Source organism: Chroicocephalus ridibundus, chromosome 7 (assembly GCF_963924245.1).
Source record: "Chroicocephalus ridibundus chromosome 7, bChrRid1.1, whole genome shotgun sequence".
Lineage (NCBI taxonomy): Eukaryota > Metazoa > Chordata > Aves > Charadriiformes > Laridae > Chroicocephalus > Chroicocephalus ridibundus.
In genome coordinates, this window is record NC_086290.1 from 16,685,807 (window position 1) to 16,912,308 (window position 226,502).

The 226,502-nt window shown below is 47.4% G+C and overlaps 3 protein-coding genes across 7 annotated transcripts; 2 read left to right on the forward strand and 1 right to left on the reverse strand.

Annotated features, from left to right (window-relative positions):
• Positions 1-13,094: 13,094 nt before the first annotated feature.
• On the reverse strand, positions 13,095-126,858 carry MARCHF4 (membrane associated ring-CH-type finger 4). 2 transcript variants are annotated; one of them, XM_063340398.1, is made up of 4 exons: positions 126,198-126,858; positions 53,267-53,422; positions 43,394-43,586; positions 13,095-21,395 (listed from the first exon to the last, which is right to left on the reverse strand). In XM_063340398.1, exons 1-4 carry the CDS (start codon positions 126,684-126,686, stop codon positions 21,034-21,036), a joined length of 1,200 nt encoding a protein of 399 aa, XP_063196468.1. In that variant the 5' UTR covers positions 126,687-126,858; the 3' UTR covers positions 13,095-21,033. The 2 variants fall into 2 exon arrangements, with proteins under 2 accessions (XP_063196468.1, XP_063196467.1); XM_063340397.1 differs by having other exon boundaries at positions 53,261-53,422.
• A 19,331-nt stretch (positions 126,859-146,189) lies between these two features.
• On the forward strand, positions 146,190-185,377 carry SMARCAL1 (SWI/SNF related, matrix associated, actin dependent regulator of chromatin, subfamily a like 1). Of its 4 annotated transcripts, none has more exons than XM_063340393.1 (17): positions 146,190-146,260; positions 147,168-148,127; positions 148,813-148,863; positions 151,531-151,791; positions 152,953-153,003; positions 156,852-157,032; positions 158,001-158,151; positions 161,065-161,223; positions 163,020-163,085; positions 170,931-171,071; positions 176,665-176,883; positions 177,696-177,766; positions 180,233-180,335; positions 181,439-181,621; positions 182,131-182,231; positions 183,776-183,872; positions 184,269-185,376. In XM_063340393.1, exons 2-17 carry the CDS (start codon positions 147,257-147,259, stop codon positions 184,473-184,475), a joined length of 2,913 nt encoding a protein of 970 aa, XP_063196463.1. In that variant the 5' UTR covers positions 146,190-146,260; positions 147,168-147,256; the 3' UTR covers positions 184,476-185,376. The 4 variants fall into 4 exon arrangements, with proteins under 4 accessions (XP_063196463.1, XP_063196464.1, XP_063196462.1 ...); XM_063340394.1 differs by lacking the exon at positions 146,190-146,260 and adding an exon at positions 146,494-146,765 and having other exon boundaries at positions 184,269-185,377; XM_063340392.1 differs by lacking the exon at positions 146,190-146,260 and adding an exon at positions 146,494-146,761 and having other exon boundaries at positions 184,269-185,377.
• A 4,646-nt stretch (positions 185,378-190,023) lies between these two features.
• On the forward strand, positions 190,024-193,586 carry RPL37A (ribosomal protein L37a). Its single transcript, XM_063340399.1, has 4 exons — positions 190,024-190,179; positions 190,760-190,888; positions 192,117-192,199; positions 193,438-193,586. Exons 1-4 carry the CDS (start codon positions 190,177-190,179, stop codon positions 193,499-193,501), a joined length of 279 nt encoding a protein of 92 aa, XP_063196469.1. The 5' UTR covers positions 190,024-190,176; the 3' UTR covers positions 193,502-193,586.
• Positions 193,587-226,502: the final 32,916 nt, after the last annotated feature.

The following is a 226,502-nucleotide window of genomic DNA, read 5'->3' on the forward strand; positions in this document are numbered from 1 at the left end:
GTTTTGAGGTTTTTAATGTGTAGTGAAGTGATTGGCTCCAGGTCGCATAATTAAAAGCAACAATGGCAGCAGACCTGGTTCCCTGCTCTGACAGCTTAGATCAAAATACTGAGGAAACTGATGGATTTTCCCGTGTCCTGACGCCTTCAAATCAGTGCTATGGATAGTTTTCTAGGAAATTCGTGATTAGTGAAAGGAGCTAAGGGGTGTGGGAGAAGTCAGAACAAATGATCCAGTTGTTGCTTCTGAGGTTAGAAATCCACGACTCTGCACAAACGCTTGCACGCTAGAGTGTGGAAGGAGGAGGATGGGAGGTGGTAAGCCGTTTCTTTTGCCTCAGATCTCTTGTGTGAGACAGAGCAATGCTTTCATCCCCTTCACTGGCATGGATTGGCGGAGACTAATGCAAACTCTTGAACCTGGGGCAAGGGCAACTTTTCCCCGACTCTATCAATGGAGAAAGAAAAAGCATCTCACTTTTGTTCAAGGTAGGTTCACTCATCCTTTGTGGAGCATCTTAAGCAGTTTGCTGTGTTAGCAGAAGCCAACCTGTGTGTGGCCCTTTTCTCTCAGGAAAGATGCAGCAGTTAAAAAGCAAGAGGTACAGAAAGGTGGTGTTGCTTTCCACTCAGGGCATTTCGCTAGGCAGCTGCTCCCTGGTGGCTGCTGTAGCCCCGCGTGTAGGGGTTTGCTGTCTCGTGCAGCTGCCTGCGATCCTCCCTCCAAAGGGAACAAACACACTCCCTTTCAACTAGGCCTGCGCTCCCTTGATTGCTTTTTAAAATGTCTAAAAGAACATTTCCAAAACTATCAAAGGAATCTAATCATCTATTTACGCTTGATTCTGTGGGAGCTTGCAAGAGGGCTCCAGGCACAAGTACTTCAGTGCAAGAGGTTGTTCATGCACTCTTTGCTGTCTGCTGCAGCTTGGCTGACAGAGAAGACAACGCGGGAACGTGTCATCGGAGTTGGTGTTGCTCTCTGCCTGGCGAATCAAAGCATACAAAAGCAGACCGAAGACCTTATGCGCTAGGAGCCATGTTTTATGTGCTGGTAGTTAATTTGGTGATATTTGTGACTGGGGCTTCTGGGTTCTCCTTCCAGTTTTGCTGCAAATTCTCCCTCTACTCCCAGGGGCAAGCAGTTCAGGTCAATTGTCTGAGCAGAGCTTTGAGCAGGATTTCAACTGCAGTTTTCAGTGCTGCTCAGCACATGAGCTTCTCTGTCGTTGCTGATACACCCTTTGCTTTGTTCAGTTTTCGTGCAAGAGGGATGTTAACTTTAGTCCTAGATTTTTCCTCCTCCTTTCAGTGCTCCCTTGTTAGAGAGCAACTTATTGGTCATTTCTTGAGCCCTTTGGTAGATTCAACACGTTTTTTTTACACTTTCTTGGACAGCCACCCTTCCCCTTTCTGTGCTTCAGAAGGGCTATTTGGCTCAGAGGCCACCTGTGAAGGAGCTGTGAAAATGCAGTGTAAAGTACCTGAGATGGAGAGGTGTGAGAAAAATATAATAATTTTGTTGGAGAGAAAGACATTAAAAGATGTACCATATATATGGGTGACAGGAAAATCAGTTCAAGTCACACTTGAGGCTCTATCAAAAATATTAGCTCTAATTCCTTCAAACCTAGATGGTGTTTTTGTTTCTTGAACTGAGTTCTTATTAGCTGAACTGGACCGAAGTGAGTGCTCAACTCCAGACATGTATGAACACCTTGAAACATCATCTGTGAATGCAGATCTCAGACCAAGATCAAAATGCTAGGACTCGTGTGTTGCATTTTGATTTTATTTTTGCTGGTTTACATACCAATACAGCTTCATTGACTCAGCAGAGATGCTTATTTTGTATATTCTTGTGGATAAAATCAGTCCATCTGCATATCCAGATGCATACGTTGGTCTGTGACAAAAATAAGGCATCTACACTGCAGTAGCTGGTTACCCAACTCAAGAACTACACAGCATCAGAGCAGTTGTTTTTGTTTTCCCCTCTTCCTCCTCTCACAGCTTCTAAAGGTACAAAGGAGAGACTCTGCTGACATTGCGAACTGAGAATGTAATTAACAAGTGCCTGATGTGCCAGTCTAATTAGTGCTTCTCTTGCCTGTCCATGCCAATAATGCTATGTAAGTGGAAGTATTAGTTGGCTTATGAAATAGAAGTTAGAAAGTGATATGGTTTTTCAGATTACACTTCTGCTACATGCCTGTTTGTGGGGGAGTAAGACAGAAGTGAAGTAGAGAATCGCTAATTCAATATGACACTTGTTTTGCGATGTGTCAGGTTACACCAAGTACGTCTGTAGCACCTGGTCTATACAGTGGATAAAAATAACATTGGGGCTTACCTTGAACTGGTAGTGGTAAGAAGGAAATTTGAAGCTGAAGTTATACCCACGTCCCCGTCTTACCTTGCAACGGCCAAATACTGCAGGGAGCTTGGAATGATGGTTCTTCTTGCAGTATGCTGTAAAGTTTTAATGCTGTTTAAAGAAGTTGTTTCTTCTATTGGGACTTTTTTTTGGAGGGAGCTATGGCTTTAACATTAAAATGGGCTTAACCCTGATACCGGAACAAAAAAATTGGAGAGTGATTTCTCAGTTCCCTCCCTGAATGTGCAGTCTTTTTGGGTTGGGCAACAGGGAAAGGACTTTTGGAGAGTAACATGAGTTGTATGTATGGTACTTGGAAGGGATAGAAAGCAAAGCTGTGAAAAAAAGGCACCCACCATGCCCCATCCTCATCCCTCTGGTTTTTTGAGTGGTCTTTAGTTGGGTTGCAGGTGGAGTCAGAAAATCTGACCCAAATCTTAAGTTGAATGATGGATTCACTCCACAGTGGGTGCACATGTCTATACACATCTGTCACATCAACTGATCTGCAGGGACGTGCCGCCTTATCTGCTTCCTGAAGATGGCTTAAAATCCACTGGCAGAACATTAGCCTCCTCTCGCCCTTTGGGCTCAGGGGAGCGCAGTGCTCTGAAGAGATACTTGCATGACTCTGACCTTGCTGTCTTTTTTGAGGTGCCTAGGGCACATCTGCATGTTTCTGTACTGCCTGATATAGACATACCTTGAGGCGGCTGGAGCTCACCTGAGCAATAACGGCTCCTTGTGTGCTTCGGTTACTCTTCAAAAATTTTAATTCTTGAACATCTGGTCTGTCCTAATTTCTCTTCCATTCTTCTCCTGGGAAATCTAGGTATGTATGTGGCATCTGTCTCTCACCCTCCTTTGTTTAGATGGAGACAAAGAGTTATTAGTATTTGCAAATGGTCACCTCATCTGTTGGAAAGTACCTTCCTACCATCCCCCTTTCAGGTCCATTTCTTCCCTTGACTAGTTTCCTCTCCTTCTGTAACTGGAAAAGGGGGCTGTTGTTTAGTGTACTTGCATGTTAAAAGTTTCTTTCCATACTGAACCCCTTTTTCAACACTTGGACAACCACCTTCTGTAATTTAAAACAGGAGCCCTGTAAGTAAACCCTTTTTCTCGTCCTCTGCTTGCTTACCCCTGTTTTACCCTTTCAGACCTGGTTCCTTTTCAGTTACTGAACTAAAGATGCAGCAGTGAGCAAGAGCCACGCACGCAGGATATACTTACCCCTCTCTCTAACGTAGTCATAGAACAGCGATCTTTTGAGTTCAACACGCCTAAACTCCGTTTCCTGCCCCATTCCAGCATGGGAAGTCGCAGCCTGCATCGCACTCAGCAGAGGCTGCTGCTGCAAAGAGGATTCTCCTCTTGTCCTCAGAGGCGAGGCAGTGTTTAATCAGAACAGCTGTCATGCTTCAGCGCGCTGATGCCTGCAATTGACTGGCAGGCAGTGGGATTGTTGTATTATGGTCGTATTAGCTAATCGCTGCTGATAATTGTTATTAATCATTGTCTTGGATCTGTGGTATGAAGAAGCTTTAGTTCCTCAATTGTAGCTGTTCGAGGTGAAATGCAAGAGCTGCTTAACAGTGCATAAGTAGGATAAAAATGGAAGGAAAGGCTGCTTTTCCCTCCCCATGTCTCTGAAAAAAAGCAACACCTTGTCGTGCAAGGTCTCCAAACTACATGTTTGAGCTACACTGGCTCTAAAGGTGGTCTGGTATCCTCTAGCCCTGTTTGTTGCAAAATAAAGTGGTCTTTCCTAGTGTTTCCTCAAAATACCATTGAGTCCCAGCTGGGCTTAGTTTGCAAGACTGGTGCTCAGTGTAGACAGAGGGCGAAAAGTGACAAGCACTAATTCCTCCCCACCTCTGCTGGCTGTGGCCACTTTTCCCTGCAGTAGATTGACAACATTTTTTTTTCTCTTAAATGGTTGTGCGCTGAGGCATCCCCCTTTTGCCTACCTTGGAAAGTAGTACTGGAGTCTAGGATTTCTCACACTAGAAAAGTCCTTTGATCAGCTTCATTTTCTCTTCTTCATGCCTTGCCTTTTCTCCCGACCCCCACACTCTGTGTCTGGTTTCTCAGACTCCAGCTCAGCGCTAAGTCTTTCCTTGATCTGCCCATAGGAGGATCTGATTTGCCGCTACTTTCTGGGCAAGTGCTGTTGCTTTTTGTCATTATTTGAATGATAAACGGGGAAAGCATTAGAAGAGTTCAGCTCCCCATTGCATTTCCAAAATCCCCCTTTGTCAGGACTGATTACAGCTGGTCTGAGGAGAACAGACATTCAAGAGCAAAAATTTAACTCACTCGTTACAGCTTGGAAAGTCTAGACAAAGGACAAAGAGGGCCAATGTCTTCTTAAAAATCCCCTCAGCAGTTCATGTCCTTTACTGAAATTCTCCCTTCCTCTGATCTTGAGACAAAAGGAAGAAAGGGGAGTGAGAAGAAGATTAAACAAAAAGGTAAAATTGCTAGGTCTCGTCTCCCAGTGTGCGTCATGTTGGGGATACTCCAGACTCCATGACCTGCTTTTCCGCCTCTGTTCTGGGGCTGTTCGAAGTGGTCTCTCCTGCCAGTTCAGTCAGAGATGCTGTTAGATTTATTGAGGACTTTGGCAATTAATTGCTTTCAGACCTGAGAAAGGCCTCGTTGTCGTCCATCAGAGTTTTAATTAATCAAAGCAGCAGATGGGTAGTATCAGCCTCAAATGGTGGTGTAATTAACTCATTCATTATCATGTTCTCTTGCTTTGTGATGGTTTATAAAAGACATCTTTAATCTAGCTGCCATCATGCTGTCCCCATAGCAGGAGTTAAAGTATTTTCATCAGTCTTTACCATAATTACCCCGTATCCAGGATACCATTAGGGAAAATGCTAATTATTGCTAATAAATATGTAGGCCCTCCTTGGCTTGAGACAGGTGAGTAGAGTTTGACCTGCAAAGATGAGCAGGACTGGTAAAATTAAAGTTCCCTTTGAAAATCTCTGGAATTTCTTTGCAAATCACCCAGTGCCTCCATAAACATCCTGTCCTGAACAGTCTGGTCTCCTGGCTCTTCGTGCTGTGTCAAGACAGAAATGTGATTAACTGTCATATGTTTCGCAGACCAAGCCAGCCTTCTTACCTTGGGGAAATAAAAAGAACACACCTTCTTCGGCCCTCAAAACTGGATGTGCAAATTGCTGCAGGAGGGTTTTGCTCGCAGCTGACCAAGTGCCTGCTGGGGAATAGTGCCACTTTGGGGGGAGTTTCTTGGGTCTTTCTGAATGTGCCCTACCAAAGTGGTTTGAGAGGTGTCCTCTGTCATGAATGGATGCCCAGGCAATGCTCTCAGGCACTGGAGTTGTCTTGATAAGTTGTTAGCATAGCTTTTGATATGCCTTTGGTCCAGGCTGTCTCCACAGGAGTACCCAGTGTGGTTCAGAAGTTGACACAGGTCAGGAGCAACAGGCAGTTTGGATGTGGCCACCCTTCGGCCTTTTTTGCCCTGAGGAATAAGAGTTTGGATTTGGGTGAGTCTGTACCGATTGGCATCAGCACCAGAGAAAGGTCCTGAGCACATTGAGCATACTAGGATAGGTTTTGCCATAGACACTTGTCAGACATGAAGTGAGGAGTTTGAAGTAGAACCAGAAGCAAAAGAAAAAAGAACTTAAATCCCATGTCTCTGAAATATACCCAAAACTCCTCCTAAATCTTGCAGTGGTGTCTGGGAGGACTTATGACTGCCTCATAACAACAACTGCTTTAGGAACTTTGAAGTGACCTGTACAACTAACTGTTCATATCCAAATGGCTGCTTGCAACCTCACCTGGGTGCTGGCAAGCTGCTTTTGCTTCCAAGTGATATTTCCAGGATTGCCTGAATGGGATGTGAAAGCAGGAGCTTTGGCCTTCTGAGGAAACTATTTGTCCTGGATGGTCTTCCTGAGAAGAAGGGGAGAGAGGATCCCAGTCTTGTCTGAACTGTAGCCCCTTTACATGAGGATGGGGGCAACCTCTCTGTGGCACTGCCCATCCAAGCTGTGAAGCCAATGCTTCTCCCCAGCACTGAGGCCATGCTAAATAACGAGATCATTCACCTTTAATGTGCTGTCCAGAAGGCAAAGTAATGAGTTTCCATCTCTGACTGCTGCTTGAAGACTCTACCTCTGCCTGCGTAGTTGCTTTCAAAACACTTGGTAGGAACACAAAACCTATTAAAATTTAGACCAAAATCCTCAGCCAAACCAATACTGTGGCTTTGTTAATCAAAAGGTTTGGGAAAAGAACAGCTTGGCTTTTCTTAATTAAGACTGTCTTTCCCTGGCAGATTAATTACCCAGAATTCATTGCAAATCTCTGCCTCCATGGATGGTATTGATCCAATCAGGCTGCTAGTTTGTGCTTGCAGGGATCTGTCTGTGATCCTCCTTCTGTGGGAATTTGAGGAGGGAGGGAAAGAGGGAGCTGGCTGCCTGTTATTAATAGAATTTGGAACAGGTTTTTTTCCCCCCCCCAGCTGATTAAATCTAAATGCTAGACAGTTGCATAATCTTGTACATCTCAGTAACAGCAGCAAATACCACCACCACCACAAGCCCAGAGGAAAGTGTGGAAGAAGTGTGGAGACAGATGCCAAAGGCAACAGCGGATTTTTTTCTGGAGAGGTAAAGTAATGGGATTTTTTTACACATGTTCAGAAACAGTGTGCATAGAAATGTATTGTGAATGTTGCAAAGGCCTCCTGGGCTGTAGTCTTGGTGTAACACGATGAGTTCAAATCAAAGCCAGGACAAGGAACAGGTCTGCTGGTCCTCTTTGATGATGTCCATAAGAAGTATAGGGGTGATACTGTTATAGATTGAGGCCCAATAATTGACAGGAACCAGTCCAATTAATCAAATTAGTTTATTAAGCAAGCGGCAACAAGCAAAACAGCGCTGGGCGGCCGGGGAGTCTTTGCTCCGCCAACGGCGCACACCCCTTCCCGAAAGTAGTTGATTATATACCCTTCTGGTTCCCGTATATGTGTCAATCCTGGTGTATTCCGTGTCTGAGCGACGTGTTGCTAGGGGGTCGGTCTTGTCCCGCCTCCTGATGGTCGTGAGGCTGAAGGCTCCTCATCTTTATCAGTGTCCTTGGGGAGACTCTTTTCAGCTTATCTCACAACTTAGCTCTTCCCTTTGAAGTGTTAAAACACACCAGATGCCTGTGATTTAGGCCTTTAGGTGTCAAAGTGCCCCAGACAGCACACCGGATGCCTGTGATTTAGGCCTTGAGGTATCAAAGTGCACCAGATAACACGCTGGATGCCTGCCTGCGATTTAAGTATGTGAAGAGTCGAAACAGTGTAGGTTTTCACCAGCCTTTAAGAAAGCCTGATTTGGTTAACAAACATGATTCTATTTATTACAATACCACCATAGTTGCTGATGCTTGTGAGCTCAGGCCCAGCGGCCCACTTGCTGGTGGAGATGGAGTGCTGATGGCAAGCTGGTGACATCTGCCCCTGCTCTGCAGAAGAACAGCAAGTCTTGGCTTTCCAGAAAGGGAGACTGAGACAGGCTGCAGGTCAAGTGATGAGCACTGCTGTTTGGTAGCTGAGAAAGGCAGACCAAGAAATGTCTCCTAGTTGTGGAGCTCTCCCTGTAAAACATCAATTGCTTGTTGTGTGGCATCATGAGTGATTCTCTTTCATAGATCTGTTACTTTGGAAAATATAATGGGCACCAACAGCTTTGGCTTTTTGAGCCCCTGATCTCCTTCAACCTTGCAAATAGCCTTTTAAAGCCTTAACACACCCCTGTATGCTGCTTCTTGTTTGCTTTGACTGTCAGGCAAATGCCTTAGTTAAACATTTTCCGGGATGATTTCTAATCCAGGGCCTGTCCTTTAGCATGAGGATAGGTTTTCCATCAGGCCAGCTTGTTGACTCTGGTGGCTGTATTTGCTCCATTCTGCCTGGGTACTCAGCCTCTCTCTACCTTCCCTTTTCTGTTTTTTTCAGGGCTTTTTTCCCCCCCTATTGCAGTCTTCAAACAAGAAAACAAGCAATTTCCCAAAGCTCTGAAAGATGTTTCTGATACAAGATGCGCTATAATGATGAGAGCTCTGCAGTATCACGAGTCACAAATGGTGACAGTTATAGGACTAGCTGCCTTGCTGTTTAGAGAAGAGCTTTTCGCCAGGCTTCATTCACCGCCTTGCAGAGTTTGCTGTTTAAAAAATGCTGGGTTTCCCCTTAGAGTTTAGAAATTCAGGCCTGAATTTTCAGGAGGTAGCAGTAATTGGAGGGCCCTAAATTTTCCTGGGAAGTGTTTTTTAACTTTTTGGAAAAGTTGAACAATATTTTTTTGGGACTTCCTTTAAAAAAAATCCCTGAATTGAACACCCTGAATTACTTCATCCTTTTTGCAAATTCAGAACAAAAGTTTGAGAATAGGAGACAGGTTGCAAGCAACAGATGTCACGAGCTGTAGAGCATAAGCACAATTAACTGGAGGGCTAAGATGTTTGGTGGTTGGAGTCTCATACTGACTGTGGATGGTAGGGGAACCCCACAAATCCCTTAGGTTCCTTCTCCCTTTTTCAGTAAGATGAGTGAAGAAACCAATGTTTCATGGACCACATCTGATATTCAGCCTGGGCAGCCTAACTTACTTCCTCAAATTAATAAAGTCAGGGGAAAGATGACTGACTCGACTGCTGGCTACCCAATACAGGCAAAAGAGAGGTGGATACTTTCCTCCTAAGTTTAGAGATGGGCGTCAATTTAAAATTGAAACACTGGAGGCCAGTCAAGCATCTCAAATCACGCTAGACAGCTGTGTAGGCAGTTTGGTGCTGAATACAATTGGGATGAATAATTCCTAGGAGGTACCTGTTTTTCTCTGATGATTACTAAGGCAGCTTATAATTTGACAAGTGGCCTTTTGAAGTATAAAGTTGGGTGAGCTGTAGCTGTAGATGCCTACATTAAATACCTACATAGGCAGATTGATATATATGGCCTTAAACATTACTCAACTCATAGAGGTGGTTACTGGAGATGGAGGGCAGACGTAGCTTCCAGGGTCACTCCACATGTTGTGAACAGAAACAGCTCCAGATCTGGCATCTTTCACCACCATGAAACCTTATCGCAAATGGAAAGGACAAACACATGGATTGTATGTGAAAGTGGGAACATAGTGAAATGATTTAGCCTCCCTTTACTCTGCTTATAGCCTTGAAAACGATCCCTTATGCTCTGACCTGAGGCTGCTCCAAACTTTGATAAAGCTTTAGGGACGCAATGAAGTTCACAGCATTCACACACTAGAGAAAGCTGCGGGCATTTAAAAAGTATATAAAATAAGTGAGTTTATGGATGTCTGTTGTTATTTAGTGCATTAAATAACCAGGGCACTTTTTACATTAAGTAATCAGTGCTTGTTTCTCCCAGCTAAATTAAAAATGAGAGGGAGGGGAATACTTTAATTATTCTTTGTAAGATGTGCAGCTCTGTGGCTGTGTCTTGCTCGTATGCATGTGGCTACCGTTGGCTATGTCTGGGGAGGTTAAGCCTTGTTTATAGATATATGAGTAACTGATCTTGGTAATGAATTCACTATGTTTCAGCTAATCTACCGTAACTGCCTGTGAACAGGCTGTTTTGCCCTGCAGATGCAAGGTAACTAAGTGCATTTCCACTTTGGGTGATGCCGGTTTGTCAAGCGGTAAGAACATGCACGTCAGGAGTTATCACAGCGTAGCATGACTAGGCGTAGGTGTGCAGATTCACGCAAACTTTGTTGCAAAGATGATGCTTTGAGATTAATGGCTATTAATTCACCGGGAGATGAGGGTTCTTTTGGTGGTGGATGGTAAAAATAGTGACTTTTGCAAATCCTGCAGTAAGACTGACTCGGTTGGTCTTGCAGAGATGACCCACTCGCTGCTCTCCTGTGCTTTTGCTTCTGGATTGTAAAACCAGAAGATGTGAGCGCTGAGGAGCTGGGAGCATGAAATGCCCCAAGGTTACGGTCCTGATCCTATGTGCCCACTCAAGCCTGAGGAAAAATCCTGCTGATTTAAGTCAGGTTATATCAGGCCTTTAGGTGATCTTGTTCAAAATGAATAAACTAGTTGTCTGTTAGACCTGTGTTACATTGAGAATTTTATCACTGTAATTGCAGATGCTTGTTAGCCATCTTCTTCAGGGATTGTCATCCTCTGGTCATTGAGCAGATGGCTGTTATATCACTTCTGGAAGTGGCCAGTAACTTCTGGATGGGAGACGCTTGTTTGCTGTTTGAAAGTCTCAGACCAGATTATTTTCTCTTTGAGATTCAGGTAAATATATTCCCCCTGCAGATACACATACATTCATTGTAGGTTAGGTGTTGAAATTTTCATCCATTTCTAAACCAAAATAGTTTCACGTTCCCAGTGGTTAAAATTTCTTCCTGCCACCACCTTGCCTGAAGTGCCTTTTACTCTCAAGCCTGTGATTTTTGCAATTCTGCTGTGAATTTTGCAGCTTGAGCTCAGATCCCAATGTTTTGGCAACACTCCTGTCTGTGTGTGAGGGAATCCAGGCTGCAATACCACTCAAAACCTCCTTGTTTTAAAGACAACCTTCTATCTCTCCAGAGCAACCCAGAGTTTCGGCATCCCTCTCCTGAAATCCACTGAGCTGGCAAAGACCGGAGTGTGTAATAGCTGCTACACTTCAGCAGAGCCCTGGCTGGCTGGTGCAGGAAATTGCTTTTGGTCTGAGCCGGTGCAGGGCACATTGTGGTTTTTAGCAATGTTGCTGTGTGTACAGAATAAAACAAGCCCTGGGAGGCCACCTTGAATTAGGAATAATCCATTTTGGTAAGAATAATTGAGTTACAGGTAAGATTACGTGTGCAGCAATTTGTGTTTGCCTAGCCTGGGTAATGCAGCTTTTTGTTAATCGAGGGATGTAATCTAACAAGAGGGTTGTTTGTCTGTGAGGCTGCAGTCTGTGAAAGACCCAGTTTTGGTCCTGGACTCATAGAAAACCTGTTTGGAGAGGACTCTGGGAAGTCTGTGTGTCTGCCAGTGTTTCATGGCTCCTTCCTCCTTTCCCTGAAGATCCTCTAGGGCTTGTCCTCCCCTCTTTTCTCCAAACCGCTGCAGTAATCAATAGTTGCCACCAGCCTCTTCACACCACATGTCTCCCTTCTCTCTGTGGGTCCTATCCCTGCTCCCTATCTTCTGCCCCCAGCTCCTGCTCCCACTGTCATATCCCCTCCCCTAGTTGTTGTCCTCCATTTCTGATTAGCACAGCTTTCTCTTTCCAGGCAACTCCTTGTCCTGCCACTTTCCTTTTCTCCATTTGTTCCCTTCTCCCTCTCTCTGTGTATTTTGATAGACTTATTGGAATAGACTTATATTTATTAAAAAAAAAAAAAAAAGAAAAAAGAAAGGAAGGAAGGAAAAAAAAAGAGAGAAGAAAAGGACTTACTGGTTTCCAGGGGAAGGGATAAGGAACAGACTCTGCTTGTCTCTCCAGGGCAGGATCCTCATATGTGCAAGCATGGGAAAGTTCTGTGACCCTTTGGCAAAAGAAGAGTTTTCAGAGCTTCTTGTGACCATCTTTTGTGAACTCTGTGTTTGGCTGGTGAAACACTGCCCCTGCTTTCCTCCTGAGACAGGAAGGCTGTGTGGCTGGTTGCACTGGGCTTCAAGGCACGTCACTTTGAAAAGTGATGCTCTGGGCATTTAGTGGGCACTACAGAAACAAGGGGCAGCCTCAAAAGATGTCCTGGGGTACAGCTTGCTGTCATGTGCCTAGCGTTCAGGAGAGGAGCTGTGGATCTAGCCTAGATCTTTACCAACCCCTTCCTACCATGGCACTGGTGATTGCTTTACATCCTCACCTTCTCTGAGTGTTCCCTGTGCCTTGAAGTTCACATAGCAATTTGTAGAAGATAAAGACCTGGAGTAAGGGCTGACTCCAGTACTGCTGAGACAAGAGATGTTCGTTGTCAAGGGCAATTCTGTACTGTCTGTGGGAAGGACCCAGCACACCAGAGTGGGTACTCTGAAAATAGCATTTTTCAGTGCTTGCCCGTGCTTACGAAGGTTGCCTCAAGCTTCTCTCTTGCACATAGGGAAGGCACTACGCAAGAACCTTATAGTGATGTCTGGTAAACGATTTTTGCTGTTTAATGCCATAAACAAATGGTAAGTCAAAGTTCTAACACACTGTGTTAGGTATGCTTTGCCACAGTGTTCAAATACCTTATGTGAAGACTTGACCTCTGATGTGCAGGCAGAAGATGAAGACTTACTGTATAAGGCCCTGTGTGGATTGTGACCAGAAAGAAAGAGATTTTATTGACCAGGAATGGCAGTAAACAAACACCAAAGGAGGTAAGTTTCACAGTGTGTGTTACAGGTTGACAGAGGAGAGGAAAAGATTAACAAGAGTCGTTCATTTGCTTTTTTTATTATGTATATTTTCATTAGAAAACAACCTTGAACACCCAGGAATAGTTTTCTAATAAACGTAAGCTCATGAAGAGCACTTGGAAGTCTCCATTCTGGGTTCAGGAGAATGACGGGACAGTAACACAGTCGACATGGTCATTCCTCTTAGTCAACCCCTCCCTTGTGGCTGATTGTTTCTTACATTGCAGCCTTCCCTTCCCCGTGCTTCCTGCCCTGAAAAAACCAACCCCCCCTCCCAACCCCACAGACATCTCTGTAGAAGTCTCAAAGAGAGTATTTCTGCATGGACACACCGTTGAATCATCACATCCCTCAACGAAAATCATGATTTCTTCCAGGCCTGAATCAGGACACTACCAACAGACCTTGGAGATCCATGCAGAGACACTGCTTCCTCCCCGGGGCAGACCCTATAGCAGTGAAGGATCAGACCATAGTCCTTGGGAGTGATTTCAAAGGGAACTTGCATGAGGAGATGCAGAATTAGCCTACTGGGGACTCTGCCCACTGGGGATGAAGATCCGGGGAAATGTTCTTGCCATCCCCACTAGCTACCTCCCTTTTTACTCTCAGCCTCTCTGGGGCAAAAGTCCTGAAGGGGTTGATGCATAGCTATGGGCTGGTTGTGCTTCTGGAATGAGGAAGATTTCCTCCCCAAGCCTGGCCTGCATTGCCTACAGAGGGTTTGTTTGTAATGGAGAGATGATGTGTATGAGCTAAAAACATGAGGGACAAGGCCATTTTACTTTACTACTGTCTAAATCTGACAAAGGTTCTTGCTCCCCTGCCATGAGGGCAGACCTCACCCAGTTTTACCACCATTAAAATACGAGTGCTTTGTTCTCACCATGTTTTTGGCTCAGGTACATCATCCACTCTAGTTACCCTGAGGCTAAGAAACAAAAGATTCCCCATGCCATTATCCCACAGCTTGATAGCAGTGAAGGAGATGCTTGAAAGCATTTGCTCTTCTGGATCAAGAAGCTAAACTCCATGAAAAAGGGTTCTGCTGGCCACACCAGTCTAGAGGGATAGGAGGAAGGTTTGTGTGCCTATTAGCAAGGAGTAGAAGGGCTGTCCACACTCCCATCTCAGAGAGATGCTCTACCATTTAGTAGCAATGAATCACCCCTTTCCAAAGGAAAGCAAAGATTATGGAGTAGTAAGTGAAAGGGGAGGGGGAATATAATCTCGTAAGAACATAGGTACTGAGATCAGCTGCTCAGAGAACATCAGTTTTTGTCTCTCTGTCTGGGAAACAGATCAGGTGGATTAGGTAGAGGTCTGTTCATCCTTCTAGGAAAAAGGACTAAACTGAACCTCTAACGTGCAGTGAAAAAAATCCCAGAGAAGTGTGGCAGGCTGGATTTTAGAGGAAAGCTGTAAGGAAGAGAAGAGTAGTTCTGTCACCAACCTGAACTGTGAAAGGATGAGATAGGTCACTTGCAGGGCCACGCTGGTCATGTGCGATTCTTGTGATTATTGATATAAAAACTTGTATAAGCTGATAGATGCTCCCACTGCCCAACAATGACTTGCTAACAACCACTTAACAACAGGTTGTCATCCTGTTGCACCATAGAGGGGCACAGGTGGAGGCAAAACATCTCTGCCTGATCCTAGCTATCCCATCCAGAGGGAAGCTGTGGTCCCCTGTAGAAGACTATGCTCTAGGAAGGCTTCTTGATTATGAGCAGACTCAATCACTCAGACTTTCTTTGAGCAAGCAGGGAACTGAATGGGATGTCCTAATTCTGTTTGGTAAAGCACATCTTGGTGCATAACATAACGGGTAAAGAAGCATCTTCTCTTCGTATCTATTCTCTACTGTGATTTGATTCTTTAATCAAATAGGTATTAGAATCCTCTCGTCTCTTCTCGTCTCTTCTCTTCTCTTCTCTTCTCGTCTCTTCTCTTCTCTTTGAAAGAAAGAGGGTTAATAATAGGAAGTAAATAAGCTAGGAAAAATACTGTCAGTTTGTCTTGGGAAAGAATTTATCTCTGAGTCCTTGTCCCTGTTCAGAAATCCATCTCTTCTCAAACGGTTGTGATGGCAGGTGTTTGTGCTTTTGCATCATTGTGCTTGTTTGAATATGGCTCAGATAAGTTTGACGGGTCTTCAGTCGGTTTCCTGCTGCTGGGGCTGAGCGTCTTTTTTCCACATACTTTTACATTAATTAAATGCTATACAATAATGAGCATGAACCAGAGACAGGACAGAGGTCACATAAAAGCATTTCCCTCTTCTGTCTTCTCTTTGCCTGAAGCCAAATCATATGTCATACTTTCCACACAGCAGCTCCCTAGCTCCTGTCAAGACTTATTCAATACAGTTAAGTATTCTTTCGGGTTTATTTGTTAGGGGTTTTTTTCTTTATGTTTTCAGGATAGCATTTATAAATATATATGTGTACATCCATTTTATCTCGCAGTTTCAGCTCTGGAAGAGAAAACATCATTCTTTCATCAAAAGAGAAATTCACCCACTGACCTGGAGGTAATTTGAATAATGAACTAAGGTAGTTTTTGATGTTTGTGTAAACAGCACAGAAGTGTCAGATTCTGTTCTCCTTGTATCCAATGTGATAGGTGTGAGATCAAAGACTGCCTTCAGTAACTGCAGCATGTCAGACTTGCATTATTGAGGAAATACTCCTACAGCTATCAGCTCATTGCTGTCATATGGAAACCAATTGATGTTTTCACTATATCTTCTTCAACATGGAAGAAAAGGTGAAGGTCAATGCAATAAGCTTCTACACTTGTTTCTCCTCTCAGGATTCAAACATGTCATTGTCTATCAATGAAATTAATTTGTCTGGATACATGTAGGATGTAGAAGACTCTAAAACTTGTCTGTGAGGAATCCCGTGTCTGTCTGCTCAGGAGATCTTCGGGACTGGAGTCCAGGCATGGCAGAGACAATGAGGCATCTGTTGGCTCAGGAATGAGAAGGAGCAGTCACAGGTGAGGTGAATAGTGGAGGAGAGGTTAGGATACTCAGCCAGTAGTCACTAAGGCAATTGCACTGCTGACTATTTCCCTCCAAGTACTTGACAGACATATGATAGTAAGAGGAAGGAATAGGTCTTCTGGCCATGCGTTCTCACAAGGAGATGTGCAGGAGTCCTGGTGGATGAACCACAGGTTGGAAGTGCTAATGGTGCAGCCTTCTCCTGCACTGAAGAGTAGCAGTACTTTGCTTAGTCAAAATAATCTTTTTTCTCTTGAGGAAAGCAAAGAGCAGATGCTTGAATGACTGGCCACCACACATGGGCAGGGGATGGTCTTCAGAACTGAAAAGTCTTCAGAATTGTCATCCCTTGACAGGCATTGGCTCTGACATTGTACTGCTGCCAGATACAAGGCTTTGAGAAGGGTCAGGGACCCGGCAGGCACGAGTAGTATTTTCCTGAATCTCCTCGAGTGAAAATGTAGTGGACAGGCAATGCCTCTCTCGACTCAAATCTGTGCTGCTGACTTATTCTTTCCTTGGGTCACCCATCATGGTAAGGTAAGACATGGATCTCTTCAGCACCTTGCTTGGGAAACCACAACAGGGAACACACCTGATTTACTTGAAAAGCAGTCCATCGCTTCTGACATTTGAAATTGGAAACCAAGTGTTAGCTGGGTATATGGGTTTTGCTAGAATTACGGGATTTTTTGTGGCAACCAATTAACAGCAGGCACCGAGACTGGCAAAGTGAATATATATCAGAGGACTGAGTGATGGTTACGGAGTCTGAGTACTGATACAGACTCTTGATGGTCCCTGTGTTCTCTGATGACCCTTGGGTTAGTGCATGTGCTTGAGCCATTGCAGGCACAGAGGAAGAGGCTCTGACCTTGGCAGTGGGTATTTACCAAGAGACTGGATGGCAAGAACGGAAGAGCTGTGGAAGCTGGAGGCCAGCACTGATGTTTCAGTAGGCAAAATAGCGTTGGCAACTGACACAGAGCAAAACACCTCTGAAGAGCATTACCAGAAAGACATGTCAAAACTGACAGAAAATCAGGGTACCAGCGGAAATCACAAGAATGAGCAGGACCACACACACACAATTTCTGGCGATGGCTGAGCACAGTCCTCCACACTGACCACCCCCAAACGGTGTTGGAGGACCACAAAGCCCAAGAACTGAGGGGTCGCCACAGTGATAGGACACGGAATTTTGTCCACTCTGAAAAAGAGCTGCCAAACTGTGCAAGCTTTGTTTGTCGGTGGAAGCTGATCTGACTGCTTTGTAACAAAATGCAAAGAACGTCTCTTCAGGAACCTAGCAGAGAAGACTAGAGGAAAGATGTGGGGAAGAGGAGATGCCTTGTGTAGCACAGCTCTGCCCCATCACTTCTGTCTGCTAGAATCCCTCAATACACAACGTATTTTGCATGTCTCGGGAGCATACTATCTCCATTTGCACCTTTTAAAGTCCTGCATAGTAGCACAAAGGGGATGGCACAAGGAGGTTGTGGGAGATGAGAGAACTGTGCTATGAAAGGAAGAGACCCACATCAGTATTTCTGCCATCAATACTTTGGGCAGGAAAGAAAAAGAGAATCCAAAACCCCCAACCCCACATTAAATTTGCACTTGTTCTCTCAAGCTGGCAGCCTAGAAGTTCATAAACTCAGAAGTACCTTGTTCTGAAGTAAACTGTTATGAAAACAGTTTCCAATGGCTTCCCCGAGTTTGCTTTGCTGGTGGCAGCCCTTCGGCTCCATGCTGGCACGTGAATGAAGCTCTTTGAACAAGTTTTGACCTTCCTTTAGCCCCTCTGCCCATCAAGCCAGCTAATGACATGCTTCGTATTGCACAGAACACATACAATTGACAAGTTCATAGTGTTGTTTAAATATTAAACAGTCTAGACAGGTTTTTGAGTCTTACGCCGCTATGAAAAGGCTCAGACCATACCCATCTCTGAAATTGGGCTGCGGGATCATTTGCACAGTAAGACAGACAATAAGACTTGTATACATTGCCATGCAACAGAAGAGACCCCGAACCGCCAGCCCTAAGTGGAAAGTTTATTTCTAAGCACAATATATGGAAAAACCAAACCAACAAACCCCACAGATATAGAAAACGTTGTAGCAAATCCCTGGTCAAGTAGGACTTCATGTCTGTCACTACCCTGCACCTCACAGCCGCTTAAAATGTCATGCAATGGAGGAGAGGGCACTCGGACGACACCCTCCGCTTCAGATCAAGGAGGATCTCCAAGCAGGAGAGGGCCGATGGGACTCCCGCTGAGTGATTCGGACTGTAACCAGCAAAAGGGCAGCACTGCTCACCCCCACCACGCGCTTCGTGACTACTGGTGGTAGACTTAGCACTTCAACAGGCTTTACCAACGTGGATTCTCACAACACCCCTGTGAGGTAGGTACGTATTGTTATTCCCCCTTTGCGTGGAGGGGGGACTGAGCCAAACAGCCCAAGGCTACAGAGTCGGTGGCAGAGCTGGAGTGAGAGTATGTGCAGAGTCCTGTGTGCTCAGAGTACTAGATCACACCACTCTTTCACGGCAAGTTGTGCTTCTGACCTCATAAACTTTTAGCCGTTAGCCAAATTAAAGAAATTTGACTTGTCCATATTTAATGAGTGGAGGGCAGGGTGGGAAACAACATCATGTCTGACAGCTGTCCCTTCATCTGTGTATGCTTCCCCCTTCCCAAAACCACCATAATTACTCATCTCTTGGAATGAGGACAGCTTCCAGGACAGGCATGGGGGTGAGAGGCTGCTGTGTTTGCTCGCTTTGGACAGGTTTCTCTCTACTGTGGATCAGAAGATGTTCTTCCAGAGACCGTTCGTTGCAACACCTTCATTCTGGGGGCAGCTGTTTTTAGAGATGACCAGAATTACCCCTTCCCTCTCCCTCTGCCCACCAACATCCCTCCCCTCCCCTCTGCCAAAAGCACTCTTTGGTAGATAGTAAGATTGGTCAGATAAAGGTACAGTGGCCTCAGAAACCATGCTGTTTCACATGGGTCCTCAGTAAGTCAGGTTTCTTGGCCAGTGTTTCACCTCCCACATTCTCTGCCAGAGAAGTACCTGTTCTGTTGCATTCTGATATTCAAAGGGACACTGTCAAGTAATTGAGGTGAAAAATACGACCTGCCTTAAGATGCTAACCTCTGTCTTCAACGTTGCAGAATGGCTGGTGCGTTCAAACCTGGAGGCTGAAGTTTGACACCACCTCCAGTTCAGAAACACCTGACCCATGTCGGCCTAGCTGCCAAAGGAGCTGGTGGCTCGCGTTTGCCCTGGCTCTAATAGAAGCTGCAAGAGGTGCTGGTATGATGATGGAGGGCAGTTGGACACAGCCACTGTGCAACGTTGCTCGCTGCTGCTCCTAAATGGATGCAGTTTGGCTGAAGTCCTTGTCTTAATTTTAGGGAGAGCTGGGTTCAGGCTTGATCATTATAGGCTCATTTTTTGGGGGATTGCTGAGCTGTTGCTCCTCAATTAGCTAATCTCCGTATTTTTAGGGTTCCTGCTCTTGCACTCCCTTTGTGGCAGTTGCACTGGCAAAACAGCTCAACCCCGTAGAGCTGGGACATACCCTCCGTAGAGCGAGGACAGTCAGCAGGAAATCAGACACATGGATTTCCTCCTGTCGCAGAAGAAAGGTGGGGAGGAGAAGGACGGGGATGGTGAAAGGAATGGGGGGAGTGGAGAGAACGATACGTGCCCAAATGGAAAAGGACAAAATCAGTAGGGAAAGAAATTTTATTTTCAAGCTTGTAAGAGAATATTACAAACAATGGAGAGTAAAAAAAGCCCAAACCCTAAAAACTATTTAAAAAGTACTTGACAGTGTCCCTTTAATATCCACAAATGATTCAGCCATTGTGCATTGAAAGAGAATGTTCCTGAAGAGCAACCGGTACCTTCAAGGATATATCCCAGAGAAGGAGACTTATTAGAAGTATTACATATTCGATCAGCAGCTGTGCTCCCTCTTCAGACTAACTCTCTCTTGAATGATTGAATGGAATAGACTCTGTAATAAACTAATAGACTGGATGTGAAAGGCTCAGCCTACAAGACTGAGCGAGACTGTTGCAAATCAAGCAGCAGGGATACAGACACCAAAAAAAAAAAAAAAAAGATGTACATCTCTAATGGATGAATGTCTGAATCAGCAAGGAAGCAGAAGCCCACTGAGATGGGTCAGCTTCTTGCGATCGGACTAAAATGGAAGGAAATCAACCTGGAATTGTCTGCATGGAAAATGATGTGTATGAGTGGCAAGATTTGGATGCTGGATTCGGGGTCATGAAGGCATGAATCACACCAGTACTTGTGCTTGAAACACCTGCGGAGCATTTGTACAAAATTTGCCAAAAATGCCTATACGTCAAATAAAGGTCATGGAGCGCCCTCCCCCCTCCCAGTTCCACCCTCACAAACCCCTTGTCAAGAACATTATGAAAAAAACAGGAATTTTGGTGAAATTTGGGTATGGCTGGGTTTTGTTAGATTTTCTTGGTGGGATGATTCAATCTCTCTTTCTGTAAATCAATACCGAAAAATCCCCAGCCATTTCACTTCAGGTTTCCTATGGTAAATCGAACAAGGCTCCAGAGTGACTCATGAAACAAAACAACGCATAGCCCTGGTTAATCACAGTCTGGAAAATAAAAAGACTCCAAATATTTCGTTCCCTTCCTTGTTTTTATAAATCTCACACTGTGTGTGTGTGTTTGTGTGCACGTGCGTGTGTGTAGGGGGGGCTGTGTACAGAGCATTACCTATTCCAGGTAATAGGATTTGTAAGACATGCTAAACCGTCTGTTTCTCTGCTTCCCCAGAACTCTGCCTACTCAGTTTGTAGTCTGTATTGCACTTGTTTTGTTGTTTTTTGTTTTTTTTTTTTTTGTGATTTGTGTTGTTGTTGGTTTTTTTTTTTTACTTTTTTTTTTTTTTTAAACTAGCTGGAAAACATTAACCTCTTTAGCATGAGTGTGCAGCTCTCCCTCCACCTGCTTTTTTCCTCAGCTGGCCAGGTGCCGCCTCTTATATCTTGTGCAGTTACCGAAAAAAGAAAAGGAGAGGAGGGGGGGGAAAAAAAAAAAAAAAGAAAAAAAGAAAAGGAAAGAGAAAGAAAAAGGCACACCATGCTCCTCTGCTTTATGAGTTCTTTGTCTCCTCCGCTTCGTGTTAAGGCCTCCTGAATTCCTCGGCTCAGACCGTCGTGACTCTCATGACGAGCTCTCTGTTACTACTAGACTGACTCCTCTGTTCGTGAGGCCTCAGGTGGCTGAGTATATGCAGGATGGTATAAGCACAGTGGTGGTCAGAGAGGGTGCCTGTGGCATGGCCGGCAGCCCGTGCCCCGCTGTCGGCTGGAGCGGAGTTAGTGGCTGTACCACCAGTGGAGGACGAGTGGGTGGTTTGGGAGGAGGGGCGCTGATTTGTCCTGGTCCCTGTTTTTTGTTCCTCCATGTCCTTTGTTTTGTCATAGTTCAGCACTTTCCACTGCTGATTGACCGCCTGCCACCGTTTAAAAATCCGGTAAACCGAGGGCCCTTCGTGTATTATTAGACCTGGAGGAAAGGGGGAAAGAAATAAACATAAAACAGAAACAAAACTTTATAAAGAACCATAAACCTACCCCAGCATCCTGCCCCCAGTAGCTGGTTAGCTCAGCTCTCCCTCAGCCGGTGTTTATTCAACAATAAATCATGTATTTTAATTACCAACTGGCAAAGCACCGGTGCTCCTGCTCTGCTGGATCCCTTTTCCCCTGAATTAAAAGGATTACAGCTTTATCTCAGCAATCAATAAAGGGATCGTAAATGCAGCAGAGTGAGTTATGCACTTACAGCAAAAACAGTATCTGTTTACCAATAAACGCCCGGGGTTTATCTGTCACTGGACCAGTTTTGCATGCTGCATAGGCATGATTCACCGAGCTATCGGCGTGTGTTTGGAGGGGGTGTCACTGGCTCTGACGTGCCGGTGACGTCTGCTGCACCAGCGTCGTGTGCGTGCACAGCCCCAGTCTCTCCCCACACACACAGCAGCAGAGCAGACAGGCACATGGGGCCAGAAGCGGAAATCGAGCAAATAAATAAAAGGGTCTCTCTATACCTAGAAACGGTTTGTCATCCTAGGCAAGGTTTTGCTCGTGTTTGCAGGTGCCTCATCGTACGTCATCGCTCCCGTCCAAGGGGGAAAAACGACACCCTTGAAAGAAAGGGCAGAGGATCTTACGCGGTGTGTGCACCCAGTGTGCACAGCAGGCGTGTGTCCCGCTACCCATCTGCATATACCAGAGCTGATGCCCGGGGGATGGCACTGGGCTCTAGGACACCCCACTTCTAATGGTCTCTGCATTTGAAAAAGAGTGAGCAGCACAGACCCTTCCACCCAGCAGTTAGCTCACCTCCCAGTGGTGTCTGTCATCCTCCCCACCCCTGCCAGAGGATTGAAGGATTAAATAACGTTAGAAGTTGTTTAGGCGATGACAGTACTTGAGTATTAAGCTCTGTTATTATTGAAGCTGCCAGGCTTTGGCAAGACCCTTTGAAAGCGCTAGGTCCAGCAGTGACGGCCACACTGTGGTGGTGTTCTCCACTGAGGCTGGAGGAAGTTGCAGCTTCTTACATAGACTGGCTTAACTGACACACTGGAATATAATTAACAAGCTTTGCTAGAGAGTGGGATTTATGCAGAATGAGGGGGGGTCTGAGTCTCCTTGCTTTGCGGCAATGTTAGGAAAGTGCTGTTGTGCCCCACGTAACTGAAGCCAGACGAGCAGGTAGGGCTGGGTCAGTTAGCACATGGATAGCTTCTTTGTTCTTAGTAACCGTGGCTTCACCGTTCTTGGTCAGGGTGAAGATTATCGGAAACATTTCTAGGAAAAGCAGCTCTCTTGCCTGCCTGTTGCAAGCATATAAATGCAAGAGCAAAGAGCAAAAGACCCACAAGCAATAAGAAGCAAAATCATGCCTAAACGAGGAGGTTGCCTTGCCCGGCAGAGTGTGGGGAGATGACGGTTGCCGCAGAATAAAGTGGTTTACCGCTACCCCTAATGAATCAAATGCTAGGTCTTTACCCTCCACCCAGCTTTGCCAGACTGTTAATTGTTTCCGATGGCAGATAACTACTGGAGTAAACCTGTACTATATCAAAACCAAAAATATCTGAAGGTCATTCTACCCTTAGGGCTGATCTTCCCCTTGCTCACTGATGGGATGCAGCCACCTGGTTTCTTAGGGTCTGCACGTGCTTTTACAGAGTTTAAACCCTAACTTCGGTACAGACTGAGTTTCTAGCCTCTCCGGTTTTAAGCATAACTAGAAGCCCCACTGACTCGACCACAGATTAGCCTCAGGGAGACTCTCGCATTCATTGTAATGGGGTGCTGAGCCCGCTTACTGGCTGTAGAAGTAACCACACTGGATAGTTTAAGTATGCAGATCTGGCTATTTTGGACCAGGGAATGGGACTGGGCACTGCAGTACGAGAGAAATCTTCCCTCTGGTTCCCACAGACCACTGAGACTACACAGCTGTAATCCTGTAGTGATGCCGGCTTTTCATAACCAAACACGATGATGTCATAATAGAAAAATGTGGTTTTTCCTCCCTATTTTGAAACACAGTTGAGAATTCTGACATCTTCTGATCAAAGCATCAACCATAAAAAGCAGGACTTAGGGATGGTTTGCAGATCCAGCCAAGGAGACAGAGCTTTGAAGCAGGCCTGAAGTGGATCAGCCCATGACAAGGGACGTTAAACATATATTTAAATGAGCTGTCTGATCTGTAATGAATGAAATTCCACTCTGATCAATGGCAGAGCCAATGTTTCTCTGAGACCACTTTAAGCCTCGGATAAAAGAGCCGAAATCGAATGTTTTCTGCTTGGCTGTAGAACATTCTCCATAGAATCAAATCCATTCTCCAAAGTATTAAATACTGAGCCAGGATTGTAAATCTATTCTTAATTACCTTATCACAAATATTTAATGTGCAGCCTGATTCAAGAGGGCTGTTTATAAAATTCTTGTTTGTTTGCCTCCTAATTATAAATGTTTATGATCTTATGCAATTAACTGTGTGATGCTGATGGATGGGTTGCTGAGTCAACTGAGCACCTGTTTTCTTAGATAATTTTGGTTTCCAAATATTTATAAAAGTACAAAATAACTTGTTTTCCTCTGTATTTACTGGGCTCTAAATTACTTATCGATTTCCCAGTGTCAAGCTCAGGAAGCTGTAAAATTAAAAAGGAACCAAGTGGAGGGGTGGGCAGGGAGGCGGAAGTAACTGTGATTCATTTGCAAGAGTGAATGCCAAGAGTAAGCCAGAGTCCATCAGTTTATATCAAGCTGCAGGACGCTTAATGCTCCCATCAAAACAAATTTTGTCTGCCTGAGATTAATTAGGATTGGAATTCCTACATTCCGCTCTGTGCGTCCTCTTCCAGAAACATTCCTCCCTCGAGGATCATTCTTGTTTACACAGGTGAAACTTTCCAATTAAAGGCCAGACTTAAGTGGGAAATCCTTCAGGAAGAACTGTATTCAACTAGAAGTGTCCGGCTAGAAGTTATTATTCCATAAGCCAAACCCTGTGGGGAAGATAGCGGATTAGTGTGAATTTCTCTTTTCGTGCACCTCAATATTCACAAAATCTGTTCTCAATGGATCCTCTGTGAAAACCATCCTCTTTGGAAGGAAAATCTTTGTGAGTTTCATGCAAAACTTGTTGGTCCAGATTGTTGCCTGGTCCCTGAAATACCTTGTTTGTGATGCTGATGAAAGGAAACTCCTATGGGATGTGGGGACTGAAGGTGTACTGTTTTCATTCCCATTTTCTCAGGGAGAGACCTGCCTGGACCAGCATCAGAAGAAATTCCTTGAGCTGAAAATTGTTGAATGCTGGAAAAAGTATTCAGGGGAACTATAATATACACTTAATACTCTTGTCTTGTTCTTATTTCACTCTTGTGTCTGTTTGTGGCCATTGATGGAAACGGCAGCTGGCTAGATGGAACCTTGGTCATTCTTATATTCTTAGACATTTCTACTTGCACTGGCTTGTGCCATGAAAAGATTTCCCAGATGGCTCCGGAGCTGGAGATAGATAGCCCAATATTATGTGATGGGGTCATTAACCCGACAGCAAAGTCTAAAAAAAAAATTTCTAATGCCTCTGTTTGCAGTGCCGCATTGATATGGCTGCGCTGTTCCCAGGACAAGACATAGTACCTCGGAACTAACGTGGTAGGGCTAACGCAGTGCAGTGGTCCGAATTAATACGTGTTGAATTTGGATCAGTATGTACAGGAAACCATATTGATCTTTTTCAGTGTGTTCACTCTCTCTGTATTATTAGCCTTTTTTGCTCTTTCTCTTGTGGCTTTATTACTATCGAGTCCATGCGAAGGCTCAGGTCACGGTCAGCCCTGCGGAGCTTTGTAGAGTCCAGGCAGGAGGGACTAGTGATTATCCTGGGTGCAGGGATTAGTTCCCAGAGCTGAGAAGCTCCTTTGTGCTTCACAGCACAGGCAAACACAACCAAATACCTTGGGAATAGGTTATACCAAAACTGTACACATTGCTTATGCTGGTATCTTATGCTTCCTTTCATTTATTGTACATGTGAGAGCACCCAGCACCTAACCACTGCTCTTATGCAAAGCTATGACAGTAAGTGACCCAGCCCCAAAGAGCACACAGCCTGGTTCCAGACTGGATTTAAAGCAATGGGTCGGCAACGTCAATACAGCTTGGCTAGGCAAGGGTTGTGCCAGTGCAGTTGCATACCCAGTCAGTGCGTGCCCACAGCATCTGGGAGAGCAAGCTGACAACTGCTGACTCTGGGGAAAGACTTACCTCTTCCATTTACCCCCCCACCCTCACTCTCATTTTCATCCTGGAGCAAGAATAACTGGACTCTTTCTTTGCCAGATGATCGAGATGCAGTCTGCAGCAGAGCTAGTGCTGGTGAAAGCAGTTCAATTTCCATGTTCTACTGATTGCCACAGCTAACCCTGAGCTTCCAAACTCTTAAAATGCAAGACTTAGAAAGGGGGGCATGAGCCATGGTGAGTATCATGGCCCAGAGGTAAGGCTCATGTCACTGCAGGATTTCTCTGAGCCTTGCAATACCTGCCCACACCACATCATGATCCACGTGGCCAGTCTCTGTGCGAGGAAATGTTCTTGGTGCTGAGGGTGGACACATACGGGCTGTGTGCACAGGTGGCCCTTTGTCTCTTGAGATCAGTTGGGATTAGTTGAGATTGCCATCAGTGGGCCTGTGACAAGACCAGTCAACGGAGAGGTCCTCAGCCCAATGGCTAGAAGGGCTGTTGGAAGAACATGGGCAAAACCCAGATGTAACAAGGACAACTGCATTTGTGCTTCTGAATGGACAAGGGAGGATCAACTGGTGCACCACTACCCTGTGAGATTAATCCAAGCCATTATGAGCCTCCAGTTTAAGGTAACTTTGGAGCAGCAGTTCCCAGAAATGACAAGCAGTCACCTTCTGCACACTGTCAGCCTCTGCCACCAAGTGATCTTTTCACCAGGATTTTCAGCCTCTAATTAACCTTCCTCTTATTCCAACACTTGCCATGCATTTTCTTGAAAGAGACAGGTAAATTCTTGGGGCAGGAACCGTTTCTCATGTTTTCCAGTAAAGAAACCACCAAAACAAGGCTTCTGCTGACAGTGAGTGGTACATCATCCCTGGGCTGACATTCACATTATCTACAGGAGGAAAAATCACAGTCCATTCCAGCCAGTTACGCTGTCCTGCTTCTCATAAAGTCCCTGTCCTGCCACCTGAGCTGTCACCTCTTGTTTCCACCTTCAGCAGCACTTTCCCCCTTCGGTTTCCTTTCCAAATGCGGTTTCACCTCAGCCAGACAGCTGCCATGCTTTAGCCTGTTTCTGTTGCTTTCATTGCTGTGTGTCAGGGGACAATTATGGCAGCTGTGATCAAAGCTTAATGTTTGCATCCACAGCAGCGGTGGCTCAGGCCAAGGCAAACCAGGCCTCCTGGGAGGTAACGCTTTCATTGACGGGTGTTTGCTCTATTGACATCACTGAGTACACAAACACTTCCCTCGACTTCTGTGAATTCTTTCCACTTTTGTGGCAATCTCAAATTCCCCCACTTTGTTCCCAAAACTCCAGCAGCTCCGCCCTCACTTATCTCTTTGCCTTAATCTCAACCTACGTGCTCCATCCTTATCCTCCCTTTGTCTTAACCCAAGAGCAGAAAAGTGGCAGTACTGGTTCAGACGAGGGCTCTGTCTATCACAGCATCCTGCCTCCAGCAGGGGCCAACAGTACCAGGAAGGGTGTAAAAACAAAGCCAGGAGAGTGATGTTTCCCAGATGGGCTCTGCACACTGCAGGGACCATACCTAGACACAGATCGTCTCTTTAGGCTTATTTACCTTCCCCAAACATAGGTTTTTAGTATAGCACAGTAAAGTGTACTGACGTTTGCTCTGCGCTCTGCATTTGCTCAAGTTAGGCTGTCCCACCACTTGCCAGATTCTCACAGTCCCCATGAGATCGCTCCATTCCAAAAAGCGCTTTAGAAATAACCATGAATCTCTGCCTCACCCCGGCTTTGCAAGTACCTCACAGTACATGGGAGATGAGTCACCGAGCTCCCTCTGGACCCTCCCAATCCACAACAGTTTTCTAGTGCAATCCCCTGTACTTTATCCCTCGTCCATGATGCAAGATAGTGCTTGGTGATAAACTGGGAAAAGAGAGCCAGAGGGACCTTTTCCTGCAAATACAGGCTGAGAAAGGGGCAGCTAGTGCCTGGCATCGCTCAGCATTGTGACAGGGTCAGTTCCAGCTGAATATAAGTTCTTTAGACAACTTAGCATCTTTAAATCCTCTGTGGCAGGCAATGGAGAAGAGGGTGAACCAGGGAACGGGAAGAGGTAGATTTGTAGTTGAAAGTAGTGTTGTGGCACCAGTGGGACTCTGCACTTGGGATGATTTGTCAGGGGAGGTGTGAACATCGGAGTTGATCAGGTGGGGAATCGGGTAATGCCCTCTGTCTCCTCCCTCCTGTTCATAATCTCCAGAACCTCTTTGTTTCATCCCTCTCTTTCTGCAAGTGAACTCCCCGGGAGGGTGCAGTCCCCAGAGCAGAGAGGTGCAGAATCAGCACTGTACGCCCCACCTCCCATTCGATAGCCTGATGAAATAAACTGATATGTCCCAGACCTGCTGTCCTTGGCAGTGTGACTGCCTGGTTTAGCTTGTGGCTGGGATCCTGATTTCTCCTTCCCAAGGGTAGGGCTTTGCACTTCTCTTTATTCAATTCCATCTTGTTGATTTCTCCAATGTGCCAATATAATTTATGATTTCTGATCTGATCCTCCAGAGTGCTTCCAGATTTTCCAAGCTTGGTGTCATCTGAGAGTTTTATAACACTTCCTATTTTCCTATCTAAGCCATTAACAAAAATATTGAAGAAAGCAGAGTCCAAAACATGTTGAAACATGTTTCCAGTTTCCAGTACGCCACTGACAACTACTGAGAAAGCACTTTTTCAGTTGGCTGTACACCTGCATTACAGTTATTTAATCTAGATTACATTTCTCTGGTTTGTTTAGGAGAATCTTAAGGCAAAGCATCAAAAACATTACCAGTGTCATGGCATATCAAACTGACTGCTTCTTCCTCAGCCACTAGGACATTTACTCTTCCAAATTATATATGGTTATACTCTTGTGCTCATCAATTGGCTAGTTAAAAAATTATTCTAATGTCTTTCTATGAATCAGTTAAGCTGATTTGCCCTTCAATTCTTTGATCCTCAGTTCCTACCTTCTTTAATGATAGACATTACATTAAAAGCTAGGTAATCTGCTTGCATTTCCCCAGCTGCCTGACACCTCCTGCATCCTCATTCTAAAACGCTCACGGGTCAGAGACTGTTCCCGCAGCTTCCTCTGAAGTTCATTAGGACATGCTGACAAGGACAGAGATAACTCGTTTGAATATTTTTGAGTCTGTTCTTTTCCGATTCTGCCCTGGGCTCCTTTCTCCTCATTAAAATTATTTTAGTTAAGTTTTGAAGACTGAAACAAAGGCAACGTTTAACTGTTTTGCCCTTTTTGCATCAAATACTATTTGAGCTCTTAGACGTGCCTTGTTCTTCTTCTTCCTTATAGACCTATTTCTTATTGCCTTTTGTATCTCTGGATGGTCATCCTGGGGCTCAGCTCTGACGGCTCCCCATGCCTGTGTGATTCCTAGAGACTTGTCATTAGTTGCAGACTTTTCTTTCTGCCTTTTGTGTGATTGCAGCTTCTGATTTTGGGTCCTCAAAGAGCTCCTGATGCAGCCTCAATGCTCTCTTCCCACGCTTCTGAGCTTTCCCCTGCACAGACACAGTTTGCTGTTGTGCCTTTGGTATCATCCCTTTTGGCAGCCGCGAGCTGTTTGCGGCTCTTTTATCCTTCAGATTCCCTTCCCAAGAGACACTCCCTGCTCTGGTCCCCTGGGGCTGCCGCCGCTGCTTTTCTGGAGTCCATTATCCTCACATCATACTTTTCTTCAGCTCAGGAATACTTTCATCGCACAGTCACTTTTCATACAAACTATTGCTATATTCAGATTTTCAGGGATTCTTTGCTTTCAGATGAAATAAACTAGGAAGTATAGACTCCTTCGTAACTGCTTTCCAAAATATAAATTTTGTCCCCAAAATGTTTCAACAGCTTAGTGGACAGTCTGTCTTGCATACAGGAGAAGTCCAGGTAATAGATGACCCAGGACCTCTGGTGCTGTCTTTTAAACATTTCTGGTAGTTGCAAGACACCAGTGAGCAGGATGCCTCTAGTCCTCAAGACATCTAGCAAAGGTCTGCTCTGAATAATGCTGGAACTGTACAAGGAGGGTGTGCAAGCTTAGAAATATCCAGCACTGAATGACATATAGCATAAACTGAAAATGTATTCATAATGATTAGAGCTCAAGTGAATGGTTAGCATATGGAAAAAATAATTAGCTGATTATAATCAGGCATTTTCTTATCAATCATTCTCCATGCATGTTTTTTAATATCTAAAGAACTGATTAAATGTGTATGAATCTGGGCTGTTGGCTTGGCAAAATGGGGGCAGGAGCATGGCTGAACCCTGTTGAGTGCTGTTGACCACTGGATGATATGTGCTGCCATGGAGCCCAGGGAAACACAAAACACTCCTTCTTCTGCCCATCAGCCTTTAAGTGCATTTGCTGTAGTGGGGCTCCACTGGCAGGCAGCTCTCACAGCGATGCGTATGCCATGCTTGGCTCTCCTCAGGTCACAGGGGCCATGACTCCGGCAAAACTGAAACAGAGCCCCTCAAAGGATGAGACCTCCATGGCCTGGGAAGAGACCCCCCCAGTGTACACAGAAAAGCTGCTCCCAGCTGTCTTGGGAAGGTATTTTGTGGAGGTATGGACTCTTCCATTTCGGGTCATTAACAGCACAAACAGGCTGGCCCCCAAGCCTTCAACTGCTGACCGGCAGGCAAACCTTGTGCTTATTACAGCTTGCCTCCTCTCCTGCAAGCTGGGGTTCAAGGACAGCTCTGCCTCAAAGCTTCCGCAGCCCCAGGTGGGCCAGGACCCCCCACGAAGGCAGAGTCCTTCTCCTTCCCTGCCTCCTCCGCTCCATCTGGCAGAGTAATGGGAGCAGCAGGTCCCATCTGGGCGGGTGGTTACGCTATGCCCCAAGCTCTCTGCAGCCATTAACACCCACCCCCAGACTCAGCACGAGCCCTGCTAGGTGGGAGATGGATCCAGCGCACCATCATCTCAGAGAGTCCCCACAGTTGCTGTTCCACCAGGCGAGCGATCATGGCAGACCTTGTGCTTGCCACGCTGGGGCTGAGTGTGGGGGGGGCAGGGAAAGGAGGCAGCTCTTTTATTACAGATGGGAGTGCTTGGTGTGACAGCTGGGAGCATTTCTCCTCCAGGCAGCGCTGTGATTTTGCAGGCAAGAGACAATTTCCAGGTTGTGACACTGCAACACGTCATGATGTCATGTAACACAGTGATTTCTCTCCGCACAGGATGATACGGGTTCCCCTTGGAAGCAGAAGCAGTCCATCCCACATACATGGAATTTGCAGCTGGGGAAGGAGGAACGCTTTATCCAGTGGGATGAATTGAGAGGACAGGTAGGACTGCCTCTCGCAGGGCTTGTGGAGCTGGTGGGAGATGGGGGCAGTCTGTTGTAGGAGCATTGTGGAAGCTTTTATGGCTGCCAGGTAGATGCCAACTTCTCTGCGAGGTGCTACCTTCATCCCAGGGCATCCCAGGGCAGCCGTCCTCACTCATGTCCTCTGCCCACTCTCACGTTCCTCTACCTAACATGGGCTGGGCCCTGTAGGGCTGAGCTGGTAAGGCCCTCCAAATGAGGAAAGACTGGCAAAATTAAGGAGCTGATAGGAGATGTCCAAGGGACAGGAAATTCCTTTTGATTCAGCGCTCCCACATGGTTTGTTTGTAACGGGAAGATAGCATCAGTTGTCTGCAGGATGCCATCTGTGACTGTAGGAGCCATGCACAGCAACATCACCGCTTTAGAAATGCCACAGTATTTTCAGCTGTAAGCATAGGAGCCACCAAGCACCACAACTTTCTCCTGCCCTGCCCAGACCAGTACTTTTACACCCTGCCTCAAAACTGGGACAAAAAACCCAACCAAACAAAAAAACCAACAAAACAAGAAATAACGGCAAAAATAGGTAAAATAAAACCCAGAGAAATCCTCGCTCAGGCAACAGATAAACCATAAACAAAAGCACTCCTGTAAACTCAGCTGGCTGTGGATGGCTACGGCAAAATGGATGTTGTCTCCTTAAGGCTTCTTGTACTCCTGTGGTATTTAATTCACAGCACACGATAAAGCAGAGGATTAAAGGGCAGTCTCTAGCTATGCAGGCAGCAATAAATGAGACTCTTTTTTGGAAAAGGCGAATAAATAAATAAAGACGGGAGCTCCACCGGTGGAACCGCCTTGCTTCTGAATCATGCACCTCCAGCAGCATTCCCTGCTTGTGAGTCTACCCATAACTGTGCCAGTATGGGAGGGACAGGGCTTGGAGGCATTACCCATATACCCCCTGCTCTCTTAAAAGTTTCCCCTCCTTGCTTTGTAGCTAGGATTATATAGACCTTCTTGGTGCCTTTTCCCCCCAAATTTAAAATGGAGATGAGGGCAGCATGCCACATCTTGAAAAGGCTTTTTGCACAAGAGGTGAAAGACACCCGTTATGTGCATGACGGCTACTCTTAGGTCTTTAAAAGAAGGGAGTAAATAATCATTTCAAACTAGATTGAACAAAGCACTGGCCAAGTGCACACCCTGGTGTCTGGGTGATTTTATGGGTCTTTTCTACCTTCAGGTTTCCAAACGTTCCCTGGCACAAGTCCACGGAGGTGGATACTCATGGTGGGGAGAGAAAAAGCACACGGCTTCCATCCATTTCACCACGCTTGCACCACAGCAGTCAATTCTCCAGGTCGGGGTTCCTGAGCCTTTCTATCCTATAGCTAATGGTACTTTGACCAAAGTGCTGCCTGTGCAGTCATGCTGGATCCTCAGCCATTCCTGGGACATTTCTTTAAAGGCAAAGCTGGACAACAGCGCTGTTTTGTGTAGGGTTTGGAAATTTGGCTTCACGCTTGCTTGGAGTGAGACTTGAAAAAGTGACGCTGTCCCCCAGCATGGAAGAATACATACATATTTTCAGGCAGGTGAGAATGTTTCATTTGGACTTGAATTTTTTTAAAATGTTGTATTCCAGTTCTGACACTGAATTTAAAATACTCAGCATGAGCAGTCATCTCTAAATGCTAAATCAAAATGCTTTGTTCAATAATGATCAAAACATGACATTTGCTTATTGAAGGTATAACTACTGCCTCCTTCTCTGCTTTTATTAGCAAATGAAATTCTGTAAGAAAAAAATGGGAATAGTTTCACAGTTTTTCATTTTGTAAGGGATGCAGGTCCTGTCTGAGCCCAATCCCTCCAGACTGCTCCAGCCACCCGAGTGCTCTTCCACTAAGAAGAACAGGGACCAGTTAGGACAGACATAGAGGCGGGTACAGATCACCCTTAACAGCGCATCCCCCAGGGTAACGTAGGGCACATAGGCTAAATTGATTGATCTGGGAGTGCCTCTAAAATTGCAGGTTGGCGTGTGCATTGCCATTTATTCTATTCCCTTGTTGGGGCGAGATGTGGGCACCTTTTCCCTCTGCCAGGTAGGAAGGCATCTCAAGGACATGAGGCAGAAGATGCTCATGGTGCTCTTTGGCCAGCCTTTTGTCAGGATAAATGTGTCCCTGGGACACAACTTTGTGCAACCTATTGGCTGCTTTGTCCTCCACAACCATGACAAAATCTTTCATTGCAGACTCCAAGATTTCCTTGAGATTTCCAGGAGCCTTCCACCTTGGGTGATGCGGCCTCTCCTTTCTGCTCCCCTACAGTGTCCCCACAGGTCTCACCCCATCTTCTCCCCTGCAAAGGTCTTCACCTCTCACACAGAGGTGGTGAGGAAGGTGGTAGGAGCCAAGAGGACATGGGTCTATCATTTCTGATCCATAACTAGCTAGGATCTCTGGGAGGGCAAAACTTTTGCTTTCTTGCTCTAGGTATACAAGTTTCTTCTGCTAGAGCTGAAGGCCTTTAGGGGCTGTGATACCCAGCTGAATGAATGCTGAGGCAGGCTGAAAGGGGCAGTTTCAAACACACCTGCAGGATACATCAATGCTGAGCTGACAAGAATGAATGCAGAGAAAGGAACTGAGAATGGCTAAGCCTGCAGCAAGGGTCTGGAGAATCACCTTGTAGGACACAGAGAGGTCCATGATGTGTCTGTGGCTGAGCAGAGTGAATTGTCCCACCTGGCACAGTAAACGCCCGGGCCCTCAGCTCTTCAGGCTTCTCTGCATTCAGCAGGTAGTGATGACTGCCCACTCCACACTGGCCCTGCCTGAATGTTATTGCTGCAGGTTTGTTTGCTGGCTGGACCTCTTCCGAGAAGGTGAAGTGCTGGCTGGACTACTGCGCACAGGACTCCTGGCCTTATTTAATTGATTAACTTCTGCCAAACACTGCATGGTCATATGGGTATTGTGGACTCAGCTCTGCTGTGGGCAGAGAGACTCAGGCTGTGACTGCCATCAGTGGGTCTTGGTTCAAGAAGAAAAATGCTGCTTCAGAGAGTAACTTCCAGGCAGAATAAGTTTAGCAACTTAGCCCGTGGGACTGTTTGCAGTATTCTTGCTTGCAGACTATAGGCCAGTTGTATTTGGGTCTGAAAGATGGCTCTGTTTGTAGGTAGCCATCCCTTCAGGAGAAGAACCGATCAGTCACTACTTTTAAGAAGCGATCCCAGAGCCGGATTAATGTGGCTTCGTGTTAATCTCTTCTTACCTCTGCAGAAGCTACAGAGGCTCCCTACAGAGCTGGGGGCACACCAAGAGCAGCCTCATGCACTATGCACGGGGGATGACCCCCCGCAGGCCTCATTTTTGACTATGGAGTTGACTTCTCTTGCTACAGCCACAAGGGCGTGCCATGGACCACAGCCTCCCCCCTCCAGAAGTAATGTGTCTGCGGGGATGGAGGCTGTAGTAGGAGGAGGGATGGGACAGAAGGTAGTTGGAAAAACACAGCCTGGCACAGAGCTGAGGACTCTTCCCATCCTTTACTAGATAGCACAATTTATGCAGCTGGTGCGGGAGATCCTACCAGCTGCCTACGAGGGAATCTCCTGCCGTAGTGTAGAAGCTGTGACAGACAGGTGAGTGCTTCTGCCTCTGCCCACGGATGGGAACTTAACCCAGGGACACCAGGCACTTGATTCCAGCACGGGGTTTAGTGACAGTGAAGCATCACTCTGATTATACCGTATTACACTCAAAAGCGCAAGATGCGGTTCGCAAGGCAAAAGGATTTCTTTTTCCCCGCAGAAAATGTTAATTATGTTGCCCTCATTAAATGCTAAACACACTGATCCACTGGAGCAGGGAGCACCATATGGTTATTCATGACAAAATACATCTCTGGAGCCTGTTGCAACAGTGGGAACCTGCATGGAGATGGATGTGGTGAAGGATTGTGCATTTGAAAGGACACGTATGAAAGGCCAGGTGCTGCCCTGACTGTGCTGGGAGCCAAGATCCTTCCCTGCAAAAAGGGAGGGAGTTCAGAGCCAGGTCCAAACCCCGTGGCTCTTTGCTCAGCGGCGACATGCTCGTTCTGCGGAGAGCTGTCGGAGCTGCACCGGAGTTCCGTAGGCGCATCGAACCTCTGCAGAAATGCCCGCTGGTGAAAGCAGCACACATGCACGCACGCCGGCTGGCCCACCCCGCGCTCTTATTGAATAATCAATGCAGCATTAGATAAAAATAGGTCCTATCTTTCAGGAACGGAGGGGTGGCATGTCTCGGCTTTGCTGCGCATCCGCTGTTCCTGGAGAGCGGCCAAGGATTCAGTCGGCAGATCAGCCGTGCGGCATCGCTTCTTGTGCTGCTGGCCCAGCTACGGGGCCCTCAATGACTGCTCTCGAGGGATGGTCCCTGCCCCACTGGATCGAAAGCCCCCACGACACACCCTGTGGGGACAGTTCGTGTCTCCACACCCCACTTTACAGCTGATAAATCGATGATTTGCTCAGTGATTTTTCAAGCATGCATGCTATGGCTGAATGTATGTAAACCAGAATTCGCAGTGCAAAAACAAAAGCGAAACAACTGCCTGACTTTATCCCAACCGCCTGCTCTGATGACAGGGCCTGGATCTGGTCACTCCAGTTAGCTCCTGATAGCTCCAGTTTGCAGGCAAACTGGGCAAGAAGCGCAAGAAAAGTGTGGCACGCAGTGCCATGCTGAAGGGCATGGGAGACTTCTGCATATTCTCATGGACCTCTTCCACGTATGTTGAAGCCATGCATGTTTGCTGTCTGAGTTGGTCTCAGGTTTCTCCTCTGAAGACATTTGCTGAACTTCTCTGCCTTGTGCTCTGCCTTTAGGGCTTCATCAAGGCAATGCATGGGCTTGGTGCTTCCCCAGAACTGATTCCTTAAAGCTGTAGCAACTCTTCCTGCTTTGTACCTTGAGGGACTATACAAGCATGAATGAAAACATCTGCTTTTCTTTGAGAATGAAATCAACACAGATGAAGGCCCTGAAGACACTTAATTTCTCACTTTCTCTTCATTTTATTGGGACTTTGACTCCTAAATCCTTTGAATGCTGAAGGCCCAAGCAACCTGGCTAGAAAACACCCTGAGGCTACCTCAGCCTGGCATTTCCTCTAGGAAGAAAAGCTCATTTAAAATGAAACCACATTAGTCTTGGCAGGAAGTTTGAATTGTGACTGTCTCAAGGAAGCTCCATTAATTACTGTTCCCATTGCACTATGAAAGATCAAATGCTGTGGATCAGTTTTAATTGGCTATTGATTTCTTATGTTATTACCTACGGTTGTGCTGAGATGCTGTTAGACGTACTGGATGCTTTTGATTATTCTTGCTGGCAGCTGGGATTAAAAAACAGCGGGCACACACTTCCTGATCTGTAATGGATTGCCATGGTGTGCCAACAGAAATCGTTGGCAGGATGAATGGTCCTGCTTTGCCTGTCTCTTGTGCTATTGAGCTGCAATGCAGTTACTGTTGTGAAGGCAAATACCCTCCGGGACTGGCTGCCAAGGAAATCGAGGGAAAAGCTTCAAAGAGCACGAGGATTTACAGAATCACAGAATCACAGAAACTTCAGAGCTGGAAGGGACCTCTAGAGATCATCTAGTCCAACTCCCCTGCTAAAGCAGGATTGCCCAGAGCACATTACTCAGGACTGCATCCAGGTGAGTCTTGAAAATCTCCAGAGAAGGGGACTCCACAACCCCCCTGGGCAGCCTGTTCCAGTGCTCTGTCACCCTCACCGTAAAGAAGTTTTTCCGTGTATTTGAACGGAACTTCCTATGTTCTAACTTGTGCCCGTTGCCCCTCGTCCTGTCACCGGGAACCACTGAAAAGAGTCTGGCTCCATCCTCCTTAAACCCACCCTTTAGATACTTGTATGCCATAATAAGGTCTCCCCTCAGCCTTCTCTTCTCCAGGCTAAAGAGTCACAGCTCTCTCAGCCTTTCCTCATAAGGGAGATGCTCCAGTCCCTCAATCATCTTAGCTGCCCTTCGCTGGACTCGCTCCAGCAGTTCCCTGTCCCTCTTGAACTGGGGAGCCCAAAACTGGATGCAGTATTCCAGTTGTGGCCTCACCAGTGCAGAGTAGAGGGGGAGAATGACCTCCTTCAACCTACTGGCCACACTCTTCCCTATGCAGCCCAGGATTCCATTGGCCTTTTTGGCAACAAGGGCACATTGTTGGCTCATGGATAATTTACTGTCTACCAGGACCCCCAGATCCTTCTCCTCAGAACTACTTCCCAGCAGGTCCACCCCTAACCTATACTGGTGCTTAGCATTCTTCCTCCCCAGGTGCAGGACCTTGCACTTGCTTTTGTTGAACCTCATTAGGTTCTTCTCTGCCCAGCTCTCCAGCCTGTCCAGGTCACGCTGGATGGCAGCACGGCCCCCTGGAGTGTCAGCCACCCCTCCCAGTTTGGTATCATCAGCGAACTTGCTGAGGATACACTCTGTCCCCTTGTCCAGGTCATTAACGAATATACTGAACAAAATTGGACCGAGTATTGACCCCTGGGGGACACCAGACACCACTGGTTACAGGCCTCCAACTGGACTCTGTGCCGCTGATCACAACCCTCTGAGTTCTGTCACGCAGCCAGCTCTCAATCCACCTCACCGTCACCTCATCTAGCCCATACTTCCTCAGCTTCCTAATGAGGATGTTACGGGAGACAGTGTCAAAAGCCTTGCTAAAGTCAAGGTAGATGACATCTATGGCTCTCCCCTCATCCAGCCAACCAGTTATAACATCATAGAAAGCTATCAGATTGGTCAAGCATGATTTACCCTTGGTAAATCCATGTTGACCACTTCCAATGACTTCCTGTTCCTCAACGTGTTTGGAGATGACATCCAGAATGAGTTGCTCCATTACCTTCCCAGGGACAGAGGTGAGACTAACCGGTCTGTAGTTCCCTTGCTCCTCCTTCTTGCCTTTTTTTAAAGATTGGAGTGATGTCAGACTTCCTCCAGTCCTCAGGCACCTCTCCTGTTCCCCATGACCTTTCAAAGACGATGGAGAGTGGTCTAGCAATAACATCTGCCAGCTCTCTCAGCACTCGCGGGTGCAACCCATCAGGACCCATGGACTTATGAATGTCCAGATTGGCCAAGTGGTCTCTGACCCAGTCCTCCTCAACTGAAGGAAAATCTTCCTCTCTCCAGACCTTCCCCCTTGCCTCCAGGGTATGGGATTCGTGAGAGGCAGCTTTAGCAGTGAAGACTGAAGAAAAGAAGGCATTCAGTAGCTCTGCCTTCTCTGTGTCTTCCACACAGTGGAAGTGCTTGTGGAAGTGCGTGGTGCAGCACCAAGGCAAGGACGGGGTGGGCATGGACAAAGCAACAGTCTCCAGCAGACAGCGATCCAAGGAGAGGCAGATGGGATTGCTTTCGCATTGCTGGGGAAAAGCCCCTCTCATGCCAATCACAGGGATACCCTTGTATGAGGGCAAGTAGGACTGCCCACACAAGCCGCGACAGTGACAGCCCTGCGCACACAGCCTGCTCATGGCCTTCCTGAGACGCGCTTCCCCCTTGGAGCCCATCTGGTGACGCCTCAGCCTAGACTGTGATGTGCTCCCATTAGCTGGCAGAGTCCTTCCTTGTTTAACAGGAGATGGTTTCCTGTCCTTCTCACCCCAAATGACACCTTAATCTACAAACGTTGACTTTCCTTAATTGCACCTTGACAGAGAGAGAGGCAAGCTCCTCCTTCCCTCTCCAAGGACCATCATTTAATTAACAGGCAGGTATCTCTCAGGATTTACAGCCCGGCTGTAGGCTGCTACTCTCCCTACTCAGTAACTCAGGCCTGTGAAGGCTCACTCCATTTATCTCTGCATTTCAATAACCGCATTTCTGCTAATCCCTCTCTATGCCAGCTTTCTGGATTTACCTCTCATGGATCTACGGAGAGAGCAGTTAATCAAATGAACAGTCCCCATTTCACTTTTCATTCTCTTCCTGGTCGCTGATCACAAATGTCTGTGGTGTAGATGGCTTCATAGCAGAGCAACCATTACCAGTTTCTCATTTAATCCAACTCTCATATCTGTCCTACAGACATGACCAGAGACAGCACACATGAAAGAGAGAGAGATCAGAATGAAAGACGTTGGGGCAGACTGGATATCAAGATGCATTTCATTTGCGCCTCCTTCACAAACTGGGATTATCTCTCTGCAACCTGTTCTTGACATATGTTTTCTAACAGGTTCTCCAAAAAAATTCCAGTATTGGAGATTCCCACAAATCCCAAGCAATCCTTTCCAGTGCTTCTTGCCCTCCTGCTCTATGTCTGAGAGCAAGTGGGAGAACAATGTTGAAAGATCATCTTGCACATCTTGCCCAGATGGACGTAGCTTCTGGTACTTGGGGCCATACCATCTGTCCTGCTGGTCGTGAGGAGCAGGTTCATTTTGCTTTGGTTGTGGTTTTGTTTCCACGGTGGGTGAAGGGGGAGAAAATGGTGTCTGTCCCTTACACCTGTTTTTGTGGAGCACGCTAAGATCTAGCAAAGTCCAAAGAAAATTAGTGCATTACTGAGTGTGAGCAGCTGAGGGTTAAACACAAGACCCCTGGATTTTGATGCATGGATCAATAGTCTCTGTATTTTGAGAGCTCAGCTTGGAGATGATCTGACTACTTCAGACCAAGTACAGCTCAAGTGAAGACAACAAGAACCAAATGATCTGTGCTTAGGGAGCTGTATGTGCAAGTGAGCACTCATGCCCTCACCTTTGACTCCACATTGGAAAGATCACTGCTGCCACGGGATTGCCCATGCAAATTGCACAGGTATCTCTGTCTTGGCAAATTGCCACCTAAATTTCATAATGACTTGGTAGAGAGGGGATCACACAAAACAGCTGGGTAGTTGCTGACTAGGTGCGTATTCCCTGTCTGATGACAGTCTGCAGATTTGGTGTCTTTTCCAGTTTTGACACTTTACAATGGCAGAGGAAGTGTCCTGCTGAGCATCTCCAGTGACAGGGTGTGTAAACTGGCCTCCTGGACAAATGTCACTGGCTACTTAATGGACATGAGACATCCAAGGACAACTGAAGTGGGAACCAGCAGAACCTACAGAGGAGCTCTGCTTCAGCACATCTGCTCTTCAGTAAATACCTTGTTTTTCAAACCTCGTCTTTCAAACCTCGTCTTTCAAACCTCTGCTCCTCTGCCGGTGAAAGCAAAGCTTGGGGTCAACCTGGGGGAAGGAACAACTGGAATTCATACAATTAGTGTAGGACCTACTGTATAACATTTTGCAAGCTAAGGCTGCCCAGCCTGTTACCAAACAATGCACAGACAAAGTGTGTGTTACATTAGCTGAAAAAAACAAGTGTGGTAGAACTGAGTTCACCTAATGTCCTGCTCTTTCCCTGCTGCTGTGCATTTCTAAGTCTTTTCTACCCACCCACAGGCTGGAAAGCAAAAGGGTAAAAGGGCTGGACTGTGGAGGAGGAGACACCGAAATGCACAGACAGCACCCTGGTATTTCAAGAACCGTTGTCACTGCAATTATCCATGAGAGGTTTTATCCTGAACTTGCAGAAGTGGAACTAAAGCCCAGGGAGGAGTAACAAGAGGCTTTGGGCCACGCTGGCAGTCAGGAGCAAACTCTGAATCTCCAGAGCCGGCTTTGCCCGGCTGTGATCAAAGAGACACTGCGCAAGGCTGCAAGGTGTGGGAGAAGGATAAAGAGAGGGAGAATAGGTGTTCCACAGTGAGGAACTCACTTCGAGTCTTCTAGTGAGCTGGCATTGCTGCATCCATCACAATCAAGCAAAGCTACAACGAATGAGGAATTAAACCCAGTCACAGAGTTCCCTTAGATCAGCCCCTTCTGCTGACCTGATCTGACCTGGCCTGGCCTCTCTGTGGGACAGACTAACCTTTTGGCTAGTGCTAGTGCAACCCCCTGAAATCAGCAGGGCTGGAGAGAAGTCACTCAGAGGAGAGGCCTGGCCGCATGGACAGCCAGGGAGTCACAGTTCTCTGGGAAGATCTCATTTGTCACTTGGTTCAGTCTGGGCAGAGAAAGACAAGGAGGAGGCGGGGAGGAGAGTGAACACCAGATCTCAGATAGCACTGCTCAGAGCTCCCTTCACCTCCACTGCAGACCCGGCGGCAGCAGCAGCAACAGCTGGGATTGCAAAGGGTATTGATGCACAACACAAGCAAGTTTTACTCTGGAGCGTGGCTGGGGCAGTGGGCTGGCTGCATGCACATATGAGCTTTTCCAGCGAAATGTATGCAAAGGCTCACATGGTCCAGAATATCATCATCTCTCCTGGTCGAGCACGGGTGGGCTGCCTGGCAGCACAAGCAGACATGCTTCATACAGCACAAGTGGAGCCATCTCTGGAAGGTCTCTGAGGTGCTGGGCAAGAGAAGCCACATGCAGACATGTTAACTCACTGCATCTGTAATGCTTCCCACTTGCTTTTGAGTTTGTGGGAAAGCCACCACGCCTGGCCCGCCAGAACTGCCAGCTGCGCAGAGAGGACCGTGAGACAAGGGGCTGGCCCAAGCCACGACTCTGAAATGATCCTGGGAACAGGATGGCCACTTGCTCTTTGGCTGGAAAAAATCAAAGCTCCTATCTTAGGGCATTAAGCTTGATGGTGACATCAGTGGAGATGCAAAGGGGCTTTTTTCTCCCCCTCAGAGAAGGTGGAAAAGAGAAATAGAGGCCAGACCCTTAAAAAAAAGAATAAGAAAGAAACAAAGAACCTCAAATTTGAACCTGTCTGCCCAGTTCCCCTTCAGTTCATGGCTGGTGAGGTTTGTTCTCTGCCATGTGGGAGGATTTAGCTCCTATTGACAGATGAGCTAATCAGTTCCCCTCAGCTCGTGAAGCTTTATCAAAGCCAGTTAATCATGTTACTGATGTCTGCCCAGGCCAGAGCTCTCCACCTCTGTCCTCTGCCAACAAGGCAACACAAATGCACGCCACACACACATTTTTTTTGCTCACAATTCCACCAGCAAAAGGGTGTCACCAGTGACTATTGTGCCAACATGTGGGCGTTGCCTGTCTCTCACCCCCTTTGCCACCCTTTGTTCCTGGAGAGATGTGGTAGCTCCACCAGCATCTCATGAAGGAGCAGGCCAAGGTCATATCTCGTTGTCAGCAACAGCAGGAGGAATTGGCCTGGGTTTCGGCGGGCCCGAGTCCTGTGCTGGAAGGGTGAAGCCAAAAGCCATTTGAACCGGGATACCAGGGTCCCAGCTGCTGGGTTTGTTTTACTTCTGTACCCAAATTTCACCAACTGCTGCTCTATGATAATGACTGTCCTGCTGCTCCTCAGGGCTGAACTGAGGGCTGTGCTTGCTCCTTCCCTCTGGAGTGGCTCTACCCACACAAACACATATCCACCAAGTGAAGACGACTGCCTTGTCCCACCGAGTTTCTGGGAGGCTCCTTCTGCCTTTGTACCAATGATGGAAGGACCCAGACATGAAGAGCTCTCTGGACTCTCTTTGCTTTCTGGCAGGGTTATTTGAACTGACGGTATCTGGTGGCCTATGGTTGGGTGGACGCTGCTCAGCAACAGGTTTGGAAGTGGCTGGTGTTCACTGGATTGTTTCAGTAACCACTGCTCTGTCAACAGCCTGGCTGGTGAGTGCCTCTGCCCATAGATATCAAGATATTGTCAGCTATGTTCCCCCATCCTGCAGACCTGCACTGGGGCTACAGCGCGAGGTCTCAGGGAGACCCTGCTGGGGCCAGGCTGCCAGCATCTGCTTTGCTGTCTGGGCTTGCTCAGTGTGGGGCAGCTTCATCCTCAGAGCCGCTCTGTACCAGCAACCTGACAAGGGCCCAAGGCTGGGCCATGACCTGGACTGGTTGGGAATTGCAGCTCCAGGGTGGGCCAAAGAAGGGGAAACCACCCCTGCCCGGCAGAAAGACTGGTCTGGAGAGCCAAGGAGCTGCATGTGGAGACACCCTGCCATACCCAACCATGGGGCAGTCCCTAAATGAGCTATTCCAGAAAGGAAGGAGTTTCTCAAAAGTCGTACATTCCCCAGCCTCCCCCAGATCTCCCCTGCCTCTTCTTGCTCTGATGAGAGAGCTGTTTCTGTTTCTGTTTGGGCTTGCTGCAGGTTGCTCTGCCAGCCCAGCCAAGGAGGCACTCTGGGGCTGCCCAGACAAGCAGACAGAACTGTAAAAAAGGTGCCGTGAAAGCAAAGAGGAAGAAAAGCCGGGGAGGCTCAATCTGAGCCAAGCTGTATTGGCCGGCTCTCCGCACCATCTCCCACTCCTCTCCGCGGGTGAGCGGTTGGGCAACCTGAGCCGTGCCGTGAGATACGATCACCCACCTATACAGACAATGTCCATGAAGCCATACATTCCATAGCAGATCTGGAAGAGCAGGTCCTGGCGCTGCCACTTGGCTGAAGGACTGAAGGTCGACCAGATGAGCCACGAGATACTGGCGATGAGGAAGAGGGAGCCCAGGATGGCCGCTGCTATCTGGACCTTCTCAATGACTGTCAGAGAGATGGCCTGCCACTGCAAGGGGAGGCAATGGGGAAAGGATAGGGGACAATGGGGAGGGGGGAAGGAAAAAGAGAAGAGATTCATTACTCGGGGCACATCACTGTTTTACATCATTGTGGTGGTTTTGGAGATCTCAAAGAGCACCTATGAGCATAGACACTTTTACCTGTTCCACATTTGGGGTGAAGCATGCCAGTTGTTCAACAGTGCATGGCCCCATGTTTCCTGACAGCATTGCTGAAGAGGCATTGGGGAGGAATTCTGCATCTCACCAGGAAAGCAGAGAGACCTGAGGGAGTCAGGATGGACTTGGGGAAAGACACCAAAAATAACATCCCCGTGACAGTAGGTCTGTGACGGCCATCACAAACCAGGACATTCAGTTGCTGCCTCAAATAGAGGCCAGGCAGCAGCCTTTGTAGGGCATCCTATTACCACAAGACAAAATGTCTCGCAGAGCCGAGCTTTCCTTCGGAGGCCTCCCATGAGCTGGCTCTGTGCCACTTGGTGAGATCTGACAGGATCACAGCACTAGGTAAGATCTCGCAGTGGCAACGCACATCCCACAAAACTTGTTACAAACAACACAAGTTGGTGTGGTCAGGACACCCTGCCTTTAGGTGATGACACGTTCAGGCTGTGTTCCAAGGTAAACGCCAATGCTTCTTCCTCAGAAGAAGAAAAAAATAGAAATAACTCCCCCCAAATCCATTCATTATGTCAAATAGCTTTGTATAAGCTACAGTATAAATATCCTAAGACAGATTCCTCTCTGTCATCCAGCATAAAACCTCCCCACTCAGATTTACAGTGCTGAGAGAACTACTCTGTAAAAGCCAAGAGCAGAAATTGCTTTCTTCAACAAGATGTGAGGACATGGTCCGTAGCCCCTCCTGCAAATCAGAAATCAAACACGTAAACAGGCTGGGGAGAGACAGTCTCTCTTGGCATCAAAGTATATAGGCCACCTTTAGCTGTGAGATACATGCCCTTGAAATCTCAGTGGGACTGGCAGGAGGATAAATAAAGGCGGACTTCAGCCTCCTGCAGGTAAAGAGGATTCAGAAGAATTGGAAATGTTAAGTCTGGATTCATCCCAAATTCAGTGTCCCTGTGAGGCGTCATCTCTGGCGAGCCCTCAGCACCCTGATATCCTGGGACATCAGGGTCACTCTTCAAGCCTTGTCCCTTCCTTTTGCAGGGTGAGGGAGTTGAGTTGCTGGGTCCTCCTTTAACACCCAGGCCAGCCAGGAGTGACCAGAGGTTTTTGGGAGGTAGGGAGGACTTTGAACCCTGATTGAAGGGCAAGGACAACCGGTGACTTGTGCTGGTACAGGAATGCATGGCATTTCTACCAGTCCAATATCCAAACCCCTGAGCCGAATGCACTCCCCTGCAAAGGGCCGCCGTTGGAGAGGAACAGACAAGAACTTCAGCCTGAGGTTGAGGCCTGTGGGTTGCAACTGGAAGGAGATTGCCTGGCTTGGCTCAGAGGTGAGCTGAAGTGTCTGCCTCTGCCAGCCTTGCTCCTTGGCTTACGTCCTGCAAGGGCAGTCGGCCCTCAAATCATATGTCAGGGATGTGCAGCAACAGTGAGGGGGGTGGTACCAGCTTATTTCATAGTTGGGCACAGAGTAGGTGGCCATAAAGCTGCTGAACAGAAGAGAATCTGTTCCCCGCTGAGACAGGACTGTGCTCAGCTACCACCAGTCCCCTTCCTGCCATCCGCTCCAGCAGCTGGCCCAGCCAAAGGCAAACACCCAGCACTGGGGACACTCAGTGATCCCTTCAACAGCCCATGTCCACTCTGCCATAGCCCGACCTGCCCCACGCCCCCACCAAATCCAGTCACGCCAGTGTCCCCTTTGTGCCAAGAAGAAGTCGAGGCAGCGAACTGCGCTCCTCTGAGGGCTGGGAGCTTGGTGGTGCCAGTCACAATGGGAGGGTCAGAGGGTGCTGGAGTCCACAGACAGCTCTGCCACTCTGTTCCCCTCATAAGACACAGCAAAGGCCACCTCAGAGCTGAGAGGGGGCAACAGACGTCCCAGTGGCCATCACCCCCAAATCTGGGTTCTGAGGGTGGGATCAGCAGCTACGCTGCTGTGCTCCCATCAGCTCTTCAGCTTCATCCTGAACAGTACCGTAACCAGATGCAGGACAAATCTGCAACCAATGCCACCAGCTCAGAGCTCCAAGACCAAGGGAATGTGGTGGGGGAGAGTTGCTAAGTGTGTGGGGTTGCACTTTCACCCCTGCAGCTTTCCCCAGACCTCATCTCCCCTTCCACTAACTCCGGCAAAGGCCGAGGGGCCGGGAGCGCAGGGAGCCCGGCACACAGCCTGGTGCTGCGTGCGAAGGTTTTACTGCAGGTGCCTCACGCTGACCCGTGTGCGCCTGTGCCAGCCTAATCATTCTGCATCATTTCTCTCTCTCGAGGAGGTAATGGACTGGCTCCTCACCATCTGTCTGGCACACAGCAAGGCCTGTGGTGGCAACAGGTCCTTCCAAGGTAGCAATTAAAGACAGAAAAAGAAAAAGGAGCTGTTTTCTACAACTAGCAGCCACATACAACCAGCACCACTGCTTTGCAGAGACGGGAAGGCTTAGGTGCAACTGTCAAAGGGGATGGGGGGGCTCAGAGCACAGAGAAGTTACACCTGAGTGCAAACTTCAAACCCCGCTCCCTTTGGTTGGGAACAGAGAGGCTGAAACATGGGCAGGGATGCTGCCTGATGCTGCTCAGCTGGCAGCAGCTGCCGGGAAGCTTGCTGCAGCGATAATGAAGAGGCTGGAGTCTATCAGTCGTGCCAGGGGGTAGGAGACTCTCCCCAGGCCTCTGGCACTAAGTGACAGAGACACACGCAGCAGCAGTCCTGACTCTGTTCGGGAGGTGGCACTGGGGTGTGATTACCCTCTGGCAAGGAGGTAAATGGGTCAGAGCTGAACACTGGGGAAAATAACCAGCTTGCAGAAGAATTTAATATTTTCCAGAAAAAAAAAAAAGTAGTTGCAAGTAATAAATGTTGTATTTCCTCTCTGGCAACCCTGAGAACTGCAGTTTAGCACCCACATCTACCTCGAGCCACCAATAACTGGAGTCGTTATTTTTCATCTTTTAATTCCCTTTCGCTACACATCTTAGGGTATGAGGTTTGCACAGAGAGAAGAAAAGGGGTGAGACAGAAGATAAAGCATGTTACCCAGCGAGAGCACAAGAAGGGTCCAAGAGCTGTTCAGAGGTGGAACGTGATGATGTATTTCAGCTGCAGGAGCTGGGCCTGATGTGTCCCTGCACCAGTGGCCTTGGGAGCCCACCTCAATCATAGCAATGTGTTTTTCAGATTTCATAACAGCCCTTAGAAAATCACTTATTTTCCTAACCCCTCTCCACCATCATTATGTCCAGCAGACCAGGGATTTAGTGGGTGACCCTATTGTCCTCGAGTCACCACTAGAGCTGCAAAGAAAGGTCTCAGCAGCGCTGCAGAGTCCCTTTAGCGGTACCCCTGAAACCCCCAAAGCTCTTTTTCTGAATGCTTGGCGGCAGACGCAGCCCACCCCCTCCAAATCTCCAGCTGAAACGTTCAAGCTCTAGCAAGGTCACAGTGTCAAGCAATCCTACCTTGTGGGGAGAGACCTAAACCTGAACCCTTCTTTCCTCAGCTGATAATGACTGTTGAGTCCCAGGTAGCCACTGAAGTGTGCCTTTAACAACCAGCAGCTCACCCAGGCTGTCAATCAGGAATGTGACCTTGAGGTGGGTAGAAAGCTCTGCAGATGCTCTGCCAGTGCTGAACAGGGCAGAACTAAGGACTTGGTGGTACCAGAAAGCTTTAAAGGCCCCTGCAGGATAAGAGGAGCAGTTTTGTGAGCTCCAGGCTTACAATGGCTTTAGAGCATGCCCAAGCAGCGCTCTCCCATGGTGTCATGGTTTAGCCCCAGCCGGCAACTAGGACCACACAGCCACTCGCTCCCTTCCCCCAGCTGGGATGGGGTAGAGAATCTGAAGAGTAAAAGTGAGAGAACTCGTGGGTTGAGATAAAGACAGTTTAATAGGTAAAGCAAAAGCCACTGGCACAAGTAAAGCAAAACAAGGAATTCATTCACTGCTTCCCATCGGCAGGCAGGTGTTCAGCCATCCCCAGGAAAGCAGGGCTCCATCACACCTAACAGTTACTTGGGAAGACAAACACCATCACTCAGAACGTGCCCCCCCTTCCTTCTTCTTTCAGCAGATTCATATGCTGAACGTGATGTCATACAGTATGGAATATCCCTTTGGTCAGTTGGGGTCAGTTGCCCCGTCTGTGTCCCCTCCCAACTTCTTGTGCCCTCCCAGACCACTTGCTGGTGGGGCTGTATGAGGAGCAGAAAAGGCCTTGACTGCTGAGCAACAACCAAAACCATCAGTGTTTTACCAACACTATTTTCATCCCAAATCCAAAACATAGCACTATACCAGCTGCTAGTAAGAAAATCAATTCTATTCCAGCTGAAACCATGACAGATGGCTTGCCACCCATCCTGGAAAAAGGGCTCTAGCCCTCCAGACCATTCTGAAGAAATGTCCTCCCTCACTCAGTAGCCGTCTGTCTGTCCTGTGCTACCACCCGCCTTGGCTGAGTGCTTTGGTGCACCACGCAGATGTGCACATGCAAATCACCATGCTCTCTTGGACTCATTTTCCCCAAGTTTCCCCATTTTCCCCAAATCACAAAGCTCTGCGACCCAGGTTTCTCAGCAAGGGTTTCTTGGGAGCCCAGATCTGAGATTTGCGATGACCTTAGCCAGGGGCCAGGCTGGGATCGGTGCCTGTCAGTCCTGTCACACTTGTTCTCTTGCACCTAAGTGTTGTACTTAGGACAAACCTGTTTCCTTGTTTGCTTTAGTGCTTCCGCTCAGAGGTCTGCGAGTGAAACCCCCCCACTGCTAATGTAACACAGATTAATAACCTCATTACTAGAGTATTTAAGGCCTGTTCCGTATTTCCCTTTCTTTGGCACCAGCAGTCTCCAAATGTTCCCAAGCACCAGCGTGAACAGATCGAAGGCAGATATTTGCCTGCAGAAGATATCTGTGTCTTACTGCAGCAGCTTGCTAAGAAGACTTGCTTGCTGGAAAAGCCTTCCTACACTCCTCTGAGAGCTCCCCCATGCCTGCCTCAGGCAGTTCAGTTTATTTTTATTGCTGTATCTATCTGACACGTCCCCTTAGTACGTATCATTAACATCCTGAGCTGTGCTAGTCAGCAATTTAATTTTCGGACCTGGGATTACAAACAAGCAGAGGTTTTTCCTAGAAGGATGGGATGGACCATTCCCAGCACCGCTTAGGTCTGGCTCTCCCCTCTCTGCTGTCCTGAGGCCCTGGCCATCCTCCTCAATTATCTTTTGGAGGATGGCTTTTCTTTTTATAAATTCACCAAGCAAAGTTATGTCACAGCTGTGGTAGCTTCCCTGCTGTACATTTACAGCATGCTGTGGCTTATTCAGATACTGGAAAGGCAGCAGGGAGGAAGGAGGGTCCACTATGGCCATGTAATGGAAACGTACAGTGATGAAACTCCCGGCCCTCTGTGTGCCAGAGCATCTGGTAAGACACAGGCTACAGTATCGGTATCCCGGAAAGCCCCCTTTATGAGACACAGGCCATGAAGTCTCTCTTGCCGTGACTGCACACATTGCTTGCAGGCTGGAGGCTGCAGCTGGAGCTCAGCAGGGACCAGCCGAGGCTCAACACCCAACAGCAGCAAGTTGGGACAAGCAGGAGACCCCAGTGAACTTGTCTCAAGCTTTTTCACTCAGGAGCTCAGGCTGAAGTTCAAGCACCCTCGGACCTCGTCTACTTCTTGCGGATGTGTGAATCCGGATGAAGAGGCCACACAAACGAACACTGATCAGCTCTTAACAGAGCATCACCACAGTCAAAATAGAGCCAGAGGAGAACTAGGACCGGATCCCAGCCCCAGCACTGGATAACTGAGAATCTTTGGAGCTGAAACAATGCACAAGACACAAAGAGTCAGTGATAACAACTGTAAAGCAGAGTTGAACTCCCTGAGACTGCAGACAGTTGTAGGTCTGGGGAGGCTGGTTCAAATGGATCTTGTATTTGCTAAAATCAGAGCATCAGAGTGAATGTGGCTCAGCAGCGGCTACAAAGGAGCTGCATAGATGAGACCCACTGCAGAGTCCCATCACGGCAGGTACCTACTCCACTGTGTATCAGCAGTAGAGTGCCTGCCTGCAGTGCTATCAAAACCCTGAGTCTTCAGGGCATTTTTAAAGTCATGGGCTTTGCACAAATATTACAATGGAGAAGAGCATTTAAAGCCTCCATGCCCATGACTCCTATCTCAGTGACTGGCAGACTGGAGAGCAGGAAGATGGATGGATGGATGGATGGATGGATGGATGGATGGATGGACGGACGGACGGACGGACGGAAGATGGACAGACGGACAGATGGACAAAAGCTCTGGATCTTCTCGTTGCTCACAGCTGGTGGAATATTTTTTCTCATTTACTGTCTGACTGCTGCTTTGCAGGACACTTGCCATGCTGTCCAACCACTTTAATACCCCAGTCTCAGCAGGTTTGCAGTGTTGCTGCTTTAAGACCTTTGCTCTTAAATGTCTGCAATCCAGGGATGGGGGTGTGTGTTAATTTATAGAGATTCATTCTGCCAAAATATCATAACAGCCTGGAGGCTGGAAGGAGCCTGTGTTAATTATACGTGAACCTTGTTCCCCTGGCTGTAACTTCTCTGCCCACGCCACGAGTCTCCACACACATCTGGCCCATGCTGTGCTCCTAGGCACTCCAAAAAATGTGCATCAGATGTCAAAATGGGCAGAGAAATGTGCAGAACCCGGGGAGCATGTGGGTGTCGGGTGTGCTGCTCTGCTTGGACCAATTGGACATGCTGCAGAGAGCCCAGGGCCTGCCAGCTGCCTGGGTTTGCCTTTCCAGTGGTCTGTCACATGAGAGGACACAGGAGATAGATAGGTAGGCCATGTTGCTGGTTAAAATCTAGCCGGGCTCAGAGCATCACCCAAACTGGTTTCATTTGACAAGGGGGTGAGGTTTTTGTGGTCCTTGCCTGTATCACGGTTGGCCTGGAACAAACAGACAATCATGATTTCCTACAGCATTTGCCCTCCAAAACCTCTGCTTGAGAAATTCAGAGCTTTCTTTTAAGAATCAAGCTGGGCAGAAGTGCCAGCAGACCCTGAGAAGAAGGGCCAGGGACTATTGCTTCACTTAGAGACATGCTGTATGTCCAGGTCGTTCCTGCTATCCACATGTGGGGTGAAGACCAAGCAGAAAGGATGATCTTCCCACCTGCACATGCTTTGGCACATTGTTATGGCACATAGTGTCAGGGCATTACAGCCCCTGGGTCCTCTTTGCCTCCTTTTCCCAGCATCAGAGGATGGTAAGAGTCACTGAGGAATGAGGAAAATCCTGGTGGTGTGTGAGGTGATGGATTATGGGGGGCCTGAGCCCTTAGTCCTCATGGTAAGTCCAGGCCTGGTACATAAGCCACTTCCCACGGGATTTCATGTGCTAATGCTAGTGTAGCACCTGCTTCCCAGAAGTGCCTTTGTGTGGGCACCAGACAGCTGGCCCAGGCACCCAGGAGCTGTAACTCCACACACGCCGCATTAATTCCAGACCAAGTGGCTTTTCACTCCGGTTGCATCTTCCCACCCTCCAAATCTCCTAGTGCTTCTGCGAGAAGTGCTGTGAAGTCTAAGCCAGCGATGTGAAGCCTCCCAGCCCAGGGTCTGCACGGTCCTCTGGGACCCTTGCTCCCGGAGCTGAGCTCTCTCACTCAGTTGCTCCTGCCACTCAGTTTTTGTGTTCGTGACAAAGGCCAGCAGATCAGGCCACTTTCTAATAGGGGAGCCCAAAAAGAGCAATCCTTTGCGCAGGCTTTTGAGTGTGTGTGTGGGGGAGTGCTTGTTTGTGAATAGCTCCAATAAATTTCAGCCAAGTGAAAAGCAGGAGGAAAGTCACTGACCCATTGCCCTGAGCCACCTGAAGGTGTAGAGCATTTGGAGGTCATCCATTAAAGACAGTGCTGGCTACACGCACGCTCATAAATCTGCACCCACAAACCTCCAATGCTGCGCAGCGTCACACCCCGATCTGAGGCACAGAAAGCATTAGGGCACTCATGGACCAGTTTTCCAGAAATAAACAAACACTGCTTTGTCCACATCTCCCCTCCTGTGTTTCAATCTGCTCTGAGTGACTAGAGCCAAGAAATTAAAACACCCTGGGTCTGGGATGAAACCTTAGGATGAAACTACTGATGTCTCCAGCCCACGGCACGTGGAAAATTGAATCAGAAGCTTTAGGGACTTGCAGAGAGCAGGCAGGCTTTTTTCTTCCCCCCCGAAAAATTTCCCCACTAATTAGCTGCCCCGCTAATTTCACTATTTCATTTAAGTCTGGAGTCCTAAAGGGCTGTCCCTGTTTCCTCACCGTGGTTAGTGACCTCAGGCCTGGAAAAAGACACACAGAGATCGTAGTTTGGAGGAGAGAGCAGGACTTTGCATTCCCCATCCCCGCACATCCCCGTACAAGTAGGCACCATCCCTGGCAAAGTCTTTGCCTCTTGTTAGAGAGCAGAGCAACCAGCAGAGAGCCAAAGCCCTCCACCAGCTGCTGAACAGACCAGCATCCTTATAGACATTGCCCCAGTCTCTAAAGCACAGTGTGCCGCTGTAATGTCTCTCCAGTCCAGATGATGCTAATTAAGCAATAGTGCCTGGATGTAACGTGCTTCCTTACGTCCAAGGCACTAACGGTGCTCAGCAAAGGCATACAGCAATTAGTCCATCTTCAGGTGTCACCCCCACAACAAATCAATAACTATTAAGGATAACAGTCACACAGTTTTCCCCATTCTGAATCTTGATTTTAAATTACCAGCCTGCAGTGGGGCTTATTAAACCACAGTGAACTTGGAAGAGAAAGCAGGTGGGTCCTTTGGTGCCTTTCACAGCCACTTACATCGAGATGTGCTTTACCTGTTGTGTGAACATCTGCAAATGTCCACTGAGACTCAGGGTGGGAGAGACCAGACCACCACAGCCAACACCGCTTGCGCTGCGCCAGGATGTATTTGATCATGGGGGAGCAGTAAAGTGAAAAGGGCGGCGGGATCAGAGAGGAGAGCTGTAAGAGCCCTCCATCCACCTCCTCCATCCCTCATGCCAACACAGTGGAGGCTCAGCAGGAGATCGGGATTAAGGGCACAACTACAGACAGGTGGAGTCTCAAGATGCTGCTCTGTCGCAGACTGCGTGCGCTGTTGTAGCAAATGCCATAACTGCTCCATGCCCGTCTGCCCTTGGGGACGGTGGCATACCTGTGGTCTCCAGTGGATGAACACATTTGAGGGATTGTGAGGCGTTACTGGCATTTTCAACAGGAGGCAAGAGTGAACGTGGGAATTGTCAAAGGACAGAAAGAGCAGACTCCCGAGAGATGTCCCCAGTGCCACCAAGCAGAACATGGGGCCTCTTTGGACCAGACCCCGACAACCCTTTCTAAGTGTCTCAGACATACGGATCACCGTGCACAGGAAAGGAAAACCCACGCAGGTAAAATCCACTTGCTCCCAGAAACAAAAATAGAAACGAGAATAAATAGACTTTGAAATGTCTCTAGTACCTTTACCTGCAGAGGGTTCTTTGTGCTTATGGCAATGACGTGATACTTGTAGTAACACAGCTCACAGCTCCAGCAGCCTCTCTCGCTAATCCATTTGATCAGACATGGCTGGTGCGTGCACTTCACCGATCCATCGCATCGACACGGGCTCAGCAACTCCCCCTGAAAAAGAGCGACAGCATCAGTGAGGCTCTCCTCCTCCCACAGGCACGGCATGGCGCGGCACGGCATGGCATGACAGAAGCTCCATCATCCACCCATTTGCTCTTTGTTCCTTTTTAGCTAGTTTGGCTTAGGTAATAATTTTCCATCTAATAATTTTTTGCTGATGTGAACAGAGCTTGACAGGGATGTAATGGTTTCAAATACTTGGGTCCTATATTTTTTTGTGGAAAGCGACAGTTGGGTAGATAAGAGATGCCTAATATCACCGCTGAAGGAAAAACTAGGTGAGCACAGCTCCTACTAGACACCAGAGGACCCACACTAGACCACAACCAGTGGACACAGATCTGTTGGCAACCAGATGCCCCTGTTTCACTGCTCAGGTTTCTGTCTCTCTGCTACCTATTTTAGTACATGAGGGTGGCGGTGGCGATGGCTGGGAGACAGCCTCTGCTGCAGGCTGGTGTCCCGCTCAGCCCGGGGTGGCTTCCTCAAGCCCAGCCAGGCAGGAGGGGGAGGACAAACACAGCGACCCTTGGACTCTCTGTGTGGCTGGCTAACGCAGGCTGGCTCCTCTCCAGGAGCTGGACTGAGCCCAGCGCCATGCGGTTCCTTCCAGGACGTGCCAGGCAGTGGGCGTTTGCAGCGCTAGACGCAGATGTCCCCTTCCCAGTGCTCCTGGGCCAAGAGGGATGAACCTGACCATGGGTGGCAGACATGTGCTTTGCGTCCAGGTCTTTGTGTACCCACAGCCCGGCAGGGAAAAGGTCCTCAAATTTCACACCCTCCTCATCCCCTTCCCCCAGACAGTCTGTCCCGAAAGTGAGTCACACTGATGGATAGCCCATAGGGCTGGCTATTTTCACCCTAGAAGCAAACAATGTGGAGAACAAATTGTGTCCTGGCTTGTGACACACAGACATTTATGAGTGGTGGCTGAAACACTGATCCTCCTGGCTTGCTCCCTTATTTCTGGGGTAGCTTTAAACAGGAGTATCCAGGAAACCTCAATATTATTCTGATCCAGTCCTGTTCACCATGGGACTAAATTCCCCTCTGCACACACAAGCTCAGGAGCTCACTTTACAGTCATTTACCATTGCTTATTTAAGGAAAAACAGAGCCATGATATTTCACTCCCCACCTTTTAGTGTTTAAAAGCCACAGTATAGACCCCAATTGTGTATTTAGCTGTGCTCTAAGATTTAAAAGCTTTTAAAGGCAGAATGAGAATATCTATGGGATGGGGAAGGTTGGCATCATGCTTTCAGTGTTGGCGAGTATACCCCGTAGATCAGCCCCATCATTACCACTGATGGAACACCAGGATAACACAGCCTGGTGTCTGAGGCTGCTGGAGACAGCAAAAGACGTCCATCCCAGCTGCCTTGGGTTAGGAAACCAGATCCTGCCCTTGCTAACCCTGGTGGGAAGCTGCCTTTGCTTTCAGGGTACCACCTCAGGTCTCAGAACCTGAGGAACTGAGCACCACGCTGGGCAAGAGTGATACTTTTTTTTTCTTAGGAAACCTAATGCAAACATGTTAATCATTTCATTTGCTTCAGCTAGGTGACCTAAAAACGTCATCTTCCATGAAATTTTAGCAAAACTGTAAATAACTGTTTACGTTACAAAACCAGGCTCAGCTCTACCTGCCACTGGTTTTCATTGCACCCTGGAGGGGACGCAAAGGGAGAGGGGGAGCAAGGAGGGTTGTAGGATCCCCAAACCTTTTTCACCTGGAAAGGTGCAACAGGACAAGCCAGGAGAAGGGAAGCAGGGAAGGATTAGATGGGAGGAAGGTGCGTGTGGGAAGGAGCACTAACATTTGGCATTCAAACTCCCCATGTGAGGTGCGGTTTGAGGGGCTCAGGTTCAGCTGTGCATGTTTGTGCCCCTTGCTGGGACTGAGGTGGGAAGGCACAACTGTGATAAGGAACTTGCATGAGCACGTACTGCTAGCCAGGATGCAAAAGGGGAGGGATCAGGGCTTAGCACAGCTCCTCCGCTCGCCAGACTTCTTCCACACTGATAGCTCTTCTTGTACAAGGACCTCTGCTCTGTGCCTCTCTGGTCTACCCTCCTCATCTCAGTCTCTGCTGCTTTATTTTCTCAACAGCTTCACTCCTCAGCACACAAGTGCGATCCCAGCACTGAACAGGTAACGCTGAAACCTCCCGGCTCTACAGTGTCCCTGCCGTTCCACCTCACCACACACCGGGTTCTCCTGCAGAGCTCAAAAAGCCAAGTGAGGGACCTGGGTTTTGTCTAACGAGCTGCTGGAAGCACTGGTGATGAGAAATCAGAAACGGGACAGAACAGAGCAGGAACTAAGAGCAACAACCTCCAGGTGAAGGTAGAGGAGAAAAGCTGTAGCTGCAGCATGGACTTACATTGGCTTCTAGGGCTCTGTAGTAAATGAGTCTACAAAATCTAAGCTTGTCTCTTCAGAGCCAAGAGATGTTCCTAGACGTCCTACACCGCCGTGGGGGCCCGGTCCCCCTTCCCTAATTGGGACAGTCCAACTCGGACAGTCCTGCCAGCTCCTGCAAGAATTCAGGACTCAACTGTGGAGATGAATCCCCCAGTTTCTTGATTTTTGCAAATCCAGTAAAAACCTGATTTATCACATTTACTCCAGTCGTGTGAAATATTATATCCTTGTGTGTGGCGCGCAGCTATTTTTGCATACTGCGAAGCCCAATTCTGTCCACAGCAGGCATTCGTAAAACACTGCCACATGCACACACGCACTCCTGCACCAGCAGAAAAATAAACACCAGGGGCATATTAAAGGAATAAATCCTTTGTACAGCAAAGGAGAAAGAGTCTCGTTGCCGGCTGTGCAGCGAGCTCGGGAACAGTCCATTGGCTGTGATACACATGAAGGATTCCCTGTACAGAGACCTCTGCTGCAAGGTACGTGCACACAAAACCAAGTCCAAAATGAGGTGCAGATCACAGCAATTAGGGATGGAAATTGAATCCCTGTGCCTGTCTCTGTAGGTTTGTAGAAGTCAGCTCTGCACAACATATTCTCCAGTGCTTCAAACAACAGCGCTCCTACCAATTCCCTTTGGGGTCTGCTCTCCAAAGACCCTTTGAAGGGTCTACTTCCCAACACTTATTTTTACAATTTTCTGTTGTAGAATTACAACCCGTCACTTGGATCAGCCTAAGCATCATTTCTCCTTTATCAGCATCTAGTGGAGAAATGCTCCCCGGCTGCAAGCTTCAATCTCAGCTTGCTCGGTACCATCTTGTTCCCCTGAAACAACCAAGTGGGCTTAGGGCTCAGGGAACCTGCCTTTTTTTTGTTGTTGTTATCCAAGTCTAAATTAGGGTTCATGTCAAAGGTGGAAAACCACAGGCAACAAAAAGGGAAGGCTATCTCTGGCTTCAGCCATAACCCTCTCAACATATGGATGAAATATACTCTTCCCCATATATTACTGCTCTTCCCTACTTTTGGGAAGAGTAATATATGAAGCAGTTATGTATAATATTCTTCCCTGGTTTTGCCTGTGATGGGAGCTGGTCTCGAGGAGCAGCAGCGGCAAGGCCAGGCTGAACTGGCTTTACTGCTGGAGACGCACCGGGAGTGCAGGTTTTCTCCAGCTCTGTCCGCTCCTTACGAATTCCCAATCCCTGCCCCTTGCAATACGTCAAAGTGGTTAATGATTATCTGGGCCCTGCTATTTTAAGCCTACTGAGAAAGGATGAAAAAAAAATATTATTGCCAGCGTACGCTTCTGATTCTTAGTATAGCTAGGGAGAAAACAATGATGTCAGGAGCAGCATCATCCTGTTGCGTGCTGGTGTCAGTGTTTCGCCCGGCCATTTTATCTGTCATTGATCAGTGCTGGGAGCCCATCCACGCATTGCTACCAAAGCTGCAGCTGCTCACCCACCAGCAGGCAGTCATGGGATGCGTTTCCCAGGCCTGTCCTTTTAACTATAAATTAACTATAACAAATTTGCCCACCCCGTCTCCTCTGAACATGTCAGGGCTGGGGATGATGGTGTCATCGGGCCAGGACGTGGCCTTCTGGGGTCTCCCAGCTCCAGCTGTGCTGACCTACATCTGCTGCCTGGGCTTTTCCTGAGCACCAGCTCAGCTGGAAAGAGCCACGTTAGCAACATCCTACTACCACAACTATTAAAGCAAACGTTTTGAAAACCAGGGCAAGCTGTACAGCAAAGCCGGATGGCTGATGGTGATCTTAACACCTGCAGCTTTTCCTCAACTGTGTGTTTTCCCTGCTCAGGTGTACCAAGAAGCATCAGTCATTAGCGTCACCCACAGGACCAGTGCCATAGGCCAGAGAAGGGCGGTGAGAAGAAGATGAAAGTCACCCACATCATGAGGGCTACCATCTGTCTCCAGGTAGGCACATGCAGCCGCCACTGCTCACGGGAGTAGCTGCACATGCGGATCTGCTTGCATTTATCTGGGTTTGTCTTCTTTGGCAAAGGAAACCAGGAATATTTAATTTCAGGTCTTCAGCTGAGTCTCCTAAACACACTTAAATCTTCACATTGAATTTAAATGTAATGGGAAGTTTTATTATGGCGAATAAATGCCAAATGATTTCTATATTAAGAAAATAATTACAGAGGAATTAAATCCAATGGCAAAGAGAAACCCACTGTTACAGAGCTGGTAAACTTCAATAAACATGTATTAACGATCACTCTGTCTTCACACACACTTAGAGGAACTGCCCCTCCATCCTCTTCAACTAAACGCACGTGTTACTATCAGCATCTCAATGCTTCCCGTGAGTACCCTCCCGTGCCTGAGCACTGTGCGACAGCCTCAACCATCAACAGGCAACAAGGGACACGTAATAAACACCTATGAATATATGTATGTTGCATGACCAGCACGGGGGGAGATCGATGCAGAGTGTGGACCCAGCGAGGAGTGACTGGGCTTACACCTCCCATGGTGTTGGGACAGCACAGGACACGGTTATGCATGGGGCTCTGCGGTGGGGTAGCGTTTGCCCAGGTACCCCAGCAGAGCTGGGTGCTGACCCCAATCTCCACGTCGGCAGCAGTTTGCCAAGAGAATTTCCTTGGGGAAGGGTTCCCTGACTAAGTAGCTCCCTAAAACCTGGGAAACCTACGGGAAAACCTACACGAGTGATTATAAAAAGAAATCACCCAGACTCTTTGCAGCTCCCTTCCCACCCCCAGGTGCCACCACTGCTGCCATGATACCTCCGTGACCAGGACTTGGCTCATCCCACAGCTTCCCTGCAAGACTGGGCATCCCTTCAGCACGCAGAGGCAGTGCTGCCCCATACCAGGCAGCCCCGGTGGGGCAACAAGTAGCAAGAGAAACACAGCCCCATAAAGGACCGGAGAAAAACCCAGCTCTGGACAATGATTTCTGTTGCTCAGACATGGTTTTAAGCCTGCTGCTGCCTGGCTCAAGTTTTCAGTGTGGGATCTTGGCCTGGCAGCTCCCTGGGCCAGGACCACATCTCTGAGGGGCTCTGCCACAGTAGAGATGTGGGTCCCTTTCTGGGGCTCCTCATCCCCACGGCTGTACAGCCAGGAACGGTGGCCCAGGGGCTCTGAGATGGGTGTGGAGAAGGCGGGGGGGCGGGGGGGGGGGCACAGCTCTGCTTTTTTGTGATTTTCTGCAATTTTTGATGTGTATTAGCTGTTCTGGCAGTCCTGTGAAGGGGGCACTTATCTCCAACAGGGCAATGACTAATCTAGCAACAAAACACAGGCATCCCCCTGCCTACAGACTGGACACGAGCAGAAAGGCAGCTCAGCTTTAATGCACCCAGCAAAACCACCACGCATCCCTCCAGGACCACCAGGCATGTTTTAGGGGTGTCTGGAAATGTGGGTGATGAACAGGAGAGGGATACATCTCACAGGGTCCTGAGCTGAGACCCAATGTTTGTTCCAGAGCAAGTCCTGACTGAAAAGCCATCCGTCTGCAGAGCTCCTGATCCTCCAAAAACAGCACAAATTGCCTTTCCGCCCACGGAGGCTGCTGCTGCCGCACCTGCGAGGAGCACCGAGGCTGCCACGCCACTCAGGCTTTTTCTGCACCTCTCTGATGAAAATATGAAAGGCTGCAGCCACAGCTGCCGGGGGGGAGGGCAGGGTGGGACCTGCTCCGCAGCCTCCTCCTGCAGGAAAGCTCATCCCACCGCTATCACAAGTGACTTGACTTTCAGGCTGAGCAGCTGGTACCCACAGCCCTCGGCTCTACCACGGCCATGGGTAATCTTGAGTGATCCCTGCTCCTTCCCATCTCCGGCGTTTCGTGCCTGTCACCACCGCTAGGACAGATGGATGGATGGACAGACAGTGCTGGGGGTGGCAGCTCAGAATTTGGGAACAGGATAGAGAAGGGGGAATTCCTGGAAGGGAGACTTTCTTTTTTCTGAACCTTGTTGATGCCCACAGGGTTTCTGGGACTTTTTGTCACTGCAGAGCTAAGAGACCATCACCTCGTCTGGCCTGCTCACCACGGCATCAGTGAAGCTTGCCCATGTTTTAAGCCAAAAGATGGTTTTTTGGTTAAAGCAGAGGATCAGCTGTGTTGGAGGTAGACAGCATGCCCCCATCCCCCACAATGGTGCAGGGATTTGGGGGAGAGGCGTCTGGCCGGTCCCCATCCCAGAGCTGTGCCCCGGTCAGCAGAGCACAGAAAAGCCCCAAAAGGCCCCTGAGCTGCACCACGGCGTTGGCTGCCCCCTTCACCAAACTGCCCTGCTCCTCCTCTGCCACCTCTGAGCAGGACATTCAGAAGCAAGACCCCCAAAGTGCTGCCCATGTGCCCCTGTGGGATCCCCACCGCTTATTAACAGGGATGGGTGACGCCTTGAAAAAGCCCGAGGGCAACCTCCGTACTCCACCTTTGCCACAGGGTAAGCAACGGTGCAACGTGCTGAGCTGGGCAGGAGCAGGGACGGGTCTCCTCTGCGCACAGATCATCTCTTGGCCCCACCAGGGAGCAGAAAAAGGATGGCTTTTTTTTCCCCTTTAATTGCTAAAACCTTAAAGAGCTCTGCAGGGCAGGAGGGCAGGTGAGAGGCAAATGAAGATGGGGAATAAACACTCAGGAATAAAAGAAAGAAGGAGGAAGGTGCCTGAGAAGTCCTGGGTGCAGAAAGCCCAGTGCGTTAGAGAGCGGCAGCTCTGCCTCCGTCCCACAGAAGCCTTCGCTGTGGTGACATCCTCGGAGCAGTCTGGAGCGGTGGCTCAGCCACATGGTTCTGCCTTCGCTCCTTCACTGAATTTCAGGAAAAAGTGATTGAACGCAGCTCCGCGGAGCTTCCTGTGAGCTGTCAGGGAGCTGGGGCATGTTGGCACAATGCCTCAGAACCAGCAAAGCAAAGCAGAAACGTTGTGGAGTTTAATGTGAAATATTTGAACATGGCCCTACCCCTTCCCATTAAAAAATAAGAAAAAAAGGGCTTGATTTTGGCTAGGGCTGTTTCAATATTCAGCTGAGAGTAACTCGCCCACGTGTGTGCCCGCAGGCAGGCACAACCCACCAGCTCTGGGCACATCGCCGCCACCAGTGGTAAAGGACGAAGGGAGCTGGTACAGGTAAAACCAGGTGCCTCGTGGTTTAACATCAATTTCCTTTAAGGGAAAGTCCTTTAAAGGAGCAGAAAGCATACATTTTTCTGAGAAACAGAGACTCACGGGGTATTTTTTGTGCAATGGGCTCCAGGGGATTTTAACAGCTTGGTTTCAGGCCAGGGAAAGGTGATGGGCAGAGAGCCCTACCATGTAAGTCCCACTGGGCTATGAAAGGGGGGCAGCGTGGATGGGAATGCTGGGGGCAGGTTCTCACTGGGGACAGCCACTGCTAAGGGTCCCTTTGACTGAGGAGATGCTGAGGTTTGTCTCTGTGTGTAGGTTTTGCCAAAAAACAGGCTTTTCTGGGAGGATATTGTTCAGAACAGGAGTCGTGACCCATCAGTTGTTCTCAGAGCAAATAACCCAGCGAGGGACCTGTTGCTGCCGCCACTGAACCCGAGGAGAAGAAGCCAGGACTGATCCTGCCCTGTGCCCAGCAGAATGGACCGTTCTGTGCAATACAGCAAAGGGCTCTACTGACTTCAGAGAGGAGAAGACACCCGCCCTGACAGTTTTTCTCCAGCAGTTTGCGCCAGTGGTGTCCCTGGCTTCATTTCTTGGCAAAAGGGAAGCCCTCAGTTTGCAGAGTCCAGGCAGCGAGGTGGTGTCTCCCCGCTGTACCTGATCAGGCCCTCACACTTCTGTGGCACGACCACACATGGACAGGAGGAGCTCGCCCAGCTGACGGGTGACAGGGGGTTGGAGGTGAATCGCCCCCTGCTCTGCCCGCTGCACCAAGCTCCCTACTTCTCTCCTTCACAGCTCCACCATCTTGTCCTTTTTGGTAACCAAACTCCACACAACTTAATTTCCTAAAGCCAGAAAGCACGCTTCTTAGGGGATGAAAACCTACTCAATAGAAACAGCACCTGGAGGACCAACATTTCAAAGGACCGTGCCGCCGCCTGCACGCACCACCATCAAAATGACACCTGCAAACGGCCCCGCCATCCCGTTTTCCTGGCACGGGGAGGCAGACACGAGGCTGTCCCGGCTGTGCACGGATGTGTTCGCAGAGCCCAGCCACGGCACGGCTACACCACTGTCATCCCTTGCTCCGGCAGCTCTCACACAGGCTCTTGGCCAGTCTCAGCTATTGCCACCAAACTACGAGTAGAAAAGGTTTGTGAAAACCAGTTCCACCAGAACAAAGTTGGACCTTGCCTGAAATACTGAGTAACAAAGGATTTTTCAGGAACCAACAGCCCAAGGAGCAGAGAGCTTACAATACATAGATCACATAGGGATTTATTTGCTTTTCTCTCCACAGAAAGCTTTCCACACGAAAAATAACTTTTCTTAGGCGTTCTAGAGCCCACTTCATCCTAATGTCATTGAACATGTTTTTGATTAGCTGATTTAAGTAATTCTTACTAAATGTTGCTCAGTTGCAAGGAATCAAAAAGCAAGCATCTCAGATATCACCTGCTGTGCCTCATCAGGTGTGATAATAGCACCGATTAAGTGAAGAGCCTTCAGTGCATAGAAATCACAGTGCTGCGCATGTGAAATCGAGATACCTGAATACCCCTGAGCACTCGGGTGTTAGAGTGAGTTCAGCTCCAGACCTGCCCTGAATACAGAGCGGAGCTGCCTCAGCATCCCAGAGAAGAATTGTCCTAGCCCGTAGCTCTTGGGCTTTCACCCAAAGTATCGAGGCTTTAAACTTCTGCAGATTTACTGTGGACTACATCCATTTTGTAAGCTAGAGCAACCTAGTCTCTTCTGAAAGAGAAATCCACTGTTGTTTCACTCTGGTTCTTCTTAATTAAAAAAATAAAAGTATTTCAGACAATACTTGGATTTATTCTGTGTGAGATACAAGAGCGAGCTCAGTTTTGCTCCCTAGGATGCTGGGGTAAATCTGATGCGACTCCATGAAGCCAAACAGTTCTTCAGCACAAATCAAGTGCCCTTAAGTTATGACTTCTTGTAACAAATTTTCAACCAATTAAAGAGGTTTTCCATTATTTTTTTTTAAATTGCTTTTTCTAGTGAAAAAGCCTCAACTAAATAGAATTCTTCTAAATATACTGCTTCTTTTTCATGGGGAAAAAAAAAAAAAGATAGCAATTATTCCTTATTATCTCTAATCCTTGGGGACCTTCACCTTTCTACTGCTTCAGCCCTCATCAGATCCATCAATGCGTATTTCAAAAGTTCAAAGTATAAAGTTAATGCTTTCAGCATGTAAGTACCACATAATGCAATTCTTATCAGAGATGTGCTCATAATTCAGCAAATTGAACTTTGCAGCTACTTCCCTGGGAAGCTGTTCATAAAGATACTTAGCTAATGGGCATTTCAGAAAACATTATGCCATCAGCCGCTGAGGAGCAGCCATGGCAAATCCACAGAAATGGATGCTGGTTTGACTCTCCAGACGATAGATCCCACTTTTAAAGACAGTGAAACAAACAGAGCAATAGACTTTTTTTCTTTTTTCTTTTTTTTTTTTTTTCCCTGAGAAAGCTGAAAAACCCTTCAACCATAAGAGCTGAGAAAATCTGTATTCTGTAGTATTTGCCTCATCTTCCCGCTTCCATCATGAAAGAGAAAATGGCCAGGTGCTGTTGGCAGCCTTACAGCAGTGAGATGCTCCTTCCAAAAGTGCAACAACTGCTCAAGAGCTGCTTCATGCCAGTACCACGAGCTCATCGATGTGGGGGAGAGGAAAATGACAGTACCGCAGGATTTGGGGGTTCCCATTTGCCGTAGGACCCTCAAGCGACCCCCAGCCAGGACTGAGGGCAGCAGGGTGGGGAACTGGGGGAGCTGTGTGCATGTTCAATAAGTGGAAGCCAATAATAAGGTGCAGACAAGATGTTTCCAGCCCTCAAAGGCTGCGTTTCCCAGCTGGGAGCAGAGACGGGGGGTGGGCAGGACAGGCCATCCCAGCAGGTCTGGATGGGGATTCTGTGCAGTTGCTTTTCCTCCTCTTCCCAGGCTGGTCATGACCAGCAGCTCGGAGATGGAAACCCTCCAAAGAAGCCGTTTGTGTCTCCTGCCACGTGGGGTGGTGCTGGGACGGGGGCGGCTGCTGGCCCCACGCACAACCAGGGTGATGGCAGGGTGAAGACAGAAGTAGGGGTGAAAGCAGAAGCGGTGGAGGGGCAGTGAAGTGGGAGACAGCACATCATAGATAGGGCTGCCGCGGCAGCCGGGGAAACGTGATATAAAATAATGAGCGCGGTTTGTTTACTTTTAGCTTCGGTAACGCTGCAGGTCCGAGCTGTTTCATTAAGACGTGGCCTGATCCACTTTTCCTTTCTGCCTCCCAGACTCGAGGAGAAGAATATGCAATTACAAAGTTCACTCATGTAGAGCCCTTCAATTACCGGGTAACTCTGTTACGGCTTTTCCAAATGTTACGAGACTCGTGCAGTAGGACATGACATCTGAAGTAATTCATTTTTCATCTGCCGATTAGCAGAAATTAAAACGGTTCTCAGAACATCCCAATTTATGTGAGATCAAGTTCCTTATTACTACAAAACGTCTTAGTGGGGAAGGCATTTCTTTTTATCGTCTCAGGCAACCCTGCAAGCAGAGATGCTGAACAAAAATATATGAAGGAGGTGGCAGAGGGGAGAATAGAGGTCCTCAAAGACCGCGGGTGGTGGAGCTCCAGAGCCCTGCCTTCCAATCCTGCCATAAGGTCACTTAAATGTTTGGCGGAAAGTCAAAATGCTTGCTGGCACAAATGTGCTCTGGAGGCAGAGGCACATCCTTTGGAAATGATGCAGTCAGAGAATGAGGCTGAACTGCCTTTACTGGCAGCGAGCTAAAAACCAGCCATAAATATAAAGCGTTTCCTCAGCAGGGGTCTGCTGTGCCGGCGAGTGGAGCGGCAGCGGAGCAGCTGCCTGCAGGACGCGCTCGAGCACGGATGACGGATGCCGTGCAGGGACCCCAACGGGCCAAACCCACCATCCCTGGTAATACCTCTGCAATGGGACCTGGGGAAGGACCCATGGGGCTGGGGCAGGAGGTGTCCGCAGGGCTGGCAGCTCAGGGCGCTGAGAATTCGGTGTGAGAGCCAGTGGCAGTGTGGAGCAGCCAGTGCAAGGGATGGGATAAGGGAGGGGATAAAAGCAGGGAGTCTCAAACTGCCTGGCCGTGGCAAGAGCGGCCACGTTGCCCCTTCACTTGCTTTCTACTTTCACGGCATCGTGGGTGCTGGAAAAGTAGGTGAGGTTCCCTGGGGAAAAACTGGGATTAGGAGCGGGGCGAGCGCGCTCTTGCCGTCTCTTGGCACCATCCTCGCCCCTGCCGCGGGAGCGTGGTCCAGAGCTCATAAACCTGTAGGTCCACTTAGTCAAAGTGCAGCAAAAATAAACCACGGGAAAGGAGAACAGGCAGCTTAATCCCCAAATCCCTTTGCCTTGCTTGACAATTTTCCAGCCAAGAGCAGCTCAAGAAGATAGAGCCGAAGGTACTGGCAGCACTGGCTGCACTGTCCCGGGGGGAAGCTGCACAACATTAATTCTGACTTTCCAACGCTGCCCTGGCCGAGGGCCTCCTGTATAAGAAGCTGCAGGAATCCATGGGTTTCAGTCTTTGCCTGCTTATGCCTCCTGGTGAAAAGCCTTGTTGTGTTTTTCTACCCAGCTGGGAAATCCAGCTTTCCCTTTCACAGACAGAGTATAAAACAGAGAGGAGGAAAGGTAGAAATAAATGTAAGACTAGCCGTAACATCAGTACAGTGGGCTACAGAGGCCATTTTCTATTTTTTCTTTCAGTCTTCCTTTTGCATAAGAAAGGTATCGGGTTTATTGCGTGTCTAAGAGTGAAATACACACAGAGAGACGTGTGTGTACATAAACAGTGCAAGGGCTCTGAGGTTTCGACACAGTCCGCATAAAGATATTAAGCATTACATAGGGCTGATTTATTATCTGACTCTGCAATAACCTTTTGAAGATATACTGATTGGCAATTTGCATATTAACAAATACATCACCACTGAGGCAATGTCAGATGTTATGCACGGCTATGTTCCACTCCAGAGGTGGCTGAATTTCAACCAGCGGCCAAACCATTTGTATCCTTCAGCACAAAAGATGCCCTATTGAAATAGGAATTACTACCCTCTCTGTTGTTGGTCTTTATTGTGCTTTGTCAAATTGTTTCTCCTGCTCCCTCCCCATGGGATTTGCTGTATCAGGTACAGAACCTGTTTCTGCCACGTGAGGTTCCTCCTACCACACCTGGATTAGGTTATTTAACTTGGTGAACTACGTCCCATCAGACTGGGCTGTGATGGGTCTTCCAGCACCCTCCTTTAGCTAGGGGTTGCCTAGCTGCCTTCCTCTGAAAGAACACGTCTCCTCCGTAACAACTCACAGCTCCCTTAGCAAGTTGTGTCTCTGCTCAGGAAGGGTCAGGTGCCTGCTCCCATCTGGGCTTTTCTTTTGCCTTAGTAACGAAGCCAAAGGCACAAGCAAAAAAATGCTGGCCAAGAGCTCGACCCGCTCTTGGCCAGCATTGGGAACAAAACGTTGGTGTGCACTGACCACGGGCTTCAGACACTTCAGCTGCACTGAGACAGCGCTCCACTGCTCTCTCCAGAGGTAGAGACTTTCTTGTCTTTCTAATTTGCAGTCAGCTCTGAGGTTGGGATTGTCCCTTACATCCACCCAGCTGCTCTACTCCACTTCCTCATGCAGCAAGCTAAGAGCAACATGGAAATGTGACGCTTGGCCAGCTCGCTTCCCTGATGATGATGACCTGCTGTCTTCTGGCTGGACTAATTACTCCATTCATGCTGCCAGCAGCTGGGATGCAAGACAGTCACCAGCTGGGCCATCAGAGAGAGAAGAGGAAAGAAGGATGCTGTTCTCATTGCTTTGCCCTGGGTGTTATGGGTGCAAAGTGGTCAGGGCTGAAATTCCCAAGAGCTGAGATCCTTTATTGCGGTGCTGCTGGGCTTCGATATGCCATAAAGATTTTAAGAGGTTTTTGAAAGTTGCCTTTGCAGAACTGGCGTTGGTAGATGTCCTGGTTTGAGTGACACAGGACTAATTTCTCTTCTAATACCTGGGAAAACTGCTCTTTTAGAAGACCTGAATTTGTGAAAATATTTACTTTATAGCCAGCTACGGTATGTGGGTTTCAAGGTCTCAGTGTTTTAGAGCTAGATGGGTGCAGGGATGAGGAGGAGCAAGACCCAGGCACTTGACCCAAGCTGACCAACAGGATTATTTCATACCATGAACGTCACATTCAATATAAATTTTTTATTCTGCAATCCTGAGAACTTCTTGCCCTGGTGCTGGACCCCTGAGCCCTTCCCTTCCTCCCAAAGCCATAGCACTCGCAGTGTCCGACATTTGCTGTCCCTGCTGGGAGTGCACAGCTTCTGCTGTTAGAATTGGCTGAGTATAATCCTTGTATATTTTATATTGGTATTGGGATCAATACTGGTTCTTTAGTATGATTAATGTTAATTATTTAGTCTTATTCTATTAAATCTGTTTATATTTCAACCCTCAGGTTTCCTTTTTTTTTCCCAATTCCCCTTCCCGGGTGGGGAGGGGTCATCGGGTGATAGAATAATTGTCTAAATGACAATAAACTGTTGTGAGTTCCTCAAACCATAACAGTAGAGATGAGCACAGAAATGATCCCTATTCACAGATGCACATTACCTGGAAGAAGTCCCACTAATTGTTGAGATTTGTGTTCAGGGCAGGGTAGTGTGTAATCAGCTACTCATCTGTTCTTTGGTGCCGAACGCTGAGAAGTTGTGCCTGCAGAGCCGAAAGCATTCAGGCAAGACTAAAGAAACTCATTACCCAGCCATCACCCTTCATGGTGATGCTCCAGGAATAGTAAATATCTGCAGCAGCTGCCGGTGCTCCTCGTGGGCCGCAGTGCCCTGGGAAGCACGGACGCCTGGGGTCGTCATGGGCAGAGCGGGTCCCAGCCCCAGCTCTCCCTCCTGCAACTCCACCAGTGATGTGCCGTTGGGTTTGGGTCGATCTCCATGCCGAGATCCTTGCTCTGTGTATCAGGGTAATGGCTCTTATCCATCGCACATGGTCAACCGGAAACTTCATTTACCTACATTTGTCAGGGGCTTTGAGATCTTGAATAAACAAGTCTGTTGAAGTGCAGATGATTAAACGTGGCTGGACACTCATCTGCATGGCCATTGATCTTTGCTGGCGTGCCTTTGCTGCTCTGGCAGTCGGAGCGCGTCCCAGGCCCGGGCACTGGGGCAGCCCATGACTGCTCTGGAGGAAGGTCCTGTGCCTTGCAGCAGCCCTGTCCACCCACAGGGGTGTCTAAGTGGGCGTTCTTCAGAGACCCCTGCCAGCACGATGTGAACGCAAACTTAGCCTTTGAGGGAAAAGGAATTATTCTAATACAGCACAACCACCCAGTTGGGGGGCTTCTCTTATTCAATACATTTACACACAAATCCTCAGTCTGACTTCTGTGTCCTTCCTGAAAGGAATGGGCAGTGGGAGATGATTTTTTTTAACTCCATTTCCAAAACAAGTACCTCCAGCTGTCGTGCAAGCCTCCGCGATGTGCTGGTGCTCGGCAAGATCCCTGCCTCCGGGGATGGCAGAGCCGGGTGGAGGTGTCTTGGCAGAGACCAGTGACTGCATCTGTGGCTCCTGCGCAAGCCACGTCTGCCTTCATCTCTTGTATTCATGCATTTCCACAGGTGGCAAGTTCACCCAGAGATATTTTTTTTTTGAGGGGCAGCGAGCGGGAAATGAAAGTGATGGTGCCTGCCGGCAAGGTGCCTGCATCACAAGGATGATACTTCTGATCATCCCGAGAAATTGGAGGACTTCTGACAGCCCCAGGGCCTGGCAGGTGGAAACGCTCCTTCTGCATCCTCCAGACTCTCTCCTTGTGCTTGCCCACCATCCCTGGGCTCTGCCAGCAGCCAGGGAAGCTGAGTGGGATCTCCAGGTGGGACCTGTGTCCTGGGCTTCACTGTTCAGGATCTCCAGGTGGGACCTGCGTCCTGGGCTTCACCGTTCAGCATCTCTAGGTGGGACCTGCGTCCTGGGCTTCACTGTTCAGGATCTCCAGCAATTTTGCCTTCCTGCTGCTGGGAGGTGAGCAACAGTTTTTGAATTTTTAATTTAATTCATTTTCTTTAATTTCTTTGGAGATGTTGGAGATGAAAGTCTGCCTGGTAACAGTCTGCTGATGAACATGAGCACACAGGGGGCAGGACTTGAAACGCGCTCTGCTGTACTACCACGTGTTTCAGGGCTGGCTATGTTACAGACAGAGAGCAGGGTGCCCAGGTCGCTCCTGACTGGATTGTTTTCTGGTTAAATTCACTGCTAATAGGAAAAAAAAAAAAAAAAAGTAATAATCCAAGCCTGTGACTATTAGATCTGCCTGTCGTTACAGGGAGGAGCTTGCCTCCCCCCTTACCTGATTAGATTGTGAGGAAACAGGGACAGAAGCTGAGTGAGTTTCCCCAAGGTGAGCCAGAAATACGGGCACGTTTGTCACCGCGGGAACAATTTTATTTGCCCGGCCTGCAGGTGACTGGGGCACGCGAAGGCGACGCTTGGGCCGGAGCGCAGGAAAGGGAAGGCAGAGGGGAAGCGGTCACCTCGGTGGAATTGTGATGAAAGGGAGCGAGGTGTGAAGCTTGCCAAGGAAACAGAGAGGGGGGAGAGCTGCGGCGTGAGGAGTAAACACAGGCTGGCAGCATGTGCCGAGCCCTGCCGGGTGCTGCCCGCACGCTGGCCAAAGTCGATGGCAGCCCCAGCTGCGTAGAAACAGTCAAGGCGGCAACCGGGGGAGATTTGTTATTTGTTTTTTCCCCATGAGGCAGGGATAAGAAGATGCTGCTAGGGCTGAGCATGTCGAAGTCACGCCGCCTCGAGGCTGCCAGCAGATCCGGTCCTGCCTTGGCCTGGGTGATGCTTTGCCTATTTGCTTCGGACCCTGGGATTTTGGGCAGGGGCACCTCAGGGCTGATCATCTGCTGCTGGGAGCATCCTGGGGCAGAAGCCCTTCAGGCCAGGGCTTTGCACTGTCCCCAGCTCCGTACAGCCCCTTGCATGTTGTTTTCCAGAAGAAAAATCAGTATTTTCCTTGCACTAGCTACAAAACAAGCTCAGATACGCAAAGGCAGTTGCTCAAACCTGCCCGACTGACTCTGCCATAACCTGTCCTTTCCTCCCTGTCTCCTCTTTACATGACCTCCCTACATACACTGATTTCTCCTTTTTCATCCCAGACCGTCAGGAGTGGATGGCAAGAGTCGGCTGCACACAATACGTCACATCCACCTGCGCTGTTCTCTCGGGAGAAACGTCACAGGGTACGTCCGTGAAAGGCGACAGGGGCAATGTCTGGGGACAGACACGGGGAGCGAGGGCTACACGGGAAATGCCGTTATCCATCCTGGGGGGGTGCCTTAAAAGAACAGGCATTGGTGCGGGTATACCCAGGCTTTTTGCACTTTGATACTCAGTTATGGAGTTTGTCACACATAGAAAAGCTTCCCTGTTCCCACTGGGCTGTGGGGAGAGGATCCCAAAGTGCCTTGGCATATGAAACAGTCCTACTACCGCCTTTAAGTATTAATATTGAATTAAAACTAAAAGCATCCTAGCTAAAGTGGAAGACATTTATAAAAGCCCAACTTCCTAAAATACAGTCTGGGGAGAACCTGGGTCTTCTCCATCTCAGACCCTGCTCAGCAGGGACCACAGAGCAGCATAGCCCACCTGCAGCTGCTGCAGCACTGCACCTCTCCAAAAGGTGTCCCAGGACTTCTCCTTTAACTTGGTTATTAAAGACACTTGCAGAAAACCATTGGGCTCATTTCCACAGTCCTGTCCCTCGTTATCAGACACACCTGAGCATCCCCTGTACTCCCTTTAAGAGCAGAAAGCAAGGCTGCTTTAGGGTTTGGATGGGGCAGCAGGGTCTCCTCCTGGGGAGTCCTAGGCCACCTGCCCAGGAACAATCCTAGGGTCCCCAAGAGGGGGGGCCTCCAAAGCTGAATTGTTTCTCAGAGCATCTGTGAGGAGGTACTTTTTAAGCCTTTATTAAAGCAGAGTGGTGGCTGGTCACAGGTTTACTGTGGGTCACACAGACATCTGGAAATTTTTTGCGGCCTCTCTGGTGCTGCTGCTGGCGCTTGGGTGGCTGTGCCCATGGCCAGCTCTGCTAATCTGGCTGAAAACCAGCCTGGGAGAACTGATGTTTTTGGTGGGGCCAGGGAAAGAACAGAAACATAGAAAGGAACCTGTCCTTGGAAGCAGGGTGGAAGGAGGCTGTGCTGCCTTTTGGTCAGCAATGTGATGGCCTTGATTAGGCTTCAGTGGGTCATGGTATGTTACCCTGAGTCATGAAGGATTGGTTTCCCTGGTAGACTGACAATGTTAATCTGCACCTCCCTCCTAGGAGGATTAGCTCACTGGTCTTGCAGTTCCATGGACAGCAGGTGCCACTGATTTTTCTCAGCCTCCTTGGAGCCCTTGGGGACAGCTTTTTTGGTCCTGGTCCACAATGCAGCCAGGTGCAAATGGAAACATGAGCTCGGCACTAAAGAGCAGATGAGTAGCTGATCACACACTGATGTGACTGGGATTCCTCCTGCATCCACCTTTACTCTGCATGTTTCTCAGATACAAAATGTCTCAAGAACAGATTAATGGCTGAATGTGAGCGAGGAGCTGGCATGAGCTTTTTAACCTGATGCTGAACACATTTTTATCTTTAAGCTTTTGTGATTCAGAAGCCCCACATGGTTCTCCAGTCCCTAGAGGAGACTTTCTGCTCTGCACAGTGCAGGACTGGAAAATGGGACTGTTGTAGATATAAAGAACAGAAGGTTATGTCTAAGGTACCTCACCCTTGCTGTGTTTTAGGCTCCAGACTTGTCTTCTCTCCCATGAACCTGAATAGAGATGCTCAGTCAATGGGGAGGGAATATTTTTCACCAGAGAGCTGATCCATCTCTGATTTATTTTTCTTCCCTGGTTCCCAAGAGTTTGAGATGATCTTGAGGCTAAAAATCAGGTTTCTGTCCATGAGCCATGGTTCTTCTCAAGTTTAAGGCCCACAGTAAAGAGGCTGCTTACCCCTGGTTTCGGTTGTTGCTCAGCATCCTTCCCTCTCCCCATGTGGGGCTTGCAGCCTTTCCCTCCTTTCTCTAACGCTCCTCTGGATGCTGCCCAACCTCACCTCTTTCTGTACAACCAGATTAATCCAGAGTTTCTGTATCTGGCCTGTATTCGATATAGGTTTTTCTGTGGGTTAGGCCAGTTTTTCGCCTGTATCAGCTCAGCTGATGAAAGCCATTACACCTTTCTGGAAACCATCTCCCTGCCCTACCCACAGGCTCCTAGAAACATGCCATCACAACCCAGCAGCCTTTCAGGTAGGCATTCACTTCTCTTATGTGATTGTGCTGTAATTCTGTGCTTTTGTGAGTTGTGAAGTGGTCGTCGGCAGCACTGACACAGCTACCTGCACTGCCGTGAACCTGTGACGAGCCGTCACTCAGCTCTGACCTGTCAGCGCGGGCTCTCTGCAAATGCAGGGAGCAGTCTCTGGGACCACCACAATCCATCTTTAACAATCTTTTTTGCCAGGGCAACAGGATAAGAGATTGTGAAACTGAAGGCCAAGACTCTTGGGAACAATTCTGAAATCTGTGCCCCAAAGACCCCCACTTCCTCCACCTAATTCTGTGCTTTCCTTTACGCTTTAAGAAAACTATCTTAGCCTGTATTATCTGAGAGACAAGCACTGCCATCAGCAGGCTACAGATGCTGTTGAGTTCTTTGGGATGCTTTTCCTCAGGGCAAAGACTTTTTTTTTTTATTCTATTCTCCTGAATGGCTCATTAGATCCTATTTAGGTGGAAACATACTTATTTCACTTGGGAGATGCTCAGAGCTGTCTGCCAGGCAAGTGCTATCTACCTGGAACTATTTTGGAGGATGCTCCTCCAAAATTCAACAGTAATTGTAACAAGAACACCCAGGTGTATTAGCAAACTGGGAGCTTTGTTGAGTGATAATATTAAACGAGTAATAAGCTGTTTACCAACTTGAGGTTTACTTGTTCCCTCATATTTGTGTGTGAGTTTGGAGTTGGTCGCTCTCAGTGATGGTGGTGGGTTTGAGGATTCCTTGGCCTGATTCAGATTCACAAAACCCAGAGGGGGTTTGGCACAGGGGACTGCCCATGCCAGAAGTCAGGGAGAAGGCTGGAGAGGGACAGGTAGCCCCACTGTGCACATGGCCCGCTGAAAGCTGCAAGATCAGCTTGGGAGGGAGGGTGAGTGATTATTTAGCAAAGTTCAAGGAGAAGCAATGGGAGAAAGTGAACAAAGACCCCCCCCCCCAACATGATGAGGGTCCACCTTAGCCTGGATGGTGCTCTTCTGGGCTGGGAATGGTCTTCCCCCTCACATTGACTCTGGCCCAGCCTTCATGTGTCATGAACCACAAATGCTTCTACTCTTTCTGTGGATGCCTTTTCTGGATTGCTTCTGTATTAGGAATAGCACGCCTTTATCTCTGTAGCCAGAGAAAAATAGCCTAAAAGCACTCAAGGGAGGCTTTTACAGAAAGAGAGCATGGTTGGGTTTGACTTTAGATGAAGAAGATTCTTTGGTGCAGAGATTTTTTGTTGCCTTGCACAGTAGCTCGACGGTATCTCCTTAGACCAAGAACTGGGAGCCTCCAGCCCAACCACAGAGAGAGCAGACCATGGGAGGCAGGTCTGGGCTCTGGGGACAGGCCCTTGTGCTGGTGGCCAGCCACACATCTTCCCTGGATAACTGAGCTAAATGCCTTTACATTAAGAAACTGGAGCCTGCTTTGAACAGACAGATATGAGATTGACGAGATCGCTTCAGCAGCCAGCTCCAGCCTCCTGTTAATGCACATCATATGAACTTGCTCGCAAACACGCTCTGCTCCATTATAAAATCAGTTCAATTTAATGCCCCAACTCCTTCCTGAAAGCTCCTCCAAAACCTCCCTACTTGGTCACTTAGAAACTTGCTCACCATTTTCACCCTAAATTCATTCCAGCTCTATCTATATTAAATATTTCTGTGGCATAATAATTTTGAGGGCTTGAACAGCTCTTTTCCCTCCCTAGAGTTCCCCCTCTTGCATATTTACAGGGATAAATCAGGTCCCCTGTCAGCTGTTTCTTTTTCCCAGACTCCCCAGGTCCTGCTCGTGAGACTGCCTTGCTGTGGTTATGCATGTAGCCCTGTTTCTGTGCCACCTCTGGGTTGAAGGCCTCTCCTTTAAGCATGGGTGGTTTGCTCCTCATGCTGTCCTGTCCCAGCCCAGCCCTTCCCACAGCCAGGCACAGAGGTATCCATAACGCGTGAGAGCTGTGAGAGAGACCCTGTTTTCCACCATGTTGCAGGATCACATTTGTCTTTTTCAGCCCAGCAGCAGTCTGGTCATTCAAAATCACTGTGTGTTCAGTGACAACATCGAGTCTTTGTGTTGCAGACACACAGAAACCACACTTCCTCGAGGAGCTCAGTTACCATCTCTCTGTTCTAGGGCCAGAGATGTCAGATACAAGGAAACGCACATCTTTCTGCTTCTGAAAGAGCTGGGACTCTTTAGCCTGGAGAAGAGAAGGCTGAGGGGAGAGCTTATTATGGCATACAAGTATCTAAAGGGTGGGTTTAAGGAGGATGGAGCCAGACTCTTTTCAATGGTTCCCAGTGACAGGACGAGGGGCAATGGGCACAAGTTGGGACATAGGAAGTTCCGTTCAAATACATGGAAAAACTTCTTTACAGTGAGGGTGACAGAGCACTGGAACAGGCTGCCCAGGGGGGTTGTGGAGTCCCCTTCTCTGGAGATTTTCAAGACTCGCCTGGATGCAGTCCTGAGTGATGTGCTCTAGGCAATCCTGCTTTAGCAGGGGAGTTGGACTAGATGATCTCCAGAGGTCCCTTCCAGCTCTGAAGATTCTGTGATATGTGCAGGACTTTACAGCAGCAGGTGTAGGAATATTATTTGTACCAGAAGGCATACACTGGAACCTCGTGAGACCAGCCTGTTTGAGGTGGAAGCCTCGCAAGTTTATCAGTTTTCTAATATTTGTACATTTAGGGATTGAGAGATTTTTATAACAGCATGCCACACCTTTGGCATTGCTCCGCACTAGATCAGCTTCAGACCTGCCCAAGTCTTGTCTGGGACTAAACCCCGTGCTGCTCCCTCACATCCCGCCTGCTTTAGCGGCAGGGTAAGGATCTGAGCAATGCTGAAGGGTGTTTAAACGACAGAAACCCCTCGCTACAAAAAAGCCAAGAAATACAGAGGAAAAGCACAAAAGGGCACAGCAGCAAAAGCCCAGATGAGCTGAAGATTTCCTTCAGCAAAGCAGAAGCCCTCAGCGTCCTTCTTGTCTGTGTTTCCCTCCAAGACCCGAGGTGCAGCCAGCACTTTCACCCGGTGATGCTCTAAGCCGTGGAGCTGGGAGGGGGAGGATGGGAGGACTTCCACTTCTCTTCAATGGCAGAATTCCTTTGTTTCCTGCTCGTTGGTTCAAATGTTGCATTGTCCAAACAATTCATTACAAAAGGGAATTAAACAAACAGCTCTTTTCATTTTCCACAATAATTGTTTTATTCCCGGGAAACCTTTTTTTGCTTCACTGTAATTTAATGGGCAGAAGACAAATGTACCGATTAACTAACTGTTTCTAAATTTACTCGCTTGGTGCAACAAAAGGGAGCTTAACCTTGCAATGATGGGATTTGAATGTCAGGTACTTTTGAGAGGCAGGTCAGGATCTGAGGCCAAATGAGGACCCGTCCAGGGGATATCTGCTGCCCTGTTCCTCTACGTCTCTCCAGCTGTTCCTGCATGCAGGGCATTGAACTGGAGGCAGAGGTTCAGACCTCTAAAATACACTCGGCGCCATTCGGTACAAGGCAGCCCTTCTCCCAGGTGTGCTCAGGCTGGCTGTGGCAATAGCAGGGTTGTAGCACGACCTCAGTTCATGGGATGCACACGAGGAAAGTCTTGTGCGCACTATTTTCTGCTGTGATCTTTTGAAGGCCGTGGTTATTGTCAGACCTCATCCTGTGAAGCCAGAGGGAGGTTGCAGGCACGGATCTCAGAGGCCTTTCTGGCCCCCTTTGGCGCATCACCCCCCTGAGCGCATCAGCAACGGTGATCAACAAACGGGGCTGGAAAAGCAGCGAGGCAGCGAAGGTGTTTCCTAGCAGTGTTCTTCCTCTGCTTTTGCAGAGGAAGGGCACAATCCCCAAGCTATTTGAAGTTCCCCCATGGTTTAGGTAAGTTTGGCCTTTGAGTTTCAGTGCAGCACACGTCTCCTAGCCTGTGGATGTGGCTGGTGGCTGCTAGCTTGATGGCTGGCTCATGGAGATAGGCTAACTGTGCTTATTCTGCAGTGAGATGTTTCCCATGTCACAGCAAGGGAAAATCCTGAGTCACGGTGATGCCCGATTCAGCTGTGGTGCCTGTGTTGGATGAATCACCTGGTCGGCTTCACATACTCATGAAGAGGGAGGCAAAATCCAAGGAGCTGCCACTAAAACCAGTTCATTCGGGTCTGCACCCAACATCCCAGATGTTCTGACTCTCTGGGACATGTGGCAGAAAGAGCAAAAGAAACCCCATCTTATTAACACTTAATTCACAGACACTTTTATGCTTTTTCTTATCTGCGCCACCATGGCTTGTGAGACTATGGAGGCACTCAGGACACAGGCAAAGATTTAAGACTTAATCTGTTCAATTTCAGACATTTTAAAAATACGAATGCGCCACAAGAGTATGTGCCTCTCCCAGGTCTAAGAGATGTTGGCAGTATGTGAAAGGGAAGGTCAGAAAGGACAAAAGAAGCCTCAATCCTGCTCTCTGGCAAATTCAATAGCAAAACTCTTACTGACTCTGCTGAAATTAGGACCATGAAGAAAGTGTCTCCTGCTGAAACACTCTGAGGATATTTTAAAACCAGATTAATAAATAATTGGACCATCTGCATCAGAGTCCGTAAGTGGAGTGACACATGGAGGGTGTCTGTAAATGGAACAGTTTCAAATATGCAGAGTAAAATACACAGTGGAATGCATTATTTTTTTTCTATAATAGACATAATTATTGCCAATTTGGGTCTCTATTGCAAGCACAATGAGAGGCACTGCCTGAGAGATGGGCTGATTTCTCTGAAGAACTGAACAGACAAATAGTAAAAGATTGCTCCTGCCCTACAGGGGTGACCATCATATTAGTAAGACAGACCAGGGTCAGGAGCAATACCAAGGAAATGCTTTGCCTGAGGCCACACAGCAGATCAGCTTCCCTCTTCCTAGCATCCAGCTGGGCTCCTTTGCTTTCTGACAGAAGACGATATTGCTGCTAAAGCCACCAATATCTGTGGAATCTCCTCCCATCACCACTGGGCACTGTTTGCCCAGGACCGGACAACTGTGTTTTAATTAGTATTCCTTTTGGGGTTGCAACAGTGGTTGGGGTTAATGTTTCACACCAGCAGACTTCATAAGAACAGTGTCAGACCAAAAATTCATTGAAAGAGGTCACTTCTGGACCACTGAGTTTAATAACTCTTAATCCCTTTTTCAGGTGTTTTATTCTTTTTCCTCCTGCAGCACCCCAAGGAACGAGCATTGTGTGGGAACACCTTCCTTTGGCTGCCTTTCAACCTGTTATCTGATAAATGGGCACCCTTTGGTTCCTGGACTGGAAGAAGCATCAAATAATTAATTGTTCCCTGTTCTCGTCCTCCGCTCCATTCTGGATTTTACAGATTTCTACCTTATAATCCCCACCATCATTCCTTTGCCAGGCCAAGATGAACTAGTTATTTAGCTTCTTTCTATCTAGAAACATAGCAAAGGAAGGTGGTGTATTTTGGGGGAAAAAAAAATTGGTGTTTCATTTGCATAACCTATAGATAGCAGCAACATCAGCCTTTTTTAAAACCTGAAATGGAGAAGAACATTGAGAAAGGCACTGACAGCAAGAGAAACACTTCAACTGAGAGACTCTGAGGGTGGGATTTGTCACATCTAACATGCAGTGCTCCCATCCAGACATCTCCATCTGAGGTGTTCTCCCTGGGCTCCTGGTTTAGGGGCTAGTCAACACAGGTGAGAGAGGGCAGGGTTGGTTTGGCTTCTTTTGGGTGCCATGATGCCTGACCTACAGCCCACTGCCTCTAATGGAGGCCGAGGCAGATGTGGACACCTGTTTTTGATGTGATAACACCAATGTTAAGAAAGGCTCTTAGTCTGGCAGCCATAGCAGTAACAATTAACCAGCCAAGACCCACCAGTTGGTCTTGACACTTCCTCACCGTACCATATCCATTATTAATCCATGGGGATAGTGCTTGGTTTCTAGACATTTGCGGACGTACATGGGGTGCAGCGTGCTCACCTTCCCCTGCACGCCTAGAAGGTTCCTTTCTCCAATCTCAGTGGCAGAAATTCTGTCTCAAGAAATCTGAGATGTGATATTTTTAGGCTTTTTCCTGCACAATCAGGCTGACTAGAATTTAAATTTTTCATAAATGCAAAAATATTTTTGATCAGTTGACGTCTCGTTTACACTAATTGTCTTTGAATATAATTAGCTTTTATAGGGATAACTTTCCTCATTTTTACGTTGTAGTTGAAACTACATTATACGTATATAGAGGGGGAGACAGACTTTCTGCTTCAGTTGATTTAAATGTGTCTTTACTGTGAATAATGCCCTTTGTATTTTGGGGAGAAAAAAGAAAATAATCTAAATCTCACTTCAGTTCTTCTTTTGGTGTTCTCATGAGCAAAAGAAAACAGCAGCATTAGCATGAAACAGATGCTAAATATATTAAATATATGCCAAAGGCCCAGAAAAGGGTCCTTACTCATGGTAGCAATGGGGTCTATCTGCAGTGATAAAACTATAAAGGAGCAGAGCATCCCCTTGAAAAAAGGGAAGGTCCCACCTGGATGGTAGAACAGATACCGCTGCCAGGAACAGCCGGCCCCTAACTTTAGACACCTGCCAATGTGGGACCCAAAGAGTGGGACAATGCCAGGACTATACCCATGAGGGGACAACTGCAGGGGTGCCAGGAGAGACAAACCACAAAAAACCTGCAGCACCTCTCTCCAAGACACTGCTCTGTGACCAAGGTATGATTGCGACTGAGGACATCACCCAAGCAGGCAGTTATAGGTGATGGGAACCAAAAAACGTGAGAGAGGATGGAGAAGTGAATATAGCAGGTGTTGCCGTGTAGATCACATCATTTCACTTTCCTCTGCTTTCCCTAACGTGGTTGTGAGTGTCCAAGGAAATGCGTGAAAAGAAAGGAACCAGAGGGGTCGTTTCGATCAGGATGGACCTGACATACATCCACGCTGCACTCTCAGGATAACCAATGTTCCCTGCTCTCATTTGAGGCAGTCTAGGGCCAATCCCTGCTGGCACCAGCGGATGCCTGACCACATCTTTACATTCAGTCCCACCAGCCTCACCATGTAAGAGCACAAGTGGAGTCTCCAGTCATGACCTGCACCAAAACCCTTCACCAGATGCAATGGCAAGGCAACATTTGTGAAACCCATGGTTGCCTTTTATGCTCCATGGTCTTACAGTCGTAACCCTAAAGGGTAAGAAGTTGTTTCTCACAGGCAACTTTCACTCCAAACCGCCTGACCATCCTCTGCTGAGATTCCTGACTGGTTTGGGGCAAGGTGGCCATCACAGCCTCTGTGGGAGAGTTGGGACAGGAAACGTGGGCAGCAGCTCTGGCTTGCCACTTCTGGCAGGTTTGATAATGGTTTAATCCTTGTGTAATTCCTCCTCTCTGCATCCTGGCATTCAATGAATGTAAAGCAGAAATAAAAGAATTGTCTCATTACAATCTGGTCACAGAGATGAAGGCAATACCCCTGTCTTTGTCAGATACAGAGTCACACGAGCCCCAGCAAGGAAGGGAAATGATAGATGGAGCAAAATGTACCTCCTGTCCCTCAGACACCCCCTGCTCCTTTGCGGTCCCATCAGCAGCTGCCGTCAGCACGTAACGTCTCCAGCAGTAACGAATGACTGACAGCGCTGCACGAATCCCTGCTGGAGAGCTGTCAGTCAGGGGCTCCCGGGAGGAAACGCAAGAGGAACCTGATTGAAGAAATAACCCCCCGATGCAGATCTCCGGTGACTCCCCTCCCCACCCTCATCAGCGGATCCAGACGCACCCCTGAGGGCTGATGTCTCCAAGCCGTGCAAAGGCGGCCACAGCTCCTTCTCTCCCTGCTCAGCACAGACACCTCCACCCTTTTGGGTTTAGCACTCAATTCCTGGCTGAAGGCTTGTTCCCTTGCTCCTGGCTTCTCCCTGGGCATGGCCTATGCTGGAGAGTCACCTACCACTTGCTCCCCTTTCACCAAAACTCCCAGCTCCCCGCAAAAGCTCCCTGACTCCATCCCAGCCACACCAGCACCTAGCTGTGAACACGTCTTGGCATCTCGCTCCTTTGAAACCATCCCATTCCAGGGCTCAGAACAAGAAACAAGGTTCAGCTCTTCTCCTGACAGGACCACCTCACGTGGGCATTTGTTGACTAGGATTTAGACCAGTGAGCTAGAAAAGAAAAAACACTTATTTTTCCCAATTCCAGTCCCCTGAGCTCACGGATATTGTGAATGTTCTGGGTTTTCAGAAAGGAAGCAACATCTGACTGCTTTGGGGATAAACTCCTGGAGAACTCAGGCAGCACTTAATTTTCAGATCTGAAGAAATGGAAGGAACACAATAGAAATCTAGATCTTAGAAAAACTTGTTCAAAAAGCCTCTGAAAAGGCTTTCTCCCCCAAGATTTAGCACCAAAAAAAAAAATAATAAAAGCTGTTAAATGCACTGAACTCTAGAGACGTGCCCTGGGCAGTGTCATTAGAAAAAGCAGAAGGTTGGAGTCGATCCGAACCAAAGTGGCTCAAAAGCTGCCGAGTTCAGGTCTGAAACCCTCCCCGGGGGGCTGCCTGCATTAAATCTGTCTGACTCTCGGGCTTCAGCCTCCTGTAGGGATGGGAGCTGAGAGCACGGGTCTGATCCACAGCAAACGCCTCCCTGGCGGTAGCTGCAGGGGTCTGATTTAACAGGGGGCTGCAGGCAGGTGCAGACACCCCCAGCCTGGTGTCCTGCAGGTGGGTCACTGCTGCCCTTAGAGGTTGGCCCAGCACTGCCCTTGGGATGTCTCCTCCTGCTCTGCTGTGTATGTATGTGAGGTGTGAGGACACCTTCCTCCGTGTCAAGGCTGGGGACAGGGATGGAGAGGTGATGCCCCCACTGCTGATGGGACTGCCGTTGCCGGGGGTACAACCTGCTTGTCTACAAGCCGCTCCAGAGACACCATCTCATGTTTCCACAATGAGCAGGTGCTTTCAAACCCCCCCGCCCCCACCCCACCCCGTGGTGGTGCTGATTCAACACCGAGGAGCCCTGAGCACCCAATATCTGGGTACTGAGGGTGAACACCACTTGGCACTGCCCCCTGGGAGGCCAGGCTGGGGGGCTCAGGGGAGCAGGTGACCCAGATTGTTCCTTTTTCCCAAAAATTTTCACACTGTAGTGACAGTTTCAGGTTAGCTCTGAGTGATTCACCAAGATCCCACAGGAGGTCTGTGTCAAAATTTGGTTCCTCCCCCCCATTTCCTCTTTAAATGAACCCTAAATGACTTCTACTTCTCCTGAGCAACGTACAGATTTTTGGTACGGGACAAGCAATAGATTTTCAGACAATTCCAGAAAAGAATAAATGTTAATATAGGACAATCACCTCCAAAACTGACCATTGCAGAGCTAGGAGCAAGGAAATTAATTTAAAATCGATTTCTTTGCATGCCATAAACTGGATTCAGTCTGTGCAAACACGACCAGGATGAAGAGCATGCAAATGAGATCATTAGTCCTCACACGAAGCAAGGGTGGTACGATGCTCCAGACGCGGGAGCTGCAATGTTGCAGACCTCCAGCCAGGGGCTGGCTTTCCATCTTGGCAGGTTTTCATCGGCCCCGGTGTCCGCTGGAGAACTTGACAAGTGGCATCGCAGCGGCATCCCCCAGACACAAAATGGCTCACAAAAGAGCCCAGCCACAAGTGCCTTAGACTGCAATCTTTGGTCGACTGGCGAAAAGAGAACATGCACTTGGTGGAAAATATGGCGTACTGTGACTGTAAATACTACGTGAATTATTAATTTGCTGTTTACTAACTTCAATATTTTTCCTGTTCAATTATTCTCTATAGATAAAGGACTGCTCTGATTTTTAAATAATACACAAATTATTTTTTGTACATATTTACAGGAAGAATTTTTGCACATCTATTTTCTGAATAGATTTTGAATTATTTGTTGCATGTTTTATTAAAGCATCTGCTCAATAATTAAGGAGGGTATATAATTATATGTAAGGCTACTGAACGATTCGTGTTGCAGTATTTATTAACACCGTATTGAAAATATAACCCCTCTCACATGAGTTGTTTTTCAGGATTGCTTCACAGGACTTCATAGGGAAGGGGAGCCACTGTCTCCAATTTCCTGCTGGGGAAACTGAGGCACGGGAAGGGGAGATGCCTCAGGGGACTAAATACGGACTTATGAGTCAAACCCGGGACTCCAGGCCCAGTGCAGAGCTCCAGCCACCAAACACTGCAGCCTCCTGGCATATTTTGCAATCCCCTAGAATAGCCCCAGCCACACACAACTTCTGTGAACAAAGCCATCATCTCCCTGGCACAAGCAGCGCGGGCAACTGAAACCCTTATTGTGCTCGCCAGCCTTCAGTAGGCAGTTATTGACCTCAGCAGCCAAAGAGACAGGTCCCAGCTCCTCCGCGCGGATGACATGTAAGCACAAATAGCCTTAAAAGTTATCGGGGAAAACTCGCTGAGTCAGGAAAAGGAGCGTTTCGTGTTTAGGCTGAACCCAATTGCACACGCTGTGCTGTAATTTATTGTTCACAACACACAACTCATTTAAGGCCCCGCAAGCTGTGAAACATTTAAATCAGCAAGAGGGTGACTTTGAACGCTGTTACCGAAACATGGTGGAAAAGCCTTCAGCTAAAAGGCCAGGGAGTTTGGAGCTGTTCTGTTCATTGCCGGCCATCAGAAAACTGGCCCAAAAGGGGGTGTGTTTCTGCTTAAACACAGCAATTTCAGCCCAGCTTTTCACTTATTTATTAATTATTCACAGCCGTAACCCCCAGACATGGAGTGGGGCTGGAGGGGGGTATAAAACTAGCTGAAAAAAAAAAATAATCTAAACCTGTAACAACTGGTCTTGTCCAAGGCGACATTTGCTCCTAAGTCTTGCTTTTCATTAAACACAGAGCCAGCTCCTCCGCTGAGAGCTGTGAACTGGGCTTCCATCAGCACCTCGTACACACCACACAAGAGGTCCAGGTCGAAGTGGTGCAGGAGCAACAACTGCACGGAGCTGGGAGAAGCCTCGGCTGCGGGCAGAGATTTTACAGACCAGGCTGGCAGGAGGGTGGGCACACCAGGAGCTGGAGGAGGTTTGCTTTCCAGCTCTCCTTGACAATAGGGAATTAACCCCCCCGGCCATGCTGAGCTGCTTGTTTGTTTGTTTGGGGTTTTTTTCCTGTGAGGCTTTCACGTTGCATGAGCTTTGTCCTGTCCTTGCTGTGAATTTCAGAGTCAACACATACAGAAATCTCTCCCAAATTGGATTTGAGTAAATCTAGCGCGCCCTGTGCCCTTGACGTCCCCCAAATATTGCAGTGCCTTTGTGCAGATCTTTACATAAAGATCCTGGTAAGTGCTGATTAGTGTCAGGCGAAGGACACTTTTTTTTTTTGCTCCTTGCTACAGTGGGTGTTTCCCACAGAAATTAAAAGAAATGGATTTTGTGCCTCCTCCCCTGCCAACGGGACCTGTTCCCCTGCAGTGACAATCAGAGCTTTCTTTGCGGTGGCAGTTTCTAGCCTTGTTGCATCCAGGCTTTCTCATGGATGATCCACTTCCTAGAGCACTGATGGGGTCACTTCATTCCTGTTACTAGGAATGGATTTTTGGAAGGTTTTCCAAAGGGCTCATGACCCCACTGGCTAAGGAGACCCCTAATTTGGGAACTATTGGTCCAGACGTCAGAGGTCTGGTGTACTGGACAACATAGAGACTGGCTTGACCCTATTTTCAACTGGAGACCCAGTGATGCCAAGGCTGATCTTTAAGGGGAACTTAATCCTGGTTTCTTTTCTGGAAAAGTGAGACCGTTTTGGACTACGCCTATATGGTACTGAGGGAACAATTTATGGGAAGCTCCACCGCTTTCAGGCAGACAAAGAAAAGTGGCAGATCGCGCCCCAGCACGCTTGCTTCTGCAACGCTGACGTTGGAGCAGGTCTAAATCACCGTGACGCTGCGGAGCGCAGAGCCTTGGTTCAGTCAGCCCAGCTGGATCCAAACCTGCCACTGCACGACAGCACCACAGAGCCAGCCCCAGGACTGCAAACTGACTTCTGTTGTTAATGGTGTGAGATGAAGCTTGTAGAAACAGCGGTCAGATCACCTCTCTCAGGCTTCTTAGTTTATTTACGCAGCCGGTGCTTCCCACGCCAGCCAGGCTGGGGACAACGCACCATTGCTCAAGATGCACCATTTACCCAGGTAATGACGCGGAGCCTGGGTCTCCTCCTGCCTGCTGGGAAGCAGCTGAGCCCATGGCCACAGGCATGCAGGAGAACCAGTTCTGGGCATCAGCCACACGCAGGGGCCCAAGAGGAGTTCATGACACAGCCAACCTTAGAGAGGTCCCCAACATAGAAACCTTCCAAAAATCCCACCCTGCTTGGCACCAATGTCCCTGGGCTGAGAACCCCCAAATTTACGTGCTGCAGATGAAACTAAGTGGCAGAGTCCAATTACTGACACCTCTCGGCTCATGATTATGATCTTAATGATTCACCACACCAAGCACACCCCGAAGACCTTCTCTTTGAGACATGGACCATGGAGCCAGCATGCCCTGCAGACTGACAGGGCAGTGGCAGAGGTGGGCAGCTGTCTGGGGCTCTAACCCTAGTCCTGTACAAGGAGCCCTTTCTGTTCACCACGCTGCTGCTCCCCTGACGTAGAGCTCCTTGCGCATCATTTAATCCTATTTCACCATATGCACAAACCTAAGGTCATCACTGTAGAGAAAAAGACAAGAGCACGTATCTCCACTGAGCCATAGTGACAAAAATGTGGTTTCTCACTTCCTCTCTGATCTCCTCCTCTCCTCTCCTCAGCGAGAAGCTCAGCAAAGCCATGGTTATCACTATTTGGGAGCAATACTGCTGTGGTTACCAGGACATAACTTGAAACTCTGATAGCAACAATGATGTTTGGTTTGAATGTGGTTTCCATTCCCCACCTGGGACCACTCAGGTTTCCTCTATAAGCCAATATAAGAGCTCCTTCCCCAAAACGATGCCACTCCCAAGCACTGCTGCTCATTTCTTCCCCACCCCAGAGAGATGCTGTGGTGTGCTGGGTAAGTCACTCTGACTCGCTAAAGCTGTGCCTTCCCCGTCAGTTGGGAGCGTTTATAATTACAATTCCCATTATTGTAAATTGTGTACGCAGTCCTGTAAAACATGACACTTTAATCCTATTAATTGCTGTGTTTCCAGTTCTTGCCAGCAGTTTACTCTCCCCTCCCCCACCCCCCAACACCCAAAAAAAGAAGTTATTCAGTCAAATCTGTAGCACGGCACCGCAGCCACAAGAGAGCCCCGGCTGCTGCAGCCAGGTTTGGGGCTCCTGATCAGCTGTCCCGAGGCACGGTTCACACAGGGTTGTAGGGTCCTTCTCACAGCTGCCAGCAAGGTCTGCTCTTCCCCTGGGATTAGCACCACCAAGGCTCTGACAAAACCCAGGGCTCATGGATGCCAGCTGCTTCTCCCCCTCTCCAGTCCTGCTCAGCCTCACCCTTCCCCAGGGGGTGTTTGATCTTAATTAGCTCCACCCCTGAGCTCAGACCCCTTTCTGGTCACCAGTGCTCAGCTCTGCATCGTGGTTGACCCTCACTCCAGACCCCACAGGCTGCCAGGAAGGAGTGTGCTAACTTGCCAGGAAAATGGGGGTTCAGCACCCCCAAAATGACACACAAAATTACCTGAAACCTCTCTGTGTGCACTTTGCAGGCATAGGTGGGTTAGTTCCTACCTCCTGCCCAAATTTCAGCTTTCTTCCTAGGAAGAAGTCCCTGTCCTTCAGCTCACCTGTTTCCCGAGCACTTCCAGTGTCTGGCCCTGTTTGAGCTGTTGTGTCTTTGGCGACACAAGGGCTTCTTCCCTCCCACCACAAGTCCTGTCAGCAGCAGGAACCCAAGTCTTGTCCTTGCAAACCGCTTTGGAGCCCTTTAAGTTGAAAATAATGCAGCAGAGGCAAAATACCTCTATGTAGCAAAGACCGAGTGAGTTTTAAATACTAATTTTTCTGTCTGGAGCATATGTGAGGACCCCAAAGGATTTTGCAAATGATGGTGAGGCTCTGATCGCGTCGTGATGCGGGAAGACAAAGAAACCATGCCCAATCCGAAATGGAAGCAAAGGGAGATGGTGAGGAGCCAGGAAGGGGATGGGGGTCCTGCTCGCCATTGTCTTCTCCTACACATGGGACATCTCACTGGGTTCACAGGGGAGGAAAGGGAACACCAGGACATCAGCCCCCACTTTGAGTTCTTCTCCACCTGAACAAGAAAGAGCAGAGTGGAGCACACAAAAGCACCACATGGAGATCTTCCCCAGAGCCAAGCACTAGCACAAGAGCCCCAAGAGCTGCATCTGACTCTTTTCTAATCCCCCACCAAGTGGACTTTCATCATACTCATAATTAGGGATAATAATTTAAAGAGATAGTTGAATGCCCAAATCTGCTAATCCTTTAGTGGAGCTTCTTCCCTTTAATCTCTCTCTCTGGTTCACTAATACATAAAAATGTAGCCAGGCACCCACTGCCCTCATTAGAGGGAAACTTCACCCTCCTCCTCTCAGCCTCGGAGGCATGCCGGGGATGAATGGGGGGCACAAAGGCAGCCCTCTGACTGCTTGAGACATGCGGGAACTTTGAAAACCATCATCCTGGGCTTGTTTCAAGACCAATGTCACAACACAGGCCAGTTGTCATGGTAACAGGTTATCGGCTATCAAAAGCCATCCATGAAAAAGATATCACAAGATGGCAACTGGGGTGGGAGGAGGATGGACACACAGCAGGGAAGGGGATGCCAAAGGGTGGCTTTGCTGCTGGATGAGGGGGAAGGCAGGGAGAGACCCATCCTCCATGTAGAAGAGGCTGCAAAAATCCACAACTCTCCTCTGGTTCCTGTGCAGGTGCCAACAGGCAGAAGACCAAGATGGCTTTTGAGCACAAGAGTGAGGAGATGCAGACATGCAGGCTCCGGATTTTGCCTGCCATGGAGGTCAGAGCAAGGAGGTTCCCATAGTGCCTTTTCCCTGGCAAGGCTGGAGAACTTTACAGGGGAGAAAAAATGCCAAAGAAGCCAAAGAAGGAGGAGATGCGAGGCAATGAAGAGCCTCAAGCCCTCCTGCCCAAATACTGCTGAGCCCTCCATTTGGAGGGAAATCAAAGCCTACAGCCTGGTGGTTGGGAACTCGGGCTGTGAGGAGGATGAAGGCCCTGCATGTGGCAACTCTGACTTCTCCAAGCCTCCTGCTCCATCTGACCTGATGAACATCCTCCTCTTTGCTATCATTTCCACTGGCACAATGGGCCACCTCGCTCTTCCTGCGACAAAGCTTGGTTTGCCACCAACATGGTGCTTTTGCACGTCTCTTCCAGACCTATTGTTAGTGCCCTGGCCACCATGAACCCACAGTGGGCAGCGGGGGGGCCCGCTGTTGGGACCAGCAATACCAGTGCTGGCATCTGCCAGGCAAGAGCTGATGCACTTGCTGGGCTAGGAGCAGTCGCAAGGGGGGAAGCCATTGTTAATTAATCAGATACGCCGTGTAATAGCATTAATCACAATCAATATATTAGATAGGGATGATGAAGATGCTGCGCAATCTCTGTCAGATAGCAAATACACCCACGTGTCCCAGCACAGCCACACACAGTCCTTGGGACGCCCATGCTCTTCGCCTGATGCTCCTGGCTTGGTGACAGCAGTGAGCCCTCCTTTTGTCTCTGCTTCTGGGATCCTGCCAACCTCCTCTCCCCTGCCTGCTCCTGGGTACACCCTTCCAGTTTGCCTGCCTCCCTCTTCCCTGAGCCCTGCCTGTATTCCTTGTTTTTCTCCAGTGACGTAATTTGGAGAGCTGCTCTGAGAGGCACCCGTCTCATCCACACACGCCTCCATCTGCAGGGCTGGCGAAGGCTTCGGAAAAGGCTGGGAATGAGACCTTGATGTGCTGTTGTGTAGGTGGGCAGTGAGGGCTGTGCTGCTCCTCTTGGAGGCCCTCTGCTCCACCAGAAAAGCACGTTAGCCTTTGCCAGAGCCGAGTGGCAGTAGAGACTTCCTAAAAATGTAACGCGTTCACACCATCCATCTCAATTGCTCTTCCCAGGTTTTCCTGAGGAGCAAACTCCATCTTCTCTTCTCTTCTGGGATGGTGTCCCTCGTCCCAGGAGCAAGAATTTTGTGCTGGAAAGGCGTTGGTACTTGTGTAAAGGGTCCTTCCAGGAAAACGCTCCTCCCTTCCCACACACGCAGCCACAACCCCCCTGCACAAGTTGGAAGGGTAATGCATTTTCTCTGGCAGCTGCCACCACAGAAGTAAGAGGCATCTTGGAGATAACAAGACTGCATTTCAAACAGGAACGATTTACATGGCAGGCACAGTGAATAAATGTAAGACATCTATTCTTGCTTCAAGTCCTGCTCTCCCTTAATGCACACGGGAAAGAAACCTCAGACATACCAAAAACTTTGACAGAGATAATGACCAGCCAAGGTTTAAAAACAGAAAATCATGCCTTGATCTTGGGTAGAAAAAAAAAAAAAAAAGAAAACTAAGTGCATTCCATTAAAAGCAGATGAGAGGATACGAAAAATGCTTTTGGAGGCTAAATAATAATAATAAAAAAATTAAAAAACCCAACAAATTGGCAGAAAAGCCTAGTGAGTCATGTAATGCTCTCCGTGCAGCTGGCAGGAGCTGGGTAATGCATGTCTCTCCGCAGCACGGTCTCGGGGCAGGTCGCTCAGGGAGGGTGTGCTCAAACCCCCCATGTTTTCAGCTGTGCAGAACTAAAGGCCCTTTCCCCGTCTCACTCGGAGGGCCATGTTTGGGCTGGAGGGGAGGTTTTCTACCTGCGCTGGAGCCATGATGAAGCGGGCTGGGATCCAGTTTCTGATGGTGAACAAACAGCCTGGGCAGCAGGTCTGCCATGCCCCGGGAAGGCAGTGCCAGCAGGGCTGGAGCAGGACTGGAGAACCCCAGAAGGGTCTGTGTGATCTACCACGTGTGAAGGCTGAAGGAATAATTGCATACAAAGTTTGCTTTGTGGCTAATGAAGGCCAGCAACCTCCTCCAAATGAAGGGGAAATGCAGAGCAGTCACTCTGGGATGGACCAGCAAGCATGGCCTGACTCCCCTTTGCTCAGCTGCCCTCCTGCCACCTTTTTTGGACTCTGATTTGTGGGGCTGTGAGGTGCCTGGAGATACTTCTAGGTGGAGGGGTCTGCCACATTGTGTGGGACAGCAGGAGGCTGCTTCCCATAGACGCCAGCCACCCCAATGACTGTTTGCATTTTCTGTGTTTTCATGAGGTCTCCAGAAAGCCGAAGCTACCCATTTAACAGGGACCTCGCAATTTCTCAGTGGAAAAATAGAGTCTCTGTAAGTCCTTTGAACCAGACAGAAAGGCAGCCGAATCAAAGGCCCTCGCAGTCCTGTACCTGCCCTCAGACATGCCCAGATGTGGGTGCTGGGGGTATCAAAACCAGGGAGAGTACAAAGAGGGTCTTCTTTTGACATAACTTCCCAGCTGTGCTGCTGAGAGTTCAGTTAACCATGAGACTCTCCAAATTTACTGGAAAGGCACCATTTACGTAACACAAAGCATTGTGGCTGTGGAGAAGCAATGCTGCCTTTACTTCATGGAGGATGAAATGGAGTTGGGGTATGCCCTGCAATGAATCTACAGCAGAGCTGGACAGTGGGTCCTCACGTTTCTGTCTGATGCTCGTCAAGGAGGAGACAAAAGATAATGCCGAGGGCTGGGTGAAACAAGGAGAGGATGAGAGCTTGAGGGGTAGCATCTGCTGCCCCTCAGTCAAGCCTGGGAAGAGAGCTTGATTCCCAAGTGCACTTTCTGGGAGTGTTTGGGGTTTTTTTCTAGCAGAGAGCATTAGGTATGTTCGTAACTTCAGGTGCTGGGGAGCCTCGCACAGATGGCTGAGGTACAATGGGACTGTCACTAGAGGCTACCTCTGAAGAGCCTGCACTAGCTACAGGTAATTAGCTACAGCTAATGACAAATCCAGTTGCCTTCAGATCAGCTGGGGCTGCCCTCAGATAGCCATATCTTGACCAACCACCAGTTAGACAGCGAGTGGAAGTTTAAATCCTGACATGAACGATTTGCATCTTACCCTTCTTCTCTCTACAAAGCCATGGGAGCTGAGACAAAGCTGAGACAAGGTCTCGGTGTCTGTGCTTCATGTGCCCTTGTTTATGAGAGCAGGAGCTGGACCAGAGCAAACCTCAGCTCCTCTATGTACCTCCTGAAAGCAGACCTGGCTACTTAGGTGGGATGAAGAGTGGGTGAGGAGATCTAGACCTTTCCCAAATTTAACACTTTGTGCTCAAAGGAAGCTTTACTCTGATTAAGTTCTAGGATAACATTTCTTTAACTAGATGTAGATTACAAAGACGAACTGTCTGATTTACAGCTCGAGTTTTTGATCAGGGAGAAGAAACCAGAGATGATGAAATAGTCATAAGTTCGAAGGTATTTTTATTTTTGCTAGTGGATGAGTCTCAAATGACTAAAACAAACAAATCCAGCTGGGATTAACCAGCTGTATGTATAGAATTGTATACCTAATGTTGGAACCTCAAACCCTCTTCTCCCAGGTAAAATCTCATGCCACCTTCCTCCAACCGGCAACCACCTTATTTATTATTTTTGGCAAATGAGTTCTGGATGTGTGAAGAACAGTAGGGTTACAGACTCTGGGACATAAAATGGTGGGTGATTTATGTGAGACCTTGCTGAACTGACTGTTGTTCTAGGGGAGACTTTGCACTTGGGTAGATCAAGTTGCATGACTTCAAGGCAAGCCTCAATCCCAAATAAAGGACTCAGGCTTCTCCTACAAGTAGGTTTCCTCTTAATGTTATTCCTGTTGAGAGGCTGTTTCTGAATCTCCCTCCTTTGGGAACCAGTGCTGACCACTAGCATGCATCACTCTTTCATGCCGTGGACTCCCACCCCCAGCAGAGCTAGAATAGCCCAGCGTCTCTCCTCCAGACTTTGCTTTCTTAGGCTAAACACATGGCTGGTGTCTTCCTCTTACCCAATGCAGTCTCCGTGCCTGTTCCCAACCTTCTCATGTTCTTTGTTTTTAAGGTGCAAAAAGGAATGTGAATCCATACATGTATATACTGTGAACACCTATGATTGCTGCGTGAAAAGGATCTTTAGAGATCCAAACAAGCATAGGAGATTCCCTCAGTGCTGAACTGAGTCTTAGTGGGTTTAGTGTTCACAGGTCCCCTGAAGGTTGACTTTATCACCTTAAGGATACATGGATAAACATCGTATCCTGTGTGTTTTGTGGAAGCCCAGGGGGACACAGAGGAGACACTTTAAACACCACAGGGGCACTGACTTCTAAGGATCAGCACTCTGATCCACTCTTCCTGCCCGGATAGCTAATGATCTCCTTGCTTACTACGAAATTTAGTCAGTGTTAAGTGACACGTTTGACTGACTGTGCTAAATGCATTTAGCTGGGATTTATAACCAAACAGGCAGGCGGCTTCTTAAACTCTTTCTTAGCATTCGTAAGGATTAATTATTTTTAGTCTGAACATTGTAACTGAGTGTATCTGCTACCTAAGACCTTTCACTTCTGCTGTACTAACAGGACAGAAAGGGAACTGGGTCCAGGCTCCGCACGTGGTATTTGCACAACTCCACAATTCACATGTACCCTTGTATCTGCTAAGCTTCATGCACCAGGCATGAAATCCGCAACCACTTCTCCATCACACGGCGTGACACATAGAGGGCATTTCCTGGGCTGCCAGCCAACCATCACCATATCTTCTCCTGGAAAAGCAGATTCTTCCTCTGGAAAAACCCAGTTGTTCTGGAAAGTCCAGTGCCACCTGAAGGCATCAAATTTACTGCTCAATGTACAATTCATCTACTCAACATGTGGAAAGGAGGTGTACTATGTCAATAGGTAACTGGAAAAGTGGCAGATTAGGGCCCAAAGCAGGGAGGCAGTGGACTGCCACTAAAAGTAGTAATTTACCCTCAACGTCACTCACTAGTGTTGCCAGGCCTACCACAATTTAATAACTCTAAGGAGAGATCTAGGCAGAGTGCAGGTGCAGTGATTTCCCCAGCCTGGTGAGTTGCCCTTTGTTTGGATGCCCTTTTGCCGGGACATTGTTGTTTGGATGGCCTTTCCAAAAACATCATGAGAACTTTCGTGCCCACCAGTGGGAACAGGCATTGCCTGTGACTGAAAGAAAGCTTATTGAGATAAACACAAGCCCTAACATCACACTGGGGACCGGAGACAGGTGGGAGATACCTCCTTAACTTAGTAACACTGCTCCAGGCAGTCCGTTGGGTCTGGACTGGAAGGGTCCCCAAGCATCAGGCAGACCCATTGTGGTGATACTGGGATCACTTCCAACAATTACTCTTCTTTCTACCCCTCCCCTGAAGCTTGGAGATGTTTTCTGCTTAGCCTTCTTCCTCACTAAATCTTTCTGTGTTGTCTTGAGGACTTCTGAGTCTTGAAGACTCTTCAGTCCTTGGCACAGTTTGGTCAGCTGGACATCCTTTTCCTGACTCTTCAAAAACCAGAGAGAAGAGGACAGGAAAGGGTTTGGGGACCTGACACAAAACGATCTGAGTGCATTAAACCAAATCAGCTACCGAGGGATGCACGTTTCACAGACAACATCACCAACAGCATACAAAGATACAGGATTGGACATCTTTCAGTCCCCAGCTCAGGGGCCTATCCCACCCACTACTCCCAGGTGGCAGCAATGACAGCATGTTCTCAGAGTGCCAGGATGAGAAACCAAGCATTTACACTGAGGGAGAAACATGTGATCGAGGAGTGTGGCTTGGCCAGAAATCCAGAGGCAGAGATCTTCTTCAAGACTTGGCATGTCTGGCCAGGCAGGACACGTCCTGGCTTTAGAGCAATTCTGTTACTCGGGACCCTGGTCCCAGTGTTAGCAGGGTAGGAGCTCATGAAAGTAGCGATGGGAACAGTTACATGAAGCTGCTCAAACTTACAAAGTTCCAATAAGTTTGAGGCTGAGCTTTGGATCAATTCTTATTCCTTCCAGATTGCTTCACTCATCCCTCCTGGGTACTCGATCAAATCACAAAAATGCTGAGCAGATTCTTACAACACACTTTCTAATAAGCCCTTTAGGAAAGCAGAGATGACAGCATCTTACCGCTTTTTTCTTCTTTTTTAAAACTAGCTCCACAGCCTCTGCCAAATGCAAGGATGCCAAGTATGATCAGGCTGTGGATGGCACCATTCGTTTGTGTCAATCCTCTTCATGCTAGATGAGCAGACAGGACATATGGGCCTATCCTTAAGAAAGTGTACACAAGAAATAAACAGGAGATTTCTGCAAATCAGTAAACTTCCAATTGTAAGATTAACCCAAGGACTGCCAGATGCAGAGAGGAGCCACTATAAGCTGGGAAAGTTAAGAAATGTTCTTTTACCTCCAATCCTTATAAATACATCCTGGAAGGGAATACGGCGGAGAGGAGAGGTCTCCAAGACCATGTTGCACTGTATTTCATCTCCATGGACCAGAGTCTGGCAAATCAGCATCTCAGACAGAATATGTTTAGCCTCTCAAACACAGCCTGCACTTATCCTCATGTCTTGAGGTTAGTCTGGTCATCTGGACCATCTGGAGTGTACCTTGACTCCCCACAAGCCTCCTACAATTTCAGAGGTGAAAAGCAGAACTGTGAGTCCGTATTTGGGAAAACCTGCCTCTCTGGTGAGTGGAGAGAGAAGCTTAATCTGCTTAGCTTAATGAAGAGAAGGTGAAGACGTGACGTGACTGCAATCTGTTAAGTACTACCACTGAGAGAAGGCTTTTAACAGTGGAGGGCTTTTTAATCCGGTAGACAGGCAGGATGAGAGATCCAGTGGATGGAAGATGAAGGCGGGCAGATAGAGTCTAGAAATAAAGTGCATTTTCTTTGAAACAGTGAAAGCAATTAGCCATTAAAGAACCTATGGAGAGATGCACCATGTCCCGCAGCTCCTGAAGTCTTAAACAAAACCCGTTTATGTTTGAAATGATAGGTGTCACTGGGTCTGAAATGAGGGGAACCTGCTAGAATTTCACACCACAGAGAAATCAGGATAGCTGGTGTATAAAAGACCCACTTTAAAAAATACATTATTTTACCTTTGCTTCCTAAAGGCTCCTGAATGTCTGTTTAATAGCTGTTGCCTTCCAGCCATGAGTTGTGCATCATGCGGTTACACACATTCTCCACGGAAGAACGTTAATCAGGCTCTTAATCACTTGCACATACTACTCCTCTCCTGCTTAATTTTTCAAGGGCCCTATGGTAACCATGACCTCTGCTCCATGCCTATACATGTCCAGAATAGCCTGCCTCCTCTTGCAGCCCACCCCCATACTCTCTTCTCGCACTGTTTTCTACCCGCATCTCTTGGTCCAGATGTTCTATGCCTCTCCCCTGGATCTGCTCAGAGGCTGCAAATGTGTCTCAACCCAGCCAGAATATCTGGTTCCCAGTTTGGAACATGCTTCTCCCCATTTTCGTGTTTGCTGGGGCGTGGGAGCATCTCTGTGCTGCTCAGGCTCACATTGAGTCCCAGATGCCTCTCCAGCCCCCACCTGGATGCAGTTGTTCTGGCCAAGCCACTACATTCTGAATAACTGAAAAATTTCCCACAAGCAAAATGGTCTTGCTGGCATCCATCCGGTGACCAAAGGGCCACATGAGCGCTGTCGAGAGAATGAGGGACTTTCTCTCCTAGTTACCACAGTCGTGGCAATGACATGTCCCACAGGTGTTCTCCATTCTCGCTGGCACACTGAGCACCTGCCACAGACCTTCTCTGGTCTGTGGTCCACACCCTTTGAGACACTTTGGCAGTCCAGCCCTGAAGCCCTTCCCCAGGGCACTACGTGCTTGTGCAGTAACGCGTGCAGAAACGCATGCACCTGTTCCTGCCCTGCCCCAACTTTACCAGTGACCGCCAACGGTCTGGCCAGTTCCCTAGCTCAAACTCCAGGACATCCACAGGATCTTAGCATGGAGGCATTCAGAACAGTGCTCAGTTGTACCTGAACTATCAGCCTTTGGCCAGAAATGCAGTTTTTTGGGCTATCCCAACATGTGCTTTGGCCAGCATATGTCAGATACATCCCATCATTTCAGCAGCCTTGTACACTGCTGAATTTCATTCTTCCATCTCTCCTGCACAGTCAGGGCTACCTCACCTCTGCTCTCTCACCACTGCCATCTCTACAGTGTCTCATCTCCCCCCATCATGACTTTCCTCATCTCATGAGATATCACAGAGTCCCACCAGGTTTTGCTCTTTTGCTCTTGCTTCCTTTTTAGCATGGACTGTAATAGGAATGGGGCTTACCATTACCGCATTGCTGGTAACATGTGGGTCTGCATATATGACTCAATAACTCATTTTTAAGTCATTGGCCACCTTCAGACAAATTTGGCAAGGACTGGAGGGCTCCAAGATAATAAATTTGCTTATGTTTCTTGAAAATAGGGGAATGCATAGAAGAGAGAAACCTTACTAAAAACCGCCAATGTAGAAAAATCAGTGGACTGAGTTATGTTCCCTATTAGACTCTGGAGTGGAGTATCCACACAAGATGGACAGAACCCAAAGAGAAGTGTCAGAAATGCCCTGATATCCTGGAAGTTGCTTCAGTTCACCTGATTAAGCACCAGAGAATTTGACTGCAAGGCGCAGAGGAAAGCAGTCTTGATCAGCAGTGATCCACCCTTTTCTGCAAGACCTCCACTGAAGACTTTTCCCCCTGGAAACCACAGAGCTAGGACCAGGATGCCAGCGCTGGAGACAATGTTTGCTGAGTCTGTTGGTGGAGGATCCTCCCATCTTGAAGCCATCTAACTAGGAGGAAGAGCACATTTTCCAGGCTCCTCTGGAGTTCTCTCTCTGCCCGCAAAGCAGCCATGTCACCCCGGGGGACCGGGTGGTGTGCTGAGGAGCAGAGAAGGCAGAGACTTTGCCAAAAGAGAGACTGGGAGTTTCCCCTCCGCAGGGATCCTGTAGGTGTTTGGAGGTTTTACTAAATGAGGAAAGCCCGTCTGCCCAGAGCAGAGGGAAATCCAGGGACTGAGGATTTCTGCCTTGGGCAAAGCCAGCCCAGTGGGATGGTGCTCGCAGGGCAGAGCTGGAGAGCTGAGTGATGGACCCAGCAAGAGATAATACAGCCACTGGGACTCGCAAGGCATCCCACGGGGTCGTTGCTCTGACACCAGACCGGGTGTGACTGTACCATGCCCCCAGCCTGACCGGGATGCAGGGAGCAGGCAGCGCTCCGGGACGCACAGCTCCCACTGTGTGCAAACACGCTCCGCACAGCTTGGGCAGCCACCGGAGTCCTGTTCCCTCATAACGACCTGGTGGTACATGTGGCTGTGACATAGCTTCTGGCCACACACTGGCCCCGCTGGAGGCCGATCTTTGGATTCCTCTTTGGATTTAGCTGGATCCAACGAAGAGTCCATCCTAGGACGCACCTCGATGCATGCTGGGATGGTGCTCTCTGTGCTGTCATGCTTTCCCAGTGCTGCCCCAGGGGTTTCCAGCCACACTTGGGATTAATCTGTGCAAAGCCGGGCCATGCCACACAGAAAAGCAGGGCCAAAGACCCAGCAGGTGACATCCTTGGAGCAGGAGAGGAAACTAATCAGGTGTGAGGGCAAGAAAACACAAGTGCTGGGCATTCCTGGGCATTCCTGGGCATGAACTCCATTTCTCCTGCCTCCCACCCTCAGCACGCCAGCCTGTCCCCGGACTCCAACACCAATACTGCCATCCTGTGCTTGAGCAGCCCCAGCCCGGCTCCTGCAGTGCCCTCATGTCCCTATCCTTCAGACGAGCTCTCCCTGGGGACCATCAAATCTGCTTGTGCTGATGCTGACACCTATTAGCAGGGCGGCCCGGGCGCTGCTGGGGTATAAATATGCCGGGGACGGCATCGGCAGCCAAAGCTGCTGTGCGGGAGGGGTTGGTGCGCGAGGCTGCAGCGATGTGCATTTTGCTGGCACACACAGACTCGCTCGGCCCGTGCGCGGAGCGGCAGAGCTCCGGGCCTGCTGCGTGAACCAGAAACCACCCTGCTGCCTTTAGCTCTGCTGAAAAAAAACCATATTCCCTCCTATCGAAGACTGCCGCTATCTCCAGATACAGCCAGAGCCTTTGTCTCAGCCTGCAGAGGCTGTAGCTGTACCCGGGAGTGGCACTGGTGTACAACCCCGTACGGGGAGCCACCAGAAAGACTCCAGAGTGACCGCAGCAGCGAGGAAGCGGCACTGCTCGATCCCCAGGGCCTTTGAACTCCTTGTTGCCGATCTCCGCTTTGCACCCTCCCGCTCAGAGAAAGGGCATCAAGAGGTGGCGATTGCTACGCCGGCAGAGGCGGAGGGACGGCTGGTGAGCAGAGCGCGCTGAGGCTCCCGGCAGCAGCGGGGGGGACGGGAGAGAGGAGTGCTGGGGAGATAAACAGGGATGACTTTCAAAGGGAAACTGGCAGGGTATTGTGGATGATTTTCCAGTTCTTCCTGCCCACCCAGGCTCCCTGTTCACTCACAGCAGCCTCCTGGAAACACGGTTTTGCACCGAGTGCTGCTGCCTTGCGTGTTTTCCAGGGCTGTGGTGGCTGCAGTGGGAATAGGAGGGGAGGGGACCCACAACCACTTCATGTTGCTGGGGCTGTGCTCAGCGCCCCGGGCAGGAGGAGTGGGCACAGGGGACAGGGAGCTCTCTTTTAGCTTCCCCCATGAAACTGCAGCTGGCTCTATGTCCCTTTACACCGATGCTCTGAAAAGCCAGGCTGCACACACCAATTTGCTACTGGGGGGTTACTCCTCCAAAAGAGGTTGCTACATAAATGCATTTAGTTTTAATGAGAAAACAAGCGGCAGAGAAGGATTTGTCCTGAAACCCGGGGAGATACAGAAGCTCGTCAAAGAGGGAGAAGGCATGAGGATGACATGTCCCAGTGCTAGCCAGCCCCCACTGCTGCTGCGTTTGGGACCCAAGTGCTGTGCTATGCCTGTTTTTCCAGACCAGCAGCAGGGTCTTTAGGGTGGGATGATCCACCTGGGCCTCAGCAATGGTTCTTTAAGACACCTTAGCGTAAACAGCTGCAAAAAGAGCCCGGTGCTATCAAAAAACAGGCATGAAGGCACTTGTGGGCATCCACGCTCATCTGAAGATAATAGTTTGAATAAAGCCCCAGGACACAACAAAGAGTCACTTAATGCCAAGGAGATTATGATCTATTGGGCAATGAGGCTCATTAAAGGGAAGGGCTGGCAAGCTAGAGAGAGTGAAAAACTGCATTTCCCGAAGCTGAACTTCCTAAAAAGACCCATATCTGAAGACAGCACGCTCTCCTTTGACAGCCCTTATAGGTTGGGATTTAAAGTAGAGGATGGGGGTGACTCATTGTAACCTTCTTTTCCCCTTAGCAAATAAGGAAACTGAGGCACAGGCAGCCAATTAAATGGAGATAATCAGTGCATTTCTGAGAGCTACTGTGGAGACACCCAAACTTCTCTTCCAGGCCATAAACATCTGTAGTTAATGACAAAATGTTAATTACTGGCAATCAGCTAATGAGGGTAAAAGCTGAACTAATTTTCTGCTGCCTGAAATGCTACTCTAGACCGTGTTTTGCCCATCAGCTGAACTGCTATTTAAAAAGAGGATGAAAAGGAAAAGCAAAAAAAAAAAAAAGGCATTTTGGCACCTCGCTCTGCCTCCCCTGCCAGACCACATTAGTGCGGGGGGGCGGAATTCTCTGGTGCAGGCAAGCCCCAGTTCATTTTCCCGTGTCAGGCAGTGCCTCAGCGATGAGCCGAATACCGGGCCCGGGGGGCCAGTCCCACCTCCCGCTGAGACCAGCTCAAATGGCTTGGTGCAAGGGTGGAAATCCTGGTTCTCCCTTCTGCTCAGTAGAGACTCTGAGCATCTCTGCTCTCTGCAGAGGGACAGGGACAATTTGCTGCCCCTCTTTTCGCCCATCTAGGGGCTCAACCCCGCTCAGCTATGGCATGGGGCAGCTCTAAATCACCCCGCTCTTGCATTTTGAAGCGGCAGCTGGAGATGACACTCCTGGAGCAGTAAGCCACTGCGTATTGCTGCTGTGCATGAGTAACCAGCAGCCATTCTGGAGGAGGCTGTGCGCTACCGCTGGGCAGAATGATTCATCTGTATGTCACGGACATGGTGGCGATAGCCCTGTAACAAAAGGCAGAGCCATGGGGTAATTTGTCATTATGGTGACTATCAGCCTTGGACCGATCAGCCTGGGTGGTCACATCTCCGATGCGTGCAATAGAACCTCTCCACGGCACCGAGGAGGGAGAGACACCAAGTTGGAGTCACTGAGGACCTGGCCGTAGTGGGGACCCCAAATCAGGATATTGTACAAAGTGGTTTTGGGGTTATGGAGATGTTTAATGAAGTCTTCCACAGTGAGCTAAGGGCTTGGAGATTAGCCGTCAGTGTTGCTCAGGGCACAGTAAAGCCAGCTTTGACTGGCACTGTGCTTTACCCTGCCCTGGCACTGCAGGTTCACGGTAGCTCCACGTTCTGGGAACAGAAATGCCAGGCTGAATCTCACGCAGGATGAGCAGATAAATGTCCCTTATCCCCTGACCCAGTTGCCAGGGGCAGCTACCTCTGAAAATTGCTGCCTCCAAAATTCATGTTTAACTCTGGTACTTCAGATCAGTCCCAAGCCCCCACCTACAGCCCACGTCCCCGGGGACTGCTCTGTGGCCCCTTTCCTACGGTGACATCAAACCAGGTTTCTCACGCAGCGCATCCGTGCTGCTCTCCTGGGACACCTTCTCCACACCTCTGACCCTCCAAACCCCGCGGTGCCCTCAGGCACTAATGCCAACAGATGCTTTTTCTGCCCAGCTACTGGCTGAAGAACCCCTCCTGATTAAGCCGATTCCCAGCTTTTTGATGAGGCTCACCCCTTTGCAGCCTCATCTGCCCACCGCCGCGACGCTGACTGTCAATCAACTTCTGTTGCTGGCCCAATTAATTCCATCTCCCTTTGCAGCCCCAGTTCCCGGCGTGCAGGGAGAGCTATCACATTTCATGCTCTAAAGGGCTTAACGCCCCTCTACACACACATACAGCCGCACACCAGCAGGGTGGCTGGCAGGGTGATCTGAAACCGACTGAAGGAATGGGAAATAAGCGGGTTTCCTCCTAGATGAGGCCACCCTAAACCAGATTTAGGGGGTGAGAGGACAAAGCAGACGCGAGCTGCCCCTGCGCGGCGCCACGTGCACTCGCCATAACACACGTAAGCCTCTTACCCGGCTCCAGGCTGCGTCCACCCCACAGCCCCTGTGGGTGAGGGTCACCTGAGCTCTGCGTTTTCTCACTCGGGCCATTTCTAACTTGTTTCCCCAGCCAGCAGCTGCTGCAGTATCCCCGCAGTCCTCTCCTCGATTAAAAGCTACCAGCCTTGGAAAGGGGCCGGGTGGAGAGGTGTCTGGAGGCCGCGAAGCAGAGGACAATAACTACATTTAGTGTTTGGCTCTGCAGAGGGTGTCCCTCACCTTGGCACTAAGGCTGGGGGTCCGTCTGTGCACGCTGAGCCGGAGCGGCAAGGATACATCCCATCACATGGCATTTCCAGGGATGGCTGTGCCAGCCCTGAGGTCAGGGAGCCACGGTGAGCCCAGGGATGGCTCTGCCACCAGCAGCTCCCCGTGGCTGTCTCGGCTGCTCCATACGAGGTTTTCACCTCATCTGCAAGGGACTTGGTGGCTTTGGGGAGGCAGCACAGGATGAATGGTAGAAAATGTATTTAATAAAAATGTGGAGCTGTTTTTCACGTGATTTCATCCAAGGCTAGCCAGGTGCCATGTGATCTTTAATACGTTAAGCATCATCGTAGTACCTAACAGAGCTGGCTACTCTCATTTGTACCTCATATATGGGGGAAAAAAAGGCACGAGCAGTGCAAAGAGAGCAGCTGGAAACTGCAGGGAAGTGGGATGTGCCAGGGATACTGTCTCCAGTAACCAAATCCGCCCTATAAAGTAACTCCAGAAGCTGGCAAATGCCCCTTTACTCTGACAAGGGGATCTCCACGTAGCTACTGGCATTTTGCAGGCCAAGCCAGTGAGGACATGGGGTGGCAGAGAACAGGCAGGACCAGGGCTAGGGCAGCCTGTGCTGGGGACGGAGAGCAGGGCAAGGGGGTGGCAGAGCTGCCTCTCAGGGTGTCCTGTTCCTCCCTGCTTCGGGTCCCCACTCAAAGCCACACCAACCCACCACCCAGGGCGCCCAGAGAAGCGATGCTCAGACATCACCCATGGGCTGCAGAGGGAGAGCCCTGGCCAGGCAGCAAGGAAGGAAAGGGGGAAATAATCTTCGATGGGGAAAAAAACCTAAAAATCACTTTGGGCCACAGCAGAGATGGCTACACCACAAGTGAAAATCACAGGTGTTTTCTTCCACCCCATGAATACGTGCAGAGCTCACCAGGAGCGGGGGTGATGGGTTTCCCTGCACCCAGGGCAGGGTGGGCTGTGGGGGATGTTCCCTGCAGGGATGTTCCCTGCATCCCCCCTTGTGGGGGGCTTAAGGGGGGAGACCAGTTTGCCACAGAGCCTGGGACTGGGAGCCAGCACTGCCCTAACACCAAAATCCAGTTCCTTTCCATCTTCTGCAAGACTCTTCCAGCCAGCTCCAAAGCTCCCCAAATCACGGAATCACAGAATGACAGGGGTTGGAAGGGACCTCTGGAGATCACCTAGTCCAACCCCCCTGCCAGGTCAGGGTCACCTAGAGCAGGTTGTACAGGAACGCGTCCAGGTGCAGGGTTTTGAATGTCTCCAGAGACGGAGACTCCACCACCTCTCTGGGCAGCCTGTTCCAGTGCTCTGCCACCCTCACAGTAAAGAAGCTCCTCCTCATGTTGAGAAGGATTGAAATTCAGCACATTTCCCAGCAACGCCACTGTCCTCCGGGCTGATGCCATGGAAAAATATTTCCGGACTACTGCTGCCAACAGCTCCCCAGGGGACTGCAGCGGGAAAACCCTACAGGTCACTTGAGCTTATGATATTCAGGCTACATTTTACAAACGTGCTCTCTCGGGTCGAGCTCCGCAAGAGCGACGGAGCTGCGTGGCTGGCGTGCAGGGGTTGCTGCACCTCTCCCTTCTCCCACATTAGTGCAACGTGGCTGGTGCGCCTGATGCTGCGAGATCAAGTCGCTATCTACTATTGTTATTATCTTTATTAATCAATAATAATATCCTTATTTCCTCTTGTGGGGCTTCCCAGCACATCCTCTCTTGTTTATCCTCTGTCTTATTTACGTCCCCAGCTTGCAATTAGAGCTGGGTGAGCGGCTGCCGGCACTGACCCGGCTGCCGAAAGCCAGCCACGCTCTGGCAGACAAGTCCCTTTCAGGGCAGGGACAATTCGACCGCCTTCAATTACCCTGCCCGTGAGGAGGGAGCCTCGCGGAGACGGGGCCAGAGCCGTGAGCTCCTCTAGGCAGGTCTGTCTGAGCTGAAAGGGCTGTAAGTACCTAATGTCCCTCCAGGGAGACAGAGAGACATCTGCTGCAGCTGTAAAAATATATAAAATGAGGCAAGGTTAATAGTGGCTGTCTTGGGCACGGGCACGCGTGTCTCCTCTTATCACTCTGTCTGAGGGCTGGGCAACTGTCGATGCCTTTACCTTGACAGTCTCCCTGGGGAGAAGGGACAGCACGGTGTCCCCCGCGTCCAGGCGGGAGCTGGTGTGTGGGCAGTGACTCGCTGCAGGACAGACGGGAGGTCTCCGGCAGAGCAGGGATTTACAGCACGGGCTTCCAAGTGGCAGGCAAGGGGTTTCATCTCGGCACCATCCTTCCTTCCTTTAACCAGCCCCTGTGCCCCTCCCTGCCTTCGCATTCATCCTCTTTCTAACGAAACCTGTTGGTCCCACCCTGCCCGGCAGCCCCCCTTCCAAAACCACGGCAAATTCCCGAGCTAAGCCGTGTTTGAGCAGCAAGAAGCCACCTCGCCAGGAGAGAGCTCTTGCTCTGGGAGAGAATAAAACTCGTTCTGCCTAATTGCTCCTGGCAGCATGCTCTGCCGTAAGGAAGGTGGGACCACGGTGGCAGGGGAAGGCAGGGCTGCTCCTTTGCAGTGAGCCTCCAAATCCACCCTTTTGGGCTAAAAAGCACAATGCAAGGCCAGGCTCCCTCCTCCGAGTCACTCAGGCTGCGGAGCGCCAGCATCCGCCCTGCACACACACCCAGCCCCGAGCGCCGGGCGGAGGCTTGTCTCGCTGTATTATTAATTTTATGAAAAGCTTAAAATACGTCATGAGTGAGAATTTACATCGTGGAAAGGCATTGGTTTTTTTGTTTCATGCGCCCAGCGGGCTTTGCAATAGTTAATTTTGCATCCCAGCTCCCAGGAGGGAGGGAGGGAGGGAGGGATGGAGGGAGGTGTTACTATTTGCGGTTTGCAAATAGGGTGGCGAGGTGGATGGCTGAGAAATGAAGTCTGCGGCCTGATGGTGCTTCTCGAAAGCATTAACACACTTTCTTCCTTCTCACCCACCGGCACAGTGACATTTCACGCTCCTGCTTGGGTCTGGCTCTCTGGAGACCTCGTAGCCGTTCCCTAATGCTTCTCCTTTCGCAGCAGCTTGAGTAAGAGTCGAAGCCTATGCCACAATCAGGAAAATGGCTCCTCCGAAAACCTGCAATTTGGTACCACCCCCCCCCACCACGGCTGGCAAAGCCGCCCCTGTCCAGGGACACAACAGGCCTGGTTGTGGCACCTGACCAAAACTCAGATAGTGTAGGAGAACGGGAGGGAAATTTTAAAAGAGGAAATTAATAGCTATTTAAAGGAATATGAACCATTTCACACTTTTGGAGGCTGAAGGCCTGGCTTTGGTTAAACAAAGGGCTTTGTGGACACAAAACCAAATGGGTCTCAAGTAGCCTGGACCTGCATGCAGGCTAGAAATCAGTCGAGATTTCCCAGCCATCTGCAGTGCAGGGACGCCCAGGGTCTGTCCCCAGTGCAGGGATGCTCAGGGTCTGCCCCCAGCAGAAGCAGGTGGGGAAGGAACTCTCTGTCTGCTGGTGCTGGGTATGCTCAGGAGATACAGGGGTTGCCTGTGACGGCTGGACACAGCTGGGTGAGCCCATGCTGCCTTTCCAGAGCCGCCCTCTTCGCCCGGCTCCTCCGCTGGGGCAGGCTGCATTTTGGCATCGCTCATTCCCTTGGCAAAACAGGACCAGATTTAAAACCCTTCACCTGCTCCCTTTTGAGGGAGAAAATAAGCAGCATTTCAAAACGTGCTTCAGGTGACCACACTCAAGCCTTTTGGTAGCTGAACCTCACAGACAGAAACCAGCATCTACAGGCAAGCAGGGAAGGTATTTTCCCTTGAAAGAAGGTGCTGCAGGAAGGCAGGGATATATCACTTTTTTATTTTTGGTGAACATCACGAATGAACTCCATTAAGCAGTGACTGAGCAGACGGCACTGAAAACAAACACCAAATTAAGCACACCCACTCTACGGGGAGAGGTTTTGCCTTCCTTCTCCTCCCACGCTCCTGCCAGGGAGGAAGGTGAAGATGAAGGGAGGGCACCTGGAAGGACCATTTCTGGAGGCTGGGCTGGGAAAGCTGCTGGGAGAGGGGGGGAAAGTGCAGGTGATGGGGATGTGCCAGAGGGGAAAGAGCCTTGTGTGAGGACAGTCACAAGTGTGATGAGTTGGCAGTACTGTGCTTGGAAGGGGTCTGGGAAATGGAGGTGTAAGAGGGGTGGTTCCAAGCGTGGCTCTGATGTGACAGTAACTATGGATGGAGGACTGGGATGCCCTGGCAAGATGGACTGGGGAATATAGTGAGGGTAAAGGGTTTGATGAACTGGGGAGCAGGGCTCTGATGTCACACTGGAGGGACCTGAGATAACCTGCAGTAAACCAGGTTGGTCAAAGAAGTGATTTCTCATTCCTGGCTGCTTTTCCTTCCTTGCTCCCTGATGGACAAAGGGCAGCAGCAGTGCTGGGATGGGCATGGGTGCGCAGTATGTCCGGGCGCTTCAGGGTCCCATAAGTGAGACAGGCTTGGAGGAAATTATTTCTGTCTCCACTGTGAGGGAGGGCATTGGGAGAGAGAGGCACCAAACCCCGTGTCATGCTCACCAGAGGGTGGTCTCACCATAGCAGCTAAGAGGACCTCAGAGTGTGTCTCTGTCACCGGTCCCACTCTGCTGCTGTCCCCAACAGAAGGGACCTTCTCTCCAGGTCTGAGGGAGGGAGGAGGGAAAAAGCAGGAGAGCCATGCTCGGAAACAAGGAGAAAAGTGAGCAGAGGGGAGTCAGCTGGGGGCCACAGGGTGGAGAGAAGCAGGATGATATGGGAGATTAGGGGTTATGCAGGGATAGGGTCGGGGCCACGTTAGAGGTCCAGGTCAGACAGGCAGTGGTCATGCAGTGAATCTATCCAGCCCTTTCCAGCTCCATTTTTCACTGGTTCTGCATTAATTTGATCTTAAAAGTTCAGCAGGTTAAGGATGGTAGTAGCAACCCCTCCGACATGAGGGGGACGCCGGGTGCAGGCTCCTCCTGCGCACCAGTGATGCACTGACTGCTGCCACCAGTTCCAGAGGCCGTAGCTTTGCTGTGCTCATTAAGGCAGGCTCTCATGCTGGGCCAGCTCAGGCGTTTAAAGGTCAATAAGACAGAAGTGGGGACACCACTGAGACGGCTGCGGGCACATTCGCGTCTGAAGGCAGGCAGGTGGGTGGGCAGCACATCGCTGCGTGTGTAAAAATCTTCTCCCCCCCGCCAACACCCTTCTCCAGAACAAGAATTCTAAATCCTATGAGTAGTGACATTGCATCCACTTCTCAGTCCCCTCAACCCTGTGGTTTTTGTAGGGTCACAGAATTTAAGTTGGGAAATTAAGAATTTAAGTTCTTTAGTCCAACCTCCTGCTTACACCAGGGCTAGCTTCAAGGTTGCTCAGGGCTTCATTTAGCTGAACCTTGAAGATCTCCGAGGGCTGAGATCCTACCACATCTCTGTCTCAGGGCTGCGCCGCTCTCACCGTGAAAGTTTGTTTCTGTATATCCAACAAGCATTTCCCTTGCTGCAACTTGTGCCATTGCCTCTTGTCCTTTGCTGTGCCCCTCTGGCTCTGTGTTCTCTATAATACGACTTTAGGTAGCAGAAGGCATCGGATTTCCCCTTCCACCTTCTCATTGACAGGCTGAACAAGTCCGACTCCCTCCATCTCTCCTCATCCCTCATGGGCTCCTGCCCCTTAACCATTTTAGCAGGCCCCACTGGAGTGGCTCTGGATTGTCTCGGGGGATCTTTGGGCACTAAGAAGGGAATCTCTGAAATCACAGCCTTCAACCACCTCATACAGCCCTAGGATAGCCCTTCTTCCCAGTTTGGCCAGAAGATCCCTGATCTGGGAAGAACTTCAGCGTCACCTGGGAAAAACTGCGAAGTATATGAGAACGAAAATGGCATAGCTCCATGCCTAACAGTGTCACTGGTTTTCTTTTCCTTTTACAGAGGTAGAACGGGACTCCCTCCTGGGACAGACAGACAGATGTCAGCCCAGGCAGGGAGCTTGTTTTCTTGAAGAGCTGAGCCCTAAGTATGCTTTATCTCATTGGGCTGAATTTAGAATAGTCCCCTTGGAATTGCTGTGGTATATCTTCAAATGCCTTATCCTTCATTGTTGCTGGAAGGGAGCTGCTTAATTCTTGGTATTGGGATGCAATTCCATGCACAGTTTATGCCTAAGTCTGTGCTGCTGTCTCCCCCTTCCCCTTGCCCTCTCGGGTGTGCTGCCCTGCCCCTCTGGCAGTGCTGTGCTGGTGACCGGGTGGTCAGGTCAGGGAACCGATCCAACTGAAAGCTAATCAAAATTTTAAAAAAGTTGATTCTTGTGGATCAAGTCCCTGGCTGCATGGTCGCTGGTGCTCAGAAAGGGTAGAAATGCAGAGCTGAGGCTGCTGCTCACCATAGCTGCATGGGCTTAGGTTGGTTCAGCTTGCTCATGAACACACGCCACCAAGAGACCGGGAAGTCATCCTTACGCTGGGGGAAGGTCTGTAGATTAGACTTTGCCTTCCTTCACCGTTTTCTCCCCTTGGGAATGTCCCTGCTGCTCCTGGCTCAACTGCTGAGCAGAGAGACACTGTGTAGGGAGGACAGACAGGTTCTGAACTGACTTTAGCCTGACTTTGCTCACCATGGATGTCTTGCCTTCCAGCATTGCATGTCTTGTCCCACGCAGCCTTTCCTCAGAGCAATTAATTTGTGCCAGCCCAGCCCCGCCATCCCCACTCCTCATCCAGCCCAGCCCTGTCACCTCTCCAAAGCCCCCAGCAAGGTGTCAGTCTTCACTAGCAGAGGAGTGTGGGGGTTTTGCTGATATAATTTCCCAAGTAGTCTGGCTGAATACACAGTCCTTGCAGAGCAAAGGCACTCCAGGACTTCCCTCAGTGTCCCTTGGTGGCCTCATGCTGGCATCCCCTACCTCAGCTGGGGTAAGGGCTCCCTGAGGTCTGTCCTCCTGAGGGTTTTTTCTCTCGGGACTGATGCACTGAAATATCGATCTCCACCCTATGATCTGGTCCAGCTCCCTCTCTAGAGGGGATCTCTGACCTTTCAAGGAGATCTAACTCTTCTTTATTATAAATATTCAAATATTTCAGTGTCAGAGGGAGATGCATCCCTCTTAATCCTTCCCAACAGTATTAACTAGACAAATCAGGAAGAAATTAATTAAGCAAAAGAAAAACCAGACTGAATACCTGGGAAAATGTCTTGCCGCTGAATCGCCTTATGATAATCTCTTAGGGACTTGGAGGAGGCTGTGCTACTCCTGGCATTTGAAAACAAGCGTGGAAAGGCAACAGAGAAAGCAATGAGAGCGATGCTCGGTGCTGGGAGGTATGAACTAGAAACAGAACAACAGGCCTTTGATATCTGTGACACTGCTGGAAGAAGGATAGATTCAGCCAGTTCAGATTTTGAAAAATCCCAATAATGTAAATTCCTTAAATACAAGCCAAGCCTATGAATAAGATAAATCTCTTAGTCACTTTGCCAGTGATATCCTTCTAATCTCATCCTTCCTCAATGATGCTGCTCAGAGAGTAAAACACTTTGCATAAATGGGTTTGCTGCTCAGAGCAGTCACTCATGCCTCCCGCTCCGACCCCAGGATTAGAGAAGTCCCCTGGATTAAGGCTGTTACTATTTTGAGGCCAGGGGGAACCAGCTAAGCAAGGGCTCAAGAGAACTTTCACGCAATTGCGAGAGAGAGAGAGAGAGAGAGAGAAAGAGGAGAGGCACCACCATCTCAGGGAACAGCATGTCCCACACTGGCCTTGAACTGTACTTAAAGTGCTTTACAAACACAAATGACCCAACAACAAGGAATTATCAACATACCACGGGAAGGTAACAGTAACTGAAGGGCCAAGCCAATTTAAAAATAAATGACATTGAACTGACGGTGCCATTTCCAGAGATGCTGAGTGCCTTTCTCCCCTGCAGACATCTCTGGCTGCTGAGCGGGCCCAGCAGCTTGAAATTCAGAGCCCATGTCTGCCGAGCTGTCCTTCCCAAAACAGAGATTGGAAATGACCTGCGCAAGGTTAAAAAGTGAGCCGGGAACCAGAGACAGATCCCCTGAGCTCCAGTGCCCCAGAAGCGTGGTGGAGCCATTTACCCCCAAACGAGAAGAGCCTCAATACCACCAGCTCAGATTTCAGACAGACTTCAGGTCACTTTGTGGAGGTGAACAGATCGTTCCGGATGCCAAAAAGAGGAAAACCAGGCCTATTCATCCAAATTACACCTAAGGCCACTAGAACCATTTGCCTTTTGTTTACTGTTCCCTCGTAGCACAGGCACACAGGAGAACTCTTCTCAGTACTACTTAGGTAGCATATACTGTAATAAAGGATGTAATCCCTTAAAATACAAAAGCTTTCCTTATAATCCATGCGTGTGTAAACCTCGACAAATACTTCATACGCTTCTGTCACACCAGCATGAAATAGTTTTAACATCTCTGACAGGCACGTGAGTTTTCAGAAGCGCTTCTCACACGTTTACTACGTCAGTCCCCAAGAGTTGCTCCCTCTCACTATTTCTCTGTGGAGACCCTCTTTGCCGATGCTCTCCCCTCCCCATGGGAGAGTTTCCAGCAGAAATTCCAGCTGGATACTGGAAAAGGGAAAATATTGGCTCCTGGGAAGGCAGAAGAGTTTTGCTGTTAGCAGCATCAGACTGGACTTAACAGTGTTTTGCTGGGAGAACCCTGTCCTCGTATAGGAGTAGCTTCTACCTATGTTTGCAGAGCAGCTTTTCTGGGCTTTGGTTAATTAAAACAGAGTATCTCCTGCACAGCTTTTGAACTCTATTTCTATGAGAGATATGCAGGGCTGTGGGCTGTCCGTCACATCCTGCATGTCCCCCGTGCCAAGACTGTAGTTTTCTATTTGACTGTAAATCATCCATTTTAATTACATGTAAGACAATTATTATTGGTTTTTAGTGAATCATTTTTCTCTCAGTAATTAGTAGTTGTCAGTTCAACTCAGCCCAGTGCTGGTGTAACCCAGTGACTTCAAGGCTGTGTTTAAAATATCTTTTCTCCCACACAGCAGCTCATCACAAACAATATCACTTTTCCTGCCTTGTCCACTGGAGCTGTGTCGCACCGTGATTATCTCGAAAACTCCCAGCCAGGCCAGCGATGAGGAACGCTTGCTGTCTGAGCACAGAAGGGCCTGCCCAACGGGAGAAGAACTTGGCCAAGAAAAGGCAGCTCACCTCCTTGACCCTATTTCATTGCTATATGCTTCAAATCCTGGCTGTGTCTGTCTCGCTATAAAAACATCTGACTGTCTCTAACACTTATTTTTGCTTGCCGCTTCAGCGTGGCCTTACTTGGCAACTTCTCCCATCTGTTTACTACTCTTCAATGCTGTGCGTGCATTTCCGAATTGCTGTTAACTTATAATAATGCGGATATTCCGCATTTCCAGAGCACCCAGCTTCGAAATGTTTTAGGTGTTTCATAGCTGAGCAAGGATCCCTTACAGCTTTCCTAGGAGGAAGTGAAGATTCCTAGTCCTGCTTTATGGCGGCACGAAAGGGCCCTACGTATCACTACAGGTGAATCCAGGTCCAGAGGGGCTATATCTAGATGTAGCAGCTATATGTGCACTGTGTATCTGTGTTCCTGTATAACCAATGGAGGTCTAGTCAATGCTGACAGCGGAGCCCCGGGAGTGAGTCAGCTGAGCAAATGTAGGTGTCTAGCTCTCCAGCTCCACTGACTGTATTGACTAGGGGCACGATTACCTACCTTGAGATGTTTTCTGCTAAGAAATCGTTGTGTGGGCATGAGTCAAGCTCCTGATTTTTCACTGCCTAGACACCCAGTCCACATGCAGACACCTACGTTGCAACACTCGCATTGAGGTGTCTGCAGTCGGGAGCTGCGTCCCGCCTCGGTGATGTGCCCAGGATCACGGCTTGTTTACAAAGCTCGGAGAAGAAGCCGAGATCCTTGGGTTGCTGTTCATCCCCCTTCATCCACTTGAACTGGAAGAGGAACCTCCTCTAGGCAAGCTCTCGCCGTGGGGGGAACTACTCTCAATACGTCCTCTTAGAGCTAGCAAGCAACCCTCCACCTGGGTTGGGACCTGTTTGTTATCCAGTGATTGAGCTGCCACCTTCACCCTAAAACCTGATCTCTAGGATAACTGTCATCTGAGAGGACTACGTTTGCTGCTCAACTCCCCACACCCTTCAGCCTACCTTTTTTTCTCTAGCAGAAAGGCAAACCCTGGCTCCTCAGAAAGCAAAGGGGCCCCTCTCCGGGCACTCATGGGGGCAGACCGTGTGGTTTTCCTCCATATCACGGTGTGCTGTTTGTTTAAGAGATCTTCTCACATAGGTTAAATACTGCCCTGACCGGGAAGTTTTCTTTACACCTTGTATTGTCCAGCAAGGGCTCACTACTGTTTCACAGTCACAGCTCTGACATCTGTGTCAGAAAGTGTTCAAGCTAAACAAGCCTAAGTTCTTAACCACCATCATGTCTTGGATCTTTCTAGGTTGGCCTGCTTTCATGATCTAGTGAACCTCACGGCTGACCAGTCAGATGGAAAGATCTTTTTCAGTGGGTGGACACAGAGCATTGGTATGGGGATTGACAAAACAAAAGGCACACAGGCCTGACCCGTGGGCCACCGTGATTCAGCCCAGTCGTGATGCACTGCAAATCACCACGCTGCACTGGACAGGCCATGCACATACTACCGGGAGAGACAGCCAAAGTGCTGATCTATGAGTAATGGACCAGTAACAGCCAAGAGCTGTCACCTTCCAAAGGACCGCTTTCTGCACAGGAACGTCCCTGGCTGGGGCAGCTCTTGGTTGGTGTGTTGTGTCTCCAACCCTGCAGCGAGCTCAGCAGAGACCTCCAGGGAAGTGCCTTGCTGCAGCCTGAAACTGCCGCAGCTGCTCAACAGTCCAGATGTGCATCGTGGCACCAAGCTGCCTTCAGCGGGAAACGTTGACCCACAAGTGACCACTTAATCTCCTCCTCTATCCAATTTGGCTCAGCCATGTGGCATCTGCCTTCCACCGCACAGCCGCAAATACGCGTACAGCAAATCCCTGCCTAACAGCGAGTGCTGGGATTGGCGCACGCTGCGGCACTGCACGGTGGCTGGCTGCTGCTTGGAAATCACATCGATCCTTGAAAGACACAGGGGTCAGGGAGCGTGTTAGTGGGAGCCCAGGTCCCTGACCTCCATGGTCCTCTGACCATCTCATGAAAGCCCTGCAGTCCAGGAGCGGTGCAATGCACTGAAGATACCTACCTCCGATGCTGCTGTGCACATTTCAGGAGGGAAGAAAAACAGCTGAAGGCAATGTAGACACAGTGATTTAAAAGGAAACAGATTCAAGACAGACACGTGAGTGCAGCTGTGTCCCAGAAGTTATGCCATATGCATTTATAGGTAGATAGATACCCGGCAAAAACCTCTCCCTCCACCCTGACAGGATATAAACTGTGGGAAGGGTTATTATTCATCCTGTAGCCCACCAGTTACACCTGAAGCTGTATCAGAGAGCTACCAAACAGTGTCAACCACGAGGACTCGTGGGCTTTGTCTCACTCTGGGAACCAAATACCACAGGGCAGTTGGAGAAAGAGAACTCAAGGGGTGCACATTTGTCCCAGATGTGGTTAAGGCAGGCCGAATTGGTGGGATTCGGATGGTTTTCATGATCTCCATGTGTTCCTACAGCCTCTTTTTGACTCATCAGCATCTCCAGCACGTGAAGTGCCTTTAGGGGCATTTACTTAGGGGTAGAGACCTTGGCCAGTGCTGATGGCTGGTAAGTGTATGAAAATGCAAAACAGCTGTCACTGAAAGTGAGTTTTGAACTCCAGGTTGTTTCATTTCCAGCTGAGCAAATTTTCTCTTATTTTACAGGATATGGAGAGAACATACTCTCTTGTGCCTAAGCACCACTCCTTGTCTCTGCAATACAACAGAACAAATGGCCTAATCAGGCCAAAATGCAGAGCATGCTGAAAAACTGGGAACATTCAGGATGTAGTTAGAGAAGGTGAAAACCTCCCCTGTAGCCTGGGGGGGGGCTGGTATTGCTGCTCTCATCACAGCGCTTAGGGGCAGGGGATTATCTGGTGAGAAAAGACAAAGAGTTACATTCCCCCGTTGGAGGGACATCACCGGGAGAGGGATGAAGTTATAAATCCTACGGAAGGAGATACTCAAGTGGGGAAATGCAGAACTGGGAGTGATGCAAAGAAGCAAAGAGCAGATGAATGTCATTGGGCTTTTCTGGTGGTGGTGGGATCACCTGCAGGAGCGAACGACTGAGGCTCCGTCAGGTGCAACACAACCTTGTGCTGATCAGAGAAGCAGAGCACGTGTTTTCCAGCTTCTTCTCTCCCAAGATCATCCCCCTGCACCTTCTGTTTCATCAGAGAAACCTGATCTCAGCGGTCTCCTCACATCCATTACAAGGAAAAATAACTGGATCCAACCCAAACGGAAAACAGAGCTGTGCTATGGTAGCAAACCTCCTGCCAGCTTCAGAGGAGATTGCAACATTTGCCCCGCATGTTTCTGATCCTCCCAAACACACACAGAGCAACTTGGTTACACGCACACATGCATTTGTATGCCTTGCGTTTGCAAATAATATCTGATGTGGAGCCTCTCGGACTGCTCTGCCACAATCCATAAGCCCGTAGCTGTCTCTGCATCCCTCTTCGCTTGCCACAACAATAACAACTTCTGAAGAGTCCCAGCAGCTTATTTCGCTTTCCTACTGACAGATCCACTTTAGCTGCCTCAGATCAAAGTTCCTCCTCTCTTTACGTTGCACAGAATTATTTCTGATATTCTCCCCACCATGCATTCTCACTTAACTGGTCTACAGTGGCCCGCCACAATCACCTGGCTCTCCACTCCAGTTGGGTTTGCTATAGCGATCAAGTGACACGTAGCACTCTGCAGATTTGGGAAAGAGGTGCTGCCATCAGCCAACTGCAAAAGATGCTGCTTCAGGCTTTCAGGCCACCCTAGGCAGCCCTACATCAACCCTCTCCATGCCCACGCTGCCTGAAGGGCAAATGCCATCATCTGGCTGGGTGTGACCGTCCTGTTGTGAAGTGCCCTTGGAAAAGGCCGCCTGAAGTAACAGATCCTGGACTGTGATCAGTGAAGAAGACTCCAAAACTTTTAATATGTGGTTCCTCGGTTTTCCTAAGTGTGTAATTTCCTGAAATACTTAGTATTGCATTCAGACTTGCTAGGCTCAGCCTCTGCTGGCAGACGGATCTTTTTCTTGCCTTTTTTAAAAGAGAACGGAGAACAAAACCAAAATCAAAACCAGAAGCTCTCAGAGCAATGGAGCCAAACAAAGTATAGGTTTCCCCAATTTGTACCTGGGAGTAAGGTGGCTTCTTTGATGTCTAATAGGGGTGGACCTCTGATGACAGTTCTCCTCCGTGGCATCACAAACCCAATGTGGGGGTTATGCCCCACTTGGCCACATATTTTCATGCAGCTCATAAAAGCTTAAGAATTCTGCAGCCTTCATTTATCAAAGGTGGTTGAATTTGGCAAAGAAGTTCAAATGTCGCTGAGTGTATCTCATGGACTTACAAACAGAACTTACATGGACAAGTACTGTTGCCTAGGAAAGCAAGCTAGAAAGACAGAAAATAATATTTTTCATTTTTATTAAAATATATCTTGGGACAGGTTTTGAATGGCTTTCCAGACAAATTAATTGAAGGCAGAAAGCAAAAATAGCCTGTAGAAAGGAGAATGACTGTGAGCTTCCAGAAAGCAGCAATTGTAACAGAATGCTTTTGTTTGTTATAGAGAGACTAATGGCTGTTTTTGTAGTCATTAGACAACGTATAATAAATTTCTGCTATTTTGCATATTTTTAAAGATTCCTAATTTTTCAAAATCTGCTTTTGCAAAGTTGAAAACCTTAGTTACAGATCTCTCTTTGCTTATCCTTCTGTTCAATTTAAACAGAAACAGTTCTTGCTCAATCAAGATCTTCTACAGCCAGTATTTCTGTAAGACTCAGATTTGAAAGAGTATCACCTCTTGGAGGTTTTGTGATTATTGGATCAAGAAGTGTCTTGGCTCTGACAAACAGAAATATCTGAGCCTTTGCTATTATTAGCAATGTTTGTTCTCATTCTTCAATCTATGGCTGGCCGGCTGTTTTCCCTTGGTATTTATCTGACCACCATTACAAAAATCTCAGCCCTTGTCCAAATCCACCCTGGGCAGCTAGAGCAGACATTTAATCATATCTTTTGCATAGCTCGTCCTAAAATCACTGTAAAGGCTAAGGGGGGATCTTATTGCTGTCTTCAGCCACCTCATGGAGAGGTACAGCAAAGAGAGCCAGACTCTTCTCGAAGATGCATGGTTATAAGACAAGAGGCAACAGGCACAATTTGGAACACAAGGAATTATGATTAGAAATCAGAAAAAAAACATTTTCACCACGAGATAGGCCAAATATTGGACCAGGGGTCCAGAGAGGTTAGTCAAATAACCATCCTTGGAGATATCCAGTTCTCAGCTGGATAACGCCCAGAGCAACCCGATCTAGTCGGATCTCCTTGAGTAAGGGGTCGGAGAAGATGACCTCCAGAGGTCTCCGCATCCTAAATCATTCTAGGGTTGTGTGATTTTGTTTGACCTGAGCTATAACACTCAGAATTGTCACCTTCACCTGACATTTGCACCACACGCCTGAGCACACCTCCAAAGAGATGAAACACCAAGAAAAAGGTGAGAGAAGAAATTCCTTGAATAGCTGCAGGATGAGAAGGCCAGGGGCTCTCCTGCAGATTTTCGCATGTCTGCAAGAAGGGCAAGAAATAATCCATAAGGACTGGGAAAGAGAAAAACGATGGCAGCTGGGCCAGGTCATGGCAGCTTAGCGCACTGGATGTTATCTAGGAGTCCTCACTGCAGGCTATGGGGGCTGTAGAAATGTTTCTCTTAGAAAAGATGTAGCCATCCTGTCTATGAAGAAAGTTTTCCAAATGTGGGTTAAATGTAGGTGACAGCACTTCCGTACTCATATGTCAGAGGAGGCTATGAACTGTTTTTTCCTAACTAGCTGAATCCCATGTGTGTTTTACCAGGCTGAAAGTTTCTTGCTTTTAATCTGATGGGGAATAAAGCTGTCTTCAAACACGGAACTTTCTCCATGAGGGAAATCTTCGCCAGCCAGCCAGCCCAAGGGTTTTTGAAGCTGGTTTTTAAGGATGTGCACAGTACACAGTCTTTTCTGTGACAGAAAAGACAAAAGTTCATATGCAAAGAGAGTTTCAGTTCTCGGTTTCCCCAGATTTTCTCCTTGGGCACTGCAACAATCACCCATTGTTGGAGATTTTAAAATCAAGATGGGATGTTTCTTCTCCAGTCCTTGCACATGTATTAACCTTCAAGCAGGAATTTCATTGGGGGAACTTATTTACCTGCTATCAGAGACAGGTTCAGACTAGACTAGCCCACTAACCCCCTCTAGCCCTAAACCTTGTAAGAATTCACCTCTCTTCAACGTTAAGGAAACGTTGGGGTTTTATGTCCTAAAATGTGAACTCTTTAGGGCAAGAAAAGCCTTTGCTTCACTTCTTGGTGCAATGCTTGACATACTGACATCATCTAAAGGTTACTACAGTATTAAAATAAAGAATGGTCTAGAGGCCAGAAGCACCCATAACTTTACTTCTGCCTCTCATGCAAACCTTCTCTTTAATTACTTAACTGCTCTTTCTCTCTGATATAGTATTTTATTATTACCTACTTTTCTTGAATGCTCATCTGATCCGTCTTAATGTTCTCTTAATATCACTTGGAATGGAATAATAATCTGCTTGTGCTTCTCCAGCACCTTTAACCCTGACAGGTCCTAGCGTGCTTAACAAGGAGAAAGGGAAAGTGCAGGACATCAGACAGACCTGACACAACTAAAAGTGCTGGGGTGTTTGGAGGGGCAGGTTTAGCCCATGGCCCTGTACTTGCAGAAAGTGGAAACCATCCTCTGAGCTTCAGTTCACCACCTGCGTGAAATTGTCAGGGCAGGTGCTGATATGAGGTGGGTGAAGTGGCAGCTGGATTCCTGCGTGCCAGTGCTGTATGTTATGTCTTCATCAGATCCATCCACAGGGCTTTCTTGACTCTCCCAAAGCCTGGGAATTGGAGTAAAAAAACTATACAGGATCTACCTGGGTAAGGACAGGGAACACTGATGGGAGGGGAGATGACGTGGAAGTTCTCAGGGAAACCACTTCTTCCATCAGAATACCAGTTAAAGAAGTGATCTTCACACCTTGGTTTTGACTCAACTGAAGCAGGGCAATGCCCATGCTGGGAAGGTGGAGAAGAAGGGATCACAGAAATGAAGGCAAGAAATGAGGAGCTGAGCAAGTGTCTGTGCAACCTGAAAGAAAGCAAACGAAGATCCGGACACAACGCAAACACACAGCTGGGAAGTGAGAGGAAAGAAGCTCAAGCTGAGGGTAGGGTTAGTGCCCCGAATGACAGTGCTAGCGCAAGAGGAAGGCAGAAAAAAGACAGGCATGGAGGAAAATGCGGGATACAAGGAAACTGAGCTGATGCCAGACCATTCAATAACACCTGTGCGGGAGACAGAAAGAGATCTGGGGTTGGGCTGAAGCAAACCAAGCCTGCAGAGCCAGCCTTAAGGGCTTACATAATGGGGCAAGTGGACGAACTGGAGATAGATGGGAAGCACAAGGAGAAAGGAGCTTTGTGGGACCCCATTAGGGAATTGTGGAGGAAATGTGAGCCACCTCATCAATGATAAAGTGATTGGAGAAGCAGGAGAGAAGTGGGTGGTGGGGGCAACATTTCAGGAAGGACTGTCTGGAGGCCTGCATCTTTCAGGGAAGGTCACATTCAGCCTTGCTGAGAGTGTCTTTAGTTGTGGGTAGAGAGCAGACGCCTGAACTGAAGTGACGCGGATCCATTCTCTCCTCCTCCACACGGCTATAAGTGAGTAGCGACAAGACTGGCCCCAGCCTTAAGTCTCATCTCTGGCAGACAAGGCATCCTTAAAGAAAAGCACAGCTGCTCCTCCAGCCTTTTCCTCCCAGCTCTCTTCAGGAGTCAAGGCAGAAGACCTCCAGCCATTAATGACATGAAAGATTCAGTAAAGTTAATGCTACTGCACTTGCAGGCCCACCTGGAAGGGGCTGCTACTGCCGAGAAGTAGACTGGGGAAAACCAGATGCAATTCAGTAGGGCCAAGTACAGCTCCTCCACCAAGGCAGTAGTGCCAACTCCACAGAGCCAGGATGGAGGAGGACTGGCCAGGAAGCCGTTCTGAAGGACATGGAGATTATATGGGAACATGAGTTGAGTAACAATCAATAATCTTCTGCTGTTCCATAACTAACTAACTAAATAAATAAATGAATGAAGAGGGCAAGCATCACCCTGGAATGGATGGCATCTGCTAGCTGTTAAACAGGATTCCAAACCTTTCTGCACTGCTCAGCACTGACAAGGACTCAGCTGGGGAGTTGTTTCCAACTTTAGACTGTGCATTTAAAGCAAAATATGGACCATTTGGTGAGAGTCCAGAAGATAACACCAAGGATGATTAGAGGTCTGGAAAACACGTCATAAAAGCAAAGGTAGAATTGGGATTGTTTGGCCTAGAGAAGAACAGGGAGTGTCACGGCTTCAGTTGTCACTTGAACTTGTAAACTCCTCAGAGGATGAATTTTCAATATATTTCCAAGCAACTACTGAATAATACTTTTAATTACTGCTTGGAAAAAAAAAGGAAATGGTAAAAATAATCTGCTGTCTGTGACTCCATGGCAAAAAGTATGGCTGGCAGTCCTATTTTCCAATCATAATGGAAGTTCCCTACAATGTTCTTCTACAGAGGAGTCAAAACTTTCTCAGGAATCCATTCAGGATTGAACTACCCTGTCCTCCATGGAGTTTACACAGTTTTCCCCCAAGCACAGCCTGGTTTCTCCAACAAACACAACGCACTAGATGTAGGAAAGAATAAAACACCGTGTAAAACATAGTTTTGTTTTCTCCCATTCTGTACCATCCCTTCCCTCACTCCCACCCAGGGAACCTGGTTAAACTCATGTGACTATTGCGAGTGATGCCACCAGTGTCCAAGCTACAAATGGAGAGTGCTTGAGTAAGATGGTACGCAGGCCACAGGAGAACCTGTGCAGAGTACAGCCAGACAGGATGGGTGGGACCAAGGTGAGATGTGTCAATTGACTTTGGCCAAGAAGAAGAGAAGGAAGAGAAGGTGAGAGAAAAGCACCAAAGAGTGTAAAGAAGAAGAAATGACACAAAGAAGAAAAGATGTGTGAGGATTTCAGGATCTGGGCCCTGTCACTGGAACCAGTCTGCCCAACATTTTGCCTTATCTCATCACTTTTCAGAGAGGGGCAGCCCATTTATAATCTACATAGGTTTCCAGGTCTTGCTGGTTTTTTCCTCACCAGAAGAAAGTCATCACTCATCACTCTCCACTTCCAACAATGTAATCGGTTCTACTGTAACCAGTGATAAATCAGAATGAAAGGATAAAAGGTCTGTTGTGAAAACGTGGGGGAAGCTAAGAAAGTCTTCAGCATCAAGCAATTCATTTTAGGCAAGTAACCCTGATTAACAAAGGAAAAGGAGAAAGATAAAAAGTTAACAAGGTATTCTGTGAGTACTATTTGAGTCTGGTTTCCCATGGAAACCATATCATGTTGGGGGTTTTTTTGTGTCTAATGGGATACATGTTCCTGTTAAAGCTTTTGCTTCAGCTGAAGCTTTGTCCTGCATGGACTCTACAGTGTGTAGCACAGCCAATGCTATAATCTCTCCCACAACAGGACTTTTCTAGGTTTCTTCTTCTTCATCCAGCCAGTTTTCATGAAACTTGCAGGAATTTAATGCCCGTCAGACCTCTACTCTCTGCCAAATCTGTCTGAAATCAGCCAATGGGTTTAGAGGAGGGCTGATGAGCCTAAACTCTAACAGCTAGCACCATCATATGGCTTTATTCCTCTAGCAATCAGCTAGTAAAAGGGATGGGATGGCCACAAATATGGACCAATAACAATTATAGTCTATCTTATTATCTTACTCTAGGCCTAGGAGTGATGAAAACCTGTGCAGCAGGCACACAGGACACACAGCATCACAGAGTTTCGGCACAACCATATTTCTGACTTCTGGACTGGGCCAACCTTGAATGGAAAAATACCAATGTGAGCAAAAGGCTGCCACAGAGGAGGCCCTCGCTGGGAATGAATTTTTGCTTGAAAGACAACCTGAATGCAATTCAGTTTTGTACGAACAGAGCCCTTCCAGGAGCAAGTGTTGCCTTTGTGGAAATAACAGTGACTCTACAGATGCAAACAATGGAGCTACATGCTTTTGCATTGCTTGTTCTGTCACTAACTGACATCAGCCACTGTTAATCATGGCCTGAAATGTATATTTAAGAAACAGTGACACAAACACAGACAAGTTCCTTCATGAAGCCTTTTATATGGGTAAAAGTAGAAGAAAAGAAAAACTGCTCCTCAGGCTAGCTAGTGGCACTGAAATAAATGGGTCAGGCATCAGAGCTTCAGAGGCACAAAAGGTGAAAACCCCGTCTCCTGGAGCAATTAAAAGTCAATGGGATTAGTGGCCTTCACTATTATTTATAGAAACCCTGCTGTGTGCACAACATTATTGAAATACAGGGGTCAAGTCCCTGCTACTGGATGCCTACCCTTTTGCTGTTGAAGTTAATGGGAACTTTGCCAATCAACTCTGTGGCAACAGAGTCTAAATCTAAAATAGATGACATCCTGGGCTCCATTCAGTTGATGGCTCAAGCAAAGCTTTTGCCAAAGCCAAAAATGTTCTGCCTGCACGGTATAGATTTGATGCTGGGATAGGTGAAACAGGAGAGTTAGCTATAGAGATGTTAAGATTCACAGATGGGAAGGCAGAGAGGTGGACTGAATGTCACAGGAAGCATCTTCCCTTCCTTTCCGTCATAAATTACAACATACAGATTGAAATCTAAAGAACTGCATCCCAGCATCTCTGAGTCTTCAGTTTTAGCAGGACTGGCTGTTTTCCAGTAAACGATTCTCCTTCTAACACCAAGTAAATGAATCCTGTTGGAACACACCTATGAAAAGGACACGGATGGGAAGCCTGCACCGTGATTATGTGGTTCAACATGTTTGAAAACAGTGTCCTGATGGTCTAACTGGTTTGGGCAGATGCCACCAAACACCAGTGCCCCCCTTCCTGTGTTTCCCTGGCTTTGGAGATGCTTGTGATGCTGGCTGTGCAGTTGTTTCTTCTTCCACTCATTCATTATCACGCTCATGCCCTGAATTCTGCCACAGGCTACCTCTTTTCCTCTTTGTCTCACTCTAGAAAAGAGGTACCTGATTCTGCTCTATTTTACGACATTGTAAATCAGAAATAAAGCATCCCAGAGACTTCCTCCACTCCTCTGTGCTGCTGAGACACCAATCTGTAGAGTGGCGATATTTCCTGGCTTAGTTCATGCCATCTCTGCAGACACTACCAGGCAGGAAGCTAATGACGGCTTTTGGTATTTGTAACGGAATGGGGTTGAGATTCTGACTTGTTCTTTCAAGCAACGCATGCTAACGACCAGCCATTCGATGGTACTAACCATTCACTGATCCTACATAGGGCGCCCAAGAATGGTACATCAATCTAGGCCAAGTAATTTAGGGCCGCCTTAGCTCTAGAGAGGTCCTGAGCGTGGCAGGTGCCTACCTGCTGAAGACACTACGTTACCAGTGCATGAAATCCAGACAAGCACCTGGAGTGGGAGATCTCACTGGCTGTGCACCAGGGGCTGGTGAGCTGTGCGGCTGCAGACCAGCCCCGGGGCTCTGCTCCTCTTCAATGTTACCCTGATCTCTAGATTGGCTTCAGACCTGAAGCATGAATTTTACTCTCAGAAGTGTTATCGTTAATTGTGATGACTCTAGATATCCTTAATAGCCACATGGCTTTACAATCCTGTATTAAACTCACTCAAGTTCTTTGTCCTGCTAACACCCTGCAACAAGGAGCCCCACAGCCTAATGACATATCCCATGGAAATGCATGTCCTGATATCCATTATAGATTGTCTTCTCTTCCTATTTCCTTGAAGGTCTTCTTGTTCTCATATTAGTGAGTTGGTGTCCCTAAAGTCAGGAGGGGACTTTAGTGGGAAGAATAGTCTATTTTCAAACATTTCTACTGAATCCTGAGCTAAGTCCAAGCTAGCAGCCTGCAGGCAAAAGAGTCCACAGTCTGTTCTCTCTGATCCTCCTTAGCCAACCAATCCTATCTGCACTGACTTTTCAAATCTCCATCTTTACGGTACTTTTCCCCAGAACAGAGAAACGCAGACAGAAACTGACAGGTAAGAAAAGATGCACGCACGCTCTAACTGACAATCCAACAAGCAATCCTTGAGACACACTGATTTCCAAATGATCTCAGTTTCATTTAAGAACGCTTTTCTATTTATTTTCCGCACAGCTAGCCCCAAGTCTAAACCCCACCGTACTGCCAACTCCTTGTGACCTGGGCAAACAGTTTATCTACTGATGGGAAGGGACTTTTCAGCCATGTCTTTTCCTGCTACTCTCCACCACTTGCTTTCAACTTGGATCCATACCAAGTACTGTGAAACATGTGTGAGCGAGGAGCTCGTCTTAGTTTCTTTCTCTTGCAGAACATTGTCAGAGATCCAGGAAAGCAGACAAAATTCTGCAAACACTGAGCATTAATCAAAACAGAATAAAAATACTCCAGCATCTTGCTTTCTCCCCAGAGCTTTGCCATTCAATCCAGGGTCTCGGAATTAGCTGACACAATGGTGCAGGACACTCACTCGGTGAAACCTTCGAAAATGCCGAGCAAGCCCCCGAAAGGCAATGCCATTACCAAGCTCAGAGTTCAGCCCATCAGCTTTCATGATGTTGAGCCCTCACTTTCAATAAAAGCAGTCGCCTCTTTCAACTGCCAGACCTGAGCAGAGCTTGCTCTTCATGCCCTCAAAACGGGAGCCCAGGTGCTCTGATCACCTGGCCATCAGGTCTGCTCTTTCTCGTCTGGTTTCTCCCGAGTAATGTGCAAGGATCAGAACAGTTTCACAACAATGAGCTTTACTCCTTCCTACGGTCCCCAGCACATTTCTAAATGAAAGAATCAGCTTACCTACAAGAGCCACAAACAAACACGAGGAGCTTAAGATATAAGCAATTCGGTAGCCTGAATTATCATGGGTGCTGAGCAATCATAAATTTAAAGTGAAAATCCCTACTGATTTTGTTTTGCATTAGATACTAAATAAAACCTACTTGCGAAGCCAGATTAGTAAGAAACCTTTTTGGGCTGTTGTATTTTTTTTTTTTCAAATCAAAACAGGATTAAAACATCTTTTGGAGACTCGCTGTCATTTTATCTGGGTAAAGAAGCTTAGAGCGCCTAACAGTCAATTTGTAATGAAGGCTTTTGTTCTTGGTACTGTGATGCAGCCCTGAATTTGCCCACAGCTGCATCAGTTTCAGATGTTTTTGACAGGTAAATAAAACACTGTTTATATCTGTCATTGTTATTAATCTACACAGTAAAAAACTAGCAATTATATTTTGTTTCCAAATGGATAAATTTTCACGATGATCTTGGCAGGAGTGGTAGAGAATAATGTGCATCTATGACTTTTATAGTTGTGAGGGTCCAAAACATGAAGGGTCCTCGCTCAGCTGTCGAGTTAGAAAACGAATGAGAAATAAAGGCTAAACTGGTAATAACCACCATAATAAAAAAGAAAAAGGAATTCAGGATTTAGCCCTGTTGGAATTTTATTGATGTAAGGGCCAAATAAACCAAACTGCAGGTCTTGACATCAGCTGTACTGGTTCAGCTCTCAGTTATTCTGAACTCTACTTCTAGAAAGCCGTGTCAGGATCTGGCCATGCTCTAAACCCCCACGATTTGGGCCTCCATAATGAGTTGTGCTTCCCAGCTGCTGCAGGGCAAAGGGTTTCAGACACTTCTCAACACATGCTGGTGAAGAAAATATTATTTGCGGAATAAGGTACTGCTCAAGGACGAGTGGCAGAATCCAGCTGTAAGTGTCTTATTATACTGGTCAGAAACTGTGAGAAGCAAAAAAGAGAAATCCTGATGAAACTCTATTAGATGCCGGTCACGTCTGCTCAGCTTCTCACTCAGGTAGGCTGGCAGATGGTCAGCAAATAGTCTCACTTTTACAATGCAACCTACACAGGTTTTCAGTGTGAAAATTAGCATCCAATTATTTTCAAGCATTAGTGTTCTCCAAGGAAGCAAGTTACCTCTATTTTAATTCCGCTTAGGCTCTATTTGCTCAGACACGTAAGCCAATCTTGCAGGCGCTACGTCTCGTGTACACAGGCAGAATGGCAAGCCAGGGAAGAGTACTAGAAATGTGGAATAATGCAAATTCCCAGGCAGGGAGCTGCATGGCTTCCAACTTTTAGAAGAGACGGGGAGGAGACAGTCAAGTGAGGAAGGCATAAAGCATCTCCAAAAAAAGAACGATTTCCCCCACCCCCATCTAAAAGCCTATGGTGCAAACTGTGTCCCACAACTATCAGTCAGCTGCATAAACCATTAGAGAAAGCTATAGTCCATTGAGCACTGAGCTGTGATCTATGGGACCCTTGGTATGACACATCCAGCAGGGCTGTGGAGAGTCGGATGAGTTGGTGGCAGGCCCTGCTTCTCCCAGAGAAGAACAGGAGCGTATTCCCCACCTTCCTGCCCCCATCACCTCCATCCTTGGACAGACACAAGGGAAGGCATGCTTGCTGCATTACAGACATGGGCACTATCCTTGGGACAAGCAGGACGGGTGCCAGAGCGTAGCCACTCTCATATGAGCAGTGGCTTTCCTTAGCAGAGTACATAGGTCCATGAAGGGGAAAGACGACACAGGGCAAAACCTGTTTCGCTCAAGATTTCAATATATCACCTTACGTGCCAGGATCTGTGCCTAAAATGGAAATGGGTATCAGCCAAGTCGAACCTCGCGACCCTTTCTTGTGCAAGGATCCCTTATTATCACAGACAAGAGGACTATCCTGAGTAATAAAGGTTATCTGCATGTCTGGGCTTGATTCCACAAGCAGAGGTCTGCAGCCTTCCTTGCCACCTGCAGCTGTGACACGTTAGGTACAAATGCTGCTGTGTGTATTACTGTAAGGAAGTTGCCAGCCTGAAAATACGTGAACTGCTTTTAATTGTCATTAAATAGGGAGAATAATGTCCCAGGGTGGCACCTTATGTTCTAATGAGGTTGCATTTGTTTCATTCTCCCATGTCGTGGAGGGAAACTTCACTGGCCCAACCGCAGGTTGCACCAAGGATCATCTCAATGCTGCTGCTTCAGCAGGTACAATTGTAACCAGTGGTTTTGTTCCTCCAGCTAGTGCAACTGGGAGCAATGGGAAACCTGCAGAGCTCCTACTAGCCATCCCCTGGGAACCACTGATGAGGTGGGGCTGCCTCCTGCCACGTGTTTATACAGACTGAAGTTGTATTTTTAAAAGCAAACAGCACATTAAACACCTCCTTTGCATCCCTTCTGGGATCATCGCAACCAGGTACCCATGAGGCGACAGAAAAGCCCCCCACGCCGAGATGCTCCCTGCTCCATGAAGGACTCTGCGAGTCCCTGCCATGCCACAGCTGCACCGGGCAAGGCTGCTGGGCAGCAGAGAGGGACGGACCAAGCCCCCACCCCACATTTCCCTGGGAAACACTGACAAGGTGCAAACCCCTGGATCCCAGGGCCTGGGCAGAGCCCCTCTGGGTTTGGAGTCCTGTTCCGGGCAATGGGGGGCAGCAGGCCCCCAGTTCCTGCAGGCTGGAGCATCGCTCCCATCGGCCGGCGGTCGCCCCCCACCCCAGCGCCCACCGCCCACGGCGGGCTCACCTGCTCGGGCCCCTGGAAGCAGATCCTGCAGAGCGGGGTGCGGATGCCGCTGTCGACGCTGCTGCCCAGCGAGTAGCGGTCCTCGGCCTTGCCCTTGCCGAAGTCATCCGAGGAGGTGCTGCTGGGCAGGGAGGCGGGCGGCTCCCCGGCGGGGCTGCCCCACTCCTCGGCTCCCGGGCTGCCCGCTCCGCCGCCCCCCGCCGCCGCCGCCGCCGCCGCCGCCCGCCAGCCGGGCCCTCGCCCCCCGGGCGGTGCGGCCCCCGCCGGGCCGCCCGCCGCCGCCGCCTCTGCGCCGCCGGGCATGGGGAGAGGCGGCGGCGGGGAGGGCGGCGGCGGAGCGGGGGGTCTCCGCAGCAGGAAGACCTTCAGGTCATTGAAGAGCATGCGGCAGCGGCACTTGAGGAGGCCTTGGTTTCGCAACATCTGTCTCGGACGGAGGAGCCCGCAGCAGCAGTAGCAGAAAATGACCGCGCCGGGTGGTATTAACATGTGCCTTTCCTTGGCAGGCGGGGACGGGGTGGGAAAGAAAAGGGCAGGAGCCGGGCGCCCCGCGGCCGGGGGCGGGGGGGGCTCCGCTGCGGCCTCAGTGCCTGGAGGGGGGGGCGGTGTGGGGGGGTGGCTGCGCTGGCCGGCGGGGAAAGGACAAAAGCAGAGCCGGAGGGCGAGGGGGTGAAATCTCCGGCAGCCCGCTGAAATCCGCCGAGGTTGACAATTTAAAAAAAAAAAAAAAAAAAAAAAAAAAAAAAAGAAAAGGCAAAAAAAAAACCCCACAAAAAAACCACCCCGACTCTGCGCTTCTGGGGGAATCTCACCGCCCTCCCCCCCCTCTCCACAAGTTTGTTTAGAAATGAGCGGGAGGAGGAAATAAATCTCCCACGCCCGAGGGTCCGCGGGCGGCGGGCTCGGGAGAAAGCCCCCGCTCGGCTCTCCCAACTCCTAAGCCTGTAAAAAAGAAGGGTCCACGTCTCCGGTGGGTGTGGAAAGGAGGGAGAATATGGTTCTCTCGACAGTATTTGGCATCTCAAGTATTCTTCCTTTTTCTTCTGTTTTGTTTTTTTTTTAATTTATTTTTTTCAATTAAAAAATAAACCCCGATCACACGAGACCCGGTGTGCACCCAGGCAAAATAGCAGCCGGTCTGGATATCAAAATGCAAAATTGGTAGCTGCTGTTATTATCAAAATTGCCTCTTTGACAAAAAAAGACCTTCACATTGTTTGTGGGAAAACACCCTACGTTTCCAACACTGTACTCCCAGGTGGCTTCAGATTTTACCGTTGCCTTTAAAAGATTTCATTGTAAATATTAAAAGTCCTGAAAGAAATAATTAGCATTCAATCAGCTTAATCCCAGATGTACTGAGAGAAATATATTTTTATATATATAATATATATATAATATATCATATATATTTTTATATATCTTTATATATTCTGACCTTCTCTATTCCAGCAGCTGTCTGGACCACACCAAAAAAAATCAGAGCGAAATTGGTGAGGGAAGGCAGCTGTATTATTCCCTAAGCTGTTACCATCCTGGACCAAAAAAAAACCCCGTCGAAATCGGATCTATTCTTCGCATGTAATTGACCGAGGAAACGTGGATCTTACATGGTCACGTTTCCTTTCCTCCTTTCACAAAACAGGAACGTCATCAAACGCATTGGCAGCTTGTACAGACCATTGTGGATGGCGAGGCGGCCAGGGCTCTATCAGCAATTTCAGGGACCTCCTTTTGATGCATTGGACGAGGCTCCTTCTTTCTCTCCACCACCGTCCCCACCTTCATTTTCCTCCCCTTCTGTCCTCCTCCTCCTCTGACTGTTGTTCTCTCTCACAGGCATTGACATTCAACCATCGCAAGTCTGTCGCACTCTCGCTGGCAGGAAAAAAAAAAAAAATCGGAGCAGATAATTCTCTTCTTCCTCCTAAAAGGCTCGTATGGAGCACAATGCGCCAGACACACAGGGCAGCATGGCTTGTTTTTCGTGCGGCTCCTACCGCTTTGGCAACATCGAGCTGGTGTGTGCCTTTCTCCCTCAGCAGCAGCCTCCTCTCCGCTCTCCCATCCGGCTTGCCGTGATGATGTTGCTGTTGCTATCTCCCTCGGATGCAATGGGGAAGGCAGATTGTTTGCAGTGCAAGCGGGGATTTGCAGGAAGGGAGGGGTGTAACGTGGCCGCGCTCTCCTCCCTCCCCCGGCTTTAAAAAAAAAAAAAAAAGCCAAAAAAAAAAAAAGCAGCAAAAAGGCGGGGTGAGGTGGTGGTGGGGAGAGAATCAAAGGGAGAAACGGGGCCCTCCCCGAGCTTTGATGCCCCGGGCTGCCTGCAAGAGCCCACGCCGGGGGAGGAAGGGAAGGAGGGGCGGGGGAAGGGGCTGGGCGGCCGCTGCGGCTTCAGCACCACGAGCCGGCGGACAGCTCCACCGGGGGCGGGCGGGGCGCGGTGCCTCCGCGCTGCGCTGCGCGGCCCCGGCCCCGCCGCGTCCCCACCTCAGCCCGCCCCCGCCGCCCCCGGGCAGCCCCCCGGCGCCCCGCAACCGGCCCTGCCCACCCCCCGGCACCGCAGGAGGCGGCCCCGTCGCCGGAGACAGCCGGAAGGCAGCGAAAGCTCTGCGCTCCGGCGTGTTTCCAGGCTGGTTTTCACCTATTTCACCCTTATTCCTATTGAAATAAGGAAACTTTCAGGGGCAGGTGGCAGCGATCGAGTGTTGGGTGGTTTCTCGGGCGGTGGTGCCTGCTTTACAGGTTCCCAGCAGGAAGCCGAAATCCCACTAACAAACTTTTCCCTAGCAGATTAATTAGTTGCAGAGGATTTCATGGTTTAATAGCTATGATAATCAATATTTTTTCATTTCGCTCCAGCAGTGTTTGCTCGCTGATAGATTTGTTTTGTTTCAGAAGCATATATTTCAGTAGAAATATGGGTTCCTCATAGCCCAATGAAGGGTAAATATGACTGAATGCTATTGCTTAATTAGAGATTTACCGAAAGTAACCAATGGCAGCCAGAGCTGATAGCTTTTACTCTCTTCAGCCTGTTTGAAAATTTCAAGTAGCAGCTGCTGGAGTCCATTAGCTTTTCTCTACAAACATCAGCAGAGGTGGCTTTCTTTACATTGTCCTGCTGTATGTGTCCATGCAGCCCCATCCAGCCTCTGAATACAGGGCGAAAGTTAGCTCCCCACTGGTACTTTGTCCTTGCCATCCCAGCTGGAACAGCTGACAAAGGTGCTGGGTTTGATGTGGACCAAAAGCATTAATGATACAGATGATCTGAAGGCTTCTAGTCTATGCAATGTCAGTGCTATGTCTCAGCTCGGGGACCAGTGAGCATCTGCCAGATGGGACGCACCTTTCGGTGACACAGAGCTGGGCCTGGGTCTGACATCACGTCAGTGCCCCTGAAATGGCTCCTTAATTTGGTTTCTCCATAGGGTTTCCTCAAACTCCTGCTTCAATAAGCTATAGCATGTGTCAATGCCCAGGCTGGGTTCTGTAGCTGGTCTGTGCATGGGGTCTTCATTGGCAGTGACCCAGGAGTTTCAGATGACAGAGAACATAACGTCACTCAAAAGTTGTGCTGGACCCTAGACAACAATTTGAAATTGTTTCCCTTAGAATAAGACGTGACATGCATAAGCCACTGTGCCATGATCAGCAGAGGAATCTATGTTGTTACCTAATTAAAAAGGGAGCAAAACTGATTATTCGCTACAGGAAAATGAAACCAGCACATGCAATTAATTTCCAGCAAATAAATTACACATTGGGATGCTCTAAAGCTAAAACATTCATCACTGCAGCCTGCCATTTCTCAGGAAAGCTGGGCAGATTTGCCACTGTGGCTCTCTACAACATATTTCAGGCTTCTCAGAATTTCACATGTCTAATGGGGTCATTAGAGAAATAGTAATGGAAAGAGCATTTTAGGGACTTCCTGAGCATGAGACAGGCTGGCTAGAGGCTGAGTCTCTGTGCCCATGCTCCAGGATGGCTTTCCACCACCCCCTGCTTTTTATTGCCCTCATCTTATTGTCTTGATGTCGCCAACATTTTCCGAATGGTTCCATCAATAACAAAATTGGAGAAAAATATATTGTTGTCATCCTTTGCTTGTATAAAGCATCTTTCATCCTTCCCTCCTGCCCATGCCTGGTTTTACAGAAAGGATATGCTCAGGGTAGAGGAGATCTTTGTATTATACTCTGGGTTTTAATGTATGGGCTGTGTGCCCAGAGAGTTGAATGGCTGATAAATGTGACAAAATAAATAAAACAAATAATAAATCGGAGGTCCTCCATATGCTTCCCAGAGGTGAGTAGGTACTATTATTTCTCTCTTGGTGTAAATAGGACAGCGGCCAATACTTTCACACTTGGATGCTGCATTCAGGTCCCTTGGTATGGATCAAGGTGCCTTGCTTAAAATGGAAAGAGCTGGCCCAAGACGCTTTGGAGAGATTGCAGCGAGAGTAGGGGGGCTGTCAGGAGGCCCACACAGCCTTCCTGACTTTGCTCCGCAGGAAGCAATATTTGCAGCACACGATGGGCAACACCTTCTCCTTTTGAAGAAAGGCCTGTCTCTGGGAGTTAGGACGTTGTGTCTCTTGAGCCCACTAATGGTCATAGGGTTAACATAGGGAGGAAACATACGGGAGGCATCAGCTCTGGCACACGCTACCCCTGCCCTCCTCAGGTGCAGAAAGAGGAAGAAAAAAGCATGGATCCATCAGCTGAGAGTGGAGAACTGGTTCCTCTTGATTGGTTAAATCTGAGCTACTGGCTCGGAAATCGGAAGGGGAGATGCCCAGGCATCTCAGCGCACACGTCCCTGCCTGTTTGTTACAGATCCTGCATCAGGATGGACTGAGGTCTCGGGTTGCAGGTCAGTCTCATGGCAGATACTCTAACTCTGGTCTTCTAGAGCAGAGTGTGGGCCCAGTGGTCCTTAGCTACCACCTCAGCAAGGAGGAAAAAAAACATTGCTGTTTATCTGCCTCCTTTTCACCTCTCTGTACAAGCCATCGTGCAGTGCAGAGGGGGTGGAGGAAGGAAGGAAGAAAGAGGGTGGCTAGGGCTGCAGTGATACTTGAGCTGCCTTTATGGACACCTGATATAAAATCATATCAGAATTTATTTTTTTTTTAATGTTGTTAGGTCAGAGATTTTAAAAATGGCAGAGACAGTGAGAAGGCAAATGCAAGCAGCAAAACTGTGTGGACTGCAGCCGAACAGCTTGAACACAGCATACCGGTCATTGTGCACCAGAATGTGAGAGACAGACAATATAAATGCTGATGTGGACAGCCAGGATCAGAGAGCCAGAAAGCTGCCAGAGAAACATCCCTTTGTGTTTTCCATTTCTCAGGAAGTAAACAGTTACCTAATCCCATTTTCATGCCCACCTACTCGGTCAATAGCTGCACTGTGGCTCCTGCTCCACTTACAGCTCCTTAATGGTGCAGAGGAGCTTTGATTGCCGTGGCGTGGGCCCCATCCCTCTGGCAAACCGTTACTTAAATCCAATCTATCGAAGGTTCCTACTGCTCTCTCAGTGATGGGGAGCTGCTCATCAGCTGAGTACCCTCTGATTGCTTGTCACAGCCAGACTTCCTGGTTCTTGTTCCCGGATGGAGATATTAAATAAATCTCAAGTGATGTAATTACCATAACTCAGTTGACGAAGCTTGTGGGCAGACACAGTCGGGGGCTGGAGGGAGCTCTGTCACATCTTCTTTGGTCTTTCTTTCTTTCTGGGCAGTTGCAAATGTGCCGATGCAAAGGATGCTGCTGCTGGGAAGCTGGGATCAGCAGGTGGGGGTTATGCATCCTGTGAGCATCCAGAAATAATCTATGTATTGATTGGAATGATCTTCTCACAGGAGATCAGAAATAATTCCCAGAGTGCTGTGCCTTGGTATCTCTGCTGCTTTGGGCTGGCACTCTGCATGCAGGGAGTCCCTGTGCTATGGCTTTCTCCCCAAGCAGGGACTGAACTTCCACTTGCTCTGTTCCTGCAAGGACCACGGTCTGCCTCTGAGCTGATACACAGCAAATTTTTCTACTTCCATGGCAGCTTGTTCTCTGCTAAGGAAAGAGAAGGAATTGTTCATTTTTGAAAAATCAGGCATGTCCCGCGACATGAGCCCAAGCAAAGAAGTATGACTGCACATGTTCCTTGGGTTTGGGAAGAAATCCAGGTCTTTGTTTTATTGAGCTGTCTCTACAAGCAGTCTTGAGGCCAGTCAATGTGCAGGAGTATGTGAGAGAGACGATACAGTTGCTGATGAGGACAGCCCCCACCTTTCTTCCTCCTTTAGGATTTGGATTTCAAATTCAAACTTGCAAAGCCACGGCACTTCTTTTCCGGACTAGACAACCCCAAACATAGAGCTTTCCTGGTAACAAGTCCTACACTTACTCCTACAAACGGAATTCCTTGTCCCCTTGGGTGACTAGTCAGAACTGTGACTTGAATAGAGCAGCTGCAATAGATGGTGCATTTCAGGATATCTTCAGAAGGCATTTAGCCAAATGCTGAGTGGTTTTAACTATCCAGGAATGTAGTAACTGTAATGAAATCCCAAACTAAAAGGACATGGAATTTAGACATTAAAAAAAAAAGAGAGAAAGTATATAATCACAGGTCCCTTGGATATTTCCACTACTCTCCTGAGTCAAGTCAAATTTGTTTCAAGTCTCTAATCGCATTCTTAGATGTATGTTATTTTAGTGACATGCAACAGTCCTAGAACTAGCTCTCACTTGTCTGACATGGGATCTAGAGAGAAAACGATGTTGTTAAACAAGCTCATTGGGGGCTGATCCTGAGAGATATGCCATGCTCTCCAAATCAAGGTGAACTGAGAGGATCTAGCATGTCATCAGGCATTTGATTAGCATTTCACAATCAGACACAGTAACGCTGAGGATACTCCTCTTAGGTCCAACATGCCACATGTACTGTGGCACAACAGTGCCATACTCAGCTTAAGAAAACAGGAGCAACTTTGTATGGGAAGACTGAATGCCTGTCCTCGGGAGGACCCATTTGTGGTACAAAGAGGTCATCTGTGGTGACACTGTGCCAGGATGTCCAGGAGATGAATCCTGTGAATCCTGTGCTGAGCTGAGATCCCTCTTGAACTACAACTCTGCTCCAGTGTAATCAACAGCTTGAACATTTGAGACTGTTTCCCCAAATTCTTAAAAATCCCTATCTTAGGATTTAACATCTTAGGCTACCCAGGTAACTTCCTCAGCTACAGCAGCTTGTTTCTGGATCAGCAGGCAAATATACACATGCTGCATAAATACAACGCAGGCAGTGAAGCCACTTACAAGCTAGATAATCTTCTTAGTTTCATCAGTAGTAGATGAATTTCCATGTTGGCAGAGGCCAAGGACCAGACATGAGGAGAAGACCATTTTAGATGTCTCCTAAGTGACCCTCATTGCATATAGTGGGTCTTGAGAAGGGAGGGGACATTGGAGGTCAGAGAAAGGCACACAGTGAAGAACACTGCAGGAGGACATCCTAGTTTCTCCCTGTGCTGAAGAAGCACCTACCACATGCACCAGCTCCACATCATTTTCACAGCAGGAGCACTCGGTAGGTTTCCAGATCTGCCTGGAAATGTCAGGTACAAAACGCTGGGATAACCCACTGCCTGTTAAGATACCGCGTTGCCTCTCTCCCTTGCCCTGAACGTGCTCCAATGCACATCAGAAACACAGGAAAGCTCCCAACTGTCGCTAATAAGTGTGCGAAGATTTCACCGGCAGGTATCACTCTCCCTCGTGATTTCTCCCCACACCTTTACACAAAGGACAAGCGCAGTATCTGTCGATGAAAGAACCGAGGGCTCCACCAGGAAGAGATAAGACAGAGATAAGAGGATAAGTGTGGATTTAAAGGCAGGGCTGTCAGAGATGGAGTGCTGCCGGCGATGAAAGCAGGGAGGAACGGAAGAGCAGTGAGTGGGGAAAGTTAATGGATTTACACCAGTGGAAACAGGAGTTGGTTTTTGACCCTTGCACTTCTAAGGAGGGCCCCCCAACAGTATATCAGCATCCTGAAAGGGGAGTTTTGACCTTGCATGTGGCCCAGACACAGCATTTAAAGGGAGCTCGAGCGTTGCATTGACACGCTCTCCCAGGGCCTCAAGAGCACGTGAAGTGAGAGACTGTTACATCCAAACGATGGCCTAGATCTACTGCTTCCTAATGGACTTTATGTTAATTAAAGTAGATTTCAAAACCATATAAATTTTCTTGCCGAGACAATTAATTGATTTAGAAGTTTATGTAGTTAAAGGGTTTTGTAATTACATTTTATGGCGGGGGAAGCATTTTAGGGATGAATGCTGCCAGGTGCCAAACACCTCCATCAAGGTGCTCAGCACCTGAGTTTCCCAGTGGCCTGAACCCTTCTTGATGATGAGCTGGAAGTCCCTTCTGGTCCTTGGGGTCACGCAGCTCTTAACAACTTAGCCCTGCCAGACTGAAAAATTCAGTCTCACAGCCCCCAGAAGGAAACCCTCAAAAGCTCTTGCTTCTGAGCCAATGTCTGTGCGCAGGCAGCAATTCCCTGCCATGGAAGGGGCTTTTCCTTCCTAACAGGCTTTAGCTCTCTCTGTTGATGGTTTTTTAACCCTCAGGTCAGATGCAGGTGACTAGGGTGATGGGCTCACTCTACTACCAGCCCTTGACACTAATGTGGTTTCTCTGGATCTTCCTCCCAGAAAAACACTTGGTCTCATTCAAGAAAAGGAGGAAAGCACAAGCCATTAACCCCAGGAAACACTTCTCTGTGTCACCCCCAAATTCTCATCCGTTCCTTCCTGTCCTGGCCTGTAAGGGCATGAATAAATTCTTGGCCCTGAGAGCACTTAAGCTAGGTAGGAAGAACTATAAGCCCTTTGATTTGTACAGGGAAACCGAGGCACAGGCAGGTGAAATCCCTCATCTGAGTCAGCAGCAAAGCGCTACACGGGGACCCATTTTACCTCATAGCAAGACTCTTCTGAGAGCAATTTGCACATCCTTGTGTGATGTGCAAATAAGCACACACATGCAATGTATATCTCTTTTTCTTTCCTCTCTTTACAACTGAATAATCACACAATCTTTGTTCCATGGAAGTTTGACTGCTGCTGTTTATTGTCCCCTGGAAACGGGATGACAACGGCCCACGGCTCCTCCACAGCAACTCGCAAAGTTCTCCCAAGTGGAGAATTACGCCCGTTGGAGGCAATAAACAGCAGGAACGGTAGAGTGACTAAGCACCAAAGATTCTGCATTTGTGTAGAAACTAGCAATGAGAAGGAGGAAAGGATGCCCTGGAGGACAGAGAGTGCCTTAGGAAAAAAAGTTTCCAGCATGTTCTAAAAATGAAGGTTTTCACGCAGAAGACACAGGCCAAATTTGAACCTCATCCCACCCCTGAACCTGCTTGTATTCCTGGGCAAGGCTCCTATGCCAGGCATGGAGACCAGAAGAGTGGGCAGCATGGTGTTCCATCTCCTCCCCACCCACCACTGGAGCAGGGATGGGCATTCAAGCCCACCGTGGCCGCACCAGAGGAGCTGGTGGCCATTGTTTCCCCTGCTCCCAATCATCACCCTACCCTGGCACAGAGGTCATGTCACGGTTCTCTGCCCAGGCTCCCTGCACAGGAGGGTGCATGGTTCAAGGAGAGCTTAGTCCAGTGCAGGACCAGCTTTTTCCACCCACAGGGCTTGGTGTTGCAGTACCTGTAGTAACTCTGGGAACGGGCCTGGGTCTGATGAGACTCAGAAGGCCACAAGCTGGCAGGACTGCAGGAATGACTGTGTTTATGTACATTATGATGAGGAGGAGCTGCTGCTGGCATACGCTAAATGAAGTCCATGGCTGAAGTTCTAGTCATCCAGGCAAAGGGCAAAGAGGGCGGACCAATGATCTCTTCCTTGGGATGTTGCCTTTTCAGTTATGTGGTGGCACTATACAGAAGGGAAGAGCTTCCTTTGGGCACACCAGCTTACCGGAAAATTGGAAAATTGCAGGAGAACTGGCCCAGAGTACCCTGAGATATATCTTCCTCCTGTCCTCCCTGACGTGGTTTGGGTGTGTGACATCAGGAGAGCTTGCAGATGGAGATGGTGTCTCTTCTGTCAGAAGTCATCATATGTTGGGACTATGCTGCTAAGCTCACCCCTGTCTGCCGCTGACGCCCTTTGGGGAGCCCTCATTTAGGCAGATAAGGATCAAAAATATGAGGGATCTCAGCAGAGGAAACTGCCCACCCCAGCCTCTCTTCTCTGAGGCAGAGCTGCTCCTGCAGTGGCATTGGAATATGTGCTCCCACAAAATTGCTGTCCCAACAAAACCCTGATGTACACAGGAAAAAAAATTAATTTCCTATTGTTCTCCTTCCTGACCACCCCCTTCCTACATTTTTCTTTTTGATTCATTTTTATGTTCAGTGGTATAAATTTTCTGGGTCAGTGCTAAGTCCCTTGGTTGTGTGATCTTTATATACCATCAGACATATGCAGAGAAATGAGAAGAGACCAAGTGCAAACCAATCCATCCTACTGACACTTTTATTTATCTATTTTCTTTCCCCATCTGCCACTGCTCAACTCCCTGTGTGTGTGAGGGATGGGGAAAGTGGATGGGATACCGGTAGAGCCACTAAAGATCTCTCCGCTTGCAATTGTAGCTCTCCCATTTCCTTCCTACTACTCTACTATCCATCCCTCCTCTGGTCATCTCACATTGCCTCCAACCCTTTGCTCCTGTTCTGCTTTGTGCAGAAAAAAAAAAAGAGACTAATGTATCAAATAAAAATAACGCAGGGTTTTTTAGTGCTGACGCATGATGCCAGGGCGACAGTCAGGAAGCTGGAGCCATCTGCCAAGCCCAGACTAAACACCGATGGCAAAGTTGCCCTGCTGCCGGGCGCACCGAGGGCTCCCAAGCAAAAAGCACCAGCGTCCGCAGCTTGAGCTGAGCTCTGTGGCTGCAAGCAGAGACAGATGCACATCGTCTGTGGATCAGGCAGGGAGGGGGGACTCTTAACACACACTGACTATTAATATTTCATGCTTTTGACATCCAGCAACCACACTGAGAGGAGAGACAGGAATTTGTTCTTCTAGGTTCGCGTTTAACCATGCCCTTCCCACTGAATGTGCAAGCCAAGGCTCATCTCAGCACACAGAGGAGTTCTTTGCTCACTAGGCCTGGGTCAACACCCTGATTTTTTCATTTAGTCTGCATCAACTCTATGGTGACCCAAGATGATTCTGAACCATCAACTACAAGCAAAGAAAGGTCCAGTGACCTTTAAGTCTCTCACCCATTAAATCATTCAGGTAATCTCCATCTGGAGTATTTAACTTTTCCAGCAATCCTGTTTTCTCTTCTAGGAACTAACCCTCAAGAACTCATGACCCACCAGGTATTTGCAAAGTGGCATGCATTCAAAATGCACTTCTTTTATAGCAGTGGCGTTATCACATAGTGAGCTTGTTCCTGGAATGAGCATTGCTTAGGAGCTGTCAATACTTTAATCTGATTTATACAAGCTGTGTTCTCTCTCTTTCTCTCTTTTCCCTCAAATAAACACTAATAAGTTCTCAACTTGGACAAATCCCAGGTAGTGGGATCAGTACCTGGCAATATATCAGCTTTGTTGCTGAAATCGGGGATGAAGCAGGGACAACTGAAAATGTTTCTCCCATTTGTTTTCCATTCTGCTTGCAAATAGCTTGGTGCCTGTGTGAAATACGACTGCCCTATAGGAATACACTTCATTTCTTATATTACTGTACGCCAATTAAGTAATTAATGAAAGTCTGGAAAATCTATAAAAAAAGTTGGTTGCATCCACAGGGAACATTACTACCACATGGTGTCACGACCATGAATAAAACCTGACAGCATGTGCAAATTCAGAGGGAACTACCTGTTCTGCTATTAAGAGATCAAGTTCGGGCTGCATCAAATTATTTTCAGGACCTGGTCTTGAACTTGTCTGTGGACTGGAGAATATTTGCAGGGCATACAGGGGTCAGTCTTTGTCCTCCAGGACTCAGTTGTCACTTTACAGCCATATGATGTATTAGACATCGCTAGACATGAATGTCACTGCTTTCAGCCTCATATTCTGTCAGCATGATATTGTGCCGTGATGCAATCACAGTCAGCATCTTGATTTGATCTGTGCATTGCTTCACAATTCACTCCAGGAGGGCTTAGGGTCCAATTCTGCAAACAACTCTGCAAATGAGAAAAGGCATTCCCACCGCTGCTTACAGATCTGAGCCCTTCACATCTGGCAAGTAGTGTTCTCAGAGCATGAGGCAGCACCACTCATCCTGGGAAAACTGTACGGAAATGATGGCCATTTCCAAACTTTACTTGACCTCAGAGACAATGCTTGATTTCTCTGTGTTCCAGTGAATCCAGATGGACAACAGGGAAAGAAACAAGACACTTGCTGAAAACCCAGCTGCTGCTTCTGAGCTTGGATTTTCCAGGTCAATACATTTCAAATTTTTTTCCACCAATACAGGGAAGGGAAAACCTCACCCTTCCGCATTCACTCTTAAACCTAGCTCCTGCGAGATAATTTTAAAAGGAATTTGTTGCCTGCTGAAAGAGGAGACCCATTCCCAAGCCATACTTCTGCACTGCCCTTTGATTCACGGCTGCCCCATAGCAATGAGTAAAGCTTCATCACCATCCCTCTTAGATGGTGTTAGTGACAGTCTAAATAGCAAAGGTGGGTTTTGTAGCACAGAGATCTATTTTCTAGGACCTGGACCACGAATCATAAGCTCATTTCACATACACCAGTGAACAGCTGTCAGAGAGCAACAGCTTTCAGCCCTTATCAACCTAAACTAAATGCAGGCCAAGAAGTTACTGGCAGAAGACCCCAAATTCATCAACGACTTCTGAAGCATTTCTGTCCTCAGCAATAGCAGCATAATCTCAGATTAATACATTAAATCATGAATCCAGAAAATTACTCTATCAGCAAAGATATATATTTGCATATGAACAAATATGTACACATGTATAAACTCAATGTGTCTACTGTCTGTGTGTGTGCGCACCCTCAAGTGACAGAAGATCCCATCAGACTACTCTTGCACTTTTCTCCTTTCCTAATAAAGAGCTATGGAGCAGCCACTGAATCTGAAAGATGGAAAATGTCAAATAGACCATCCAGAATAACTGTTGTTAGAACATATGATCAGCAAGTGAAACATATTGCCTTAAGATACCACCCAGGATCAAACTGTGCATTTTATAGCGGAGAGATATGTGATAATCTCATGATCTGTCACCTAAAACATGGATCTGCTCCCTGGTACAGACAAAAGAAAGGATTCAGTGGACAACCATGGTGAGTGGCCCGAGTAGTTCCTTTATTCTTGTATAATGAAACTAAATCTCATAATCTTTTGTTGTTGTAACTCTTGCGGTTTGTGATCCTTTTTACTGGACAGAAATATTCCAAACAATGCTAGTTTCTCCGGTCCCAGAAGTTGCAACTGAGCTTAGACAAACTTTTGCAGACCTCAAACCATGACATGAGCGAACTTTACGCGGATCCTTCATCAAATTTCTCAGGGTGATGTAAGACCTGCGCTCATGATGTTACACAAAACTGGTTTCTTAGATCAAACCTGAGATTCTAATTGGATGTGGATATATTCCATTACATGACAAACACTAAAACTGCTGCTTGTTGTACAATATGTAATATGTTTAGTTATAGCCCTACTGGGGAAAGGACAACTCTTTTTATTCATCTGTAGAGAACCCTGCATGCCTGTGCCACCATAGGAATAAAAAAATATTAATTGCACTACCTGTCCCTTGAGCTATTCATGCCACTTCCTTCTCCCCCACCACCCTATATTAAGCCTTTTGAAGCTGAAAGTGGCTGTAAATCTTTCTAAATGCCAGAGGACCATTTTGCTAAAACATTATCCATCTTAACATCATGTCAGTTTTCTGAATGAGAATGACTTCTTTGGTGGGAAGAGGCCTATAACTTATACTGCTTATTTCCTGAAGCACTGGAATTGTGCTGCTCCCTAATGTTATTTTATTAAGATGCGATTTGTCATCATATTGCTGAAAACAAGATAAAATGCAGGCTAATTAAGTTCCTTATTTAACTTGATGAGCATCTGCTTTCCATAGTCACATTCTTTTAAACAGAACCTTTGTAGTTGTTTCTCAGGATCTGGCTATCACGATTTTTACTGTGATGAAAATGGGGAAATACCCCCCCCCCAAACAAAGGCACGTGCATTCCCATTGCTTATGACCCTTGTTATTTAGAATGAGAGACGTATAGCACCACCCAGGCAGACTGCAGCAGCGCCTTGCGAGGATGCTGCCCTGACACTTCAAGAGCATTCCCTGTTGTGGAATAATTGCTAACCCAAGGAGCCCAGTGGAAGTCACTGAGACAAGCTGGTAGCAAAATACTGCAGCTGACAGAAAGTGTTTTCTAGATCAGGCTGCTACACAAAATGTAACAAACAAATCACCTTGTGACTCCCCGCTTCTGTAGCAGATGAGACTCCCAACATAAAGGAAAATCATCTCTGTTGAAGGAGGCGGCTTAACAAGCTTAAGCACACACTTCAAGTTAAGCGTGTGCTTAAGTGTGCTGTTTGCCAAGGCCAGATTCTGGCTCACTTTCCATGCACTGCATTCGTGGAGGTTTCTAAGACGAGAGCAACCTTCCTACATCCTTGGACGAGTGAAGAGTGAAGCAGAGGAGAGTCCTGGTCTGAGTCCACGTTCCAAAATAAAGCAGTTGTCTTACGCTGCTCTCGTCTAAGTCACAGTAGAGGATGGCAAACAGTTGTCTCAGAACCCACTGTAAGCTCACGGCTTTTAGGGAAGTCTTGGGCATGCAACAGCCCTGGGGCTGTCTCTTGGAAACCCCCTTGGCATCAGACTTTGCATCCCACAGAAGTCCAGAGCTGCTCCACCCGCTTCTCTTGGTCCAGAGTATGCTTTGAGATCCTCCAAGGAGAGACACTGCTCCCGTGCAAGGGCAAAGGACCATTAATATTACATTGGCGGTTAATTATTTAACATCAGTGACCTCTGATGCTCCTGCTTAAAGGATTTCTCCGTATCTCTGGGTCTCTCATGCACCAGGAAAAGAAAGGGCAGAGAACTGTGGCTAGCTTTAACAAACAGGATCTCAAATGCTGGCTTCGAATCAAAACTAAGGCCATAGGATTAGCTGCTTATTCTGAGTTTGAAAACCAGGCCAGTAATTTAAGCTCCAGAATGGAACTTGGAATGCAACTTTGGTTTGTTTACCCTGGTTTCCTAAGGAAATAAAGCTTATGCAGTTAAATTCTCTGCGTGTGCACACAAGCTTTTCCTTCTAACTTCACACCCTTCTGCCAGTTCAACCATGTTTCACCAAGATAAAGTCCTGTTCAGCATCTGGACAAAAAAACCCAGTTGTGTAGAACAGAGAGATGTGTTCTGCCCTGAATGCAAACATATTATAGGACACTGGAGAGTCCACATTGCCAGTGCCCTCACCCCAGCTGGATCACAGCTCACGTTGTGTTAAATGCTGGCGACACAGAAGCTTTGGAAACACTGTTTGCATCTCAATGTAGGATGTGGGGCTTTTTCTCTTTTAAATCTTTGTTCTGGGTGCCAGCGAACTGCCCCCCACACCTGGGCTGCATTGCATAAAAGATCAAGAGTCGGCTCAGCCTTGCAGCAGCCCTGTGAGCGTGGCAGCAGCCTGGCAGCGAAGCGGAGGCCATGTGCCGTGCAGACCATTGCTCTGGACTGGAGCTGTGGAGAGGAATCCAGCCAAGAAGGACAGAAGGCAGAAAAGAGACCCTGCAATCTGTTGGAGGGGTTGTACTATAAACAAGAGCAGGAAGGCTTCAGCGTGCCAGGGAAGAACAAGCTGTGTAGATAAGAGAGGCTGCTTCAAAAGATTGGAAGGTGACTAATTTTCCTTGCACCGGGTGGCCAAAGAGCAGGGAAATAGAAGCGGTCTTCACTGAGGTGGCAGTCAGAGGAGGGGAGCAACCTTCTCATGCTAGAAAAGCTCACAGAGAAGCCCCCGCGGGTCCTCTTTCATCAGAGTTTCAAGGGCAGCTGGATTCATCAAACTCCAAATTTTGTCTTTTGGTGCTACAAAGATGCTCAGGGAAAGGGCCTGGTTCAGAGTCAACCTGTGGTAGTAGCTGGGCTATCAAATGGGCCAGGAGGCCATGGTCTCTGATGTGCCCCAACGGCAGAGGGAAAGCAGAGGGGATTAACAGCTGTCTAGCAAAAGAAATCCAGGGAGAATGGGTACAAGGGGGGGATGCAGGGTCAGCTACTCTGCCCAGGTCCAGCCACAAACCAAAGCACCCCCTGGCCCTCTGAGCCTGCGGCTCTGGTTCCCCATTAGGAAGCTTAGACCCCACTGAGGACCCCAAACCAGAGCAGAGGAATCACAACCCTGCAGCCCAGAGAGGACAGGTACTCTACAAAGTATTCAGATCAGACCACAGCAATCCACACAAAAGGGTTTCCCCAAACAGAAGAAGCTCTGCCGGTCCAGGGGCTTTTCTCTGACTCTTCTTCCCTCAGACGGTCCCTGAAGAACTGACCTGCAGGTCCCCAATCCAGCCACTTGACTGGTTTTAGCTGTGAAAGAACTAACGAGGCTCATGAGCATGGGATTAATTTCTTTTAGAAGGTGCAACTGCAGGTTCTCCACAGCTGGTCAAAGACTGGCACATTTGGGCACTGGTAATGGTGTCTCTGGGCTCGGTGTGGGCTACCAAACCCCTCCAAGAAGCTGGGGCATCTGAAGGCTGTTAGCCTGGGATGATTTCCACTTATCTGCTGGATGGCCTTGCTACACACAGTAGCTCTGCATGCAATTCAGCCCCAGCAGAGAGTGCTAGCTGGCCGCACATCCAGGATGAAGGCAGACAGCTCTGTCCATGCAGAGAACCAAAAAGGTGCGTTGGCAAGGTGGTAGAGTGGGGTGAATACATTTAGCATGACAGCAGCAGGACCTCCTAAGAGCAGCTCAAAACCCCTCAGAGGACAACCCATGAGATTTCGGAACAGCTCTGGGGTCTTCGGTTGGTTGTATTTCAGATATTAGTCTACAAGATATACGACACAAGGCCAAGCAGTTCTGTCCTCGTTTGGGAGCCAGCAGCCAGGACCAGCCCAGCCCATGACAGGATGTTTAGAGCACGATCCAAGTGTTGGAAAGATCCTGGTAAGAACAGCACTGAGAACCCCATTTCCTTATGTTTTTCCACTAATGGGACCATTTCTTCAGAATTGGGTTAACTGTTTCCTCCCCAGCAGAGCTGGGGTGTGCTAACCCCCCCCAGTCCTACCATTATCTTTGTACTGCATCTCTGTTCCCTGACCCAGTATGTGGAGAGTGAGTCCAAGCCACTGCTGGAAGCATGTTCTGACTGAAAGGACACCTGGAGTGCTACCAGCAAACTGCTCGCAAACGGCCTCTCGTTTTGTAGGTCTGTTCTCTGCATGGCTGGGCTGTTCCTTGTGCCTTGCTGAAGTTGTGCCATATGGAGCAAATGCTTCAACGTCTGTCTGTGTGTCTGCCTGACCGCGCAACCCAAGAGCTCTCTGCAAACAATGCTCCGCTGTCATCATTTTCATGAGCTGGGGACTGTCCCCAATAGGGGCTTTTCTCCACTTTTTCCAAGTTTGGTTGGTTTTTTTTTTCCCCCAGATCTCCCAAAGCATAAGGAGCCATCACCGGAGACCTGGAACCAGATAGCTGCTGCGGGGGGGAGAAGGTGGCTGGAAAGAGTTGCAGGGTTATGCTCTGCGTGTCCTCTCTCTCTCTCCCCCCATATGTGACACTGGGATCTGGTTTAGCTTTGGGCAGTTAAAAGTGTGACAAGAAGGAGAAAAAAATTGTCTCTCATCCATTCCTTTCTCTCTCTGCTGCGTAGCCAGCTGGACTCTGCTGGCTTGCAGAGGAAGAAAGGGCAACAGCAAGAGGACCTGAACAGAGACCACGGTGCTGAGCATCCTTTCCTAGCAAACCCGCTCCGAAGTGAGGGGGCCTGGAATCTGGGAAAAATGTTTGACTTTCATTCTTTTTCTTAAAGAGAAGCTGGGACGAAACCCTGGACCTGGACCCCTCCTCAGCACTGTGGTTTTCTTTAAAAATGGCATGTTTGTGAGTGCCCGCGTGCACGTGGCGAGCTCAGGTCTGTGTGTGTGCAATTCCCAGGCGAGTAACAGCACTCCCAGGGCTGTGCTGTGTGTCAAGTCGCACCTCGTTCTTGCTGCCTGCCTTGTTTTTCTCAGGCTGACGAGCTCCTGACTAATGGCAGTCACTGCTGCTTAATCAGGAAGCAATTTAAGGATAACCTTTTCTAATTAACCAGCAGAGAGAAGAATGAATAAACTGTGAAACAGCCAGCTGGCTTCGGTGTCCCCAGCCAAAGGGTCTGTCAGGTGGGAGAAAATGGCATCTGGGGACAAGGATGGTGGCTCCAGACCTGCCATTGGGCAGGGTAATGAAAGTCAGAGATGGGAGGGGGTTACGATGCTTCCCAGGACCTTTTCTCTGCTTTATCCCCAGGTATCGCTCTGGTCACGCTCATGGGGATCATGACTGTCCAGGAAGGGTGGCTTGATGTGTATAATCAAGCCCCGTGTAAAATTAAAACCCCGGGAGACCCTTTTATTCAGAACTTTGATGCAAATACGAGTAATTACATATTATGAAGGTGTTCACAGAATCATAGAACAGCCCAGGTTGGAAGGGACCTCGAAAAATCATCTGGTCCAACCTTTGCTGGAAAAGGGAGCCTAGATGAGATTATCTAGCACCCTGTCCAATCGCATCTTGTAAACCTCCAGTGATGGGGACCACACCATGTCCCTGGGGGAGGCTGTTCCACCAACTGACTGTCCTCAGTGTAAAAACTGCCTTTCTTTTATCAAGATGAAACCTCTTTCAGTGCAACTTGTTGAACAGCCTGGGGCCCAGTGGCGATCCCTGAGGGACCCCACAGGCTGCCAGCCTGAGCAAACCCCATTGATCACCAGCATCTCCAAGTGCCTGTGAGGCACCAGCTTCCCACCCACCTCACCGACCACCCCACCAGTCTGTGTCGGGCCAGTTTGTCCAGCAGGAGGCTGTGGCAAACAATGTCCGACGCTTTGCTGAAGTCCACGTAAAGAACAGACAGAAAATGTTATTTTATTGTAGAAAGTGATTGGCTTAGTCTGGTATGATTTGGGTTTGCTAAATCCATGCTGCTTTTCCCCATCACCTCATTCATTTGGTTTGTGACAGTTTCTCGCAGTACTTGCTCTGCTGCTTTCCCAGGGACTGCAGTAAGATTAATGGGCCTGTAGCTTCCTGGGTCTTCTTTTGTGTCCTTCTTGTAGATAGCTCTGATATTTGCCCTCTCTCAGTTGCCAGGGACATCCCCTCATCTCCACTTTTCAAAGACTACGGACAGTGGCCTCACAACAATGTCAGTCACTGCTCTTGACACCCTGGGGTGGATTCCGTCCTCACTGCTGACAACAGCGTTTTCATCCGTTCCCATGCATTACCTCCATTTTTTTATTCCCCGCTCATAGTCACTCATTTAAAATAAGCCACGCACCTTGGTGTGCCAGGCCACACACACCAAGAAGCTGCTGGTGAGGCAGCCCAGCCCCAGCACTGGGTGCTGTCTGGGGCAAAGCCTCATCCCGTGGGCCCGCACCCCGCATACGGGCCTGACACAAACCCCTGCGACAGCGGCCGGGGCGGCCCCCAGGCCCCCGCCTCCCACGGCGAAACCACGGAGCTCTCGACGCCCCTAAGATGGCGCCGTGAGGGGGAAGACTCCATTTCCCAGCGTGCCAAGCGCCCCCCGCTCGGCGGTGTTTACTTCCCGGCATGCTGCGCGCCGCCGGAGCTTTTTTGCCGCCGGGCGGTAGCGCGGGGTATGTTGGGAGTTGTAGTCTGCGCGGCTGCGCGCCCGTTGGCGGCTACCGGGCTTCTGCCAGCCGGTGGGTCTGCGGGCCTGTGGTGGGGAGAAGGCGGCTGGGCCGGGGCTGAGCCCCGGCTGGGCTGCTGCGGAGCCCCCGGGAAGAGAGGAGGGACCGCAGCCTGGGCCCCGGTGGGGTGGCGGGTTGTCCCTGAGGATGGCGGGGGGGGGGGGGTTCACCAGCCCGTGGGGTGGGGGCCGGGCCCTCAGTGGAGTTCGGGACAGGGGAGCGTGGTGCCTGGGAGAGGAGCGGGGCAGGGAAGGAAGGGAGTGAGCGCTTCTTACAGGGTGATGAGGAAAGCTGGTCTCTGGCTGCTGGAGGAGATGGAGGCCAGCTACTGGGAGATGCAGTGGGAGCCGGGTCCTCACTCCCATCAGAAGGTCCTTGACCTGCGAGTGAACCTTTCTCGAGGCAGGAGCTGACTCTGCCCTTTGGGTTTGAGTATGTATCTGCTACATGCTGTGAGATGCTCAAGAACTGGAAGGTGATCAGGAAAGATGGTGTGTTGTTCCATCTTTGCTTGTAGGTACCAGAAATATGAAACACTTCCACATAAGACTGCATTGCTTTTTGCCTGCATTTGCCTTTGTAGGGCTGGCTCTGCAGTGCAGGGCTTGGCTGTTTTGTCAGCTCTGATGTGTCTTGTAGAGAAGAGTGTTCAGAACTGTAGTGGAATGGGGGTTTTCTCCCTTTTCTGTATGTTTTATCTATGTGGGACTGGCCCCAGCAGTGGTTGTCTGTATCTGCTTGCTGGTAATTGCTCGGCCTTGGTCTGACAGCCTTGCTGTGCTACTAGGTTTTTGTGTAAATCAGTTACAGTAATACTCAGTCACTAATTATACTGAGTTATCAATACAATAAGCATTTTGGGGGGGAACAGAGTTGAAACTTCCTGTCTCTTCTTGGCTTTTTTTGGTCTCTTTTGTAGACTGGCCTTCATTCCTGTAAAGAAGCAGATGCCTCTGTGATTATTCCCAATGCAGTTTTGATTCAGATTTATTGTTTAAATTGTTGAAGATGTCATCGGGCCTTACAGAGGAACAAAAGAGAAGAATTGAAGAGAACCGCCAGAAGGCTTTGGCTAGGAGAGCAGAGAGGCTAGCAGCCCAGAGAGGTGGGCAGGTGGGGATCGCTGGACCTCAGGTGAAAGAACAGAATCCAGGCAATCAGGGAAACTTGAAGCAAGAAAACAATCATGTCAGATTCATTAGCCAGCACCAACAGAATCCAAACAGTCCTGCGGAGCAGAAGAGCTATCTTCAGAAAGATTATAATCATTACACTGCAAACCAACAGATGGCTGGTTCACATGGAGAGCAACAAAAGAATTGTTCAGTGGACTCGGAACAAGCAAGTGGCATTAAGCAGTTCCCTACAACGATCCCAAATACTCTGAGTTATTCCCATAAACATTACTCGGATGCTGGTGGTCAGGAACATGGACAACAAGCTTTAATTAATCCTGGTACATTCCAGCAGCCCAAATGCTACCCAGCTTGCAAAAGCCCTACAGAACCATCTCATCCTAGATTAATTGATAACAGGCACCCTGACGGTACTAAAAATTCACAAAGTCAGAACAAATCTACCATAAAATATGTTCCACCACCAAGCAGCGCTACCCTGAGTGATTCAGAAATGCTGATAAACACAAGCAGACCAACGGCAAGAGAGGGGGGCGGTGGTGCCTCTCAGGCCAGTGGTGGGATGCAGAAGCTGACCAGCTCCGCTGGTGCAGGCTCTACATTTGAAGCTGCCTCTTGCAAGAAAGCAAATAGTGTTACACAAGGAAAATGTGTGAAATATGGGGAAGACCGATTCCAGGTCGAAATAGGGTATAATGCTGAGCTTATTGCTGTATTTAAGACAATACCAAGCAAAAGCTATGGTAAGAATTGATTTTTTTTCTGTTATCTCTTTTATGTTAGATCAAAGCTTCAGCATCTGCTGGAGCTGTAGTTGCTATATGGTCTTAGCAGTACAGCTGTTGCTGGGATGGAATATCTGGTATTAATGGGGGATTGGAAAAGTAAAGACAGCTGAAATTGGAAAGAAATTCTGGGCATAAATACCTTGAGCTTGGGTTTAGCCAAGAAATCAGAAGTCCAGCTTTATGAACAGTGCGCTAAGAAGTTTAGTGATGGCAGCTGGTTGGAATCTTTTGGGAGTGAAGAAAGAGAAGTTATTCATAAATTGGTATGGGAAAATGGGTCACTTCAGCTGTAGTTCAGAGTTGATGATCTGATTCCCTTAACTGGGTTACTGAGAGCAGTGGAGTCTCCACTTTTTGGCTTGCTTCTGATCTTTTCTCCCTGCCTTTATATGTTCTAGTCTACTTTTTGTTTTTCCCACCCATGCGTTGCTGCTCCCTGTGAATGCCTGCTGCATTCTTCTTTTGAATTGTATTGATATGCCCTATGGCTTTTTTGGTGTCACGTAGCTGTAAACTGTGAGCATACTGTTTTTCAGATGTGTATCAAAAAGTTTGCATGAGTAGAATGAATTCTATCTTGTCTTGCACAAACATTTCACAACACCGCTTTTTTTCTACCCCATGTTCTGCCCTGTTTTAGATCCTGCTATAAAAAAATGGAATTTCAGCCTGGAAGATTACAGCAGTTTCAGTAAGTGAATGGGTTGTTGAATGGTAAAAAAGGATCCAAGTTTTGACCCCCTTCCCCTGACTTCTATAATTATTATTTAGCTTTGTTATTGTCTGGAGTAATTAAAGTAGTGCTACTCAAACATAATGCCCATCTCTTAGGCATCTAACTTATTACATTTTTCTGACGCTTTGTAATTGATTGGAAATAACTTGGTTTTTCATGTAACCTAAATGCTAAGCATAGGTTTAACTTTTTCACCAACCAACAAGCCTGATAATAGGAAAAAATGTCTTCTGTGTGGGTACTTCATATGAGTCTGTATTGAGAATGAAGTGTGTTCCATTGGCTAATGCTTAATTTCTAGGTCTGTTTATCTATGCTAATTTTAAACAGCTTGTTTGTTTGTGGTGTTTGGGTTTTTTTTTACATTTTTTTTCCTGTTAATTTTGGGTGTCAGAAAAGGAAAAAGGATAATTCTGTAGGGCTTTAGTGAGACTGAAAATGAAGTTGCCTTTTTTGACATAACAAGGATGGTTTTATCTCTTTTTTTTTTTTTTTTTTTTTTTTTTCCCCCCTCCTGTCATTTTGTTCTGGAAAGATTGAGAGTTGATAGAGGCAAACGCTTCAGGTAGGCTTTTCAAAAGCACATTGTATTGAAGGGAGTGATAAATCACTATTGATTTCAGTGGGAACAGAATTAGGCCTGTGTTGAGCACTTTGAAAAACCCACAGTTGAGTGCTGGTATTTTAGCTTCCCATGTGGGTTGCCACACATTTATAATTTAAATGCTACTGGTTTGCTTGAAGTGTATCAAGTACAGATGAGAGCAGAGTCTCTGCACCAAGGAGCTTGCAAATGAAGAGGATGTTTTTTAGAAATCAGGCCTTTTTCCTTAAAGCTATCAAATACGTGAGTTCTCTGTGGAAAGTTTATGTCGACATGTGACAACAATATGTGATCAACACTGCACAATGAGGCAGGGGAAAAAATACCCTGAGGAAAAGGAACTGACTTAAAAAGGCCTTAGTTTGAAGTCTTTTAAGTGTAAAAACAATTATTTTCAAACTTCGCACTGTTAATTTTGTTCTTCTGAGTAATGTTGTCCTGCATTACAATTCTTCTTTGTACTATAAATTAAACATGCAGGGAAGCCCAGAAACAGATATTGAAAGAAAAGAGTAAAATGTGGGGTGGTGCTGGTTTTCATTTTCTTTCAGTGTCAGTTGTAGAGATGACCTCTACCTATGCAATGCTAAAACAGTGGCATCTAAACTTTTTTGCTTGGTGCATCAGGAGGAGAAAGTCTAAACTGGTGGTTTCTTAGTCCTCGACTTTAAAAATTAATTTCACTTGATGCTCTTCCTTTTTCTTTGAAGTAGAAATCTCAAATGCTTGGGTTTATTCTGGAAGTCACTTCTTAAAAATAAAGTTGGATAAAATCCAAATGGCTTACTAACTGGTTAGGAAGAACGTGTCTTTCTCCCTTTTTTTCCCTTTTCAAATCTTAACTTAAATTTGTTTAAGTTGTTGCATATCAGTAAGGTGGACTATTTAAAAAGAAGCAGCGTGGATCATGGCGTGCAGCTTAATCCTGAAAGGACTATATTCATCTGGATTTACTCTAAACAGCTACTGGATTGGGGAGGTTGCCCCTCTTTACAAATACCTGCAGGCAGAATAAGTTTAGTGTTCCCCTGCTCTTGAGTCTAACAGAGTCTGGAGATGCTATTGAATCCTTGCGTTGCTGTAGTACCTGTGAGTTGGAGTCTTGGAGATTAAATTCCTTATTTTGGTGCTGTAAAAATACAAGATAAAATGTTTCTTGTTCCTTAATCATCACAGTCAGCTGTAATAATAAAGACAACATGGGTATAGATTGTCAGAGACCCAGAGGAAAAAGTGGAATGTTTATTAGTGTGAATAGCTATGGTCTCAGGCTGACAGCTGTAAAATGCTGTGTCCTTTCTCTCCCTGTGCCCTGGCATCATGAGAGAGGTGGTTGCTAGTGATTAATAAAATAGGAGTGCAGGTGGCTTGGAGAAAGTACAAGGCTAATTGAAAGACATGTTAGAATGAAGGGTGATGGACTTAAATTGTAACAAATGGGATTCAGGGGTTTGGACTAGATTCCTTCCTGATATCCTTCTTACAGTATTGTGAGCGTACAGCATTCCTCCTAGATGAGATTGTGTATCAGACATTGGCATGAGGCAGATATTTTTAGATCTTTCTCCTTTGCTGTTTGCCCAAGTATCTTCCCAGCTTTTCAGGTACATACTGTTGATCACCATGTGCTTGTCCATGCAACTTTGTAAGTGAAAACACTATGTGACTGTGTGCAATTTACCTGCAGATTGCCTGCCCTGGCCTAGTGCTCCATGTTTTGGTGTTGCTGACAGAGGGGGAGCCTAATGCAGTGACAATGCTGGACAGGCCCTTGTTCACCTGCTGTCACATGTTCTGCCCCTCTGGAAAATCCCACCAACCTGCTCCTCCAGGCCATCACTCTATTCTTTGTCCCCGTGAGTGAAAGCAGAGAATCACTGTTCCTTTTAAACCTGAAGGTGTATGGTTTGTTTGTCATCCTCTTGTCCCTTCTCTTCCCAAATCATCCTGTGCATCTTTAGTTTATCTGTGTTTTTTGTTATTAATTCTTTTCTCTGTATCTCATGCTTTCTCCCTAGTGGAAGCAGCAAATCAACTTCGGTCAGTAAATCTGGCACCACTGGAAGGAGAAAATGCAGTTGACTTGGCATCAGACTCTCATTTCGTTGGCAGTAGGGTTGATGTGAAATCCCTCTTGAAGATGTGTAAGAACTGGAAGAAACCCTCAGCCCTTGTCAAAGGGAAGTGCGTGCTGATCTCCCGCTTGCGGTTTGAGGTTGATATTGGGTATTCTGCAGAAGTGATTGGAGTGTTCAAACAGATGGGTTCCAGAAATTATGGTGAGTCTCTTGTTGTGTCCGCTTTATTCTAAGAGCGTTGTTGGGGCTGCTCTTTAAGAGATTGTGAGAGTACATCCCTCTGAAAACAGCGTGAGGCTTTGTGCTTTGGTGAAGATTTTGAGAACTCCTGTAGTTCTGATATAGTGCTGTGTCTGTGCCCTGCACTTTATTCCGTGCCAGAACATGTCCTTGGCCTTCTGGGCCTATTAGCCAAGGTGATATTTCAGGATTCGGCTTGATTACATTTACTGTTGAGGTGGGATGTGCTGATAATTTGCCAGCAGTATGGAGGCCGTGCATAAGTTCTCTTTATTACAAAATACAGTTGGACATTCTCATATTTCTCCTGCTTTACTGTGGTGTATAATGGCTGCAAGTGCCTGATCAGATTGAGTTTACCAGCAGCTGTACTGATGTTTTTTGAGGCAAGTGGAACTCTAGAGCATTTTTCATGTAGGCATTCAGATTTCAATGGTGAATACCAGTTTTCCCACCTGTAATGTGGGAATGAAGCACAGAGTGATGAGATGACCTGTGCAGTGTTGCAACAGGTCACTGACAGCATGGGCAGCAAATCCTGGAGCTCTTGTTCAATGGCTCATTGTGTCTTCATCTGACTCCAAATTCACTCTACCTTCCCTGGAAGTTGTAGGCAAGTGCTACCCAGGGATAAACCTACCAAACAAGTCTGACACTCATGTTACAATTCGGGTATTGATAAATCGGGGAATGTCCTCTGTACTGTCTTGATCACATCATCTGTAGGGTACAGAGGTACAATTGAAAATGATTGCGTTACTAACTGAAGTCAGAGTCTATTGGTTAACAAATAGGAACCTTCACACACATTCTTCATCCCTTCTTGCAGTGAAAAGAGAGTAGTTGCCAAAATCCTTGAGCAGGTGGGTTCATTACGATTGTTCATGAGACAGGCTGATCTTGGCTTGCTCTGGTGATACCACCACTTCTAGATTTGTGCTCATACTTTTAAGTTTTCTTCAAACTGTTTGCTTAACATGAAAGCAAACAGGAGAATTGATTGCTGGACAAGATAAGAATTCTTTTAGGATACGGACGGATAGCCATGCTCTTATGGACAGAGGACTCAATCTTTTTTTTTTTTAAAGAGACTTATGACAGTGTTTGCTGTACCTGTTGCAGATGTGAACACCAGAAAGTGGAATTTCTTGCTGGAAGACTACCCCAAACTGAGTGAGTAGCTGCATTTTCCTGACTAAGGATGTTTTTTGGGGAGGCAGATGAATTGTAACTTAATTTCTTGGGCTAAACCTTTTGACTCTGGGGAGATAAGTTGCTAATGAACCATGAAGCAGGTGTCTTCCTGTTTTGTCAGACATTTACACTGTTTGCCGGACTCAAAACTTTGTAAGTGTTATCATGGCAGTCCTTTAGGGGCTGTTGGGATGGTAGCTCTGTCAGATTCTGCACTGAAATTTTGTGCAGTTTGTTATAGCACATGCATGTATTTACTATCACAAAGTTATTTTTATTGGTTATAAGGTACAGCAGCTCTGCTTGAACTTAAGACTTGCAGGAGAATGGGTTCCTCTATTCCCACTTGGCAAATTTGAAGAGCTTGGCGTGGTGGCTGGCAGATCTTCCTGTCCTTACCGAAATTCTGTCTTATTGACTCTTTTTAGCCTGCTCCCCTTGTCCTCAGTGCCAGCCCGCTTTGCTCCCTTTTGTATGTATGTCAATTCATAAACTGGCACTGCCACCTCTTGCTTAGAAAACAAACACATATCAGGCTGGTTTACTTCCATTTCTTTCTTTTAGTTCACTACAAGATTTAAGTAGTGTGCACGGTGTTGTGCTATTTCATTTCACACCTAGCAAATTTTGTTTTTCAGGTCAGAGCACTAGGTTCTCAAGTACACTGATGATTTCTGTAACAACCAGTTCATCCACAGTTACAGTCTGGTGATGACTGTCTAGCTGTTCAGCCTCATATGTTACTGCCGGTAATAATGGCTTAGCAGGCAGCACGCAACTGTTGAGTTTTTGATTGATGTATGAGGCAGGTTAGAATTCAGGTTGCTTCCATAGCTGAGTTGATTTTGAGGAAAACAAGATGAGCTGCGTGTTTCCCTTGCAGAAGTAGTGCAGATCTGCTTGAAGCAGAAGCATTCTTCTTGAAGTAGAATTTCGTACTCTACTAAAATGCTTCAGTGCTGGCTGATGGATGCCTAAAAGAAAGCTTAGCAAAAAAAAGTATTTTTAAGAGGGCATCATATTTTCTCTTGCAAGGGGAATCTAAGCACATAGTGTCACTACAATATTAATTTCCTTGTAGAATTAGACTCCTGTGCAGTGCTGGTGAAACGGTGACTTACTGAACTGAAATGTAGAACTGTGGATTGTTGTTTTGTTCTTTTTTTTTTTTTTAAAAAAAAGGATGCCACTTTGCAGGATAATCCAGTCTTAGCAGCACATCTGCTTTTTAGTTTTTTATGTTTAGTTAAGTTTACAGAGTGCTTTGAGATTTGCATTACACAAGTCCTAAGTATTAAATAATTATTTATCATCCCAGTTGGCCTGCTGTGTTTGCCTTGGTACTCACATGACAGTATGTGGCTGTGGAATTTGATTGGGATAAGCTTCAGAAAGGTGCTCTACCCACATCCTTAGAAAGTGTGACTGTTTCAGAGCTGAAATGCTGTTGTTCAGAGTACTTTTTCTCCAGCATGGGCTCCTGCTTCCATAGAATACCGAAGCATGTTTAATAATTGAGTATCTGCCCGCTCCTGTGATGCGTGTCCTAATAACATTAGTAATGGTTGTAGGGCTGCAAGCCAGGTTGTGGAGCCTTGTAGGAATGCCAGGTCATGAAAACAAGTGAGTGTGTCTTGGGGGAGACTTAGGAAACTCCAGGATTGTGATGTTGACAGGCCCTGATTTGAATGAGAGCTGATGATCTCTCTGTTTGCTAAAGGGCCTTTTCTACGTGCAAAGGGCCTGATCCTGTAGCGCATTCTAGGCAGTCTGAGCAAACACATCATTTCCCAGTCTGTCCCTCTCGGCCACACTAGCTTGCCGTTGTATACATCACATGATGTATACTCTGTATTCAGAATTGCACAGATTTAAGGAAAGCAAAAAAACATTTCTCTGCATATGTTCTTGCAGAGTGTAATTTGTGAGGGCATTTGAGGCTCCTAGCACGTGCCTTTTTGAGGAACAGCGTTTGTTTTGTGCCTGTTCATTTACCTATGACAAAATAAAAAAAAAAAAAGAAGGAAATTTTAAAAGGCTGGTTGCCATTTGCAGTAGAGATATCTGTTAGCTGGGAACTGTTTGTAGAGGTTAATGTCTCTTTGCTTAGTTGCTCAGTCATCTTTATAGAAAGGTCACTTCAGTAAAAAATGTCTGTTGGATGAATCATCCTGGTGGCAGATATATCTTAATCACTCTCCCAGCTCATGTACAGAACAATAGCAACAGAATTATCAGTGAGCAAATTGTAGCAATTATGCTAACACACAGCTCAGTCTGTGAGTGTAATAACAAGCTTGTGCTGTACTTCGGGTGGAGAGGGTTCCTGCTATTGAAGAAGTATAAATTAAACTGGAGAGTTTAAAAAGTTTGGTCATTGCCCAACCACAAATGGAAATCTTTTCATATGTATATTTCTTGGAATTGCTTTCCCCCTTCATATGGCAGGGGTCCATCCCGCTGCTTTCCTCTTGGAGATAACTGAAATGAAAATACCTAACTGGATTCTAAAGGTGCATATACTGCTGGTATAGTGAGTTCTTATTTCAGTTTGCGTAGCTCTGGTTATTGTTGCAAACAGAGTTGTTTTATGTCTTCCTGACTTCATATACAAACCAACCACTAAATAAAAAAAAAAAGATGCTTCCTGCACTAAAGGATCTGTGCACATGCATTTGTGTTCCTAGTGTAGAGGTGTCTTTTGTTTCTCAGTCAGTGGTCAAAGACTGATTACTAAACATGTTTTCCTGGTCCCAGCTCACTGCATGTTTTAAACTGGTTATTTGTTTTCATAGAAACTTACTGTTCGACTAAAAAGAAATACTTTTATATTTTTGGGATGAGATAGAGAGGCTACCAGAGCGGACTGAAATAAGGTGTTCTAGGAGGAGAAATTGCCCTGATGCTTTGCTTGTTGTGATGCATGGGTTGAAAAAATAAAGGCTTCAATATCTTTGCATAATGGGGGCTGGGGATTCTTTTAGTTTGACTGTGAAGGTTTTATTCCGCAGATAAAGTTGAGAGGCTTCATGGGTGAAACAACAGTAGTGGTGAGGGACTCAAGTGGCTGCCTGTGGGCTGGTTCTGGCCTACAAGCTACTTCTGTCCAGGAGAACACCAGTGGACACCAGCTGAACAGGGAGTTGCTGTTGGTACCTTATCCCCGAAGGATGTCTGTCAGAGTGCTGCTGATGGTTGTACAAGAGCAGTTTCTCTGAGTCTTGAGGTGCTTCCTGTTTTCTTATCCAAACATGGTAAAGGAGGGGTGATAAACTGGAGACAGAGCCAAACTTGTGTGAATTTGGGGAACAGGAGGAGAAGAGATTTTTTCAAAGCTGAAGATGCATCATCTTCTTTAGGTAACTACGTCTCGGGTCACTACTGATCACCCGGGGATGGTGGAGGTGCTTAATACAGAATCCCAAGGTCAAGATAAAGATGCCCCTGCCTTCTAGGCTTCAGGAGCTCTTTTGTTCAAATCCATACTTTTATTTCTGAGTAAAGTGTGCCCTAAGCTGCCCTCAGTGTGAATAATCCAGCTCCAGCTGTATTAGTAGCAATCATCTCTGAATGATGGCATCAGACTTTCAGTTTTTTTATAACCAAGTCTAAATACAAGGGGAGGAGATGTGATTCATCATCTGGTTCTGAAATAGACTTCAGGGAAGAGGCCAGGGCAACACCTGTGCATGATGCAGTGCTTTCTTGAGCTGTTTCTGGATAGGAAATAATATTGTTGATGAGGTTGAGGGTTATGCCCTGACATTCATAATGTAAATTGTGTGTGTGTTGCCCCTTCTAATAATAAACTGCTCTGTTCTTCGCAGTGGAAGTGTTACAGCGCCTTGTGTCAGTCGAAGTGGAGCCACTGCCCGAGGCAGTAATAAAAACCTTTGCAGCTCAAATACAGAGATCTACATCAGAGACAGACATTCCTGATGCTGACCTTTCAGTAGTGGACTCTGAAATTGTGACGAGCCTCATGCCCTTTCAGCGGGAAGGTGTGAAGTATGTCCTTTTTGCATGCTGTTTAAGAGCTAGTCCTTGCCTAGGATTGTGTACTTCATATTGGTTCCCAGGCTGCATTCTCTTCCATGGAGGGTTCCATGTTTCTCCAGAGTCTTGGGCTGTTACTCTCTGGCACACTGGGCTCTTGGTTGTTTGCTATGGTATGATTTGTTTTGTTGCTGGGGGCTTTTGGGGTTGTTGTTTGATTTTGGGTTTTTTTGAGTGACACATCTATTCTGTTTCTAGCTAGAATTCTTCATCATGAGTCAGGAGGAAAGTAGCATTTTGCTAGTCTCGTAAAATTGTTCAAATGATACATCTCTGATCTCTGTCTTGTGATTCAGTATGTGCCTAATTGTCATATGATGGTTTTTTTTTTATTTTGTAAGGCCATTTTTTTTTCCCAAGTGCATCTCTTTTGTTGCTGTTGTTTTTTAATTATTAACTACACATGGGAAAGTGCCAGGAAATAGGACCCAGGCCCTGAAATATTTAAAATGACTGATTGTATGTAGAGATAAACTTTTAAATGTCCCTGTCTCCGTCATGTATGATCATTAGTTGTAGACTTCGAGATGCAATCCAGGAAAGCCTCTACTTACTGGTGTTGAAGTGGCATTGTTATTAATAATATTTTCTTAGCCAGGATGAACTCCGGGACAGAATGTGACTAATACAATGGAAAAAATAATTGTAAGGTCTTGAGACTACTCCTCATATGAAATCAAGGTCTTTAAGGACTGCGCTGAACCGCTCTGTTCAGGAGCTTCTAATCTTTGAGAGATTTGTGGGAGTTGCTCACTCGTGTTGAGACTAAGGGAGAAGATCCAGGGTTACTGAAGAACCCAGATCACTTCCAGGTGATCCACATTATAGGCTTGGTGATGAGTTGTGCTCATCTTGGGTGCCAGGACAGATAGTAAGCCATTTCTTGACTCTTACTTATTTTCCCTCTCTATTTTCCCCAGTTTTGCAATTTCAAGAAATGGACGTTTACTTCTGGCGGATGACATGGGCTTGGGCAAGACCCTTCAGGCAATCTGCATTGCTGCATATTACCGAAAGGAATGGCCCTTACTGGTGGTGACACCTTCTTCTGTGAGGTTTACATGGGCAGAGGTACTGTGAGCTTACGTGTGTGCAGGTGGCCAGTAGTGGGCACATGTGATGGTTATGCTGTGTTACACTGTGTACAAGTTAAAATTTTGAAAAAGATGTATATTAAGGGGAAGAAACTAAAATTTGACTCATTTATAAACTTGATGGGGGGAAATTGCTTGACATGGACTGTATGGTGTATGCCTGTTTTCTTTTATTGGTAGATTTTGTGTTCAAGGGCAGGCTGGATGAGGCTTTGAGCATCCTGGTCTAGTGGGAGGTGTCCCTGCCCAGGGCAGGGCAGTTGGAACTAGATGATCTTTAAGGTCCCTTCCAACCCCAACCATTCTGTGATTCTGTGATTTTCTTTTTGTGATCCAGATGATAATGTTGGAAAGAGAGAGATCTAGAGAAAGTATCTCCTCTGGACCTCTGACAACTTTGTTCCTGCAAGTCAGCTGGCTCCAAGGGGGCGTTTTACTCATCAGCATCAAAGACAACAGTTGCATTCAAGCAATTGTCTGTTGTATTCAAGCCCTTCATAGCAGTATTTGCCAGACCCTTGGCTGAAATAGAATCCCAGATGCTTGGATTCTCCACTCTGTTCTAGAGGTCCTATTACCATCATCATTAAGTGCCTGTCATAATAGGTCTTTTTGGCCTGTCCACTGGATCCTGCTGACTCCTTTGAGTCCTTTATTAATGTTGATCAGAAGCCCAAGAAAGCTTGTATGGTTGGGAAATGTATCTTGAAATAAATCACTGTCATGGCTTGTACACTGAGGCTGTTGGGTTGCCATAGGCTAGTGAAATGTTCACTGCAGGAGAAAAAGGTGAGCCAGAGCTTTTAGGTCAGTGATTTCATGCCTGAGCAGAAGATGGGGGGAATTCAGCTTTCCCTGGAGCGTTTCATTGATAAGAAGTGTATTGATTGGGAGTTGCTGGTTTTGTGCTGTAACCAGATTGTTGGAGCATCTTGGCGTGTGTTTTCATGCCTGGTAGTGCAACAGATGTTGGGCAACAAGAAAAGAGAATTGTTTACTGAGCAAGGAAGTGACTATGATCATGTTTGATATTTCAAAGTCCTGTAGTTCTCTGGATTAACACCTAACCTGAAACCATGGCTTCTGTAGGTTGCCTACTGGGAATGATTTGGGGCCTGGTTTCCTGACGTACTGGGCACCTGCAGCTAAACTCTTAAATCCTGCTTCAAGAGATTTAAGCAATATAAGGTGTTTTGTTTCTTTGAGTGCTTGATTTCCTCTTCCTTCCCCTACTGCTGACTCCCCAGGAGGCTGTTGTGGGAAATGTTTTGTTAGGACAGTTGCTTTAGAATGATCTGTGTTGCTTTGTGGGTATGTGAAGGATGCAGGTCTAGGAAAAATGTCACAGGAAGTGGAAGAAGGTGGAGTTTATTATGGTCTGTAATCTACTCAGTTCATTCTTGCACAGATGTGTTTTACTGTAATGGCAGAAGCTTTTGTGGTGTCTCTGGAGCTGAATTGCCAGAAATTGTCTTCATCTCAGAGTTGTTGGTGTTTTGTTTTGGCATTCTGAGCTCAGGCCACTGAGTGCCTTTATATTCCAAGTGCCATAGGAAGCCAGCAGGAAGATGTGAGGTACTCTTGGGTGAGAAGTACTGCAGCCACGCGCCTTTTTAAGTTTCAATGCTGAATTACATAATTAACGGTCAGGGCAGTGTCAAAGCACTTTTGTGGACAAAGGTCAGCATCAAGTGAGAACTACAGAGTCACTTTCATGGTGTGAATTAGTTATGTGCCCTTTATAAAAGGAGAGGGCAGTACAGCTAGAAGCTTCCAGATACTTTCCCACTGCTGCCACCTTTGTCTAAGTTTTGGCTTAGCATCAGCCACGTATTTATATTTTAAATATTGTCTGCATGTTGGCCCATTTTGGTTGTGGTAGCTACTGTAAGTGGTGAAGGATAGTTCATTGTTAAGTTTTCCACATACTGAGAAATGTGAGAAGCTCACATGTAACTCCTCAGGCTGCTGCATGCGGTTCCTGAACAGAGGAGAGGAATGGCACTTGGGGTTTTTCCACAAGTGAAGGGCCTAGAGACAGAGATGCCGTTTCCCATCAGTGCTCCTATGGATACCTACAGATCCTGATTGCTAAAGCCCAGCCAGTTCTCTGCAGAGCAACATCAGCAGAACTCAAATATTGCAGAGAGGTTGGTGTCACTGGGGACAGAATTACAAGGGAAATGGTGGGTGCTCAGTAGCTAACAGATGGGTTTGGGGGAGGATATCTTGCTCTGGTGTGTGAAGCATTTCAAGAGGTTGATTTGAATGACTATCACCACATGTATTTCAGCTGCTGTCATAGAGCAGCTGGTGTATTGTCAACTTGATCTTTTAATTTTGTTTGTTTGTTTGGGGTATTTTTTTGTAGACTTCTTAAGAAGGAGAGGTAGTGGAAGAGTTTTTGTTGATCTGGCTGAGTTGTACTTCATCCTCACTGTGGAGTAAATATTGCTATAGTGAGAGATGTTTACTGCTTAGAAGCCTGTGTTTCACAGCCTGAGGTTTCCTGTTGAGTGGGAAAACAATTTCCCTGTCAGTAGTGGCCACTGCATTCTCTGGCTCTGAGTGTAGCAGGTAACGTTGTCAGGAGTTGTTTTTTTTTTTTTTTCAGGTAGAAGCAAGAATAGAGCATATTTGAGCCTTCCTAGCCCTGGAAGGTAGATTTGGCCTTACAGCCTGAGTTCTGTTCTTGATCTTCCCATTACTAGGGTTGTTGCTGAGGGAAGGCTGCTTACCCTTATTGTGCTCCCAGATGATGTCTAATGGCGGGGAGGTGGGGGTCGCTCCATGTTCTAAGCATTCACAAGGATGCTCTGAGAAGTGCTTTAGGATCCTGACAGAGGACATAAGCACCATAATGCAATTAATTGCTTTCTTCTTCCTCCAGGCATTTCACAGGTGGCTTCCATCCTTGTGTCCAGGTAGTACCAATGTCATAGTGACTGGCAAAGATAATCTAATGGCAGGCTTGATCAACATCGTCAGCTTTGACCTCCTCAGCAAGATGGACAAGCAACTTAAGAGCACTTTCCAAGTAGTTATTATTGTAAGTGGTATGCTTAAACTTTGAAGTTAATTGTATGCTGCAAATGGGGTAGCTTTTGTGTTGTATAGCAGAAAAGTGTGAAGTGGGCCTTATTTAGGACTGAAACTATCTTGCAATTGTGGTTGCAATCACTGCTCTCTTCATGAGTAGACGCAGGAAGTTTCTCTGAAACCTTTTGAGATAACTAGTAGAGTTTATTTCCCTTTTGATTCCTAAGGCTGTGTTTTCTCTTTTACTGGTTATGGTGCCTCTCTGGTTTCATTATGGTTGGGCATGTCCTCTCCTGGAGAGCAAAGTGTTTAATATGATGTGTCAATACAGTAGTCTTGGAATTCTATCTTTTTAAGGGGATTGGACTTCAGGGTGATGTTAGTGTTTATCCAGTAGACTAGATAACCTCTCAACATGAGGTATGTGGGTAAAGCATCAAAAAATCTCCCTTTGCTTGTGTTCCACTGACAATCTCTGTTAAGTGTTCTTTGATCATTTGTATAATTTCTCTTGTAAATTGCTTTGAAATCCATTTTTTAACCTTTTACAGAGCCATGGTAAAAGGCAGTTTCCTAGATTTCAGTTACTAAAAATTCAAAACATCTAGTGTTTGAAATCCACCTTCTATCAATAGAGACTAAAAGTGTCTACATAGCTTACTATGGGTATTTGATGTTCTCAGTCTAATTTTCAGCACACATGCACTTTTCCTTAAGATCATGACAATTGGATCATAATAATGCTTTTGTGTCTCAGCGTCAGATGGGAATGTGGGAATAGATGGAGTTCTTTGGAGACCAAACTACTCATGGAGGAACTGATGTCTTTCATTTTTATTTTTTTTTCCCCTGCCCCCTCTCTGACAAGACATTCTGTCAGGGTGGAAATGCAGATTGTTACTTTTGTATGCTGGTGCTTCGAGTTAAGGGACTTGGGCTCCAGGGCTACTGCCCTGGAACCTTTTACCAGGCCAGAGCTGGCAGGTGTTCTTTCTGTGTGTGTATATGTTCAAATTTGTGCCCTGTATATGTTTTTATAGATGAGAGTAGTCCTACTGAGTGCTGAGCTTCCCTGCTTTTTCTTCCAGTCTTCTTTTGATGGCTGGGATCATTAATGTAGCTTATGTGTTAATCAGGAGGGAGAAGGCTGTGCCTGAGAGGCTAAGCAGTTGTATTGTCTTTGCACGCATGGTTGCTTGCTCATCCACACATGGAAAGATGAGAATGTACCCTTGGAGGGCAACGATTACTTTTTGTGTCTAAGTTCTGCCTTGCTACAGCAGTAGAAATGAAGCCTGTTTGGGGGTGATATCTCAAGTAGGATGCTATTATCCACCTGGTGAGCCCTATCAGCAGAACAGTTGGATCCTAATTAGATTTCTTTTTTCCTGGTCGTTTTCATTAACCCCTTATTTAGGGAAGTGGTACTGTATGTGCCTCCTACGTTTGCTGCATTTAAAAGACACATAGGGGCAAATGAGTATCAGTGGTGGAAATAATGTTCCTCTTTCTCATTCCCTCTCCAGCCCTCTCTACTCACTTGTTTGCGGTCATTTGAGATTCATTGCTTTAAGGTTTGATTTCTGTTCCATTTGCTTGCAGCTGCAGGTTTGAATGTAGGAAGCCTGTTACTCTCTGTGCTGCCTTTTCATTTAGAATTTGATGTGACTATCCCAATGCTTGAAGCATCCTCTGGGATGATAGGCTTGTAATATTAGATAGCTGAGAATACTGGGATTTGTTCCATAGCCTGCAGTTGGACTATGGATCAGAACTGTCTTCACTTTCATGGTTGTTTTCTTTCAGGATGAATCTCATTTCCTAAAGAACGTAAAAACTGCACGATGCCGAGCTGCCATGCCTCTACTCAAGGTATGTATGCTGGGTGTCAAACCTCCAGCAGCTCAGATCAGGCTCACAAAGTAATGTTGCTCCATTACAAGGTTTAGGAGCCAGCAGCTGAATTCTGATGTTGTGTAAGTGGAAATCCTGGTAATGTTGTAGATCCAAGAGCAAAAATTTTTCTCTGGCTTAGCCGCTTGTTTCCATACAAATGTTAGATGGTAAGACCTAACAAAAGAACTTCAGAAGCTCCCTTGATCTAATTGTGGTACTGCCACTGATGAGTTTTGATATTCCCTTTTTCCCATCCCCATGAAACTTATGGAATGTATTCAGGGAGAGTAGAAAGAATATAGTAGTGTCAGTGTAGCTTGTTTAATGGAGATAATCATTATCAGTTACTTCTTGACACACAAATCGCTGCTGTATATCAAAATTACATTACTGAGGTCCCTTCCTTCGCTTTGGTTTTGGACTCTACTCTCTTACTGCAAGCTTCCAGTGTATTTGTGTGACTGGGGTTCAGGAGCACTCCTGTTGGCTCAATGTAGAGAACTAGTAGGAAATGCAGAATATGAGGTTAGCAAGACAAGTGGCCCACAGAAGGGAGGCAGTATTCAAGTATGCGGTAACAGGAGAGATGTAAATTTTAATATCCTGGGATCAAAGAATCAAACTCTCCCTGGTAGCCTCTAGCAGATTAAAGTAACGAGTAGTATCTAGACACTGCAGAGCCTGCACATTAGAACAAGGTAATTGCAGTTCCTCTTCCTCTTCAGCAATTACCATCAAGTGTGTATAAAGAGAAGATTTGATCTGTGATGGCTTTATAGCAACCAACTTTTATATGCAGGTTTCTTAATGGGAAGCCGAAAGTAGTTGTCCTTGAATAACTTCATTGTTCTCTTTAAAGGCCTGACTCTTGTCCTCTCTTGGCTTTCGAAGTACTTCATGCTTTTAATGTTTGGAAACTAAGTAGGAGGTCCAATTTTATGAGCAGTTTGAAGTACAATAATTAGGGTGTATGTCTGAAAATGGTGGAAAATAACAAATTTACCTCATTGCAAATGCTCAAAAAGCGGTCTCATCTTTTCCTACTTGTAGCTTTGTAAGGATCAGCTTGTCAAAATTATTTGCAGGCTACAAGATAGGAGAGTGAAAGATGGTAGCTGCTAAGTGGAGGTTAATTGCCTGTATGCACTTACTGAGAATTTACAGTTTTATACTGTCACATCACTGGTCTTAGAGAATTGAGACCTGGTGCTTCTGAAACTGAATTTCAGTCTTCTGAAAGCATTAAGAGTTTCATGTTCATATCACGCATTATCTCACCTGCAAAGAGCATACAGTACCAGATTTGTCATGTTAGATGTTCGGGTAAATTTTATTCTCCTGCTTGCTGACTGTAACTTCTAAAGTGAGTATTTGCTGTAATAGCCACTCTTCTGCCCTCTTTGCTTCCCAACATGGGTGTTTTGCTCTAAAACTAGCCCCTGTGGCAGCTTTGTCTTCAACTACTAGTGAGTGATGCTGTGTTCACTACTGGCACAGCACATTACAGCAATGCTTTCGTATTTGAAAGAACTGCAAAATATGAGGAGTTTTCATCACTTGAATACTGTTTTAAGAACTATACTGTGTCATCTTTATAGTAAATAGTTAATGGGGTAAAAATGGGAGTAATTCTACTGTTTTACATGATACTTTGAGATTATTGAATAAGAGGTATTGATAAACATGCTGCTGAGGATAATATTCTTCCTCTTGCCTTCTTTGTATTGAAAGGATTAGAGCAATACTGGGGCTCTGAGAAGAGACCAAAAAAAGCTGTATCCATAGGCAAGCCCTTCATAGGTGCACTGCTTCTAGCACCTTGGTCCCTACATTAAGGTCACAGTGTGAAGCCATGCCACTGATGTAACCAGAGCCCCTGGAGCCAACTCGTGCCTTGTCTACCTTCTAAGCATTGCCACTTCTATCTGTTTTTAGTGTTGTACTACTTTAAACTTCCTGAAATTGCCACAGTTGCTTATATTTCTTACAAGGTTCCCAAATTCCTAAAGCGTTAAAGCTTAGCCTTGAACTGGCTTTTGGGGACAGAAAAGGGGGGGAAAAAAAACCACCTAAGAAATGTGATCCTTGGTCCGTATGTGCTACAAAGATTTATGAGTCCATAATGACACTGGACAGATCTAAGTTAAAACGCTTCTGAGCCTGAAATGTTTCTGTCACTTCCATCTGTACTTAATGGATTCTTTTTATCTTGGTAGAATCTCCTCTTGTGACTCCTCCATTTGAATAATAAGTAAAATATAAAAATTGTTGCGAGTGTTTAGACAGAACTGCACAATAATCAGATTAAATCAATATGTTCATAAGAAAGATGACTTACCTTGGATATTAATTTTGAATCTGCCTTCTTAGACAGCCAAGCTGAATCTCCACCTCTGAAATATTTAACCTGTGGTTACAGCATTTAAAGCGTCATTTTAGTTTTAATATCTGACATTGACTGGTTTTCAAAATCGAGTGGTATTTTTAGCCACTCAGTAATAACCTTTTCCTGCTCTCTTGTATCTGTTGCAGAGCAAGTGTGGTACGGAATTGTCAAACAGAACCATGTATTAAACATGTGGCCTAAGTTTGTTGGTTGGGAACTTCTACATGTTCTTTTAATATTAAAAACCCACAAACTCTGTGTGTGTGTGCAGTATCCAGTGTGTGTAGTACTTGGTATCTTTTTGACGTACTTAGGTGCTACCCTGACACAGATTTAGGAAAGTTTTGCTTGGGACAGTGGGAAGTGTGACCAGAAAAACTTTTTAGTGCACTGTTATAACGGCTGGATATATGCAATGACCATGCTGGTAGCTTGCTCCAGGCTGTCATTAGTTTAGAGTAAGTATATAGACATATTGTGCCCAGTTTATTGTTATTGGACAAAACTTTGAGAGGAATTTACAATTACACAAACAATAAGATAGGGTGAGCTGAAATAGCAGCAGCAAAACGTTTAGGCCAGATTTATTCCCTTCACTTGTACATGGGGGAGAATGCTTCATCCGCCTACGTGGAACCAGGTGGCAGAGTTTGTACACAGTCTGTGTGCATCCCTGCAAAATTAGGGAGGCGGATGGATTGAAAGCCAGAGTAGAAAAGAGTCCTTTGATGTTTTGGCATGTGGCAAAAATCCTGCTTTCAAGCTCAGCCAGCTTTCACACTGGCCAGTCTGTGCCAGCAGCTGCATGAGATCTGTCCCCAGCTTCAGCATCTCTTATGGTACTCAAGAGGGCTAGAAGTTCCTGTGTTCAAAGTGGTCCCTTTGTCTTGTTTCCATGCACATCAAAGTATTCACCCTCATCCTGTTGGGCTTTGGTTGAGTCACCATTTTCAGGCCTGGCTTGTCCGTGCCCCTAGTTCAGAGCTGTGGCAATCAGTAATGGGACTACTTGTCACCTTGCTGTTCTCTTTAGTCTCATGGGACCAAGTTCTCCTGAGTTTACTGACAACATTAGTTATTCCCTTCGCCTCTGCCCTGGATCTGCCTCCCTCAGAGGCAGAAAGTGTCATGGTGTTACGCCTTTTGTAAGCATTTTGTTTTTTCCTTACAAGATTATACTGATCCAGAGACATGAGCATAAGAAAAAGGGAGTGTACGTGCTACCAATATCCATAAAACAGCAAAGCCCCAAGGGTGTAGATGAAGAGGAAACAACAAAATGGAAGTTTTTCACTGATCTGTGGTGGGATCTCTTGGGGTCTGGAGTGAAAAGGATTCTGCATCCTTCGACCAGCCAAAGTGCTGCATGGTCTTTGTTCTGCTGTAATTGCATGGAGTATTGCAAGGCAGCGGAAACTGGGGAACGTCCCAATGGAAAATGGATGAGTTTTTTGGAAGCAAGACAGTAAGTTTTTAGTGAAGAACTGGGTTAGAAAGTGAGAAATAAAAAGTATCTAATCAAAGATTCCAGTAGCATAAAATGGTCTTATTCCTGTTGTGTTCCCCATGGGCTTTGTTCCACAACATTTGGGTAATATTACTAATGTGATTGTTCCTGTTGAGCTGCTGTTCAGGTTAATAGCATGATGCACATACTGATGTTTGCAGGGTTAAAGGTCTTTGTTTCTATTATGGAAGTCCAAATACATTGTGTGGCTGGAATCTAATATCTTTGTGCTTGTTTTAATAAAGAGGTGCTTTAAAACAGTAGAGGGAAATAGGTCAATGCTGAAGGTAGAAGGTGAGGAGGGAACATGAAAATCTCCCTTTCCAGTGGGAAATAAATAGCAGCTGTCTTTAGGCACTACAAATCCATATGGATTGGATAAATAAGCCTTTGCTTGTTGTCTCCTGCTGAGAGAAGAAACTTCATCTTGAAATGGGAGAAGCTTGGGGCCCTCAAGGCTGCATCTTCAGATCTCCTCTTACCTTCCAGTTTCCCTGCCTTCTTGAAAGAGAGAGGTAGTGTAATTTGCTTCAGTCGTAGCTGATCATCACAATTTGATATACATTCTCTATCTAGATGTCACTTAAGAATAGGGAAAGGCATTTATATTTTTTGGAATAACCACTGCAGGATCATCTTATGAAATGCAGAGCCTTATCTCTCTTACCCAAGTACAGAAACAGACTCCTCAAAACAGCTGCAACCCTTTCTCTTTATCAAATCTTCTATTTCATCAGGTGATTATCTCTATGATATTATAGCCACTCTCAGATTTTTCGTTTCACAGGATAAGATATTCTTATGCTAAGCAGTTCAAAATGACAGAGTAAGCAAAAACTGGGGACACAAGTAATTGTACAGCCAGAGCCAGCCGCACTTACTTAAAAAAGTATGTCAGTCTTTTAGCATATGGCAGAGCTCATGCTGTGAAATTCATTTAACACAGAGACAGTCATTGTATGTTAATGAGGCTCTTTGCATGTTCAGTTATTACTTTGTGGCAACCCCCCCCCCCTTACCTCCTCCCCTTCGAATCAGTTGGGTGCTGGGTTTTGACCTCTAAAGTAAGTGCCATTGGGGATTGCCATTTCATAAATTATTCTTCAACTTTCAAAAGTGACATTTGTAAATGTTGTCACAGCTGTGGAATTCATTCTTCCTGGTGCATTGTGTGTGCACCACTTATGTTACTTGTTAAATGAGGGCTACAGAACAGGTTTCCACTAGTCAAGTTGTTGTCAGAGTTCACTTAAGCAGTCTCAAAAGAAAGCAGCTGTAAGAACAGTCACAAGGACACATGGGAGAGAGGAGTGCTTCTGCGGAAGATTAAACTTCATGCCTAAATGCTAATGAGCAGATGAAGTTAGTTCTCCTATGTGGAAACAGGTATCAATTGATTACAGATCTGGTTTTGCTAGAAAGTCCTTGCTGGTCACTTCAGTCTTATTTTCTGTGCTGTTGTTCCATATTATTCTTATAGACCTTGGAAAAAAGAGGGTAAGCTCTCACTCTTGACAGCACAAGAATTAAGCAGTGAGCCGAGACATTTCTGCAGGAGCAAATCTTTATTGGCATCTATTCAAAATGAGTTGCCACTAGAAAAGAGATGTGAATCAAAGCCATTTCTTTCATCCAGAATTTAAGTAAGCCTTCAACACTTGGAAAGTTGTCTTCCTAGGATTACTTTTTTTTTTTTTCTTCAGTTCTCTCTTGGGCTCCTTTTGTCATGGATTTTAAAAATGAAAGGGACCCTTGGGATGAGTTAGACCACCTATGTTACGCACAATTTTCTGGAATTAATTTCTTCAAGTTCTTCACGGCTCTTATGTATCTAGTGTCTTTTGGGTTTGCGTTTGGTTTTTTCCCCCTGTTGTTTTTTACTTCTCAATTTGTTTAAAATGATTAATTATGTAAGATGTATCACACCCCTTGGTAAGTGCTTGCAGTTGTTAGATACCCTGTCTGTTCAAAATTAAGTTGTGCGTATCAAAGCAGCTGCTGTACAAGTTTAGAATTCAAATAACCTGTAACTTCATAATTTTCTCTGTTGATACCTATTTAGGGATTGTTTTGACTACCAGGGAATTAGTGTTCCAACCTCATCTCAAGTAGCTCTTGGGGAGCACCCTCCAAAGAGGAGAAGTGTTGAGAATGGCATAAAACCTTTCAAGACAGTTGGGTTTATGCTGCATTTAATATGTCCCTGGTCTGTTTTGAATGAACTTTTCTTGCTTTAGCTTGATCCAGAGTTATTTGAAGTGAGCTGTCTGTAATTGCGTGATCTCCACGTTGTCTTTTTCTTATCAGTGGCCTTCTGTTAGTCCAGGAGGAAAAAGTTTAATTTGGAGGTTTCTTGCACACGTGAGACTGGCTTATCTGGCATTTCAGCAGATTTTTCAGGGTGGTGTCAGTTTACTCCTCAAAAGCTTCTGCAAGCTATCAGATATTGTCTAGGTTCTGCTCAGTTGTCCTCCACTGTTATCTTAATTTAAAAAACTGAACTAGTTTCTGCTTTATCACTTTGTTTCCTCATGGGATTTGATATCTTTGGCCTCTGTGACTCCACGCTCTTTTGAGTAGCATAGGCACCTCTGTCTTGTGCAAACTAACTCTCACCTTCGAACACGTCCAAAGGCTTGACCTCTCCTCTTATTTAGTTCAGTAAATATCCTGCTTTTTTACATGTTTATGGGAATTATCTGATCCTGGTGGTCACATTTCCTTCTGATCTTTTTAGTAGGGATGGAGGGAGAAGGCAAGTCCCACCTTGATTACAACCTATATATCAATATCTGATAAAGAGTCCTGAAATTAATTTCCGGTAGCTGATCTGTGAACTCTTTTTCCACCAGATTTGGTTGGCAAGTGGATGAATCAGCTGAATAGATTTGGGTGACTGGTAGATCTCAGTGAAATGATAAAAGAATTTAATTTTCTTTTTCATTTAAATGTGAATGAGCTGTTTGTACAGATGTCACTCAAGAATCTCTTTGTTATTTTAATGAACCTGCATTAAACCATGCGGGAAAATACAAGGCATTTGTAATTTAAATACTATATGTGAATTTACAGCATTAGAAATTCATAGTTCTCATCTAATAATAGAATTAGATAATAATGGAGGTATGAGGGTAGAAATGCATCTTGGAGGGTTTATGTCTATAGTGTAATTTTTTTTCCCACTTTTTGGGAGCACCTACTTTAGATACAGGTTTCCCACCCCACCTCCTTCCTGTCTCCCCTATAACACATTTTATAGTCTTACATGATTCGTATTTATTAACTCATGTTCTAGAATCCAGCCAGCTGTGCCTAGACTCACCATGGCTGTCATGTGGACATCTTCTGGTCCTGCTTCAGGCAGCTTCATCTTTCTCTCCTTGCTAGTAGAGTTTAAAAAGAAAAAAAAATGAACAAAACGTAAGAAGAAGATCCTACTTCTCTGGATCTCTTCTGCTTTTGTGAGGAAGACAGTCTGTTTATGGCTTGCTGTGGCACATTTATTGCGAGAGAATTTATTTGGGAGGTGAGGATGTACCTGAGAGGGTGTGTCATTTTCCTGTGACATCGGATGCCAAATGAAATATTGAGCCAGGCACAAGATATTAACGTGTCTAGCGGGTAAATGCCAATTCAGAAAGTATTGTCATAAAAATTTATGTCCCCTTCCCTTACAGCATGTGGATGATGAATAATAAACAGTATGGTTTGTCCTGCTTCCTAGAAGTTTTAAGCACTGTCCTTGAGTCTGAAGCGCTGTCTTCAGGCAGTGAAGGCTGAAAGTATCTGTGGAAGGTGAAGTACTCTTCCATTTAGGGTGCTTGGACAATGGCTCTGCGATTTTCTTTCAGGACTGGGGATGACTTCTTAGCGCGTTCTGCTTATACTGTAAGCTGCATGATAACGATGCTCCATTTTGCTTTCCCAGGCTGCCAGGAGAGTGATCTTGCTTTCAGGAACCCCTGCCATGTCGCGGCCCGCAGAGCTCTACACACAGATCGCAGCTGTCCAGCCAGCCTTCTTCCCGCAGTTCCACTCCTTTGGGCTACGCTACTGTGATGCCAAGAAGGTACTTCAGTGGGGGAAGTGGCAGACTGGGACTGGGCAAACAGCTTTTTTTTTTATCATTATTTTTTTTTATTATTATTTTTGGGGTTTTTTTTGTGTTTTGTTTTGGTTTTTTTTGTGTTTTGTTTTGGTTTTTTTTGTGTTTTGCAAAATGTGGAGTCTTTTTCTTTCCTTCGTTCTGTCTGATATTACATCTTTTTGGAGAAAGTCTCACTGCAGAGTAACATTTGAAAGCACTCAATCTGAGAAGCTCTAGGTGCTGCAGTGGTGGGCCTGAGACATGGAGGCAGTAATGCTTCCTGAAAGCCATGGAAGTAAAAAGCTTTAAAAAAAAAAAAAAATGGCCATAGCTGGGGAAATGAGCTTATTCTAAGAAGAACTTGCCCCCAGAGTGTTTTAAATGGTCAGAGTAACTGTGGGGCCTTTAAGCAGCTGCAGATTTGGGCTAATTGATTAAAAAAAACCCCAAAAACAGTTTCTAGTGGGCTTTAGTGACTGTTTAGCAAAGTAAGGCCTTAGTTGCTTGGGATTTTGAATTTTATATCTCCAGGTAAGTGAAAAATGACTTATAGTCTGTCTTTGTATTCCACCCTCTTAATTCAGGAAATGAATGTGGTTCTCAGCATATCTTGAAAATAAATTAACTTCTCTTATCTCTGCCAGCTGTTCAGCGGTTGTTTCGGCAGAGTCATTGAGTCCCACCACTGCAAGATCTTGGCTTTGTGGGAAGCCAGTATTTGCAGCCATGATGCTGCAAATCATCACTGCAGTGTACGGGCAGTTTAGCTGTGCGCGGATTTGCCATCTCTAGGGTGGCTGTGTGTGTTGGAACACACACTGCCAAGAGAAGAGCTTTTTCTGCTGCCTGTTGTACAAAGAGGCTCTAGGATCTTCTGTGTTGGTTGCATAGACATGAAAAGGGGAACCAAAGTTCCCCCAAGTTCTGATTTGGAACAAGAGCCCTCTAATTTGGCTTGCCCTCCAGTTCCTCCAGGACAAGCATGGAGCAGTTAGCATGTGGCACAGAACGGCTTGGCAGTGTGAGCACGGACCTGTAGTGCATGAACTTGCTTGCTCTGCTTTGTTCTTGAGCATCCATTTCACTTCTTGTGCCTCGTTTTCTGTGAGATTGGGCAATAACTTTCAGCAGAGTGGTTGGAAACACCAAATGACCATTTCAGTGCTCAAAAATATGTACAGAAGAACCAAATGTCATCAGTGTATGCCATAAAAATAGTTATAGCTATTTGTAGGGATTTCGTGTTTGTTTTCTTTTCTCTGTTTAGAGTAGCTAACATATGCCAAGTTTCCATCAAGATGATTCATATTGCAGTCTCATGTAAGTCCCCTTTTTCCTAGGTCTGAATGCCCCCTTTATTTTCATTGCTAGTGTAGTGCTGTTCCGTGTACGTCCAAATGTGCAAGCTAGATGAGCAATTCATTGGCTTTGATACTCATGTGCTGCTGCCATTGACTAAATAAGGTCATTTAGCATGCAGAATCACGGATCCAGAACCTGAGTTCTAGAAGATGACAGCACTCATGTTAGCAAAGCACCGCTTTTCTGGCAGAGGATAAACTTATTGTTTCTCCATCCACAGTAGGAATCATATGGAGGGAGAGGGCCATGTCTTCTCCTGAGCTTCATTATCTTTGTTGAGTGATTCCTGTCTGAGCAGTGTCCAGAATGCTTCCTAGAGGGAAATTAAGAGATGTAGTTTAATCTCATTGTTTTTCTGCAGTAAAAAGGAAAGTTGAATTGCAACATGTGAATCTAAATAGGTTTGGAGTTTCATAAACCCTTTGAGGGTGAAGTTCTGCATGACTAGCTGTTGCTTCGATTACGAGACATGAAACTCAGGTAAGATGTTGAACTGGATAAAAGAAATAAAATTGTTTTGTGCGATCCAGGTTGTAACAGTGTATTCTGTGTAAATGAGTTTTCAACCTACAGTGAAACTCAGCATGGAGGTCACAGTCTGCATCAGCTTCCCTTCAAAACTTCTGCAGGGTTTCTAGTACAATTTTGTTTCTCTGTTTGACCTGCCTCTACTAGACAGTAGAACATTACTGGTCTTCTCAGTGCTCTCCTGGGACATTTTGCTACAGTTAATGTCAGTAAATGATAGAGTGAGCCTAGAAAGAATCTGGTTATTTAGAGCAGAAGTCGGGCTGCTGGAAATGAAGAGATGTGGATAGTATTAGAGGCAAAAATGGGACTGCTGAATATTGGGTTGCTATAGATCCACTCAGCAATGAGTAAATTAAAAGGTGTTTTGATGATTGTAGTTGTTCCCTCATGACCGTAGTACGTCCCTCATGTTCCTTTTAGCAGCTCTAACCTGAGACCGTGTTAGGAGTTACATCCTCTCTGAAGAACTGTTGTGGCACTTCTGCTGTCATTACTTAAATAGGTTCTTCTTTCTGTCCTAAAGTGGCAGCGTTATGAGTGGGGATGGAATTGCTCAGAAACAGAGAGGTTTTGCAAGGCTTTTGGAGATCTGTCAGGATGAAAGGTGCAATGTAAAAATGTTTTGATATTAATAATAAATCTGATTGCATTATAAGATAAAAGAAAAATTGACAAACCTGAACCATTCCATTTAAAACTAAAACCTGACCAGTTGCTGTTTGAAGATAATAGATTTTATAACAGAAAATTGCAAATCCCTGGCAGATGTGATTAGAAAAGATATGAAATAAAAGTTTATCATTTTGTAATTCAACCTCCCAGCATCTGTACTCTTAAAAATGCAGCAAGTGAAATGTCACCTGCTTATTTACAAAATATCTCAAGTCTGTTTCCCAAAATACATGCTGTGAATTCATTTTTCAAACTGGGTGAAGTTGGCAAATATTAAATAATTTCTATCTGAGCACATGCTCTGAATTTGTAAGAGTTTGGCAGCTTCTGCTAGCACTGTAATAAGTTTACTGACTCATGTAAGATGCTGTAACACTTTGGTAAGAAAATCACAGTTGGAAGCATTTGTTCTGGAATGATATGGATCAAAGCCAGATGTGTATTTTGGCAAAATAAATGTCCCGCTTTTCTCTCTCCTTTTTCACAATAGGATATACCAAACTATGTTTTAATAATCATCTTTTTTATCACTAGCTAGGTGCAGTACAGAACTAGCACGCTTCCTTGTTTGCGCAAATTGTTCCAGCAACAGTCACCATAAAAGAAATACAGTAAGCCGAACGTACTGTAGGATTCTGCCCATATATGCTTTTTAATATGACAGTAGATGGTATATTGGCTCTGTTTGTTCCTTGTTCTTTCAGTTATGATGATGTTACTTTTCTGAAATGGATGCGGACACAAAACATACGTATTATTTGCTTGTTACAGAAGTGGAAAGTGGGAAAAACATGGGCTGCAGGAGTAGAATGAGGTAGCCTGAGGGGAGTGTCCAGGCCCCATAGAAGTCTTGCGCAGCAGCCTGGTCAGTGTTGGTCCCTGCACTTACTTATCAGCGCACTGAGCAGCGTGGGCAGAGGGTTTATGAGTCTGGGTGCTGCACCAGGTGGCTCCTCCGTATTCTGTAGAGCCACTCTGCTGGGTCCACAGAGCCTGAAGAAATGCAGCGAGGTCAGCTTTCGTGCAGCGTGCCCAAAGATAATAAACTCAGCTAGACTTGAGACAGCTTTTCACAGGCCTGAGGGATGTATCTGCATTGCATTCCTGGTTTCAGGGAAGCAGAGCAGTAATACCCATGTTGCTTTTGGAGGGCTTGGCTTAGATCCAGGTGGGTTTATTAACTCTGGCTGTGTACCACTGTGCTGTTGTCAGAGCCAAAGTTTTAACTCTAGAAGATCCAAACTGGCTTTGTGTCTAGGGTTTGAATTGTTTCCTGCCTTAATGAACCAAATATAGATAATCAGATGATACCATAATTATGTAGGAATAGAATAAGTCAAAGGGGTTTTAATGGTGGCCCTAAGTTCCAGAATCCAAAGTCAGTTAAAGGTTCGTATCAGCACAACATGGCAACAGAATTGCAGGTTGTCCTGTTATGTCTCAACCTGAAGTAGGAATTTTCACTTCCAGATATCAGAGAGGTCTTAATTGCCCATAAGCTGTTTGATTCCTCCTCTTTCTGTCTTATAGCATGTTCTCATCCCTGTTCCAGCAAAGCACCATCCCTTACTACAGTGAGTAACGTGATTGACCTCATGGCCTGTATGATTTATTTTTTGCCTCATGCATTCCACAGGAGGATAGAGGGCACAGTGAATACTTCAGAACTTTTTCCTATTTTACTTCTATTTCTGTGTTGCAGCAGGTTTCTCTTCGGGAAGGCACATAAAAGATATATAGATTTTTAAGGTTAAATCCATTTTAGCAATTAATGTGGTGCAATGAGAGTGGAGTAGCAGATCAAAGAGGTTGTGAAGCTCTTTGTGAGGCTACTCACATCTCCATTATATGCATTTTAGGAGGGTGTATGTGTACATATGTAGGGGGTTACTTTGGGTTGTTGTTCCAGGACCGTAGGTTGTATTTTGGTTTTTTTTTGGTGACATTGCCAGTAAGACTTGTAATTAGAGCTGTGAGGAAGATTTCTCCTCCCCCTTCCCTGGTTTTCGGTATTACTGTAGTTGTATTTCATATATTTATCTGTGAAACTTCAGCAGAAAGGTATCTCTATCCTTTACTTCAGCATAAAAACCTTATTGGTCTCCTCTCCAAAAGAAAGATGTTTCTTTTAAGGAATGTACCAATTTTGATGCCACTGTTTGTCAGCTTAGTTGTTCTTTCCCGGAGAACAAATGATAGGCCATAGGGTTACTAGTAGGAGAAGTGATGAGCTGAGATTAATAGTCTGCACACAAGATCTTGGAGGATAGGGCAGGTTCAGAAGTGAGTGCTTCAAGGAGGAGTAAATGAAGGGTTTGCTCAGAGGAGTTTTCAAGTGATGATGCTTTGAAGAGACAATGCTTGAAGTGATTTATTTTGGGCCACAATTTCTTTATGGTTTGCTTGAGTCTGAGCCAAGCATGGTAGTGGCAGAAACAGAGTACGTCAGGAAGCAGATTGAGAGACAGGTCACAGTGAAAAACAGGCAATTTTGACCTAGCATTTACTAGGCATGTCAGACAAGTGTAACGTCTTTGGGAACGCATTTGGGTTAAGGATGTTTGTCCTCATGCTGTTAAAGAAGGTTTTTGTGTCTCTCTCTGCTTAAAGCTGAGGGAAATGTGCGCGCACAGAACTGCAGTGAGTTCTGTCAGCCTGCCCAAAGCTGTAAGTGGAGAGCAGCACAGGAGCACAGCACCTTGCTGCGTGAGGGTGAATACCAGGGCACGCTGCTGTGGTAGGAATCCCTACCTTTCTGCATAATCCTCTTCCCTGCACCTCCTTGAGCACTTCTAGGTAGGAAAAAGGGAAGTTTATAAGTAACCTTCTCATGTTGGGTGAATTAGTTTGTACACTTCTGTCTTACTGCCATTTTTGTCAAATCTCTCTTTCTGCTGACCATTAAGTTCTTGCCTTGTCCACTTTCCCTGGAAGTTTCTTCTACTCTTGGATTGCCTGCAGACCAGTCTTTTGTAAGTTTGACGCTGATAACTGCTTTGATCTTTCCCAGATGCCGTGGGGTTGGGACTACTCTGGATCATCCAACTTAACGGAACTGAAAATTTTGCTGAAAGAGTCCATCATGATACGACGTCTGAAATCGGATGTGCTTTCCCAGCTCCCAGCAAAACAACGCAAAATGATTGTGGTGGCTCCTGAAGGCATTAGTGCAAAGACCAAAGCTGTCTTGGCAAATGAAGCAAAGAAGATGGCTAAAGGATATGACAGTGTAAGTCAGAAACTATTTTCATGACGAGCCACTGGTATTTCAGGTACCTTTATTAAAAAAACATCAGTGGAAAAACAGTACCCGGAGTTCCCAGGAAGGTCAGAGCCACACCTCACGTGAAGGCGCAGTGGAAGGCTATTGAAGGCACAGTTTTAAATGAATGTGCAACACAATTGAAACAGCTCAGCTTGGTTTTTTTCCTTTTGATTTATGTGGTCTACTTTGTCTCTTTGTGTGAAATATCATTTCCTCTCTCTTTTTTCCTCTCTTGTTAGTCCTTTCTAATTGTCTTTCATACCTCCTGCCTGTGTACTTACTCCTCTGTCTTGCATTGTAATCCCATTCACCCTACAAACACAGCCTTGCTGAAGCTGCGTTGTGAACACAGCGGTACCCAAAAACACGAGGAATGTATTTTTACTTTTTTGTTTGTTTTTCTTGTGCGGATGGCAAATGCGTGTTCTAGGCTCTTAGGTTGCTAATACCATTCTGTAAGAATTTAGGAGTTTTTTCTTGCCATTTTAGTTGGGGAATGCTTTCTTAACAAAAACTGTTTGTGATGTGTGTCATCCAACTTGTGGGAGTTGAGTAGGAGGTAGGAAGGGAGGTGTCAGAAATAGGAGTGTGAGTATCTGCTGTGCCCAGTGGCAAGTCGGAGACTTTCCCCTCCAGTCCCCTTTTGTTGTGCATTTTTAGGCTGATTTTTTTCCTAGTAAAGTTTTTATTGGCAGCCTCAGACATCCCAGATCTGTAAAGCAAGAAGGAGAAAAGGCATTTCTGAGACTTATGCTTATTTATCTTTCTCTCTGCAGAAACAACACGAGAGGGAAGCTCTTCTCCTCTTCTACAACAGAACAGCAGAAGCTAAAATCCATTCAGTTGTGTAAGCTGCATGTCATTACTTCATTCTTGCCTTTTTCCGCTGTGTTTTTCCGCTGAGAACAGGAAAATGGTACCTTAGAGATAACAGTGCAGGGACATGAAGTGTAGCCTCAAGCCAGCTTAGGAAAAATTGATTTTAATTACAATGCACTAAACATTTTCTTCTCTCAGAGTTTGTAGGCTAAGTCTTCTCATTTCATTCCAGATACGGATCTAAACTGTTTTTTGAACCATCCAAAATTACTTGGTGTTTGGGACTGGGATCAAGTTCCCTGGTCTGGACTCTATTTCAATTTAAGGAAGAGGGGAGTAATGAAACTAGAAGTATCAACAGAATTTGAGAAAACAAACGCTGCAGTCCTGCTGCAGCAGGAACCCTGAGCCAAAAAGCTTATGAGATGGACTGAGCTTCAGTTTACAGCATGCTCTAAGGATGTCACAGCCCCTACTGAAGTTCTTGGCTTTTCCACAGAGCTCACATGGGACCTCAGTAACAAAAGTTTTCAGAATCAGAATCACAGAAACTTCAGAGTTGGAAGGGACCTCTAGAGATCATCTAGTCCAACTCCCCTGCTAGAGCAGGATTGCCCAGAGCACATTACTCAGGACTGCATCCAGGCGAGTCTTGAAAATCTCCAGAGAAGGGGACTCCACAACCTCCCTGGGCAGCCTGTTTCAGTGCTCTGTCACCCTCACTGTAAAGAAGTTTTTCCATGTATTTGAACATGTATTTGATTTTCTATCATAGGTGTGCTTTTAACTCTTGTCTTCCCTAGGAATAATTTCCTTTTGTGACTTTCTATGCCCTTTCATCCTTAGCCTTTTTCTGGGTCTGCAAAGGAGTTGCTTTAGGTCATATACCACGCCTTTTTAATAAGTAGTATGCTAATAACATGAAAACAGTTTATTTTTCCACAGCCCTTTGAATGTAAGGACCAGCTGATGTGTGCTGTGTGATTTCGCAGTCTCAGACCTTGCTGCAGTATCTGCCTGTTTGGCACAGAACTGTACTTCAGAGTCCCAGTGCTCGTTTCTGTAGAAGAGTTTCTTCCTTTTTTTTTTTGTTAGTGAACAGTTAGAAGTTTCTTCCTTTTATATTCAGTTGCAAGCGTGAACTGAATATAAAACCATGAAGTGCTGTTTACTTGACTCTCTGGTAGGAACTAGTCCTTTTTATTGTCAGGGGTTTAGTAGCATTTAAAATACCACTTATTATAAGCTGCTAATGTACAGTACCATCTAGCTAATGGTACTGTCCTATGATCATCAGCACCTCCCATGTCTTACCCTTGATGACAGTGGCTTCCATTGCTTCCGTTGAAGTGACTAGCCGTTTGTTAAATGCAATATGGGAATGAGATATAAAATAATTGTCATGTGTTGGTGCCTGCATGCTACACTTGAATGATCACTTTGATATTTGTTTTGCTTTAAAATCCAGCAATCCCTCTTTTCTCCCACGTTTCTTTGTTAAATGATGTTCTCACATAATAAGGATCTGAACATCACGAACCCTGGGATCTGTCTGCAAAGCACTGATACATCTTAATATAGCGCTGGAAATCCCGCTTGGTGTTTTCTCACAGTTGCTGCTGACCTAAGCTGTGTTGTATTTAGCAGAGAATTTGGTATTCCTGATCTTCACAACAACTTTGTTATTCGAAAGAAAGGATGACATTTGTATCATCTGTTCTGATAGCTGTTTCTGTACTTAGTTACAAATGTTAGGTTTTTAGGTGTTTTTCAGGCTCCAGTTGTATCACAAGATAGTACGTAGAAATGGGTTCTATAGCTCAGCTATTAGTCCATGGAAAAGGCCAGATGTTTTCATTTAATTAACACTGTTTAACTGCATTTAAAAGGAGTCCTGTTATCTCTCATTGGTCATTAGCCTATATGCGTATGGATAATTCCTAGAAATAGCTGATGTTATTTAGATTGTTAAGCTGTAGTAAATGGTAAGTGTGAACCATTCCAAAAAAAGCTACCTTTAGGATATTCTGATGCATGGGTTGAGAGACCTTTTCTTCTAAAATAAAAGCAATGGTAAGTATACATAGAAAGGATAATTATATACAGATTAGCTTAGTGTATTGTGATTGTGCAAAAGTTAAAAATACAGAAAGGTGAACGAGGTTGTCAAGTAAGTGTAAATGACTTCCAGTTGATTGGTCTGGGATGTCATGTTTCGAGTAGGATCTAACAAATTGATTGATATACAAGTATAAACGTAGGCAGCTGTCCAGCTGTGTTGAAGAAAAATGAGTGGATTTTCTTGCAATGTCTTTTTTAATCTGTAGGAGGCTTGACTTGCTACTTGCATTTTACTGCAGCTTTTTTATGCTAGCTTATTTCCTGGTTTCTATGTATAGATAAGCAGTATCCTTAAAATTTGTTGTGAGCAAAGCCTGTATTCTCTCAGTACATAGTTCATAGAGCTTTGGGGTTTTTTTCCTCTTTCATGTAGAGAATACATCCTGGAGTTACTGGAAAGGGGGAGTGATAAATTCCTGGTGTTTGCTCATCACAAGATAATGCTGGATGCAATTGTTGCAGAGCTGGAGAAGAAAGTAAGTAATTGAATGAGTCGTCTTAACTCTATCACTATTCCAGCTTCAAAGCTGTTTAAGAGCTCCCCAGAGTTATTGCCGGTCAGATAGTTTACGAAAGTTAGTGGCAGAGATAATTTCTACTTGCTGTGCTTCTGGATGCACCCTTCACCGAGGCAGCTGAGCTGTCAGGGTGAATGCCTCACAGGATGCACTTTGTATTAGCTGAATGGCTTTTGTTGTATTTAATGTTCTTTGATCTCCGTTGTCTGCCTGGTGCTTGTGAATTCTTGGAGGAGTGTTACCCTGTGTGGCCATCTCTGCTTTGCTCAGAGAGGAAGAACGTAACAACGAAAGTGCACCTATGGCTGCCTTCCTTTACCTCTGTGGTGCTCTTACGTTTTTGAACGGGGATACTGTATGGAGACTTGATAGCCCTGCCAATCATCTCTCTGACTTCAAAAGTCTTTTGCTAATTATTCACGTGACACTTCTATGGATGAGCCCCTAAAGAGTTCTGGGTCATGCTGGGGCAGTGCGAAGAATGATTTAAGTTCATATTCCAAACGATAAACCACGGTGGCATTGGTGACTTTGCTGCCTCTGTGACAGCATCCTCCAGTAGAACAAGGATGTTGGACACTGAAGAGTTTTGGCCCTGCATCACCCAAGTTTGTCATGCCTCTCCTGAGCCTACCACAGAGCAACTGAGATGTGTAGGATCCCATCTCCTTCCATCACAAGCAGGGGAAGACTTAGGGAGGTTGGGGAGGTTGTAGCAGTTGTAACATCAGCACTCAGTGTTCGGCTTTGTATTAAGCCAGTTGCCTTTCCACTGTACCTGAGTTGCCAGCTGATTGCTGGCCTTCCTGTTGCTCAGGACTGGTAGGAGAGCAATGGACATGAGCATTGTCATGCGTTGTGAACAGAGGGGAGGTACAGTATATGCTGAGCTACAGTGCCTCTGCCTTAAAGATGAGGAAAGGTCTTAAAAATACAACTTGCCTTTTTACTTTCCTGGTTCTGCCATGGGGAAGGGAAACACAGAATCCACTAAAATGTGGAAGGAGAGCATGGGAAAGGAGACACATGGCCTCTAAAAAGTATCTTCTGCCTTTTCACAGCATGTTGAATACATTCGCATTGATGGGTCCACACCTTCAGCAGAGCGGCAGTCTCTGTGCCAGAAGTTCCAGTTCTCGGAGAAACAGGTTGTGGCTGTCCTGTCCCTCACTGCTGCAAATATGGGCCTGACATTGTCTGCTGCAGACCTCGTGGTGTTTGCGGAGCTCTTCTGGAATCCAGGGGTACGCGTCCTTCAGGGGATGAGGGTTGGATGCTCCCTGCAGAGCAGAAACATTGGCGCTTAGGAGGAGATGTAATGGGCAGGGGACTTTCTCTAGGGTTTTTCTCTTTCTTTCTCTGATGGCTGCTTGTCTGTGCACCTCCAGGTGCCTGGCTTGAACCAGTGAGGCTGGTTACACAGCATGCTGCTGGAGAAGGTGGTGTGAAAGGGAAACGTGCTCCTGTTTCTTAACTTGACAGAGTTCTCAACAGCTCACCCAGCCAAGACTTGAAGGGGTCCCTCATCAGCGCTGACCCTCTACTTTTGAAAAACGCTCAGTGCCTTTTGGGAACCCTGTGCACCAGATAACTTCTTGGCTTGGTCTGTGTTTGAGGGTGCAGGTGTTAACAGGATCCAGATGAGAAATAGTCACTAAGCACAAGAAACAGTATTTCTCTGTTCTCTGATGCTTACACTGTTTCTTAGACGTTGCAGCTCTGACTATTTTCTTTGTCATGTTTTTACATAAAGGTTTTGATCCAAGCAGAAGATCGGGCACATCGAATTGGACAGACCAGCTCCGTTAATGTTCACTACCTGGTGGCTAAAGGCACAGCAGATGACTATTTATGGTAGGAAGCGAGAAAGACGCTTTGGTTCTCCTGCTACCTATTTTCACTTCTTGTCACGTATGTGATGTAAGGTGCTTAATGATTGCACGGCCTGTGAGGGGAGGAGCAGTAACTGCCAATCAGGTCTGCTGTGAGCTGGTGACATGGCGTGGCCATAGTGGACATAAATAAGTGGATGACAAGCAGGAGGAATAAAAGCAGTTATCTGACAAAAAAAGGGCTGTTGAGAGAAATTCTGTGAGAGCTGATGCCTCTAAAACCTTCACAGCCTTCTGTATAAGGAGAAAGAATTGTCTTTGATACAACCCAGAGCATTTGTGTGTTGAGGTACTGTAAAGTGCTGAGTTCTTTCAAGCAAAGTAAACAGACACTGGAGATGGTCCAGTGTATCATGGATGAGGTCTGAGGAGCAGTCTGGCTGCTGAGTGCTTGGGAGAGGGAGATGTGGAGGAGGACTGCCCTGTTGCTTTCCTCTTTCTATTCAGTGAGTCCTTTGGGTGGATTAAAGAAGTGCTACTGACACACCTCTAGAGTTGTGGGCTGAGTTGTGGTTCATCTTTTTGGCTTCAGTGAGAGCTATCAGTGGACACTGGGTTGGGCAATCTGACATCCTGGGGAAGGGGAGGATCTGAGGAATCCTTAGTGTTGCGAGGGAACTGACCTGCAAATGATGAAAAGAAATTATCCACCAGCTGGTTCATTTAAAGTCCAAAATTACATCTTTATTACCTTGTGTAAAGGAATGAATGAACTAAGCGAACTTGTGCAGTTCCCAGAATATCATGATGGCAAATAATTATAACCCTACAATGCAGGGATCTGGAAACTGATGCATCGCCCACGTTTCATGGAAAGCTAATGACAGTAATTCTGCTTTTATTTGTGAAATGCTGTCCGTGCAGTCATTAATGCTAAATGGGAAGGAAATATGGCTCTTCCAAGAAGGACAGTGGCATCCTTTTTAGAGGCGAGAAAAAGAACAAGATGACAAGGCTATTTGGTAAATGCATTAATTGTGCTGTAGCCTTTGCTTCTTTCGAAGCATCCAGTTTGCAGATGCGGTTGGGACCTCTCGGCCTCTTGGGCCAGCGATGGATTCTTCCTCTGGCAATCCATCGGGAGATACCCTAGAAATGCTGATGTGTCTGTTGATGGGGATTGCCATTGCTGAACACGCAGGCTATTGAGACTCCCTTTAGCTGCATCTTCTTGTTCTGACTTAATGCCATTGGTGTTGCCTCAGTCAACTAGTTTCCCTATTGGATATGTGTGTTCTCCATATATTTATAGCCTGAAATCCTCTTCTTGTTACTTATTGAAATTGTGTTGATACTGACTTAGATTGTGTTGATTGATATCCCAAGACAGCATACAGTCATCATAAACGAGAGCAGGACAGGTTAAGGAACTAACAAGCTTTGGTAGAAAAATCATCTTTATACCCCTGTTACATTTTTTTTTTTTTCAATCTACACATAGTAAATGACACAGTGTCCTTGCTTGATATTTTCTTCCTTTCAGTAGTATCTGTTTATCTCTCCTAGGCCAATGATTCAAGAGAAAATTGAAGTTCTGGGGGAAGCTGGTCTTTCAGAAACCAATTTCTCCAAAACAGCTGAATCCACTAATTACTGCCCTAAGGTAATTGACCTGAAAGAATATTGATGGTCCCTGGGAGAGGTTGAATGGGCTTTGGCTTGTGTACATCTAGACTGGCTGGTGATTGGCAGGCTGACCTTACACCTGTTCTGCCTTTAATGCCACAGATCAGATTTTCCAATTGCTCCCAGGATTCATGCCTTGACTTTGACTGTGCACAGAGGGTTCCCAGACCTGCTACGTGCAAGGAGATATGATAGCTTCCATAGCATATGTATGTCTCTGGGATATATGTGTATATATGTATGTATGATATATATACCATATGATATACACACACATGGGCACTGTCTCAGGGGCCATGCCCTCTGATTTGTTGCTCACTGTGGTTTTAGATGACAAAGTGTAATGCAGATTCTGTCTGTTGTAATTTCTCAGACAGATCCAAAACAGAAGACCATCTACGACCTTTTCCAGAGGACCTTCTCTGAGACCAGGGATGACGTTGATGAAGTTTTGCTTTTGGAGGCAGCTGATGCTTGCTGTGAGTTTGACTCTGGCAGTGCCTTGCAAGATGCAGAAGGAGAGACGTGTCCAGTGAGTCCCCCCAGAAAGCGGCGGATTGAGGAGTTTTTTAAAGTTTAATGGTGACAGAAAAAGAGAAGGTGGCTAAGAGTTTTTTAATTAAAAAAAGAGACAACAAAAGCAATCAAGTGCTATTTTTTCAGTTTTCAAAAATAAAAGACTAAGTTTTCTGTATCTCTAGTGCGTTTCATCTTAAAGGGTGAGAAGGCAATCTGACAGCGTGACAGATGAGCAGCGCACACCTGGCAGCCTGCAGGTTTCGCAGTCCTGCTTTCGCTGATGAGCGAGTGGCCATGGGCAAGTAGCATGCTGCTTTGTTTCAGCATGTCAGCTTCCACAGTTGTTCTGTTCAAAAAGCAGGTAATGGTTGTCAGTCCATAAGGCAGAACTGTTGTGAAAACTAACTTCTCAGCAGCTGCAGAGTGCTTTTCATAACCAGTCTTCCATCTCCAAGAGTTTTAGTTTGTATTTGTAGGAGTCAGTTAACTGGAAAAATTTGGCCCTTACTTGGGTCACTCACAGACTGGCTCTCTGGTATTCAGTTTGGCAGCGAGGAGAAAGGATCCAGACAGATCCTTGATGTTTTGTGGAGGTGGGGGAGAGAAGGGAGAGCCCCAGACTTTTGTCTGTGCAGAGCAGTCAGTACCTTGAAACCAAGTGGTATAACTGTCTGCCAGGAGGTGTGTGGTGCCTGTTAGGCACATGTCTGTGTGAGCACACTCATCTCTGGCCTCATCTGCTAAATTTTAGGATTTGCTCCATGGCACGTGCTTCTTGTGTCAGTGGAGGGTGAAGCTTGTGCTGACTGCCAGGGATTAAGCCTGGCTTCTCAGGAAGGGTGTGTGGGTGTGCGTGTGTTTTCTTCAAGAATTGAGACTGATTTCCACAGATGAGTGGGGAGAGGAGGACATGTGCGGACTTTTGCTCTTGTTTTGTAAGAAACCGATTCTGGACTAAGCTGTTTAAATAAAAGTTGTTATAAGTCATGGTTACCAAGCTTTCGGTACTTTTTCTGTTTCAGAATTTCATCTCCCATTTGGACCTTAAGCTTGAGAAATATGTGATGCAGTGGAAATATTAGCAGGTTTTTGAAAAATATTTACAATGGCTGTAAGATAGGTCTTTTGGGGGACTGTTTCGTGCTTTCTAAACTCATCAACTTTCAGAAGCGAAACTCCCATGATAATTTGCTTATAGATGAATCAACAACTACTTTCATAAGACATTTAGGTTGGTACTTTAGGACCTGTTATTTGCTCCCATTACAGCTCTGTGCAGGTTACACTGAGAATGCCAAAAGCAGCACTGTTGCCTGATGCAGTGACTGAAATGCCAGGTTTTGATTTGTGATAGTCTCTGTCATGCTCTCCGCCCTGTGAACTGGGAGACCTGAACTCTCAGCATCGGTGCTGCCTGAACAAACCTGCTCTTTGGTTCTTTTCAGGAGCTTGTGACACATTCATTATGCCTTGGCCATGGCTTGATTCCACTTCACAGCAGTGATGTCTCTGCAAAAACTCTAGGGGCCACTTTTGTTGTGGGCTTGTTGTAAAGGCAAATGGCTCTGTTTATCACAACTGGTCTTTTCAGGCATCTCTGCATGGTCATCTTTATTTTTTTTGTGTATTCTTGCCAGTGCAGTGTAGCGTGATCCCAAATTAATGTCTTTCATACTTCTGGTTTTAGTACTAGAAGTTACTTGGAAATGGGCTAGTGTTAAGCAAATGTGACCAGGGAGTACAGGAGAAGGTGTCATTTCACAGAGGTATGAGTTAGCTATGTTTTACAGCCATAATCTGTAGAGAAGGGTGGGGGGAAAGCAAACTGAAAGCTTACGTTTAGCTTCTGGAGGCTAGGAGCTAAAATGCTGTGCAGGCAGCGTGCTTGGCTGTGCGCAGATACCAGACACTGACAAAAAGCCCTCTCTTTCATGCTGGAGGAGAAAAAAGGTTGTGCTACTAGATCAACCTGATAATAACTGAGATATTTTTTCCTGCATCAAAGGGTTTGATTATGCCATTTTCAGCAAGTGTCGTCATGGAAATGCCCTGCAGGCTGTGTATGCAATTGTGCTGGGTGGAGACTTGCTTTTCATTCATGACTGCAGAAGGTGCTTTGGTGTGTGTGCAAGTGAAGAGGAGTAGGACCAAGGATCGTGTGACTGGCCAACTGGAGGAAATGCTTTGTCTCTGGATTTGAGACCGAGCGCTAAACATCATCTCTTGTGCTCCAACAGCTGGCCAGGAGATAAATGCACACTTTTCGACATTTTAAAAATGTCTTTCTTCTTGAACATAGAGTATTTAATCTGTTTCTAGGACACGTGATCTCTCTACTTGCAGAGAGGGTTGTTCTGAGTAAGGGGTGAGAAATGTTGCTGTGTGCCTACTGGAAAAAAAAAACCTGGAAGACATTATTTGTGTACCCATATTGTTGTCTCCTTTAGGAGTAGTTCTCTTCCTCCTTGTAAAGCTACAGCTACTTCAAAACAGTATTTTTCTGAAATCTGCTGAAAGTACCCTTGGAGAATTCTGCTTCTCATAAACTCAATTTATCTTATCCATCTGTTGATAAATCCCAGCCCTGTTAGAGGAACGCTAGGTATACTCTTTCTTTGTTAGGACCCATAAAATCTCAGATGGTTTGCTGCAGCGTTACAAAGGCTCTTCAAGTACACTTGAGGTTCACTTTATCCTTACTAGATGAAAAAGGGGAGAAGAATCTTGCTGGAAAGTGCTTTTAGTCCTTACATCAAGGGATTGGGAAGACTGTGCAGGCCTTAGCCAAATTAGACCATTAGTCTGTCGTTAATATGGTGAGGAGGCAGCTGGGAAGCTGCCAGCAGGCTCAGCCAGACTCTCCAAGGCTTGCTGATGAGAATGTGTCCAAAGCAGCGTGCAGGTGGCCAGTGAGACCCCCAGGCAGGCTCAGGAATGTGCAGTGCTCTTGGGGACTCTTACACCTGCGCGTTGAAGATGGTATAGCTGTAGGTAGCTTTTTGGCATCATCTAAAGCCCAGTAAAGGGAAGGACCCATCTTAGTGGATTTTGGAGCGTTTTACTGTGACTGGGTGCCTGCTCGTATGCCTGTGTCTGTCCTCTCACCCTTATTGGAGAAAGGCCTGTTTTCAGGAAGGATGCCAAATCAGGGACAACAGGTAAAAATACCTGGACAATAAAATGAGGCAGTTCGAACTCCGTCTTCAGCGTATGAAGCCGGCCAGACTGGGGCATGCAGAAGAGTTGAAAGTGGTGGACTGTGGAGGCCAGGCTTTTGGGGCTGTCCTGGCCTGTCTGCATCCATCCATCTTCTTGGTCACTTGGAAACGTGCGTTTATTTTGGCAGTGCTGGGAATGGCTGTTGTCTGAGGGGGCTGGGCTCGGCTGTTGGCGGAGCTGGCTGTAATACTGGTAGATGAAGGATGTGACCACGCGCTGTACTGTCACAGCGAACTTTAACTCTGTAGATACAGGCTGGAGAATAGCAGTAAATCCTCTGTCCTGGATGTATTGGCTGACAATTTTATTATTTTTTTTTCACCAAACAGTCATAAAGGAGCTAAAGGAACTTTTTATTTTCTTCTTTTTTTTTTTTTCTTTTAATACGTCGGTATCAAAGATGTATCCAGTGAGTCATCGTTATGATGAGGATCTGAAAAGGGCAAATATATTCCCAGGATATATCAAATGAGATTTTGACTCAGCAGAGGGAGATATAAATACTGTTGCTGAGCCCTCAGCTGGAACAGGGCTCTGGCCTGCCAGCTCTCGGGAGGACCCGCTGGGATGGCAGGAGAACTTGCAGGGATCGTCGGGGAACAGGGAGCCTGGCGCAACACAGGCAATTAAAAATGTGAGTGTTCAAACTCTCAAAGCAAGAGCCAAGAGGGGATGTGGCATCTGTCCACAAACACCTCTAAAAATACGGACCCTAGCCAGGGAAAGGCTAATATAGTGGCATAGTCATTAATTCACTATTAATTAAAGAGACTGCAAATGAAGAGGAGGGTCATCGTGGGTCGAGGCAGCTGGGGTGGGGATGGATGGGGAGGAAAAGGAACTGCAAAAAGTACCTGGGGATGGTTTCTGAGGGTGGGCTGGGCAGCCCTGGCTCCTGGGCGAGAGGGGATGAGCTGCAGCTGGCTCTGCGCACCGGAAACCTCCACTAACGGGATTACATTTCTTAATGGAGGTTAACGGGTTGTTAATCCTGTTACGAGCGTTGCAGCTCGGCGGCATTAGTACATGTTTGAGTGCCCATGTTGGGTCCAAGTGGCGCAGGAGCCCTCCCAGTGCCGACCCCGGGATTTGGTCCCGGTGGGCTCCAGTGCCCCAGCGCCGGGAGTCATGGCACATAGAGGCTGTGATGGATGGTTGTCCCAGCACGGAATGACCCCTGGAAGTGTTCAAGGCCAGGCTGGATGGGGCTTTGAGCAGCCTGGTCTAGTGGGAGGTGTCTCTGCCCGTGGCAGGGGGCTGGAACCAGGTGATCTTTAAGGTCCCTTCCAACCCGAACCACTCGAGGCCTCACCTCGAGTACTGTGTTCAGTTCTGGGCCCCTCTGTACATTGAAGTGCTGGAGTGTGTCCAGAGGAGAGCTACCAGGCTGATGAGGGGTCTGGAGACCAGGTCATATGAGGAGAGGCTGAGGGAGCTGGGCATGTTTTGCTTGGAGAAGAGGAGGCTGAGGGGAGACCTCATTGCCCTCTACAACTACCTGAAAGGAGGCTGTAGAGAGGTGGGTGTTGGCTTCTTCTCCCTGGTGAATGATGACAGGACCAGAGGAAATGGTCTGAAGTTGCAGCAGGGGAGGTTTAGATTAGATATTAGGAAGAATTACTTTACTGAAAGAGTGGTCAGGCCCTGGAACAGCCTGCCCAGGGAGGCGGTTGAGTCACCATCCCTAGAGGTGTTTAAGAAACGTCTAGATTTTGCACTTCAGGGCATGCTCTAGTGGCAGAGATTATAGGTTGTTTCTTTGTGGTGGTTTTTTGTGCTGTTTTTGTTTGGTTGGTTGGGTTTTTTTGGTGTGTGTATGGTTGGGCTCAATGATCTCAAAGGTCCTTTCCAACCATGAAGATTCTATGATTCTGTGAAGGTGGGTAGATGCTGTGGTTGCACCTGGCTAGGTTACCTTGAAACCTCTGGGTTTTGGGCTGGTGTGGTTTAAGAGTAGAATTCATCCTCACTGATTTTTTTTTTTTTTTTTTTTTTAATACATATATTTTAAAATTACTTTTGTTTTTTAGCCTTTCTGAAGCTCTGGTCTGGTTTGCTGTTCCTTTTTTATTTCTAACTACTACTTATTCTCTTAAAAAAAAAAAAAACAAAAAAACAAACAAACAAACCCTGAGGTGTGTGAATGTAACCGCTCCGTCTCCTTTCCTGGTGGGACCTCCTTGGGTGGAAATCCAGGAATCTTGAGCTCTCGCGCTGCAGCTCGCTGCTGGGGCTGCAAAACCCTTGGGTTTCGCACCGATACACGGTGTTTTCTGCGCGAGGCACCTTCCAACGTCAAGCTGCGGCTGCGCTCCGGTGTGTGCGCTTCGGGCTTGAGAGAACCCCATAGTCACGGCAGAAACGTATAGACGGAATGTACAGCGCCGACCATAGAGCACCGCACCGCCAGGCTGCAGACAGACCCGCTCCGAGTCCCGTCCGCTCCACGCGCCGTCGCCTCTTCGTCACTTCCGGCAGCGACGGCCTATACTGCGCCTGCGCAGTCGGAGTTTCCTCTCTCCGCCTCGGCGCCGGGCAGGAAGATGGTGAGTGGCGCTGGGGGGCCGGGGTCTATCCGCCGCCATCCGCCTCGGGGCCGCCGCGTTGGGACGGCGGGGCACGGCGGGGGGCGGGCCGGGGCGCGGTGTGGACCCCGTCCCCGAGCAGGCCTCGTCCCTCCCGCGCTGGGCTGCCAGAGGGGCTCCGTGCCGCCTGGGTGGCCTGTGGGAGGTGGCCGCAGTGAGGGGAATGGCGGCCGGGGGAGCCGCTGGAAGGCCGAATAGGCGTCCTGGGAGGAGGCCGGGCCCCGGTTCGGAGCGGGCTGGGCGGTAAGGCGCTGGCGGCGCCTTAAGTGTGGGAGCTGGCCCTGAGGAAAGAGGTAGCTTTGCTCGGGCTCGGATGCGGGCCTCTGCCTCGGGCGCCCCGGCAACGGCTGGGAGGCTGCGGCAGCGTGAGCCTCTCGCCGTTTCATAACCAACAGTATTTACAAGGGCAAGGAGAGGCGTTTGTGGGCTGCAGCGCTCCTTTCGATCGCTTTGCTGTCATGTGTCAGGAGAGGGGAGCAGCCGAGGAGATGGCCGGCCATCTCAGTGAAATTGAAGCTCGTTCTGGTTTGCCTCCCAACAGGCTAAGCGCACCAAGAAGGTTGGGATTGTGGGTAAATATGGTACCCGATACGGTGCGTCCCTTAGGAAAATGGTGAAGAAGATTGAAATTAGCCAGCATGCCAAGTATACCTGCTCTTTCTGTGGCAAGGTGAGAGACCTCCTTCCCTAAAATAGCCATTAAAAATAACTTTGTTATTGATGCTAGAAATGCAATGTGATGTTTTGGTAATTTTTCTACCAAAGAGATAACTCGACTAGTTTTGAGACAGTGATTAGTTTATTGTGAGCTATAGGCTACTGTCAGAATCCCTTATAAAACTAAAAGAATTCGTAGACGTTTCATGTGCTTGCTTAGCGGTTGTTAAATGAAAACAAACATAAATTATATTTCATTATACAAAATAGGGAAATGTTGTCATATTATACACTTCAGGTATCTAATAAAAACATGTGACAGAATTAAAACAACACACTTGTTATCCTGATAATTAAGGCATGACTTGGGCTTTTTTTTTTTTTTTTTATTCTCTTCAGTAACTTTATGGCTTGCTCGGGGGAGGAAGAGAGCTTGCTTTTCACGCTGAAAACTTTTGATTGCAGTTGCTTACTTGTATTTGTGTACTGTATAACTCTGGATGGGAAAGAATTTCTGATAAGTAATCTTATCTGCTCATAATCAAAATTGACTCTTAAATCTGGTTTTTGACAGTTTGAAAGGCCCATCAGATTGTGCTTTGCCCAGATAATTCTTATTGTTATCTGTAAAGTAGGCGTCTTTAAGCAGCTGGAAATTTAAAAAGATTTCCATCTAGTTTCTTCAATATTTTAGCCTCTTTCTCATGTGAAGTGAGAATGTTGATAAGCCCATTTGCAGAGCTGTCTAAATCCAGTATGGGTCTAGCAAACCCCCTGTCATCTTTGCAAGGTGATGGAGACTTGCCTGGGTTGAAAGGAGCTCAGTACCCACTGCTTGCTCTTTAGATGCTATTCAAAGGGGGGCTGGTTTAGAGCAATCTTGGGGTGTCCAGGGACCACTAACAGCAGCGATGTTACAGTGGTCATCAAACCAGGTGAGAATATCAGTTATTATGACCAATGTAACTTCTTACTATTTTTCTCCTTCAAAAAGAGCTGAATTTTTGATGATGCACTTAAAAATGACCCGCTCTATATCTGGATGAAAAAGTGTTTCAGAAGGACTTTCCCTGTTCTGAAAAATCTGAATAAAAACATTCCCTGATCCTTGCCTGTCTTAACAAAACTTAGAGGTGATGATGTTGGTGTGATGCTGAAGTCCTCGCTGGAAGTTTGTTGTTTGGCCTTTTCAGCTGATGGAGAATGCATTTATTTTTTTTCCCCTTCTTTTCTTATGACAGACCAAAATGAAGAGGAAGGCTGTGGGTATCTGGCACTGTGGATCCTGCATGAAGACAGTTGCTGGTGGTGCCTGGACTTACAAGTAAGGAATTCAAGAAACTCCTATCAGCATTTATTCTCATATAGCTGAGGCATAATACAGCTTTTTTTTTTTTTTTAAATCTGCTAACCATTAAGTAGATCTGTCTTGAGTTAGTGATACATGGGAGTTTTTTTGCCTGCATTGTTAAAATTTGATCGGAATGGATCAAATTGTATTTGATCGCAATTCTTTCCAGTATCTGTTGTCCAGCTTCTGAGAACGTTGCATTTTATCCATCATATTACTGCTGCTGGCTTTGGTGGTCCCTCCAAAATTTCTTTATCTCTCTGGGCTTTATTAAAACAGTTGTTTTATTCTCAAAAAATGCAAGCTCTGCATCTTTTCCCAAACTTCAGATAAAGAAGTGGAAACATCTGCAAGTGTTGAAACAAATATTTTTATTTAAGTAGTCTCTTTTATGCCTTGTCTGTAGTAGCATTTCTTACTTGAGATGCGAACTACAGTTGTTGTTTGTACGAGGTTTTATGCTTGGGCCAGTTTTTTGGTGATGTGGAAGAGAAGGAGCAGAGAGGCTGGCTCGTGCATCCAGCTGTCTCGGGGTGGAGTTACCTGTATGGGTGACACCTGACAGATGTGCCTCTGACCTGCTCTAAAAAGAGCTTCAGTAGTTTCTAATAGATAATGCCTCTGAGCTGGGGATTATTTTTCCTTCCTTGATTCTTTTGGCTATAAAAAATTTAATTGTGTAAGGGAACTCTTACTTCTTTTAAAGCCTAAGCAGCATTTTTTTGTGATTACTACCCTAGCTTTTTCAGTCCAGAGACACAGATACAGTAGGCAAAATCGGGTTTACTCCAAGGAGGATTATTTCCATCTTTTGTTTTTGTTTTAAAAGCATTGAGTCATTATCATCCTTCTTGTGATGGTGCCCTTGCTTACTCCCTTTCTTTGCTTTCCTTCCCCCCCCTCCTCCAATTCTGGTAGAAGACACTGTTGCCCCACACGTAACAGTCGCTAGGAATTTGAGCCCACGCGCTTGTGCATGTAGTCGATGCATGACTGGATAATTTGGGTTGAGATGTAGCTTGTGAGGTTGCGTGTGCTTCTGTAGACAAAGGCCTACGCTTTGTTGTCATGAAAATCAAAGTAGAATTAGTCCCCTGTTGACAGTGCAATCAGGCGATAACTATTTGAAATGATTAGTGCTTTCTCCAAAAAATAACACTGGCGCGGGTTGTTTTACTGCCACGTGCAGATGACTCTGCTTCTTCTTCCAGTACCACCTCTGCAGTGACAGTCAAATCTGCCATCAGAAGACTGAAGGAACTGAAGGACCAGTAGAAGCTATATCCTGTTCTCCTTGTGAAACTTCCCTTTTTTCCACTGTCAAGATCTGTCCTTTTAACAATAAAAAGGTGATAATGGAGTGGAATCACATTCATCTTTTTACGGAAAGCCCTGTCCGTCTTGCTGTACTGTATTTATTAGTTTGGAGGCATATTAGTTCTATCCAGTAGTTGAGTGGCTCTTGTTACTGGTGAAGCCATTAAAACCCACTTTTCCTTTCCAGTTAATTGCATACTTTGTTGCTTGAATGTGCTGAGGTGAATCTGAGGAAAGCTCAAATAGCTTGAAGAAGGCTGGCACTTATTGATATGTCCCTCATGTCTCTGCCTTGAGGAATAGCGTAGAGCTCCATGAGTGGAGGAATGGACAGATGTAAGGGGGGAAGAGAGAACGTAGAAAACATCACTCTGCCTCTGCCCATTTGCCTTTGAGGAGGGCTCAGGGGAGTAGGGCGCGTGCTGCAAGATGGACAGAAGAGGAGCATCGTGACTGGCTTGGGGGCAGAGATTGGAATGGTGAAAGAATAGCTATTGTCCTCTGCTGGCTGGTGCCACTACTTTCCAGTGCCAGCTACAGATGATTGCTTAGTATAGCCCATAGCGTATTCTCCTCTCTGCAGATCTCAAGGTTAGTTCACCTGAACGTGCTCTGTGGCTTGCACTTAGGTCTGATGGCAGGCTGCCGTGTCTGTCTGTTGAAGTTCCCTAATCCATACCAAGTTGCAAAAATAAATTTGCATGTTTAGCCACCTCCTGGAACATTCACTCTTAGAGGAAAAGCTGCTGTTTTAATTAATAATTGTCTCCAGATTATCTCTTTAGACTACCAAGCTAAAGGTGCCCAAAGTGTTTTTTATGGTCTGTTTGTCAGGTGAGTTTCGATTTGGTTTGAGGTGTTTTTTCGTTGGGTTTTTTTATTTTTTCTGTTTGGGCTTTTTGCAACTGCAGCACCTTTCCTGTCCTTAGCAGTACAGGTCAGAAAAGACAAGTCTTGGTAATAACTTTGATAGCTGCTGGAGGAAAAATCATAAGCAGGTAGCATAGTGGTTGCTTGCTCTTGCGCCAACTTAAGCTTTAAATAGATTTGAGTGGTGATGAGCTACGGCAATAATGTCATTAATGAGCCTGACATCTTTGAGAGAGGTTCAGAACTGGACTCAAGTAGGAACCTTTTCCCAAGCTGCAAAAAGACTGTGGCTCAGAAGTTCGACTGCAGTGTCCCTGAATGTGTTTCCTAAACTTTTTTTTAATTCGGTGCTCTAAACTTCCCTTACTAAAGTACATTCATGTGTTCAGGTATCCAGTGTCATTCATACCAACCTGCGTGTCTTTCATGTCCTCCCAACAGTGACAAGGGTGGTTCCCTGGGACTTGCACAATCCGCTTTCTGGGAGAGAGCAAGCTGCCCATTTCTGCACTGACACACCTTGTTCTGCCTGTAGTGCAGTGTGAAAGAGTTGTGTGACAGGCTTGACATGGAGGTGGCAGTGGGTGGCTCTGCTTAGAAGCAGTGGCTCATTTTTGTATAGGTAGATGAATGCCATCATGGCCTTCTCTGCACATGTGTCTTCTGTTAATGGGGTTACAGGGAAACCTTTTCTTGCATGACAAGCCCGCAGCAGCTTTCTCTAGGTACTTGTCAGACCTCCCAGCTTAGTCCTGGGCACTGCTGTTGCTGGTCTTGGTTGGTGCTAACCAGCTTTCTTGGGGTGCCATCTCCAAGCTGCCTTGACCTTTCTTTGCAGTTACAAGGTTTCTGTTCCTTTGGGAATTCCTTACATACCTGTGTGTGGATAGCTGGAACAGCTCAAGGAACCAGCTTTTTCTCCTGCTGGCTGCTGCTCCCACTGAAGATTGGGTGAATGGTGCGTGAGGATGGCTTACACTAGTGTGAGGATATCTCAGCTGCTGATTTCCCTCCGTGAGTTTATTAAGAAGGGGTGCTGCCCTGGGTTTGGCTTACCTTCCTACATAGGTTCATGAAGTGCTGTGGTCCAGGAACTGCTTTGCGGGTTAACTGAGCCATCCTTCAGGGAAACCTCAGAGGGAAGGAAGGGTTGGGGAGCTGGTACAGACTGGATGTCCAGAAACAGCTCTGTCCCCCCTCTTGGATCTCCAGGAAAAGGGGTGAGGTGGATGGGATGAGCTGAGCGAGCTCAGGAGGTATTGGCTGCTCATCTGTGCATCACCTTGGGAGAGCGCTTTTGAGAGGGTTTCTGAGCAGTGACAACACTTCTTAAACTGCATCAAAATAAAGGCAACTTCCAGTGTGCTAAACGTGTCTCCATGTGAGACCTTTTGTTGGGAAACAGCTTGGAAACAGCAGCCCAGCTTCCTGGGTGGTGGGCTTGTGGATTGGAGGGGAAAATGCTGTTTCCAGTGGAACTGCAAAAGAGGTCCAGAACTCCAGCTCCACCTGCATGAGGTGTTCCTATTGAAGCAAAATTTCACAGGGACCTGCAGTGGTACAGGGGCCGTGGATGTGGCTCATCTGCTACAGGGAAGTCACTGCTGTGCCTCAGCAATCCGCCAGTGAAAAGTGCTGCTCAGTCCTTGGAAGAGCTGCAGGTGTCCTCTGGTTGAACATGTCCTCCTCTCTTCTGGAGTTCTTGAGCTGCTAAAACCAGATGTAAGTGACGAGCTGGTGAGTGTGCTTCGGGCAAATTCGGCTTTACTGGCTGTCTCAAAGGCTTGTAGCTGGCTGTGAGAGCTGCAGTGTGGAGGGGTGTTACCGGCTCTCGCTGCCTTTACGAGCAGGATAGTGTTGTCCTGGATCTTGCCTTTTATTCTTGACTCAGCGTGCTTGGGTCATGTTTCCATGTCTCTCTCTCCCCTCCCAGTTCTGGGTGCTGAGATAGGACTCTGCACACCTCTGTGTTTCCTTTGTTAATGCAGAGGTTGTAATTAAAGTACAGGTTTCTAATTAAAGCCCACTCCACTGCTATGAAGTAGCCGTAACAGGTCCAGAGGATATGTTCTGCTATGTTGATACCTCAGGGTGATTACACAGGTATCTTATCTAGGGTGACTTCTATTCCTGCTGAGAAAGTTATTAGTTACCTTTGGGATTAATATTTGTGGAGCGTGGAAGCTGGGCACGGTGGAAATAGGAAGAGAAGATAAGGATGGGCCAGCAGGTTGAGGGAGGTGATGCTACCCCTCTGGTGAGACCCCACCTGGAGCACTGCCTGCAGCTCGAGTCCTCAGCACGAGAATGACATGGACCTGTTGGAACGGGTCCAGCAGAGGCCCACGAAAATGATCAGAGGGCTGGAGCACCTCTCCTATGAGGACAGGCTGAGAGAGTTGGCGTTCTTCAGCCTGGAGAAGAGAAGGCTCCAGGGAGACCTTATAGCCCCTTCCGGTACCTGAAGGGGGTTTACAGAAAGGATGGGGAGGGACTCTTTATCAGGGAGTGTAGTGATAGGATGAGGGGTAGCGGTTTTAAACTGAAAGAGATTTAAACTGAAAGATTTTGATTAGATATTTGGAAGAAATTTTTTACCCTGGGGGTGGTGAGGCAGTGGAACAGGTTGCCTAGAGAAGTTGTGGCTGTCCCATCCCTGGAAGTGTTCAAGGCCAGGCTGGATGAGGCTTTGAGGATCCTGGTCTAGTGGGAGGTGTCCCTGCCCATGGCAGGGGGGTTGGAACGAGATGATCTTTAAGGTTCCTTCTAACCCGAACCATTCTGTGACGTGAGATGGGTTTTTTTGATCTGGACTGTGTGGTCCTACCTGCACCCCTGCATGGGCTGCGCCCGCAACACTCCTGGGGTGGTTGTGTTCTCCCAGGAGCGTCCTGGTAGTCTGACCTGCTCCTGAGCAGAGGCGTTTTGGTGCCGGTGAACCTTCATGGCTGCCAACTGGGCACATTTCCCCAAAGCGAGAGCAGGGAGCAGGAAGGATGCTGTGGTCGAAGCACCGTCACCCGGCAATGCTGCGAGCGGCCAGCGGGCGACACTGCCGCTCTGCCGCTCGGTCGTGCGAGGCTGCTGCTTGGCTGCATCTTCCCGGCTTCCCTTCCCGCTCAGGAGAAAGGCTCTCCTCACCTGTACGCCTACTATAACTTCTTAGCTCGGCTTTTCACGCTTCCCCCCCTAAAACAAACCGTGACAGTGATTTTAGACAGAAACAGGGGGCTGTGCCAAAAGAGATCAGGAGGTAGAAATACAAATGGGGAGCTTGGAGATGGGGGTTTTGTGGTCCCTTGTCACCTCTAACAGAGCTGAATTTCTGTTATTGCTCTGTCCAAACCTTGTATATATCCTAGGGGAATTTGTTGTATCAACAACTATGTGATTTGGCCAGGTGATCCTCAAAATTTATTTCCTCTGGGAATCTAGGGTGAAAACAGGAATTCTTAGCAATTTTACTTACTGCTTTCGGTATGCTTGTTGTTGAGCCTTAGTCAGGAACTTGGATAGAGTTGTCTTGGATGCTGTAGAAGCAGAGCACGAAGTGCTGACATCTGCCTTGGAGGGTGTGAGCCTACGGCAGTGTCTGACCCATCTGGATTACTACAGCTATGGGAACTGGAGGAGGGTTTGATGGAAACGGGGGCTTGACTGAAGGGTCTGTAGATGTGGCTGAGCAGGTTGGTTGATCTTGGTTGCTTTTGAAGAGCAGGTGAGAAGGGGATGCTGGCTGTAATCAAAGTGGTATTTCAAGTGCCCAAAGGTGTTTCAGGAGCCCAAAGGACCTTGGAAACCAAAAACTGAAAGAGTGCAGTGCAACTTCCCTCATTCTGATTTCTCTGTTAAGCATTTATCTGTTTCCAAAAGAAAATAATTGCTTTGGCTTTACCCGATTTGTGCCTCCTGCCCACTGGCAGCCTGTTTGGTCTGTAGGGGATCGTGATACTAAGCCCTGGGGGCACTGTTTGTGTTTGTGTTATGCCACATATAGGGGAATGTTGATGCTTACAGCTCCCAGGAATGAGAAACCTCAGCCACAGGCATTGGTTGTCCCTTCTGTGTGTCCTGACTTAAAGGCGGTGGGAACTCAGCCCCTGTGCCGGTGCTCCCTTTTGGCTATGTGTCTGTCTTAGGATTTTGACTGTAATATGGCCTGACAGTTATAAGCGATGGGCACCCTGTTTTCAGGAGCATATCCCCGTGTGATTTCTAACTTCCATGAACAGCAACTGGCCTGGCCTTACTGTATGTTCGGCTGCCTTCATCCTTGTGTGAGATCAAGTGCTGCCGTTGCTTTCCTGAGCTCCTTTGTGCCTCTTCTTCCATGCTGCATCCCAGGCAGCTTCCCAACAGCGCTCCAGAAACAAGAGTGACCAATGCAGGTGAGTCGCCTCCCTGGGGCAGCTACACCCTGTCCTGGGACAATCTTCTAGGTCTGTCCCTAGAAAGAAAGGAGGTTTAGCGATAAAGTTTATTGCTGGCTTTGCGGCTCAGAGCGTTGGACAATGAGAAATCAGCCAGAGCTGGGGTATGACGTGACCACTCTAACAGGCTGCAAGTCACCATCTGATTTTTACATGTTGTCCTAGCTTCCACCTGCTGCTCATCTCACCTGCGTGTTCAGCAGCTCCGCTTGGGGAAACAGAACATTGCAAAGCTGGTGGTCCAGCTCTCATGACAGTAGTGGGCAGGCAACACCTCTCTGCTTCCCAGCTATGCAGCGTGGCTCACAGATTTTCCTGGAGAAATGATTTCTTAAAGGATGCTACAAAGTGATATGCAGTGGCGTGAGACTGTGCGTTTCCAGTGGTTCAGGGTGACGGAGAATCACCTGCTTGGAACTAGCGCCAGCGCTCTGGAAGTGGGCAGTTGCCATCGGTAACATATCCTTCCTCTGTGTATTCGATCCTTAGCGGATGTCTGTTGAGGCATGGAGTGTGGCGGAGTTGTGGATATGCCTCAGGTGCCCTTATTAGATGCCTGGATGCATTTTGAAAATGGCTGCTTAGAAAATGTCTAATTGCTATTCCACATATTCAAAGTGGTGGGTTTTTTTTTTTTTTCTCTTGACAAGGCTTTGGCATGCCTTGGATTGCTAAATATACTTTCCTCTTGCAAATTCTTGGCAGGAATCTGTGTAAGGAATCACGCCAAGCAGTCTCTTCAAATGTTAACAAGCTCATCGGTGTGGCTTTCCCAGTGCAGGGTTTATGCTCTTTTTTTCTTTTTTTTTTTTTTTTCCACCTCCCTTCCCAAAAAACCCCAACCCTTCTCCTTTCTGCACACTGTTGCTCTGAGCATATGACCTATGGCAGCTCTGCAAGAAAGGATTTTTCTAACCAGAGCTGAAAAAAATGTGCTTGTTTGGGGTTCAACAGTTTGGTGTCACTGCCCTGCTCAGCCTCCTGGGGCTCCTGTTGAGTTGGAAGTGTGGATTTTGGGGTGCTTCTGGAAAACCTAATCCATTTCCTTTCCTCCCTTGCCTTGTCTTGCTTTTTGCTCTGTTTTTAGCAAGTTGGACTGTATCCTTGCATGTATATTGTAGGTTTGATGTCTGTCTTTCAGTAGTCTGAAGCGAATGAGGCTGTCGTGCTCTCCTTTTGTGTAATCGTCCATGTACATCTCCCCCCGCCCCACCGCCCAGTGCTTATACTGGTGTAGCAGCAGCCCTGGAGCTGGTGCCTACAGCCAGGCAGGGACCCAAAGATACACAGATTAGAGAGCTTCAAGGCCTGGGCTGCTGCTCTGCTTCTGCCCCAGGCAAAGGGCAGTGCTGCTCTGGCATCTGAAACTGCAAAGCAAAGAAAAAGGGGGAGAAGCCAGTGCAGCATTGCTGAAACCCCAATGTCTCCCTAAAAGAAACCTTCTCCTAGGCCTCTGGCATCCATTGATACTTCAGGCTACAAACCTCCCTTGAGCTCCACGACAGCCAATCTTGCATAAGCATTTGGAGAGCCAAAGGGCTGGCTTTCCCTCGACCTTTGCCCATCTCTTGTTTCTCCTCTTGTCCTCTCTCGCTCACCTCCTGACCCAGAGCCTGAGCAGCGCTGCTGTGGAAAAGTGTCCGAGCTCCCCGGTGCACAGCCAGGGGAAGAGCATGGTCATTCCCGCAGGGTGGCACGTCTGGGGCTTTCTTGGCAGCATGCCTCCACCTCATTTCTCAGGAGGGAAAATAGGTTGGAGCTTCCTTCACCATCTCTGCTGTGGTGTGCACGGTCACGGTTGCCCCTTGCCCCCGTGGCAGCAGCGGGAGAGCTGGCTGGGATTTCTCATATTTGTGCAACTGCAGGCAAATTATTGCTAAGTTACCCCAGCTGAGGCTTTGGGCTGAGCTTTTGAAATGGTAATTTTGTAAAAGACTCGCTGGGTTTTCCTCTGCCTCCAATGTACTCTCCTGGCCTTCGATCATCTGATGGACACAGCTCGGGGGCAAGCACTTGTGTTTGGGTCTGGGGTGTTAGATGCCACCGTGCTGAGAGTCCTCCCTGGCCTTGTGGAAGGAGCTCAGCGGGGATGCGGGGAAGCTGCTGTGGAGGAAATTGAGTTGTGAGGCCACAGAGCCTGTGTTCATCACGCTCCAGCCTGGGATGAGCAGAGGGCTGGAAAGCCAAGGGCAGACCTTGGCACAGAAGAGGCCATACTTGAGACAACTGGAAGGGTAGTCCAGGCCATGTGATGACTGCCCACTTTCCCACTAAGGTGCTTCTTGTTCTTGAAGTGTCCTGTCGTTGGCTCACTCCCATGAAATGGGCCCGTTAATCTGGAGAGTTGAGAACTGCCCCTCCTGGACCTTGTAGCTCTTCTGTTAATGATGACTCTTTTTTTTTTTTTTTTTTCTATTTTGTTCACCAAAATGGAATATTCTCGGCCTTCTTTCAGTGGGCTTTTCCAAAGGGACCTCTGTCCACACTAGGGAATATTTATCTATAATTCAAGAATTTGATTTCAGGAATTTGCTCTGTGATCCTTCCCCATTTCTTTGATTAGATTTCATATTGTAAGAGGAACATTTAATTCTACAGTCCTTGCCCACCCTGAGACAAATGTCCTGCAAGTTGGTGCTTTGCTCTCCCCTTCAGCCAGTTCTGGAATGGCTCCAGTTCTTTGAAAGTGTGGAGAGAGAACCCAATTCCTCCAAATAAATATTATTTCATGGGAGACGTTAAGTGGTAGACCAAGAGGCCACTTGCCACTTTCACTGAATAAAGTTCTTCCAAGTCACCACCTACTACTGGGCCTCACCTTTGAAGGGACAAGTTTTGGTGCAAAATTGTCCCATCTGTGAGGCCAAACTGATGGCTTGAAGATAGGATCTAGGATCTTGGTTTCTATCAGTCATGCCTGTTTCCATTCAAGCTGTTGGATGTGAAACTTTTTACTGTAATGGATTGGATTTGAGATTAAAAGGCAAATCTGTACAGGGAATGTTTAAAAAACCCTCAAATGCAGAGCAGACTCAAGTCATGCAAGGGAAGAAGGGGAACAAATAAATAATTCAGGCATTAAACAGCTAATTTTTAACCTTAGTCAGCTGAAGATGTATTCTCCTGTGTGCATGAAGAATAAGAACGAAATAAATGCAACATCCTGTAGCAAGCAGAGGTGTTTATTCCAAAGTAGATCCACCTCTGACAAAAATGGTGCGTATGCCATGATAGTCCGTACGAACCTCAGATAAAGACTATCCTGGTACCTGCCAAAAGAAAGGAGAAAATAGTCCAAGGAACAGATAGAAGCTGATAAACCATCAGGCAGGTATGGAAACCCAAAGAAGCTGGTTTAAGATCTGAGCCCATCAGCAGCCTGGCCATTGCCAAGAGCTTTGGTTTGGATTATTATTACTGAATCAATGCTTAGCAGCTTAGCAGACAGTGATGGTTTTTACAGTGTGGATCTTAAGCAGTGATAAGTCATTTCACATTGCTCGCTTGGAGAATCCAAGGCATTAGACATGGTGGTAGAGCTGCTAATTCTGTTACTTTAATTTCCAAAGGGTGGAGATCAGTGATCAGAGCAGTTGTACGTGGGGATCAGGCTACTTCATTTGGCCAATGTACTGTCCTCCCCTTTCTCGCTATTTCCTTTTCTGGTGTGTTCTGACCTTACATGTACCTTCTTGGAGGATGTGAGGTCCTTGAGGCATGGAATGTCTTCTTGTTTTGCCTGTCTGTGGACAGCTGAGCACAAAGGACCCTGCCTGCTGCCTTTCATTTCTGTTGTTCATCTGTAGGATGGAGATCACCCAAGCCTTTGAGAATACATTTCAGGAGCATTCCCTGCCATCACTGCAGGAAGATGGTACCTTTGTCAAAGGGAGAACTGGCCGTCGCTTGCAGAAATAGGGGTTGCATGGAAATGAGAGAGGCTCTGGCATGTGGTCTTGCTCTAAATCAGCTGCATTTTTAACATTCAGAAGCCAACAAAGATGAAAGACTCCTGGTCAACCTCTCTACTCCCTTGGAAAAAAAAATACAAAGACTTGATAAATATTTTGCATTAATAAATTCCATTTGTTTTATAAAACAAAGTTTGCCAACTACCAAAGCAGGGAAAATATTTTACATAACTCTGAGTGCGATGTCTAAAAGGTTGCTATGAGCCTGGTTTGAACAACTCTTTCCACAACCCAGAATGTGAAGGAATGCTAAGCTTCACCCAGGCTAGGACCAAGCTTGCTGTGTGCGTGCGTGCGCGTTTCTCCCGTCTCGTTGGTTTTATTGCAGTGGAAGTGGCAGACTGGCTGCCTTCTGGTAAGCGGAGTCCAGCAGGTGAGGCAGGCCACGGAAAAAGAGAGGAAGGTATGAATGTGGCCCAAAAGCTGGTTGTGAACCCAAAACAATGTCCCTCACTATGCTGTGGGAAAGTTGCTATAAAAGGCAGGAAAAGCACAGCTGTCTACTGTTATTGTTTTGTTGTTAATTTTTAAGGGTGATGGTGATTAACCAGTGGAGCAGATTCCCCAGGGGATGTTTCTCAGTCTGGACTACTGAGACTCTCTGATTCACAGGGCCAGGAGCGAGCACTGGCTGTTCCTGCAAACCCTGATGGGGTCTATGTGATGGTTTGCATCATTCCGCTCTGGTTTCTCGTCAGGCTGCGGAGCGGCAGCAACCAGCCACAGCATCTAGGGGAGCTGCAGATTTTTCTTGCCACTTGCAAGCCCGCACCCTTGATGTTGGTTAGCACTTCCCAGCATACAGAAATATGAATTGTTAGAGGTGGTAGAGGGAGGGGACACCCAAGCCTGAGATGAGCAGGGTGCAGCTGAGGTCTGCCTTCAAATGACAGCCCCAAGACCACTCAGGATTTAGTACTCTGAGAACTCCAAGCCAAGCTTTGGCTTTGTACGATGCACCTCCTCACAGCTGACCACCCTCCCTCCACCCTTCCCGTCAGGCCTCTGTCAGTCTTCTCCTAGGTTATCAGCTTGGCTTGCAGGAGCTGGGGTTGTTTCTCTGCTCAGTTTAATTCCATCTCCTGGTCACCTCTGCCTCCCCGCTTGAAAATGAGCTGTCTGCAGCTTTTTACATGCTTACACTTATCCTTGATCTTCCCTTTGCCCTCTGTCACCAGCCAACCTCTCTTGGAGGAGCAGAGGCAACCAAAGGCTCCCAAGTCCCTGTCAGTGCCAAGGCCAGGCAATGCTGCCAGTTAAACCACGCAGAAAACGAGGGATGCAGCAACCCCGGGTGCACGAGCACAGTCTGGAGCTCAGCTCCTACAAACATTGAAGCCCCGCTGCCCAGGACATGCGTGCCAGAAAGATGCACTGTGGCTAGAGCCACGTGGGAAGTGGGCATTACCTCTTGGGAAAGCATCTGAAACAGTCGACTAAGGATTTATCCTGAACTGGGGTGAAAATTTATTTGTGAATCCCAAACAATGTCTCTTGTGGAGCTGTGGGAATGTTGCTATAAAAGGCACGAAAGGCCCAGCTGTCTACGATTATTGTTTTGTTGTTAATTTTTAACAATGAGGGTAATTACCCATTGGAACAGATGCCCCCTGGGATGTTTGCTGGTCTTGAGTATTTAAACTATGAGGTCCTCTGAGCAGAGACGTGTCTAGGGCAAAGTGTATGTACAGCCCCGAAAACCGCAGCGCCTTCAGCCACGGCTTGTGCAAACCTACTGTCAGTTGCGCTGCAGCAGTCGGGGAGGACGCGTGTGGCCAGACGCGCCGGCTCACCAGAGGGGTGTCAGCTCCCGCTGGGGTGGCAGTAAGTCTTAGGAAAACCTGGAGAGCTGGGTAGCCCTGAGCGCCTGAAGTCTTTCTCGATTTCGTCAGATGGGTATTTTACAGCAGAACGACTTCAGTCAAACTATTTCTAGCCAGCCCCTAGCTAAGAACAATTAGTATTTGTTTTAACAGCGATTGAGGCTCTTAGGAAAGAGTTTCAACAGCTAAAGGATCAACCCTTGGTCACCAAGGGTGTGGTTTTCTTGTTTTTGCCTCCCTTTCTCCCCCTCAATAGACTTTTCAAGTGTCTTCTCTTTTAGGAAACCGTTCTGGAGCAAATGGAGGCTCGCTAGTAAATTATATCTCAGGGCAGAAAAGCAATGCCAAGCCGGTCCGTTGATTTTGTAATGTAGGACACAGCCCCCTTGCCCTGCGTGCAGTCATGCACAGACTCCTTGGCATCTAATTAATAATTTGCAGTTAAGCAGCGGCTACTTCCTTGCATCATTTCAACGCGGTTGCCAAGTGGAAAATTGAAAAGCAGGAGAGAGCCAAAGAAACGACGACGACAACAACAACAACAACAAAGGTTTAAAGTTCTAGGAAATTTCACTATGTGAGGTCAAAATTCCTTGGGCGTTCAGGGGCTGGGCTGTTGGCTGGCAGGCGCCTCTAGTTAACATGGCAAAACCCTTTCTCTTCAAAGCCCTGCTCTCCTAAAGCACCTCCTGTTTGACTAAAGTTTCTCAGCCTTAAAATACGTGTGTGTTTGGGGAGGGGGAGGATTTCGGGAGAATGTGGGACTATGGCAGGTTGAAGAGAAGTCGAATGAGGGTTTTTCTCATGACTGGGGAGGTGACAAATGCTCTGGGGGATGGGGACCGGGAAGGAAGGATGGTGAAGCAGAGCTCCCAGGACAGGGCTAGGAAGAGGACGGGGTGATGCAGCTAAGGGATTTGCAGAGCAGAGGATATCCAAGCATGGGCTTACAGCCAAGGCAGACCTAGTCCTAACTTTTCTGGACCTTGAGGAGCACATCTCACCATGAGCCTCTCCTCCCAGCCTGCCAGTCAGCAGTTGGAGTGTGTTTGGCCTGTTCATGGCACAAAAGGCCTTTCCTCTGAGTGGAGGGGTTTTTAGCACAGGCCTGTTAGAAAACAATAACAGTAATGTCTCATGAGTTAGGTTTTCCACTCTTTTATGCTGCTAGCCCTGGGGAAGAGCTGGGGCATGCAACATTGTTGGCACAGCAAGAAGTACCACAGCTATCAACAGCTGAACTGAGCACTTGGGGGTTTTTATGCTGCTTTATGCTTGAGGTTGTCAGAGACGTGAGGAGAAGGGGTCCAAGGGAAGGCTGGTGTTTAGAGCATCTAATGAGCTGTTTCTGCTTTGTCTGCCTTTCTTCTGTCTTCTCCTCTCCATGGAGGAAGCCTGTGGAGGCACGTGCTTCTAATTCTTCCCACTTACGGCTGCAGTAGTCTTCATGAGGTTGGCAGCTCCAGGATCTTTGCGGCTGGAGACTAGCAATTGTCTGTGGGAGGCAAGCATAGAAGATCAGCAGTCTCAAAAACATGACCTATGAGGAAAGGCTGAAGGATCTGAAGAAGGAAAGGCTTTTTGAAAACATTTTTTTTAAATGCATAAAAGATTTTGCTCTAAGGTGCAAGAGCCTCACTGGTTCTCTGTATCTGTGGCAGACCAGAAAATAAGTGCTGGTTGAAACTGCAGCAAGAGAGATACAGGTTAGATGTTGGTGGCCAACATCTGCCCAAGTAGATCTGCCAACCTTACTTTGAGTCAGGGTTGCAGAATAGACTTCCAGAGGTCCTTTCCAGCTTCAAAGTTCTACAATTCTGTGATAGGAACAACTTCCCCACAATAAGCAAGGCCATGTAGTGATGAAATGAGGTGGTAGTAATGTCATCCCTGGAAGTTTCAAGTTGGAGACCGGGGAAATGCTTGTCAGAAGTGGCTTGGGTAGAGCTGGCACTGTTTGAAGGGGTGAAATCAGACCGTTCTCCTGAGGTGCCCTCTGGCTTTGGGTTTAAAAACCAGCAGGTCCCACCTTTCAAGCACTGATGTCTGAGGGCATCAGGTTATGCATCCTTCATTTCTGCTTGAAGGATCTTGAGGCTTACAGATACCTGGCATAAGAAAAGGTAGGGGAACCTGGGAGGCTGAACGGTTTCATCAAGAAAAATGCTGTCCCCACCATGTTGACCCTCCTGGGTTGGGGGTTTTCTAGAGAGGGAAGGAACCAATAATGTGGATGACTCACGGCCTGTCTCTAAAAGACCCAATAACGCTGGGTTGAATCACAGCGAACATGGGCAGAGCTGCAAACAATACCCAGAAGTCTTGGCCTCCTTCCTCCACTCCCATTTCATGATTTTATTACTAAATCTAAACCTGGGGAGGTATGTTTAACAGTGCAAACATATCATCAGTCAGCTCTCTTCCTCTTTGCCCTGAGCCTTTGTACACGAAGCGACGATGGGGGGGCCTGTAGCTTCTTGCAGTTTCTTGCTTCTGTGGGATTCCCGTGGGCTGAGCGTGACTGAATGGCTGCGGTCCTGTGGATGAGAAATGCCTCACACCCTGCTGGCATCGAGAAAGGATTACTGTTCCCCTGCTTAATGCGTTTGTTTAATGCCCATTCCATGAGGCCGTTTCTCAGGCTGTTTTCCTTGCAGGATATGTCTCTGTGCGTGCAATTAGCCAAGAGACATTAGCTTAATGACTTGTGCGTGTCTGAGTTAGGCCTGGCCCCGTCTCAGATGGCTGCCTTTTCCCTCACCTTTCTCCTGTGTGGAGACTTTTAATTCTCTGCAGCACAAACTGCTCTGTCATGCTCGTCCTGGGGGCTGGATGTAGACAGCGTCTCTTGCTGGTCCCCAGCCAAAGAAACTCTGCTATCACACATAATTACCTCCTTGACTCATCATGACTTTTATTGCCCTCCACCCCTTTTTTTTTTTTTTTGGTTGTTTTTGTTTTATAAGTTTGATTTGCTCTTTCAAAGCTATTGTTTCCAGCCCCGTATTCCCAGTGGCTCCAGAGGACTGCAGTGTATTCATGCAGGAATTACTGGGGTGGGCTCTGTGGTCTGTTTTGTGCAAGAGTTCAGGCTGAGTGATCATTTTGGTCTCTTCTGGCTGATTTCTGAGCTGATGGCTTAGGCAGAGGGAGAGAAATATCTGGCCAGCAGGCTGCATTGCTCAGGAGCAATGGTGTGCTTCACCAAAACATAAGTCATCAGTTCATTTCAATGAATTGATTGCCTCGGTCATCTCAAGTGGTTCACAGCAGCTGGCTGAGCAGTGGCTCTGGTAAGATGAAGAGGACACTGATCATACAGTCTCCTGAATAGTCCTAGTCCTAGAAGTTTTCAGGACTGCAAGAGCAGATCTTATAGGGAAATATCCCCCTGCCGTTCTTAACCATCAGTGATGGAGAAGCCATCAGTGAGTTGTGCCAATGGGTGATTCCTTTTATCAAGCTTATTTCTAGGCTGAATTTGTCCGGTTTTGCTGCTGTACCATGGACTGCATTATGTTTCTGTTTGCCAGGCTGAAGAGCCCCCTTCTATCCATTCTCTTCTCTATGTGCATAATTGGTGCCTCAATCAAGTCACCCTGGGGCTGTGTCATTGATGGGCTGAAAGGTTCGTGTCACACTTTTAGATTTGAAGTTACATCTCTGAACTTTCCCCCTCCGTCTTTTGCTCTCAGTCATTTTCTCTCCCATATACTTCAGCCTCAGCTCCAAAACTCAGCCCAACACACGTGTTTGCAGAGGGCACTGGTAAAAGACAGGCTCCTCTTTCCCTTTTCCTGGCTGGACTGAAGCTTGCGCTGGCTCAGCTGGCCAATTTCTCCTCTGGGTGCAAATGGACGAAGTTTCCACAGCCACCAGCGTGGAACTGTTTGCAGTGACCAGACCTGCACAACAACATTTATGGAAAGAACGGCAAGCAGATCTGGGTATGCTTGTGAGCATGGTTCATTTGAACCAGACATTGTCTGCCTAATGCCACCCCTGGCCCTTTCCTTAAATGTGGGGGCAGGAGGGATGCTGTACGTTTTGGAGAGTAGTAAGTCACTTTATCTGCATCTCTGGCCTTGTGAAAGGTTTCATTTGGCCTGCAGCAGTGCCAATATCCTTTCCAGTTCCTCCTTCCCCACTCTCCTACCCACAGGTAAGGTCCTTGCAAACATCACCTCCAGCTCACGCTGGGGAGAGACCTGTACTTGCTCCCTTAAAGGGAGCTGAGGAAAAAAGGGGTGTTTGGGTGGACCGTGGCAGAAGACTTTCTTCAAGGATTTCTCTTTGGGTAGGATGACTGTGCCATGGAGCCGGCTGTTTAGGAGAAGATGGTTTTAGATCCAGTCTGCAGTAACAGGAAAGTAAGTGACAAGTTCATATTTTTCATTGCTTTTCCTCACCAAATTGCACTCCTGTAGTAGATTTGGCAAGGCATCAGCTTCAGACTTGGCACCAGGAGGAAAAATTCAAATTAATTTACCTTATCCCTGCTTTAAAAACTACAAGATCTATCAGCTTATTGTCATCCTGGAAAGCACTGTGACATTTCTCTTATTGCTGAATACATTGTTCCTGTTAAAAAGTGTCACTCATGCTGGTTTTTGACGTAGATGGATATAAATCAAATGCATTCCTTTCATCGATGCAATTAATGAGCAGAAGGTGTGGGGAAATTGTTAAGCTGTTGAATACTGGAAATTAAGGCCTTCAAGAACAACAACAAATCCCCATCTATAATGAAAATAGCAAAGACACATCAATCTTATTTAGTTACCTGGTTATACGATGCAGGTTTCTTTACTGACAGTTTCAGGAAGAGTGTGACAGGGTAAGAATATAAGAATACCAGATCCAGTAGCTCCTATTGAACCAACCCCATGTGAACTATCTCATCAGACATGCTTAAAATTTTCTTACAGAAATTGTTTTTCTGCAATGAAAGCCAGTCCTTTTTGTGAAACTGAGCATTTCAACAGGGCACATCTCTCTCTCAGGATTTTTTTCCCTAGATTTTTTCATGGGAAACTGACCAAATAACCCCAACTCTGAGGTTATTTTCTTTTAAAACAAATTTATGTGCCTTTGCTGAAAGGCTTGGAGGTTTTGTTTCTTTATCCTAAACCTGAGAAACATGTTAAAAAGAGGTCAAGGATAGCGACGTTTTTTAGCAGGGAAAAGCAACAACATTTTAACAACCTTTCTTCCTGACCAGCTTGGCTATTTGTTCATTAAACAGCCTTAGTTAAAAGCCTTAGTAAGGAACAAAACTTTCACGCTCATGTGGCACCAAAGCCGCCTGCCTGGAAGGTCCCTCTAAAACAGTTCGGTGACAGTGTCAAAACCTTGCTGGTCGAAGCTGGCCAGCCTGACTCATTTAGTTGCCAAGTCCCGGGACCCAGGCCTTGGGGTTTTGGCCTCAGTGGGATTCATTTGCACAGAGGTGAGAAACCCCAGGTTGCCCATGAGCTCCAGTTTTTCTGCACCTCCAAGGGAAGGCGGGTGAGGATGGCTGTCCTGGGAGATGGGCAGGGAAGCCACCAGGAGTGCATGGGAGCAGGGTCTGGACTCTGGTCCTCATCTGCTCTGTGCATCTTCCTCCCACAGAAGGCATTGCAGATCACCACCATGCCCACTTGTCAGGGCTTGGTTTTCGTTGAGGAGGTGTGCTGGGGTTTGCTGTCTCTGGCTCTGCTTGCAAGCTCTCCCTGACCAAGCTATTCCCACAAAGAGAAATCCAGAAAAATCCCATGAAAAAGACTCTTAGGTCTTTCCCCTTTTAGACCTTGAAGACAAAACTCCATTTGGGCCTGTGGCCGTCTTTAAATAATTAGAGTTATGTCAAAAGCTGGGTTTATCCCTTCATTTATGGGACAAAGCAGCCTGATACCTCTGCTTTTTAGGTCTTGCTGTAAAGCTTCACGAGAGCTGGATGTGGCTGGCTGAGCCAGTGTTGTGCTTGGCGTCACTGCTGCCACGATGTTTTGGGTTATCAGGGAAGAAGTGAGCTCGTCAGATGCATACAAATGTACCAATGCGCAGGTAATTTGTGCTTCTGCAAACACCACGGGCCAGGTCACCCTGCTGCTGTTGGGTTTCCTCCGTCAGGCTCAGAGGGATGGAAAGGGTAAAACGGGTGCCCGGGCTGCAGCGAGCCAGGGATGGAGGCCAGCCGTCCCATGCACAGGCCTCCAGGGCTTTAACCTCCAGACCACAGTGCTCAGCTCCTTCTGAAAAAGGACAAAGCTGTTCAGCAAAATTGTGGAACTGGGAGGCTTGCGGCCTGAAATGAGTCCAAAAGACATATTAACAGGCATGAGATGCCTGTGATGAAATAGCTAAGGTATTAATGCAGCCAGAGGCTGGTAATGAATACAAGAAATGCCCACGTTTACCCAAGAGGTCCCAAAGGTCTCTTGTCCAGAACATTGTGATCCTTAAAGGAATCTTAAGAAAGTTAAATCATGGGGTTAAGGCTCCAAGAACAAAATCTGGGCTAGTGTGGTCTCTCAGCTGCTCTGACCTCTTGGCTGATGAGACCCTTTTTAGGAACTTTGTGCTTTTTAAAGAGCATGGATATTATCCTCTGGGGCTTGTCACCCAGAGCCCTGTCAGATGAGGGTGCCCCCTTATCCCTATGGATGGCATGAGTCTGCCACTGTGCCCCATGGCTGTGATGCAGGTAACAGCTTAATTCTCATTTTTCAGATGAGACTCTGTCACCCAGTGGCAGGGGAGATCCTGAATGCTCAGGTATTACCTGGCGATGTACAAAATGCCCTTCTAGTACTTTGCTGTCTCTCTCCATCTCTCAGCTGCTGGAGGAAACCTACGAGGTGCAGAGCATGGGCCGGTGCAGGCTAAACTGTTATCATCACAATTTGACCTTTGCTTCTTCTCCTTGTTGGCTTGTCTCATTATGTCTTTATTGCGCAGAGGGCCTGGAGATGGTCCATCAGGGCTGAGCAGAGTTGGGCTGCAAGGGAGCAGGAGATGGGAGATGGAGGCTGATGAAAGCAGAGAGTCGTTGGGTCGCTGAACATCCCTGGTGCTGGATATGATGCAAACACCATGGCAACAAGGAAACCAAAGCAGATTTGATTTTCCTCTAAAGTTAATTCTCAACCAATGACCATCTGACCTGTTTTTTGGAGGGGTTGAACCCACCTTTTAGGAGTCATTCACTGCAGTCAGGCACATTTTTGACTCATACAAGGGAGACAGTCCCACCATTGGTGTGGGGAGGTCCTGCCTGTCGCCAAGGCTGTACCCACACTCTTCAACCCATGTCTCAGTGTCCTTTAGTCTCTCTTTATCCCTGAGAATTTGTTCTTCTTTTGTATGTACTTCTGCCCATTCAAGATGCCCCAATGAGGAAGGGTGAGTGGAGGTCTTGTCGTACAGTACCGGACCCCTTGGCATGAAAACACCACCACACTGTCATTATTTTGTGCACCTGATGTGAGAGTCCTTACAGCCATTTTTTGCTTCAACCATTTACAAGCCCTGATTTTAGTCCAAAACAAGCTTCCTTGAAATAAAATAGTCATTTTCCAGTCTTCCTGTAGAAGCCAAAAGTATTTTAAGTTGAACTGGACTGGCCTAAACGCAGGGTGGGGAGGGAGTGAGTAGGTTGGGGACATTTTAATAATGAAAAGAAGAATGTGAAAGGAAGGATTAAACCCGGGGTTTTATGTGTATTTATTGAGTCAATTTATAAGGTGCCTTTTGCAAAATATCTTGAGCGCTGCATGAAAAACCACAAAGCAAAATATTTGAAAAATTTGGATGTGAAGCCAGCGTGTCCCAGCGTACAGCCAGGCAGCGGAGGAGAACCTGGCACCAGGAGCAGCTCTCTAATCACTAGGCACCAGCAGAAGATCTGTGTCTGTAGGCCAAGGTGAGCCGTCAAGGGAAGGATCTCTTCCTTCTGGGCCAGCCAGCCACTGGTGGGTCTCTGTGGGCAGCCTGGAGGTCATGGAGGCTCGGGCCATAAGATCTCCTCCAAGCAGAAAGTCCTTGGGTGAAGGACCTTGTCAGAGACAGAGTGACCCTGGCTGAGCCAGGAGGCTCGGAGGTGACCCATTGCAAGCCCGGCTGGTGAGCACACAGTCCCCAGGAGTGGGGCTGCCCAGATGGGGAGCAAATTGGGGAGTGCAAATGCTGCTCCCCCTGAACTGCACAATCCCTGGCACTGCTGCCCCTGGACCGGTTTCAACAAGAGGCCAATTGACAGCCCGTTACAGTAATTTCACCTGGCCACGGCAAGAGCACAGATGTTTATGGCACGGTCTCCTTTACAGGTTTTTCTTGCTTGCAGTTGAAGGTCAGCACAAATGTTGACTCTGGCACCCTGATGGCATGTTCCCGTGAGACGTCCAGAACTTCCCCTTCCAGCTGCAGGGCTTTGCTCAGCCCTGCCCAAGGAGTGCCAAGTGCTGACCCAGGGCGGCTGCCTCCCAGAAATCTTTGGGAAGTGTGTGGGACACCTGTGTGGTGAGGAGCACTATAAAGAAAGCCGTTAACAAGAGTGCTTTGCAGTCACAGGTAGCTGGGTAAGCTCTTGAATGGTGGACTGCTTTTGGACAGGCATGTGAAAAATATTCTGTTGAGGGTTTAGCTGAATTAAAGAGCAGGTCAAGACCTCAGAACAAAATTGCAGGACCTCTATGATGCACCTTCCTCAATCTTTTTTTTTAAGGGTGGCAAGGAACTGAAAATGAGTAGAGCAGAAAAATGACCACACTGATTGCTTTGAGCCATACAAGACACATTGTTTAGCACCGGCAGTGTAGTTAATTTCCTGATGCAGTATTTTTTCTGAAAATAGTTTACTATAATAAAGGAACACCATGCCCAGGGGACAGTGATTAGTCTGCTGTGCGCAAGGCCATTTCTTCAAGGGAGGAAGCATACTTGCAAGATGAGGTTTCATTGCAGGGAACACTGCTCACCAACATGCTGAATTAAACATATTTGAAGGTAGAACTGCGTTACAAATCTAACTTGTGCAGTATCTGCTGTGGCTCAGGCTGGGGGAGATGAGTGAGACAAAACAAAATGTTTTGTTGACTCATCTATAGATGAGTCAACAAAACATTGTGAGTGTGGTGGGCTTCATCACTTCCTTCTCTACAGTTGACTATTTGCCTCTTTTCTAAGGAGGAGGAGAGTAAAATACTTAAAAAACCAAGAACCTGCTCGTAAAACTACATCTGTTGGTAGTGAGGCCCCAGATAGGACCTCGCTCTGGTTTTAGCTCTTGCTTTTGTCAACTGACTGGAGCTCAAACTGCAAAGTAGCCCTTTGGCTGGCTGAGACAATTACGACAAATAATAAGGCTTTGGGCAAACCCTGCTGGGAAAGGGGTTTTGGATAGATGTCCCTTGAGAGGTGTCCATATTCTTTCAGGTTGGCTTCCCAGTGGGAAGAAGACCATGGTGAAGAGTCAGAAGTGCTCTAAACGTGACCCATTTTACTGATGTATGATCTGCCTGTCCATCTGTCTGTCCCAGGCTTGGAACAGAGGTGATAACAAGAGTTATGAAGCCCAAACTTTCTGTTGGGATCCTGAGTGAGAAGCATGGGCTGATGCACCTACATCTTGGTGTGATAAAGACAGCATCACCTGGCTTTCTGTCACATGGTTTTCAGGTATTATTTATAGAATCATAGAATTGTCTAGGTTGGAAGGAACCTTTAAGATCATCAAGTCCAACCATCAACCTAACACTGCCAAAACCTACCAGCTAAGAGCAGCGCTGATTTACAGCCTGATTTTTTTTCAGAAATATGTGTGTGCCCAAAGGTGAGAGGTACTTGTGTGGAAGATGTTAGAATTGGCACTGCTGCAAAGCATTGCCGGGGGAGCTGGTTTGCATGCAGGAGGATTTGACCTTGAACTTTCTCCTGCAGTTCAAGCCAACATCCTCTACCCCCTAGGCCTGAAAAATGTTCCTCCCCCTTGTTTTAAAAATACATTTGTTATGTCTAATGCTTCTGGCCAGAGCAGTGGTACAGACTTTACCCGCAGAGCTATGCGGGTCAGGGGTGGGGGGTGATGTGATTTGTGAGTGGCTTTAGCTGGGCTCACTGAAGTCCCCAGTGCAGTTACACCAGCAGAGCTGTTCTGTCCTGGGGACACTTTATTGCCGTCCCAGGAGACGGTGGCTCTATTGTCCCAGTGTGAAGTAGCCCTGCAAGACTTTCTGGGCTTGCATTAGGCTGTGGCAGCCGTGCTGCCAGTTCAAGAGTGGGTCTGAAAGCAGATACCTAGAGCCCTGACCTGCTCATGTTCAGAGGACCTGCCAAAGGGCTCAGGCTCTGGCTGTCTGCCCAGGACTGGAGCGATGTCTCTGATCCACCCAAGTGTTCATGTACGAGTGATGTGGCTAGCAGATGAGACCCATTTTGGGGACAAGCTCAGGTAGAGTAGTCATGTCCCCTGTGATCCCGTGAGCTAGGTACAGGACAGGGCATGGACAAAAGTGGTGATGGAGAAGGTTTGTCTCCCTGTGCTCTCAGAGCCGGGTGCAGGGGTTGCAGCCAGACTGCCTGGTCCCCAGCTAGAGCATCCCAGCACCCAGGCCCAGCTGCAGACTGGTTCTCCTTGGGATCACGCACACGAGCTCCTCCACCCTGGCTGTCGGGTTTTGTGGGGGAGAGCAGAGGCCACTGCCAGTTGCCCGGGGTGAGTCACGGAGTGCAACCTCCCCCCCTCCCCAAGTCAGTCTAGACATAGGGAAAGTCCAGCTGCCTGCAAAGGCCCCATCCCATCGACTTCTCAGCCAAGCTGCGCTGTCCTGGCTGGCTTGGGTAATTTGGAAGGACTCCAGTGGAGGACTTGGCAGGCTGATCTCTTGCAGCTCTTCCCAGTTCAGACCAATGTGGCGAACTGGTTTACCGAGCACTTCATTCTGTTCTCTCCGCTTTTGCCCTTCTTTGAGTAATGACTGTGTTTGTTGGCAAAATGGCAATGTGCATGAGATGATGCCCTTTGTCCTCATGTGAGAGGTTACCATCATGCTGGAATGGGAGCATCTACTTGCTTTTGTGGGAGAAAAGTGGGTGTAGGGGACAACCATGGCGATTTTGCAAGCAGCAGTGCTGGGTATAGGAAGCCACATGGTGGGGTCCCATCTCTGCCACACCAGCGTGGGTTTTCCTGTGAATTCCCAGCAGCTGGGGAATCTGCAAGGCGTCCTGAGAAAGACTCTACCTGTTTGGGTGGGTGCAGGCGAAGGAGCGGATAGCACGGCGCCACGTGGATCATGCTGAGCTTGCTATCAAACCTCTCCAGGTCCTTACCACTAGCGTTGATTTTTTTCATGTGAATAGTTTGTCTAGGCCTGACATTTTCCCACAGACCATGATTTAAACCTCGTGGGAGCTCATGTGCAGGCTGCTGGTGGTGTGTGTACGCAGGAATCCTGGCCGGCTCCCATGCAGCTCCATGCCCTGACCTGTCCCGTGAAATTAAGAGAAGTAGAAGCTATTTCCTAGCAGATCTTTTGTGTTTATGCTCTGCTGGGTCGGGCTGGCCCACAAAAGCCATTGGGCTGTTTCTGCAGTGGCTAAGCGGCTGGAGGAGTTTGAAAGCTGCACGTCTTCCCACAGCGTCAGCTCTCTCCTCTCCGCGGGGCGGGGCAGTTCTGCTCGGACCGAAGGATGGCAGTACCCTCCTGACATCCACCTCTTGCTCTTCTGGGCATGTCAATGCAACACTTAGGGAGCAGTGTTAATCTTCTTCAGGAAGACAGACACACAAATCTCGAGAACCTCAGCAACAAAAAAAGTCCTGTTTCATCGAGCCATTGGACAATTCAGAGAGGTCCAAGTGGCAAGAGGAAGATGTTTCTTCTTTTTTGAACTCACCCTCCATCCCTTTCTGTACCCAGTTCCTATCTCTGCAACGGCTTACGTGTTCAGCTTTCCCCTGCCCTCTCCCCTTGCAGTTCCCAGTGCATGCAGCCCTACAGAAATGCAGCACTGGTCTGTAAAAGAGCTGCCTTAAACCCCGGCACTCTGGATATCTGGCTGGGCTCGCCGAGCGCCTGGCATCCGGCAGAGGGCAAGCGAGCTAAGAGAGCAATCCTGGCCCTGCGATCTCTCCTGCGCCGCTCGCATCAGGCCCGGAGCGGCAAATTCAGCCAATTGCTCAGGAAAGATCCTTTGGGATTGTTTTGGGCTCTCAGCAGACAAGATCGCATTATCCAACCCATTTTTTTCCCCTCTTCACCTGGCTGCGTCTTGCCATTTCTCCTGACCAGTAACACCATATGTTATTCTTTGCTACGCTGGTGTCCTGATTGGTATCTTATATTCAAACTTTTTAGCTATCTCCCAGCCTTACTAATGCGGGCAAGTGCAAGAAGTATTTTTTGTCGTTTTGGTTTTTTTTGTTTTGTTTTGCTTCCTATGTCTCTTCCTGCTGTTTTGGAAGACATCTTCCTCTTTTTCTTGGTCTACTTTGCAGCACAAGCACCTGGGTCTTGAAAGCTGATTCCCTGGAAGAGCTGCTGTTTCCCCAGCCTCCCTGCTACAAGCAAAGAGCAGTTCTGCCCAAGCTGTGCACAAACATTGCTCAAATTGTGCCTGCTGCTCCTTTACAGCTACAGTGCACCCATACATTCACATTGTCACCTGTTCCAGCTGGCAGTCACACAGTCCTACGTGCTGCAGGACAGGAGAATTTTCCTAATCAAGTTCCCTTCTTTCCGGGGATGTGCACCGTTCACCCTTAGACCTGGCTGAGGTTTGAGACTAAAACCAGCAAGTTTGAAGTGAAGCAGATATTTCTGTCCCCCCCTTTTTTTTTGGGGGGGGGGGGCGGGGGGGATGCTTTCTCTTTATTCTCAGGACAATTCAGTGTGTGTGCATCATCAAAGTGATTTAAAGTGTGGTTCAAGTCTCAAAAGACGCTGCATAAAACCAGCACCAGTAGTTGTGCATTTGCTTCCTTTAAAGGGTCAGAATTGGGCTGTACTTGCTTCAAGCACGAAAGTCAAAAAAGCTGGAGGAAATCATGTACTCCTTTGCCTTTGGATGTCCATAGGGCACAGGCTCCTGGTTCTCTTCGGCTTCCCTGAAAAATCCCAGCGATGAAGGTAAGTAGGCTTTACTCCAGCCCACAGCTGTTCTGGTAAGTAAAAAAGCGAGTAACGGGTTTATTGCCAAAGGGAAGGGCTGTGTTTGCTCTTCACTGCGTCCCATACACCCCTGCAGCCACACCAGCAGCGCCCGCCGGGACTGAGTTGACCCACGGGAGAGGCGGATGCTGGAGGAGAAGGATGGATCCAGCACGGAGCAAGGAAGTGGATTAGCAGGTTCTGGCTGTGTGGCTATCCCAAAAGCCAGGTTGTTGCATAGGGTTTGGGGAAGTAGATTTGCACCCTTGGCTTCAGAGCCGGTGGGTGAGGGAGGAGAACCTGTATTTGCAGAAGGCTCGTTAGAAAACAGCTCTCTCTGGTGGGATGGGTTTCATCTGGAGTCTAGAAAGACAATAAACAGGAATGACATTTTTATAGAGCTGCTTTGCAGAGTGGGGCTGCGCTTAAAATCCAAATTTAGTTGATTTGAGTGGGAGCGTCCTTGGCTTTAATGTCCACTTGCTTTCAAAGCAATGTGATAGTGCTTGGCTCATGCAGCCTTAACGTCCAGGCAAACCCGTGATCTGGATCCCTCCTGTGATCTTCCTAAAAGCCTTCTGCCCTTTCGCTGGGCTACGTTGGTGCTCGTGCTTTGAGCCCTTAGCTGTAGCGTTTTTGTGAAGGGTTAATTAGCAAGCTGTATTCTGCAGCAGAGATGACTTCATTTTAAGGTTTAAGTAGCTTTGTATGGCAGGCCAGTAAAATATTCTTGGAAATGGACACAGGGCTATAAACCTAAAAATCACGCTCTACTGCTGAGTGAGACACCAGAATCTTTAATGAAAGGTCTGGTTAATAACTAGCATGTGATAGCAGGCGATGAGGAGAGGCTGCGGGCTGGGTTTGTTCAACCTGGAGAAGAGAGAGCAAGAGCTAATTGCTGTATTTGACTCTCTAAAGGGAGGGTACAGGGAGGATGGAGCAGGTCTCTTCTCAGAAGGGTGCCACAAAGGGACAAGAAGCAACATGCACAAGTTGCTGCGAGGGCAGTTCTGACGCTAAAAAAAAAAGGGAAAAAAGTTCACAGGGAGAACGGTTTAGCCCAGAGAGGCTGTGGGATCTCTGTTCTTAGACATATTCAAAATTGGACTGGACAAGGCCCTGAGCAACCTTTTCCAGCTCTTGAAGGGGACCTCTGGAGGTCTCTGGCCCAACCCTCTGCTTTGCACGGCATCTGTTTGCTCACGGCGGGTGGGGAGGAGGCAGGAGGTACTGGTTTGCAGGGTCACCAGGGGACCTTTTCTTGAGGGGGAAGGAATATAGAGCCTTGGGCAGTGGTGCCTCATCCCTGTTGCTTTTGTCATGCATTTTCTTTGGTAGGGTGTTCGTGTCAGCAAGGAGTGGGAGAGCTTGTTAGTCCAGCTCCTTCCATGTAACAGGAATCAGCGAGGGTCCAGAGGGAGAAGCCAGAAATGAGCGGTGGTGCTTGGGCAGAAGGTCCTGGAAGACGTCTTGCCTGTGGGCTGCGTGTCACTGCTTGCGTTCACAGGCCGGTACATATACACATGCTGAAGAAAGGCAGAGACCCGTTGCCGTGAGAGTGTCCTGCAAGGGGAAAGCCGCCTGCCTGGCTGCCTCGGCAGGGCTGCACCGCTGCAGGAGGGCTCACCCCCTTACCTTGGAGTGAGGTCATCCAGATCACCTCCTCCCACACCTGCCTTGACAGGGAGAGCACTTTAAAGCATATGATTAAATATTCTGGGTTGAGGCCCTGTTTTCTGCCAGCATCTTGGTTAAGTACCGTTATCGGTCGAGTGGCTGTGACACTCTCCAGAGATGTTCATCTGTAACTGCAAGAAGAAAAGGACACTTTTATACAGGGTTGGTTCCTCCGTCCTTCTCCTGTGCTGTTGCTGAGGAGGGCAAGGAGCTGTGTCTGGAAGCAGAAAGACAGAGCTGGTGTGGCCCCAAGATGCCCTACGAGTGGTCTCTGTCTTTACCATGAGCAGGGACAGAGGTGGGACAGAGCTCATCTGAGGCCAGGGGAGCCGTGGGGTGAGGACCTGTTTCTGCAAGATGCTCTGTCCCCTCAGCTCTTGGCTGCGTCTCCCTCTGCGTCGGCCATATCTTCAGAAATGAGTCAGACACAGGACCAGGGAAATGGGACTGGGGAAATCCTTTGTTTTGGGAGTTGGTAGGGGGTCAAAGGCAGCACAACCCCACGTATTCCATAGTCCCGGAGTAGCTCCCTTTCCTCAACAGCCAGGGCTGTTGTAGGGGCTTGGGGTTTCCTTTACGTTAGAGGTAAATATCAGTGCACCTTCAAATACTCTTGCCCTAGGAGAACCCTGTGCTCTGGGTTAAGATTTGAATGATCTGTCTTGTCCCCAGCCAACACTAAGAAAGACTGTTCCCTGTATTTTTTCCAGTACTTGTTTTATTTGTCCCAGGAGACGAATAAAGTTACTTCCCTGAGGAGGCTTTGACACAGGCAGCTAGAGAGCAGCAGCTGGAGTCTTTTCTTGATATGTAGTCACACCGCACTTTCCTTTCCTTCATCCTGTTCCATCCAAGCACTTTCCGTGGGCTCGTGTAAGCAATCCCTGCTCCTCCTGGGGCTGCAGCCCCTTTCCACTCCATTCCTGCATGCAATGTTGTTACTCAAAGCAGTATCCCAGCGTGGTGCCTAGGAAAGAGCTGTTTTCTCTCCTGAGTAGGTTCTCCAAAGCTGTTATTACTTTTCCAACAGCAAATACAAAGCAAGTGGAAATGTTGGCTGATGCCGCTAATAAAATTCTTAAGCATCTACGTGTGCTTTGAAATGCTTTCATCCTGCTGCCCTGCTCAAGGGGTACCAGACACCGAGGGAAAGCCTGTCAATGTAAATGTCAAAGGGATCTTTGGGTTCTCATATTTGTCAGGGGGATCCTGCCCGTTTCCTAATCCCACCGAGTCATGGGGCTGGGAGGCTGTTCCAGCCCTCTCCAAGAAGCCAGACCCTCCAGCATCTGGGCTCCCTGAAAGACAGGGATTTTTAATCTAACTTTTATCTAGGGATCTAAATCCCCATGGAAACCAGGGAGCACATCGGAAGGCTCAGTAGGTGTAAGCAACGTGGTGGCTTTTACGCCCAGGCATGTGAGTTTGTGGGAGCACTCCTACCACTGAAAGGAAATCAGGGCTGAGCGGCCTGGAGATGGAAGGTCTCTGAGGCCAGAGGAGCAGGTCCTCAGGGAAGAAGCTAGGGCTTGTTAGCCACCAAACCCAGAGAGCATTAATCCCCATGCCCTATATGTTGGGGCTGGGATTTTGTGATGCCTGAAAAGGTGCTGAAGTTTTAGGGTCCTTTGCAAAGAGTTCTCCTTCTTCTGATTTCCTGAGGACTGCAACTGGGAAACTGTAAGACAGGAGCTGTGGGTAGTACCAAGTCCTTTAGCTACCCGAGGCCCACTTCACACAGAGATTTGTTTAGAGTAGGAATATTTCTGCAAAGATGCGCTGCTACCTTGGAATGAGATAAGGCTCTTCCTTCCCCTCCCTTGGCTACACCTCCTTCATCCTTGCCCGGTCCCCTTCCAACAGCAATTAACCCTGGTCCCTGCTGAAGTCAAGGACAATCTCCACACAAATCCCCTCTGCTCTTGTTTTATCATCCCTATAAGCCAAGTCACTCTGCCTGACAAGTCTAGGTCAATATTTAACCCTTTTTGCATCACCTCCTCCTAGTCAGCTGCTTGGTTTCAAACTGCCTGGTACACCTGGGACTGATGAAGGCATCTTTGAGGGATGGTTAGGGATGAGCAAGGAGTTTGGCTACTGAGGTGTCCAAATCCACAAGCCTCTGCTATCTATGGCAACTGCAGACCAGGCACACTTGTGGCACCCTGCCTCCCTCCCCAGCACCCTCAGCAAAGTGTGGTGGTGACTGGGAGATGGGAAGGCACGAAGCGGTGGTGGTTTTCAGGCTCAGGGGCCAGGTGCTTCGTGCCTTCCAGCTAATGGGTGGGTTTAGCTCTGCTAATCTCTAATCAGTGCTGGAGAAACCTAAACAAACTAGCTGGGACCACTCCAAAGCAGCCCTAATTACTGGATCGGGCTCATAGATAATGCGTTTAGGGCTGCTCTAAAAACATCTCAGATAGGGTAAATGTAAAGAAAGTGGCCTATAATTGACCCTTCTGCTGACATCTGAACTCTGGCTGGGCTCACGCACCTGGGGAAAGCAATTTGATGATGGAGAGGGGGGCTGGGTGGGTTCAGACCTACCTCTGAGCGTGACCCACAGAGCAATATGCAGCAGAGCTGCAGGAGGGGATCACAGCTGCAGGACCTTGTGGTGTGCCCATGCTCCTCACACCTGAGCAAACCAAGCTCCGGAGAGCAAGTGCTGAGGGGAGCATGAAACGTGCTGGATGAGTTTTGATGAGGGGGAAGGACAAGAGACAGAGGTGTAACCGCAGGGCAAAGGAAAGCGAGCCATCATCAGGGGCGAAGGCTGGTGGGCAGGGACCGGCAGAGGGTGTGCTGGGCAGGGCGTGCAGCCACCCAGGCGGGTGCAGCTCTGTCCCTGCCTCGTGCTGATCGACCGCCGATTCCTCCAAGTGAGAAAACATGAGCTTCATTTCAGGTGGGAACCATTCCCGTGTCCGCGTTCAACCCCTCTGCTGACTGAGCCCCATGGGTGGGCAAAATTTGGTCTCCCACCACTTGAAACTGCTCCCTCCTGCATGCCCTGGCAGAGCCAGGTGAGGCTTGCAGCAAACCTCTGGGTACCTAACCCTGGGGAGGAAGAAGAAGAGGTGATGCCAACATAGCGTCAACAGAAACACCACCTTATTTCTGGGCTATTCTTTTATTTCCTTGAAAGCTTGGCATTTCCAGTGGGATTGCCTTGGGGAGCAATTAGCACTGTGGGCAGGCTGGCTCAAAGGGGTCTTGCAGTGCCTCCCCCCCTCCCTGCAGTGCCCTGTTCAGCTGGCCCCCACCACCCCAATTCGGTGGCTGAAGCTGCTCAACTGGGGTGTCCGGAGGCAGGTTAAGTTTCACCCTCCCCAGGGGGCCAGGCAGTGTGGGGCTGGAATGTCGGGGAGCTATGGTCCTAGGAAGCAGGTAGAGGTGGGGACAGGGAGTCGTGTCGCAAATGCCAGTGTAGGGAAGGGCAGCTGGGCTTGTGGGTGAGGTGGGTTTTCCTTCCAAGTGTGTGCCAGGGGGGAATCCGGCCCCCAAAGCTCTGGCAGCGTATTTGGTGCTTGGTCTGCTGCTGAGGGGAAAAACACGTCGGCCGGCAAGGGCAGGGCATCACCCGGGACCACGAATGCACACGTGTCTCGTGAAGGGACTCGGCACCTCCACAATTGGAATTTTAAGGCTATTTTGTTCCTTCTGAGGTGGAGATCGGGGTCCTCCCTGCAGAGGACAGGAATTGAGGCAGAGCTCCTGCTGCCCCCGCTACCAATTCACCCTGACCTTGGGCACATCCCCCTGCCTGGGGAAGGATGGGGCCAGGGGCTGGGGAGGGGGGGGAAAGGCAGACCCCTTGCTGTCCTGCCCTGCTGCGCTTCGCCGTGCGCCGGTGGCAATCCCCAGGTCCCAGCCCCTCGGCAAACCTTTACTCATGACTCCAGGGAGAAAGAGAGATGCTGGCCACTAAAGACTCACATCGGGCCCAGTACTCATCCTCGCAGCCTTCCTCCTCGCAGCCTTCCCCTTCCTCATCACCTCACCCCGCCAGCGCTGGGACGTGGCGGGGCTTTCTGCAGCACTCATCGTAAAGCACTCTGGGTCAGTCTCTTGAAAAAGAGGCCTTTAGAAATAAGACTGTTTCATTCTTCTTTCCTCTGCCCTCCCCGCCCCCCCCACCCCCCATTACCCACCGAGCTAAAAATGAGGGAAAGAAAAATGCAGGGGGACACATTGTTTTTTTCCCCCTCCCCCCCCAAAACCTGCAGCTGTAAAATGCTTCTTAATCATTGGAAGCAAGAGGATCTCTGTGCTGGGCCTCCACTTTTTGTTTGTGAGTTTATTTTTCCTAATTCATCCCTGACAAAGGACAGAGCCATAAAAGAATCGACCAGCACGTCTGTGGGAAAAAACTGCCCTGAAAAGGGTCGGAGGAATACTGTAGCATTTCCAAACAATTCCAAGGGCTAAAGCCTCTGTTGAGATGCAGCTTCAGCTATAACTTGCCTTTCTAGGAACAAGCCTACATCTGTTTGGCAATGCCATATTTTGTAGGGTAAAATAAACCCTTGAGAACAAACAGGCCAGCTTATCCAGAGGGGTAAATGCCTGGGAACAGAGCTCACTTGTTAATCCTAAAACTGTCAGCAAAGACCCACTGGAGAAATTATAGCTGGCCATGGGCACTCAAGCTGTTTTCCCTCTGCCTCCCCGCCTCCCCCCAGCCCCACAACAGCTGTAAAATCTTCTTTATTGTTCTGCTGGAGTTGGAGAGCAGCACAGAGGGGTCTCCCGGCCGAGGGCTGGGGAACATCTGACCCATTGTATCTGCCCCGGCGTTATTGCTTCGGTGGCGGACAAAGAAAATGACGGCGATAAAAGGAGGAGAACAGCCCGAGCACCTCCTAAAGAGGCATATGAACAGGAAATCCTGGCTCGTTCCCACATCTGAGCTGCGTACGGTTCCTTTCCCTCCAGGATCATTATGTTTAATGTCCTCCTGCAATTCAGGCAGCTGAGCCGACGGAGCCCCTTCCCTCCCCCTCCTCTCCCCCTTCCCTTCTCTCACCAGATTTCGAGCCCTCCCTGTGGAAAAATGGTTCGCGCGCAGGCAGCCGACACAATGGTGCTCATAAGGAATTTGCCCCTGCCAGAAGTTATTAATGGCACCCCAGTAAATGCCCCCAGCAAAACGGGCCCCTGCAAGCATCAAGTGCGTGTTGAAAAATCGGGTTTAAATCGTCCCTTGGGGAATGACCTATCGGCCACCTAAAAAATGCAGGATTGGTTCCCTGTATAATTAAGTTCAGGCCATCTCTCGTGCTTACACAGGCAGAAACCCAGATGTCAGCTTGGTACGAGTCAAAGCGCTGGGCTGCTTTTAAAGCACCAGGAGAAGACAGACCGCGGGGGCATAACATTTGCCACTGGAAGAAAACCTACTTTGAATACTCGGAATATTTAACTGACTGCAACAGATAATTAGCCAAACCCTCTTACGCCTCCAAATATAGATTCATTAGTCATATGAAAATATCTCATTGGAACCAAATGTGAGTCATTAGTGAAGTCAATGGCAGATCATAAAAAAGGTACCGAGAGCCTCCTTCCCCCCATCCCCGAGACGTCGTGAGAGTGCGGTGAAAATAATTCGCTCCATTTTCTATCGAACATCTGCTGGCAAATCTGTTTTAAAGGGAGGCTTTTGAGGGGCTGTCTGTGTGCTGGGCTGCGCATCCCGTTTTCCCACTTTGCGATTTGTGGGAGTAGCGAATGCAAAGTCTGTGCTGGGCTTTTTTATATATATATTTTACATTTCTTTTGTCTTCTTGAAGAGATTTCCTTGCGTCAGGCTAAAATTCGGGTTCTGTAATGCAAAAGGGGATTTTCATAACGTGAAGTGGAATAAAAAGATCTTTGTTATTTGCTTCTAATTTCAGGGGAACATTTTTGTCGGCTTGGAGTTTCGGAGTCCCCTACACTCAGAGCAATGAGTGCTGCTGCCACAGGGACCCCAAAACTAACTGGATTCCTCCAGAAGTGAGATGGGGATGGCTAAAAATCACCGCCCAGCTTGAGCGAGGTGCAAACAAGCAATGGTACATTTTATAAAGTAAAGCAAATGGGCAGCTCGTCTACCACAAGGTATCCGCAGCGTGAGGGCAGCCGGAGAAAAGAGTCCATGCTTGATTAAACCCTTGTAAAACCTGAGTTATTGCTTGGGAAGACCCAGGAACTGGGATGGGACCATGTGCTTGGTCCCAGGAGGTATCACAGGGATTTCACGGAGCGTGCTGAACGCCGCAGACTGTCGTCCCACCCTGCGCTGGTCGATCCCACAAACAAACATGTTGTTGTATAACTCCAGGGCCATGAGTAATCCCGTGCCGAAAGTTGTGCCGCGCGAGTCATCAACAGCAGCACTTTGCATTTTTCTTAATTTCAAAAAAAACCCAAAACCAAAACAACAAAAAACTGCAGCAGCAAATGTTAACTTTAAGTGCCTCAAAGCTGACATTCCCGCAGCTGAGGGAACTCCGGCAGCCTCGGTGCCTGGCTTTAACCATATAACCCCACAATGATATTCATGAAGTTTTCCAGCTTCATTAGCTCGGCTGTGTTCCCTTGGCTTTGTTGTTACTATATTTTACAAATAAAAAAAATCAGTCACCTCTATGTAATACCCCCTACACTTAATATCCTCTGGGTAGCCCGTGACAGCTGGGCAATAGGGAAAGGAGTGTGGTAGGGTGTGAAATGGGGATTTCACACCAAAACCCCAAAGCCTGGAGAGCTCTGCCTCTGCACCCCGGCTTGTACTCCGGCTTTCGGGCACCCCCGCGGGGCAGTGCTGCAGAGGAGGGACTGAGCCCGTTGCGCGAGGCTTTGGTCTGGGGGTGTAAACGCTCCCCTCTGGGGAGACAGCCTGGAGATGCGGGCAGCCCTATGGGCATGGAGCCCTTCTTCTCCAGAACGGCTCACCCGACCTCGGGGTCCTGTCCCTGTGGAGGCAGGGTGGCTCCCAGGCCCAGCGTTCGGGGGCTGGATGGTGGGACTGTCCCTGAGCCCAGGTTTTGCCCTCCTGTCTCCAT

Coding starts and splice junctions, on each gene's coding strand:
- MARCHF4 (XM_063340397.1), bottom strand. CDS start 126,686: ATGTTAATACCACCCGGCGCGGTCATTTTCTGCTACTGCTGCTGCGGG. Junction 53,423..126,197: donor GCTTCCAGGGGCCCGAGCAG/GTGAGCCCGCCG, acceptor GCTCTTTTTCAG/GGGGAGTTGCTGAGCCCGTG. Junction 43,587..53,260: donor AGAACCCTCTGCAGGTAAAG/GTACTAGAGACA, acceptor CTCCCCTTGCAG/TGGCAGGCCATCTCTCTGAC.
- SMARCAL1 (XM_063340393.1), top strand. CDS start 147,257: ATGTCATCGGGCCTTACAGAGGAACAAAAGAGAAGAATTGAAGAGAAC. Junction 177,767..180,232: donor GCTAAAATCCATTCAGTTGT/GTAAGCTGCATG, acceptor TCTTTCATGTAG/AGAATACATCCTGGAGTTAC. Junction 180,336..181,438: donor TTGCAGAGCTGGAGAAGAAA/GTAAGTAATTGA, acceptor GCCTTTTCACAG/CATGTTGAATACATTCGCAT.
- RPL37A (XM_063340399.1), top strand. Junction 190,889..192,116: donor CCTGCTCTTTCTGTGGCAAG/GTGAGAGACCTC, acceptor TTCTTATGACAG/ACCAAAATGAAGAGGAAGGC. Junction 192,200..193,437: donor GGTGGTGCCTGGACTTACAA/GTAAGGAATTCA, acceptor TTCTTCTTCCAG/TACCACCTCTGCAGTGACAG.